Below are 252,960 nucleotides of genomic sequence, written 5' to 3' on the forward strand. Positions count from 1 at the left end.
TAATTCTCTTATCTTGTTTTTGTTCGTTCTAATATGAGAAGTTATTGCATTTTCTACTCTGATTTCTCGGTCTCAATTGAGTTCAAACCCTTGTTACTTTCGAGAACACCTCCTAACCTTGGTACACATCCACAACAACAGATTCTTTAAACTCAATTGATTTCTAAGGAAACAATAGTCACCTATTCTTCCCTATCTTCATGAACTCAACTACAACCTAAAACATGTCCTAACCCCTCGAATTAGCACCTACCAGAATCAATCCAACCGACAATAAATTCCTTGTTCTTCTTTTCTCCAGCAACAATCTTCTTCATCAATATCTCCATCTGCAGCACAACAACTTCATTCCTCCTTTTCTGATTTCTCTTGACTCAAATTAGTTGTTCACAAATCAACCTTACTCGCACCTAGCAGACAAACCCATTCTTATTTGTTCTTCCAATTTCATTTGTTTTTTTTTCTCGGAAGTTTTTCCTAATATATCATTGTCGAGACATCTTATGGAACATATGCAAATCAGGAAACCCAAAGGAAGGGATCCGACGGACGTCTAAAGACTTAGCCAAAGATTAGTACCAACTCTATATTGTTACTAAAAAAAAGAGTCCATAAATCCATGAAAAAAGAGTATTGTACCCTGAAAAAAGAGTACGGAGGTTAACGATTTCCTAATTTTATTTGGACTTCCATAAATTCCAAGCGAATAGTTAGTCTCCAAGTGTCCTCACCAAAATGCTCGTTTCACAAAACTCAAAAAAGACCTATTTTGACCAATAGGAAACGAAGGTGTCCTCACTGTTCAACGTGAGAGATTTATTTATCTAGGCCTTTAAGTCTTTAGATAAGCTAATATTACAGAGTTTAAGATAGGAAACGAGTTCCTATTGAGTTTATCAAAAAAACTTTATTGTTGTCACTAGATAAAGAAGCAAGATCTTCATGTATCTCAGGTTTTACAACTGAATCTTAACTATGGAGTTTGCGAAAAGTTCAAGATTATAAATTGGGTATCGAACTTGGTGTGCGTTTTTTTCCAGACCTTTTCGCCCTTTCCAATTTAATTTTTTATAAGAAAAGGCAAGAAAGCCGAAACTTATATAATAAAGCACTTGCAGATGTCACTGTGGTATAACGGTAAAGTCGTTGGGTGATGATAGAAACGACATGAGTTCGAAACTCGTCAGCATTGGGGATTGCGAATTTTTTTCTTTCTTTTCCTAACTACCGGGCTTGTAGGTAGTAGACATCCTTGAGGTTTGAACATTAATATATAACTTTTGGGCTTTAAACCATTTTTATTTAAAAGGAACTTACACCACTTTGATCCATCTCTAGGTTCTGGACGGGACATGTTCCCTGTCGTTACTAGTTTAACGAACAAAGATTTGTTGTAATGTGTCATATATCTTCCCTTGATAACTAGCGTGATAACAAACAGGATAACGCCTTTGTACTGCATTTTGGTAGATGTGTTTGAAAATATCTCGGGTAATTTCTTCTTCAGCTTCCACTGTTCCATTTATTCTTTGTATTTCCTTAGCTAAGTCAAAAGCTAATTGAGCATTTGTGCTTGATCCACCCAATCCGGCATCCTGGACATCCTCTATCCCCACCGAGATGTCTTGCAAAGTCAAAGACAGTAAGAGGAATTTAGTTAGTCTGATTGGCATTGTAGTGGAGATTACAAATTTTTATGCTGACCCCTGTCCCAGGATGGCGGATGTATATCTAGTTGGTTGAATAATGTCAGATCAATATAGTGCAAAATACTGGTTGTTTCCACAAAAAAAGGTTTTGTAGCTAGGGGTGTCCATTTTCCAAATATCTTACTTCAATTAGTAAGCTTTAGAGAATGATTATATTTTTCTCCCCATCTTAGCAGTATAAGGAGATTTTATAGAAAAGTTTTCACTTTCGGTTAAAGCCCATCTAATTTGATCTTTTTCTCTGAGCGTTGCTTAGTTTCCTTAACAACATGCATTTCCCTCTAGTTGAATACCATTCCTACAATTTAAGATTATCTCAAACTTCATCATCAAATGATGAGGTGTTTCACTAGATTGCAATCTTCAGGATAGTTGTTTGGTTGGATGAGGTGAATACTTGGATCATCAATCCACTTGTCTTCCCAAGTGATTATGTTATCCAATAGTTATACTTTTAGATGTTCTCTTTCCCTCCTAATAATATTTTCTAGATCTATGAGTCCTTTGCATGGTCTTTGGTATCCATGTTAAGGATATTCTTGTTTCTGATAAACTTGACAGACATGATGAGAGACATTGAGAATCATCTGTCTTGAGAAAATCTCTAACCATCTTTGTGATCACGACACTATTAAAAGCTTCCATGTTCATGAATCCTGGACCTCCTAATTCCTTTAGTTTCTCGATAGATTCTCAAGGCTATTAGATATATCTTTTGGGGTTACCAATGTCCTTCCCCCAGAAGAAATCCCTTTGACAAGTTTTCTTAGGGAGTTTGAACCAATTCATTTGTTAGATCCATGAGGTTGAGGTAAAAGAACTGATGATGGTTGTTCAGCCTGCAAGATTTAGATGTGTTGTTTTTCATTCAGCCAATTTGTGTTTTTGTTTATCCACACTGGGTTTGAAGGAGGTGATTTTTGTCCTGGTAGTAAAGAGGAGAGATCCAGGATATTTATCTCCAGAATCAATCATCTGAAACTCCCATAATAGTACTTATACTGGTACTCAAATTCTTTATCAGTATTTTTACTTAAGAAGACCCCAAATTTGTTGAAGTTGACGAGTTGACTAAAAGTAGTATTGAAAGTTTTGAAAAGATAAGGTCAGAAAGGACCTCCTTGTCTGAGTCCTAGAAATAAGGTTAAAAGAGCTTTCTGGACACCAACAAGCTACTTTCCAATTTAATTGATGTTGTAACTATAACTATTTTCTTTTTGTTTGTTTGTCTGGAAAATAAGATATTTATATGTGGTGGCATGTGTCACCTTCCAGTGGAAAAAAAATAGACATTATAAATTTTCTCTCTTTAGTTCTTTTTTCTGAACAGAAGCGGTAAAATATTAAGACTATTTCCTTAACCCACGGGAATAAAAAAGGTAAGATATTTAGACCCTTAACCCACAAAAAAAAAAGATAAACACAGAATTCTTTATTTGTTGCACATTGCTTATATGATACGGGTGATAAATATCATAAACTCCTTGTAAAAAAGCTTTGTTGTCAAAATTATACATTTTCACCAAATTGAGAGCCCTACTTGAAGAGAAGAGTTATTGTTGCCCTTTGGACCTCACAATTTCACATGGGAGTTCCCATATCGAGAGTCCAGTGACTCCAGCAGTTTGGAATAATAGCACAAGCTACTTGCAATGGTCACTCCACTCCCCTATACCTCAACATTTCTAGATTAGATAATAATTATTTATATTCCCTTTGTTATTTTTAAATTTTGTTTCACTAACCTATATCATTAAATAAAAGATATTTCTAAAATCACCTTCTTGATTGATTATTGTTAATATAAAAGATGTGTATAATTTGATAGTCATTTTTATATTAGTTATATGGATGTTTTAAAATATTTTTCGATAATATAAAGTTTATAAATATCCGTGATACGATTTGAGAGATATATCATTCATAATATTTACTAGTTTTTATCCATAAGGGTATAATTATTAAAAAAATACTGAAAAAAATACTCTCCTCCCCTCTTTTCCTTAGGCCGAGTCTTGTGGAGGAATTAGAGGTAATGATTATGATGGAAAACCGTGATGTAAACGAAATTAAATTAAAATCTCCACTCTCTTTGCTCGAAAGCAGGTAAGGTGGGAGACAGGGAGAGGTTTTCAGAAAAAGAGAAAAACGAGTATCAATCCTCTGTCGTGTTGTGTCCGTGTCAGTGGTTCCCAGTAGGAGAGGTTTTCAGGAAAAAGAGAAAAACGAGTATTCAATCCTCGCTTACTCTTTTATTATAATAGAAAAACTAATAAAATATATCAATACCAAATTTTAGGCTCACCTTTAGTGTTTTACATAAATAAAACACTCTTGGGCGAGGAAGCATTCCTCACCCATATCCTAATTTCCTCCCTCACCACTAGGCTAAGACCTTACCCTTACATAATGTGGTGAGACTGTACAAGTACCCCTTATATCCTCTATTAGACTCAGCCCATGTGTTTTACAAAAAGTTAACTTTTGGATTTTTAAAAGTCATTTTGAATTTTAACATCCAAATTAATTTCCGAATTTTTAACTTCTAAAATTCCGAAAGCTACTTCTAATGTGTTATCCCAACAAGCTATTTTAGACGGAGGAATTAGCAATTAAGAAACACCCCCAGAAACAAAGATGGTTCACCTAATCCTTCCTTAAAAAGTCCTTAGCTATCTGGTATCACTTTTAGTCAACGGGAAAGTTTGAAATTGGCTATTCTAGTTGACACCTATGACCCACCGACCTATGGTCTATAATATGTTTATGCTTTCTTGCAAGTTGCAACATCACACCTGACACCACCACACCACTACCTCATCCCTAGCTAAGCTAGCTAAAAGGCCTAGAATGTCTCACAAGTCATAACCATCGTACACGTCTCCAAGTCCAAGACCGGACGTGAAATTAATCCCAAACCAAAAATATTATACAAGCTTTGGAATCCGTTTGATTCCCGCTTTGGGCATTGAAATTATACTCGTTTTTCTCTGTAAACACTACCTTTTTTTCTTCCCTAAAGAGCTTTCAGATCTACAAGTTAGGGTTTTAGAATTGAGGATTGAAAATATAATTTACCATGGTTGGAAGAATCGAAGGAGTAGGAGGAGGAACGACGGCGATAGGAATAGATTTGGGAACAACATATTCATGTGTTGCAGTATGGCAGAATGGCCGAGTTGAGATTATTGCTAATGATCAAGGGAATAGGACTACTCCTTCTTATGTTGCTTTTACTGATGATCAACGTTTGATTGGTGATGCTGCTAAGAATCAAGTTGCTTTGAATCCTATCAACACCGTCTTTGGTAAATTCTTTTTTTCTTTTTCTTTTTTTCGAATTTTTAATAATATAAATTTCCTGATCTTGTTGGTTGTTGTACTTGTACATTAGATGTCAGTTTCGTGGTATGTCTATTGGCATTGGTAAAATGTTCTTTAATCACCTTGTAGAAACCTGGACTAGTACTTATAAATTTGGGGCATGAGAGAAAGTGAACCTAATTTTGTAATGATGGAATGTGTTTAGAAATTGAAGCCCTTAGGTGATTATTTGTGTTTTCATGGAATTGATAAACTATTGCTTGGTTCTCTAAATCAGTGGTGATTGTACATTTCTAGAGTATTGAAACTGTAGAATAAGGTGTTTGTATTTGGGTAGCATCAAGTGCAAACTAACTAATCATTATGGGATGGGGTCTTGTATTATGGTTGCCTGCTAATTGGAAACAAGTAACTCCATTTGCATACTGTGAGGAAATTGCTCTGCTGTACATCACTCCCTTGCTGGTTATCTATGTCATGTCGTTAATTTTCGTCTACAATATCGTGTAATAAATTTCTAGTGGGTTGGATTAACTCAATTGCTGGATGATATTGTAGTAGTACAAATTGTTTGATAAGAATAATAGTATCATGAACTCATACTTAAAGTCAACATGTCTTCTTATTTGTAGATGCAAAGCGTTTAATTGGTAGGAAAATCTGTGATAGCTTCGTTCAGAATGATATCAAGCTTTGGCCCTTCAAAGTAATTGCTGGAGCGGACGAGAGACCAATGATTCAAATCAATTACAAGGGCAAGGATATGCAGTTTTCAGCTGAGGAAATCTCATCCATGGTTCTCATTAAGATGCGAGAAACGGCTGAAAATTATCTTGGTTCAACTGTTAAGAACGCTGTTATTACCGTCCCTGCTTACTTTAATGATTCTCAACGTCAAGCTACTAGAGATTCTGGTATAATTGCTGGCCTTAATGTACTGCGAATCATAAGTGAACCAACTGCAGCAGCAATTGCTTATGGCCTTGATAAGAAAACAACCAGTGGTCGTGTGAAGAATGTTCTTATCTTTGATCTCGGTGGTGGTACTTTTGATGTTTCGATACTCACCATCAGCGGGAGTGTTTTTAATGTCAAAGCTACATCTGGGGATACCCATCTGGGAGGGGAGGATATCGATAACAGAATGGTAAATCACTTTGTTCAAGAGTTCAAGAAGAAGTACCACAAGGACATTAGTGGAAACCCTAAGGCTCTCAGGAGGCTGAGAACATCATGTGAGAGGGCAAAGAGGACCCTCTCATCTACTACTCGGACAACCATTGAGGTTGATTCTTTGCATGAAGGAATTGATTTTCAAGCGTCCATTACTCGTGCTAGATTTGAAGAGTTGAACCTAGATTTGTTCAGAAAGTGCATGGAACCAGTTCAGAAGTGTTTGGAGGATGCTAAGATGGACAAGACCGCCGTCCATGAAGTTGTCCTCGTTGGTGGGTCTACCAGAATTCCAAAAGTCCAGTCACTTTTGCAGGATTTCTTTAATGGAAAGGAACTGTCCAAGAACATCAACCCTGATGAAGCTGTGGCTTATGGTGCTGCAGTGCAAGCTGCTATCTTGAACGGTGAGGGTGGTGAGAAAGTACAGGACTTGGTGTTGTTGGATGTCACCCCTCTTTCTCTTGGTTTTGAGGTTTTTGGAAGTGTTATGGCAGTCTTGATCCCAAGGAATACGACCATTCCTACAAGAAAGGAAAAGGTCTGCAGTACCCGTGTGGACAATCAAACTAGTTTGATGATTAAGGTGTTCGAGGGTGAGAGAACTAAAACCAGTGACAATAACTTGTTGGGGCAGTTCAAGCTGGAAGGAATTCCTCCACAACCTCGTCAAGTTCCTCAGGTGACAGTTTGCTTTGATATGGATGCTGATGGTATATTAAATGTGTTTGCCGAGGATAAAAAATCAGGGAACAAAAATATGCTCACAATATCAAATAACAAGGGAAGGTTGTCGACCGCAGAGATTTCAAGGTTGGTTCTAGAGGCTGAGAAATACAAGTCAGAAGATGAAGAACACAGAAATAAGGTAAAGTCAAGAAACTCCTTTGAGGATTACGCATATGGCATGATGAATACGATTGATAGCATTGGATGCAAGCTGGCATTGAAAGACAAGAAGAAGATCAGGGATGCAGTTAACAGTGCCCTTCAGTGGTTGGGTAACAACGAACTAGCTCACACAGATGTGACAAATGACAAGATGAAAGAGTTGCAGAATGTATGCAATCCTATTATATCTAAGATGCACAAGCAGGGGTGGTGGTGGAGGTGGAGGTGAATCCAAAATAGAGGAAATCTACTAAAGGCGGGTATGGTTAGGCTAATATGCTTCTATCTTTTATACCAATAGAAATTTAGATCAAATGTTTGTTAATTACCAGGTGGTCTTTATGTGCATTTTTTGTGCACTTCTGTCAGGTTTAATGTACAGAGAAAACCTGCAAGCACAAGAATTGCAATCCCTAAATGCATGTTAATATTAATTTAGCTTTCAAAGACGATTTTCTAGACTAATATTTCTCAGAATGAAATGAAAAAAGTTTGTCTTCTTTTTATTTTATTGCTCTGACCACCTTATGTTGGGTATTGAGGTTGTGAAAAGATCGATCTGTACACATTCTTGACATGTCTGTTTCTTAAACTTTCTCGCCCTGTTTTCACTAAGAAAAATGCAATATGTCAATAATATGACTTTCCTCAGTGTTGTCGGAAAGTATGAGCATCTCAAATGGTAACTTGTTGTGCATCTTTTGCGAAAGTTGTTTTTTCATGTAAGACTAAAATTTCTTTAATTTGAGGAGATCAAAGGAAAACACCTGCAATCACACATTGTATTTCTTTAGTTTTTAACTTCTTAAACGGTTGAGCCAAATCAGATATTTAATCCGTATCATAATAACCATAGACAATGATGAGTATGATATTCACATCCTCAAAGAGAACCTCTAAAAGTATCATAATAACCATAGATAATGATGAGTATGATATTCACATCCTCAAAGGGAACCTCTAAAACTAGAAAGGATCTTTACGTAACAACCAGACACATCATCTTCACTTTCTTCCTCCACGTTCCGGTTGAAGAAAAGTTTTTTGTTCAAATTATTGTAAATACTTGTTCAAATTGTTGAAAATCCTATTGACTTTATTTTTTAGCCCCCCACCCCACACACGATGGAAAAAGTCTTGCCTTCAATGGATATTGGTGCATGATATATGATGAGGGACTTCAAAAATAAATCTTCCTTTTGTGCATCAACGGTTTTCGGTATTCAATCTGCTGCTGAAGCTGAAGCCAAGGAAATTTGGGATGTTCTAAAGAAAGTTGTTGAGCAAAAGTTTACACATAATGTGTTGAAAGTGATGCCATGGATCTCATCGACCAATTTTCAGCAAGGAAGTCTAATGAGACCAGAGAAAAAACGCTAAAAATATTCAGTTTTCTTGGCATATACCTCCAATCTGGCTTAGGTCCATTACTGAGGAGAATCATTAATCTTTTAAAGTTCGGAAACACTAAATATGGACTGATTTGGTGTACTAAATTGGTGGATCAGGACTTTCCACCGTTAGATTAACATGTTAGGGTCCGATCAGTGACTTAAGTCCACTCCTATTGATCCTCCGGTGAACACCCCAAAATCAGTTTTCCCTTTAATAAACCTGGCATTTTTAGGGACGACCCAAAAGGAATTAGGGGCGACTTTTTTATTCTCAACCTATACACTACGTTAAGGAATGTCCAAAAACGCGGAGAATATGTTAATGCCCTTACATAATCGGAAGCTATACTGTACCCGATTGTAATTACCTAATCGGAAGGTTATTAACTAGATTACACTACCGATTAAGTTCGTTTATGTGCCAAACTCGTATTTGGCTCCTATATAATCGGACGAATTAAAACCTGTCTAAGCTAACGATTTGGGGCTTCCCATAATCGGAAAGCTACGAGTAACAATACCTCCCGATTATGGTAGATTTCAAATTCATTAAATGAAGGATTTTAGAAGAAAACTTATTTTGGGGCAACCTATAATCGGAAGTTTATGTAATCCATATACCTTCCGATTATGACTACATCCAAAACACGAACCAAATGGTTATGATCGGCTCTGTACCCTCGAAACCTATGGAATTTGGCAGTGGTTCGATTTGGGGCTTCCGATAATCGGTAGGTATATAAGTAACAAACCCTAACGATTTTGGGCTACTCAACAATCGGTAGCTTATGATGTGGTAATGCCTATCGATTATTAACCGTTTGACAGATAAAACCAAAGTCAACCTAAATTCATTTCATTTCTTCTCTTTTCAACTTCAACTTCAACTTCAACACCTCGTCTCCTCTTTCCTTCCGATTGCAGAGAGGAAAACTCTCCCCCTCTCCTCGCTATACATCGTTAATCGTCGAATCGAATCGTCGTCGATTATTCTCTATAAAGATGAAAGAAAAGGAACCCCAGAAAGCTAAAACCAAAAACGTTTGTCGCGGTAAGGATCCAAACATTGGATTGCATGCCCGTAATAAAGAGGTTTTAACTCACGAACCCGAAGAACGTGAAGAAGATAAGGCCCCTGATGTAGGCGATACTCAAAGCCAAACTTTCCAGCAACTTGAAATGGCGCCTATTAGGTAAGATTCTACCATTAATTTTCTTTATATTGCTTCAATTCGTCGAATCCATTATTTTATTTTTTAGGGTTTTCGGTTATTACCCATATTCGGTAGGTTAATAATTGTTTTAAACTCCCGATTGTTGTCGATTTCTTCATTTCACAAGAACATTCGTTATATTCGGGTTCTAAATATTTAGGTTGCCTTCCGATTATTGAACATTTTTCATTACTGGGGCCTAAATCGATCATAATCGGAATGTAATTGTGTTTTTGACTTCCGAATATACTAGGGAAGAACAAGTATTAGAGACGTATTAAGCGGTTGATATATTGTGTAATTTGCTTCCGATTGTTTAGGCTGAACCATATTAGTAGTTTCTGGACACAAAGTGATGCATATTTGGTAGCCATTAGTTTTGTGAGACTTCCGATTGAGATTTATTCGGAAGGTTATATTTTTTATTACTTTCGATTATACTTATTCGGAAGGTTGTATTGAAATTTAGTTTTCGATTATTTGGTGTAGATAAACATATTCGAAAACCAAAAATTTCTTTTGTTTCTGATTATTTGTATTCGATAGGGTTTAGTGAACTGGGGATTCCGATTGTTCGTAATCGGAAGATAGTGGTTTACTCAACCAATCGAATATGGATATTCGGGAACGGTGTATTTAGATTAACTTCCGATTATATAGTTTACTAACCTGTTGTACTTTCTTCGCGTTGTTTAGGGATAGGCGAGGTAGAAAAGTCGAAGATGCAATTGTCTCAGATAGTGCAAGGAAGCAAAGGCGTCAGAACTTGACATCTAGTGCAAGGAGAGTTAGGACTGCTAAGGCCGCTTCAAGTGCTCAAGATGGAACTCAACAAGCAAGTCAAGAAGGTGTTCAACCAAGTGCCCCTCAATCAGAACCAGTTCAAGAAGGTGTTCAACCATGTGCCCCTCAATCACAACCAGTTCAAGAAGGTGTTCAACCAAGTGATCCACAATCACAAGTAGAAATTCAACTAGAAGCGCCCGAAGATAGAGTACCAGAAGTAGGAAAACCTAGTGGTGCGTAAGAAGAAGGAGAAGCCGAAAAGAAAAATCCTCCTCGAAAGAAAGCGCAACACCTTCTCCCAAATGAACTGAAGGTGAAGGATATTCCAGAAGGTGTAATCCTTGGTCTGCCGGAGGATGGAGGACAATTGTTATTTGGATACAAAGACTCCTGGGATAGAAGGACGCATTACTTGATCAACCTAGGAAGGCCAGCGAACAAAGGTTTTGAAAATGCTCCCAACTATATGGAATGGTACCTGAGTGTTTCTAACATTCGTGTAATCCGTGATCTTAAACCAAAGCCAGCTTTGTACAAGAGTATCTTCAAAGTCAAACCTGTGGGTTATGAAAGATTGGTACGTATTTTTTTCTTAGTTTAGTTTAATATTATGGATCAAAATAAAGTAATAATCGTTTGATGGTATGCTATGTTTTAAAACAGAAGGGCAGGTTCAAGAGTTTGTCCAAATGGTGCACTAATTGCATAAAAGACGGAGAGCCTGTGCCACTTGATAAGATAAGAAATCACTCAGAGTTGATTGATAACATTGACAATGAAGATTATGCATCTCAGTTTGTGGAAAAAGCCAAGCAACCTAAAAAGATTGTGAAAAAAGAACTCGGGCGTCATCGAGCACTCAAGTTGATGAAACCAATGATAATGTTGGTCCAACTCGTCGCAAAGTCAAGGGAAAGAAATAGTAAACTCTCGATGTTGTAAACTCTCGATGTTTTTCGTTCACTTTATGGATAACTTTGTTTATGTCGGATTGTGTCGTTTTCAAACAATGTGTCGGATTTTTAGTTGTTATGTTATGTTTATGGATTGTGAATGGTTCCTTGTATGGATTATGAATGATTATGTTGCTATGTTTATGCATTTAACGATGACTCGCAAGCGAATCACATGAAGAGACATGAAACTGTTGAATTTTGGAACACAATCGGAAGCTAAGTTTATATATTAACCTACCGATTCTGGGGATTTTGCATTTTTTAGTCAGAATCGGAAGCTTTATATATTATTAACCTACCGATTCTGGGGATTTTTCAAAATATTTTGTCAGAATCGGAGTTTTTTAATATACCCTGCCTTCCGATTTTTCAGTGTAAAAAAACTTTGTTTCCTGGAACCAAACAACACCATAATCGGGAGGTATATGTGCACTTGACTTTCGAATAGTAATAATCGGTAGGTTTAGTTTTTATTACCCTATCAATTATTATATGTAAAAAAACTTTCTTTCTTGTAACCAAACAACACCACAATCGGAATGTAAATGTGCACCTTGACTTCCGAATAAATCGGTAGGTTTAGTTTTTATTACCCTCTCGATTATTCTATGTAAAAAAATTATTTCCTGGAACCAAACAACACCATAATCGGAAATAAAGTTGACTCATAACATAACCAATATTACAATCGGTAGGTTGTTTAAAAAAATAATCTACCGATTTCGTATAATCAGATAGTTTTTATATTAATAATACTCCGATTACATCCATTACATAAAGTATTAAAACATATCATAACTTCTAGTGACCATAGAAATTGTCCCTCTTGATTTTGTAGCATCCTTCATGTTCAAATCGTTTCCCGTAGAGGTCCACATACAGGCGATCCGCAAGATTTCTCTGAAATTACGAATGAGTAACAAGTTAGTACTAACTTTTGTTAATGTGAGTTGGAGTTATGGAGATACTTACTCGTTTTTCATACGTCCACCAAGGAAAAGCGTTCCTAACAAACCGTTCCTCATCTACAAGTTTGTCAGTCTCCTTATCGAGCGCATTCTTTCTCATCTTAATGTCATTGGATGATCTTCGAATTCGATTACCATCTAAGGCCTCAAATACCATTAAAATACGCTTCCATATCTGCTCTTCGGATTCCGATTTGTGGAGCTTGTGAACAAGATCATGAGCAGTTACCACAACCCACGCTCTATAAATAGCGCAATCTTCTTCTTCGGCAAAAGCAATATCCATGTTTTTTGTTATGAAAATTAAAACTGAAGAGAGGAAAGAGTTTGGTGCAATTGGGGTGATAGATATGAGTTTCTTTATATAGGTTTAGGGTCCAACGGCTCTTTTTGTTTTTCCCAAAAACTCCAACGGCTAATTTGACGAAAGTTGAATGTGGAGAAACCAATAATCGTAGGTATTGTATTTAGCATATCTACCGATTATGGTAGCTTTCAAAATTTGAATTTAGGGCAACTTATAATCGGTAGGTTTTGTAATATATTTAACTCTCGATTAACGCTGCATCCAAAACACGAACCAAGTGGTTATGGTTGGCTGTGTACACTAAAAACCTATGGAATATGGCAAGGGTTCGATCTGTGGATCCTTATAATCGGTAGGTTGTTAAGTTATATTCCCTTCCGATTATACCAGGTTTCAAAATTCAATACATGAAGGATTTTAGAAAAAACTCATTTTGGGGAAACTTATAATCGGTAGGTTTTGTAATATATTTAACTCCCGATTAACGCTGCATTCAAAACACGAACCAAGTGGTTATGGCTGGCTGTGTACACTCAAAACCTATGGAATATGGCAAGGGTTCGATCTGTGGCTCCTTATAATCGATAGGTTGTTAAGTTGTATTCCCTTCCGATTATAGAAGGTTTCAAAATTCAATACATGAAGGATTTTAGAAAAAACTCATTTTGGGGCAACTTATAATCGGTAGGTTTTGTAATATATTTAACTCCCAATTAACGCTGCATCCAAAACACAAAACCTATGGAATATGGCAAGGGTTCGATCTGTGGCTCCTTATAATCGGTAGGTTATTAAGTTGTATTCCCTTCCGATTATAACAGGTTTCAAAATTTAATACATGAAGGATTTTAGAAAAAACTCATTTTGGGGCAACTTATAATCGGTAGGTTTTATAATATATTTAACTCCCGATTAACGCTGCATCTAAAACACGAACCAAGTGGTTATGCCTGGCTGTGTACACTCAAAACCTATGGATTATAGCAAGGGTTCGATCTGTGGCTCCTTATAATCGGTAAGTTGTTAAGTTGTATTCCCTTCCGATTATAGCAGGTTTCAAAATTCAATACATGAAGGATTTTAGAAAAAACTCATTTTGGAGAAACTTATAATCGGTAGGTTTTGATATATATTTAACTCCCGATTAACGTTGCATCCAAAACACAAAACTTATGGAATATGGCAAGGGTTCGATCTGTGGCTCCTTATAATCGGTAGGTTGTTAAGTTGTATTCCCTTCCGATTATAACAGGTTTCAAAATTCAATACATGAAGGATTTTAGAAAAACTCATTTTGGGGCAACTTATAATCGGTAGGTTTTGTAATATATTTAACTCTCGATTAACGCTGCATCCAAAACACGAACCAAGTGGTTATGGCTGGCTGTGTACACTCAAAACCTATGGAATATGGCAAGGGTTCGATCTGGGGCTCCTTATAATCGGTAGGTTGTTAAGTTGTATTCCCTTCCGATTATAGCAGGTTTCAAAATTCAATACATGAAAGATTTTAGAAAAAAACTCATTTTGGGGCAACTTATAATCGGTAGTCATATATGTTGGATAACCTACCGATTATAAAAGGGATTATTAGCCGAAGTATCTACACTATAATCGGTAGGTACAATTTCAATTTAACCTACCGATTCACCTCTAACCTACCGATTATGGTGTAGGCTCCCGATTATATAAGGGCGTATTGGCCATTTCGAAAAAATCAGAGATAAGGGGTAGCTTAGAATTACGTTTGGGTGATCCTTTTTGTCTTTTAGTGTCGCCCTTAATTCCTTTTAGGACTCCCCTAAAAATGCTAGGTTAACAATAGTGGCTTTCCCTCTAACAATTATAATAATAATAATAATAAAAAGAAAAAACCTTTTACCATGTGATGAATGGGTCAAAATTAAAAAAATATCGGACGTCAAATTAATCCCAAACCAAAAATTATAAACCAATTTGGAGTCCCATTTAATTCCCGCTTTTGGAAGATGTAATCTCTTTCTTCATTTCTCTCTGTAAAACGCTAAAACCCTTTTCTCTTCACTGAAGAATTTTCAGATCTAAAAGTTAGGGTTTAAGAATTGAGGGTTGAATTATTTCTGCAATGGTTGAGAGAATTGATGGAGGAGGAGGAGGAAAAACAGCGATTGGAATAGATTTGGGAACAACTTATTCATGTGTTGGTGTATGGCAAAATGACCGTGTTGAAATCATTGCTAAGGAAATCGTACTACTCCTTCTTATGTTGCTTTTACGGATACTGAGCGTTTGATTGGCGACGCTGCTAAGAATCAAGTGGCTTTCAATCCTATCAACACTGTCTTTGGTAAGCTGTTTTTTTTTTCTTGGCTTTTTTTATCAATTTTGTTTTTATAAATTTCTTGATAATGTTGTTGGTGTGCATTAGGTGTCAATTTTGAGGTCTGGTATCAATTTGGTATCTTCTATTGGTAAATGTTTCTTCGATTTTGAATCTATTTTGGTGAAGTATGAGATTGTAGAAACCCGGACTAGTAATTGTGAATTTGGGGTATGAGACTATCCCTAAGTTTTATGACTAAGGAAGCCCTTGGTCATGATTTGTCTGTGTCTTTTTGTTGGTACTTTTCATGGTTTTTTCATCTAGACATCTACGTTGCTGCTCTACGTGCCGTGTAAGGCCAACAGTTTCATGTGTTCATGGAATTGATAATAACCATTTCTTTGTTCTCTGAACTGTTGGTGATTGTACAATTTCTAAAGTAGAGGTGCAAATGTAGTAGTGTAAGTTCTTTGATTTTACGTAGCATCAGGTGGAATGGGCTCTATTATTGTCGTTGTCTGTCAAGGGGAAACTGTTGAAATTTTGATATTCTGATGATCATGGAGATATATGAGCATATGATTAGTGTTGCTCATATAGAGCTCCTAGGTATGGAACAAGATTGATTCTCTAACTCACTTTTTTATTAATGTTCTTGTTCAAGTTGTTACATGTTACAGACTACGGCTATTTATAGCCATCAACTGCCGACTCTCTTGCACACTCTGGTTTTCTCTAGAGATTCTTTATTTAGCTTTGACCAAGTTGCCTAGTTCACACCAGAATAACCGACCCTAGAGCACTCTACATATTTCTGGATATTCCTTTACTTAACAAGTAGGTCTATGACCTGTTGACCATTCTAAGCTTATCTAGATATTTCTTTTGTACTGCTTTGTTACAACCGACTCTCTGTTGTTCTCAGTACAACTGACTTCTCTAGCTAACTCTAGATAATTCCATTAACTCCATTCACATTAAGACTTCATTTGGACATTGCAGGACATTACAAATTAGCATATTCCAACAGAAACAAACACTCCATTTGCATACTGGGACGAAATTGTTCTGCTGTATAATAATCACTCCCTTGCTGGTTATCTATGTCATTCCCTTAGTTTTTCTTCGCCTGTTCAGGTTTGGCATTGTGCATTTCAATAATACGGTGTACTAAAAGTTCTCATGGGTTTGATTAACTCAATTGCTAGATAATATTGTAATTGTTTTATGAGAATAATAGTATCATGAACAGCTCGTACTTAAAGTTAGCATGTCTTCCTATTATTTGTAGATGCGAAACGTCTAATTGGTAGGAAATTCAAGGATAGCTTTATTCAGAAGGATATCAAGCTGTGGCCCTTCAAAGTCATTGCTGGAGTGGACGAGAGACCAATGATTGAAGTCAATTACAAGGGCGAGGATATACAGTTTTCAGCTGAGGAAGTCTCAGCCATGGTTCTCACTAAGATGAGAGAAACTGCTGAAGATTATCTTGGTTCAACTGTTAAGAATGCTGTTATTACCGTGCCTGCTTACTTTAATGATTCTCAACGTCAAGCTACTAAGGATGCTGGTATAATTGCTGGCCTTAATGTACTGCGAATCATAAGTGAACCAACTGCAGCAGCAATTGCTTACGGCCTTGATAAGAAAACAACCAGTGGTGGTGTGAAGAATGTTCTTATCTTTGATCTCGGTGGTGGTACTTTTGATGTTTCGATACTCGCCATCAGCGGGAGTATTTTTAATGTGAAAGCTACATCTCGGGATACCCATCTTGGAGAGGAGGATTTCGATGACAGAATGGTTAATCACTTGGTTCAAGAGTTCAAAAACAAGCACAACAAGGACATTAGTGGGAATCCAACGGCTATTAGGAGGCTGAGAACATCATGTGAAAGGGCAAAGAGAACTCTCTCATCTACTGCTCGTACAATCATTTCCGTTGACTCTTTGCATGAAGGAGTCGATTTTCAAGCATCCATTACCCGTGCTAGATTTGAAGAGTTGAACCTAGATTGTTCAGGAAATGCATGAAACCAGTTGAAAAATGTTTGGAGGATGCTAAGATGGACAAGAGCACTGTTGATGAAGTTGTCCTCATTGGTGGGTCCACTAGAATTCCAAAGGTTCAGTCTCTATTACAGGATTTCTTTAATGGGAAGGAACTCTCCAAAAACATCAATCCTGATGAAGCTGTGGCTTATGGTGCTGCAGTGCAAGCTGCTATTTTAAGTGATGGAGGTAATGAAAAGGTACAGGACTTGGTGCTGTTGGATGTCACCCCTCTTTCTCTTGGTATTGAGGCTGCTGGAGGTGTTATGGATGTCTTGATCCCAAGGAATACAACCTTTCCCACAGTGAAGGAAAGGGTCTGCAGTACCAATTTGGACAATCAAACTAGAATGATAATTAGGGTGTTTGAGGGTGAGAGAACTAAAACCCGTGACAACAATTTGCTGGGTAAGTTTGCGTTAGAAGGAATACCTCCACAACCTCGTGGTGTTCCTGAGGTGACAGTTTGCTTTGATATGGACGCCGACGGTATATTAAATGTGTTTGCCGAAGACAAAAAATCAGGGAACAAAAACAGGATAACAATTTCAAATAAGAAGGGAAGGTTGTCGCCAGCTGAGATTTCAAGGTTGGTCCTTGAAGCTGAGAAATACAAGTCAGAAGATGAAGAACATAAGAAGAAGGTGATGTCCAAGAACTCCTTTGAAGATTACGCATACGGGACGAGGAATAGGATTGATATTATTGGATGTAGACTGGCACCGAAAGACGAGAAAAAGATCAAGGATGCAGTTAACAGTGCCATTCAGTGGTTGGGTTACAACTACCTAGCTGAAACAGAAGTTACAAATGACAAGATGAAAGAATTACAAAATGTATGCAACCCTATTATATATAAGATGCACAAGCAGGGTGGTGCAGGTGCTGAACCCAAAATGGAGGAAATCCACTAAAGGCTGTCAGTTAAGTTATCTCTTGTCTTAGCACTGTTGTAAGTCATTTTCATTTTGACATAGTCAGTTATAGTTAGGCTAATATGCTTTTATCTTTCATACCTTAGAAATTTAGATCCAGTCTTTGTTAATTACCAGGTGATCTTTATGTGCATTTTTTGTGCAATTTTATCAGGTTTAATGTACAGAGAAAATCCTGCAAGAACAAGAATTACAATGGGTAAATGCATTGTGCATGTTAATCTTAATTTAGCTTTCCAAGACGATTTTCAAGTGTAAATATTTCTCAGCATGATTTCCCTTGCTTAGAATGAAAAAGAATTGTGTGTTCTTATTTTTATTTTATTGCTCTGAGCAAATTTGATGCGCCAGCACTTCAACTTGGGTATTGAAGTTGTGAAAAGGTAATGCCAAGAGTGGCAAATTTGATGCTGAAGCACTTCAAGTTGGATATTCAAACGTGGGTTGCTCCTTGGCCTCTCGGCCATGCATTGACCGCTTTATTGTTCCCCCTTTGGACCTGCAAGCACATATATTTCAGGCACCAAAGAGAGTCCAAACTGAAAAGAAATAGATGGAAAATAAAAATAGTACAAGCTGCTACTTGGTATCTGAAATTACCACCGAGAAATGTCCCGAAGAAAAATCCAATTGTTTTACTTCTATATTGTGCCTAGTTATTGAAAGGCCCTAGATATTGCATATTGGTATCTGATCTTTAAAGGTTTACTAGTTTGATAGTTCTGGTTTAGTCGGGACCATCCATATTTTTTGCGGGTGGATACCCAGACCGTTCGCTGATAGATTTTATGTGGATGAGAATTTTAAAATCCATCGGATAACGGATTGGGATAGGATGCAATCTTGAAAATCGGTTGGACATCCATACTCGTTAGTTTTTTTTCCCTATCAAACTTCTTCGGTATAAATATGAAGTTAGTATATTTATGTTTTTGCCAAATTAGGTACTCCTTTCATGTCTTACTTTGATAAGCTTAAAGGATACAAACCAATATATGTATAAATGGGCATACTTTAACCCTAATACAACAAAAACATCTTAATTTAAAAGGGTCGAGTTTTTTTTACCCTTCAAATTTTAAATAACTCAAAGTATAACATTTAAATCCAATTTTATACCCTTAAATAATGTAGTCTTATTTCTAAACTCATCCATAAATCTTTTGACTTTATTTCTCTATTATAAATTTTAATTGTAAAACAAACCCATTGGATTATCCGCATTGAATCCGTCCACCCGTACATCCGTTAGAGGCAAATCTGTTGGATGCTGGATTGGATACGGGTTCCGAATTTGAAATATGTAATGAATTGGATTGTATGCGGATGTGATCAAACCCGGTCCATGCCGGCCCATGCTCACCCCTAGACTTCTTGTAGTTGTAGGAATCACTTATAAATATGAATGATTTTTAGGGACCATGGTTTTTTTGAGGGACCATGGTTTTACTAGGCCACCTTCCCTATAGTGATAACAGGTGTCCTAAAACGTTGAAATGACTAACCTACCCTTAACCTAATTTAATTTAAAACCAACCCAATAACCACCTATATATATATAACCACCACCTCCGATTATCACAACCACCAACCACCGATTTCCACCACCACCGCCCACCACCGCTGATTACCACCACCACCACCTCCGATTATCACCACCACCAACCACCGATTACCACCACCTCCTCCCACCACCACCACCACCACCGCCTATTTAAGAAATGTAACAACATCAATGCAATCACAATTAACTTCTGTTACATGATAATTTTATCGAGTATAAAATACGTCAGCCGCAGCCTGATTCTGCCATGGAACCACTCCGGAGGTATTTTCCAACAAACCCTTCACTTTAATTTGATTTTGATTGCTTCAATCGAATAGAAATCATCAAAATAGGGTTTTAGTAGGAGTTACAGAGCCATGTTCGGTTAGGCCGATTTTCCAAAAAACCCTAGTTTACTAACCGAACTTCTTGAAAATGAAGAACACGAAGAACAGTTCGGTTTTATTGGATTTAAAACTAAGTCACCGAACTCTCTGTTCGGTTGTTGATGAGTGCCAAATAATGTATATATTTATCCCTTTTTGTTGGCATTTAACTCATCTTTTGTGCAGTAATTCTACATTTTATCCCATATTCTGTATTTTCATTGTTTTCAAGAATAAATATTTTTCTTACTTAATTTTGCATGTTAGGTAATAAATAAAGTTTGGATGAATAGCAGAGCGGAAAAGAGCAGAAAAGTAGTGAAAAGCCGGAAGAAATTACGCAAGGAAGCCGCAAAGAATGGAGCGCACGTCCAAAAAGCTAGGAATGGGCTCAAGAAGGAAGAATTGTTCTTAAAGAAGATATGGGCTTGGCATACCCAAGGCCCAAAACCCTTACCCAAACCCATTTTCTATAACCAAAACCGCCTCCATCTTCAGCCGTCGGATTGGATCCATCTCATCATCCGATGGTCTCTCCTTCATCGCGCATCAAAATCTGAAGCTCCTGCAAAACACCATAGTGCCTAAATTCCAAGCCTTCAGATTAGATCACATTTAGATCCTACGGTCGCTTCTTTGCCTGCGCATCAAACCTCGATACTTCCGCTTAACACTACAACACATAACCCCATCTTTGAGGCCTGCCAAGTTTTTGGCGCCGCTGCCCGGGACTTGGGTCTGTGTTTTTCTTGTGTTTTTCTTTAGCTATTTTGTATTTCATTTCATAGCATTTGCATCTGCATCTGCTTCACTTCTTTTGTTGTTGGACCTGCTGTTCTGAACCTGTTTTTCCTCTGCTGGGACGCCACCAAGGAAAAGAACCAAAGCCCAACTGGGTTTTTGCAACAATATCAGAGCAGCTGGGCTGTGCTTAAAAGGTAACCCATTTAAGAGAACCCGAATTGTGGGCTTCCAATTTTTAATTGTGGGCATGTAATATTAAAGCCAATTTTTGGGCTTCTCTTATTTTCTGTTGGGTTTGTAATAATTTATTTGTGGGCTTGTTTGTTTAATTTGTGGGCTTGTATTTAATTTTTGTGAGCTTGTTTAATTTGGACTTGTATTTTGTATTCTGGGTTTTTAAACCCAGCTGAGCTTGTAACCGATCACGCTAGTTGAACTCGTTAGTGGGCCGAGTACCCAAATTCTAGGCCGAGATTTTGGACTCAGTTCCACCAAAAGTTTTCAACCAAGCGGAGCCAAAGCAAACGCAAAACAAACAGTGGGCGTGCTCCCATTCAAAAACCAAATTTTATATAAAAAAAAAAAAAAAAAAAAATTCTTTTTCTCCCATTTTAAAACCAAATTTCTACTTTGCTCCCATTTTTAAAAACCAAATTTTCTTTTTCTTTTATATCCCATCAAAACCAAAATTTTCCCATAAAAAACCAAATTTTTAAAAAAACCCATTAAAACCAAATAGTGGGCTTTGTGTCTTTTCAAAATGGGCCAACCTCGTGCTCTCCATGAATACATGTATCCGTCAATAAAAATTCCATTATCATGTATTGTATTCTCAAACCAATAACCCTTTTAAAATAAATGCAAGCATGATACAAATACTTCCTATATTTCGAGGGTTCGATTCTGAGAACCCCTATACTCATGTAAGAGAGTTTGAACAAATTTGTCGGACTATGCAACCTGATCATATGTCCGAAGACTCTCTGAAATTGCGTTTGTTTACATTTTCTTTAAAGGAAAGGGCCAAAACATGGTTTTACGGTTTGAGACCACAATCAATCAACACTTGGGACCAACTCACAGATCTATTTTTCAAAAAATTCTTTCCACATCATAGGACCATCGCTATTCGTCAAAGTATCAATTGTTTTGTCCAATTGGATGAGGAAACTGTTTTTCACTATTTTGAACGTTTTAATGAATTGTTGAGTGAATGTCCGCACCATGGAATTGAGAAGTGGAGACTTGTCGTCATCCTCTATGAGGGACTAGACTTTAAATCTCGAACCATGGTTGAGTCTATGTGTAATGGTGAGTTTATTGATAAATCTGTGGATGATGCATGGAATTTTTTAGCCGAGATTGCAGAGAAAACCCATCAATGGGAATACGTTAGGGAAATAGGAACAACACCACATGATATGAGTCACCCCCATGAATTAGAGTTTTATTCTTGTAATAGCTCCGACCTTAGGATTGAAAATTATCCTAGATTGCAAAATCCCTATCATGATGATGATGATGATTATGATGTTATGTTAGAAGAACATGTCTATACTGAAAATGTTATGGAACCTTTGGGTTCAAATACATTAGGCTTCTCTACCCCGACCTTAATGCATGATATTTCTTCTAGTATTCCATGTGATGTTTCCCCTGATGTGCCGATACACGAGAATCAATCTGTTGATGATGTTGAGGATTCTGATTGTGATCTTGCCAATTTGATTGATGATTGTGAGCATGATGTGACATGTGTAGATGAGTTAGGATATTTTGATTTGATTGATAATGATATGCCTATTCTTCTACCTAAGTCACAATCTGATGGCCTTCCACCCAACCTAGATTTGGTTTGTACCCATATTGTCAAACCGATTTTTCTGAAAATTCCTAATCTAGGATTGGAACTGTGTGCCTCCCAAGTCCTCTTGGACTATTTTGTTTCAAAATATAACACTTTTAAAGAGCCACAATTGGAATGCATTTCTTTGCCCATCCCGAACAAAGTCCATTTTCAGTTAGACCTTGTGAATCCTGCACCCCTAAAATTGTTAGATTTTGTGCTTAAAAGTGAACCTGTTGAAAAATTTTGGTTTAGGGGTGATTCATTCGGTTTTTCACTCTCACTCCCATTTAAGTCCAATTTTAGTGTTTTGAAACTTTCTATGTCTCTACACTTTTTCTTTTGGGTTGATCCTCAACTCTTTAGACTTTTGGTGTATGGTGAATTTTTTGTATATAATCCAGTAGATAAAATTTCTTAAAAACCATTTTGTTCCTTTTGTATATATTTTGCTAATCCAATATGATCTCGGCTGAAATATGTTGGATTTTTGCCTTGAATAACGGAGTTTTAATTCTGCTTTCGCCGAAATCGGGTATTCTCTCTCCTTTTACTCTACTCAGCATGTCCCTTTCCAAATGTTGCATTTTAATTCTTTCCATATTTTGAAACATTGAGGACAATGTTTAGTTTAGGTTTGGGGGTATAGAGTAGATACCACGATAATATGCTATAATTGAAAACGAACTCCTTCTTCTTTTTGAAAAAATTGAAAAATTCCAAAAAAATTGATAAATAAAAATAAAAAAAATGAAAAATCATAAAAATGGAGCTCATTTACCTTGAAATGTTGACTCTTGTGCAAATATGTAATTATTAGGAGTCTTAGTCTAGATATTTAGGCACCCTGATTCTAGCACAATTCACATAGTGATAAGAAATTTGCACGCGCACGATCTACCAATACATGTATGGCCTCGATCTTCAAGGTGTTTGATAGGAAGTTACGATTGCCAATCACTTTAGAATACTGAACGAAACTTGACTAGCTTGTTCTTTGGTTGGTTGGGATAGAAAGTGGAGGTTACATTAAGAGAGACAACCATCGAATTTAACTGGGTGCATCAAAAAGGGCTACCTCTTGCAAAGTGTCATGTAATTTTTGTTTCCTTTTGTATATGTATCAAAAGTGTTTCCTTCTTAAAAAAAAAAAAAAAAAAAAAAACGATGTTTATATTCAAAAATAAAAAAAAATAAAAAAAAAATCAAATCAAGTATTTATCAATTCCATCATCTCTTGTTCCAAAAATAAAAAGAGAATAGTCAATGTAAATAAGAGTCATGTAAATAGTCATTTTGTTGTTTCTTTGTAATAAGCAAGGAGGGTGTATGCCATTGATGTACAACGCGAGTAATTGTGAAATACCTCCAACTCATTCACAATTCTCGTAAAGTCCGGACAGCTAGCTAGATTTCGACCTCAGTTCTTAGCCTGAGAAACTATCTCTTGGTGATTAGTAGTCATAACTTCAAATCTTTCTTTACACATGTGTAGATACACTTTACACTCTTATCACATGTCTTTTTTTGTTATCAGTGCTAGGATTGTGCCTTTGATAGCTAGATTGACATCTCCATTTTGCTGTGAGCTTAAACTGTTTTGCACATGTCACATTTGATGGAATCTGAGCTTATATTTTGACCTAGAACTTTGTAGGTACGTTCTAAGCAAACCTTCACGAGACTTCAACTCGTCCACTAGGGACACTTAGTGGTTTAAAAGGCTTAGTGCATACGCTAAATGCATTCGAGAGACCAGCGACAGTGGTATAGTTAGGATTTCCTTAGTTTTGTTTTACTTGAGGACAAGTAAAATTCAGGTTTGGGGGTATTTGATGAGTGCCAAATAATGTATATATTTATCCCTTTTTGTTGGCATTTAACTCATCTTTTGTGCAGTAATTCTACATTTTATCCCATATTCTGTATTTTCATTGTTTTCAAGAATAAATATTTTTCTTACTTAATTTTGCATGTTAGGTAATAAATAAAGTTTGGATGAATAGCAGAGCGGAAAAGAGCAGAAAAGTAGTGAAAAGCCGGAAGAAATTACGCAAGGAAGCCGCAAAGAATGGAGCGCACGTCCAAAAAGCTAGGAATGGGCTCAAGAAGGAAGAATTGTTCTTAAAGAAGATATGGGCTTGGCATACCCAAGGACCAAAACCCTTACCCAAACCCATTTTCTATAACCAAAACCGCCTCCATCTTCAGCCGTCGGATTGGATCCATCTCATCATCCGATGGTCGCTCCTTCATCGCGCATCAAAATCTGAAGCTCCTGCAAAACACCATAGTGCCTAAATTCCAAGCCTTCAGATTAGATCACATTTAGATCCTACGGTCGCTTCTTTGCCTGCGCATCAAACCTCGATACTTCCGCTTAACACTACAACACATAACCCCATCTTTGAGGCCTGCCAGTTGTTTCGCAAAAAAAAATTAAAACTACAAAGTAACCGAAGTCCACCCTTAGAATCGAAAAAAAAAACAAATCCAGTCTAACCGAACTGTGTTGTTGTGGCCACTATGTTGAGTTCCAAAATAACCGAACTTAGCCAATAGAGTTCGGTTTTTTCGCAAAAATTTTAAAACTACAAAGTAACCGAACTTAGCCAATAGACGCTGTAACTTCACATTTTTTTTTGTTTGTTAAGTTCGGTAACTTCACAATTTTATCGCAGAAACCGAACTCAAAGTTCGGTTGGTTAGCTGTTAGGTTAAAGTTTGCGAAAGAACCGAACTTTGTAAACTTATATACTCTTATATTACGTAAACTTCGGTTAGATCAAAAGTGCATGCAGTTTGCGAACCAACCGAACATAACGCTGTAACTCCTAGAAATTCTATTATTAGAGAGTTCGATAACCTGCGTGTTTGGAACAAGTAACCGAAATACACTTTCAGATGAGTTCGGTTACTTGTTCATCTCACGGGGCAACCGAACTACAGCTTCAGATGAGTTCGGTTACTTGTTCATCATATAAAGTAACCGAACTGTTCAAAATCCAGTTCAAATCCGGATCATTTTGAAGATTAACAAATATTCTAGGAGAGGATGAAGATGAAGAATAAGATGAGTTTTCATCATTTGAATACTCAAACTTAGTGAATTGGAAAAAAAATCTATTTTCCATGTTTTTCTCCTTCATCTTATCTAACTCTACTCTCTCAATAATTCTACTCAACTAATAATAAACTCATCTTTTAATTTAATCTGACTAATTGTTTTTAACTAAATCATTCACTAATCATCACCCAAAATTAATCTGGAGGGTAATTTAGGTATTAATATAAATATCTAGATAAGGGGTGACCTAGATTTACTTCTAATGTCTTTACCCAAAATAAAACCATGGTCCCCAAAGGCAGCGTCAGGCCCAGTAAGGGGCTATTTGTATTTCTGATAAACCAACGTATTCCTATTTTTAGCCCAACAATATTTTGTGCATGTTAGCTCGTTTGTATTTGTAAGGCCATTTGTATTTCTGATAAACCAAGAACCATTTCTGGGGCAGCACTCCTTTTTTTTTTTGGGAAAGAAACAGTTTAGTCCAAAAACGCATGAAAATGTATGGATTAGTCCATCCCGAGTTAACTAGGTACAATTTAGTCCAAAAGTTATTTAAAATATCAAAATACACATATAACTTTCCTGATTTACAATTTAGTCCAAATATGTACGGTTTAATCCAAAATGACTCATGATGATGTCAGCAATTTTAAATAACATAAAAAATATTAAAAACAATTTGTCTTTCGAATCGTTTGCCAAAATTTCGCAAACTTTATATATTCAGAAAGCTCTTTCCGAGAGCTACAAAAAGAGTACCCATATGACTATGTAATTCTCGTTTTTTAAAAATCTTAATTTCCACTTGTATACAAACATGTGCACCAGTTTGTACACCACATACAACTTGTTGGGCGCCCCCTCATGCTGAACTAGTTTCATTACAACTACACATTAATTGTATTTCAATAAAAGTGACCTGCAAATCCAAACACGATGAATGCATTATCCAATTCATTAGAATGCAATTTAATGTATTACAAAACGATTACTAACTAGTCCTTTGACCCATAACTCCAAAAAGATTATCAATACGGACACAATCTCTGCTAATATAATTGAACCAATTGATAATGTAAGGTAAATAGAATAATGTAGAATCAAACCTCAGTAACTCGATAGAATGGTTTGATGATCGATAACGGTCAAACTGGTCATGTAGCATTGCAATCTCAAGATGATAATCACGTGGCTCTGTAATATGAGGATGCTAAACTGATTTTGTAACTCTGCAACCTCTGAATGGCTGGATTGACAATATTTTTGTTAATGTGTCATTCTTCATATTCCCTTAATTAAAACCCAGAAATGAATATATCAGGATCACATCATCTCTAAAGATCTATCGAGGCAAACTTCAGAAGAAATTTTCACTCTATTAAATTCATCAAACTTCTCCATAATGCTAGCCAGCTAGGATGGAAACTAAAATAAGAACACTAGAGCTAATGAATTAACGGTCGTCTAACATCAATCATTTTGTTTATAAAAAATACCTTCATAAAGTTAAGCATCAAAAGCATAACACAAAGTAAAGTAAAAGTGTCCCAAACATGGCTTGCATCTAACTATGAATGTATGCATACAAACCCAAAAATCCAATTTAAATTACGATGTCATTTTCTTGTTCCGAAATGGGCCTCTTCAATTCGTTTAGTCATGGTTGTTAAAAATCACTCATTAAATAATCAACAGGTGTACGTCAATGTGCACGTTAACGACCAACAAGGTGTACAAACTATGTAAACATTAGGAATCAACTATTGTACAATTGTGAACATTAAGTATTCAATATTAAAAGGCCCCTCTGGAGAAAACTTAATTAACCCATTACGGTTTCAATAAAAACATGAAGCGAAAAGGCTACTAAGACTGTTACAAAAAGTTTAACTGTTTCGAAAACGGGAAAAAGTACACTGCTTAGAACTAGTGTAGTAAAAATTACACTGTGTACAGCTGGTGCATAAATAAGTACACCTCCTACAATCGGGAGAATAAAAGCAACGCACATAAGAATTCTACCAGATTATCTTCACCGATTTTACAAGGAAATGAGTAAATGGTTAGAGAGGCTACATGTGAAGAATTTACATTGCCAACTTTACTATTGTGAGATGCAACTCGTTTTTCTACTGCCGATGTTGTTACCTATTGAAAAAAATGTAAGAAATCAAGCCAACATGGGATGAAAGAAAACAAAAGACAAATAAAATAGATAAACAAGGGTAACGGGAAAAATAGCCGTGAGCATAAATAGATTTTGCACACCGACTATTCAAAATAGCTTTTATACTACCGGTGACTCTCTACGTAGCTAAAACTACTGAAAAGATATCCTGAATTTTTTTTGTTAATGATGCCAAAAAAACCTATGCTAATGATGCCGAAAAATCTCCGGAAAAGATATCCATAAAAAAATTGTTATAGACATGGATGGAACAAAAGTCCTATATATGAAACAAAAGTTAAAAGTGGAAGTGAGTCCATTGTTGAAATTTTCTTCATTTTCTATGAGTCTCTTAGATATGATCCTCATGATCTTCAACCTGAAAAATAAAATATTAGCCAATCAGTTTCTTTGAAGAAAAACATATAAACAAAAAACACTAAATTGCAAAGATATGCCCAACTTCAAAAACAACAACATGTGTACAACTATGTACACCATATTAACAACGTGTGTTTTAATATGCACACATTAATAATTCCATCACTACTATTACCACAATTGCTACATGTAGAATCAAAATATAATGATATAGAAAAATATCTCTAAAAGAGCAAAAAAAAAAAACAAAACAAGAAAAATCAAAAGTTATTAGTGTGTACATCCACGTAAACATTACCAATAAACAGGTGTACCACTATGTACCCACTAAAAATCCACATGTGTACAATTATGTACACATTTAAATCAACATATGTACAATTATACATACATCTAAATTACTTTTGTTCCGCCTGCTGTACTATTTGAACTTTGCAATACAACTGCTCAGATAGTTTCAAAATTGTTTTTTACAAGTATTTTTCTTTGCAAGTGTTCCATGATTTGGAATCAAGATAATCTAAACTAACTAATGGAAGTGTAATGAAATCTTTCTCGTAATGTGAGTCTAAAGTAACTAATGGGAGTCTAAAAGATCGATCCTACCATTATTACTATATTTTTTTAGTGATCCAATAGAGTACCCCTCCATCTGATGGCGAGATGTCAACTGCCATACCATGACATCATCATCTCTCGACACGTCTCCCAAACCGGACTTGAAATTAGTTCCAGACGAAAAAAAATATAAACCGATCTGGCATCCATATATTCCCGCTTCCGGTAAAATTTCCCCACTTTATTCATCTCTCTCTTTCTTCGATTATAAAAAGTAAACCCCTCTTCTTCTTCTTCTTTCTTCGGTCACTACTTAGGGTTTACAGATCTGCAACTTTTAGGCTCAGAATCTGAGGATTGAAGTATTTTACCATGGTAGGAAGACTAGGAGATGGAGGAGGAGGAACAGCAACAGCAATAGGGATCGATTTGGGTACAACTTACTCATGTGTTGGTGTATGGCAAGTTGATCATGTCGAGATTATTGCTAACGATCAAGGAAATAGGACTACTCCATCTTATGTTGCTTTTACTGAAACTGAACGGTTGATCGGTGATGCTGCTAAGAATCAAGTTGCTATGAATCCTACCAACACCGTCTTTGGTAAGAAGTTTCTTATCTAGGTCTTACATTAATCAATTTTATTATTATGTCTAAAAAAATTGATCCTGTTAGGTTATTGTGTTGTCAATTTTGAATTGATTTGGTATCTGTAAATTATTGTTCCATTTTTGGATTTTGCAAAAAAGAATCGAAAATTATACTTGTGAATTCGACATGAGGCTGTGCCTATACAAGCTCTGGAGTTTGTACCCCTAATTCTTATGTGGAGTGTGTTCAGCTATAGAAGCTATTGGTGATTGATTATGTATTTCTCACTTTTCGGGATATGCTTGTCTACACTGTAGATGTATTTTATAATGATTTCGCATTGTGTTTCTTGTTATTTGTGATATTGTGTAGTGCGACCAGGTTCGTATTCTCATCGAACTGGTAAAATATTTGTTTGTTCTGTCAATTGCTGGGTATTGTCCGTTCCTGAAGTATTTGGGTGTATATTAAGTTCTTCCAATTTTGCATGCTGTTTGTTGTTGATTGTTCCTGAAGACATCAATCAGGTGTAGAAGTGTCAGCTAATACTTATTGAATGAGGAGGTCATTGGCCTCTATGATTATGGTTGGCTGCCAAAGGGAAACAAACACTCAATCTGTGTAGTTTGAGGAGAGTGTCCTGCTGAACAAGCTCCCCCTTGCTTAGTGTCGATGTTTTTTTGTTACTTATCCTACACTGTTCTAGATTGGCATTGTGCATATCCATGATAACCTCATGGGTTCAATCAAATTAGTTTTTTCGTTTTCTCAATTGTGGGTAATGTTGTAATTGTTTGAAATTTTTTAAAGAGAATAATACATCAACACTTCTCATTTAATGTCAGTATCTCGTGATCGTATTCTAAATATGTCTTCTTATTTGTAGATGCGAAACGTTTAATTGGTAGGAAAATCAGCGATACCTATGTTCAGAATGATATGAAGCTATGGCCCTTCAAAGTCATTGCTGGGGAAGACGAGAAACCGATGATTGAACTCAGTTACAAAGGCAAGGATATACAGTTTTCAGCAGAGGAAATATCATCCATGGTTCTCATTAAGATGCGAGAAACTGCTGAAGAATATCTTGGTTCAACTGTTAAGAACGCTGTTATTACCGTCCCTGCTTACTTTAATGATTCTCAACGTCAAGCTACTAAGGATGCTGGTACAATTGCTGGCCTTAATGTAATGCGAATCATCAGTGAACCAACTGCGGCTGCAATTGCTTATGGCCTTGAAAAGAAGGCAACCAGTGATGGTGAGAAGAATGTTCTTATCTTTGATCTTGGCGGTGGTACCTTTGATGTGTCCATACTCACCATCAACGGGAGTGTTTTTAATGTCAAAGCTACAGCTGGAGATACCCATCTTGGAGGAGAGGATTTTGATAACAGACTGTTGAATCACTTTGTAGAAGAGTTCAAGAGGAGGCAGAAGAAGGACATTAGTGAGAACCCAAGGGGTCTTAGGAGGCTGAGAACAGCATGTGAGAGGGCAAAGAGGACCCTGTCATCTACTACTCGCACAACCATTGAGATTGATTCGTTGCATGAAGGAGTCGATTTCCAAGCGGCCATTACTCGTGCTAGATTTGAAGAGTTAAACCTAGATTTGTTCAGAAAGTGCATGGAACCAGTTGAGAAGTGTTTGGAGGATGCAAAGATGGACAAAAGTGCTGTTCACGAAGTTGTTCTCGTTGGTGGGTCCACCAGGATTCCAAAGGTTCAGTCTCTATTGCAGGATTTCTTTAATGGAAAGGAACTCTGCAAGAACATCAACCCTGATGAAGCTGTGGCTTATGGTGCTGCAGTCCAAGCTGCTTTTATGGGTGGTGAGGGTAATGAGAAGGTTCAGGACTTGGTGCTGGTGGATGTCACCCCTCTTTCTCTTGGTGTTCATACACGAGGAGGTGTTATGGATATATTGATCCCAAGAAACACAACAATTCCCACCAAGCAGGAAAAGATCTATAGCACCTTTGTGGACAATCAAAGTAGTGTGATGGTCAAGGTATTTGAGGGGGAGAGAACTAAAACCAGTGACAATAATTTGCTGGGTGAGTTTGTGTTAGACGGAATTTCTCCACAACCACGTTGTGTTCCTCACTTGACAGTATGCTTTGAAATGGATGCCGATGGTATATTAAATGTGTCTGCAGAGGAGAAAAAAACAGGGAAGAAGAATATGCTCACAATCTCAAATAACAAGGGAAGGTTGTCGACGGCTGAGATTTCAAGGATGGTCTTAGAGGCTGAGAAATACAAGTTAGAAGATGAAGAATACAGGAATAAAGTCGAGTCAAGGAACTCCTTTGAGAATTACGCATATAGCATGATGAATACGATTGAAAGTCTTGGATGGAAGATGGCATCAGTAGACAAGAAGAAGATTGAGGATGCGGTTAACAATGCCATTGTATGGTTGGAATCTAATGAACTACCTGAGGCAGAAGTTACAAATGACAAGATGGAGGAGTTACGAAATGTATGCAACCCTATCATGTCTAAGATAAACAAGCAGGGTGGAGCAGGTGCTGAACCCAAAATTGAGGAAATCTTCTAAATTCCATCAGTTAAGTTCTTTCTTTTGTCTTAACAGCATCTTTTTCATTTTTCTGGTCCTGTCTTATAGTTCGGCATTCTCGTCCATAGCTAGGCTAATATGCTTTTTTATCTTTTATACCTTTAGAAAATTAGATCAAATCTCTGCTGATTACCAGGTGGTCTTTATGTGCCTTTTATGTGCACTTTTGTCAGGTTTAATGTAGAAACTCTATTACAAAGAAAACCCTGCAAGAAGCAGAATTGCAGTCGTAGATAGTAATCTTATTAGCGTTTACAGACTATTAATATTTCTCAGCATGATTTCCACTGGTGCAGAAAGATTATTTATTTGTTTCTATCTTGTTTTGGCTCCCACCTATGTTATTTTCCTGCAAATTTGATGCTGAAGCAGAGTTCAAGATTGTGAACCCATTTGTAGCACATTGCTGGCTGTGTAATAAGGGTCACTCTTTTTACACATTCTTGACATCTCTCATTCTGAATCTTTTTCTCCCTGTGGCTTGTTCACAGCACATTATTCAACAGTTTTTATAAGAAAAAAAAAATGCAATTTTGTCAATTAATACTTTTGTCAGCGTTTTAGTTACAGATCTGAACAACAGAAAATATCAATCTGCATATCTTAAAACTTAGATGGAACCTTCGCCCTTAATTCAAACTGAAAGGGATAGAATGTCATCTGACTTGCTATACTCCGACTCAAAAATAGTTAACAAAGGTTAATTTTGCACACCTTATCCTACAAACCTGTCTGTGTTTTTTATCTAAGACCCGACTCAGGCCAAGTCCAAGTCGCATGATGTGAATACATTTATGTGCCTTCATAGTAAATTTAACCATGAAAATGATATTTCCTATTAAAGAACTGCTGGATCCAAAATCAATTTAACACCTATCCGGACGTCAAATGAATCGCAAACTAAAATACAAGAAACATTTTGGCATCCGAACATTTCCCGCTTCCGGAAGTTTTTGCCATTGCTTCGTATTTCTCTCTGATCCTAAATATAGCACCACTCCACTGTCTGTAAAATTAAAACCCCATCTTTTTCTTCAGTCCGCTCTCTTCACTTTTCATCTAAGATCTGAGTTGGTGTATAGATCTAGAAACTAGGCTTCTTCAAAACACAATCCTGATCTCCTTAATTTACAAATGGGTGGAGTAGCAGCAGCGATTGGGATTGATTTGGGAACTACATACTCGTGCGTTGGTGTATGGCAAAACGGCCGTGTTGAGATCATTGCTAATTAATGATCAAGGAAATACAACTACTCCTTCTTATGTTGCTTTTACTGATGATCAACGTTTGATCGGAGATGGTGCTCTGAATCAGGCTGCTACGAATCCTATCAACACTGTTTTTGGTAAGACTTCGAGAATTTGATTTTGATTATCTAAAATTTCATCATCATTTTTGTTGGTGTATATTAGTAATTTTATAGTTTTATACGTTCTGCAATTTGATCCAGTTGAGTTTTGACCTTGAGAGCTTGTATTAATCCGGACACCGTGTATGGTGGTGGTTATGTAATTGCAAACCACTTTGAGTTGTGAAAGACATGATCTAGACCAATTCTTGTGAACTGGGGGATATAATGTGAAAGGCAAGCTAGGAGCGTTAAGGGGGCGCCTAGCTAATTGAGTGCCCGAGGCGCCAGAAATGTGAGCCATTACCTTTTCTATATCCCATCATATGATTCAGACTATTCTTATGGTTGGGAAGGGGACCCAAACACTCCGATCTTTATTCTGCAGCAACTGTGCCTTCTTTTATCATTGTTGTCTGTTACCTAACGTTGTCCTTATATTCACATTTCATGTAATGAAATTTGAAATTTGGATTAATTGTGTTCTGTCTCTCTTAATTGCTCGATAATGTTACGTAGCTTTTACAGTTGGCATCTCGATACCATTTCCTGAGTTTGTTTTCTTTTTATGTAGATGTGAAACGTTTGATTGGTAGGAAAATCAGTGATCCTGACGTTCAAAGTGATATCAAGCAATGGCCTTTCAAAGTCAGCGCTGGAGAAGACAAGAAACCAATGATTCAAGTCAATCACATGGGCAAGGTTAAAGCCTTATTACCGGAGGAAATCTCATCCATGGTTCTCATTAAGATGAGGGAAGCAGACGAAGCTTACCTTGGTTCAACTGTTACAGATGCTGTTATCACAGTCCCTGCTTACTTCAATGACTCTCAGCGTCATGCAACTAGGGATGCTGGTACCATTTCCGGCCTTAATGTATTGCGAATCATCAATGAACCAACGGCAGCTGGAATTGCTTACGGTCTTGATAAAAATGAATTCTATGTTGTTGCGAGGAATGTTCTTATCTTTGATCTTGGTGGTGGTACTTTTGAAGTTTCAATACTCAATATTAAAGGGGGTATATTTGAAGTTAAAGCTACATCTGGAGATACACATCTCGGAGGGGAGGATTTTGATAGCAGAATGGTCAATCACTTTGTTCAATATTTCAAGAAAAAGCACAACAAGGACATCAGTAGAAATCCAAAGGCACTTAGGAGGCTGAGGACATCTTGTGAGAGGGCAAAGAGAACTTTTTCATCTAAAACTCAGACAACAATTGAGATTGATGCTTTGCATGATGGAATTGATTTTCATGCGTCCATCACTCACGCTAAATTCGAAGAGTTGAACATGGATTTGTTCAAGAAGTGCATGGAACCTGTTGAGCTGTGTTTGACGGATGGGTCCACTAGAATTCCTAAGGTTCGGTCTCTATCGCGGGATTTCTTTAATGGAAGGAGACTCTGCAATAACATTAACCCTGATGAAGCTGTGGCGAATGGTGCTGCGGTGCAAGCTGCCATTCTGAATGGTGGTAGTGAGAAGGTGCGGGACTTGGTATTGATGGATGTCACCCCTCTTTCTCTTGGGATTGAGGTTCCTTGAGGTGTTATGAGTGTGATGGTCCCAAGGAACACAACCATTCCCACCAAGAAACACTGGGTCTACATGTCCAGCAGGAACAATCAAACTAGTGTGAGGTTTTCGGTGTATGAGGGTGAGAGAAGTAGAACTAGTGACAATAACTTGTTGGGTACCTTCAAGTTAGATGGAATTCTTCCAGCACCTCGTGGTGTGGCTAAGTTTCCAACATACTTCGATATTAATGCAGACGGTATATTGACTGTGTTTGCCGAGAACAAGGAATCTGGGAACAAGAATATGATCACGATTAAAAATACCAAGGGGAGGTTGTCATCCGCTGAGATCAAGAGGTTGGTTCTTGAGGCTGAGAAATACAAGTTAGATGATAAAGAACACGAGAAGAAGGTAGAGTTAAGGAAATCCTTTGAGACATATACATTAAAAATGATCAGGAAAATGATTTTGAATAATTGCAGACGGATGCTATCAGTGGATGATCAGAAGAAGATCCGGAATGCACTCTACAAGGCCACACGGTGGTTGGATAACAATGAACTTGGTAAAACAGATGAAATCAACCACAAGATGAAGGCATTACAGAATGTTTGCGACCCTATCTTAGCTAAGCTGTACCAGCAGGGTGATGCTGGTGGTGGTCCTTCAACAAGATCTATCAGTGCTCCATCAAAATTCCAGAAAATCATGAGATCATTTGGTTTCTTCTGATCACGTTTTATGCCTAGGCATAGGTGGTTACTGGTTTTCATTAATAGTCTTTAGGTTTTTATATTTTAGTTTCAAGGTTGCATTTTTCAGTGATTTGTTCACAGATTTTTTGCTCGGAACCTTTAATGCTTTCTCATACTATATGTTCAAAGTGAAATGCATTTACTTTTAGACATAAGAAAATAGTAAGGTTTAATGTAAAAACTCTATTACAGAGAACCCTGCAAGAAATTAATCTTATTTAGCTTTTAAAGACTATTTTATAGATCAATATTTCTCAGCATGACTTCCATTGGCGTGGAAAGTTCTTTTTTTTTTTTTGGCAAACCTGATGCTGAAGCAGTTCAAGTTGGGTATTGAGGTTGTGAAAAGATCAAGATTGTATATGCAATTTACCAATTAAAACCTTTGTCAATGTTATACAATTACAAGTAAAATTGATCTCAATTCACAAATTGATGACAGATAAATTTGAACAACAGAAAACACAAGACAAGATCAATCAAGGAGGATGATTTCATTGTCTAGTCTAGTATAATGAATGGTGAGAGCAAATTCTCCAAGGAGCACTACTTCAAAGTGAGCTAGTATGGCAAATTAGGGCTAATGTTATACACTACCTCAGCCGCACTGTCCACCTAAGGGGCTCAATTTTAAACATTAGGTTATTGAATTTTTTTGAATCAAATTAGACATTTGCTCAACGGGGCATTTTGCACCAACACCTCTGAGTCTGACACCCTAGCCTCGACTAGGCTTAAAGCTTACAAAAGTTTTGATGGGGGCAGAACTACATGATGACTATGACTAGCGTAAGCCAGCCCAACAAGCCAAAAAACCGTTTATTTTAGAACGAATTTTTGGGCACCACTCTCTTTCGGTGGGGACTATTATGTGATAAGAATATCTACCTTATAGTTATAAGGAGTGTCCTAAAGTGTGGAAATGACCACCTATATATATAACCACCTCCTTCCATCACCACGGCCGCTCACCACCACCGATCACCACCTACCACCTTCGCTACCACCGTCGCCGACCACCTCAAACCACCACCGCCACCTTTATGTATAGCTTAATCTAAATCATTAACAAAACAAAATCAAAATCGAAATTATAACAAACCCATTAATTTTCATTCGTTTTTGGTTGAAAAAATGAGAAGTAATCATTAAAATGAGTTGAAAATGGAAGTTGCAGATAAAACTTCGGCTAGGAATTTCGGGAAAATTTTTGTCGAACTAATCGAACCTGATGGAAACGAAGAACATCAAGGAAAGTTCGGCTATTTCGCAAAAAAAGAATTTATAGGCGCAGGTTGCCGAACTTAGTTTAAATGTAGTTTTTTCTTTCAGAGAAAAGTTCGGTTACGTCGCAGTTTTTTTCCCTATCCGAACTTTTAGTTCGGTTACGTCGCAAACATTCTTCCTAGACGAACTTTTAGTTTACGTCGCAAAAAAAAAATCCTAGCTGAACTGTTAGTTCGGTTACGTCGCAATTTTTTTTTGCTAATCGAACTCTTCTATGAAAACAAAAACTCAATTAAAGCTGAGTTCGGTACCTGTGCCTTCATAATCATTAGTCGAACTACACTAGAAGAAGAGTTCGGCTACCTGTTCTTCATATTTCGTAGCCGAACTCTATTATCATAGCCGAAATCAGTTTATAAAATTTTCATTTTTCAAAAGTTTTGGCAATTTAAGCAAGATTAACTAAATTTGAAGTATACCTAAGTACCAAAATCCTCATTTCGAAATCAACCATCTTAGGGAAAAAAAGAAAAACAAAACCCGCTTCTTCTCAAAACTTATTCTTCTAAAAACACCCGACTAATTAATCTAACCTCATTAATTATAAATTACTAATTATATAATTAATCATTACACTAACTAATAATTACATTAACTTATTTAACAAAGAAAGGTAAGTTTGGTATTAATATAAATATTTCGATAAGGGATGACTTAGGATTACTTCTAGTATCCACAAAAAAAAATGAATAATAGTCCCCCACCAAAAATGGAGTATTCCCCAAAAAAATCATTCTTGGTAAATCCCTGTTTTGAGTTGGGCCATATTATATGTGTCAATTTTAAGAACGACTTTTTGGGGACCATGGTTTTTTCGGGGGACCATGGTCCTATTAGGCCAACTACCCTATAGTTATAAGGGGTGTCCTAAAGCATTGAAATGACTAACCTACTCTTAACCTAATTTAATTTAAAACCAACCCAATAACCACCTATATATATATATAACCACCACCTCCTCCCACCACCTCCTCCCACCATCGCCTATTACCACCACCACCACCTCCGATTATCACCACCACCAACCACCGATTACCACCACCACCGCCGATTACCACCACCACCACCTCCGATTATCACCACCACCAACCACTGATTACCACCACCACCAACCACCACCACCACTATATATATATATATATATATATAACTTAATTTAAAACATTAACAAAGATATTCTCACGAACCCATTACTTGTCATTCGTTTTTGGTTGAATAAATGAGAAGTAATCATTAAAATGAGTTGAAAATGGAAGTTGCAGAGAGGTTTAATGGAGGTTTTTTTTCAGAGAAAAGTTCGGTTATCAAGAATTAGTTTTTTCTTAACCGAACTCAGAGTTCGGTTGATTCGCAAAAAAATACTTTTAACCGAACTCCTTGTATTAGAACAACACAAGTCCATAAGTTCGGTTCCTTCGCAAAATAAGGATATCACCGAACTTTAGTTTACGAAAATAATGAGAAGTCCACAAGTTCGGTTCGTTCGCAAAAATGTTAAGTTTTCTTTGTAACCGAAATCTACCTTTGAAACTTCGTAACCGAACTCTACCTAATTCGCCAAGAAATAAATTTCGTAGTAACCGAACGTTTGTCTAATTGCATATATGCATATATAAGCCCAGTTCGGTTGATTCGCAAAATGTGTTGAAGTTTGCGAACCAAATGAACTTCTAACACTAGGTTATTTTTGACATGCAGTTCGGTTGGGAACTTGGTTGCGTTGAAGTTTGCGAACTAACCGAACACACAAGATGTACCCAAATAAATTGTTAAGTTCAAATTTCGGTTACCTACCATTTTATCCTAGGTAACCGAACATTACACTGTACGACCAAAACCTCCATTAAGGAGCGGGTTCGGTAACCTGCGTGTTTGGAAAACGTAACCGAACTACACTTTCAGGTGTGTTCGGTTACATGTTCTTGACATATGGTAACCGAACTGGCCCAAATCTATATAAAAAATTTCATTTTTTTTGAAAGTTTGGAGCAATTCAACCAACATTATCTAAGTTTGAAGCCTACCTGGGTACCCAAATACCCTTCCTCCGGTTGTGGTTGGTAAAATCCATCGTTTTTCATGTTTTCCTTCTTCATCTTCTCTAACTTTACTCTCTCAATAATTCTACTTCTTTAAAAAAAAACCATCTGATTTTTTAATCTCACTAATTATCTTTAACTTAATCATCTCACTAATCATTACACTAACTATTATTAACACTAACTAATCATCACCCAAAATTAATCAGGAGGGTAATTTAGGTATTAATATAAATATCTAGATAAGGGGTGACCTAGATTTACTTCTAATGTCTTTACCCAAAATAAAACCATGGTCCCCCAAAAAAACCATGGTCCCAAAAAATCGTTCAATTTTAAGCTTAAGCTAGCCCAAATAGAAAATCAAGCCCACCCCGTATCCAATGTCCAGTTCCGCCACTTGATGGGTATATCTATGAATCCTGTTTTAGGGCATACCAAAAACTTTCAAGACATATTGAATAAAGACAAAACGGGTTATAGATAGTAAATTCAAAAGCCTCTTAACCAAATAATTTTGTAATGACAAATCTACCCTTTTAGTATTAGTGTTAATAATAGTGATTGATGTTAATAATCTTGATTAGTGATTAATGTTAATAATTAGTGATTATGATAATTAAGTTATAAGACTTTATGTTCATAAATTTGGGGAGGAAAAACATAAGTTAGGTTTTTTTTTTTTAAAGAAGGAGAAGGGGAAATGAGCCTATTCTAGATGACGAATACGTCGATGAGGAACCCAATGCTACTAATATACATGTATACTTCTATCTTATACTTAATTTCATTTTTGTATGTTAAAATCATCAAAAAAAAGTTTTTTTCACCCTAGTTCTGCGAACCAGGTATTGGTTCGGCTGATAATTATCCGCGGAACCTACCTGGTTATTATATATGATGAACAATTCGGCTCACTGAAGTGGTTAAAGTTATCGGCAGAACTTTTTTAATAACTCCTCAGCCTATTTTCTAGTTACATGTTCGGCTTGTTCAAATTTTCATAATAGGCCGAACCTACTCCAAGGAATTATGGTTAGAATGAAGTTGTGGTTCGACTCATTTACTTAATATCGAATTAGCCGAACCATATATCTTTTAGGGTTCGACTTGTATATTGAATATAATAGCAGCCGAATACCTATTGGATTTTAAAGAAAAAAGTTGATTTTGTACACATTTTGGGGTTCGGCTAAAAGCTGATATTTACTGTTTAGCCGACCTATTCATAGACACTTTCAGAATGAAATTTCAAGAACAGTTCGGCTCAAAACTCAACTCAATTATCTGCCGAACCCTCTACTTTAACTGTCAAAAACCATAAATTCTTAGCAATTTAACACATTCAATCGATGAAAAATAACGAATAAGAGATTCAATTTGTAAGAAATACCTTCTAATCCACATTTAAGGAGTTGGAGCTTCAAATAGTTGAATTTCCGATCCAATTTTTGGTTGAGTTACAGTTTTTACATCTTCATCTTTAATTGGTTCTTCTTTTTCAATTCATGGATTAGAAGAGGATTTAGAACGCCTGTCGTCTGCGTTTTTCTATATGTGATCCATTATATAGTTCAATTTAATGTTCAATTTAATCGATGATCAAATTTTCACGAATTGACAATTAATTACGGCGATGGAAAAAAATTCTAGAAAGGAGGGAGATGGTTCGGCTGGAGGAAGAAGAAGACATGTTTAGGATGGAAACATATTTTGTTTTTTGATTTTAAGGTTCAAGTGTATATAGGTAATTGAACTATCCAATAAATACCCCTTATAAAGTCATTTAAGATGGAAAAACTATTTTGTATGACTTGAAATTGTTTGGTACGCCCAAAAACATGGTTCATATTTATTTTTCTACGTAAGACCGCATAAGCGGTTAGTGCGGTTTTCTGCATCACATATGAAAATGAAAAAAGAAACGGTTTAATATTTGAGCTTGGCCAAGTCGTATACCGAGTCAAATTCAGACCCTTGAGTCAACAAAGAGTCACCATGTTAAACATTTTTTTTATTTTTTATTTATCATAAACTAAACTAAAGATGTCTAGAGATGACAAAATCCCCGAACGTGGATCTCTAGAAAAATGTGGCTCCATTCCTATTTGGTATAAAGAAAAAATCAATAAAATATCTGGTGATTGATCCATGGCATTCAGATAGACACGCTTCATCTTCGGAATGGGGTATAACTTTCCTAATTCTAAGACCTTTTTCTGGTACGCATTTAATCGGATGGGCGAACAACCTCTGGGTCCAAAATCACTTTAACACCTACCTACCCGGACGTTAAATGAATCGCAAACTAAAATATAAGAAACAATTTGGCATCCGATTATTTCCCGCTTCCGGAAACTTTTGCTTTCTCTCCATATTTCTCTCTGATCCTAAATATAGAGCACCACCCCACTATATGTAAAAACACCTCCATTCTTCTTCAGTCCTCACTTCATTTTTCTTGTATGATCTGAGTAGTAGTAGTGGTTGTTGTATAGATCTAGAAACTAGGGTTCTTAAAAACTCAATCTAGTTAATTTGGTTTTCTGTTTTACAAATGGGTGGAGGAAGAAAAGCAATTGGGATCGATTTAGGTACAACGTATTCGTGTGTTGCAGTATGGGAAAATGGACGAGTTGAAATCATCCCTAATGATCAAGGAAATCGTACCACTCCTTCCTGCGTTGCATTTACTGATACTCACCGTTTTATCGGTGATGGTGCTCTGAATCAAGCTGCTATGAACCCAATCAACACCGTTTTTGGTAAGATTCCAGGAATTGATTTCGATTATCTAGAATTTCATCATCATGTTTGTTATTTTACATTTATAGTTTTTGTTATGAACATAAACATTTGATATTTGATCCATTACGAGTATTGACCTTGATTGTTGGATAACCCGGACACCGCGGACGGTGGTTATGTAAAATAAACCACTTAAAGAGTTGTGAAAGACATATGTGTCCTGGTTTTTAAGACATCTGGACTAAATAATCCTTATGAAGCAGGGGCATGGGAGTACACTCCGATCTCCATTTTGCAGTAACCGTGTTTTCTTTTAGTGTGTTTTGTTATTATTGTTGTCCATTAGCGCTGTCCGTATGTTCAAATTTCATGCAGTGAAAATAAATCTGGTAAATTGTATTCTGTTTCTCTTAATTGCTCCATAATATACGTTGCTTTTAGAGTTATCATCTCGATACCAATTTTTCTGAGTTTGTTTTCAATTTATGTAGATGTGAAACGTTTAATTGGTAGGAAATTCAGTGATGCATCTGTTAAGAGAGATATCAAGCTATGGCCATTCAAAGTCACTGCCGGCTTTGACCAGACACCCAAGATTCTAGTCAAATACAAAGGCTGGTTTAAAATGTTATCACCTGAGGAAATCTCATCCATGGTTCTCACTAAGATGCGGGAAACAGCTGAAGCGTACCTTGGTTCGACTGTTACGGATGCTGTTATCACAGTCCCTGCTTACTTTAATGATTCTCAGCGTCAAGCCACTATAGATTCTGGTAAAATTGCAGGCCTTAATGTACTCCGAATCATCAATGAACCAACGGCGGCGGGAATTGCTTATGGTCTGGATAAAAAAGAGACCCGTGTTGGTGCGGAGAATGTTCTTATCTTTGATCTTGGTGGTGGTACTTTTGATGTTTCAATACTCACCATTGACAGTGGTATCTTCAAAGTCAAAGATACATCTGGAGATACACATCTGGGAGGAGAGGATTTTGACAGCAGAATGGTTAATCACTTTGTTCAAGAGTTTAAGAATAAGCACAACAAGGACATCAGTAAAAATCCAAAGGCACTTAGGAGGCTGAGGACATCTTGTGAGAGGGCAAAGAGAACTCTGTCTTCTACTACTCAGACAACAATTGAGATTGATGCTTTATATGAAGGAATTGATTTTCATGCATCTATTACTCGTGCTAAATTCGAAGACTTGAACATGGATTTGTTCAAGAAGTGTACGGAACTTGTTGAGCGATGTTTGATAGATGCTATGATTAAGTAGAACAGCATTCACGAAATAGTGCTTGTCGGTGGGTCCACTAGAATTCCAAAGGTTCAATCTCTATTGCAGGATTTGTTTAGTGGGAAGGAACTCTGCAAGAGCATCAACCCTGACGAGGCTGTGGCGTATGGTGCTGCGGTGCAAGCTGCTATTCTGAATGGCGAGGCTAGCGAGAAGGTGCAGGACTTGGTGTTGATGGATGTGACCCCTCTTTCTCTCGGCATTGAGGTTGAGGATGGTGTTATGCATGTTATGCTCCCAAGGAACACAACCATTCCCACTAAGATACAAAAGGTGTACAGGTCCCGCGAGGACAATCAAACTAGTGTAAGGTTTTCGGTGTACGAGGGTGAGAGAACTAGAATTAGTGACAATAATTTGTTGGGTACCTTCAATTTACATGGAATTCCTCCAGCACCTTGTGGTGTTGCTAAGTTTCCCACATACTTTGATATTAGTGCAGACGGTATATTGACTGTGTTTGCTGAGAACAAGGAATCAGGGAGCAAGAATACGATTACGATTAAAAACAACATTGGTAGGTTGTCGTCTTCTGAGATTAAGAGGCTGGTTCGAGAGGCTGAGAAGTACAAATTGGACGATGAAAAACACAGGAAGAAGGTAGAGTTAAGGAACACCTTTGAGACATATGCGTTTAAGATGAGGAGCATGGTCTATCTTAGCGGAGGGACTTTATCATTGGATGATCAGGAGAAGGTCGAGAACGCAGTCTACAAGGCCACACAGTGGTTGTCTAACAATGAAGTTGGTAAAACAGACGAAATCAACGGCAGGATGAAGGCATTACAGAACGTTTGGGACCCTATCATATCTAAGCTGTACCAGCAGGGTGATACTGATAGCAGTCCTTCATCTAGCACTGATGCACCAAAATTCCAGAAAATCCTGAGATCACTTGGTTTCTTCTGATCATGTTTGATGCCTCGGCACAGTTGGTTATATGTTTTCACTTATAGCCTTTAGGTCTTCATATCTTACTTTCAAGGTTGCATTTGTCAGTGATTTGTTCACAGATTGTTTGCTCGGAACCTTCAATGGTTTCTCATTGAATACTATATGTTCAAGTGAAACCAATTTACTTTTACAGTATTAGACATAAGAAAATAAGTGAGGGTATGAGAGGACAGAGATGTTTTCCTAAATGAAGTTTTCGTAACTTGTAGCTGCTAATTAAATACTATCCTAGAGAACGTTTATTGGATTGTGCAGTAAGCGTCGTGCCAGTAATGCAGATTCTTTTAGTCATTTAGTTATCATCGGCATTGCCATGTTTTCAATGTGAACAGTGCTTATTGATTTCGGATTTTATTGACCAAGTAAGTGCTGTTTCCATTGCTAGACAGTGGTATGCAGTCAGACTTCGAATCGCATATAAACAAAATGAAAGACAAACACTCCGGTCAATTTATATATATCGAGTCAAATTTAGACCCCTTAAGTCAACAAAAGAAAAATCACAGTACAGATGTTTAACGGTGACAAATCCGGGAAGGTGGATCTCTCTAAGAAAGTTGGTCCATTCCTATTGGGTGTGGTAGAAAAAACTTTCTTTTTGGTCCATCATACAAACGAACTCCCGGAATTTGGCACTGGAAGTGTAGAATAACTATGCCCAAACTCAATTGTAAGAACCCTAACAGCAATACAAGAAGTAGAAGCGCTTTCGTTTTTCCAGAAATAGAATCCAGAAACCACAGTGAGAAACAAAATTAGTTTGTTTTGCAAAAAATTAACTTTTCGACTTCTAGATGTCGTTCGAAATTTGATATCCAAACTGATTTCTGGGATTTTGAATTTTAGAAGTTAAAAAGCAACTCATACTGTGCTATCTAAACATGCTATAAATAATTGGGTCCAAAATACTGTATAAGAGAGGGTCGTTTATATGTTGTGCCGTTTAGAGTTGTTTTCAATTTTTCCATAAGTGGATTCTGCAATACTATTCCACCCTTACTTTGACGAGAACGGGATGCAGTGTCGTCTGAATCTGAATTATTATTTTCGACTAAAAATTTATAAAATCCTTTTTAAATATGGTAAACATTTGTGGGTTTGCTTAATGAGCTGTGATTTTGCACAAACACCTTTGAGTTCGAAAAACTGGCTACTGCTACTCATCTAGATAAATTTCTAAAACTACATATATTTTATGGGTATATCTTTTTTTCATAAAAAGATTAGACTCTCCGCGAATCAATTTTTTATCGGTGAATGGGTCATTTGACCAAGAAAGTGTTATTTATGGTTCAACTGGACGGATAAAATTAGGGTCTGGGTGAGATGGACAGTTAAGAAAAAAAATTCACACAAACTATTATTCCCCTCTTCTTCATTATCTTTTCCCATTTCCCATTACAAACCCATTTTTCTTCGTTAAAACCAGATCCAAACTTCCTATGAGTTCTCCACCATCGCCATCGACAAACAGGATCATCATCGTCACCACCACAAACACTAACACCACCAAGCTCTCTCGGATTTACCACTGCCGCCGTCACCATTACAGATATCAATAGGATCACAAATCGTCACCATCATTACTGAATGAACTCCATCATCGACATACCGATTGTGATTTATGTTATTCTAATTCGCTAATTTGTTGAAACGAATAGTATTATGTTGTTATCATCTATCCATTCAAGACGAATACATGTAAGTTTCTTAACCCTAATTCAAATTTTTCATTATGACTTTAGGAAAAGCATGTTTTTAGATTATGTGATTTAGTTTAAATAGCTTTACAATGAATTCAGATTTTTGGTTGTGCGTTAATTTCATGAGAGATATATGTATTGATATAGTTTGTTTTGAAATTGATTTGATCAATGTTAGTAAGATGAAATTGGTTTCATTTGTTCTGGATTGACCTGAAATTGTTTTTATCCATGTTATACTAGGATGAAACCAATATCATCCTGTTTTGCATTAACCTGAAATTATTTTCATCCATGTTATACTAGGATGAAACTGGTTTCATCTAGTTATAGACCGTGATATAATTGTATTTTCGTCAAAATACTCAGGATGAAACCAGTTTCATATAGTTTACTTATTGATATAACTTAATTTCGTCAAAATACTCAGGATGAAAATTTCATCTAGTTGTAGAATGTAATATAACTTTATTTTCGTTAAAGTATGCAGGTGGAAACCAATTTCATCTAGTCATAGACTATGATATAACTGTATTTTTATCGGAACATGCATGATGAAAATCAGTTTCATCCAATTTTAAACTTTGATATACCTAGATTTTCGTCAAAATCTGTACGATGAAATTATGTGCATCCTGCAAATGAAGCTAATATGGCTCTACAGCTTCGTCTTCTACATACCCTTGATATAATCAAATTCGATTTTCACTCCGTTTATTTCCAAATACGGCTTCACTTCCAACTGTAGCATTTGGAATCGTTACTAATTTTCTTATTTTAAACTTCAGATTCACTGGTCGGTGTCTTGGAATGGAAACAAATATGTATCCTTCTTCAGCATTGCTCGACCATAATAGAGATGACCATGAAACTCTTCCTGTAGATGAACTCGTTGAACAAGCAGATGGTTTCGCTGGTGTATCCCTGATAATTCAATCTTGCACCATTTTTGCGACTCTAGTAATTTACATTGCTCTGAAAAAAACAGTTAGAATCTGTCATTCCATTGCTCCCTACAGTCCTCTTGTCTAATTCTTTGTTTCAAGCAGTGGTCTTATAATAATATAATGATGACATTTGCAGATCTGTCATGTAATGATGACGTTTGAGTGGATTTTATTTGATAGGCACATTTTTGTCTTATATAATCTCAATTGTATATATTATTAGTGCTCGATTTTATATTTATTATGGCTTTTTATGTCCCTGTAGGTATTTTTGGAGAAATAAGCTTTTGCGGCGAAATTGGCTAAAAAAGTGGTTTTTGCGCTCGTGGGAGAAAATTACTATACAGACTCTCAATTTGGATAAGGGATAGCCTAATTACCAAGGGGTGACCAATTACTAAGGGGTAGCCTAATTACTAAGGGGCATCCATTTTCAGGCAGTTGCTAAAGGGAAACCACTGTTGGATAAGGGGAGGTCATCTTCTTCATTTAAAATTTGAATTTTGGAGGGAAAATAAGAACAAAATTAGGGTTGAAGAATTGAAGGTGTTCTAGGGAGATTCAATGGCTGAAATCAAATGGGTTTGTTCCTCTTGGCTAAACAGGGCTGGTAATGGTCTTATTTTTTCCCAGAATCAGCTAGATAATCCGCAAGTGATGAATCAAATTTTATAGTTTTTGGCGGGAAAAATATGCATGCAACTGGCAGAGTTGGGGATTGAATTAGATAAATTTCCAGAGTGATTCAATGGCTGAAATTGATTGGGTTTACTCCCTAGGCCTAAACAGGCCTGGTGAAGTCTTTTGTTTGAACCCAAATTGGCTAGAATAGCCGGAAAAAGAAATAGAAGTCAGGTTTTGCACGGGTCTCTGTATGACTTATTTTTGGAATTCTAGGAAGACTAAAGGCAAGAAACTCTTCCCAAAGATACATATCTATCTAAGGAAGATTTTGAGATAAGTGGGAAAGCTCAGAAACGCGTGAAACCAATTTGGGAAGAGATTATTGTCGTAACTGCCAAGAAAAGAAAAGAAGAGATTTCGAGAAGTTTTGGGGAGATTAAATCGCTCTGTTGGCTATAAGTTGATGGGAGTTCATAGAAGGGAGTCGAGACTTTGGGGGACCGAGCTAATGGCTTGGTGAAGTTGCAGAGGTGAAAATCAAGAGTTGCAGAGAAGACGTTTCTGCTGCTGAAGAACAACGTCGTAGAAAACTTCGCAACTTAGCAAGAAACCCTTACCTAATCTTTCAAATCCAATACCTTTGTAACAGCTTTGCAACAACTATTCCTGTTAGAATTTATTTGTAAGGGCAGCTTCCGTAACAGTGGATTCTGTAACAACTATATCTGTTACAGATTCACTTCTTCAATAAAAACACCTATTTGAGCCATGATTAAATATTTTGAGCATGTTTTTGACATGAGGAGCTAAACCCCAACACTGGGATGATGGAGGAAGCCCTATTTCACAATCACTTGGTAACTATAATTGATTCTTTATGACTTTTTCACTTGTTTTAATCGAATTATGATTTTCTTGATTAGTTTTGATTTTGTTTGATGTCGCATGCTGGTTTTTAGGAACTTTTGATGTGTCATGCTTGTGATTTACATCTAATGCTTTATAAAATCTATTTTTTGGAAAGAAAAGAGTCAACAAAAGAGCTAGAATTGTTATGAGTCATCATATGAACCAATTGAATGTGATTAGTGGTTAAATCCTAAGTCTCGGTACCTCTCGATATTCGTGACAACCTTGTAAATATATTTTTAGTATTTGTATTCTTAGTTCTTAAATCAAACCTTTACACAATCCGAGTTGAACGAACTTTACTACCACTTAAAAACTACATCAATTTTTGGCGCCGCCGACGCGGATTTGTATTAGGTTTTAGGTTTTAGATTTATTTTATTTCTTTTAGAATTTTTGTTCTCTTTTACGCCTTTGGTATTTTTCGATTCTTTTCAGATTGGAGCGAAGCTACAAGGAAAGAAAAAAGTACTATAAAAGGAAAGCATCGCCAAAGAAGGAAAGAAGAGAGGAATCCGAAAGGAGTGAGGAAGAATATTTTGTATATAGTTATTTTGTTTTATTTTTAGAAACTGTAAATAGGGTTTTAGTTTTTGTAATTTTTCTTTTTATTTTTGGACACTTTTTGGACTTTATTTTTGGACTGGACATTATTTTTTAAAACCCTACGGAAGGGTTAAGATTAAATATAAACTGTTTGCAGGGAAGGACGACAATTACGATACTGTCTCGGCCCCTCGTGTTCGGGTTCGTACACTGACATCGGAGTCGGTGGCCTGAGTCGACTTCAACGGTTCATCGCCCGTCTGGTACGGGAGGTAAGACTCTATCCACCCACGAATCCCCTGTCAGTGGGTTTTATTTTGTGTGACAACTCACACCCATGCAATAGAATGTCGAACTGGTATTACAAGAGCCAATACAATGAATATCCGACTGAGTTTCAAAATGGACGTTACTACTTTGACCATAATGTGAATAGTGGTTGGGAACATCAGCCTTTTCAAGGTTATGGCTCATACCTTGATGAGCCCAATTACTATCCACACACGCACCGGTCATACGAGCAAAATTCTTATATTTCTCCTTTAAAAGAGTCCCTCAGGAAATTAGAGGAGTCGACACGTAAGTTAGCTGAGATGAATAACTTAGTTTATGACGAAAGAGAACTTTCTATAGAGGAATCCTTCAAGTTGATAGCTGAGACGAACGAAAGAATTGCTCGAAATAATCTTAATTTCCAATACAGTGATTCCAATAGTACCCTTGAAATGAGGATAGTTATTTGCATAATCAAGATAACGAGGATAAAATTGGTAACACTACTTGTTTAGATGAGGTTCAACCATTTTCATGTTATTATGATGATTATGATGTAGATAGTGTTGATGAAGAATTTGAAATATGTAGGCATAGTGATCAGGAATTTGTTACTCCAAATGAACTTTATGATGATAGTGTTATTTCTGGTTCAGATCCCGATAATTTTAATGATTATTCACCTATTCAAAAGGACAAGGATTTTATTAGAGATACCACTTCTTTAGATGATGTAGTATTTCCTTTTGATTACGAAGTCGATAATGGTTTAGAGGAACGAGTTTATTTTGAGAATACCGTTTTAGAATCTAGCGGTTTAGAAACGATGGTCTTAAACGAAGAAAATGAACTCGTACAACTATTAAATATGAGTGAGGATGCGTCACTTGAGTATAACCTAGAAGAAGCAATTGACTATTTTCAGGATTCCAACGATCTAGAACTTAAGGAAATTGTAGCTAGTCTATCTAGAGATACCCAAAACTCTAAGTTTGGGGGTGATTATCATTCTCCATGTGCCTTAACTCTTAGAAAGGTCCCTCACTTCGGACTTGACATATGTGCCTCAGCCATTTTGCAAGATTATCTTCATACACGTTTTCCTGAACCTAGTGATGTCCAAAAGGAAATTCAGTTGTTAGAAACCCGTCCTCTGGTTGATGAGGTTAGACCAGGCTATGATACCAAGATCGACTTTGTTTTCCCACCAAATATTTTTCAACCAATTGTGCGAACGTATAAATATCAGATGTGTCAATTATTTAGTTTTGAGACTAAACCTAATTTCTTTAAGAGATTACGGTCGATACATTTGCTTAAGATTGACCACCAGTTTCATCTTGGTCGATTGTGTGAGTCAAAACTGATTGACTTTAAGGATCCTCAATTATTCAAGTTATTATTATGTGCTTTTAAATTTTTACTTGAGTTTCTTCAAACTCTAATACTTGAACCGGATCTTAGCTTTGAGGAATTCCAACCCATGAAAATATTTTATTTGGACCCAGTTATAGAACCTGAACCACAGCTAGATGTAGTTGCCTTAAACAGGAAACTAGACAAGAGTGTGCTTTATTTGTTTATTTTATTGACAGGTTGCAGATTCCTTTTATTTGTGATAGCTCTATTTGGTTTTGATGACCCACAGAAATTTCGGCTATTACTTTATGATTCTATGAGGTGACTAATTCTTTCTTAGTCTGGCTGAAGATTTTAAACTTAGAACTTCTTGGGAGGTAACCCAACATTCATGCGACGCGGTAATATCTTTTCTTATCTCTTTTGCTTCAAATGGTAACAGTTTCTCCTTGTTCATGCTTTTAATTTCATCTTTAGAACATTGAGGACAATGTTAGACTTAAGTTTGGGGGTATGGAAGAAACTTTTTAGTTGCAGTATGAATAAATAAACTCCAGAGCTTAGAAATTTATGCCTATTGAGGATTGCACTAACTAATCTAAGTGGATGGAATCATTTTGATCGTAGGAGTTGAGGAACCAATCTGATTAGATGGAAACATCTAGAAGAGTCTATTCATAAAAGCACAAAGCTCAGGTGTTAGAAATAACATGATAGTTTCACCATATCTCGTTGAGTCCTTTTCACTTCTATTTTTATTTTATTTTGTTTTTAAACCATGTTTCTCTAAGTGATAGGTGGGGCCCACGATTCAAGTTGTTACCAATGCTAGGGTGAATTAGAGTAATTGAGTTACAAAGAAAAAGAAAAAAAAATACCATACCAATTAGACCAAACAGATCAAAAAAAAAAATGAATGAAATGAAAAAGGTTAAAAAAAAATAAAAAAAAAATCAGTGAATAAAGTCGACCACTGGTTCCCTTGTATATGCCAGTTGTGTTGAACTAGAATTTGGATTATCGATCACTGGTTCCCTTGTATATGCCAGTTGTGTTGATATTAGTCAGACCAGTATCTCAATCCATTAGGATAGGTTCATTTTGGCGGAGGCCTTCAGACAGATATGGGAAACGCCGTTCACTTAGTAAACATCAAAACCATCTATGTTTTTCTCTATATCCATCTTCTTGATCTATCCATGTGATTAGTTTTGAATCCGGATATTGATGTCCATAGTGCGACTATCTGAGTAGAGCTCTGTCACTTTATATGAATTTTAGTATGCTTGAGTGCAAACTCGTGTACAGCAATTGGAATTTCGCATCAGGGTACTTCCTCCTGTACTCAATAAGTATGCCAACCAAGGAGATTCTTTAGTGCCTTCCAAGGTTCTGCCTAGATAGCTAAGGTCTGGAGTGTAAAGGTTTTGTAGGTATATCTCTTGTAATCCCTCCGGAGACAACACTCCGCCACTAGGGATACTTAGGGGTTTAAATGCTTATTGCATATGCTAAATGCAATCGACGATGCCTGCGTCAGTGAGTTAGGATTTTATTTTATTTAATTTACTCGAGGACTAGCAAGTAATAAGTTTGGGGGTATTTGATAGGCACATTTTTGTCTTATATAATCTCAATTGTATATATTATTAGTGCTCGATTTTATATTTATTATGGCTTTTTATGTCCCTGTAGGTATTTTTGGAGAAATAAGCTTTTGCGGCGAAATTGGCTAAAAAAGTGGTTTTTGCGCTCGTGGGAGAAAATTACTATACAGACTCTCACTTTGGATAAGGGATAGCCTAATTACCAAGGGGTGACCAATTACTAAGGGGTAGCCTAATTACTAAGGGGCATCCATTTTCAGGCAGTTGCTAAAGGGAAACCACTGTTGGATAAGGGGAGGTCATCTTCTTCATTTGAAATTTGAATTTTGGAGGGAAAATAAGAACAAAATTAGGGTTGAAGAATTGAAGGTGTTCTAGGGAGATTCAATGGATGAAATCAAATGGGTTTGTTCCTCTTGGCTAAACAGGGCTGGTAATGGTCTTATTTTTTCCCAGGATTGGCCAGACAATCCGCAAGAGATGAATCAAGTTTTATAGTTTTTGGTGGGAACAGTATGCATGCAACTAGCAGAGTTGGGGATTGAATTCGATCGATTTCCAGAGTGATTCAATGGCTGAAATTGATTGGGTTTACTCCCTAGGCCTAAACAGGCCTGGTGAAGTCTTTTGTTTGAACCCAAATTGGCTAGAATAGCCGGAAAAAGAAATGGAAGTCAGGTTTTGCACGTCTTTTTGGAATTCTAGGAAGACTAAAGGCAAGAAATTCTTCCCAAAGATACATATCTTTCTAGGGAAGAGTTTGAGATAAGTGGGAAAGATCAGAAACGCGTGAAACAATTTTGGGAAGAGATTATTGTTGTAACCGCCAAGAAAAGAAAAGAAGAGATTTCAAGAAGTTTTGGGGAGATTAAATCGCTCTGTTGGCTATATATAAGTTGCTGGGAGTTCATAGAAGGGAATCTAGACTTTGGGGGACCGAGCTGAGGGCTTGGTGAAGCTGCAGAGGTGAAAATCAAGAGTTGCAGAGAAGACGTTTCTGCTGCTGAAGAACAACGTCGTAGAAAACTTCGCAACTTAGCAAGAAACCCTTACCTAATCTTTCAAATCCAATACCTTTGTAACAGCTTTGCAACAACTATTCCTGTTAGAATTTATTTGTAAGGGAAGCTTCCGTAACAGTGGATTCTGTAACAACTATATCTGTTACAGATTCACTTCTTCAATAAAAACACCTATTTGAGCCATGATTAAATATTTTGAGCGTGTTTTTGACATGAGGAGATAAACCCCAACACTGGAATGATGGAGGAAGCCCTATTTCACAATCACTTGGTAACTATAATTGATTCTTTATGACTTTTGCACTTGTTTTAATCGATTTATGATTTTTCTTGATTAGTTGTGATTTTGTTTGATGTCGCATGCTGGGTTTTAGGAACTTTTGATGCGTCATGCTTGTGATTTACATCTAATGCTTTATAAAATTTACTTTTGGCAAAGAAAAGAGTCAACAAAAGAGCTAGAATTGTTATGAGTCATCATATGAACCAATTGAATGTGATTAGTGGTGAAATCCTAAATCTCAGTACCTCTCGATATTCGCGACAACCTTGTGAATATATTTTTAGTATTTTTATTCTTAGTTCTTAAATCAAACCTTTACACAATCCGAGTTGAATGAACTTTACTACCACTTAAAAACTACATCAATTGGGTTCCTGCTTGAAGGTACCATTATGACGATATCCAAAAACGGGGCGTCAAAGGGTTTGAAGAGAAATCATTTGGTTCTGGTATTGTTTGCTCATGAGGTATAGTCTGAGTTGTCGGTGGACATGATATAAAGGGTGTTGATGTTTGTTTGATGCTGAAGTTGAAGAATTATTGTCTTGTTGTTGTGTGGGGATTAAATTGAAGATTGACTTGAGGTTGTTTCAGGTTGGGTAATTGAAGTTGCAGGTCATAGTGATATTTCTGAAGTTTCAGTCGATGGTAAAAAACAGAGTTCGGTGTTTCAAAATATATTTCCTTTGTTTAAGTGATGTTTTAAGTAAACAATAATTTTTTTTTTCTGGACCTATTGCCCAAATTGGTTAAGAGAACAGTATTTTTTTGATTCAAGTTCATATAAACAATATCTATTTTTACAAGTCCGTTTTACCCAGGAATTGTTGATTTTGGTCATTTTAACCAATTTTGTGATTTTTTATCCCACTTAGGTCGTTAAACCTATTTCCATCGCTGGAAATAGGTTCGCAGTCATAGTTTGAATATCTTTCATATGATAAAAACAAAACAATTTAATAGTTGCATGTCACTGTAATACAGTGGTAAAGTTACTAGATGATGATGTGAGTGACCTGAATTCGAGACTCACCAGCACCAATTTTTATCGATCAAAAAAAGAAAAATTCTAACTCTGGGTCAAGTCACTGAATATTTTTCAATCAAAAATAAATAAATTATACCGAGTATTCGGACACTTGGGTCACCAAAAACTAACAAAAACGCCGTGTTTAAACTAGAAATGTTTAGAGGTGACAAATCTCGTGTTTAAAGAATCAACCAAGGTCTATTGGTGTCCGTGGGCCTAACTAACCTCGAAAAAAGGCTTACAAGGTGAATCGGGTGAGGCGTAATAAAAAGTGCGGTCAAACGACTAAGTCTAATATTAACACGCCCAATCACCTTTCGCCTCGTTTGGGGTAACACGATGATATTAAATCAGATGACGCAGGAAAAAATTGCAGTGCGGTTAAATGACTTTCACAAATTGGAAGTATGGTCAAACGACTCTCACAAATTGAAGCTGCATGCTCTCGTACCATATCGAAGTCTGTGGGGCCTAACTAACCTTGTAAATCGGCTTGCAAGGCTAGGATTGCCAAAATTACAACAACGAGATCTTAAATTTCCCATATAACGTGGGACTAATCTCAATATGACCCCTAACATGTATCCTGGTTGGGTCTAACACATGGATATTAAATCGGCGTTAAACAACTAGTCTCGAAATGTCGTACCTAATATCGTTGAAGTCGTCCTTCGTCCATACCAACCCGTTTGGTTGGGAGACTTGAAATCTAAGTAATTGAATTCCAGGAAGAAGACTAATTACTCGTACAAGTGTTTGGTTGAACTAATCCAATTGCCTGGTAATCTGACTTTGGTAAATGACTGAAATACCAGATCGAATAGGTTTTAATTTTTGGTTGAGCTAATCCAATAAATAATGCTCACTTTATTCCAGTGAGCATTATTTTTTTCTTACTGGTCATTAGGCAAAAAGTAGAATAGGTTTTATTTTTATGGTTAAAATTGTAACTTTCAAGTGCCCTTTGACTTACCCTTACCTAGTTTATGCCCCACTTCCAGTACCAGTTACAACTTACAAGTGCCTGCTACATCTTTGTTTATTACTGGATTATTGACAATAAGAAGCCTGATCCAAATCCTGAAACTCCTGAAATCAAAAATGAACTAAGAAAGGATGGGAGATAGACAGACGAACATATAATAGGTACCCTGAGAGAGAGTATCCCTTATTTTAACTGAAGGGCATTTGGAGCGGGACAAGGAGATATGGTAAGAACTCTTCTCTTTGTTTTCCTCCAAGCTGGAATCTGTTAACTGGCATACTAATCACAAAATGCATAACAACAAGGATAAACAATGGAATACTCAGCAGGATTAAATTACCAAGGCTTCACTTAACGTAGTGGGATAAGCAGCTAGTCGAGCGGTGAGATAAATCACAAAATACATATCAGCAAGGCTTAATGAAAGAGTACTAGTCTAACATCTGAAAACTTGACAGGGTTAAATTACCAGGACTTCGTCTTCGCTTAACTAGTTGGATAAGCATAAGCAGCTAGCCAAGCTGTAAAATAGTATGAAAGTTGATTCAGAACTGCACGTTCCATACATGGGATCACCTGTTAAGTTTAATTCTTTGGTTAATTAAAGTTGATCACTTTATTCCAATGAGCATCCACAGAAAAGAAATACCCCTACTCAAAAAAATCATATAACATGCATACAAATTTGAATCAATGTTGAAGAGTGGATGAGAGAGTAATTGTTGTTTCTAGAGTATATGTTGATGTAACAAATTCGACATTCATACATAAAGCTATTAAAAATTATTATTCGGGGAAGTTGAACTAACCATGAAAAAGAGTAATACTAATTATTGTGTACTATAGAACCACAGTAAGTCATCAATAACTAGAACATGGGGACCTGAGACCAAATTACAGATTGCATTTCAGATGGATCTTCAACATGGCCTACACTCAAAGGTAAGGAAGCATGTTGTAAATTGCTTCTTTATCTTTGGCAGCAGGCACTTGTGGTTGCGCATAAAATGGTCCCGAAGAAAGTTTAGATGTATAAAGCTTTACATAGTAAAAAAAACAGAAAAATGATAATGATTAAATCACATACCCGTATGACTTGTATAGGCATTAGCCAGTTTTCCATTTCGTTGAGCAGACAATACCTTATCATGGTATTGAGGATCTTTGGTGCTGAGGGTGCCTAGGTCAAAGAGACCAGTTCAGAACTAAGACTTACAAGGTATAAATGGAGGAAAAAGAAGGCTTACAAGTTACAAGAAAACTATCAGAATGAAATAAGTTTTCACCTCATTAAAATGCACCCATAAGAATTGTCTTCATCAAGAAAGTCATTGTTTATCCTATAGAAAATAACAACTTCACATATCAGATATAATATTGTCCGCATTTACTGAAACACAACCATCTACAATAAGGACAGAGCTGACCGATCATGTGAAGAACGCTAATATATGTCAGATTAAAATTGGATCCTCATCCTTGCATGGACTGCTAACTAAAAGCTGAGCAACACCTCCGACAGCAGTAAACATCAATTGCCCATGATTGGGTATTGTACTTTCAAGTCTTCGGATTATTCAGATAATCGAATGTGTGCTAAAAGGATTAAATACATGCAGTAAAGAAGAAATCGAACAACTTAAAAAATCAGCACAACATATCATACTGAAACTACAAAGATATTGAATATCTCCACTGCGGAAACAAAAAGTTACCTCCAAATCAACCACATAAAACTGAACGATAACAAAATTATGTTTAATATACCCTAACCAGCTTTGATCAAGGTTAAATAATTTACACCCACACGGTAATATAACGATGATATAAAGGTAACAAATCATATTTGCAAACTGGATTTTTTTTGTCTTTCAAGAAAGGGAATTCGATTTCTTCCTTCACTAACAATGCACCATGGAAGCCATTATGATGTCTCAACTGGATTACTTGTCATTCTGATCTTTGCACCATGGAAGCCAGTTCATCTTACAAATAGGTATCAAAAAAAAAAAAAAAACAAGGAAGATACTAGCGTACCTTTCAGATAATGAGAAAAAATATGGATCTCCGACACTCTAGCAATGTTTATTTAAGGGTACCTAATTTAAAAATTCAACTCCAATAAAAATTGGAAAAACAATTCGTCGCAATTTTAGATAAGAAATTAAACCCCAAGATACAAAGAATTCCCCTATTTCACAATTGCAAATTATTAGATCAATTAACCAAAACCGAGTTCAAGAACTTAATAGTGTTCTCAGAATCTTACCAGAAAAAATCCAAGCCGCTTGAACTAAATCGACATCAGTTTCGCCATCAAATTGGTTTTCCTTAAATCCATAAGATGACAACAGAAAACCCCAAACCTTTGAACGAAATACTTGTTGTTTACCGCGTATTCATCTAGGTTTGATACAAAAAAAATTGAACAATGTAATAGAAAGAGATAATAATGATTGGAACTTCCGATTCAAACTTCATAGGAAACGGAAAGAAAAAAGTTTAGTTGGAATGACAGAGAGAAGAAAGACGGGAATGATTTCCCTAAAACATAAAGATGATGAGAGAAAATGAAGTGGAAGTCCAGTGGGATGAGCCTGGGGTTGTAGATCGTGGGAGTATAAAAGGTGGGTTGAGAAACCAAGGAAGTTTTATCCTGTTTAAAAGATGTGGACTGGTGTTTAGACACGGAACCATATTTTCCCGTGACAAACTAAACTTTAGTCTCGTTTATAGGTAGCACCGTGACTAGGTCAACCGTGACCAAACACAATAATTATACTAGTGATATCGGTCCGCGAGTTATAACCCCAAAGGTGTCACTATCCATATACAAAAACTCCAACAAAACAAATTGTTCACAAAAACCCCATTTAATATAAACTGACTATATTACCCTTCTAGTTTAAATCACCCAACAAAAACAAAAATCAACCGCACTTTAATTCTTGTTATATTGTCACCTCCAACCAAAAACAAAAAACCACCAATAAGCATCGCCACCTTCCACCACCGACCGCTGCCGCCACCGACAACCACCGCCACCACCTCCGACCACCGCCACCGACCACCACCACCGCCCCAGCCGCCTCCCCCGATACTGCGCAATTGCACCACCACTGTCAGCCACCCTACCATCCAGAACCACCATTGTCGACCACCAACGCCACCACCTCCGACCACCACCACCACCGATACTACGTAATTGCACCACCAATGCCAGCCGCCCTACCAGCCAGCACCACCACTGTCGACCACCGCTGACCAAGACCAGCACCACGACCGCCCACCACCACTACCCCCAAAAATACGATGAAACCAATTTGGTTTCATCATAAATACGATGAAACCGATTTTGGTTTCATCATAAATAAGATGAAATCATAATTGGTTTCGTGAGAATTCAACTGTAAGAAAAATTATCAGAGGTAGTATACATGTTCATTGATAGATGGAACCAATTTTAGTTTCATCATAAATACGATAAAACCATAATTGGTTTCATCATAAATAAGATGAAACCATAATTGGTTTCGTCATAATTCAACTGCACATGTACATGAACCTGCATGTTATTGATTCATTGACCTCCACATTTACATGAACCTGCATTTCATAATTTTATGGCATAAATAAGCAATTTCTTATTACTTAGCACATGGTTAATGAACAAGATGTAGACAAGTTCAAAGTCTCTGATGTGAGTTTTGTGACTATCAACACAAATCAAACATCCATTGTTGATTACATCGCATTTTACTAGCTACGAAGGTAGGTCAACATATATAGAGTTGATAACCAAACAAGAACAAAGATATCAGGACACCTAGGAGAGTATAATCGGGCGAAAGTCATGCATATTGTGACAAATGAAATTCCTAAGCATGAGGTTTATTTAATTCCAAGGTTGGATAGGCTACAGACACTAAACAATTAAGATGCAAGCAACTTCCTGACACTGGCAACATACAAATTAAAGAAAAAATTGAACAAGGAGAATTGAGTTACCCGTGGCATATTCAACGAGTTGAATAAGCTCAGTGTCCCTAACTACTTTTTTGAAATAACGGCTATTCCCCCCCCCCCCCCACATTTCCCTATAAATTCATCCAATTCAATTTAATCACACCTAATTTTCTCATTAACTCTATCTTACTCACTCTTTTGTACCTTAATCATCTGTTTAATTTTTTTTTTCAACTCAATGGATATGCATTCTTCTGACGAAGAAGTGCGTATTCATATGGATCGATTTCAAGAACAACAACGAATATTCATTCAGGCGTTGAATCAAATTGATGATGAGTCAGATGAAGATAAAGAACTAACCAACAACTTGATATAACTATATTCATCGGGAAAAATACCTAGAGATCCAGAGCCAAGAGAAGTCTTCACAAGAAGATATACGTACCGGGGTCGGGATGAATGACACGAGAAGCTGATGCACAATTATTTTCTTCCTGACTGTGTGTTCTCTGATGAAAATTTCCAAGGCCGATTCCACATGCCCAGACATTTGGTGCTAAAGATTATTGGTGAGCTTTATCAGGTAAAACCTCAATTTTAATTATCAGTATGATGCACTGAATATTAGGGGTCATAGCCCTGAACAAAAGGTTACTTCAGCTTTGAGGATTTTGGGGGTATGGAAGACCTCCAGATTCCAATGATGAGTACCTTCGCATTGGCAAAACAACTGTATACAAGTATCTTGCGTTGTTTTTCGAAACAATGATTAATCATTTTGGTCCTACCTATTTACGAAAACCATCTGATGTAGATGTTAGAGAAATATTAAGGCAGAATCAAGAAAGGGGATTTCCTGGAATGCTGGGTAGTCTCGACTGCATGCATTGGGTATGGACCGGATGCCCTACCTATTGGGCCGTCAGTATAAGGGTCACTACGCAAAACCAACAGTGATCCTTGAGGTTGCTGCTTATTATGATTGTTGGATATGACACGCTTTTTTGGTCTCCCGGGATCTCAAAACGATAAAAATGTTTTACACAAATCGCATTTGTTTGAAGATTTAAAGTATGGAATTTCTCCTCAGGTAAATTTCAGTATCAACAGGAATCACTACATTCATGGTTATTATCTTGTAGATGGAATTTATCCAAAATGGTCAACTTTAGTTCAATGTTACCGTCAGCCACCTGCCGGTGAAATGAGTCTTTCATACTCGTATTTCAATAGTAAACAAATGTATTTGAGAAAGGATGTGGAGCGGGCTTTTGGAATTCGGAAGCGGAAGTTCGCAATCGTTTGTGGGTCTTATCGTGGTTTAAGTTCTCGTGAAATGCATAAGACTATACTGACTTGCATCATTATGCATAACATGGTTATCCAGGAGACTCGTCGTAATAAGAAATGGACTAACCATTAAGATGAAGACTTAAGGCCTGATATTCGACCACGAGCAGCTTGCATTAGAGAAGCGACATACAAGGCAACTTGGACGTTGATTGTAATAAAGCGACCGGACAATCCATTTGCATCACGCTCGTTGATGTTCATAGTTCCGTTTCGAAACTTAGCAAATATGTTATCCCACAACTTGGTAGATTGTTGACTGGCACCATCGATACTATCTTCTGTAAAGAACACATTGTTTTTGCAAATGCTTTCATCTTCGGTTACGGTAAATTTTGGACCCCTAATCTTCTCCTTTTGTTGTTTAGATTGAGTATTAGACTGAGACATATTAAAGAAATTATACAATACAAGTGAATTAAATAGTTAGATGATAAAATTTGTTTTAGATTAACAAATGTGAAGAGTAGAGAAGAGAAGGTGTGAGTTAAAATGGTAGAGGAATGTGGTATTTATAGGGGGGAAGTTATGACCGTTGGATCAGATTCTGCTCAACGGTGCAAACTAAATCGGCCGGTCTTATAAAACCCGGTAGCATTGTAGCAAACCATTAACGGTACAAACTGGGACGAGCGGTCGAGACTCGATCGCGCGGTAGAAACTTGACCTGGCCTGGCTAAGTGACAAATTTACCACTTACACAGGCCAATTTGCCCTTTCCATAGTGGGTGCTTAACCCATAGGAAGGGGCCTAAGCAAGAAAGAAAGATAATAAATGCAAGAATACCCACTCCGGACACTTTTTACTTTTTCCACTGCTTGGAGGTTGCTTCCACGAAAGTCCCAAAAACACTTTTCCGGACGTTAAAATTTAGAAAACAATTTGGATTCCGTTTGTTTTTCTTTCTTTCCCAAATGCAGAGCACTACCTCTCAACTATCTCTCTTCTCTACAAAACAATTTGGAATCCCACTTTTCTGCCTCTCTGTAGATCCAGAAATTAGCTAGGGTTTACAAATTTCATTCAGATTTTAAGCTCAATTTTGATATCCTCTCTGGTTTCATAGTTGAGATTCAATCTGTTTTAGAAATGGTTGCAGTAGAAGCAGAAATTGGTATTGATTTGGGAACAACATATTCATGTGTAGCAGTATGGAAAAATGGCGGTGTTGAAATCATCCCTAATGATCAAGGAAATCGTACTACTCCTTCCTGTGTTGCTTTCACTGATACTCACCGTTTGATCGGAGATGGTGCACTGAATCAAGTTGCTATGAACCCTATCAACACTGTTTTTGGTGAGACTCACTACTTTCCAGAAATCCAATTTTTGATTGATTATCTGAAATTTCATCATCATGTTTGTTAATTTACACTGCGAATTTTACATTTTAAAGTTGTTCAGAATTTGTATCTAGATTTTCATGATTTTGTTTGTTTTATATGATTAATATATAGAGTTTAGTACATTTGAGTTCTGACCACGAGGCTTGTATTAATCCGGACACCGTGCACGGTGGTTGAATTTGTGAACAAACCACTTGAGTTGTGAACGACATGATCAGGTGGTATATAGGTACCCTTCTGGCTGCTATTTAAGAGATCTGGACTAATCCTTTTGGACTAGGCATGAAATTTCACATCAAGGCTGGTCCTGACTAATCCGTATGCACTACAACCTTCGTTTTGCCGTCTATTAGTATTTAAGAGATGTTGACTAATCCTTGTGAACAATTCCGTATGGCTCTGCAGCAACCATGTATACCTCTATCATTTTCAATTATCAGCATTGTCTGTTTTGTCTTATTTGCTAGATAATATTAAGAGATGAGCTTGTCGATTTTGTTAAAAAAATTATGAAAATTTGAAAAATTCAATGATACTCTTTTGGAGATCATATAGAGATCCTAGAACTCTAGTAGTAGTGAAGTTGAAGCAAGAGTTGATTCTTAAAACTCGCTTTGTATTGATGTTTCTTGCTTGCTTGCCAATGAACTGGACTTGCCTATTTATAGGCTTACATAACCAACACATTATACTCCAGATTTCTTTAGCTAGAATGTTCACCAGTAACTCACCTTTTACAACTGACCAGGAAACTACCTAGAAATTTCTTGATAATTTCGAATCTTAGGAGCGGAACTTAATCCACAGTGTAGACTTTACTGTATTAGCCTAGACAATTCTAGGCTACTTTGTTCTCTAGATCTTTCTACAGATTTCTTTTCTTAATTTACACTTTGACAAATTACATGTTCCAACAGTTTTTGAGTTAGCATTCAATACCATTTCTGAGTTTTTATTCTGTTTTGTAGATGCGAAACGTTTAATTGGTAGGAAGTTCGACGATACCTCTGTTCAGAGTGACATCAAGCTATGGCCTTTCACAGTCATTGCTGGAGAAGACAAGAGACCAATGATTCAAGTCAATTACATGGGACAGGTTAAAATGTTATCAGCTGAGGAAATCTCATCCATGGTTCTCACTAAGATGCGAGAAACAGCCGAAGCTTATCTTGGTACAACTGTTACGGATGCTGTTATCACAGTCCCTGCTTACTTCAATGATTTACAACGCCAAGCTACTAAAGATGCTGGTATAGTTGCTGGCCTTAATGTACTACGAATCATCAATGAACCAACGGCGGCAGGAATTGCTTATGGTCTTGGTAAGAAGGCAACCAATGTAACCACTGTAAAGGAGGAGGCGAGCAATGCTGTTGCAGAGAATGTTCTCATCTTTGATCTTGGTGGTGGTACTTTGGATGTTTCAATACTCAGCATTAAAGAAGGAATCTATGAAGTCAAGGCTACAGCTGGAGATACCCATCTTGGAGGAGAGGATTTCGATAATAGAGTGGTTAATCACTTGGTTCAAGAATTCAAGAAGAAGCACAAGAAGGACATTAGTGGAAATCCAAAGGCACTTAGGAGGCTGAGAACATCTTGTGAGAGGGCAAAGAGAACTCTCTCATCTACTACTCGGACAAAAGTTGAGATTGATGGTCTATATGCAGGAGTTGATTTTCATGCATCTGTCACTCGTGCTAAATTCGAAGAGTTGAACCTGGATTTGTTCAAGAAATGTATGGAACCTGTTGAGCTGTCTTTGACTGATGCTAAGATGGACAAGAGTAGCATTCAAGAAATTGTTCTCGTAGGTGGGTCCACTCGAATTCCAAAGATTCAGTCTCTATTGCAAGATTTCTTCAATGGAAAGAAACTCTGCAAGAACATCAACCCTGATGAAGCTGTGGCTTATGGTGCTGCTGTGCAAGCTGCTATTTTGACTGGTGAGGCTAATGAGAAGGTGCGGAACCTGGTGTTAGTGGATGTCACCCCTCTGTCTCTTGGCGTTCAGACAAAAGGAGGTGTTATGAGTGTGGTGATCCCAAAGAACACAAGCATTCCCACCAAGAAACAAAATCGTTACACTACCGTTTTGGACAATCAAATTACTGCGCAGTTTTCGATATTCGAAGGTGAGAGAATTAACACCAGTGACAATAACTTGTTGGGTACCTTCGTGTTGCAAGGAATTCCACCAGATCCTCGTCATGCTGCTAAGCTCACAGCATACTTTGATATTGATGCAGACGGTATATTGACGGTGGTTGCCGAGGACATGAAATCAGGTAGCAAAAATATGATTACGATTCAAAATAATAAGGGAACGTTGTCTACTGATGAGATTAAGAGGATCGTTCAGGAGGCTGAGAAATACAAGTTAGATGATGAAATACACAGGAAGAAGGTAGACTTAAGGAACTCCTTTGAGACATATGCAATCAAGATGAGGAGCATGATCAGTAATAGCGGAGTAATGCTATCATCCAAGGATAAAAAGAATACCAAGAATGCAGTCAAGAACGCCGTTCAGTGGTTGGATAGCAGTGAACTTGGTGAGACAGACGATATCATTGAAAAGATGAAGGCATTACAGAATGTATGCGACCCTATCGTTGATAAGCTGTACCAGCAGGGTGATACTGATAGCAGTCCTTCAACAAGATCAGGCAGTGTTGCATCAAAAATTTCGAAACTCTTGAGATCATTTGGTTTCTTCTGATCAGGTTTTATGCCTTGCCATGGTTAGTATGTTTGGCCATAATACTTAATAGTCTTTAATTAGGTTTTCTACTTTCTTGGTTGTGTTTGTTAGTGATTTAACTTGGACAAAAGGATATAAGTAACTTCAGTTGTTTGCTCTCAACCTTTGACATAGACCAGTGTTTTAGAGCACAATGACGTTTCGTGGCGTAAGTAAGTGAAGCTTTTCTGACTTGTTTAGCTGCTAATTTATGTGCATTTAATCTTGCATTATCTTCAGCACTGTCAAGTTTAATGTAAACACTACTTATTTCGGAACTTACGGACCAATCTAAGTTTAAATTTATCAGTTATTTGTATTTTTTTTCTAAGACCCATTGTTGTTTTTATGAAAATGATGCTGAAAACCTAAGACTATGGATATTAACAGGTGCCCCTTTACCAATTACTTAGAAATCAAGACCTCTGGTTTCTTCTAAACAGAAGAATTAGGATGGCAGCATACACCATCTGTTTTGATTGTAATGCTACATTGTTTTGGCAATGGGTCTGCAAGGTGCTTTTGCGGGAGAATTATTAGTGTCTATAATTCTATCCATCATTCAGTTGTCTTTCTTAAGTGCTAATTATGCAATTAAGTAGGTTTTTCATTTTCATCTTTAGGGATTTTACGTTTTCACCAAAATGTCAAAACATTGAGTATTAAAGACATTATTGCAACATTGTAAAAATAGGAATGCAGCCAGTGAACTTGGACATGTTGCGGCAGCAAAGTCTCAGGGCTGGCTCTAGCATTACACCCTTTGAGTACTCCTTCAAATTACCTCCGATTTATGCACAACAAACAGACCCTTATAAGTTATGACAGTGGCTCTGTATTCTTTTGCTTCTACACTACATTAAAAAATATTTATGACCAGAAACCCCCTGGTATGACTCTCTCCAATAATTGTAAGGGTATAATTGTCAAAAACAACTGCCTACCAAGCAGTACTTCTTGAGTTGAGATGAGAGAGGCTTCGTAAATGTTTTAGATCTTGATTTCAAATTCATTTCTAGAGGAAGATCATAATGGAGATAACTCAGATGAAGTCTGGTGATAGTGTTCCTAAGATGGAGAAGGATGATGAGATGCCTCCAGATGAACAGCGTTGTTGTCAAACTGGTGGTGGCAGATGGAGATGCAAGAATTTCAGGATGAATCATGGTGCTGCTGCTAATGATGATAGTCTTCCTAAGACCAAACTCTGTGAAAATCATTATTATGGAAAGTTTCCTTATAAGAAGAAGAAGACAAGTGGAAATGGTGAAACTAGGGCTTTGGAAAGGGGAAAGAAGGTAACAGGGGAAGGTGATACAGGTGAGTGATTCTTACACACGTCTCCCTTTTTCGGTGGATCTTCATTTTTGGTGATTTTTGTTGTTGGTTTTTGTTTGCTTTAAATAATGATAATTAATTGAGAAATTTCATAGTTTCATATGTTAATTAAAGTCCCCCAAAGGAGTAAGAATCACTGTGTTGTTTAACTAATTGGTAATTTTCTATCCAGCCGATGCAATTGAAGAAGGTGGTACTGCCAAATTTGGGAACAAGAAGAAAAATGTCAAAAGAACTGAAAGGTCTGGACAACTAAAATCACTGACAAAACCTGTGGTTGAAACAAGGGCCGCCAAGCGGAGGAAGATGGTAATGGAAGGTGACCTGCTACTTGGTGAAACAAGTAATCAACCAGCTACCAATGATAACTGTGTCTGTGAGTAACTCTTACATACATTTCTCTCTGCTTCAATGTATCTTCATTATAGAGATTTTTGATGTTGTTGTTGCTGTTAGTATGGTTTGCTTACATGTTTAAATTTGTGTTAATTGAGAAATTTCATAGGAACAGTAAGAATTAGTCCATTGTAACTGATTGGGAATTTTTTATCCAGCTGATACAATTACGGAATCTGCCGGTATTCGGAGGAAGAGGAAGAGGAAAAATGTCAAAAGAACAAAAAGGTCTGGAGAATTGAAATCACTGACAAGAGCCAAGGATAAGATTAAGTGTCTTGAATTGTCTTTGGAGCTTGAGAGGAAGAAACTGGAATGCACTAAACTGCAGGGTAAACTAGCCGAGAAAGAAGAAACTAGAAAGACAGCTGAGACTGAACGGACACCCGCGGATGCCACTGCAAGTTGGGAGAAGATGTTTTCCTATTTGGAGAGTAGATTCCAGAGGAAGGATGATGGAAATTCAGCAATGGAATGTGTAGAGTCTCGCATTTCTAATTTGGAGAGCCAATTCCTGAGGATGGAAAGTGAACATTCAACAATGGCGGGATGTGTAGAGTCTCGCATTTCAAAGTTGGAGAGCCTAGTTCCGGGGATGGAGAATGAAAATTCAACAATGGGATGTTTAGAGTCTCGCATTTCCAATTTGGAGAGTCTAGTCCAGAGGATGGGAAATGGAAATTTAACAATGGCTGTAGAATCTCGCATTTCGAATTTGGAGAGCCTAGTCTTGAGGAGTGGAAAGGAAAGTTCAATATTGAGATGTGTAAAACTGCGAAATGGCGTTGCTGAATCCAAATCTAATGCTGAAACCAGCAGTAGAGGGACGAAGGATTCTCATGTGTATGAGTGTAAAACCAAAGAGAAGGTGCTCAATGTGTATGACGTTGGCGTCAATAAGCATCATGAATCAGAGTCAGAATTTCCCAAATACTCTGCTGTGAACATTTCTTCTGGATGTCTACATTTATCAAGTGGGAGTGAAAACATTGAAGAAGGGAATGGTAGGGGCTGTTCGGATGTGATACAATCTCAGCATGGATCATCATCTCAAGATCAATTGGACATGAGTAAGAAGCTTTTCGCCAACTTGGTCTCAGATAATGGTGGTGAAAGTCTTGGCGAATCTGAAGATTCTGAGACTTCTACTGATTCAGGAACTTCTCTTGGTGGCCTTATGGACATGCTGGCGATGAAATATAGGAGGAATAGGAACGACGACAAAGAAGTGAAATGGAAATCTGAGGCTGATATGCTTTCTTCATTTGAAGAGGATCCTGAGCTCTGCATGAGAGCTGTGTGTGCTCTCCATCGACAGCAGATATCCGAAGACGAAATATCAGAAAAGGGGTTGTTCCATTTCTCTGATGTTCTCAGGTATATTAAGAATTCTCTAGACTTTTCTTCCATTTCGATTATACTTAAAACTGCATCAAATTACTGTCTTTGTAGTTACAATACAATGTTGCAAGAATTTGAAAGCTTGTTGGTTTACTGTCATGTTCAATTGCTTAGTTTATTGAATGGTCTCTTTTCATAATCTGTGGTGGAATTCATAAGGTTATTTTATTAACTTCTCTATTAGCCATATCATATGAATGATGCAATTCCTCTACTATTTGGATTTATCTTGGAAAAGTATCCTCTCAGTTTGGTGGTACTTAGAGCATTATTACTTGCATATCACAACATATGAAAGCTTATCTTTATCCATAAGAATCAAAATGTGTCAGGAGGAATGATCATGACATACATTTACCCTTTCTATTGGCATAAGATGGAGATATAAATTATAAAATGGTCCTGTAAATAGTTTTAATTGGCATCGTAACTACCTCACAGTATCTACACTGACTGTGGACTTTGTATATCGATTATCAACAGAGTTTGGCTGCACAAGAATGTTTGGTGGTCCATTTTTTTCTTGATTGTTAGATTAAAGATTTGCTGCCTTCCCTAGATTTCATATCTGTGGTTGTCATGTTAATGGCAGGAGCAAGCCTTTCTTGCTCAAGGCTGCAGATGCACAGGGCAGGAAAGCCAGCCAACAAAATGTTCGTAGTTATTGCGAAAGTAAAAAATGGAAATGGGTAGAATCAGCAGTAGTACCTGTTCTTGCTGTTCCGTTTTCCTACGCTTTTGGCTAAGATTGATATTTCCTCTTGATAGGATTACTACTTTGGCGAACTTTCTAATGGAAGAGGACTGCAAAGGTGACTTAAAGAAGTCATTGGAAGAGCTGGAGATATTTGATCCAAAAGGGGTTGTTGACTGCAAGAGGATGGCCAGAAGATACTCGATTCAGCTATTCAGTGTCTACCAAAACGGAAAAGATCCTTTTTTCCTCCCAGCTACAACTGCTAAGCCTAAGTGATAGATTGTTGTGTAAGTGGCCTTTGCTTTTTTGACTTGGCATTACGATCTTGCATCTCCTTTTAACCTCTAATTTCATACACATATGAAATGGACAGCCGGTAGTAAGTGATATTATGGTAGTTACACTTCAGATTAGCTCATGGAACTGATAGTGTGATGCTTGAAATCTAAACTAAAGCTAGATTTACCTCTTCTTCTTTTTTATTGTAATCTCTAATAGAACTATTAACAAGGTAGCGGACTATGTTGCAAATTTTGCTGGAAAAACGGAGTTGTCTGTGTTGCAAATTCTGCCGGAAAGACAAGTCTCATGAACAGAGATTTCCATCACCACCACCACCCATTCCTTACATTTTCACCTCATGCCCTTGTAGACTAATATGTATGTTTCTTACCCTTCTCTGGCTGAATCCATTTAAGAGAAGTGCTATATATATATTTCAAGATTTTTGTATAAACCAAACAAAAATCTTGAAAACAAAATACTGACATTAGCATCATGGTTTAGTGTAAGCTTTACTTACTACGTAACTTGATAGCACACATTTCTGGATTATCTCCAATTTTTACTATGATTTGATTAGAAAACTAGGCCTGTTTGTAATAATGTATGAAAATTAGAAGAACAGTATTCATCATTTAGTTTACAAGTAAGTATTCAGTTTCGACGTGAAGGCCCTTTTCCCTTCCATTCTCTGCCATCATATCCAGGAATCAATATACAAATGCATGATTGGTGATGTTCAGGTGTTCATATTATAAAAATGCCAGGGTTTTGAGTAGTAAAATCGTCTCTGTATTCAGTTCTTGTACACTTTTCTGAGTTTTGGTAGAATTAGAGAAAGATTATAAGGTATGACAACACTTTGAAAGTTCTGCTGCAATGATGTTCTTGACATCATAAATTTGCAGACTGTAAGTATTGCTATGTTTTTTTCTCTTCTTGATTGTTAATTTTGGAATAAAATTAGTGTTTTACTTTCTAACTTCATGCTGCTGTAGATAGCTTTATCATGGTATACGTCCACCATTGCGGTATGGTCATATTATTTTTCATTTACTTAGTATAAGAACAAGACATTTGTTCTGCACATTTCCTCCCATGAAATAGGTGAACCAGAGCTGGATCTTCAAGGATCTCCATTACCAGATTGAGTAATATTACGGTGACAATATAACATCCTTTTGGCTTGGGGAAGTCCTTGCGAAATCCTACATTGTTCTGGGCCTTCTGGCAAAATAGGTGCTTGTGCTGGGGAGTAATGGCCCGGTCATGACATCTTACATTGTTCTGGTAAAGGACTTGCCCAAGTTGCTTCTTGAGGAGACTCACCATATCCACCAGTGTCCCTCACGCCACTTACACCAGTAAAAAAAAGAAAAGGGCAACAAATAAAAAGGCAAGCTAGCAGATGATATGTAATCAACCACAAATTACCTCCTCACTGGTTAAATTTATAGGAGAAACATAGCAGGATAGAATTTTTTTTATAAAGAAACAGCAGAAGAAGCACAAGAAGTTAGAAGACCCCATTCATCCACTAGTACAATTCCAAAGATTTTTACCGTTTTAATTCAATATTACAGCAGAATAGAAATATTTTTAACCATTCTGTACGGCAGTAATAATATAAAGAAACAAACAAAAGTTAGAAGACCTCATTCATCCACTAGTATAATTCCAATTCAGGGTTCAAAGAAGTTGTACATTTTGTATTCTTCCTATAATGCTTTCTAGGGTTGGATTTTGCTGTAAATGGAGAAGATGGCTGCTGGTAAAGAGCTGCCGCCCCCTGAGAAGAGTTTAATGATGATACCTCCAGATGAAGAGCGTTGCTGTAGAACTAATGGAGTTGGATGGAGATGTAACAAATCCATGATGAATCTTGGTGTTTCTAATGATGATGATGGTCTTGATACTAAGTATTGTGAAAACCATTACAATTCCTTTAAAGAGCAGCATAATAAGAACCAGCAGCAGCAGAAGCACAAGAAGAAGAAGCTTATGAGGAAAAGTAGTAGTGAAGATGCTGATGATGATTCTAGTAGTGGTACAGAAACTTGGGATTCAACTTTCTTGGATTGGAAGAAGGTAAAGTACCATAGAAAGGGAATTCAACCACCTCCTACTACTAATGATACCACCTGTGAGTAACATTTCTCTAAATTTGGGATTCATTTTTGCTTTGTTTAAATAATTGACAAATTTCATAGATTCATCTGTTGAATTTAGTCCCCCTAATTGCTAATTTACGATTTCCAAAATTCTTAGTTTCATTGATTTTTGATAGTAAGATATCATTGCATTGTCTAACTAATTCGGAATTCTCTATACATCCAGCTGATATAGAAGGTGGTTCTGCTAATGTTGGGACCAGGAGGAAAACACTGGAAGGAAAGGAATCGTCTGGAAAACTAGATTTGACAGATTTTTTAATTGAAAAACCTTCCAATAAGATGGACAAGGACAAGGAGATGAAGCTGCCTCCAGATGAACAACGTTGTTGTCTAAAAGCTAATAATGGCAGATACAGATGCAAGAATTTTAGGATGGGTCATGGTGCTGCTGATGATGATAGTGTTCTTAAGTCTAAACATTGTGAACAACATTACAATTATTATGCCAACTATAGTCAGATGCTTAAGAAGAAGAGAAGTGGAAATGGTGAAGCTTCTTTGATCCCTTCGAATAAGATGAAACTGCCTCCAGATGAACAGCGTTGTCGTCACACTAATGGAGCAAGATGCAGATGCAAGAATTTTAAGATGAGTCATGGTGCTGCTGATAATGATGCTAGTGCTCCTAAGACCAAATATTGTGAAAAACATGACAACTATTACGCAGAGCATTATAAAAATCTTAAGAAGAAGAGAAATGTAGAGGGTGACGGTGCAGCTGGTCCTATCAGGAGGAAGAGGAAAATTGTGGAAAGATCGGAAGGGTTTGAAGAACCAGAACCTGTGGTTGAGTTTGAGAGTATAGAAAATTATAAGAGCAAGTGTTTTGAACTGTCTTCGGAGCTTGAGAAGAAGAAAGTCGAGTGCATTAAACTCCAGGGTGAATTAGCGGATGTAAAGACTAGAAAGAATGCTGCTAAAGATGATGAAACTGAATGGGCGCCTGAAGATGCAACTGGATATTGGAGGAAGATGTTTTTGGGCTTGGAGAATCGAGTTCTGAGGATAGAAAATGAAAATTCAACAATGAGATGTGTAGAGTCTCGCGTTTCGGATTTGGAGAGACTAGTCCGGAGGAATGGAAAGGGTGATTCAAAATTGAGATGTGTAGAGTTGTTTAATTCTGAAGACATAGAATCTGAAGCGCCAAGTTTGCAGAATGATGTTACTCAAAGCGGTGAAAAACAATGTGATAAGAACTACATGAGCAAACCTAATGCTGAAACCAGCAGAGGGGGAAACAATGATTCTCATGTGTCACAATTGAAAACCGAAGAGAAGGTGCTGAAAAATGTGTATGACATTGGCACCAATAATCAAAATAAATTGGAGTCTGAATTTCCCCAATACACTTCTGTGAACATTTCTTCTGGAAGTCGGAATTTATCAAGTGGGGGTGAAAATGTCAAGGAAGGGAAGGGTAGAGGCTGTGGGGTGGAGACACCATCCCAAGCTAATTCGGAAATGAGTAGGAGTCCTTTTGTGAAATTGGTCTCAGATAGCGGTGGTGAATCTTTTGAGGAAGATTCTGATAGTTCTGATTCAGAAAGTTCTCTTGGTGACCTTATTGACATGATAGCAATGAAGTGCAGGAAAATGAAGAATGACAGAGAAATCAAATGGAAGTTTCAGGCTGGTATGCTTTCTTCATTTGAAGAGGATCTAGAGCTCTGCATGAAAGCTGTTTGTGCTCTCCACCGACAGCAAATTTCTGAAGACGCCAAGGGGTTGTTCCATTACAGTGATGCGCTCAGGTATGTTAAGACCTTTCTATTTTCGTAGTTACAATCTATTGGCTTGTTCAATGTTGCAAGAATATAAAAGCTTGCTGGTTTACGTATTCTGCTGCTATTTTAAATGCTTAATCTATTCCATGGATTCTTTTCATAATCTGCTGCTCAATTTTCTAACTTGTTTGCTTAATATCAAGAGTCTATTCCATGGACTTCTTTCATATCCTCTCATTTTGGTAGTAGTTAAAGCCTTATTACTTGCATATTACGGTGTATGAAAACTTATCTCTATTCTTAGGAATCAATCTGTGTCAGTCCTATCTCTAATGAGAACTTGTGATTGTAAATTCTTGATATAGTTAGTTGAATACGATTCTGCAAATAGCTTTAATTGGCATCGACACTACCTCAATCCTCAAATTCTCAATCTCTGTACTGACTGCAGACTTGTACGTTGACAGACTTGGTTGACACAAGAACAAATTAGTTGGTCGACTTTTCCATAGTTGTCAGACAAAAGATCTGCTACCTTCCCCAGAGTTGGTTGACACAAGACAAAACGATTTTCTTGCCCGTGGCTGTGCGTGCACAGGGAAGGAAGGCCAATCAGCAAAGTTCATAGTTGTGCTGAAGAATCGATATTAATGGTTTCCTGTTCTCATATATACACTTCTAGCCTTAATCAAAATATTTTCTTAATAGGGGTACTACTTTGGCCAAGTTTCTAATAGATGGAGCCTGCGAAGGTGATCTCAAGAAGTCTGTTAAAGAGTTGGAGACATTGGATTCTAAAGCAGTTGAAGACTGCAAGAGGCTGGCTAGAAGTTACTCGAAGCAATTATTTAGTATCTATCAAAACAAAAAAAGATCCTTATTTCCTTCCTAATACAACAGCCAGCCGTGGAGATTAAACTACTAAATGATGGATTGCTGTGTAAGTGGCCTTCACTTTTTTTTGACTAGGCATTACAACCTTGCATCTCCTTTTAACCTCCTCAAATTTTGACTCTGCAAAGTGATGTTGTATTATGGTAGCTATACTTGTTTAGCTCATGGAACTGATATTGAGATGTGTAAAATCTTATTTCTGAAATTAAAGCTAGACTACCCCTTCTTCTTTCTTATTGTAATATCTAATAGAACTAACAAGGTAGCTCACAGTGTTTCAAATTTTGCTAGGAAGGCGGAGTCTAACGAACAGAGGTTTCCACTACCACCACCACCACCACCACTCATTTCTTACATTTTCATCACCTCATGACCTTGTACACTAATATGTAAATTCGTTACCCTTCTCTGGCTGAATCCATTAAAGGCTAGTGCTATATTGACTTTAAGCTAATCCTGAAAACAATAGTAGATTAGCACTGTGTATCTTTTACTACACAATTGAGTTGGGACGAAAATTCCAACTATCAAGCATGCCTTCTTGCACTGCTAGTACTGCAGTCAGCGTATAGGTTATTTCTAAGTCGAATATGTAGCAGATTATCGGACACTTGGTGTGTAAAAAGACTAATGATTTCCCGTGACTAAGTCCTATGGGGTAGATTTGGGTGCTAGATTAGTCAAAAAGCATTGTAGATCAAACAAAAAGCGTTGCATATTTTTTAACACTATTTCTTTTTCTAGATATATCTCGCATTATAACTAGTAGCGAGATAGTTTTGCTAAATGGTTCAGCGCAACCAAATTCACCTTTTCGCGGAATGGTCACTGCAGATTAATTTATTTTTCTATCCGACGGCTGAGATGGTTGTTAGATTAGGCTTGCCAAATCTCGCCATAGAAGATGCTAGATTAGCACACCGTAGGACTTAGCTTTAAAGGGGGAACAAATGGAAGAAACAATTTTTAGACTAGTACCTCCCTTCTATGAGTTTTTGTATAAAAAAGAAGAAAAAAGATCCATTTTTATATTAATAAGTTCACTAAGACGTTCCCAAATAAGAAGCTCTTCAAATGCTTAGAGCATCTCGAACGGAGTTAAAAATATTGATGCGCCTAGGATTTTAGAGATCCTCTTTACAAAAATCCCTTCCATTATGATAGTTGCATGGTTAAAAATCTTTTTGATTTGGCAACTTCAGTTTGAATGAGATTATATATTTTTAGAAATTCCCGTCCATACCCACGTCATCTTTCTGATTTGACAACTTGAGTTTGTACAACTTCTCGCCAGCGTACACTATTTCTTTCGTCTGGCATGGCCTTCATCAGTATAAGGTTTTGCACAAACACTCCACATGGTCCTGAAACACTATATTTTTCTGGGAATGGTTCAATACTCTGCGCTTCAGCAGGAGAATTATTAGAGCTATCAATATCCTACGTACCACTTGCACCCACATTCACTGATGCACAAACAACAACATCATTTCATCTACAGAAACTTGGAGGCGAGAACGGTAATGACGTTAGCACAACCACTTGGAATTACGACTACGCTAACATCCGAAACTTGGGCCTTGCTTCTGGAATCTAGAACCGCAACGGAAAGACAACATCCAAAAAATCTAGTTGAAAAAACTCAGAAAATCTTCTTCGGTTCGTTACCCCTCCTGCTACACAGTCTTTGTATATCGCTGATATGGTCCAGGAAATAAAGAAGAGAATGTGATTCCACAATCAGCAATCCGACACAACTATATGGAAGGAAGTCCGACATCAGATAGCATGGACAATTATATAGGAAGTTAAACGGAAAATCTATCCATGCATAAAAATCTGGGACCAGGCAATCCCAAATTTTTTTTAATCAAATTATCCTCCATAACTCTGTAGGCACTATATATCCACGTGTAATTATAATCTAGTTCTTTAAATAAATGCACGCTTCAAGCCAAAAAAAAAAAAAAACAGCAACAATGGAAATGAAAACAAACAACCAAACATTAACAAACTCGACCATATTTGTCATTCTTGTACTTTTAAAAGAAAAAAATTAAATTAGGTTACCAAAGCAAAGATTTAATCCCTTGATTCAGTCTCATTTGGAACTAATACATAGTGAACTATTCTGCCGATGACTGAATCTGCAGGATTGACATCATCTGTAATAAGTACAAAAGAGTTTAAATTATTACATATATTTTGATCTTTGACAGAGTCATAAGCTATTGAGGGAATTAAAAACATGTGTATACATAGTTAAACCAATACTCTGCAATATTTTATTTCCTTCCTTTTTTTGCTAATAGGTCTGCCACTTTGTTTGTCGGCCTGTCGACGTGCTGAAAACCCATAAAAGATACTAATTTTGCTGCTTCAGCTGTAACTTCTTTTAAGATCGCTATACTTTGTCATTGGATTGATAATTCCTTTCCTTGTAGATAGTTGATAGTTACTTGATTGTCTCCTTCAATGACCAGATTTTGTAAGTTGTTCAGGTTGGCCCATTTTATTGCTTGCAGAAGAGCCAGAGCTTCTGCTTTTTCAGCTGTGGATGTCTTGAAAACCCCCATTGTTGCTCATTTTCCAGTACCTAACCAATTGCGAAGCACAAAACCAAACCCGCGTTAGTGTTTTTTGAAAATCAAGAAGCATGACAATTAAGTTTGAGAGTATCTCTGTGTAGAAATTTCCACTTTGTATGCAACAAGGTCTTTTTGCTGCTCTGTACAGTCCTGATGTTAAAACTTTGTGGGTGCCAATATGTAAAATGTCGTAAGATATTTGCAGCCAACTGTTTTGCTATTCTTTCTTGTTTTTCAAAAATTGTATCCTTCTTTCCATATAAACTAGCATTTGGTTGCATCCAAAGCCATGGAGATAGAATTGATGTCTCCTTTCAGCCATTCATTATATTTATTCAAGAAAGAACATTTGTAGTGTTAGAAGTTACTCCCTGTGATGCAATTGGGGCAAAGCTCCAGACTGGCTTAGCATGGTGACATTCCAAAAAGAGATGATAAGTTGATTTTATAGCTTGCTGAAAGAAAATGCATTGAGTTTCCACATCCAGGATCAAACCCAAGTTGTGTCTTTTTGGTAAAATGTCTTGAATACACTTGTAAATAAACAGTTTTACCCTCTGTGAAGTGTTCATACTCCTATAAACCTTTCCAAAATCTTTTAGTTTCAGAAGATACTGATCCCAAAGGGTTTTTCAATTTAGCATAAAGAGATTTTACAGAGAATTCACCTTTTTTGGTGAGCATTCATCTCAGTTTATCTTTTTTCAGCTTGCCATTGTTAGAGGTATATAACCTGATGTTCAATATCTCAGAAACCAAAGAACTGTCAAATAAAGAGAGTAGCAGAGAATTATTCAACTTCTTTGTGTCATGATTTATCAAATTAGACACAAGTGTTATATTGGAGGTTTTAGTAAGAGAATTTGCTAGAAGTTGGTTTATATTTGGTAACCATTTGTTTTCCCAAATGTTAATAGAAAACCATCCCCTACTTGCCAAAAGCTATATTCTTTTTATGTGTTCAATACCTTGCAAGTTACATTTCTATATCCAAAAAGTTGATGATTTCTTCTTGGAATGTAAAGCACTAGACTTTTTGAAGTATTTTCCTTTTAGAATTTAAGTTCAAAAGTCATCAGGTTTACTAACTAATCTCCAAGCTATCCTACTATTGATCATGGCTTGATTAATTGTATTAGCCTCTTTAAAACCCATCCCCCTGACTAATGAGTTTACATAAGAAATCGAAAGCTTTAATATACATTCCTTTAGAGTTAGTATGTTTTCCTCGTCAAAAATTTCTTTGGATGTCATTGATTCTTTTTGTGATTTTTTTAGGTATAACGAAGCAGCCCATACCAAAAATAGTCATACTAGAGAGGATTGATTTATTTAAGACAATCTTGCTAAACTGATATAGGAATCAATGACCCTGTGCTCCATTTTTTCCATTATGTTATCAAAAGATTTTAATTTAGATCCATCTACAAAAAAAGAGGTACTCCCATATGAGTATCTTTGATGTTATTTTTTTTTTTCATTAACCTAGCAATTATGCCTTGATGCTTGTTATGCACTTTTTTACTAAAAAAAACAACATGATTTTGTGAAATTTATGACTTGTCTAGAAGAAACACTAAAAAGGTTAATGGTCTCTAAAAGATTCTTGCAACTGCCTAGGTCAGCTTTAGTAAAGAGAAAGAGATCATCCGCAAAAAAAACAGATGTGAGATAGGTGTTGACTTAGGGGTTAATTTCATGCGAGGAACCAGTTTAACTGCTTCCAAATGACAAAACAGCCTGGAAAAGACTTTCATACAAAGAATGAATAGACAGGGGGATAAAAGGTCCCCTGTCTAATTATCCTGGAGGGCTTAAATTCTTTACATGGAGTTCAATTTAAGAAATCATAGATTGAAAAAGATTGACATATCAGATCACACCACTATTTAGAGAAACCAAAAGATTGTAAGATTTTTATCAAGAAATTCTAATTCACTCTGTCAAAAGCCTTCGACATATCTATCTTAGTTCTTAAGTTTCCTATTTTTATTTTCTTTTTCTTTATAGAATGGACAATCTCACGAACAACAATAATGTGGTCGGAGATTTGTATATAAAAACATTAAAAAATTGAAGACATCAAAATTAAAGCTATAACATTGTAAAGGGTTCCTAATAAGTTTTATCTATGTACTTTAGGCTCACTTTAATAATAGAGCTGTAAAACATTTTCACAGCTTCTAAAGATAAAAAAATAAGGGTAAAAAGTAAAAATATCGAAAACCCTAATTCACTTTATAAAAGTTGATCCCCATTTCTCAAAGTGATTTTTAGGGCATGATGAGTAAGAAGACTCAAAGAAAGGCCGCTGCTGGTGATAAACATCGGACTTGCAGATTCAGAAGAAACAGATGCAAGAAGATGAGCGGTGATAATGATCTACAATTCTGTGAAAGCCATTACAGTTTTCACATAAATTTCTTAAGAAGCAATCCTTCGATTGTAAAAGAGTGTCATCATCATCTTCTTGAGTCTGAAACTCCAGATCTGACCAAAATGGAGGAGGAGGGTAAGATGAAGAAGGAGAATCTGGAGAGTTTCATCCCTCCAGATGAAGAGCGTTGTTGTAAAAACGATACAATCAGATGGAGATGCAAGAATTTCAGAATGAAGAGCTGTGTGGCTGAAAATTGTAAATTTTGTGAAAAACATTGCAAATTTTATGCAAAGCAAAATAAGAAGAGAAGTAGAGATTATGATGATGAATTTGATGATTGTAACAGTGATATTGAAACTTGGGATTCAAAATGCTTGAAACTCCGGAGGAAGAAGCCGCAGAAGCTGACGGAGGAAGATGAATTGGCTATGGGAGGAATTCAACCGCCTGCAAATCATACCAGCTGTGAGTAACTCTCAACATAGATTTCTCCCCTTTGTTTTAATAATTGAGAAATTTGGTAGTTTAATCTGTTGAACCCCATTATGAATTAGAGTAAGAATCACCGCAATTTCTAACTAATTGGGGATTTTCTATCCAGCTGATGGAGTTGTAGGTGGTGGTTCTACGGGTATTGGGACGAAGACGAAATCACCCACAGGAATTAGCCCACCTGTGGTTGAATTACAGAGTACGGAGCATTACAAGACTAAGTGTTTTGAATTGTCCTTGGTGCTTGAGAAGAAGGAAATTGAGCTTGAGAAGACGAAAATTGAAATTGAGAAGACGAAAATTGAGCTTGAGAAGACGAAAATTGAGCTTGAGAAGACGAAAATGGAGCTTGAGAAGAATAAAGTAGACCCTGAGGAGATGAAAATTGAGCTCGAGAAGAAGAATGTGGAGCTTGAGGAGATGAAGATTGAGCTCGAGAAGAAGAATGTGGAGCTTGAGGAGATGAAGATTGAGCTCGAGAAGAAGAATGTGGAGTGCACTGAACTCCAGGGTAAATATTAGGTAGAATCTAGAAAGAATGCTGCTAAAAATGATGAGGATGCAACTAAATATTGGAGGAACAAGTGTTCGGATTTGGAAACTGTAGTCCAAAAGATGGAAATTGAAAATTCAATGATGAGATGTGAAGCGTCTCGTGTTTCTAATTTGAAGAGCCTAGTCCCGAGGAATGGAAATGGTAGTTCAATGTTGAGATGTGAAGAGTTGCAAAGTTCTGAAAAGATTGAGCCCGAAGCTCTGGGTTTGCAGAATGATGATGTTACTCAAAGTGGTGAAAAGCAAATAGATGAAAACAACATGAGCAAACCTAATGCTGAATCCTGCTGTGAAGGGAGGGAGGAATCTCATGTGTATGATGTTGCCGTCACTAAACATCGCGAATCAGAGTCTGAAATTCGCAAATACTCTGCTATGAACATTTCTTCTGGAAGTCTACATTTATCAAGTGGGGGTGAAAACGTTGAAGAAGTGAACGGTTGGGGCTGTGCAGAAGAGAGACCATCTCAACATGGATCATCATCTCAAGATCATTTGGATATGAGTAAGGAGCCTTTTGCTGACTGGGTCTCAGATTACGGTGGTGATAGTCTTGGCAATTCTGAAGATTCTGATTGTTCCGCTGATTCAAAAAATTCTCTTGGCGACCTTATGGATATGCTGGCGATGAAATATAGGAATAGGAACGATGGCAAAGAAATGAAATGGAAATCTGAGCCTGAATTGCTTTCTTCGTTTGAAGAGAATCCTGAGCTGTGTATGAAAGCTGTTTGTGCTCTCTATCGACAGGAAATATCCGAAGACGAAATATCACCCAAGGGGTTGCATTTTGACAGTGACACGCTCAGGTAAATTAAGAATTTTGGATACTTTCCCTGCATGAAATTACTGTTTTTGCAGTTACAATCTATTGGTTTGTTCAATGTTGCAAGAATCCGTAAGCTTGTTAGTTTACATTTATGCACGTACGGCATATATTCAATTGCTCAATATACTGCATGAACTCTTTTCATGTTCTGCTGCGGAACTCGTAGGTTATATATTATTAATGTCTCACATAGTCATATCACATGAATGATCACTTATATGGCTTTACCTTTGAAAAGTATGGTTTCACGTTGGCGGTACTTAAGAGGATTATTACTTGTATATCACAACATCTGAAGACTTATGTTTATTCTTAGGATTCAAAATGTTTTAGGAAGGAATGACCATATCATACATAATACATCTAACTTTTTCTCATATCCGTGTCAAATATAGCACATTCTATCTATGCTGCAAACTTGTGGTTGTAAATTCTCATTATGAAATTTCAGTATCTGCACTGACTGCTGACTTTGTATATCAATTATGAACAGAGTTGGGTGGAACAAGAAAGTTTAGAGGCTGACTTTTTCATGATTGAGTTGGGTGGAACAGGAAAGTTTAGAGGCCGACTTTGCCATGATTGTCGGATAAAAGATTTGCTGCCTTCCCTAGATTTGATATCTGTAGTTGTCATGTGAACGGAGGGAGCAAGCTGTTACCTTGCTTGTGGCTGCACGTCCACAGGGCAGGAAGCCCAGCTTAGTAAAATGTTCATAGTTATTTCGAAGTACAAAATGGAAATGGGAAGAATCAACAGCAGTACTATCTTTTCTTGGTTTTCTGTTTTCATACACTTTTGGCGTAGATTGATATTTTCTCTTAACAGGTGTACTACTTTGGCCAAGTTTCTAATGGGTGAGGACTGCAAAGGTGACATAAAGAAGTCTGTGACAGAATTGGAGACATTAGATTCTAAGGCTGTTGTCGACTGCAAGAAGCTGGCTAGGAGATACTCGATTCATTTATTCAATATCTACCAAAACGGGAAAGATCCTTTTTTCCATCCAGCAGCAGCTTCCAGCCCTGCAGATCAAATTGCTGCTAGTTGATGGATTGGTGTGTAAGTGGCCTTAATTTTTTTGCACTAGATAGTAGACATTGCAATCTTTTTGACTGTGTTATTTGAGACATTGCAATCTTACATCTCCTTTTAACTTCCTCTAATTTTGTACACATATGAGATGGAGAACTGGTTAACATACCATGTAATACACTGGATGTGTATTTTCTTTTCTTTTTTTTTGGTCGGTAAATTGACGTACATTGGCTGTGTGTTGCAATGTAGCAACTCATATTATGGTAGCTACGCTTCTAATGCTTTACCACTCCCTAGGTTGAATTTTAAGCTTCATGATATTATGATGGATCTTAGGTCTCTCAAGTTCTAGTTTCAGAGATTCAGTTGATTCTCAGTATCTTGGAGAGAAGGACTAGTTATTCAGATATTCGACATGGGTGAGTTGTGTTCTTGTAGATGGTTATCAGATGCAGAGGAGGAAATTGGTCTTTGTGGGAATAAACAGTTTAGTTCTGGAAAGAATTTCATGTTGTTCACTTGACTTAGGTTACTCTTACGATTTACTGTATGGCAGTATTTGGGTCTGATTGCAGAGTTCAGAATTGCAGTGCATCATACAGGTTTGAACACCATATAACTTTGAACTTTTTTTTTTTTTTTTTTTTTGCACATCATTCCCCATTCAGTAATGAAGTAGAACTTCCTGAAATGGGTTCTTGGTTCTTACCCAAAACTCATTTCTCAAACACATTCAGGGAATTCTGCAGAATTCTCGGGAAAAATGAAGTAAGAATGGCATTCGACTATGATTGTGTTTGTTGATGATCATCTAACCAGAACAGCTCATTGAAAGAAGAAAAATGATTTGACGGCTGTCAGCAAAACATAATCATAGATGCAAAACGAAACTTGATGCAGATTTCTCTTAGCTTTTCTTCTTGAAAGAGTTCTATTTGTGTTTAAGCTACAGAAAGTGTATAGGAATGGGTTAGCTTTATTTACCAATACATGGTACAGCACATTCCAGAAGATTTAACTAATATCTTGTTTTTCTGGTACTGAGGGGTGCATCTCTTGTAATTAGGTTTTATTACCTGTGGTTGAGTTTTCTTTCTTAAGCCATGTAAAGTTTGAAACAAGTTTTTATTTTGACCAAGGCGTAGCTGATACCGGGATACAGCCCAGCCTGCCAATGCCAACACCATCTGGAATTAGTAGACATCCTCCTCAGTCCTCTCTATTATTTGGGAATTATTGTAACAAGGGTTGTCGATCCCCGGACCTCTTAATTACAATGCCATGATGAATGCAGCACAAAATTGCACAGTCCTGGACAGACCCACCCACCCGCTGCATATATGGAGGTGATCTAGCTCTTGCCAATCCAACTCTAATCTGACTCAAGTAAATCGATTCCAAAGAATTAATCCTTTACTTCAATGATACAGATCATTAAAAACATATTTACAGTCACCAAATATATTAATAAAAAAAATAAAAAAAAATCATGGCCACCACCACTGCCCATTGCTTACAGGTTCACCTTATGACATTGTTCCCTCCATTGTTACCTTTATGGACGAATTTGAACGGAAGGCTGTTTTTAGGCATACCAAAAAATTTTTTAAGGCATACAAAATAGTTTTCCCATCCTAGGTGACCTTATAAGGGGTATCTATGGGTAGTTCAATTACCTATATACCCTTGAACCTAAAAATCAAAAAATAAACTATCCTAAACATCTCTTCTTCTTCCTCCAGCCAAACCACCTTCCTTTTCTCTCAGAAATTTTTTTCATCACCGTAATTAATTATCGATTCGTGAAAATTCGATCATCGGTTAAATTGAACTATATAATGGATCGTACAAAGAAAAAAGCAAACGTCAGGTGTTCTAAATCCTCTTCCAATCCATGAGCTAAAGAAGAACCAATTGAAGATGAAGGTGTAAAAAGTATAATTGAACCAGAAATTGAATCGGAAATTCAACCATTTGAAGGTATTCCCTACAAACCCAATCTTTTATTTGTTGTTTTTCATGGATTGAATGGGTTAAATTGCTAAAATCTTAGGGTTTTTGACGGTTACAGTAGCGGGTTCGGCTGATAATTGAGTTGAGTTTTGAGCCGAACTGTTCTTGAAATTTCACCCTGAAAGTGTCTATGAACAGTTCGGCTTAACCGTAAATGTCAATTTTTAGCCGAACCCCAAAATGTGTATTAAATACGTCCCAGAACAGTGTCAGGTTCGGCTAATACCTTGCAAACCTTCCCGGCCGAACCTGAGAAGTGAAATTTACCCCAGGTGGTTGTCAGGTTCGTCTGACTCGATTAGATCACTTTCAAGCCGAACCTCTCTCTGTAAACACTTCGAAAATATTGATTTGCAGGATCTAGGTTCGGCTAGCTCGTGTTGTTGAGTTATCAGCCGAACCTTCTCTTTGGACACTCAAGTTTTTCGATCTTGTTTTGGCCATAACTTTTTTGTCCGATGTCGGAATGACCTCATTCTTTTTGCGTTGTGTTTTCCTTTTCATTTTCTTGAAGTTGAAGATAAGATCTCATTGATTTTAATGAGTTTAATATGGACCTTGGTATTCTCCATTATTAGACTTCACTTTCTTAACACTTTTAGTAATTTCCACTTTTTTTTGTTTGGTTCATCCTATGACTTTAATATAATCCGAACTAGGATCTTGCAAATAGGTTGGAAGTTGGAAAATGAAGGTTCGGCGTATAACGTTAACAAATTCAGCTAGCCGAACTGTTCATCAATTTAGTGGGTTCGGCTTATATTTTCAAGCCGAACATAGTCTTGGTTCGCTGAACCATGATGAAAAATACTATTTTTTGATGATTTCAAGCTACAAAAGTGAGATTAAACATAAAATAGAAGTGTAAATGTGTGCTAGAAGCATTGGGTTCCACACATATGTATTCATCATCTGGATTGGGCTCATAAAAAATCATCATCTTGAGTTTGAGTTTGTGTAAAATTTTGTGCTGCTGCTGCTGATGATCTCAGTGTTCCTAGGACCAAATTTTGTGAAAAACATTACCATGATTACGCAAAGTATTATAAGAAGCAGCAGCTTGTTAAAAGGAAGAAGAGAAGTTGGAGAGCCTAGTCCTGATTCAACAATGGTGGAATCTGTAGGGTCTCGCATTTCCAAGTTGGGGAGCCAAAACCTGTGGATGCAAAATGAAAATTTAACAAGGGAAGCATGTGTAGAGTCTCGCATTTTGGAGAGTTGAAAACCAAAGCGGAGGTGCTAAATATGTATGAAAACGTTCAAGAAGGGACGGGTTGGGGATGTTCGGAGGAGAGTCAACCATGTCAGCAGGGATCATCATCTCAAGATCAACTGGATATGAGTAAGAAGTATTTTGTGAACTTGGTCTCAAATGACGACAGTGGTGAAAGTCTCGCTGAATCTCAAGACTCTGATAGTTCTGCTGATTCAAATGCTTCTCTTAGTGAGCTTATGGACATGCTGGCGATGAAATATAGGAATGGGAACGAAGAGTAAGAAATAAAATGGAAGTGTGAGGATGATATGCTTTCTTCCATTGAAGAGTATCCTCCATTTTGGGAAAAATAATCTTCATAAAGTGTTGTTTCTAAAGTACGAAGATTTGAAAAAAGAACCCAAAACCCAATCGAAGCGAGGAATCATGTTTACTATGTTTCTCATTTCATCTTCAAGGGTTTTCCAATTTCACCCAAATTTCTAATTCTGGCTCAATTTTTCCAAGTACAAAACATTGAGTACTTTAGTCCTTGACTGAAAATTGTTACTGTGCACACATCCTTAAAATGGTGTGTTTGAGTAAAATCAGTTTTTTTCTGGAAGATGTATACATTGAAACTGGCCACCGCTAAACAGAAACATTTTGAATTAATTTAATCAAATTTGTTCAACATTGAGTTGATTGTATTATTATGCTTTTACGTAGTACAAGGCACTAGTTAGATGGTAAGAATGACACATGTTTTCCAAACTTTTTCTTCCCATGGATCTTCAAGGACCTCCATTGTCTTTTTCCAGCAATCCTTACCGGTCTGAATAATTTCATGGCAACAGGTAACGTCTTTTTGGCTGGGCAAAGTTTTTGTCAAAAGAAGTTGTGTCAATGTATCCATAGTTGATTCAGAAATCCTACATTTTTCAGGCCATGTAGGTGCTTGTGTAGGGGAGTTGTCGGTCACCATTGGTGAAGGAGAGCCTGTGAGTCTGACACACTTGTCCCAAGTAATTTCCGCCCATGGATGAAGGTTAGTAAAAGCAGGAACCATTGGATCTTCAATAATCTCCATTACCTTTTCCCAGAAGTACTTAGTAGTTTGTACAATTTCTTGGAAAAACACAACATCCTTTTTGCTTGGCAAGGCCTTTGACACAATAAGGTTTGCCACAAATTCTGCGCATGCTTCTGTAAGCCTGCATTGTTCTGGCAATTTAGGTGCTTGTGTAGGGGAGATATCGATCATTGTTGGTGCTTGTGAAGGAGAACTTGCGAGGCGAACACACTTGTCCCAAGCATTTTCTGCCCATGGATGGAGGTTAGCAAAAGCAGGAATTTTTTGATCTTCAAGCAGGTCCATTATCTTCTCCCAGCAGAACTTAGTAGTTTGTACAAGTTCTTGGCAGCATAAACCATCATTTTCGCTTGGCATGGCCTTCAAAAGTACAAGGTTTTGCACAAAAACTCCACAAGGTCCTGAAATGCTACATTGTTTTGGCAATGAATCTACGGAAGGTGCTTCTGCAGGAGAATGATTATAGCTATCGATCTCCCTCACACCACTTGCTCCGATAAATACTGATGCACAAACAACAAGAGACAGGGCAACAACCAATCAAACATTAACAAACTTCGCCATATCTATCTTTCTTGTTCTTAAATTAATTTCTTCCTATCTTGTTTGAAATGTTTGAACAGGTTGATGGTAAAAATGGATTCTTGTTCTTCCTATTTATATAAAAACTCATATAAGATATAGAGGGGAGGGGTACTAGTCTAAAACTGTTTCATTTTCTTTCCCCTTTAGTTGCTTCGAACGTTTTTGATGTGCATGTATGATATTTAGTTTCTTTACTTGATTATCAACGTTTCAAACTCTAAAACATAAGACAATAAATTCTCTTAAAAAGACTTAACGCTTTAATTAACAATCCTGTTAAAGGGGCGGCATGATCCATTAGAGGGGCAGCAACCTAATAAGACAAAAAGGGTCATTACTTGGTAATTCATGCCACCCCTTATCAAAAAATATGGAAATGACCAATTAACCCTTATTATTAATAATCAAGATTAGTGTTGATAATCAAGATTAGTGTTGATAATTAATTTTCACTTATAATAACTCTAAAATCAGATTTTTAGAGTTGAAAAAAAAAAGTTGTGAGGAGAAGAAAAAGGACATTTTTGTGAAACCCTAGATTTTGATTCACTCAACCAAAATGAGTGATTCCAGTGACAAATTTGAGATGGGTGAATCTCTAAATTAGTTCCCATTAGCTTTTTGTCACTCAACCCTTGTTCAGATCATGGAACTGATACACGTAAAATCTTATGACTGAAATTAAAGCTAGATTACCGCTTTTGTTTTTGGATTAACTAGTAACAAGGTAATTGACTGGGTGCATCTTACGTGGTCTGACGAAATCCGTGTTGCAAAGTCTGGTTACAGGAAGGTGCATGTCTTGGTGTGTGGTTGTAACTTGTAATTATGTTTCATTAGCACTTCTTGTGTGATTTAGTTTTTTAAGCCATTAATTTTGTAATAGAATTTTATTTTGAGAAAGGCAAAGCTGAGACAGTCCAGCGCCAACACCATCTGCAATTACTAGACCTCCTTTTATTTAGATGCAAAGGTTTTTAGGACTGGTTTTAGATAACTTCTTACACCATATCCTACGTATTTGAGCTTTCTGATTGCTTTGATATATTTGTCGAGTACTGGATTTTAATGGAAATTTACAAGTCTTCACAAGTCTTATTATATTTGTTACACCCATCATGTTATTCAGATTTATCAGTTCCTGCCTCTCAGACCTTGCATCTAGTATCCAAGAAGCCGTAGACAAATCAATATTTCATGATTCCAATTGTTGAATTGGAAACTTAGTTTGCATGCTTGCAACTCATCTGCTGTTGAAGTTTGCTGCCAGCCTAATGGTGATCTTTCATTGAAGTTTCTTCTTGTACGAGGCTCTTTGATTCTTTCATTATGTGGTTGTGGAATGCAATTACCATTTTCTTTTACCATTTTCTGCTGGTCTCACGCGGTAATTCTAGCTAGGGTATGCTTTCTAAATCCAAGCTACACAAACACTCTTTTTTTTTACTATAAAGAAAACATTCCGATCAAAGACTTCCTTGAGGACATCACTCGTGTAATCTTAGTAATGGAGTCCAGATGGTGACGTTAATGTTAACTATGATATGAAAAGCGAGAAACTAACTATAAACTCAACGACTTCTAAACTGACTCAAATTCCATACCCAGTGCTGTCAAATTTAGGAAAGCCTTTTCTATTCCGCGACGGACTCTGCAAATTATAGAAACACTTTCCAGTCCCGCTGCAATTCTACTAATTTTGTCGAAGCCTATATAAGTAGGAAGCTAGACACTGGGATGAAACACACACAAGAAGAGTATTCTAGCTAGCTTTCTTTTCAGTTCTAAGTCTCTCTACATTCATTCTTCAGTTCTAAGAGAGCTACATTCATTCATGGCAGATCGTAAAACCCATTATCAGCTTAATTCTCCTACTCCTTCTCCAGCTTATAATACCCTCCCAACTGAAGATGAATTGGTCTCTTCTATTCAAAGATTATCAGTTGAAGAACAGAAACTATATGATGGTGTGCAAAATGCAAATGGTGCATCAAACTCTATATTAAGGTCTCCAAGCCAACTCAGCACTCATAGTTTCACCAATGGAACTATGAACTCTAACCTTATGAATAATGGTTGGGGTTCTTCACTCGGATATTCAACTAGTACTACTCCTAATATGACTAGTCAGGGTTATTTTGGTAATTCTCAACACCACCGTTTCTTCTCTTTGAAGGTGCAAGGTTGGAATGATTATCGGATTATGAAAATTGTTAATGAGGACCCAAGTCTTATTTATGAACTCAGTTCAGATGATATTCTCATGTTGGGCAGACATAAATTAGGTTGCAAGTACTTGATGAAAACTCTATGTGTTGAAGGTGAAGCACCGCGACTGACCAGGTTACTATGCAGCTCGGTAGATTTGTTCAAAGCAGTCGTATATGTTATCGCCTGCGAAGTTAATACGAAATACGGGTCTCGCGCGATGGAAAGTCTCATGATCAAACTGCTCATGGGAAATCCTGTGTTGAACGTCTATGTGTTGCGGTTTATGAAGCCTAGCCTATTTTCTGTCATGTCGAACCAGAATGGAAGCCAACTAGTTCAAAAACTTTGCAAACATGTGCAAAATATGTACTTGGGGGATCTATACGAAATAGCAGTGATAAACTGCGATCAGCTTGCTACTACAGAACAAGGATGTTTCTCTCTCAAAGCTGTTATTGAATCCATAGACGACCCTCTCAAATCTCAGCTGCTATCAATCATCATAGGCGAAGCCGTGTACCTTTCTAAACACAACTACGGGAATTTTGTGGTGCAACATGTTCTAGAGCGCCATCCTAATACTGCAAACCTTATATGCAATGAGCTTAGGGGACACTTATTTCGACTTTCTCATGATAAGTATGGCAGTAACGTTGTAGAAAAATGTATCGAATCGAATGCAACCGATGTTGTGGTCTCACAACTCCTCTCTGATTGTAAACAACTAGTTGAACTAGCTCAAGATAAGTTTGGCAACTACGTCATCCAAAAGGCACTTAAGATTTCAAAGGGAAAGGCATTGCGCCAACTAGTTGACGTCCTGTGCAAATGTTCGGGCGAGCTAGAGAATCATCCAAATGGGAGGAATGTGTATAACTTGGTGAAAATGATTTTATTCAAATTGCATTAGGAATTGGGAATGATTTAAGTGGTTATGGGCGAAGCTATTGTAATGTGATGACCAATGACTTGTAGGCTCCATCACTGCTTCTAGAGTCCATTTACCTTTTGTTTGATTTCTAGCGTTATTGCAAGTTTGTCGATTTGTGTTGTAGTGTGGTGTTTTCTGTTTTCATTTACTTGGCATGAGTTTGTAAAACATTTTGACTATGCGGAATCAAATTTTATTCTTGATGAGAGCTTTTGCTTAAATCGCTTCTCTTATTTCTTTTGATGTGTTTATATGGTTGTGCATGGGACTGTGTCAGCCCGATCCGACTTTTATCATACCGAACGCGTATAAAATACCTTAAGTACTTGAATTATATCTTTAATTATTCTGATAACTGAACATATATGTTTTCAGAATCCAAATCTATATCCGTTGTGGACAACCTATTACAGGGGTAACCAAATTCTATAACAAGTTGTTATCATCAATCCAATAGATCCATGGCAAACATTGTTTTTGTTTGACGTGAACTTGGTAATCCTTGGAATTTGATAATTCGTGTAGTAGTCTTGTGCATAGCGTACGCCCTTGACCGTGAGGGTGCTCTCTTAGAGCTGGACTCAGCCCACAACCTTGAGCTCATGAGAAACCACCATACTAGAAGGAAGTTTATATATGTGACAGAGGAGAACACAAGGGCAGGACCTTCTCCCAACAAATCCTGACCCTTCATGTGAGTCAGACAGAATCCGCTCTGACCTAGTCATCAGGTCAACCACCGAGGTTAATCCACAAACCGGATAAAAAGGACGACCAAGATTACCTCTGGCCTCTGGTTTACACACTGTAATCTGAGAAATCCCTAAGTAATTCTTTTGAATGTAATCATGAATTTTCTGGTCAAACGAGGCAATCCATTTTTTACCGAAGATCTTTTCTTTTCTTTTTGATATAAGTTTCTTAGATAAACCGAAATATGAGGAGGCTATAAGAGCACAATGCGTACGTAAATGATGTTTTTATGATTTGTGTAGCTGCATTTACTCTTGGAATTTTTCAGCAATGTCAAGTTTAATGTAAATGCTTATTCCGGAATTTTAAGGTTATATTTATCAGTTATTTCTCTTTTACATGAGAAAGATGTTGTTATTTCTCCTAAGACGCATATTGTTGTTTTTCATGAAAATGATGCTGAAAACCCAAGACAGTGGATGCTAACAGGTGCCCCTTAACCAATTACGTAGAAATCTCGAAATCATATTTTATGGCGTGTCTCAAAGTAACTTAAAGCCACCATTTTGGTTTTGAAGTCCCCTATTTTGGTGAAACTCTAATCGTAATATCGTATTAAATAAAAAGACTCGTATGATAATCTGAGTTAAAAATCTCTTTTTTTTTTGTTAGAGTTTGTGTTTTGATAAACCTACTAGAATGGCTGGAGGAGGAACAACAGCAGTAGGAATAGATTTAGGTACAACGTATTCATGTGTTGGAGTATGGCAGCATGACCGTGTTGAGATTATTGCTAATGATCAAGGAAATAGGACTACTCCTTCTTGTGTTGCTTTTAATGAGACTGAACGTAATATTGGTGATGCTGCTAAGAATGAAGCTGCTTTGAACCCTGTCAACACTGTCTTCGGTAAGTGGCTTTGTTGTTATGTATAAGATGTTATGCAGTATGCATGAGATGTTATGCAGTCAATATTGGATCTGCATAAGATGTTATGCAGTTAACTAAAAAACAGATTAAAGAAGAAACTCAGTTTAACGTGGTTCGGCTATAGCCTACGTCCACGGGAGAAGAATGATTAGGGTTTCTTATTATCAATGGAGGTTTTACAAGACGTGTATATATATATCCTATACATGCCACATATTCGTATAGATAGCAACATATCTAGAGAATATTTTCTTGCAGTGTAAGCCAATCTAAATATAGAAACCAAATATTCTCCTTTGTTCCAACACTCCTCCTCAAGTTGGTGCGAAGATATCAATGGAGCCCAACTTGGATAGAATTCCATTGAATTGCTTGACGGGTAAACCCTTAGTAAAAACATCTGCCAGTTGTTGATGACTACGAACGAAGGGAGTGCATATTACTTTGGCCAATACCTTCTCTCTAACAAAATGACAATCCACTTCTATGTGCTTTGTACGCTCATGAAAGGTGGGATTTGATGCGATTTGTATCGCTGCTTGATTGTCACAAAACATCTTAGCTGGCTGAGGTGACAGAAAACCCAAATCTTTAAGTAATGCTCGCAGCCAAACAATCTCACAAGTTGTTGAAGCCATGGCTCTGTATTCTGCTTCAGCACTTGATCGAGAAACAACATTTTGTTTCTTGCTTCTCCATGTAACCAGATTACCACCAAAGAATATGCAGTACCCTGTTGTTGATTTACGATCAACTGGACATCCAGCATAATCAGCATCTGAATATGTTGTTATACAGTAGCTAGAAATTGAATAGGCTTCATTCTTTGTCATCAAAACTCCTCTTCCTGGTGATCCTTTTAAATACTGTAGAATCCTAGTTACTGCATTCAGATGTTTAACACGAGGTGTATGCATATAACGACTGACTAAGCTTACTGCATGTGCTATGTCAGGTCTGGTAACAGTGAGATAAATTAACTTGCCTACTAACCTTTGATATGACCCAATATCATTTAACACATCACCATCATTATCAAGTTTGTTGCCAATTTCTGTAGGAGTATCACAAGGCATTACTCCCATTTTTCCTGTAGCCTTCAGCAGGTCCAACACATATTTTCTTTGATTCAGAAAAATACCCTTCTTTGAGTAAGCAACTTCTAATCCCAGGAAATACTTCAGTATTCTTAAATCCTTGATGTCAAATCTGGAATGAAGCATTGCTTTAAGATTTCTAATTTCTTGTTGATTGTCTCCTGTAATCACAAGGTCATCAACATACACTAGAACTATAGTTGTACCAAGATTACTTCTTTTAATAAACAAGGAAGAATCGGCAGAGCTCCTTTTGAACTTATTCTTGATGAGTACTGAACTTAGCTTTGCATACCATGCACGTGGTGAATGCTTTAAACCATATATTGCCTTCTTAAGCTTGCAAACCATATTGCTCTCTCCTTCTCGAGGGTGTCCAGGTGGTATACTCATATACACCTCTTCTTCTAGATCACTTTGTAAGAATGCATTCTTCACATCCATTTGAAACAATTTCCAATCTTTATTAACTGCAAGAGACATAAGAACACGAAAGTATTCATCTTTGCAACTGGTGCAAAGTTTCTGTGTAGTCTTCTCCATATCTCTGAGTAAAACCTCTTGCCACTAATCTTGCCTTATAACGCTCAACAGTTCCATCACTTCTGTATTTAATTTTGTACACCCATCTACATCCAACAGTCTTCTTCCCGGGAGGCAACTTGACAATACTGTATGTATTATTTACATCTAAGGCACGTAACTCATTCTCCATTGGTGCCCTCCATTTTGGATTAGACTTTGCTTCATTATAGTTTTTAGGTTCTTGATGACTGGATATAGCACTTAGAAATGCAGAGTGTGAAGAACCTACATGATCATAAGTTAAATGTGCTTGTATAGGATACAGCGGAATGATATGTAAAGAAATCTTTGTATTTCTCTGGAGCCTTCTTCTCACGACTTGAGGTTCTGACAATTGGTACCACTGGTTGTGGAACCATAACCTCAGTTTCTGGAACTTGATGCGGCACATCTTGTAGTCCTGTATCATCAGTAACATTAACATTATTGTCTGAAGCTTCTTCATGAACTGCTTCATTATGCACATCCAACACTGCTGTAGGTAAGTCCACCAACTCTACCCCATCACCATTATCTCTGTGGGAATCTGTTGCAGTAGGTATCTCATTAATAACTGGAAGTGGTCCAAATCTGTATAACACTCCCCCTGAGACCGACTGCCAGAATCACACTGAAAATAAGCCATGTTTCATCAAACACAACATCACGAGAAATCTGTAGCTTTCTAGTGGGTGGATGATAACAAATATATCCTTTCTTTGTAGATGAGTAACCAAAGAACACACACTTAGTTGCCCGTGAATCCAGTTTATCACGATGCTTAGCCTGTAAATGTACATAACAAACACAACCGAAAACTCTGAGATGATAAATGCCAGGCTGATGATGTTTTAAAACCTCTAATGGAGATTTGAACTCAAGCACACGACTAGGCAGACGATTGATCAAGTAAGTGGCCGTCAGAGAACCATGAGACCAGAATTTCTTTGGAACATGCATATGAATCATAAGAGCACGGGTTGTTTCCAAAATATGACGAAGTTTCCTTTCAGCAACACCATTTTGCTGTGAAGTACCAACACAGCTAGTTTGATGGATAATACCATGACTACGCAAATAACCTGGAAGAGGGCCTTTGACAAACTCAGTGCCATTATCTGATCTAAAAATTTTAACATGTGCATCAAATTGGTTGCGTATCATACAATGAAAATCCGCAAATACAGATGAAACTTCATTTTTGGATTTGAGTAAATAGATCCATGTAGCACGTGACCAATCATCTATAAAGATAACAAAATATTTATACCCATCATAAGCATCAATTGGAGCAGGACCCCATAAATCAGAATGAATTAATTCAAAGGGCATTGTAGCTCGAGTCACAGAGTTAGGAAATGGAAAACGAGATTGTTTAGAAAACTGGCAAACATCACAGACTTGAGACTGAACAGAAAATGTGGGAAAAATCCTAGACAAAACACGACTGGAAGGATGTCCAAGTCTTTGATGATAATGAAACTGCGGAGTTGATCTTTGAGTGAGACATGCCATGTCACTAGAGCGTAACAGGTACAATCCATGAGAAAAAATGCCTCTACCAATCGTCTTCTTCGTCTTTCGATCCTGAAAGATGACCGAGGTAGGGGTAAATGTAACATCACAATTCAGAGAATTAGTGATTTGACCAACAGATAACAACTGAGTAGGAAACGAGGGAACAACAAGTGCATTAGATGGCGGACAATCTGGAAAAAAATGCACTTTCCCACTGCCCAGCACAGGAGCAGTAGAGCCATTAGCAACAGACACATTTTTATGAGAGCTGCGAATAAATGCATGAACTGACGAAGGATCATTTGCCATATGATCTGTAGCTCCTGAATCAATAATCCAAATATGGCGGTTGGAAACAGGCGTAGTAAGAAAGGCTAGCAGGTTACCTGAAGTATGATTGGCCTTGCGCTCATTCTTATTACTCAACTGGTGAAAGAAATCCTTCAACTGGTCTATGGTAAAGGATGAATTATCAGCTACAGCAGCTCAAGCAAGCTTATTTTTGTCAAAATTAGCTTTAAGATGAGGATAAATATCCCAACAACGATCCTTGGTGTGACCATTTTTATTACAATGATCACAATGAAAAACTTCTCTCTTACCCTTAGCACGGGAAGTCTTGTCCTTATCAGATGACATGGCTCTTCGTTTATCATCTCTGGAGCTCAGAAGAGCACTGGATTCAGCAGCATCCAGGTCTACAATGCTTTTAGAAACAGGATTCATAACTTTATTACGTGTCTCTTCACGCTGCACAGTCGCACAGACACTATACAAACTTGGCAATTCAGCACTCATGAGAATAGTGCTTCTAAGAGATTCATACTCTGATGTGAGGCTACTGAGCACATCAAAAAATTTATCCTCCTCAACTCGCTTTAAGAGAATTTTTGCATCAGTTGTATGAGGACGATATGTATCCACTTCATCCCACTTCTTTTTTAAATAACCAAAATGCTCAGTAAAACTTTTCGTACCTTGTGCAGCCTCAGCAATCTCACGCTTCAGCTCAAACACCCGAGCAACATTATTCCGTAAGCCATACAGACTAGCAACAGACTTCCACAAATCCTTTGCAGATTCTGAAAACGAGAAAATTTTCGAAATATGTGGTTTCATCGAATGGAGAAGCCACGTGCGAACCAGTTGATCATCAGCAATCCAATCTTCATACTTTGGATCTTTAGCATCTGGACAAGTACTATTCTCACCAATATACCCAGACTTTCTTTTACCTCCAAGAGCAAGAGCAGCATCCCTAGACCAGCTGACATAATTGACATCATTTAGCAAGACAGAGGTTAAACGCAAACTAGTATTATGATCTGATTGTGCCATAGTAAACACACAGAGAAACGAAACTTGATTACAGAGAAACGGCCAGGATCGGTAACGATCACCTGACACCATGTTGTTATGTATGAGATGTTATGCAGTATGCATGAGATGTTATGCATTCAATATTGAATCTGCATAAGATGTTATGCAGTTAACTAAAAAACAGATTAAAGAAGAAACTCAGTTTAACGTGGTTCGGCTATATCCTACGTCCACGGGAGAAGAATGATTAGGGTTTCTTATTATCAATGGAGGTTTTACAAGACGTGTATATATATATCCTATACATGCCACATATTCGTATAGATAGCAACATATGTAGAGAATATTTTCTTGCAGTGTAAGCCAATCTAAATAGAGAAACCAAATATTCTCCTTTGTTCCAACAGGCTTATATCCAGGTCTTTACATTATAGCACTATACAAATTTTCTTGATCATGTGGTGGTTATTGCTGTAAATTTTGAATTAATTTGGTGTCTCCGTTTTTTGCATTGTGTTTCTTGTTACTGATGAGATTGCTGTCTATATTCGTTTTTTTTTTTACTCGTTCTAGAATGACATTATGCAATCTAGAAACCGTTTAATGAGAATAATACATGAACGCCTCGCGTTTTAAAGTCGGTATGTCGTGATCATCTTCTGAATATATCTTCTTATTTGTAGATGCAAAGCGTTTAATTGGTAGGAAACTAAGCGATAGCTTTGTTCAAAATGATATGAAGCTATGGCCCTTCAAAGTCATTGCAGGTGTAGAGGAGAAACCAATGATTCAAGTCAGTTACAAAGGCAAGGATATACAGTTATCAGCTGAAGAAATTTCAGCCATGATTCTCACTAAGATGAGAGGAACTGCTGAAAATTATCTTGGTTCGACCGTTAAGAATGCTGTTATTACCGTCCCGGCTTACTTTAATGATTCGCAGCGTCAAGCTACTAGAGATGCTGGGAAAATTGCTGGGCTTAATGTAATGCGAATCATCAGTGAACCAACTGTGGCAGCAATTGCTTACGGCCTTCATAAGAAAGCAATCGATGGTGATGTGAAGAATGTTCTCATTTTTGATCTTGGCGGTGGTACTTTTGATGCTTCTTTGCAAGTATTCTGACAAGAAAACAACTAAATAGTCACATCAGCATCCTCAACTATTTCTATAATGTGTAACATGATTTTTAATTGAATGCGGTTGATGTTTATGTGAAATGAATCTGAAAAAGTTTTTTGTCATGACTATTGATTGATTGCGTGCTTCTGACTATTTGGCATCCTGCTAATAGATATGTTCAAGGACTAAATGATCTGGTTAAACGTTATGGGGAGCTACTCGAAACAGTTATTCAGCATCTACCAAACCAGAAAAGATCCTTGTTTCCTTCCAGCTACAACTGCCAGTCTTGGAGATGAAATTACCAAGTGATATATTGTTGTGTAAGTGGCCTTCACATTTTTGACTAGGCATTACAATCTTGCATCTCCTTCTGACCCAGCCTCCTCTAATTTTGTACACATGAAATCTAAAACTGGTTAACAAACCAAATGGTAAATTGTACAACGTGAATATGTATTGAGTCTCCAATTTAGTAACTGAAGAAACATAACAGTTGTTTAGCTAATGGAACTGATAATGTTAGTTTACCCCTTTTGTTTTCGTATTGTTATATCTCTTAATTTTATTAACAGAACTAGTAACAAGGTAGTTGACTGGGTGCATCTTACGCGGTCTGACGAAATCTTTGTTGCAATTTTTTTGGTTACAAGAAGGTGCATCTCTTTGGTGTATTGTAACCTGTAATTATGTTTCATTAGCACTTCTTGTGTGATTGAGGTATCTTAAGCCATTAAGTTTTTATTTTGACAAAGGCAAAGCTGGGGTCCTGCCCGCCAACACCATCTCCAACTGGAATTATTATGCCTCCTCCTCTCTAGATGCAAAGGTTTTTGAGATTGATTTTAGATAAGCACATCATATCTTGTTTGCAAGCTGCCATTAATTTGTTTTTCCCTATCAACTAAGAGGTGCAGATTAGGTGCCAACAACCCAAGTTGATACCAAAATTGACATACTCGAATGAGTGAACCTAAGTTACCTAACGTGAATCGGACATGTATCTTCAGACAGTGGTGGAGTCAGCTGTGCTGCCATTACACCACAGCTTCGTCCAATATAGCTACTTCGATGTTTATGCAGGTTCAAAGTGTAAAGAAACAAAGTTAATGAGTTACGACGGATAAATTTTTGATGGGGGCATTTTTTGAAGGGGGCCTTGGGGACAAATGATATGTTGACACATGTATTTGATATTAATCAATTTTGTTTCCAAAAATATAAAAAAAATGTATTTTTGGATAAAAAATTTGTTTTCTTAATTGGTATGGTATATTTGGAAACAGAATTCATAGAAATCAATTATATATGTCAACATATCATTTCTCCCCCGTGGGCCCTTTAGAAAACGCCCCATCAAAAATGCCAAGTTTAATACTCACAAATTGAGTTTTAAACCAAGAGATTAAATAAAGATAACTATTAAAGATACCCAACTACCAACCATATTAGTCAAATATTGGTGTGATATTTTGACGAGACTGATAGATTTGTTTACCAATGAAGAGCAAAGAGATAAAACACATAAAGCAAATGGGAAAACCAAATGCACCGTGAGGAAAACCAATTCGTTGAGCTTAAATACAGGCCAAGTTGTTAAATACACCATCTATATAGACACCAATCATCTTCAGCAGTTCGATCTGTAATTGTGATATCAAATATGGTTTCAAGTATTTTTTTTTTTTACTCGGTCAAATATGGTTTCAAGTAATTATCCCCAATCGGGTACGGAGGTGTTATGGATGCTAGCAGGTGTCCCTTAACCAAATAATTAACTTATTAAGCCCACCATTTTGGGTAATAGGTTTTGAAGTCCCCTAGTTTAGTGGTACTCTAATCGTATTATATACAAAGACTCGTATACAAATCTGAGTCAAAAACCTTGTCTTCTCTTCTAATTAAATTGTTCTTTCTTTTTTATTGTTAAAGTTTGTGGTTTGATTGAATTATTAGAATGGTTGGAGGAGGAGGATTAGCAATAGGAATAGATTTAGGTACAACATATTCATGTGTTGCTGTTTGGGAACATGATCGTGTTGAGATTATTGCTAATGATCAAGGGAATAGGACTACTCCTTCTTATGTTGCTTTTACTGATTCTGAGCGCATGATTGGTGATGCTGCTAAGAATCAAGCTGCTCTTAATCCTATCAACACAGTTTTCGGTAAGCTTGTATTATCAAGGTCTTTACATCAAGTTTGATATGTTAATTAGGAACTCCGGTTTTGCATTATGTTTCTTGCTGCTGCTGGTTAGTTGATTAACAGTTCTGTTTTATTTTATTTATTTTTTTTTTTTTTTTTGTTGCTCAGTTGAATTTTATGTGCTGAAATTCTAGCAGATTATGAATCTCAAGATTGTTTGTTGAATTTGTTTTGTTTTGTTTAGATGCGAAACGTTTAATTGGTAGGAAATTCAGTGATAGCTATGTTCAGAGTGATATTATGCTATGGCCATTCAAAGTCATTGCTGGCGAAGAAGAGAAACCCATTATTAAAGTCGATTACAAGGGCAAGGAAGTACAATTTTCAGCTGAGGAAATCTCATCCATGGTTCTTATTAAGATGAGAGAGACTGCCGAACAATATCTTCTTAAAAGTGTGAAGGACGCTGTTATAACCGTCCCTGCTTACTTTAATGATTCACAGCGTCATGCAACTAGGGATGCTGGCACCATAGCTGGCCTTAATGTAATGAGAATCATCAATGAATCGACAGCAGCTGCAATTGCTTACGGCTTTGATAAGAAGGAAACCAGTGTTGGTTCAAAGAATGTTCTTATATTTGATCTCGGTGGTGGTACTTTTGACGTTTCTATACTCACCATCAACGGGGGTAAATTTGAAGTTAAAGCTACAGCTGGAGATACACATCTTGGAGGAGAAGATTTTGATAACAGGATGTTGAATCACTTTGTTAAGGAGTTTAAGAGGAAGCACAAGATGGACATTACTGGAAACCCAAGGGCTCTTAGAAGGTTGAGAACATCCTGTGAGAGGGCCAAGAGAACCCTCTCATCTACTACTCGGACAACCATCGAGCTTGATGTTTTGTATGAAGGAGTTGATTTTCAAGCGTCCATTACTCGTGCTAAATTTGAAGAGTTGAACATGGATTTGTTTAAGAAGTGCATGGAACCAGTTGAGATGTGTTTGAAGGATGCTAAGATGAACAAGAACAATATTCACGAAATTGTGCTTGTTGGAGGCTCCACTAGAATTCCCAAGGTTCAGTCTCTATTGCAGGATTTGTTTGATGGTAGGGAACTCTGCAAGAGCATCAACCCTGATGAGGCCGTGGCTTATGGTGCTGCAGTGCAAGCTGCTATATTGAGTGGTCAGGGTAATGAGAAGGTTGAGACTTGGTGTTGTTGGATGTCACCCCTCTTTCTCTTGGTGTTGCGGTTTACGGAGATATTATGAGTGTGGTTATCCCAAGGAACAAAACCATTCCCACGAGGATGGAAGCAAACTTTATTACCATTTCTGACAATCAAACCCGTATGTGGTTTCCGGTTTATGAGGGGGAGAGAACTATAGCTAGTAAAAATGACTTGTTGGGCAAGTTCAGTTTATGGGGAATTCCTCCTGCACCTCGAGGTGTTGGTAAGGTAAAAATATGTTTTGATTTGGATGCCAATGGTATATTGAATGTATCTGCCATGGGGAACCAAAAACAAATTACAATTAGAAATGACAAGGGGAGATTTTCTAAGGCTGAGATTGATAGATTGGTTCAAGAGGCTTTGTTATACAAATCAGAAGATGATGAACACAGGAAGAAGGTGGTGGCAAGGAACTCCTTTGAGCATTACACATACGACATGAGGAACACAATGGATTCTCTTGGAGAAAAGATAGAATCAGATGATAAGAAGAAGATTATGGATGCAGTTAATGACGCCATTCAGTGGTTGGATAGCAATGAACTCACGGATGTAGGCGTTACAAAGGACAAAATGAAGGTATTACAGAATATATGCAACCCTATCATAGCTAAGTTGAACCAACAGGGCGGTACTGATAATGGTTCTTCCGCAAGAGCTAGCAATGCTGCACAAAAATTCTGGAAAATCCCGGAAATCTTGATATCTTTTCATTTCTTCAGATCACATTTTATGCCTTGACTCGACTCAACATGGTTACAGTTTGGCTATAGCTTATAAGAGTCTTTTAGGGATTTATTTTATTTTTTACTTTAAAGGTTTTATTTGCCAGTGATTTGTTCACAAATAGATCTAGCTTGTTTCCTCTGAACCTTTGATATTTTCTCATTAAATTCTACATTTTTTTTCCTTTTTTTTTTCTTTTTGAAGCATGAAATCTTCATTAAATTCTACATGGTCAAATGAAACCCATTTTTACCGTAGTGACATATTAGTTGCTTACATTTCTTAAATTTTACCTAAAGATGCGCATACATCTAAGATGTATCATCCAAGGGTTAAAAGTTGCACCCTTACAGAAGTTGCAACGAGTGTGACCTCGTCACACCAAGACTCCAACCCAATTTGTTTTTTTTTTGTTTGTGCTTGTTATGATTTGTGCCTGTTATAAATTTGAGTTACCATTTTGGAATATACTAGATTTTTTGTCGGTGCTACGCACCGGGCGGACTTGAAAACTGCTTTGCCTCCCCGTCCTAATGCATGCTTAGGATTTTTGATTTGGTGTAGTTCGCCTTCGCCTCTCCCCATTTCGATATATGCTTAATTTTTTATTTGATGTGATTCGGCTTCGCCTCGTCCCGTCACTTAGGATTTTTGATTTGGTGTGGCTCGACTTTGCCTCGTCCCGTCCTGATGCATGCTTATAATTTTTAGTTTGGTTATTTTGTGTAGCTTAGCCTTCGCCTCGCCCTATTCCGATGCATGCTTAGGAATTTTCATTTGGTGTGGCTCGGCTTGGCATCGACCGATGCTTAGGATTTTGTGCCCGTGATACGCATCCGGGATGTCATACGTAACTTGGCTCTTTGTATTCCTTGAGATGTTAAACTTGGTTTCCATACAGTTAAAGTGAATCTGTAAATTTATGGGGACTGTAAAATATAAGATAATCCGGAGCACTATTTGGTGACTGGTGAGTTAGCCTGAGTTAGTAAACCCCTCAAATTGTAAGAGGATTCCTTGCATGCTCACACAAAATCGGGATTCAGGCTTTACAACATGCTGTGAGAGAAGTTCCATAGCTGAAGTTGTAGCGGTAAAGATTAACATAGCTCCAGTTATTTATCCTCTTCTGGTACTAAAATGTCTGAACACAACTGAACCATTATTTCAAACCATTATTTTGCTGATGAAACATGTAACAAAAATTATTTTTTGAAAATTTAATATACAATAGCATTGTTCCTCTCTAGTACAGACTCCGCAGCTGAAATGTGCATATATCTGGAAGCAAGAAAATCATAAAATACTATATTGCTCATCTGAATTAATCTGGTTTGCAAATTCAATATTTAATGTTCTTTTCTAAATGAATGGTTAAAATATTACAGTTGCATTTAGGTTTCTTCAAATGCATTTACTTACTCGCCCTACTGAGCACCCCCCTTGCACGCCATTCTGCTCGGCAATATAGTCAGCATATAGATTCCTTCAAGAGACGCTGCAGATGAGAATCCTTAGATTGTCTGTTAGATAGCGTCACATGCAATCTTCTGCTGGAAGAAAGTCATTAACATCAACTTATTTCTTGTTTCCAATTTCTTGTCCAATAACTCGTCTGTTAAGATCCTTGGTCGCTCTAAACTTAAATAGACCTGTATGTGTTCTCAGCAATGATCCTTTGGAAAGGCCTATCTTTGATGCTTGCATTTGAGTCACGATTGAGTCCTTAACACTGCAAACATATTCTAATCGCCTTGGATGTTGCATTTGTTGTAGCCCAGTTGTCGCCAGTTATCATTATTCTCGTAATGCTCATTGTTTTTAGGAATGAAACTACTTGCTCTTCTTCTTGATTTCCAGGATCAGTTATGGCTAAAGCCTAAATCTCCAAAAACTATCTCATTAAAAGGGAACCAAAACAAAAGTGTGTGCAAGCTTGCTCACTCCCTGACATGAAATCCATTAGTACATTACCGGGCACCATTAGTCTCTTATTACCAACCAACAACACTTCCTCATCAACTTAATTCATGCAGACCTTCAAATTCCTCCACTTCTGATGTATTGATATGTGTTCCAGGTTGGATGCATAAATTTGCGCAACTTCTTAGTATGTTGTACCAAGCTATCAGATGCTCACAGTCTGCCTGCCAAGTATAAAATCTCTCTCACTTCATTATGTTAATAAACAACACTGCCAAGAAATTAAATAGACAAACCTCAAAGCCCACAAATTAAATGCTTGTATAATCGTTAACGGAATTCATGCCTACAGTTTCGTATGGAAAGGAAAAAAAAATATATACTTAGCTTCTATTAGCCTCAAAGGTAGCTAGAATTTGTATAACTACTGTTAGTATAATTCATCTGTAGTACACATAAGCTTAAGGATTAATTTCAAAGAAGAGTTTCCTAGAAAAGCTTAGACAGTCTCCATTGTTGATGTTTTGAATCAAGTGTACATTAGTGATGCTGTTAACTAAATTTAGAAATCTTACCGGCAGATCTGCATCAAGTTCCCCTGAAACTAACCGTATAGCTTAGATTTGTCTCAATGTACACCAATATCATACTACAAAAAATAGAATGTCAAACAGCTCAAATTTGAGAATAACATTTATTCAATTAGGGCTAAAAATGAAAAATACCACTTGCTATCTCAATTGTACAAACGTTAAGTTCCTAAATTATTCCCTAGCCAATTGATTAACTACCTGTGAAATCCCATCTGCTGTATCCATCCTTGAGCTCTTTCATATTCTTCACCTGTATGTCCAAATTTATTATTTCTGATGTTGTAACGCAGTATTTCTCATACCATTGATGCTGCAAAAGAATGGCAGCAATCTGTAAGTACTTCTCATATTATCCATGCTACAAAAGAATTGTGTAATTAATGTCTAAGGGGATTCTATAATGAAGTTTCAAAAATAGAGTCGCTTCCATCAAACATTTGCAGCCTGGGAGATTCGTGGTCTAGGAGGGTAAACCTTGTCTTGCAGCCTGATGAAGCAAAAAAGAACGTGGTGTTCATTTCTACTCGTGAATGGAATACAGCTCGTTGTCCTTGCATGACCACTAATACAGTTCAAATTGTAAGATGATTCGTTGCATGATCCCTGCTAATTCAGAAATCTCGATCAACCATCAGTCACAAACTTGGTCGCCTGTAGTACAATTATCACCATAGCATCATAAAAATACAATTGGATATACTATAATGATTTGGTGTTCTGATATGAACTACTGGTTTTTAATACAAAAATTGGCAGCATCCACCAGGACCGTCAGATAAACACAACACATTGCATAAGCAGATACGTCATCCAAGGAAGCAGGAAAATATCTAACAATAAAAATCCTTCAAAAGATCCCTAAAGGGGTGGTAATTTTTTTCCTCCCTATAAGATGCATTTCATGTTTAAGATGTCTATTAATTTCCATGGGGTTTCCTTACATCTATAAGGTTTTACTCCTGACTATGACTTTAAATGAATACAACCCAAGGGTAATAGGAGAAACAAACATGCAATTGAGCTCAACCAATAAAAACAGTAAGATGCTAAAAATCACCCATGACGATCTAGCTTCACATTTTTGTTGGCCCAGCAAATGTGTGTTTTAGCATTTGATGTTACTGCATCAGTGGAATCGAAATGTGATGCAATATCATCTGCAAAGATCAACCAAAGAAAGAATAATGTATGAGAACAAAGAAAATGGTCATAACAGCCTTTAAGATATAAAGCCGAAAAAAATGTGTTTCAACTACACAATTAAGGTCTCACCGATTACAGCTCGTTGATTCTGTGTCATTCTTCAATCTGAACCTGACCTCTAATCCATGGCAAACATAACCTGGCCCAGAAGAGTCGGTGATTTAGGCATTTTTACAAACACCCTATGTGCGTGACTTGGCAGAGATGAATTTTTCATGTACTTTTGTCCAATGTAGTTGATCTCGGATTTCGATTTGTCTCGGTCCCGAGCAAGATACTGGTACAATGTTATCTCGGGGAGATTCCGTTTCCAAATTTCGGTGTAATTTCGGTTCCAATTTTTATACATATAATTTCTATATATATGTGTTAAGATATAATATAATGAAATGCTATCAAATTAAACAAAACAAACAAATGTAAACACTAAGCACTAAACAAATATTCAAATGAGACTTATGATAAACTCTCATAAGGTTTAGCTAATATGAATACAGTAATAAAAATGAAAGATTTAACGTTTTGGTGGGATATATTAAAGAGAGTTGTGATCAAACTAAGTACCGGTTTAGTGGTTTGTTTTTAGGCTTAATGTCCTGGATTCGAAATACACACCAAGAATTTCGTACTTAGCGCGGCTCAACACGTGTTACTATATGGCTAATGCTTAGCTGGGTCCAATGTAGTCGATCTCAGATTTCGGTTTGTCTCGGTCCCGAGCGAGACACTGGTACAACGTTGTCTCGGAGAGATTCTGTTTCCAAATCTCGGTTCCAACTTTTATATATATAATTTCTACATATGTTATGATATAATGAAATACGGTCAATCCAACAAAAAACGAACAAAAAAAAACACAAAAATGGGAACACTTCAAACTTAACTAATTAATCCAGAACATATTTAAAATGTTACTTAAAAGAGAAATTAGTACAACTTCGATTCATGGTCTAAAATGTTACTTAAACAACAACATTACAGTGCTAATCAACATAATTTGAATAATCATAGATATCATCATCTTGAGTAACTCTGTCATTCTCAGCAACAACGAGTATCCCTTTTCCAGTGTCCAACATCAATTCATCGGTATCATATCCATCATACTCCGAGTCGGTTGGAAAAGTAGACTTGCTTCGAGAACTAGAAGCACCTCCACTACCAACTGTCTCACGTTCTTCACCCAATGTCTCTTGCAAATCATTGAAACTTACATTATCACCTAGCACATCCAAGTCATTCAAATTTTGTAAATCCAACCATTCATCATTGTCATCACGCTCCTCCAGGAAAATACGATCATTTGCTTTATCATTGTCGTTATATTGTTGGATTTCTATGTAACGACGCTACAATTTCTTATTATATTGGATAAAGACACTATCATTCAACTTCTGTTGTTTTATGCGATATTCCTATGCAATAAAAAAAATGAATAAGAGAGAATCAGCAATAGGGGTACTAGCTGACTTTCTAGTAAGATGGGTGCTGCCAAGGGGAACTTTCAGCTAAAAACACAAAGCGGTGTAAAGAAGAACAAAAGATAAAAGAAGTTTGTTATCATCAACAAGTAGTGGTTGTTTGCTCAGTCATCCTGTTAAGATGGTCATAGCATACAATACAGATCTAAATTATATTCTTTTTATTTGGGCTTGTTTACGGGTGACAAGACTCGCAACACTGTATTACACAGTAACCACCTAGGTTTGGACGTTTTGGACAATGCAGACTAGGACGTGGTAAACAAGATGACAATCAATTGGATAGTCAGGTGAAAGTTAAACTCAGTGACCTTAAAATTATACATCAAAATATTTGAAGAGAACTTACTGCATCTTTCCCAGAGATGATACGCTCTTTTTCGGTTCCAGCTGCTAAGGTCCCACCACCTTGCCCAACTCCTTCCGCATTGGCGTCACAAGACTCACAATCATCTACCAACTACTGATAATGATTATCTGTATCTTGGTGGATTCCTCTTCCAACTACTGATAATGTCAAATTCAGTATCTCTATCTATTTATTTGAAGTTTGAATGAAAATATTGGAAATATAACAAGTACAATGATTTTTCTAAACACAATCAGAAACAAAAATTGGTATCATACTATCATATATTAAGCATCTTGGACTAAATTGATTTTTCTAAACACAATCAGATATAACAACATCTTGTCTCTGACTTACATGATGAAATCCAGATAACAACAACATCCTAATTCTGAACAACAATTCCCAATTTCAGATAAATCCTAATTACATAAACCCTAAATTTAAGAACATCAATCATCTCAACTTCGATTATAATCAATAAAAACATCATGCAACAATCTATTTTAACAAAAATAAAAAAAGGGTTTGGATTACTTACTTGTTTTCTGATTGAAAACCTAATCTTCTCTGATTGAAAACCTAATCTTCCTGAAACTCTTTTTCTCTAGCACCCGACCAAGTCACCAAACTCTCTAGTCTCTATATCGATCTATATCTACTTCTCTCGCTGGAAATCTTGCTCTCTCGATCTAACTCCCTCTCTTTTTTCTTCTCTCGATCTCTTTCTGTTTTTTTTTTCTTTCTCTGACGGTCAGAGAAAGTGATGTTAAGTTATTAACTCGAACCAATTTTTCGAACAACTTTGTTTTCTTTCTGTGTATTTTCTCGCTCGGAATTCCGGTTTATTATGTCCAATCTCGGCCGGAATTTCGGTTACATCTCGCACGTGTATACATAAAGTTTTTGTGACCTGCATAGCTGCTAATTAATTTATGTGGATTTACTCTTGGATTATCTTCAGCATTGTAATGCGAATGGTACTTATATTTCAAAATTTATAGAACGATTTAAGGTTGTGAAAACTCTACAAATTGTATTTATGGCGTGCTTGGAAGGTGGAAAGGAAATCCTGTTTATTGAAGACAGAGGAATCCTAAACCGACCACCCCATGTGTTTAATGTTTATAGTACTTATTTAGGAATTTAAATCCCAATTTAATGTTAAATTTCTCAGTTATTTATTTTTCATGAGAAGGACGTTGTTTTGTTTTTATGAAATTTGATTCTGAAACACTTGAAAACTCAATGTTTGGGCAATCTAAGATCCTGCTATTTATAATCCTATGGGCCTCTCCACTTATTGCCAATTGGTTTTGAGTTGGATGCCCGTATTCTAACATGGTATCAGAGCAGGCTATTTGCGACGAGTCATTGACCGCGCCTTTACTCCGCGTCACCAGATTTATTGTCCACGTGTTAGACCCAACGAGGCTACACGTGAGGGGGCGTGTTGAGACTATTAGTCCCACATTATTTGGGCAATCTAAGATCCTGCTATTTATAATCCTATGAGCCTCTCCACTTATTGCCAATTGGTTGTGAGTTGGATGCTTGTATTGTAACACTCAAGACTATAGTGAGGAATTTATTGCTCGGAACAAAATGAGGACATGACCAGAAAAAGTTAGTTTATGGAGGCTGCCAAATTCTCATTCTAAGTTTAAAAACACTGTGGATGCTCAAGTAAATTAGTTCATTGATGCCAAATTAGCCCTCAGGTGCCCCAATAATTTAAAACTCTAGAAATCCTATTTATGGCGTTCTTGGAAGGGAATCCTAAACCCACCACCTGAGCTGAAATCTCTGGTTTCTCTAGGTATTTCTGATTTCTTTATATTAAATTAAATTTGTGGTTTCATAGAATGGATGGAGGAGGAACAACAGCCATAGAAATTGATTTAGGTACAACATATTCATGTGTCGGTGTATGGCAAAATGACCGGGTTGAGATTATTGCTAATGATCAAGGAAATCGTACTACTCCATCTTATGTTGCGTTCACTGATTCAGAACGCATGATTGGTGAGGCTGCAAAGAATCAAGCTGCCGTGAATCCTATCAACACCGTTTTCGGTAAGAACTCCGGTTTTGCTAAGCTGCCGTGAATCCTATCAAGGCCATTACTTCTTCTGATTTTTTGTTTTTCTTTTCTTTCAATTGCTTTAGGATAATTACGATTCAGTGAGTTCATTGCTCGCCGAATTAAAATCTAAAGATTATTTTCTGAATCTGTTTTCTATTTTGTAGATGCAAAGCGTTTAATTGGTAGGAATATCAGCGATAGCTATGTGCAGAGTGATATCACGCTATGGCCCTTCAAAGTCATTGCTGGTGAAGATGACAAACCCATGATTCAAGTCAATTGAAAGGGCAAAGATAAAATGTTTTCAGCTGAGGAAATCTCATCCACGGTTCTCATTAAGATGAAGGAAACTGCCGAAGAATATCTTGGTTCAACTGTTAAGAACTCGGTTATTACTGTCCCTGCATACTTTAATGATTCACAGCGTCAAGCTACTAAAGATGCTGGCACAATTGCTGGCCTTAATGTAATGAGAATCATCAGTGAACCGACGGCAGCTGCAGTTGCTTATGGCCTTGATAAGAAGGCAACCGGTGTTGGTTCAAAGAATGTTCTTATATTTGATCTCGGTGGTGGTACTTTTGACGTTTCTATACTCACCATCAACGGGGGTAAATTTGAAGTTAAAGCTACAGCTGGAGATACACATCTCGGAGGAGAGGATTTTGATAACAGAATGCTAAATCACTTTGTTAAAGAGTTTAAGAGGAAGCACAAGTTGGACATTAGCGGAAACCCAAAGGCTCTTAGAAGGTTGAGAACATCCTATGAGAGGGCAAAAAGGACTCTCTCATCTACTACTCGGACAACTATCGAAGTCGATGCTTTGCATGATGGAGTTGATTTTCAAAAGCCAATTACGGAGCACAGGAATAAGGTGGAGTCAAGGAACTCCTTTGAGAAATACACAAACGACATGAGGAACAAAATCAATGATATCGGAGAAAAGCTAGCAACAGCTGATAAGAAGAAAATTGTGGATGCAATTAATGATGCCATTCAATGGTTGGATAGCAATGACCTATCTGACACAGCGATTACAGATGGCAAGATGAAGGAGTTACAGAATTTATGCAACCCTATTATAGCTAAGTTGTGCCCGCAGGGTGGTACTGATAATGCCCATAATGGTCCTTTAAAAAGAGCTAACAGTGATGTACAACATTGATTGTCTCTATAACTTTAAAAAGACAGGATTCATAACTTTTCATATATGAATGGGAATAACCGATTATTCCCATTCATATAAACCATCAAAAGATAGTCAATCTTCAATAGGCCAACCACGGTAGAAGAACAACATTTGAGTTTAGATTGCTGCTGCGACCCTGGAACATCATCTCAAGCACTTGAAGAAATCTTTAAAAAAGGAGATGAGTGAGACTCGTGATTAAACAAATTTTTCATTATGGGTCATAAGTCAATCCGGGTTTACCCTATTATCGTGAGTTAATCTTAACCATCCTTATGTTCACATCCAACGGTTATTAAGGGACTGTAAGACCTTGTCAAATGAGGGCCTGTTAATGGATTCCCCCTCTGCAATTTTTACTACCTACTTCTGTATGAATGAGTACGTGGCAGTTTGATACCAAAGATTTGGGATCACCTAGTTGGTTCTATTCGATGAAATGATATTTCAATTCATTCAAACTGGATTACGTAATTGCTTACAAGATTATCAAAAACACTAAAATACAAGATAATCAAAATCCAAATACAAATGACGACACTAATTCCAAGTACATCGCAGTAGATCGAAAGAATCATAAATCTTTAAGACATCCAATCTACGTAGATGCAGTAGTGATGAATGATGGTGTGCAACGGAATCAATTCCGACCATTTAAAATTTTTATCTTCTTCAATAAGAGATGCTCAAAATAAAATGGAGTAACTCTCGTTACTAAAAAAGAAAAACCTTGTAACTTCCTTCTTCTTCTTGCTCGGATTTAGTCCTTTTGGGTTAGTTCTGAGCAAAGATTTTTAGTTTTTTTATGAATAAGAATAATTTAGTTTTTATCTTTTAGGTTCTAACTTTGTTGCTTTGGGTGTCTATGAAGTATGAACACATTTTTCCGCTATTTGGGCTATTTTTTCTTGGTCTTTAGGACAATTTTTTTTCTTCACCTAGCTGGTTTGATGGTATGTGGGGATATTACTTGAGAAGTTATTTCTGGAACCGACCCTGGGCTTCCCAGAAGCAGATTTCTGCTTAAGGTATCCGAACACCTTTGTTAGACAACTTTAATGTACAATCTCAAACAAAATATGCATCTAACATCTTAATTTCACCCTTTAAATGAGTGTCAAGATTTCTGATCACCAGGTTCCCAAAAAAAATTCCAATTATAATGGCATATTACTTGAGCACCTCTGAGGTTTTTTGGCACACCAGAAACTTGTTCCTCGCAAGTATTTTGCTTCCAGAATCTGCCCCCATAACGCACCCTTTAATTGGGATTCTGGAGGAATTGTCATCCCACTTTAGCCACTAACGCAACATTAATTGCTCCAAGTATCGCAAGCCAAGGCCATCTTGCTCCTTACCGGTAGTACACCATGTCCAGTTTAGGTGGTGTATCTTCTTAGTTTCTCTTGTATATATGCTCCTACCAAAAATTCCTTATGGTTCGAGTGAGTTTTCAAATAATTATTTTTGGAATAATATAGTAACCATGTAATTGAATCAAAGCCAACACAAACTAAATTAATGTTGTCCTTCCTGCATGTGATAATAAAATTTCTCAATTAAAAATTCAAGAGAAGAAATTATACGTCCCTGTTTTAAAATTTTGAACCCCAAAATACTTGTCGTCAGAATGCATTATGAACCCCAAGTAGAGACATAACTTCCAACTGCCTTACATTGTTTACTTACTTCCTAAGAATATCCCTGATTTGCCGTAATTCGCAACTTGACCGGAATAGTTTGAATAATCATGTAGAATAGTCATCACTGAGTTAACGGTACTAGAATTCAGGTCCCAAATAACATTATATCATCTGCGAAATTATGATGTGGGCCATCAGGACCCCATCTATTAACTTTGAACCCCGAATATAACCCATCAGACTCCATCTTCTTCATTATTTATATTTTGGGAACAAAGGATGAACAAGTAGGGAGATAATGGACACCCTTGTTCTATACCCCTCTCGCTAAAAATTCTTCCTTCCGGCTTCTGATTAAGAATGATAGAAGAAGTAGTTGTAGTAACGCAGCGTATAATCAATGAGTGTATACTGCCATGGGTACCAAAACTACTGAGTACATTACAAAGAAAAGTCCAACTTACTCTAAGGTACGCTTTGCTCATATCAAGCTTAAGAGCAAACGATCCTAAAATCGAGTTAGAATGATTCATTAAGTGCACCAGCTCTTTAGTAACGATCATATTGTCTTGAATATGCCTTCCCGGTATAAACGTAGATTGAGATTTATCGATCAAAGAATCAAGTAATGGATTTAATCTTCGGGTTATAATTTTCCAGATGGGCTTGTAAATCATATTACAACGTGCGATAGGCCTAAAATCAGAATGACTTTCTGGGTTTTTAAACTTGAACGATTTTTTAGGGACCATGATTTTTTTGAGGAGACCATGATTTTATAAGGCCACCTTTCCTATAGTTATAAGGGGTGTCCTAAAGCATTGAAAAGACTAACCTATCCTTAACCTAATTTAATTTAAAATCAATCCAATAACTACCTATATATATATATATATATATAACCACCACCTCCTCCCACCACCACCTCCCACCATCGCCGATTACCAACACCACCACCTCCGATTAACACCACCACCAACCAACGGTTACCAACACCACCACCGCCGATTACCACCACCACCATCTCCGATTATCACCACCAACAACCATCGATTACCACCACCACCTCCCACCATCGCCGATTACCACCACCACCTCTGATTATCACCACCACCAACCACCGATAACCACCACCACCGCCCACCACCGCCGATTACCACCACCACCTCCTCCGATTACCACCACCACCAACCACCGATTACCACCACCACCACTATATATATATATATATATATATATATATATATAGCTTAATTTAAAACATTAACAAAGATATTCTCACAAACCCATTACTCGTCATTCGTTTTTGGTTGAATCAATGAGAAGTAATCATTAAAATGAGTTGAAAATGGAAGTTGCAGAGAGGTTTAATGGAGGATTTTTTTTCATAGAAAAGTTCGGTTATCACGAATTAATTTTTTCTTAACCGAACTCAGAGTTTGGTTGATTCGCAAAAAAATACTTTTAACCGAACTCCTTGTATCAGAACAACACAAGTCCATAAGTTCGGTTCCTTCGCAAAATAAGGATATCACCGAACTTTAGTTTACGAAAATAATGAGAAGTCCACAAGTTCGGTTCGTTCGTAAAAATGTTAAGTTTTCTTTGTAACGGAACTCTACCTTTGAAACTTCGTAACCGAACTCTACCTAATTCGGCAAGAAATAAATTTCGTAGTAACAGAACGTTTGCCTAATTGCATATATGCACATATAAGCCCAGTTCGGTTGATTCGCAAAATATGTTGAAGTTTGCGAACCAACCGAACTTCTAACACTAGGTTACTTTTACCCTGCAGTTTGGTTGGGAACTTGGTTGCGTTGAATTTTACGAACTAACCGAACACAGAAGATGTACCCAAATAAATTGTTAAGTTCAAAGTTCGGTTACCTACCATTTTATCCTAGGTAACCGAACATTACACTGTACGACCAAAACCTCCATTAACGAGCGAGTTCGGTAACCTGCGTGTTTGGAAAACGTAACCGAACTACACTTTCAGGTGTGTTCGGTTACATGTTCTTGACATATGGTAACCGAACTGTCCCAAATCTACATAAAAAATTTCATGTTTTTTGAAAGTTTGGTGCAATTCAACCAACATTATCTAAGTTTGAAGCATACCTGAGTACCCAAATACCCTTCCTCCGGTTGTGGTTGGTAAAATCCATTATTTTTCATGTTTTCCTTCTTCATCTTCTCTAACTTTATTCTCTCAATAATTCTACTTTTAAAAAAAAAAAAAAACATCTGATTTTTTAATCTCACTAATTATCTTTAACTTAATTATCTCACTAATCATTACACTCATTATTATTAACACTAACTAGTCATCACCCAAAATTAATCAGGAGTGTAATTTAGGTATTAATATAAATATCTAGATAAGGGGTGACCTAGATTTACTTCTAATGTCTTTACCAAAAATAAAACCATGGTCCCCAAAAAAAATCATGATCCCCAAAAAATCGTTCTTAAACTTGGGTACCAACGCAAACAGGGAATGATTCAGACCTGGAGGAAGTATAGAAAAACGGAAGCAGTCTTGAATCAAGGAGATCACATCGATCTTTCCCAACAATATGCCAACACTTTTTGTAGAACGACGCAGGATATTCCAGCCCAGGGGATCGCAAGGAACCTATCTTTTTCAAAACATTAAGAGTTTCCTCTCCAATTAGAACTCAAAACAATGATATGTTTTCTACAATACTTAAGGAGACATTGTTCTGTAATTGTCAAAAGTTATCAGTCTTATCACTAACAGAATTGTCTCTAGTTAAAATATTAATGAGAAATAAACAAAGGTTTAATGGTAATTGTTGTATCATAAACCCAATTTCCATATTTGTTTTTGAAAGCAGTAATTTTATTTTTACTTCTCCTATGAATGATTGATGAGTGAAATTCCAAATTCCAATTATATAGGCGGAATTTCCATTTTTCCTCGTACCACTATATAGGCAGAGCCCAAATTCCAAAACGATTTTTTATTTATATTGCCCCTATTTATTTGTTTGGGAATCATCACATTGAGGATATGTCTCTAACATTGGAAATATAATTAAGAATAAAACAGGAAAAAGCATAAAAATGTATAAAATCAATAAAAAAAATTTAATATAAGAGAATTGGTCCCTCCACCTATATATGTGATAGAGGGAGTAGGTAATTTGATGTCATGGAACAAGCATATGACGTGCTCGAGTCTTTTGAACGAATTATGGAAAGTTAAAAAGTCAAAACCATGAAAACGCCCTTGTACCAGCAAAAGTTTTTGTTTTATCTTAACTCTAATTCTTTCGTAAGTTTCCTAGTTTAACTCTAATATAATTACCTAGGTTTATGATCTAACTTTCTCTATATAAGTACAACTACTTCCATGATTTTAACATCTAGTAATATCATATGGGTAATATAATTGTAAAAGATTTATTGACAATAAGTTCATCTTCTTCTTGCTTCCAAAAAATAAAATCTTCTTCAAAGCCTAGCTTATTGCACGAGACAACACAGGATTTATCATCACCCATAACAAAACTATCCGAGGATATTTTGTTTAATATCTTTCTTCGCTTAGGTCACAGCTCTTTCTTAAAGTGCAAGGGCATCTCAAAGGTATGGCATTCTGTTATATCTAACCCAGTCTTCATAAACACGTGGTTGGCAAAGTACGCAAGTATTGATAATTTTGTTGCATGGTTAGTGGTTTACAATACTCATTGTCTCAAGGATGAAACCTTATTTACGGAGAAGAACTCAATTATTAACACAACTCCTTATTATCACACTCGATTTGTTTATAGTCAAGATGGGATTAACTTGGAGTTTCTATATGGCTCAATCACATTCAAAGAAAATCAATTTCGTTTGGGATCAAGCTATGGTCTATTTCTCTGTCAACCAACAAAATCTAGCGACTCAGTATTAGCCGTTAACCGCTTTTGGTCCCAAATCTTTGGGAATGCTTTTTCCGAAAACTCTTGGGGATATAATCATCCAGAACTAAGACATTACCAGGAAACATACTGTGTTCTTAATCCACTCACGAGCAAAGAAATCGAAATTCCACGACCCTCTGACAAATGGATTGCGGGGCACTGCATGTATAGTGGACCTTCCACTGTGCATGCATCATTGTGTTCCACAATGGTTGTGCGCATTCCACAAATTTGGACGCCATCAGAAGAATTCGACCTTGAAGTCTACTCTTCTGACACAGGTGAATGGGAAGTCCGAAGGGTTTCATGTCCGCCGGGAACAACTATAACTATCAAAACTCTTACCTCACTGGATGTAGTAGCCCATAATGGAGTGTTGTATTGGATTAATGGAGAAAAGAGTGTAGAAATTAGAACTATTGATCTCAGGAATGACAAGGGAGATGATGGTTTTCATCAATGTAAGGCTCTTTACTTGCCTGTGGAGTACGAAAGAGATGGATGTCTAGGGGCACAATTGGAAGGGAATCTACGCTACTGTTCAGTAAGCAACCATATGCTGAATCTATGGGAACTGCGCCTTGTGGAGAACTCTAATGAAGATAAATGGGATTGGCATTTGGTTCACAAGGATGTTGATATAAGTAATATCCGTAACTATTCTAACTATAAGCCTGCAGCATTGAATCCATTGGATTGCGATATTGTACTCCTTAGAAGTTGTAATCGCTGGACTCATTTTTTGGAATACAACATACGGACCAGAAGAATCACAGAGCTTAAAGACTCCTTTCAATCATGACGAGGCTTCACATGATCAAAAGAAGTATTTAGAGAATGACACAAAGAGATGCGCTGGAAGCGCACTAGTTATCACTTAAAAAATTAACAATACCTGGCTTTTGGAGAGAAAACTATGAATGGGTGATCAACTATGTTTTCACCTCTGAACGACATTCCAAAAAGTGGATATTTGATACATTTTTTATTTTTATTTTTATGTTTTTATTCTTTGGTGTGTGGATTACTTAAGAAAATTGTATGTTTTTTGTTTCTGTTTTGAAGCATAAAACAATACGAGTTGATTTGTGGGTTATGTTTTTTGTTTTGGTAGTCTGGGACTAATGATTACAGGTTTGGCATATGCTGCTGTCAAGGAGAACCAGCTACTAGCTAGTCATGAGTCAATTACTCTTAGATTTAGCATCTCGAGATGGTTTTCTGGATCTGTTTTGTGTTTTGTAGATGTGAAACGTTTAAGATGATATCACGCTGTGGCCCTTCAAAGTCATTGCTGGAGTAGACAAGAAAGCTTTGGTTCTAGTCAATTACAAGGGCAAGGATATACGGTTGATTCGCTGCGGCAGAAGCATGTCCTGGTACATGTGTTAAGAATGCTGTTATTAATTACAGTCTCTGCCTTCTTTAATGACTGATCACAGCGTCATGCTACTAAGGATGCTGGTGCCATTGCTGGCCTTGAGGTTATGCGGATCATTAATGAACCAACAGCAGCAGCGATTGCTTACGGTCTTGGAAAGAAAGCAACTAGTGTTGGTGTGAAGAATGTTCTTATCTTTCATCACGGTGGGGGTACGCTTGATGTCTCACTACTCACCATTAATGGGAGAATCTTTGACAACAACTTGTTGGGTGTGAGTTCGAGTTAAAAGGAATTCCTCCAGCACCTCGTAGTGTTCATAACATCACAGTTTGCTTTGATATTGATGCAAATCATATATTAAACGTTTCTGCCGAGAAAACTTTAAAAAAGAGCAAAAATAAGATTACAATTACAAATGACAAGGGTAGGCTGTCGAAGGATGAGATTGACAGGTTGGTTAAAGAAGCTGAAAATACAAAGTCGAAGATGAACAACACAAGAAGAAGGTGGAATCAAGAAATTCTTTTCAGTATTATGTAAATGACATACGGAGCAAAACCAGAAAAACAGATAAGAAGCTAGAGTGGACGACAAGAAGAATATTGATGATGCTATTAATGATGCAATTCAGTGGTTGGGTGGTATAGCCATAAACTAATTGGCATAGACGATGTCAAGAACAAGAGAAGGAAGTTGGAGAAAGTATGGGGTCCTATCATCACTAAAACGTACCAGCAACCTAAAACTAAAGTATACCACCAAGGCACTGGAGGGTCCTTCAACAAGAGCTACAAGTACTTATAAGTCAAAAATCTAGATAAATGACTAATCTTGCGTTATATTTTACTTTTTGTTGAGTGAAAACTACTACCACACCCACTTTTCAGATTTTGGTCACTGAAATCCACCGACAAAAAACTATAGGCGCGCACCCATTTCTTCGGTAAAAATTATTCCTAAACCCAGAATTTTTAGAATTTTGTTTTCGCTTTTTAACATTCCAATCTCCTCTCAACTGTATCTCTCTTTGTGTCTCTCGATATCCAAAGCAAGGAAGGAATAAGACACTAATCAGAAGAAGGAATAGAAGAAGAAAATCAGAAAAGATGTTTTTGTTGCGCCAAAGCCTGCGGAAGCGTTAGGTTTCACTGCTACAACGGTACCTCGGTACTGACAAGAACACAATCACACACACAAGAAGAACAAGTATTTAACGAGGTTGAATCCTCGGGAAGGAATAGCAATTTTATATATCACCGTATAGTTTGGAATATACAAAGCTCAAGCAGAGAAGAAGAGAACTCTTACTAGTTCTAGTGTGTTTTTTCTAGTTCTATCTATGGCTATTTATACACATCAATAGAGTGGACACATTCCTTAACAAGGATTACTTTCCTACAAGTATAGGGTTTCCTAACTTGGCTCTAAGAGACAAACCTCTTAAGCTGCTATACTTAGGACACAAGTACTTGGTTTCCTTAAACAACTAGATTTCCTAATCTATACCTTGACCGACCTACCAACAATTCTCCACCTCGGATCATGCATTCATGCATGACATGATCAATAGATAAAATCACTTCCATCTTCCAACGTCGATTGAACCATCACTCGCTGCCTACGTATCCTCAATAGGAATCAAACCCGACCGTAGTTCTCTGAAATGGCCTTGCTAGAAGGCCTCCACCAGGTTCCTAAGAACCTCTACCCCAAAAGGGTCTCTTACCAAACTGGAAGGATGTGGATCAATTTCGAACAATGTCGAAACTTGATCCCAGATACTACTTTAGTCAATATATCAGCTGGATTGTCTTTGGTATCGATCTTCACAAGTAGAATGTCTTCTTCTTCAAGAATTTCTCTCAAAAATTGAAATCGTACGTCTATATGTTTGGTTCTAGCATGATGCACTTGATTCTTATCCAAATAAATTGCACTTAGACTATCACAATGCACAGGCAGTTGATCTTGCACAACTCCTAATTCATCTAGCAAACCTTGTAACCATATAGCCTCCTTAAATACTTCTGTCATTACCATATACTCCGCTTCCATAGTTGAAAGCGCCACAGTATACTGCAAGATTGATCTCCAATTAACTGGTGCTCCTGCTACGGTAAATACATACCCTGTAGTTGAACGTCTCTTGTCCAAATCACCAGCATAGTCAGAATCCACATACCCAACACACAACTGATTGTTACTTCTATCCTTCGCAAACTCCAAGCCAACATCAACCGTACCATAAAAATACCTCAAAATCCATTTCAAAGCTTTCGAATGTCCCTTACCAGGAAAATGCATATAACGGATGACCATACTAACTGCATGTGAAATGTCCGGCCTTTTACATACCATCATATACATCAAGCTACCAACAACCTCAACATATGGGACTTGGACCATAAACCTTCGCTCTTCTTCGGTAATGGGAGACATACGAGCATTCAACTTAAAATGAGCAGCAAGGGGAGTACTTACATATTTAGTTCCTTCGTAGACACCAAACTTCTGTAACACTTTCTTCAAATATTCCTTTTGAGACAAACAAACCTTACCCTTCTCTCTGTCACGTTGAATCTCCATACCAAGAATCTTCTTAGCCTCTCCCAGATCTTTCATCTCAAACTCAGATGACAACTTGTTCTTCAAATTATCGATCTCTTTCCTATTATTCGATGCAATCAGCATATCATCGACATACAAGAGCAAATATATGAAAGACCCATCACGTAGCTTCTTGAAGTATACACAATGGTCATAGTGACTTCTTGTGTATGTTTGTCCTATCATAAACTGGTCAAATCGGTTGTACCATTGTCTTGGAGACTGCTTTAGCCCGTACAATGATATCTTCAGTTTACATACACAATCTTCTTTTCCAGCAACCTTGAAACCACTCGGCTGAGTCATATAGATCTCCTCTTCTAGATCACCATGTAAGAACGTCGTCTTAACATCTAGCTGAACTAGGTCTAAATCATATTGTACTACCAAGGCCAACAAAATACGGATTGATGAGTGTTTTACCACCGGAGAGAACACCTCATTGTAGTCAATCCTTTCTCTTTGGGCATAACCTTTCCTTGTAGCGTACTTGATTCACCAAAGATCCTTCTTTCTTAGCATATACCCACTTGCACCCTATGGACTTCTTACCGTTCGGAAGCTTCATAAGAATCCATGTGCCATTCTTGTAAAGAGACTCCATCTCATCCTGCATTGCTCCTTCCCATTCTTTACACTTGCACTGCGTACAGCTTCTAAATAGGAAGTAGGAGTACCATCTTCAACAACTGGTAATGCGTAAGTAAAAAAATCATTCATCCAACCAGGTTTCCTGGTTGATCTTCTCGGGTTGCTAATTGCTATGGTCTCCATGACCGTAGCTTCTGTATCTTCTACCGACTCTTGTCCCTCTTCCTCAACAGTGTCACTATCATTTGGAACTTCAGTAATTACCTCTCTTGCAGACCCAATGTCTTCATAAGTATTCTGAACAGATACAAACTTAACTGGAATTGGTGGAGTTGCACCAATCTCCACCTGCTGCAAAGGCTCACAAGTACTGGTGCTTCTGTCCTCCACCTGCCGAGAACCCCAAGACTTTACCATACACATCTCATCGAACGTGACATCTCTACTCATGACTACCTTCTTTTCAACTGTATTCCAAATCTAGAACCCTTTCACTCCACTCTTCCTACCCACATAGATTCCTTTCACGCCACGGCTATCAAGCTTATTTTCACTAACATGATACCACGCAGCACAACCAAAGATATGAATTGAGTCATAGTCATAAGCTGGTTTACCAAACCATTTCTTCATAGGATTTTTACCTTCTAATGCAGCTGATGGCAACTTATTAATGAGGAAGCACGCATGCGTAACTGCCTCAGCCCAAAATGCTTTACCTAATCCAGCATTAGATAACATACATCGTACCTTCTCCAACAAAGTACGATTCATGCGTTCAGCTACCCCATTATGTTGCGGGTGTCTTCTTAACTGTGAGGTGTCTCTTTATCCCCTCATCCTGACATACTTGCAAGAACGGATCACTCTTGTACTCTCCACCATTGTCCGAACGTAGTACTTTGATCTTTCTGCCAGTTTGAGTCTCAGTTTCCTTTTTCCACCTCACAAAGATTTCTAGGACTTCATCCTTATGCCTCATGATGTACACCCATACACGCCTAGAATAATCATCAATGAACCACACAAACCAATGTTTCCCTCCCAATGATGCATTCTTGTAAGGACCCCAAACATCTTAGTCAGCATAGTCAAGAACTCCACTAGTATTGTGGATAGTTGTACCAAAGATTGTTCTTGTTTTCTTGCCCTTAAAAAAATGTTCACAAAATACTAACTTGCAGGCAATAACACCTTTCAACAAGTCTTGTTGAATCAACCTATGCAACGACTTCTCACCTGGATGTGCAAGTCTCATGTGCCATAGCTTTGTCTTCTCGGTAGCTGCACTCTCGATGTGTTCAGAAATAGACACATCCCTGTTGTTGTACTCCCAATCAAGTAGTACAAGTTATGATGACGTGTTCTCTTCATGATTACCATAGATCCAGAGATTACCTTTAGAACACCATTTTCAGCGACTATCTTATAGCCCTTAGCTTCCAAAGTTCCGAGTGAAATCAGATTCTTCTTTATGGCAGGTACAAATCTTACCTCCTTCATCTCTATAACCATACCATCATGCATCTTGATACGAATACTACCAATCCCAACCACCCTGCAGGTATGATTGTTTCCCATACGTACTTCTCCATCAATCTCTTTAAAACTTTAGAACTAGTCCCGATATGGACATATATGATACGTTGCTCCAGTATCTAATACCCATGTACCATCTGCAATAGTACAAGTTGATGGTGTCACAGTCAGCGAGAAATCGGAAGCATCATCTGATTCTTCATTACCTTTAGCAATGTTCACCTCGGTATTACTATTATCTCCTTCCCTTGCCTTACGCTTGATACAATCCTTAGCCCAATGACCAAAGTCATGGCACCAAGCACACTCATCTTTCTGCAGTCGCGTTCTACTCCTAGAACGTCCTCTACCTTTACCATGAACACCAGTCTTCTTTCTCCTGTCTGTTGAACGACCTTTTGCAAGAAGCAAGTCATTGTTAGCTTCACTTGCAAGGTCTTCACGGTCCATCTTCCTGAACTCCTCACTACACAATGCTATAGTGACCTCTGCGTATGTCATCTTGTCCTTGCCGTGCATTAATGCTTTAATCACGGGTTCATGCTTTTCAGGAAGAGAGTTTATCAGACACAAATCTTGTTCCTCGTCGTTGATCTTCTCATCGTAGTTAACCAACTCAGCAAGAAGTTTATTATATGAATCTAGGTGCTCGGTTAGGGTTGCACCTCTCTTCATGTTATAGCGATACAAATTCCTTTTAAGATGTATCCTATTGGCCACGTTCTTCACAAGGTATTCCTTCTCTAGCTTTTCCCAGAGATCCTTAGATGAAGTCTCGTGCTGATAATTAAGTCTTACTGCAGTTTCTAAACACCCTCGTATCGAAGCAAGACATAATTTATTCATCTTGTTCCATTGCTTTTCAGACATCTCCACTGGTTGACCTTTTAGAGCTTCTTCTAGGTCAAGATGAACAAGAGCATCCATTACGCCCGTTCTCCATAAACCAAAGTTATTGGTTCATGTAAACTTTTCTACCTTGAGTTGTGATCTATGTGAATGAAGTATTTCTTCTTTTGTTTCTTTATCTTTATTTATGGTCTCTGAATGTTCTTCAAAAGATTTTTTTGGATCAACTATGTCGTTCCCGTCAACCATTGTTCACAAACAACGAAATATAGATAAAAGCAGAACCTTTGAGATTAGTATTACCTCAAGCAATCTTCAGAAAAATACCTTCACTTCAACTACAATCTGAGTACCCGTATCCAAGAGCGTCTCCACTGCTACAACGGTACCTCTGTATTGCCAAGAACACAATCACACACACAAGAAGAACAAGTATATTTAACGAGGTTCAATCCTCGGGAAGGAATAGCAATTTTATATATCACCGTATAGGTTGGAATATACAAAGCTCAAGCAGAGAAGAAGAGAACTCTTACTAGTTCTGGTGTGTTTTCTCTAGTTCTCTCTATGTCTATTTATACACATCAATAGGAGTGGACACATTCCTTAACAAGGATTACTTTCCTACAAGTATAGGGTTTCCTAACTTAGTTCTAAGAGACAAACCTCTTAAGTTGCTATACTTAGGACACAAGTACTTGGTTTCATTAACCAACTAGATTTCCTAAACTAGACCTTGACCGACCTACCAACAGTTTTCTCTCATGGCGAACTAAACAACAGATCTAAAAATTGATGGAGAAATATCATGATGATGGTGACTTCCGGTGGGTTGCTGAAGGTGCTAGAAGACATGGGTCGTTGTTGGATATCGATTCTGTTAGAAAAATGCTTGAGGATCGATATATTGATACCTTCTACCATTAACAAGAGATGGGATTGAGGATGGCGGCCAGAGATGGACAATGAGTTTGCTGCCATTGGCAGCGACGATATATTGATACCTTCTGCAATTAATGAGAGATGGGATTTAGGATGGTGGCCAGAGATGCACAATGAGTTTGCTGCCATTAACAGCGACAATAGAACACGAGCAAGGTTTTTTTTTTGTGCTTGACAGGAAAATGATGATGTTGATCATCGAGAAGCCTGCAGCTAGGTACTATGTTTTCGTTAGTTTGGAAAATATGTTGGATGGTAAATATGTGTGTATAGATACTCTAGACAGATGTAGGTTGATGCGATACTACCCAATTAGATGGGCACCTACAGGTATTCAGTTTGATATTGATTTTATGAAGATTCATGAATCAGTTTTGAAACTAGAAGTGATTAGACATTACGAAAAAGGCGACATGAAAGTGCCTTATGAAGAAGTTGGGACTTCTAGTGGTACTAGAGTTGTTGGTAGAGCTAAAATTCCTTTATCGGATTTCTTACAAGGTGATCTCATAAAAACTATGTCAGCTGATTTGTTAGCTGAGCTGGTGTTGTTGTTTGGGAAGCTACATATATATTAGTGTTGATATTGGTCATAATGGTTGAATAATCTTTTATGCAGCTATGAAAATGGTTGCATAACCTGTTATGCATCTAGAAAATTTGTTGCATAACTTGTTATGCAGTCCCGAAATTGGTTGCATAACACGTTATGCAGCTATTATTGTAGGTGGATGACAAGTTATGCAGCCTTTTTTTTTGCATAACTTGTTATGCAGTCCAGAAAATCGTTGCATAATACGTTATCCAACTATTTCTTGTTAGTATTGAAACCAACAAAAAAAAAGGCCGCATAACACGTTATGCACCTATAGTAATATCTGCATAACATGTTATGTCCGAAATTCATCTCTGGTTTCGGACACAGCTTTCTTCTAAGTTTGTTTCTGTTTTCTGTTGAGTTGGTGCTTTCACTACAACAAAAAGTGCTATAAATCACATACTAAACATCACAATTTATGAACACTTATGGTCTTCTTAGGGATACAACTTAAACACCATTACTTTTATAGTGTGTGTGATCTTAGATATAAAGACCTGCCCATACATCTCTGCATTTTAAAAAATGTGATTTTATACTGGAGCATTTGACAACTTTCAGTATTATTTTGTGATCAAAAAGCTGTCTTCTGATGAATTTGAAAATACAATTGCGGTGGGCGTGGATCGAACACGTGACCTTCAGGTTCCATCAAGGGAAAAAAAGAAAGCCCGCTTAATTTTGGGGGTCCAATAGCCATCGTATTCTCAGTCTTAACTCTATTTTCATCATTTTCACTCGAAAACTCACTGTCTCTCTCCCTTCATCTCTCTAGTTTTCTTCGATCAATTCATAGAGAAATTCAAGTGACGATCTCGATTTTTCGTCGAAATCATTAATTTCATTTTGATTCAGGTAGGATTCAACTGGTTTCCTCTCTAGTATCTTCGTCGAAATCATAATTTCAGTATATCTTCTTCCTTCAAGCCACATAAAAAGAACACGAACCCTAAATTTCTTTCGTAATCATAATCGGAAGTAGTTTCAGAAGAGGATTACCATTCGGATCAGAACAAGTTTGCAGTAGTTAAGGTTACATTAAATCTACTCTTTCTATTATTACATATATATATAAATAAATTCTATTGATTTTTGTCTAGGGTTTTGATTTTATTTTATAAATAGATCATGAAATTGAGCATTTATGTATTGTAGGAACTGTACAGAGATTGAATTAATCGAATTGAATTATCTTTCATGAAATGAGATTTTTGTTTAGAGGAATTTGGGTTTTATTTGTTTTTAGGGTAATATAATCGAACTGAATTGATCAAGTCGGAGTAGTGGTTAACTTATTCGTCTCTACTTTACGTTTATTGAGGTGAATTTATCTTTAGATTTTCAGTGGTTTTTTCATTAGTTTGTGTGTGTGGATTGTTGGATTTGTGATTGAGTAGTAGTTGTTGTTGTAGGTGGATTGATGCTGGATGGCAATGCGTACCTGATTGAGCTTTCCTTTCCCTTTTTTTATTTATTTCAAATGTTACTGTAGTAGTAGAAAATCCTACTACTACACCCCTTAAACAATCTATTTATCAAACTAAGAAAACATTACGAAGAACATCAAAGAGTAATTTCATTAAGTATAGAAACCAATACAAAGATGATAGATAGAACCCTAACTTGGGAAAAAAATAACTTTCTCTCTCCTAGAGTTCTCTCTCTCTGTACTCTCAAAAAGATCTCCCTCTATCACAAGGGTGGCTAGTCCTATATATAGGGATTTTACATAGTGGGGGACAGCTAATAAAGCCCATATTTTCGGATATAACATTCGAGTTTCTCGCTCCCGTACATTGTGTCTTCTCGCACATACACTTGGACTTCGCACATCTCTCACACTTTACTCGTGACTTTGTGACGTCATTGATTCCGTCAATTAAGATATGCTACATGCGAACTCTGTTCGCTCCTTAGCAATTCAGTTGTCTCGCACGATTATTCATGTGTGTGATATTTAACCCCCTACATTTTACCTCTCCTCTTATCGATCTTGATCTTGGAATGAGCGATGAAAGAAGTTCTTTCTCAGCTATTTTCGCTCCTTTACATGTTGACTTTCGCACCCCTTTACCTGTCCATATTCTTTAACTGACAGTATTCCCAGATCTCGGCCTTATTTACTCCACGTGTCGCTTTCCTCGTCTCTTTTTTGGACACGTTATGACTGATATCTGTAACCGTCTCTTCACATCCTCTCATCCATTAATGCTTTCATAAAAGCGAATTTTCATCGGGGGAGCAAAATCCTTTATATACCTCATTTTCACTTTCTTTCTCCCTTTTTTACTTTCTCCTTCTTCTTCCTTCGACCTCTGCAACTTTATTTTCTCTACAACCTTCTTTTCTCTGCAACTTTCCTTTCCTTCATTTTTCTTCAAGTTCCCATTTATCTCACTTTTTTGATCGTCTTTATCAATTTCGATATTTACAATCCCCTTCTGTTTCTGTAATCAATGGGTCATAAAGCGGGGTGGAGAATGGTAGAACAGTTTACCAGATTTCGGGTTGAACTTCGAGATAGGGGTTACACACTATCCGCTCCTTCCTGGTCAGGACATACTATGATGCTTAACCTTAAATTCTTCAAGCTTGATCAATGGAACGATCAGAAGATCATAATCCCAGTAGGCAACTTCTTGTCAGTCTTCCTATCCCTCTTATAGATGCGCGAATTCCTCTTTTCTATAAAATCTTATCGCATGAAAATTTTAAGCGTGCGATTTTTCAATTGAGTGGGAACGCTATAAGAATAATGGTGGAGTTCGCACGCCGCGCGTCTAGATTAGAGTCCCTTTATCCTAAAGAATATATGAATACAGTGTCCGCTGATTTAGAAATTAATCCCGCTGATTATACTGTTGACAGTTTCTTTGCTAATTATGAAATAAAGATCATGAAGTTTGAGTCGTCTCGCTGGGGTGTTCGCCTAAAGAGAAAAGATGGCCTCGCAGAGAACCATAGGATCATGCGAGATGTTGATTTTAATGACAAGACCAATCGTACTGCACGAAATTCCAATGATAATCGCTGGGATGTGTATCCTGTAGTTCTTATAGGTCCTTATATCACTGGTTATGGTGATAACAAATCGATAAATCCTTTTCCTGAGGGTTTTCCAGTTTGTTCTCCCTGGGAATTTAATTGGATCGAGGAGATCAAAGTGGTACGTCATTCTGAATTTCGCTCCCTTTCCAATCTTTCTTCTTTCTTTTTCTTAACAACATTCTTTTCCTTTTCATAGGTAGCCAAACTGAAGAAGGATTATAAGGCCAAGAAAAGACCAAGCACTCTGAAAGCGTTATATTCGATCACTGATGAAGTAAGAAATACTTCTATTCGCACTTTAACAATATTGTTTCCTCTATTTCTTATCTTTATTTGTGTGCGAAGGTGGACGGGTAGGATTTTGATGGCTCTGGTGATGAAGATTCTTCTGAGCACGAAGATGAAACTACTGTTCGTGCGAAAGAAAAGGGCAAGGTTGTTGCCTCCAAAACTTCTTCGAAGAATGTTAGAAAGAAGAACAACCGCTCGAAGAAGAGGAAGCTTTCTTCTACAACCTCTTCTCCGAATCCTTCTGTTCCACAACTTCAGGGAGATGAGTTTCTATTCCCGGATGCATCTTCCTCAATTTCTCCCATGTTCCAGTTGTCTCTCATCTTCCAAGACCCCTTCACAGCTGTTGGTGATGAGAACTTAATTCGTACATGCCATATGATCTCAACCATATGTGATGCTACTACCTTGAGTGATGAATCTTTGCGAGGATCTGCCTCAGCTATTTCTCCTAAATTCTTGTTTTCCCTAGTCTATGGTATGTTGTATCCTTCTTCTTGCATTTTAGGGTGAGTCCGAGATTGACATTCCTCCCTTGTACTTTGATTTAATTATTTTGTTATCTCATCTTTACAGGCGGCGCGAACTCATGCAGTTTCCTCTGACTCGCAGAGGAAGATTCAATCTTTGGAGACTGAGTGCGTTAGAGGGTAACTTTCGGATAAGACCAAGGATGCTGAAACCCTTCATCAGAGAAATAACCAATTAATAGGTGTGTTTCTTCCCATTTCCTTGATCCTCATCGTCTTCACTTTATCTTTATATTTCTTCTATTACTTATACTTGCAGAGCTTTATAACTTGACCGAAGAGGCGTCTAGACTCCCTGATGATAACGATGTCCTTTTAGAGCTCCTTAACACCTCAATTTTCCCACGCATGGTCTTGAGGATCTTAGCTGGAAAGAGTTGAGGCAAAAATATGAAGCTCTCATTTGTGACCATAGGCCAATGCTAGTTTGTTGTAGGAATCTTCAACGCCGTACTCATGATAAAGAGACAATTATAACTTTAGAGGACAAAAAGAATACTCTTATCTCTGAGAAAGAACAGGTGATTATTAATGGCGCGAAAGCTTTGAAAAATCTTCATGATACTATAGTCGAAGTTCAAATAGAAAGGGATCGTGCTATTAGAGAGAAGAATGCTCTTCTCGCTCGTGAGAATGAAATTCGTTCTCTACTTCTGATTGAGAGTGATGCTGAGTTCGTATGGACTTCTAGAGTCCTTGATAATGCTAGACTGGAGTTGGCTACAAGCGTTAGTTTAAATTCTGACCATGATTCTCTAGTTGAAACCATCATTTTTGAAAAAGAAGGTTTCCCATTTGCTTTATGCTTACGCTGTCGTTTTATTTTTCCCCTTGGTTATACGTTGTGCGTGATTTTAACATCTGTTTTTTTCTCTTCGCAGCTTCAGAAAAGGAATTTCTTGAAAAGGAGAAGGACTATCAGCGAAATATTGAAAGTCTGCAGGCGAAGTCTCAGGCTGAAATTCAGAGGTTGGAAACGAGGCTTGATGCTCGAAATATCAAGTATAGTCGTCTCAAGAGAAAGCTCAAGGATACTGTTTCCAATCTTACTAAGGATACTATTCGTATACGTGATTCAACCCTTAAAAAAGAATTGGGCGAGCTCTGCTCTCAGCATCAAATTCCTTTTCCTTCACATTACGAGTTCGCAGATCCCCCTGCAAACGAGGAACTTTCCGATATTTCTGATAGTGATTTTGTGGATGAAGATTCTAAGGAGGATGGCGGAGACTCTGAAACTGATGAAAGTACTGAGGAGGATCATGACTATGAAGTTGATAGGGATATGATGAGTGCCAAATATTGTATATATTTATCCCTTTTTGTTGGCAATTTAACTCATCTTTTATGCATTAATTCTACATTTTATCCCATATAATGTATTTTCATTGTTTTCAAGAATAAATATTTTTATTAATTAATTTTGCATTTTTAGGTAATAAATAAAGTTCGGATGAATCGCGGAGCGAAAAGAGCAGAAAAGTAGTGAAAAGCCGGGAGAAAATACGCAAGGAAGCCGCGAAGAATGGTGCGCACAACCTCATTTTCTACACACAAAAGCGCCTCCTTTCTCAGCCATCAGATCGGTTCTCAGGAGCATCCGACGGTCGCTCCTTCATAGAGCATCAAAATCTGAAGTCTCTGCCAAGCACCACAGCGCTGAAATTCCAAGCCTTCAGATTAGATGGTAGTTGAATCCAACGGTCGCTCCCTTGCTGTTCATCGAAGATTGATATCTCCGCCTTACACTACAGTACCTAACTCCATCAAGTACCGTTCGTTTCGTTGTATCCATTAATCCGACGGTCGCTCCTCGCTTGCCTCCGCATCACCGTCCGATCTACCTACCATCTTCGCATCTCGCAGCTCAGAGTCACAGAACATCAAGACTCGATGAATTCGCCTCACACCCTAGCAACCGAACCTATACCAGCTACCCAAACACCCCCCTTCTCCCAAACAGTCGAGCCATCTCCTCCATCACCCCTCCTCTGCAGAACCATCACCCTGCAACTGTCGCCACCATCATCGCCACCACTCCCTGTCGCCACCAAACACCACCATACCACCTCCGTCATCATCCTACACGTGATTGAACACCTTCCCCCATCATTCTAGCCCTTTATCCCATCAACTCATTACCTAACCTAAACCCTAGGTTATGGGTTGATGGATTAACGTGTGCTAGAGAAGCAATTGAAGCATGGGAAAGGTACAGGAGAACAAATAGAGTATTGGGTCGAGTTCAATTTGATGTTGCTACATCAAATTAGGTGAGAAATCACCAACCCTAGCTACTGTCAGTTTGGGGATTTTTATTGTAGAACCCTAATTGTGTTGTGGACTATAAATATGTGGTGTGGGATGTGTGTAAAAACTATGCTTGGAATAGCCAGCATCCAGGACTTTCATGTCCTGTTAATATTTTTAATTTCAGTTTCATTTCATTTATGTTCATGTTATGCTTGTCTCCTGTTATGCTTATGTTCATGTTATGTTTGGAGTAGCCAACATCCAGAACTTCCAAGTTCCGTTAATTCATGTTTCAGTTCAATTTCAGTTAAACTTTAGTTCAATTTCAGTTGTTTTATTTTTCAATTTCATGTCTGTTAATGTTGTTTCTTTTTAGTTCAATTTGCTGCTCTGTTAATGCTCCTGTTATTTATGTTAATGTTCATGTTCTGTTAATTCCTGTTTAGTGTGATGTTTCTGTTAATGTTTTTATTTTCATCTCCTGTTGATGTTTGTTAATGTTCCTGTCATGTTTAATTTGCTGTCACAATTGATGGAATGCTAGGCTAGGTATCTGTGAAGCATTGGTGTGATTGTGCAATGGAAGAAATCAGTGCTCATAGCAAGCTGATTATCTTGCCATTCTTGTTGTATGCTTAGGTTGCACTGTTGATTGAGCATTGGGAGAAATTAGTGCTCACTAGTGACAATGAGCAAGCTAATTCTCTTCCCATTCTTTTAGTATACCTCCTGAATGCCTTAGTCTAGCCTTGCTTCATTTCAGTTTCTTTATCACCCCTGCCCTTGGCCTTAGGCCTTGGTTCATTCTTGTTTTGTTTTGCTTTTGTTCACTGTTTGTTGCTGTTTAGTTTTCATTTGCTTTGTTCCTTGTTTTGCCCTGTGTTGTTTTTGCTTGCACTGTCTTGTCTGTTTCTGCTACACTGCTGCCTCTGCCTTGTTCTTCTTGCTGCATTCTGTTGCTTGTGCATTCATCTTGCACTGTTTTCTGTTGCTTGCTGATTGTGCATTCTGCAGCTGCTGTGCAGCACTTGTGCTGCTGCTGCATTCCTTTCTAGTGCTGCTGTGTTGCCTCTGCCAAGCTGCCTCTGCTGTTGTTGCGGCCAAGCCTGCAGCCAAGCAAAAGCCCATCAGTCCAGTTCAAAGCTCAAGTTCAGTTCCTCAAAGGCCCAAAGGCCCAGATCCTTAACTAAAACCAAAGCATCAGTTCACATTACAGAGCCCAATTCATTCAAAGGGCATTCAAACCCATTAGTACTCAAAGCCCAATTTAAGCCAAAAGGCTTCATAGCCCAATAGCAATTTAGGAACCCAAATAGCTAAAACACTTCCCAAAACACACCCGATCTCTGTGGATCGACCCGTACTTGCACGAGCTACAACTGACGACCGTGCACTTGCGGTATTACTGTAGGCCCCCGTTTTCATTGCGCTTCATTTTATACATATCTTCGGGCCCACCAAGTTTTTGGCCGGGGATAATTTTTACACCTCCTTTGAGGCCTACCAAGTTTTTGGCGCCGCTGCCGGGGATTGGTGCTGTGTTTTATCTGTGTTTTTCTTAGCTATTTTTGTATTTCACTGCATAGCATTTGCATCTGCATCTGCTTCACTTCATTTGCTGTTGGACCTGCTGTTCTGAACCTGTTTTTTCCTCTGCTGGGACGCCACCAAGGAAAAGAACCAAAGCCCAACTGGGTTTTTGCAACAATATCAGAGCAGCTGGGCTGTGCTAAAAAGGTAAGCCTAAACCCATTCCATTGAGAGAACCCAACCTGTGGGCTTCCAAATTTTTTTAATTGTGGGCTTGTAATAATTAACCCAATTTTTTGGGCTTTTTATTTTTCTATTTTGGGTTTGTAATAATTTATTTGTGGGCTTGTTGTTTAATTTGTGGGCTTGTATTTATTTTGTGTGGGCTTGTTTAAATTCTTCCATTGGACTTGTATTTTGGACTCTGGGTTTAAACCCAGCTGAGCTTATAACTGATTGTGGACTTGCTTCCACTCAAGAGTGGACCTCGAAACCAAAGTTTTAAAATAAACGTCGGGCCTTAACCAACTGGGCCAAATTAAACTTTCAAAATTAAAACTTGGATTTTCGTAGGCCGCAGCCTTCATTCCATTTCATTAGAGGCTTGCACAGTGGGCTTGCTCCCATTTCAAAAACCAAATTTTATTGTCTTAATTTTATTTTCCTTTTTTATATATATATAAAAAAAAAAAAAAAAAAAAAAAAATCATTTTTCTCTCATTTCAGTCCAATTTTAGTGTTTTGAAACTTTCTATGTCTTTACACTTTTCTTCTGGGTTGATCCTCAACTCTTTAGATTGTTAGTGTATGGTGAATTTTTTGTATATAATCCAGTAGATAAAATTTCTTAAAAACCCTTTTGTTCCTTTTGTATATATTTTGCTAATCCAATATGATCTCGGCTGAAATATGTTGGATTTTTGCCTTGAATAACGGAGTTTTAATTCTGCTTTCGCCGAAATCGGGTATTCTCTCTCCTTTTACTCTACTCAGCATGTCCCTTTCCATATGTTGCATTTTAATTCTTTCCATATTTTGAAACATTGAGGACAATGTTTAGTTTAGGTTTGGGGGTATAGAGTAGATACCACGATAATATGCTATAACTGAAAACGAACTCCTTCTTCTTTTTGAAAAAAATTGAAAAATTCCAAAAAAAATTGAAAAATCAAAATTCTAAAAAAATTAAAAAATTAGAAAAATCATAAAAATGGAGCTCATTTACCTTGAAATGTTGACTCTTGTGCAAATATGTATTTTTATTAGGAGTCTTAGTCTAGATATTTAGGCACCCTGATTCTAGCACAATTCACATAGTGATAAGAAATTTGCACGCGCACGATCTACCAATACATGTATGGCCTCGATCTTCAAGGTGTTTGATAGGAAGTTACGATTGCCAATCACTTTAGAATACTGAACGAAACTTGACTAGCTTGTTCTTTGGTTGGTTGGGATAGAAGGTGGAGGTTACATTAAGAAAGACAACCATCGAATTTAACTGGGTGCATCAAAAAGGGCTACCTCTTGCAAAGTGTCATGTAATTTTTTGTTTCCTTTTGTATATGTATCAAAAGTGTTTCCTTGTTCAAAAAAAAAAAAAAAAAAAAAAAAAAAAAAAAAAAAAAAAAAAAAAAAAACGAAAAAAAAAAAAAAAAAAAAAAAAAAACAAAAAAAAAAAAAAAAAAAGAGAGAGAAAAAAATATCAGAAAAATAAAAAAAAATCAAGTATTTATCAATTCCATCATCTCTTGTTCCAAAAATAAAAAGAGAGTAGTCAATGTAAATAAGAGTCATGTAAATAGTCATCTTTTGTTGTTTCGTTGTAATAAGCAAGGAGGGTGTATGCCATTGATGTACAACGCGAGCAATTGTGAAATACCTCCAACTCATTCACAATTCTCGTAAAGTCCGGACAGCTAGCTAGATTTCGACCTCAGTTCTTAGCCTGAGAAACTATCTCTTGGTGATTAGTAGTCATGACTTCAGATCTTTCTTTACACATGTGTAGATACACTTTACACTCTTATCACATGTCCTTATTTGTTATCAGTGCTAGGATTGTGCCTTCGATAGCTAGATTGACATCTCCATTTTGCTGTGAGCTTAAACTGTTTTGCACATGTCACGTTTGATGGAATCTGAGCTTATATTTTGTCCTTAGGTTTTGTAGGCACACCTCTGGTAAACCTTCACGAGACTTCAACTCGTCCACTAGGGACACTTAGTGGTTTAAAAGGCTTAGTGCATACGCTAAATGCATTCGAGAGACCAGCGACAATGGTATAGTTAGGATTTCCTTAGTTTTGTTTTACTTGAGGACAAGTAAAATTCAGGTTTGGGGGTATTTGATGAGTGCCAAATATTGTATATATTTATCCCTTTTTGTTGGCAATTTAACTCATCTTTTATGCATTAATTCTACATTTTATCCCATATTCTGTATTTTCATTGTTTTCAAGAATAAATATTTTTATTAATTAATTTTGCATTTTTAGGTAATAAATAAAGTTCGGATGAGTCGCGGAGCGAAAAGAGCAGAAAAGTAGTGAAAAGCCGGGAGAAATTACGCAAGGAAGCCGCGAAGAATGGTGCGCACAACCTCATTTTCTACACACAAAAGCGCCTCCTTTCTCAGCCATCAGATCGGTTCTCAGGAGCATCCGACGGTCGCTCCTTCATAGATCATCAAAATCTGAAGTCTCTGCCAAGCACCACAGCGCTGAAATTCCAAGCCTTCAGATTAGATGGTAGTTGAATCCAACGGTCGCTCCCTTGCTGTTCATCGAAGATTGATATCTCCGCCTTACACTACAGTACCTAACTCCATCAAGTACCGTTCGTTTCGTTGTATCCATTAATCCGACGGTCGCTCCTCGCTTGCCTCCGCATCACCGTCCGATCTACCTACCATCTTCGCATCTCGCAGCTCAGAGTCACAGAACATCAAGACTCGATGCATTCGCCTCACACCCTAGCAACCGAACCTATACCAGCTACCCAAACACCCCCCTTCTCCCAAACAGTCGAGCCATCTCCTCCATCACCCCTCCTCTGCAGAACCATCACCCTGCAACTGTCGCCACCATCATCGCCACCACTCCCTGTCGCCACCAAACACCACCATACCACCTCCGTCATCATCCTACACGTGATTGAACACCTTCCCCCATCATTCTAGCCCTTTATCCCATCAACTCATTACCTAACCTAAACCCTAGGTTATGGGTTGATGGATTAACGTGTGCTAGAGAAGCAATTGAAGCATGGGAAAGGTACAGGAGAACAAATAGAGTATTGGGTCGAGTTCAATTTGATGTTGCTACATCAAATTAGGTGAGAAATCACCAACCCTAGCTACTGTCAGTTTGGGGATTTTTATTGTAGAACCCTAATTGTGTTGTGGACTATAAATATGTGGTGTGGGATGTGTGTAAAAACTATGCTTGGAATAGCCAGCATCCAGGACTTTCATGTTCTGTTAATATTTTTAATTTCAGTTTCATTTCATTTATGTTCATGTTATGCTTGTCTCCTGTTATGCTTATGTTCATGTTATGTTTGGAGTAGCCAACATCCAGAACTTCCAAGTTCTGTTAATTCATGTTTCAGTTCAATTTCAGTTAAACTTTAGTTCAATTTCAGTTGTTTTATTTTTCAATTTCATGTCTGTTAATGTTGTTTCTTTTTAGTTCAATTTGCTGCTCTGTTAATGCTCCTGTTATTTATGTTAATGTTCATGTTCTGTTAATTCCTGTTTAGTGTGATGTTTCTGTTAATGTTTTTATTTTCATCTCCTGTTGATGTTTGTTAATGTTCCTGTCATGTTTAATTTGCTGTCACAATTGATGGAATGCTAGGCTAGGTATCTGTGAAGCATTGGTGTGATTGTGCAATGGAAGAAATCAGTGCTCATAGCAAGCTGATTATCTTGCCATTCTTGTTGTATGCTTAGGTTGCACTGTTGATTGAGCATTGGGAGAAATTAGTGCTCACTAGTGACAATGAGCAAGCTAATTCTCTTCCCATTCTTTTAGTATACCTCCTGAATGCCTTAGTCTAGCCTTGCTTCATTTCAGTTTCTTTATCACCCCTGCCCTTGGCCTTAGGCCTTGGTTCATTCTTGTTTTGTTTTGCTTTTGTTCACTGTTTGTTGCTGTTTAGTTTTCATTTGCTTTGTTCCTTGTTTTGCCCTGTGTTGTTTTTGCTTGCACTGTCTTGTCTGTTTCTGCTACACTGCTGCCTCTGCCTTGTTCTTCTTGCTGCATTCTGTTGCTTGTGCATTCATCTTGCACTGTTTTCTGTTGCTTGCTGATTGTGCATTCTGCAGCTGCTGTGCAGCACTTGTGCTGCTGCTGCATTCCTTTCTAGTGCTGCTGTGTTGCCTCTGCCAAGCTGCCTCTGCTGTTGTTGCGGCCAAGCCTGCAGCCAAGCAAAAGCCCATCAGTCCAGTTCAAAGCTCAAGTTCAGTTCCTCAAAGGCCCAAAGGCCCAGATCCTTAACTAAAACCAAAGCATCAGTTCACATTACAGAGCCCAATTCATTCAAAGGGCATTCAAACCCATTAGTACTCAAAGCCCAATTTAAGCCAAAAGGCTTCATAGCCCAATAGCAATTTAGGAACCCAAATAGCTAAAACACTTCCCAAAACACACCCGATCTCTGTGGATCGACCCGTACTTGCACGAGCTACAACTGACGACCGTGCACTTGCGGTATTACTGTAGGCCCCCGTTTTCATTGCGCTTCATTTTATACATATCTCCGGGCCCACCAAGTTTTTGGCCGGGGATAATTTTTACACCTCCTTTGAGGCCTACCAGGATAATGTTGGGAAGAGTTAGTCGTTCAATGTTTTCTTCTTTCACGCTCTTTCTATGACATTTTCTTCCTTGTATACGATCAAGACCTTGAAGTCTATATTTGAACACATTTCCTATTTTAATAGATTTCGTCCCTTCTTCTGGATGTTGATCAAAGAATGAATGTTTTCTTTCCAACAATTTATGTCGGTTTCAAGGTTAGGTATGAATAACCTATGTGCATAAGTTCATCATTGATAGGAATATGTTAATATGAGTATGTGTGTGACTGTAACGATACATTCCATGATCCTGTTATATATACAACTATAATAATGCATGGGCAGATATTTATCACACGTGCGAATAGTTATTCACGTTATAATCTTATCATATGTGCGAATAGTTATTCATGTTATAATCCTATCATATGTGCGAATGTAATAATATATGTGTAGGGATCTACCATACATGCGAATACACAATCGTTATCATGTTTGACGCAAAGCAATTAGGCTAGTGTGAATATTACATTCCTATTAAGTTTACAATTCCCTTCTTTCCTATGATATTCGCAGCAGGGTGATTGCTTCTTTTAAATCCTTATTTTTTCAAGTTACCTTTGTGATCATCTGTGCGTGGTTGTATTTCATGGTTTGATCGCCACTTTGCTTCTAGTTTGATGTCTGCAAAAATGATGTTAGTATGGTCTGTTGTGCTTGTTCATGAGGTCTTATTGAGCCTCCCTAAGTAGAGGTCTTAATCAGCCTCCCCTGTTAACAGGACTTATTTTTGCCTCAGGGTATTCATTTGGGTCATGTGACGAAATCACAGGAGGTCTTTACGCTTTCTCGTATTGACCCATTGATCTCGCCTTATCATCTTTCGTATTATTCCCTCTGCATGATATAATTATGCGCCAATACGACAGGTCTATCCTCGTTTTTGAGTTATAGTCCCATGGTATTGACGTCTTTTGACACAATTCAGCTCCCTAGTGGAGGGTGTCGTCCTTCTCTTCCCCCTGGTTTCCATTTCAAGGAGACGTACCCCTACCAGGTTGGGGTGGGCTCCTCCCATCCAGTGATGCAACAACCAGTTGTTTTCGCAGACTCTTTCAAGTCTGCTCCCTAAGTGGGGTTTCTTGAGGACCAAGTGTATCATAGCCAGGACTTGCCAAGAGTGGCGAGGTACCCTCCAGACGCCCCCGACACCCTTGGCTCAACCATGTACAGCGGCGCCCTGATCGAGTTTCTATACTCCATAATAGAGAGCTTAGTACCTTAGCCTTTCGACCAAGGAGTCTCTACTGGATAGGCGTTTATTTCGCCCCCACCTTCCATGAATCAGATCCCAAGGTTGGTACTGCTTTCGCCTGAGCCATGCATTACTAGGTTTTCCCCAATTATGACGTGCGTTAGGGATTATTTATTTTTCCTCTTGCACAAGTGCGAACTAGGGTGCACGCAATAATTGGTTACCCAGCCTCCCTAGTTAGAGGTTTTAAGCTTTATTTCCCCCTATTGAGGTCTTACTTTGTTTGTGTCCTGTCCTTCTTTTGTATATTTTAAATACTCATATATATGAAAAATAATATTTTTCTCATAACATTTTTTGCTCGTACACATCTGATTTTTCTTTTTCATATTTATTCACACATATAAATATCCTACTAGTACTTAAAAACTTAGTCACTTCTCCACTCCTTTTATCCATTCATTCATTTTGCATGCACATAACATATTAACCATAATGCTGCTTCAAGTACTTCTCATTGTAAAGTCGACTCTCCATTTTCTCCATATTTCTTCCATCCATTTCCATTAGTTGGTACATCCCATCACCAACATATTTCTTCACCACATACGGTCCAGCCCATATATTTTTTCTTTTCTTCTTTCTTCCTTGTTTTCGATAAGGTAGCATTTCGCTCATGACTAACTCTCCTGGTTGAAATTCTCCCCTTTTAGATTGCTTCGCATACTGTTCCTTCGGCTTCCTTCTGAGTTAGGTCATTATTACTCCCTTCTTCCTTCGAGAACATTGCACTCTTATCATCTTCCCCTTCTCTTGTTATGAAATGAACCATCACTCTTTCGCTTCTCTTACTTTCTTTTGCATCTTGTTTACAGACGTTCCTTCTCTTAATTGCACGCTCTTCACTTTTCTCCACATCGATTTCATTACATGTCTTTGCTTCGTTAGTGTCTCCTTTTATGATTCCAACACCTTGGGGCAATGGGAACTTAATGCACTGGTGGTATGTTGAAGCCACGCCAGGATGCTATGTAACTAATGGTCTCCCAATTAATGCATTATACGGAGATTCGACATCTACAACACAAAATGTTACTTTTGTAGAGATTGTCTTAAGTGGTATTCGCATGGTGATTTCCCCTTTCGGCTTGTTTGCCGTCCCATTGAAGCCGTATATTTTGTATGTTGACGGGATCAAATCTTCATCTCTTCCTCCCATTGTCTTGTATGCGTGGTAAAAGAGAATATCCACAGAACTTCCTGAATCAATTAATATCCTATTTATAGCCCACGCGAGGTCTTCTTTCCCTTCTTCCTTGTTCGGGTTCTCTGTCGGGATTATCTCTAACTTAACCACTAATGGACTGTCGTGAAATTCGCATCCTCCAGTTACTTCTTCTGCGCTAAATGTTATTGGTTGCTTCTGCCATTCCTTGAGTTTTGGTATCTTTGATAAATTAAGAATTTCTTTGCCTTCAGCATCCCTCGCGTATACCCGACTCAACACATTGTCATGGAAGTCCTCTATGCTTTTGTACGAGTGTATTATTGAATTGCATTGTAGATTTTTGGCACTCGCTCCCACTTCAATGAGAAAGGTATTTTTGTCTTTCTATGCTCCTTACGATGATCCTCCTGTTGTTGGTTGCGCTGGTGGTGGTGTAGGTAGTGGCGTAGCTAGGAAGTGATTAAGCTTTCGTTGTCCGATCATTCTTAATATTATTCTTTGAATATTCTTGCAGTTATTTGTTGTGTGGTCGTGGAAACGATGATAAGCGCAAAACTCTTTTCTTCTTCTTCCAGACGGTGGTTCTTGCCCAAGGTTGGGTGGTGGTGTTATCTCCTCCATCAATATAACAGCTTCCCAAACTTTCTCCACTGTTGTGTTTAGAGGTGGCATCCTGACCTCTATTTCTCTGTAGTTCGTACGCTGATTGTAATACCTCTTATTTCCTCCATACCCGTCTTCATGATTATCATATCTTACTACTTTGTTGTTTCCTCTGTGGTTGTTATACTGCCTCTCTATGTATTCTTGCTCGTACATTTCTTGGTCTATCCTACTCATTGCAACTTGCCTGGATTGATCTTCTGCAATTATTTTTTCTTTGCTTCCCTGCGAAGTACTTGCAACTGCATTTGCCATCCTTGGTAATGGACTAGCATTCCCTGTCCTTTCGTTCGCTACTGCGATCGGGTAAGACTCCATATCTCTCTGCTTTTCTTCGAGGGCAATGTACTCCTCTTGGTACTCGCGCATCTCAACCATTGTTATTCTGTCTTTCATTCTGAAGATATGTGTAAACAACAAGTCAGTTGGTAGCAGTGCATTGATGTATGACAAGATGAGAATCCTTTCATCCACTCACCCCGCCATTTCACTACTCATCGTCCTCCATCTGTTGGTCATGTCTCGTAGATTTTCGTTTGTTCTTTTTCGTAGGCTGATTGCTTTTTCGATTCCTGGTTTTAGCATACTACTGCTGATGTATTTCCCCAAGAACAGACTCTGTAAGTGCTCGAATGACTTTATTATTCATACTGGTAACCCATCAAACCATTTCAAGGCTTCTCCTACGAGGCTAGCTGGAAAAAACTTGCATAAGACTGCCTCATTATCCTCATATTGTAACAAAGCCAAGATGTATGTCTTTATGTGATGGATCGCACATGTAGATCCATCAATGATGCTAGGAAATGCAGGTAGTGCGCACTTTCTTGGTATTCTTACTGATTGTATCCTCCGTGCGAAGGGTGTTCTTGGTGCTTCTTCTATCGCATCCTCTAATTGTCTTCTTCCTCCATCTTTCCCTTTAGTTACTAATTATGTTATTTCTCTTCGGATTTCAGCGTTTGGAAATATGTCTTCTTCTTGTTGTTCCCTTGGCCTTTTCAACCGGGATTCTGTCAACCTGTTTTCATGTCTGCTTTGTCGTACTGCCTCTTCTAGTTGTTGTCGTTCTTCTTCATTTCTTCTTTCCCCTCGCCTTTACCTTTCATTTCTCGCATGGTCTTGAGCTGCTCTATCTCTCTCATCCTGCTGTCTCAGTATCTCTTTTCCATGAAGTATCATCCTTGCTTGTTCAACGTTATTCTCTCGTTGTTCGTCATCATGTGTGCGATTTCGCTCCACATTCTGCTCCAATCTACATTCTCTACGAAGCGTTATCCTGAGCTCATCTTCTCCTACTTGGATATACCTATCCTCTACGCGATCCCCTTCGTCCTCCTCCGATGGAGTTTCATTTTCCTGAAAATTATTATCCAAAAACTGCCCTTGTGTATTATATCCGTGATCAGATCTACTCCTCCTAGTGGTACTCCTGCTCGTCTTTGATCTTGAGCTCTCACGTGTTGTTCTAGATCTCGATTGTGACTTGCTCTTGTAGTCTTGGATTTTCCTCTCTTAACTCATCATTTTGTCGTGTCAAATTCGCACGTAGTTCTGCTTCTCTTATTCTTTCCGCTTCCAATCGCTGCCTTAATTTCGCAATGGTTGTGTTGTCTTCAATATCTCTTTCAACTCCTTCTGCATGTCTCATGTCATCATCTTCCTCAGCGGTATCTGTATCCGTTGTATGAACACTTGCTGCATCGTAATTTCTTTTATCGTTCTCCCTTTGTTCTTGTTTGATCTCGGATCTGATCGGTTGATATCTGTTGTTTCTCTCGTCCATTCTTGATGTCTCTGCTATTTCACCTCTTCTTCTACCCGCAATTCTTCGACTCCTCCTAACCGGTGTTGTGTTTTCTCCTGCAGATGTTTGCCTCGCCATTTTTTGTTCTTGAAATAATACTTATGCAGACTTATGAAAACTACAACTAAAACGTGAGTAAACTAAAATTTCTTTTCCTAACGAAGACTGCATTTTGAATGAATGATTTCGAATTTTGAAATAGCAGTAAAATGATTTTCGTGGTATTGATCAAAATATTTCACAAAAATAAAAACAATAAGAAACTTAACTTTTAAAGAAACTTTCGAAAAAGAAACTCATCTTAAAATTTTGATAAACAGATTCAATCCCCATCCTGAGTTGTTTTCTAGCGCCAAAATGTAGTAGTAGAAAATCCTACTACTACACCCCTTAAACAATCTATTTATCAAACTAAGAAAACATTATGAAGAACATCAAAGAGTAATTTCATTATGTATAGAAACCAATACAAAGATGATAGATAGAACCCTAACTTGGGAAACAAATAACTTTCTCTCTCCTAGAGTTCTCTCTCTCTACTCTCAAAAAGATCTCCCTCTACCACAAGGGTGGCTGGTCCTATATATAGGGATTTTACATAGTGGGGGACAGCTAATAAAACTCCTATTTTCGGATATAACATGCGAGTTGTTGGCTCCCGTACATTGTGTCTTCTCGCACATACTCTTGGACTTCGCACAACTCTCACACTTTACTCGTGACTTTGTGACGTCATTGATTCCGTCATTTAAGATATGCTACAGGCCAACTCTGTTTGCTCCTTAGTGATAAGCACGTAAGTGCTACATTTTATACCCATATTTATATTAATTAGGACTCGATATTTTGGCTAATAACGTTATTATAGTGCTTTTGAAGAAAGTACCTCTGGGAGAATAAATAGCCAACTTTTGAGTTTAAAAGGCATTTTCGACAAAAAAGAATACTGATGCCACTGCTCAAGGAAAAGACTAGAATGAAGAGAGAGTTGAGTTGATAGTGGGATGCCACATGGTTGCACCAGCATCAGGCATTTCATTGTCAAAGAATTGTATACAAAGATAGCAGGTGGATTCCACTAAAGGCTAAAGATAAATAGTGACGTGTCAAGCCCATTCATCACTATCTCATTCTCTCAATGGTGTGATGGGTGTTCAGGCTGAGCTGTTGCTGCAAGGGAACAAGAAGAAGTCGAGAATAATAGCAATGAACTGCAGTCTAGAAGCAGCAACAATTGTTCGCAGAAGAGATGAAATTATTGACTGCCGTTCATTGCAAGGAAGACGTTGGTGGCTGCTGGTGTTGATCGTGGTGTTCGAGAAGTAGTTGGAGTCGAACGAAGCAAGGGTTGTTGCTGCCACGGCAGTGAGACAATGGATTGCTCTAAGATGATATTTCGATAGCTGGAGCAGCCGCTGAGCAATGGAATTGAGTTGGCCTGAAGCTAGAATTTGCTACGTGAATTGAAGTGGTATTGGCGTTGATTAATGGTGTCCAGCCGATTGACCTGAATGGAAGCTATAGACCAATTGGTGGAGATGATGTGCCTGCGAAGAAAGATGAGGAATGGAAATGGTGTACGCTGGACTTTATGCAGACACGATGGTGATTGAGAATCGAGTTGGAATGGGTGTGTGTTGGTTGATCGAGTGAGGAGGATGATGCTGTTGGACGATGATAAGTCTAAGAAAACAAAGATGGTGATGAACTTCTGCGACTCTGGGATGACGTGAAGGAGAAGACGAATCTGAGAAAGTAATGGCAGTTTTGGGGAGATTGTTAGCGACAGATTTGTGTTGGTTTTGGATGTTTGAACTGGTGGCAGTCGTGGTGCTTTCACAGTTTGTGGCCAGATCTGGAAGAGGCTGAAATGGGTACTGGTCGTTCGAATGGAGGATTTGCAGCAGCAATGACACAGGAGCAGATGGGGATTTTGGCTCGACTGTTATAAACAGGAAGGATGGGCTGCAGTCAATTGAATTTTACAACAGCAACAACAATGGAAAGAAGATACTGCCGCTGCCTGAAAGGAGAATAACTGACGGGGAAAGAAGTTGGGAGATGTTTGCTGACTGGTGATGGTTTTGGTGGATGTTGGTTGTCAATTGCAGATGGCAATGGTGAAGGCTGCAACTGGTTATGTTGAATGAATGGCATGGATTTTGATTGGATGGTTGGTTCGACTGAAATGGCTGCAGCAGGTGGTTCGATAATTTGCTGGAGATGATTGAAGTGGTCCTGGTCACGAAAGAATGTCAAGAAACTCTCCTCGGGGGTTAGCAGTGCCGTACAATCAATGGAGCAAAGAATTTTTGGTTACTGGCTCGAGTAAAATGGTTGCAATTATAGGAAATTGTGTCGGCAAAGCAAGTAACTTGGGCAGTGATGATGATTGCCGGTATACGAGTCTGTAACTGAGCTTAGAGGAGATGGAGTTTTGGCTGCTGCCATTAATGGTGGTGATTGATCTCGGGGATGTGTGCTGCCATGGTTGCCGTAGTTGAGCGAGAGACTAGGATGAAGAAGTTCTCAAGAGAATAAAGGCAGGAATTGTAATTCAACTGGTGTTTCATTAACCAGCAGTTTGCATGAATGGGTCATCAACGTTGAGGCTCGGCTTTGAATCTGGTTGCTGATGTTACAAGGACTGGAGTTGAGCTGAATTGAAAGTCAGTTTAACAAGCGAGTGGAGATGTGTGTTTTTGAGTTCGGTGGTTTACTGTGGGGTTTTAGTGATTGTTGCTGTAACTGGATTGACGAAAGAGTAGGCAATGAAACTGGTGGAGGAAGGTCTGACATCTGTGGTTGGAGGTTTAACGCTGGAAGCCGGTGGACGACCATATTCAGTGGGTCAGAGAACGAGAAAGGCGCTGGTGGTGCTTTACGTGTTTGAGTAGTGAAGTTGCAGCTGATGGTTAAGTTCGTTTGTGGATATTGGACTGGGCCTAGGCATTTTACTAGGTCTTAGAGCAACTGCAGTGGACGATTAAACCCAAATTTTTAGTCGAGTGGGCTGGCGTAGTGGGACGGACCATCGATCAGAATTTGATCAAAGAGTAAAACCCAGACCAAATTTGGTCGGCGATCAAGACCAAACCCAAATATAGTCGGGCATTTATATAATGTCCGCCCACCCGACAGGCGTTGGTATAACGTCCGTTTGTAGCCGCGCGTTCGTAAAATTAACGCCTGATGCCGGGGCGTACGTAAAATGTACGCCTGGATGGGGCGTACGTAAAATGTACGCCTGGATGGGGCGTACGTAAAGTTAATGCCGGACACCCAGACATACGTAATGTTAACGCCTCTCTTGGGGCGTTGATATAATCATGGCCCAACCTCACAAAGTTTTCAAAACTTTGCTTGGGGCGTTAACTTTATCAACGCCCCTTCTTTTTTTTTTTTTTTTTTTTTTTTTAAAAATGTCGGGCGGAATCTTTACAAACGCCCCATGTCAGGCGTTATCTTTATCAACGCCTGATTCCAGGCGTAAGCTTTATCAACGCGCGACCAAATATATTCTTTTCCCACTACGCCACATGACGGACTAAACCCAAATTTGGTCTTTTTTTAGTGTTTGGTCTTTGGTTATACTCGCACCACTGTGGACGCTCTTAGTCAGATTTGTTTGCAAGACTATAAGAAATAAACGAACAGAGAAGAAAAGAAAGGAGGAGGCCGGCTACTGGAGCTGCGAAGGAGAGAAAAAGATATCCGACGACTGGAAGCTACCGCCAAAGTCAAGGCTTTGAAGTTTCATTTTCTATTCCATTTTGATTAACCTATCTCTCTTGAATATGTTTATGGCTTTTGAGAAAGCCATGTTTTGCTAGATTTTTATAGCTAGGGTATATGTTGAAACCACATGGAGTTTTAGGCTATTTTGAATTGAATAAAATTGAGCAAAAGACTAATATGAATTGAATAGATTAGCTCTTGATTTTTGTTTATTGATTTAATGATGATATGTGTTGTTGCTTCACCGGTTTTGTATACAATAACCTTTTCGCATAATTGTTAGGAACACAAATATATTTATCTTATTATTTGATATTTCATGCTTGGGTTAAATCCTTTGATAGGGTATGCTTAGAATGGCCAGTTATTATTTGTGAACCTAAATTTAGTTTCGTATAATTTTCTCATTAACGCAATTTGATGGTGCATGTTTGGGTTTAATCTTTTGATGTGTCATGCTTAGGGTGTCCCAGTGATATTTGCGATTCTAATACTTATAATAGGTGATGTCGATAGAACGAACAATAGACATATATTCAGGAGTTATGTTTCATTTCAGTAATTGAATAGAGATAGTGGTGGATACTATAAACCCTGGTTACCGATTCTTTTTTTGGATTCGTTTTATTAGTTTAATTTATTTTCTTTGTTTATATTCTTTCAAAAATCCCAAAACATCATTTCTTGTTAGTTAATTAGGAATACTGATTATTGATATTTCCACCGCTCCTTGTGAGAACGACCCGTATTTGCCTCTATCTACTAGTTAGACACCGTCCGATTGCGGTTATTATTATAAATAGGCAATCCCGAAAGCCTATCACTTAGCAATTCAGTTGTCTCACACGATTATTCATGTGTGCCATATTTAACCCCTACAGTTACTGACAACATCATAAAAGTTGTCCAAGGATGCACATTTATGGTCCCCCGTTAAAGAAGTTGATTCAAGAGATATGGCAGTTGCACCAATGGAGTGTTCTAGGCGACTTCAGGTAACACTTTTGTTCGCTTAAACGGGGGATGTAGTTGTACCTTCTCTTCTTTTGAATTTAGTCAGCTCGTTCCATGAGGATATCAGGATATGTTTATCTCTTTGAAATCTGCTTTCCCCTACATGCTAAGCATTGATCACTGATTGCATTAAATGGATAACAATCCAGGTTGCAGATGGTGTTATCTTGGAGAAGACATCCTCCCCATTGGGTGTTCTTCAGATAGTGTTCGAGTCTCGACCGGATGCCCTAGTTCAGGTATATTCCAATAAATTTGATTTTAAGTTCGGTGTTTCCTAGTCATTTTTTACTCCTGTTTGGGGGAGTGCACCAATAGATTAGCAATTGTAAAGAAATTTCCTGGTTCACCATCAACTGGTATTCCGTTAAATGGAAATTTGGTTACAGAGGGGAAACCATTTCCTGGTGGTGTTGTTTATGAACTTTGGATACAAGCACATCGCACTGTCTTGGCAAATACAGATGAAGTTCAACCTTATGCGGAGTAAGTTTTTCGTTATTAATAAACATTGTGTTATTTCATTTTACACAAAATCCAGTGTTGCAGACCACTTGAAATGATTTTTTGTTGATGATTTATACAGACGACACATCTTGTTGCTAAAGAATGAGTATCCTCGCCAGTCAAGAAGTCTGAAATGGTTACATGATAAACACGATGATACTTTCGTCAATTGGCTAAAGGCAATTTGGTAGGGTAGAGATGGTGCTCAACAAGGTTAATAACTTAATACTCTTGTAAAGGTGAGTTTGTACATGGCTTCATCTAGTTAAAGTTATTTCTGCTTTTATATAGTTCTTGGAGTGATTTTGTAAGGATTTTATCCATCTCATTGGTAGAATTTTTATTGCTAGTGATAGGTTATGGTGAGTTATCTTGGTTGAGCCATTGTATAAATTCAACTCTTCTGACTCCTAATACTCTGTTTTTAGCATGTAAGCCACACGCCTGTTGAGACTAATGCCAGGTTATCATTAGTAGTTTTATTGAGTGTCTTTACAAATCACTTGTTATCGACTCCTAATCCCAACCGGTATATGAGTTCATAGAAATTGGGATTGAAAAATTGTTAAAATCGAATGGTATTTGGTGCTTAAAAGTGATACACACTGTAGGCGAGGGTTTCAGTTAGTGCAATTCCCTTTTTGGCAAAGAACCAATTATGTCTATGGATATAGAGAGTACTGGTGTTATCCTGGTTTAGGAAGTCTTTGTGTTATGGTAATGTTCCAGTTCCACCGCCTTCAATAGCAGACTCGGTTGTTTTTCTCTCTCATATCGCCAAATTATTCGTATTGATGGCCGCGGGAGCCACGGATCTTATATATGCTCAAGGATTAATCTAATCTCTACTCTAGCTGTATTCATTTATTTTAAGTCAACCATTCAAGTACATAGCTACGCTCGTAATTAAAGTAGTGACAAGGAAGGGATAAGTCTTATCGATCCAAATTCCGAAAACAAAAATACTAACAAAAGAATGGAAAAGAAACTCCTTGTTTGAAGCCAAATGTGTGTTTTTCCTATATTGATGTCTCTGTAGCTGTAGTTGCAGGAAACCCTACAACCACACTCCAATGTATCTAGATTATTACTCAAGTAATCATAATGAATTCTTTATTAACTTTCAAGGATTATAATTGGATACAATGGATAACAATGACTTTACAATCACTTTACTTACTCTCCAAACAAACTTTCTCTCTCCTAATTTCTTGTCTAACACACACTAAAAGATCTCTCCTCTTCGTGGTAACTTCCTTCCTTTATATAGTGATTCCTCATAGTGGATGACAGCTAAGAGATCCACTATTTTCGGGATCACTGTGCGATGCATTTGCTCATTTAGAATCACTCATTCTCGCACAGAATATACCTCGCATAGAACATCACATCTTACTCGTGATTTCGCTGACATCGTCCAATACGTCACTTCATTTTTGACATGTGCGATAGTCCTCGCTTACATCAGATAATCCTTACTTCGCATACTTATTGATATGTGCAATATTCCACTCCTACATTTTGCCTCTTCTCATTTCGCTTACATTATGGAGCGAGCGATATGAGAAATTTTCATCCTATAATATTGCATGTGTATATCTTTTCGTATTCCATCTTGCGGACATTCCTCCGGAATTCCAGTTTTTCAAAAAAGACATCTTCAACGGATGAACTCTCTAGGAAGCGTAAAAGATATGATTCTTCTTCAAGTTCGGAGTCTAGTGAGGATGATATCTCTGCTTCTGATGATTCATCAGTTCCTTCTTCTTTGAAAGAGTTATCCAATCTTTTTGCTGGAGATCTTTTGACTGCTGTTGATAATGAAGAATTAAATCGTGCCTTTAGAATGGTCTCTAAAATATGCGATGCTCCTACTTTAGATGATCCATCTCTTCGTGGAGCTGCCTCTGCGATAAATCCAAACCTCCAATTCACAATCGGCTCTTTGGTAATATTTGAAATCTTACCTTTTTGTCTTCTCTTTAATCTTTCTTTATTCATAACCGTAATCCCTCCTTTCATTTTCGCAGGGAGCCCGTTTATCTTATGTAATCTCCTCGGACTACCAAAGAAAACTTATTAAGCTTGAGAAAGAACATGTTAAGCTTAAAGCTAAAAATTCGACCATTTCTGATTTGATTCGCAGAGCCGAGAAAGAAATGATGAACTCATTGGTATGTAGCCTTTATTTTACTTGTTCTTCTATTTTTATGTGATAATTCGCATTTCTTATTTTGCTATATTCGTAGACCTGTATAACCTTTCGGATGAGGCTGCCAATCTCCCTGATGATGAAACCCTTTTAGAACACCTTAATTCTTCTTTAAATAATTATCCCAACCAAGGATCTGAAAATCCGAGTTTAGAAGAATTAAGATTGAAATATGCTTCTCTTAGAAAAATCCATAGATCTTTATTGACCACTTTTAATAACTTTAAACATCGTCTTCATGAGAGCCAATAACAAATTCAAGTTTTGGAAACAAAGAAGAATAAGCTAATTGATGAGAAACATGAAATCACTCTTAAGGGTGTGAAAGCACTAGAAAAATTCCAAGAATCCATTGTTGAGGTTCAAAAAGAACGTGATTTAGCTTTGAGCGAAAAGAACATACTTGTCGAAAAAAGAAATTTAATTCTCTCCCGGCTTCTCATAGAAAGCGAAGTTGAATTTAGTTGGGCTGCTAGGGTTCTGAATGATGCTAGAAAGGATTTATCCATAAACGTGAGTCTTCAAGCTGAACATTCCGCATTGGTTAAAGACATTGTTTCCAATTATGAAGGTCAAATATTGATCTTTTAATACTCATATTTTCTCTGGGAATAACACATTTTTATATATGTACTCTAACTTGCTTATTCATACATCGCAGATAAAGAAGAATTATCTTCAGAAGATTGAAGAATTAGAAACTCGCTTAGCTTCTGAAGAAAAAGATTTATCTGCTCGCAACTCTAAGTATCAACAATTGAAGAAGAATTCATCATCATGGTTTCAAACAATAGCAATGATGCTAATCGTGCTCACGAAGCTGATGTTAAGAAAGTCTGTGTTGGGAATAACATACCTCTTACAAAGTATAGATTTCCAGAAATCCCTGATAATGAACATATTTCTGATATTTCAGACAGTGAAGGAGAAGATGAAGAATCTGAAGAAGAACTAAATGGCTCTGAGGCTGCGCGAGATGAAGAAAATGAAGATTAATCATTTTCAGTTGTTGTAAATTCTTCGCCTTCTGAAAATTTTCATGTATCCTTAAAAACATGCGTTTTAATATAAATTCCTTTTGTTCACATTCGTACCCAAAATATCATTCTCTCGCATGAATATGAGTCTATCAAATGGGGAAAATAACATTCCATTTGCATTCCCATTCTTTCCTCTGTTAATTGATACATTTTGATAGACTTCTATTTTATGAATTCTATTTTATAGTTCTTCACGCATTTGGTGCGAATGCGTTCGCAGTAATTGTTTTCCCTGTGAATTCCTATAAAACAAAATTAGTTTTAAAATTTTATATTTCTCGTGAGGTCTTATTTTGCCTTCCTATGTAAAGCTCTTATCTTGCCTCAATTCTGTGCAATGAGATCGCAGGCGGTCTTTACACTGTAATGTATCGACCCATTGACCCCATCTTATCTTTTTCTCGTATTATTTCCTCTTCAGTTTTTATCGCATAAATATGATAAGTCTTAATACTCCATTGAGTAAAAAGCCTCGTGACATTTACGTCTTTTGACACAATTAAGCTCCCTAATGGAGGTTGCCGTCCTTATATTCCCCCTGATTGCCCCTTCAAGGAAGCTTACCTTTACCGGGTTAAGGTTATGGCTCTTCCCATCTGGTTAATTCAGCAATCAGTTGATTTCGCAGTCTCACATCCCAACACCAATGAGGTTTATGGTTGCGAGACCGCACCCTAAGTGGGGTATTTTCGGACCGAGTGCATCATAGTCAGGACTTGTCAAGAATGGAAAGGTACGCTCCAGACGCCCCCGGCACTCTTGACTCAATCGTGTACCTCGGCGCCCTGATCGAGTTTCTGCACTCCTTAGGAGATACTTTCTCACCTTAGTCTCTCAATCTAAGATTATTATCTTAGACTGAAAATTTAAGGTACCTCTCCCGGATGGGCATTTTCGTTTTTTCTCACCCCAAATCTCCATAACTCAAGTTCCAGGGTAAGTATAGCTTTCCCTTGAGTCATGCTTTCTAGGTTCTCCGATTATGACGTGCGATAGGTCTTACTTTTTTTCCTCTTGCATGTATGCGAACTAGGTTGCATGCCACATTCGAATTCCTAGCCAATCTGATTAAAATCACTTCTGGTGCCTTTTATTAAGGTCTTATTATAAAGATTTTAATTTTACTTTTCTTGACGTGGTATCACTTCATGAAACTAGAATTTGTCATTCCATTTTCAAATTTTGAGTTTATATAACTCTAGTACATAGATTTCTTATGAACTTGTTTCTCATAAAGAAAGACATTTGCATTCTCCATATTACTCATTTATCCCCTTCATTTTTTGTATCTTTTTAAGCTCGCAGAAACTGTTCAGAATACTATTACACATACCCCTTTCAATCTTCTCTGTGCGATAACTATTCCACCATTTATTTTTGTCTTGAGAACACAACTTATTCCTCTGCATTTTTCCTCCTTCAGTAGAAGTAATATTTCTGGTTTGTTTAGTATCATTATCCGCAGAAAACCTTGTTTCAGTACTCTGCTTTTCTGTTTGTCCAACTCTCAACTATATTGTATCCACCATTAACCTCTCAGCCCTTTGAATTTATGCAACATGTTTTTTCCAATTTCTTCTCTTACTCTCTCTTTCTTCACACTTTTCTATGTCAATTTCTTGACAATTTCTACTTTCAATTGTATCTCCTCTTATAATACCAACACCTTGGGGTAAAGAAAACTTTATGCATTGATGAAATGTTGAGGCCACACCCAAGATATTATGTAGCCATGGTCTTCCAATTAGAGCATTATAGGGCGATTCGACATCTACAACACATAACACAATATTTGTAGGCATATTCTGAAGAAGAATTCTCATAGTCACCTCACCTTTTGGCTTGTTTGCAGTTCCATGAAGCCATAAATTTTGTACGGTGAAGGAATCAATTCATCGTCCCTTCCACCCATGGTTTTATATGTAGAATAAAAGAGAATGTCAACAGAACTTCCAGGATCTATAAGTATTCTATTTATTCCCCAAGTGTTTTGCTTCATCTTCTTCATCGTCTTCTACTTTTGGTTTCGGATTAATTCCTAATCTCACTACTAATGGACATTCGTGCGATTCCCCTCCTCCTGGTGTTTCTTTTGCACTAAATGAGATAGTCTGTTTTTGCCAATCCTTCAATGGTGATATATTCGCAAGTTTAAGAATTTCCCTTCCATCAGCATCTCTCGCATATACCCTTCTTAAGACATTGTCATGGAAATCTTCTATACTTCTGAATGAATGTACAATTGAATTACAATAAAGGTTCTTTACTTTCGCACCTACTTCAATTACAAATGCATTCTTTCTTTTCTCCTTTGCATATGTATTTCCTCCCGATGGTGGTGGTGGTAAATTGTTTGATTGTTGTGCTAAGAAATGATCCAATTTTTCTTGTTCAATCATTCGTAATATGATTTTACTCACATTTCTGCAATTACTTGTTGTGTGACCATGAAAGCGATGATACACACAAAATTCTCTGCTTCTCCTCCCTGGTGGTGGTTCAAACCCTACATTATGTGGTTCTGGGATTTCTTCCGTTAGGATGACATCTTCCCATACTTTATCTACTGTAGTGTTCAGCTTTGGCAGAATTATATGTTCCCATACTATCCTTCCAGTTGCTTGTCTTTTATTATAATATGGTTGTTGACCTTGTGAACTTTCTTGCGGATTATTCACTATTTGAATCTTATTACTACCTTCATGATTTTGAAATTGTCTATTTCTATATTCTTTGTCAAATTCTGCTTGATCTGCACTACCCAGGGCTATTAGCTTTTTTTCCATTTCTGTAATATTCCTTCCTTGGTTTCCATGCGATGTACTTGCAACAACATTTTTCAGTCTTGGGAGTAAACTTGCATTTCCACCTTTCGCATCAGGTACCGCAACCAGGTATGACTCCATATCTCTTTGTTTCTCCTCAAGTGCTATGTACTCTTCTTGAAATTCGCGCAACTCTGACATTGTTATTATATCCTTTATCCTAAAGATTTGTGTATATAATAAATATGTTAGAAAAGAGAATTAATAAATGCAAGAATAAGGTGTCGCTCATCCACTCGTCTTCCAATTTCACTACACATGGTTCTCCAGCGTGTTTTCAGATGACGCAAACTCTCATTTGTTCTTCTGCGAAGTCCAAATGCCGTCTCAATCCCTGGTCTTGACATATTATTGCTGATATATTATCCTAAAATAACGTTCTGTAAGTGGTAGAATGATCCAATAGATTCTATTGGTAGTCCTTCAAACTATTTCAGAGCTTCCCCTGCCAGGCTCGCAGCAAAATATTTACACATTACCGCATCGTTGTTTTCCCATTGTAGTAAATACCGTGTGTAAGCTTTCACGTGTTGAATCTCACAGGTGCTACCATCAAATATGCTAGTGAATGCTGGTAAATTGCACTTAGATGGTATCACTACCCTTTGAATCTGCATTGTAAAGAGAGTTTTCCCAGCTTCCTCTACTGCTTCTTCTAATTGTCTTCTTCCACCATTTCTTTTCGCAGTCATCATTTCTCTTAATTCCGCCATTTCTTTAAGAATTTCTTCACTGAAGATTTGATCTATATCTTCTTGCATAGGTCTTTTCAATCTTGTTTGCCTCATTCTATTCTCATGATTATTCTGACGTACTGCCTCTCATATCTCATATTCTTCAGCTTCTTATCTCCTTCTCCTACGCCTGTCAGTGTTCGTTTCAATCTGTGTTCTATCACGTCGTTCCTCTTCACTTGTGCGATCATGTCGATGTCTTAAAATTTCTCTCTCTTGTGGTGCAACCCATCCTTGCTCTATATCATTCATGAGATGACGTTCGCGCCGCCTTACTCGATTATCATGGTTATTTTGACGTAATGCTTCTTGCAATTCTCTCTCTTCAATTTCTTCCCTTCTTCTTTGTCTATCTCTTTCGTTCCTCACACGTGTAGCTTCCCTTTCGCGTTCATTCTCTGCTCTCAATATTTCTCTTCTATGCAATATCATCTGTCCTCGCCTCCGATCCTCTTCTTCTCTTTGAAAATTATTATTTGTGTGATGCAGAAGTTCACGCGGATGCTCTTATCGATTATTTCTCAAATCTTGAGCTACATCCCTTCTCCTATGTTGATTATCATCTTCTTGCATGTTTTCTTCAATAGTTTCCATGTGTTGTTTTCGCCTAGTATCTTCTTGATTAAATCGACTTTGTTTTGATGAACTCCTGCTTGATCTTGACCTTGATCACATAGTACATCTCGATCTCTGTTCTTGCAATCTAAAATTCGCACTCTCTTTACTTTCTCTTTATCCTTCTGCAATCAATCTTTGTCTAAGCTCTGTAATTGTCATATTCTCATCATTCCCCTCAATTCTTCCTGTATCTCCAGTTCTTTATGTTTCCTCTTCAGTCTAACTTGTTTGCGAAGTATGAACACTTACCCTATCATAATCAATATCATTGTTACGCTTTTGTTCATGCTGAGATCCCACTGGATTTTCGTTTGCTTGATTTTCTCCTATTCTGTCTTCTTGTTGGTCAAGATTTGTAATTCTTCTTCTTTCAGCAATTGTATTGCTCCTTCTGGTTGTTGTTCCCTGTTCAATAGTAGATCCAAGTTTTTCCATCTTCAATTTCCAGATCTTACTTTTTCCAAGATTCTACGAATTTACTACCAGGATTTATCACCCAAAGCTGTTTCTGGCGCCAAAAATGTAGTTGCAGGAAATCCTACAACCACACTCCAATGTATCTAGATTATTACTCAAGTAATCATAATGAATTCTTTATTAACTTTCAAGGATTATAATTGGATACAATGTATAACAATGACTTTACAATGGCTTTACTTACTCTCCAAATAAACTTTCTCTCTCCTAGTTTCTTGTCTAACACACACTAAAAGATCTCTCCTCTTCGTGGTAACTTCCTTCCTTTATATAGTGATTCCTCATAGTGGATGACAGCTAAGAGATCCATTATTTTCGGAATCACTGTGCGATACATTCGCTCATTTACAATCACTCATTCTCCCACAGAATATACCTCGCATAGAACATCACATCTTACTCGTGATTTCACTGTCATCATCCAATACGTCACTTCATTTTTGACATGTGCGATAGTCCTCGCTTACATAAGATAATCCTTACTTCGCATACTTATTGATATGTGCGATATTCCACTCCTACAGTTGTTGTTACTTTGATTAAGTGCAGTACTGATAAGAGTATTGCTTGCTTGGTTGTCTTTGGATCAAAAGAAATTTGAGATGTAAAATCTGGGGTTTCTTGAGTTTGTTGAGAAACCTTAGGCTGTCATGAATGAATGATTTGTAGGACTGCAAAGTGTAGTAATGTTGGTAAGTGAAGTGTTTGCATGTCTATATTTGAATTGAGATGGTATGTGATATAGATTATCTGTGTTTACGCGACTGTCTTGCTTGGCCTCAGATATGGGTTTATCAAAGAGTTGTGTGTATTTTACACTAAAATCTGTTCTGGATGTACAGGTATGACCTGGAGGACGAAAGCGTTTCACTTTCTTTACCATGTCCTGATATGCCAACACCATAGTTGTCTCCCACGTGTCTGATGATTCCTACGACTACATATTCAAGGTAACAACTGAAATGCGATCGATTCTTCTTAGTTTTTTGTTTTTATTCAATTGCAACATCCCCTTTTCATATTCTCAGAAATCTTGATAATGTACTGTTTCCTTTTATACATATGGTCGATGATAGTAGAACAACAACAGACCTTGTGCTAGGAAAGGATGAAGACATAGAAAAAGTTATCAAGGCAACAGAAAACAAAACTAGTACTGTAGATAAGGAGGAAGATGCAGAGGATATTAAACAAGCAGGACTGCTGGTGAAGTTTAATGAGGTATAGTATGAGCTATGCGTACACACCTAATGAGTCTTTGATAGGGAGCATGGTATGCGTCTGGTTTTGTACTGCAATTTTTTTCATATATCTGATTTTTTTTTCTGTTTGTTTGTCTCGGTTTAGGTACATCATTCAAATGTTTCCTATGTTGTTAGTTGCTTTCTCAGTTCTAGGTTCGGCTGTGCGTGAAGCTGCTGAACATGATGCTCCTGCAATGATGTTGCAATTTAGTGGTGAGGGAGTGAAACTTGTCCTTCCTCAGCTCCGTAAGGTAAAATTCTAGATTTTTTTCTATTCAGCTGTTGTCAGGGATGATAATTTATCCTATGTACCTTTTGTTGGCTTTGTTAGATAATTCTAAAGCTTAAGACTTCGTTAAATAAGTTAGGAAGTAGAGAAGTGTGTTACGGCTTTTGCAGTTTTTCAGTGTTACTATAGCTATCAAAGCTAAGATGAGGGTATCTCAATTCCTACACAAAATGACACACTAATGCAGCATGTTGACAGAACCTGAAGAGACATTAGAGGAAAGAAATAGGAGTAAAATAAAAGGAAAGGATAAGAAAATTTGAAATGAGTGTAGACTGTAGAAGTAGATAGAAACAGAGGACAAGCCAGAGTAAATTCAGGGTAGAAAAAAGAACATGAGAGGGTAAGAAAATATGGTGACATATAGGTGATGAATTTTTTGTGCAACATAAGCAAGAAGAAACAGTGACCCACAATTGTTGTACGTTCAACTTATGACCCATGAAAATATTAATTTATTCCTCAGCAGTTGCTCTTACTAACTTTTAAAAGGATCTTAATTTTTCTTGTTAAAATCAAATAATAGACTCAAGATTTTTGTTATTATCAAGCTGCATTAACATACGCAAAAGAATTCTATTGCATACTTTGATAAATGTGTATTATGTAACCTTCTATTGATGTGGCCTCTAACTGCAGGAACTTGGGACTGACATCAAACTATACACTCTGGTGTTTGGCGAATCTGTTCTGAACGATGCACTGTGAGATTTTAACTTTGGTTGATGACTGAGATTTCCCCTTTTGGAACGGAATTTGCAACTTGAAATTGCATTTACCGTTTTTAATAGAACTATTATTCATGTAATGAGTGTTAAATCAGTATGTTTGCTCTACAAATTGGTAGACTCAGCAAATTCATTACAGGTTGTTCAATATATACTTTGATCTGATTGTAGTAAGACTGCAAGAATGTGTATTTGATTCAGACATGGAATGAATTTAATTCAGACATTGCTTCCTGTTTATATCACTTGTTGAATTTGAGTTACATGTGCAAAAATGGTATGGGTTACAGGTGCAGAAATGGAATGGAATAATATTGTTTGTATAGGCTAGATTTGGGTTGAAAACATAGAGGAAATATCACTACTATTAAAACCTTGTCTTTTAAAAACCTTGTCTTTAGATCTCAACTTTTCAAAACTTTATGTTCTTTGAATGGGGGAAGATCACACTTTTCATCGCAGGAGAGTTGTTATCTATAAATCACCCTTTAGATTATACTGGCAAAGATCACAGACAGCAGTACTTAGATCACACTTTTTAAGAATGATCCATGTATGTTTTCGTTGTAGTGTTTGGTCGAAACTGCAGAAGCTTATCTTGCTTCAGGTGTTAAGAATGCTGTTATTACCGTCCCTGCTTACTTCAATGATTCTCATCGTCATGCTACTAAGGATGCTGCCACCATAGCTGGCCTCAACGTAATGCGAATCCTCAGTGAACCAACAGCGGCTGCGTTTGCTTACGGTCTTGATAAGAAGGAGACAAATTCTGGTGTGAAGAATGTTCTTATTTTTGATCTAGGTGGTGGCACTTTTGATGTTTCAGTACTTACCATTAACAAAGGTAAGTTCGAAGTTAAGGCTACGTCCGGAGATACCCATCTTGGAGGAGAGAATTTTGATAACAGGATGGTCAATCACTTCGTGCAAGAGTTCAAGAGGAAGCACAGGAAAGACATTAGTGGAAACCCAAAGGCTGTTAGGAGGCTAAGAACACCATGTAAGAGGGCAAAGAAGACCCTCTCATCTACTACTCGTACAATCATTCCCGTTGATTCTCTGTGTGAACTATGAAGGAGTCGATTTTCATGTCCATTACTCGTGCAAAATTCGAAGAGTTGAACATGGATTTGTTCAAGAAATGTATGGAACCTGTTGAGAAGTGTTTAACGGATTCTAAAATAAACAAGAGCATTGTTGATGAAGTTGTGCTTGTAGGTGGTTCCACTATAATTCCCAAGGTTCAGTCTCTATTGCAGGATTTCTTTTATGGCATGGAACTCTGCAAAGGCCTCAACCCTGATGAAGCTGTTGCTTATGGTGCTGCAGTGCAAGCTGCTATTTTGAGTGGTCAGGGCAATAAGAAGGTGCGGGGCTTGGTGTTGGTGGACGTCACCCCTCTTTCTCTTGGTGTTGAGAAAAGAGGAGGTGTTATGAGTGTTGTGGTCCCGAGGAACACAACCATTCCCACCAAGAAGGAAAAGGTGTACCACCCCATCGAGGACAATCAAACCGGTGTGCTGTTTCCGGTGTATGAGGGTGAGCGAGGCATAGCCTCTGAGAATAACTTGTTGGGTAGTTTCTCCGTAAGAGAGAATAACTTGTTGGGTAGTTTCGCCATAAGAGGTATTCTCCCCGCACCTCGTGGTGTTGGAAATAATACAGTATGTTTTGATATGGATGAAAATAGTATATTGAATGTATCTGCCAGGGAAATGGTAACAGGCAACTATAATCAGATTACAATTACAAATGACAAGGGGAGATTGTCTACGGCTGAGATTGATAGATTGGTTCGAGAGGCTGAGAAATACAGGTTAGAGAATGAAGAACACAGGAGGAAGGTAGAGTCAAGAAACTCCTTTGAGAATTAAGTATGAAAAATCAAGGACATGGTCGATGATATTGGGGGGAACCTAGATCTGTATGATAAGAGTATGATCGAGGACGCTGTCAACAATGCCATCAAGTGGTTGGATAGCAACGAACTACCAAACACAACCACTACCAACGACCAGCTGAAGGAGTTGGAAGAATATATGCAACCCTATCCTTGCTAAAAAGAGGCACCAGAAGGGTGGACCATCATCAGAAGCTAGCAATAATCGAGCAAGTTAGACTACAGTGAAGCTTCTTGTCTAATTTTGGTTCAACTAGTTAGAGTACATAAAAACTAACAAATTACAAGTTCGAATTTCTTAAAAAGTATGGAATCCTATCATCACTAAGATGTACCAGCAACCTGAAAAGAGGTGGTGCGCCATGGCGGTCCTTTAACAATAGATAGCAGTAATTAGTAGTCCCAAATCAAGATATGTGACTATCTTGTGCTTTCTTTTTTTTAGTATTTGCTCAACTAAATTTGTTGTCCTAGATTTTCATCTTTTATGTTTTTTTTGGACAACTATCTTTTATGAATTTGAGTTCAGTAATGCTTTAGGAACTCATGTTTCAGTCTTAAATTCCTTTATTTGATCTGCATATTCTGAAGACAGAGTTAGCGAAAGCTATTAAAAAGAAAAATCATTCAAGGAAGAAAAAAAAGAAAAATGGGTAGTCTTTCTGAAAAATCCTAAATCTATTCCTACCGCATTTTCCGTGTGACAGTTGGTCGTTTTTCAGTAAATTCAACTCTGAAGTGAAGCACTTAAAATTTGGTATGAAGCACTGTCTGGTCGAGAGACTCGAGACCGAAAGAGGAACCCTTTTATAGCAGGATTAAAATAAAATAAAATAAAATAAAAAGATTAGTAAGATCAAAAGAAATAACCTTATTTATGCAGCAGAACTCTGGTCAGAAAATTCTAGAAATGCCCTAAACTGAAATTTTGATGGTGATCTTTACGATGCCCACCAGCACGGACAAAAGGAAAATTGGCCAGACATGTAAGCACGCCAATTTTTTCTAGTTTGGACATGAAAATGTAGATGAGGACAGTAAAAGGGGATTCTGGAATTTGGCCAACACCCAACTGTAACGATTCTCTCTATAAAGGATAAGAGAAAAATTTTCCATTTCCTTGCTGTTCAGAATCCAGATTGACTGTTCTGGGACTTTGGCATGTACTATTCTATCGAAGATGCGTGCAATTCGTCTTTGAATCTATACTAAAAGATAGAGTATGTGAAGGAGTCAACATATAGACTACTAAAACATAACAGTAAATACTCGTTTACTTTTTTCATTACAATTAAGATGCTACAGATTCAGGTAGTGTTTGTCTATACCTTTATCAAATCATGTATGCATTAATCAGGGAATAAGTTCCTCCAAGATATTGCCAAGACATTTTCTTTCTTTTCTTCTTCACTTCAATAGATAAAGTGAACCAAAACAGGTTAGGAACTTACCAACTCAAAAGGAGCAGGATACCTCTACCATATCCTACTCGGTAGTTTGTTAGAGACAGCTCTTGCAGCCACTACACTACTACTTATATATACTTCAGCTTCTTCTGCAAAGTCTTTTATCCTGACTACTCCATTTCCCTGCAACAGTTTTTATTTGATCAGTATGAAATTAATCCAAAACCAACATAAACTCTTTTATCAATCTGAGGAGCTTCGAAATTGATGATTCAAGCAGTCCAGCTAGATATGGATTCCTGCATAACACTGTGTTACTTGGATCCCTAGAAGGCTCCCTACTCTCATTGTCATCACTATGGTTCCAGTAATCTAAGGATCCCATAGTTTCAAGACTACTTTGGAAACAAAATATTTAAATTTCTACCTAATTTTAAAGATCCTATGTTCCGTGTTCCTTTCCAAATGATCTAGCAGTTAGCAGCTGCCCCTTTAGACCAAAAGATAAAATGATTCATAAAAGAAATAACGGGTGGAATTGTTATCAATAATGGATTAGGTGACAACATTCAAACAGAACAAGCAGCAGAGCATTCAAACAGTAGATGTTCTATGAGTGCAAGTGTAAGGAAACGCAAAGATACATGAGAAAATCAATTCCAACAAAAAACGCAGTAAAGGTGTGAATAGATAAAGATAATCACAACCAACCATTTAAAAAATTGTCAGAAACATAAACCTCGAAAATATGGTACTCATTAGTTGAATGTTGACTGCATACGAATGATATGTTGAACCCATCAACATCCTTAGGAGACTAAGACATGGCACCTAAACGAATTAAACACTTAAATATTGGACAACAAACACAGACAAGAATAACTTTCACCCTGATCAAACCGCTTCCACAAAACTTCCGAAAATAACCTGTCTGCAGATGATTTTTTGTGGACCAAGTAAAATTCAATTTTCATATACATAACATTTGGAAAACTCCAAGGAAATCACAATTCCGATGCTTATAGAACAAAGTACAAGCCTATGCACATCTTATAATTTAGCAATTACCTCAACAGCTCGCAGTTGAAGTAGGAAGAAACAAAGGATCTTGTTTGTCCTTGTAGATACTGAATAACTGCTTCGAGTAGCTACTCGCTAGCCTCTTGCAGTCTTCTAGCGCTTCAGAGGTATATTCCTCCTCCAACTCCTTCACGGATTTCTGTAGCTCACCTTTGCAGTCCCCATTCATTAGAAACTCTGCCAAGGTTTTGATCCTGTTAAGATAGGAAATGTAATTGAAAATGAAAAACCATGAGAAGGTACTAATGTAATCTAGATCTGAAAATCAATTTAAGAAGCTTTTATTTCGGTAAGATATTGTAAGATTAAATGGGAAACCTAAAAGTTGATATTTATATGGAGAGGGTAGTTAAAAAATAAGAACGCACCCTATGAAATGTAGTGACACCCTCTGATGTGCACAGATCATTCCCATTGAAAAATCCATGACTCACAGAGATAGCAGAATTATAGAGTATAAGATAAAAACAAATGTATATTCAACATTTTTACACCATTGAACTCGTCAGACATTTGCAACTGCAAATGAAATGGTAACAACATATTATTTAGCCAACATAGCCGATCTAATTGTTGAAAGATATTATAGCTTATATGCATCCAATTTCCAAATATAACGAAATGAAGGCAAAGTGCAAGGCATTCTTGACTATACTGCCATACCTGACTGCATCAAAGTTACGAAACAACCCCTTCGAAGATTTTTCTTCAGAGGTTTGATGTCGATAGAGAGCACAAACAGCTCTCATACATAGCTCGGAGTCCTTTCCAAAAGAAGAAAGCATATCGGCCACAGATTCCCATTTCACTTCTTTTACTTTGTTCCTGTAATTCATCGGCATCCTGTCCATAACCTCACCAGGAGATTCTGAATCACTTTCATCATCACTATCTAAACAAATCAATGCAACCGAGTTCACCGCAACTGTTTTTCCTACCTTGTCATTAGAGTTTTTATTCGATTCTAAAGATCTTCTTTCCACCCTAACATTCACATTTTCAGCTTTCTGACCTCCGCAGGAAAAATTAGGACTTCCAGAAGGAATGCTCATATCAGGGCATCCCAGAACTTCTTCTTTCACTCGACGATGTGCATTCTTGTCAACTTCATCCTTATTCAAGACCTTACCTTTGGTTTGGAACTCAGACACACGAGAACAATGCCTCCCTTGTTGGCTCAACTCGTTATCTCCTACCGTTTCACCACTGTGAGGAGCATCATTTGGTAAGTAAATTCGAGATTCTACACTTCCATTTTCCATCCTCAAGACTCTGACCTCCGAATCGAAAAACTTATTCCTCCAAAATTCAACCTCACCCTTCTCATGTTCCATATCTTTCTCCAACCTTTTCAATTCTCCCTCCAAGTAACTGATTCTTCCAGATGTTCTTTCCTCCTTTTTCCCCCAACCCAATCCATCTAAGCTTCTCCTTCTTTCTTGGCTCCTCTTGAACTCCTTCAACTCATTTTCAGCAGCGATCTTCATTGATTCTAATTCATCTAACTCTCCCTGAATCCCAATACACTCCATTGCCTTTTGATCAAGCTCCGCCAGCAATTCAAGACACTTTTTTTTACAAACCCCCAAAATTTTCTCCAATTTAACCATCTGGGTTTCTTCTTCTTCTTCTTCCAATTCTCTCGATTTCTTGAACTGATGATCAATGCTCTTCTCTGCAGTTTCAACCCTTTGTTTCTTCAACTGAATTTCATCATCAGCTGAAAAACAAAGACCCCCCGACAGAGCAATTAAAGTAAGAAATGGTCCAACTAATGTATCTACCAAACTTGGAAATGTATTGAGAGATACTTACAGGAATCATGAGTAGGTTTTCCAAGTTCCCCCCTTTGAATCTGCTTCTTGTGTTTAGTTTGGTACCAATCAGAATTGTAATGTTGATCACAGTAATAGCTTGGATTGTGAGAACTACTTAAGATATTCTTGCATCTCCATCCCCTTCCATCGCTTCTCCTGCATCTCTGATCATCTGGAGGGATTACATTTACAGAATTAACATGGGGTTTCTTTTGATTCTCCATATCTTCCAAAATCTAATACCCTAACCCTAAGAGAGAGAAAGAGAGAGATTAATCAGAAGTTGAGAAAGTATTGGTGGTGGGTGTAGAAGAAGAGGGAGATAAAAGTGGCTGACTGAAAGTCAAGACTTTTGACTCATAAAGTGACTTTTTTCTTACTCTCCTAAATTGTTACCTTTTACGGGTAAACTTTTTAACTTTTGCTTAAGTAAAAATGATGTGTCTGGTAGTTATGTTAATGTAGACATCCTCAAAGCTATCCTCTAGTTTTAGAGGTTCTTTTAGAGGATGTGAAGATCCTACTCACCATTATTAATGGTTATGATTAGTTATATGATTTGGATCATTGGTTTAAATAGTTCAAAACTAAAGAAATACAATCTGTGATTGGAAATGTTTTTCTTTCATCTCCTCAAATTAAGGAAAATTTGGTCTTTACGTAAGAAAAAACAACTTCCACAAAAGATGCACACCAAGTTACCATCGGAGATGCTCTAAGATATCAAGACAACAACAAAAGAGAGAGTGGTATTTGCTGATGAAGATTGTGGGAATAAGACGATTCTTCTACTTGAGCATTTAGCAAATCAATCGTTGTTTTTCATTCTCTGATCAAGTTGATACTCCCTCCGTTTCAAAATAATAGGCAGGTTTGTGTATAAATTTTACACACAAACCAGCCTATTATTTTGAAAAGGAGGGAGTATTTATTATGGATACAAACCTATTTTTCTTATTATTAATTTTAAAAAAAAAAATAGATTAGCCGAAAATCTTCCTCGGGTTTTCCTTTGTGCGTTTGGTGAACCTTAGTATAATTGTTACAAATTCAAACTGATTCAATGATAGTTATTAGGATGAGGGACTGTGGACAAAAAAAAGGCATTTGCAGAGAAGAAGATACGAACAAGTCAAGTGATTTGGTAAATTTTGGCTGCGTGGATAGTATGTGCGATTCGTAAGGGCAAACATGTCCGACTCGCATGAAAATATTAGATTGCACCTAGTTAGGAGTTGATCACCATTTTTGCTCTCCTCAAATCTTTTTTTGCTCTTTCTTGAACAAAAATCAATCTATACGATGGAAGGATACTAGGTTTTACTTGACACCGGAAATCTTTGTGAAATTTGGTAACCTCAGTAAACCGTGAAGATTTCGTAGGATGTTTTCAGGTCATTGTTGGGAAAATTTTGGATTTCTTAGCAAATTCACAAGAAGTGCATCATATGTGTCACTTGAGAAATTTACAGCCCTTGGGAACTTTTAGGGTGCGTAATGCTGTGGTGTTAACATTCATGTACTCTTTACATTTTTATGTCGTTTGGGTCGTTCCAAAGAAAAACTGCGAATAGTCTAGATACATGACACAACTTCAAATCTTGTACATATACCTTGAATTTAACCCAACGGTCCCAACCCATTAAACACAAGCATTGGATGTTGTTTTCAGTAATTAATTTCTTATTGTCAAAAACTTTTCTTTGACTTTTCTTTTTTTATCTTACTCCAGAAACCCAACAGGCATAGAGCCCCTATATAAGCAAATGGAAACCTCGCAAACCCATCTCAACTCTTTTAGTATCACAAAAGAATTTTTTCATTGCCATATAATATTAGTACAGAACAATAGGATAAGGAGCAGCAATAGGAATAGATTTAGGAACAACATATTCATGTGTAGCAGTATGGCAAGATGATCATGTTGAGATTATTACTAATGATCAGGGAAAACGTACTACTCCATCTTATGTGGCTTCGCTCGTTGTTGTTCCCTTGGGAATGATATCAAATGGGGGAGAGTTCTTTTGAACTTGTGCTTAATGATCATATCTTGAGGGGTGTGCGGCTGTGGAATTTTAGAGGGGTAATCTTGTATCTTTAAACTCTTTGATGAATGTTGTTAGCTTCGGCTATAAGATTGCATCTAAATTAAGATGATATGTTGTCTTTCTTTTGGTCATGAAATGTCTCTTGTGGAAATTTCATTATGAACCCATTCTTGTACCTTTGCCAATTTTATTGACAAAAAGGGGGAGAAATATTGTAGGTCACACGACAAATGCATATGGTTTTCGAATCATTGTGTAAGGGGAAGTGGTTTCCATGATCGAGATGGAGTATTGATTAAGGGGGCGTTTGATCGGTGGTGCTGCTAACACTGTTTTCTGTAAGATTTTTGATATCTTTACAACTTTGATATCGAAAACTTAATGGTCATGTGTTTGGTTATGGGAATTATTAGTTTTGTGTCTTACACTACGAAAGTAATTAGTCTAATGGATTCCATGATTTCGCATTATGTTTCAAATTTCTACTGTCTTCATTTGAAAATAAGTAGTCATAAAAGAAGGAGCAGTGTCTTATATACCACCGAATGGAAATTCTTATTTCCTACACAATCACAAAGGCAAGCAAGTAAAACTCAGGTCATTTCCAAGTGATGGAAAGACTAATAGAATCTACAGAGTTTTTGAGAACAAAAACTAACAATGCATGAATTTGTTAAAGTGCATAAACATAATTTTGCAAAGCCATCAATGGTTACGAAAAATTAATACAAGTTCCCACCTCAACTCACTAACTCAAACCTTAATCTTCGCAGCCCGCCTATCGAATCCGAAGACACCTTAATAACACAGAAGTTAATGTTAGAGAAACAGCACAATCTCGCTGAACCTGATTTACAAAACAAACCAACTGACCTAGCCATAAAGTGGAAACAAAACAGTGCCTCTCGACGAGGATACTAATATAAATTTACTAGAGAAGGATCCAAACATTATCAGTGGAACTAAGGCTAAGTCAAGATGTGAATATGCTCAACAGTTGAAGAACATGACTGCCAAAGGTGCAAAAACAATCATTACTGAAACTGACAAAATTCATGGTACGAGAATTGAACTGGATACATATTACCATGTTGAAATTGTTATTCAAAGACATCTAAAACTTATTGATAGAAGTTTTAGTCTAGATCAAGATGCATAAACCCCAATCTCACTGGAAACAGAACTGGATGGAGCGTTGAGCGACGGTTACTGAGTTAAATACACCTCAGGATATGTAGTTCACAAAGGAATACTCGATGTCACAATATAATGTCTTTCAGAGAAATAAATTCCATGTAAAGAAACCTCATTTCAGTTCATTATCTAAAGTGCCCTAAAATCGAGTCGAAATGTCATCTAATTGCATACAAGAATTTTGAGGTGTTTTTGTGTATCAATTCAACAAGTCTTCATATAAAATCTAAAATTCATGGTATCATGAACATCACCATATATTTAATTTCATACCGTAGCAAAGTTCTACTCCTCATGAACCAATAATAAGAGATTGAGAAACAAGAAAAACAAAAATAACACAACAAAAAAAAAATAGTTTCAATGGAAAACCCTAAGATTCCGAGTGATCAACAAATTCGTAGAACTCACGAATCTCTTCTAAATTTCAAGTTCTGATCCTACCATGTTCAATAACTAAGAAAGATTGAAATTAATTTCGAATGGATCCTTAGATTTCTAGTTCAGGAATTGAGAAGGTCAAGATAAAAACAGTAATAGTTGATTCAATCAATAAGTTAGTATATAGAGTTCAACCCGCTGGAACAAGAATAATTTAAGTTGATTCATATCTTCAGTTCGTTGATCAAGAACAAAGAAACCCCCTTTTCAATTACTTGTAAATCTCCATGGAAACCAATCAAATCAATTCAGCACATGAAACTCACCACCTTCAATGACTCAAGATGAAATCAGGACTGGTATGAATTTTCTAGATTTTTGATTGATTTTCTGATCACCTGGATCTCTCGTCGATTTCTCTCTGTGTATACTCTTACAGAGACCAAGTACTAAATTCCTAAACGGATAAAACTTAAGATTTTTACCATAATTCATTTCCAAACATACCCCCAACGAGAAACAAAACATACTACTGTGTCTAGATGAGAGTTCGCCACGTACCCATTAACTGGTGTTGACTAAGCTAAGACAATTCATATTTACACAAGTTCTAACACGTCACTAAGCTAAGACTGCACCCATCAATGCAAGCATACCAAAACGGACATCTAACTTCCTAATAAAATGAATATTACCAAACAAGGCATATCCAACCGCATGGTTGGTCTCTGAAAATTTTGAATCAACATCACAACAATTACCAATCAATCCTATATTACTGAATTAATGAAGGACAAATCCTAGGATCGCTACAATCACCTCACCTAACAGAACTTTTCTTCCTCGAAAAGAAGTTAACATACCTCAAGCGAACAAATCTGGAAGTTGAGATCGCATATCAGATTCTTTTTCCCAAGTAGACTCTTCCGTTTTGTGATGAATCCAGCGCACTTTCACCAATGGAATGTTTTTGTTTCTCAAAACCTTCTCCTTACGATCCAGAATCTCTATCGGCCCTTCCTTATATGGACCATTATCTTCTAATGACAGAGTTTTCCAATCCAACACACGAGAAGGATCTGATTCGTAACCAAGTAACATAGACACATGAAAAACATTATGAACCTAACCCATGCTTGCTGGTAATGCAAGCCTGTAAGCTACTCCCCTAACTTTCTCAACAATCTGAAATGGACCAATAAATTGTGGTGCGAGTTTTCCCTTCAATCCAAACCTAGTAACACCTTTTCTTGGCGATAGTCGTAACAGAACATACTTCCCCACCTCAAACTGTAGTGGACGTCGACCATGATCTGCATAACTCTTCTGCCTACTCCGAGCTGCTCGAAGACGTTATTTAATGATCATAATATTCTCCGTGGTCTCTGCAATTACTGTCGGCACAGTCAACAAACTGTCTCCAACCTCTGTCCAACATATCGGTGATCTACACTGTCGCCCATATAACGCTTCAAATGGTGCCATACCAATACTTGTCTGATAACTATTGTTGTAAGAAAATTCAGCTAACGGCAAATGACTCTTCCAACTACCTTGAAAATCCAGCACACATGCCCTGAGCATATCTTCCAGTATACGAATAACCCGTTCTGACTGTCCATCTGACTGCGGGTGAAAAGCCGATCTAAGATTAACATTGGTACCAAATGCTTTGTGAAACCCTTTCCAAAAATCAGACGTGAATTGAGCACCCCTATCTGGTATGATGGACAACGAAACACCATATAGCCGGACAATTTAAGAAACATACACTTGAGATAACTTGTCAACTGAATAAGTAGTCTTGACTTGTACAAAATGAGTTGTCTTCGTTAATCTGTCCACCACAACCCAAATTGAATCCATACCGTCACTAATTCTAGGCAAACCGTTAACAAAACCCATTGTGATATGCTCCCACTTCCACTTTGGAATAGCTAACGGTTGTAGAAGACCTCCAGGTAACTTATTTTCAGCTTTTACCTACTGGCATGTCAAACATTTCTTCACAAATTCAGCAATAGAATTTTTCGTTCCGGGCCACCAAAAGTTTCTTCTTAAAATTCTGTACATTTTAGTGCCTCCTGGGTGAATAGTGTAATGAGAACGATACGCTTCATTTAATATCTCATTCCTCATATCTAAACCTGTCTTCTTCGGCACCCATAAACGATTCCTAAAACGTAGAGTCTCATCAGAATGCAGCTTCCAGTCCTTGTTGTCTTTGTCATTAGCCATGTCTAAATATCTGACAAAATCTTGACTTTCTATCTGAGCCTTGGCTATCCTCTGAATCAATGTAGATTGTACTGTCATTTGAGCCAAATATCCTTTGCACACACTACCACTTTCAGATTCTTGGAAGATATAATCCGAAACTTCATCCAACATCAACCATTCCTTAACCATCAGTTGTGCTAGAATCCCCTCCTTCTTACGACTAAGAGCGTTAGCCACCACATTAGCCTTACTCGGATGATACAATAAAGTATAATCATAGTCTTTCATATACTCATTCCAACGTGTTTGCCTCATGTTCAAATCCTTCTGAAAAAATAAGTATTGCAAACTCTTATGATCTGAATATATCCTGAATTTCTCGCTATACAGAGAGTGCCTCCATATCTTCAAAGCAAACACAACCGCCGCCAACTCTAAATCATGCGTAGGGTAATTCTTTTCATGAATATCAGTTTTCTGGAAGCATAAGCGATAACCTGTCTATTCTGCATTAAAACACACCCAAGTCCAACATTAGATGCATCTGTATAAATGTCATAAACTGCCCCTGGACTCGGTACTGTCAAAACCTGTGACGAATTTAAACGACCCTTCAACTCTTGAAATGCAGACTCACACTCATCCATCCATTCGAATTTAACCCTTTCTGTGTCAACCGACTCAATGGAGAAGCAATAACAGAAAAACCCTTCATAAACCGATGATAATAACCTGCCAGACCTAAGAAACTTCAGATTTCTGAAACTGTCCTTGGTTGTTGCCAATTCATAATACTATCAATTTTTGAAGGATCTACTGCAATTCCCCCATTTGAAACCACATGACCAAGAAATTTAACTTCATTCAACAAAAATTCACATTTACTAAACTTTGCATAAAGCTGATTTTCACGCAGAGTTTGCAGAACATTCCGCAAGTGTAATTCATGATCTTCAAGAGTCTTTGAATAAAGCAATATATCATAAATAAATACAATCACACATTCATTCAAAAATGGCCAGAGTATCCTATGCATCAAATCCATGAAAGCAGCTAGTGCGTTAGACAAACCAAAAGGCATAACAAGATATTCATAGTGCCCTAACGCTGTCCTAAATGTTGTTTTTGGAAATCACCTTCCTTGATTCTCAACTGATGATACCCTGTCCTAAGGTCAATCTTAGCAAAAAAAAGTAGCATCTTTCAACTGATCGAACAAATCATCTATCCTTGGAAGTGGATACCTATTCTTAATAGTGACCTTATTCAACTCTCTATAATCCACACATAACCTGAACGTATTATCTTTCTTTTTCACAAACAAAACAGGAGAACCCCATGGAGAAAAACTAGCTAGGTTGAATAAATCCTAAGCTCAATAACTTTTTTATCTGTGTCTTTAATTCATTCTTTTCACAAGGAGCCATACGATAAGGATTTTCGAAATCGGAGAAGTTGTCGGCAGTATATCAATGCTAAAATCTATGTTTCTCTTAGGTGGTAACCCTGGCAGGACATCTGGAAACACATCTTTAAATTCACACACTACCGGAATAGACTCTACTGTCACCGTATCTTCAGTGACACTAGCAAGCAAACCAATCCCATTTTCATCACCAACCTTTTTCAATTTCTGAAACAGACTATGTGTCTTAACGGAACCCACAAAAGCGAATGGAGATAGACCAGGAAAAAGAAATGTAACTAATTTAGCATAACAATCCACACTAGCATGGTATTTAGCTAACCAATCCATACCTAATATGATACAAAACCACACATCTCTAACAGTATCAGGTATGCAACTAATTCTTGGTCATTAACCAGCATCACACATTTCTTGCAAACACGATAAGGAAAGGTTTTTCTCCCTAATGGTGTAGACAAAGATAATAATTTGTTGTTACATGCCATGTCTAACCCTAGTTCAGTTGCTATGTTGAGATTAATAAACGATTGAGTAGAACCAATGTCCATCAACACATGAACTAGATGATTAGATAATAATGTTTTACCTTCAACCACTTTCTCGGTCGCTGAACCATCCCCTTCTACCATTGTATAGAACTCTTGCCTATCTTATGATGTTTCTTGATTAGAAGTTAGTATCGGCTCCATTGCATATACCGCTCCTTGTTGTGTTAACCCAATTAAGAGGTTCCTTGGACAATTTTTCTTGAGATGACCCCCTTCACCGCAGGTAAAACATTTGTAAGAATTCAAATTAGAACTTGCTGGTGAAGTCGGGCGTACTTGATGGAAACGTACCCATCTCCCTTGAGGTCTAACTATAGGTGGACGTGTTGTAGGTGGTACTGATGTCGACCCTGTCGACCATGGTATTGCTGGTGGTCTGAAAAAAGTATGATTAAGAGCTGATAACATTGGTCGTTTTGCTGGATATTGTCTTGCTGAAAATTGTTGCGGCCTCTCTCTAATCCGTGTTGCAATTTGATCTTACATCTATTTTTCATAATCAAGAGATGAATTCAAAGCATCCTCATAAGTATTGATTCTTAAACATGAGAGATGCTTTCGCATCTTGGGATCCAATCCTCGGATAAACCTCTTCACTTTAACCTCATCAGTGTTTATCAAATCCGCTCTATATCGCGACAACTTATAAATTTATCATTGTAAGCGCTGACGGACATACCACCCTTCGTTAGCGACATGAACTCAGAAAATTTTCTATCTCTTGCTGCATCAGGTATATACTTGTCCATAAATAAGTCCCTAAACCTATTCCAAGTCATTGTTCCACCTTCCATTTTCATCACTTCATTCCACCAATCTTGAGATGACCCTCGAAATTTGAAGGTAACCAAATTAACCCAAGTACTTCTATCATTGGATACATGTTCCAAAACATGTTCTGCATTTTGCAACCATTCTTCCGCCTTCTCGGGATCTGCAGGATTGCTACTGTATACCTCTGGAAAGAGTTTTAAATACTGCTGAAGTAACTGTCCAGGTTGATTTTGGTTTTGTGCAGGCATTATCATATCCCCTTGGTTTGAAATCTGACCTGTACCCCCTGAGTTATGTGTTGGAGGCAAAATTCCAAGTCTTTCTTCCAATAACAGTTGATGTTTCCTCATATCTACCATAGAATTTATTAACATCTCCACATTACTACTCCCAATTTGCTGACTAGATCCACCCTCCAAACTCTGATTTTCAGTATTGTCTGTCATTCTCTGCCACCGCAACAAGAACATAAATCTTAATATCTAAACTTTACAAGATATATTATAAGCATACTACTCACAAACAACAGCAAATAATCACTACTATACACAATATGATTTTACTAAATGCCCATATAGATTTACTAATGGGATCTGATACCAACTTTATAGCGCTCCTACTCCTTCAGACAGTATTTAGGATTCTAAACCAAAACTATATTAAACTGAGCTAAACATTTCCGATACGAACCAAGACATAAACTAGAATTTTCATATTATACGCAACCATCTAATTTACAGTGTGTTGTTTGTTAATATACATTATACACATTATATACATTCAGGAGTTAGAGACTAGCTTACATACAAAATACTGAAAAAAATAAAACACCTTCAGAAAGTTACAAGACGGCAAAAAAGAAAAACATTGAGACCATCAACGATCTCACAAGAGCATACGTTAAGTCCACTTAATCGACCCAAACGTCAATTTCTCCTTCGGCCGAACCAACACCACTTACATCAGAGCTACCTGTCACTAACAATGAGGTGGAAAGAGTGAGATAAACAAGCCCAATGGATACTTACGCTACTTCAACATAATCATCAAAGTTGAAATTAAAAAATGCAAGTTTTCTTTAAGAGATAGTAATACATTTCATCTACTGGAATAAACAAGCATATACTCTAAACATCAAAATACAACCATCGCACACAAATACAGTCATGGATATGGAACTACTCCTTCATCGAACAATGTATAATATCTGTGCTAACCACACTCATTAGGTAATATTGCAGTGTATCGCCCTAGCCATTGCATAAAAGCTGAAAATAAGTAGTCATAAAAGAAGGAGCAGTGTCCTATATACCACAGAATGGAAATTCTTATTTCCCACACAATCACAAAAGCATGCAAGTACAACTCAGGTCCTTTCCAAGTGATGGAAAGACTAACAGAATCTACAGAGTTTTTGAGAACAAAAACTAACAATGCATGAATTTGTTAAAGTGCATAAACATAATTTTGCAAAGCCATTAATAGTCACGAAAAAGTAATACAAGTTCCCACCTCAAATCACAACTCAAACCTTAATCTTCGCAGCCCGCCTATCGAATCCGAAGACACCTTAATGACACAGAAGTTAATGTTAGAGAAACAAAACAATCTCGCTGAACCTGACCTACAAAACAAACCAACTGACCTAGCCATAAAGTGGAAACAAAACAATTCCTCTCGACGAGGATACTAATATAAATTTACTAGAGAAGGTTCCAAACATTATCAGTGGAACTAAGGCTATGTCAAGATGTGAATATGCTCACCAGTAGAAGAACATGACTGCCAAAGGTGCAAAAACAATCATTACTGAAACTGACAAAATTCATGGCACAAGAATTGAACTGGATACATATTACCATGTTGAAATTGTTATTCAAAGACATCTAAAACTTATCAATAAAAGTTTTAGTCTAGATCAAGATGCATAAACGCTAATCTCACTGGAAACAGAACTGGATGGAGCGTTGAGCGGCGGTTACTGAGTTAAATACACCTCACGATATGTAGTTCACAAAGGAATACTTGATGTCACAATATAATGTCTTTCAGAGAACTAAATTCCATGTAAAGAAACCTCATTTCAGTTCATTATCTAAAGTGCCCTAAAATCGAGTCGAAATGTCATCTGATTGCATACAAGAATTTTGAGGTGTTGTTGTGTATCAATTCAACAAGTCTTCATATTAAATCTAAAATTCATGGTATCATGAACATCATATATATCTAATTTCATACCCTAGCGAAGTTCTACTCCTCATGAACCAGTAATAAGAGATTGAGAAACAAGAAAAACAAAAATAACAAAAAAAAAAATAGTTTCAAAGGAAAACCCTAAGATTCTGGGTGATCAACAAATTCGTAGAACTCACGAATCTCTTCTAAATTTCAAGTTCTGATCCTACCATGTTCAGTAACTAAGAAAGATTGAAATTAATTTCAAATGGATCCTTAGATTTCTAGTTCAGGAATTGAGAAGGTCAAGATAGAAACAATAATAGTTGATTCAATCAACAAGTTAGTATATAGAGTTCAACCCTTTGGAACAAGAATAATTTAAGTTGATTCATATCTTCAGTTCGTTGATCAAGAACAAAGAAACCCCCTTTTCAATTACTTGTAAATCTCCATGGAAACCATTCAATTCAGCACATGAAATTCACCACCTTCAATAACTCAAGATGAAATCAGAATGGGTATGAATTTTCTAGATATTTGATTGATTTTCTGATCACTTGGATCCCTCGTCGATTTCTCTCTGTGTATACTCTTACAGAGACCAAGTAGTAAATTCCTAAACGGATAAAACCTAAGAGTTTTACCAGAATTCATTTCCAAACATACCCTCCAACGAGAAACAAGACATACTATTGTGTCCAGATGAGAGTTCGCCACGTACCCATTAACTGGTGTTGACTAAGCTAAGACAATTCAGATTTACACAGATTCTAACACGTCACTAAGCTAAGACTGCACTGATCAAAACAAGCATACCAAAACGGACATATAACTTCCTAATAAAATGAATACTATTACCAAACAAGACCTATCCAACCGCATGGTTGGTCTCTGAAAATTTTGGAACAACATCATCACAATAATTACCAATCAAGCCTAGATTACTGAATAAATGAAGGACAAATCCTAGGATCGCTACACAACCAAAGCATAATTGGAACAAAGAGTTGAGTATAAAGGAGGAAGAAAGACGTCAAGAAAAGGTTAAGAAGGTAACCAATGATGATGATCCAAAACATAATCGAAACAAAGGTTAAGTAAACTGTACGTTTTTTGTCTAACCAATTTAATTTAATTTAAAAATTAAGGAAATTTTTGTTTACTTACTGCATTTATTATTGTAATGAGCACCCTATTGCATCAGTTGGTTTATGAGAAAATGTTGAACTTTTAAACTTCAGCGGCACAACAAGAAATATCTTATGTCCCCAAATTTCTACATTTGTGGAAAGCAATCACAGGTACCGAAACAAATTCATACACATAAAACAATATCAATATATAAGACAACACATTTGTTACTATTTTCTTTAGTGTTACATACGGTGTGTATGCACCAGGTTAGGGGCATGTATAAAATAATTAAACAAATACATTTATGAAGGAAGTTTGGATCGATCTACGGACCTCTATAAATTCATGTTGTTATTAATCTCTTTGAATTCACAAATATATTTTCCTTATGGTATTTTTTTAAGGATCCTCTTAACTTGTATATCTGTATACAGGTTAAAGAGGATTAAACAAATATTATTATGTATTGGATTTTGTAAGTATTCTTGGATATCTAATTTTTATGGGAACTCTGATTTGATTGTTTTTAGGAGCGGATATTTCCACTTCTACCCCTGGTAATTTAAGACACGCTTCATTTAAGGAAGTAAAGAATCCAATATACCCAATTAAGGCAGAAGGATTACATTACATTACCTGTTGTGTACGAATTAGTCAATAAGTCAACACATTCATCCCGTTCTATTAAAGTTCCAATCCAATCATCCACGTGTGACCTATTGCATTTTCTCTTCATACAAATTTTGTTTATCGTGCCAAGAACATCTTCAATGTTCGGGGTCAAGTTCATCCTATGTGGAGGTCTTATTAGGACCTTTTGGTTGTATCCAAAAGGTTCTATCCAACATGACAAAAAATAATAAAGGTAAAATTTTCTACCTAAATTCCATCTTCAATCCGCAAGGTTCTATCCAACACTTTTTGTCTAAATTTAGAGAGAAAAGATGATGTGGACTTAAGACCCGGAGTCATGAAGAAAGTCTAAATAAGACTTTCTCCTTTACTTCCACTTGGTCCCCACATGCACATGTCATCTTCTTTTATGACCTGCATCTTAGTGTTGGAGATGAAAAGTTGGTAGAAAAAGTCTTAAATCCAATGTGTCATATCAATTTAAGACCTTGACCCCTAGCATTGGAGATGCTCTAACAAATTTAATTTAGATGGTAATGCTTTCATGAACCATATTCCAATCGTCCACGTGTATCCCTTGCATTGTTCGGCAGTTAAATCTTATACTCCCTCCGTCCAAGTTTACTTGTCTAAATTGGATTTTGCAAAAACTTGAAAGAAATTCAAATTAGTTCCACATACACGATCGATCTTCCAAATTATTTGTTTAATATACAAATTTTGATATCCTAGTTTTTGTTTCTGTTTTGATAATTAGAAAATTTTAGTGGGAAATATTTCAATTTTTTGGTACAATTTTGCTAAAAAAACACAATTTTAGACCAATAAAGTTGGACGGAGGAGTACTAATGAACCATTTTCCAATCCAATATTACTTTTGTCCTACGCCTTTTTTTTTTAAATGCAAAGTCAGATGCCTAATTTGCTAAACTAGATGGATCATTACAGTCCATTAAGTCCTACCCTCTAATATTTGAAACGAGTTAGCATTTTATACTACTCATTTAAAAGGGGTTGTATTGTAATTTTCTTTGGAATAGATCTGAGCAGATTTTTTCATTTTTCATTGCTTTTTAGGTTAGTTAGTAGATTAGTTTGGTTTTTATTATGTTTTCTACTTATCTACACCATTTTGGTGGTTTTATCTACTCTTTTGAGGCTTATCTTCGCTTTAATGGCGATTCTTGGTTATTGGGTTGGGTTTTAAGATCAATAGTGATACTCTCCATGCTCTCCAATGACGAAATCTTCATCTTGGTTGTCTCCGGCGACGGAGTCTTCATCATCAACTTATCCGGCGACGGAATCTCCATACGTGGTCTTTTTGACGACGGAAGCTTCATCACTAGTTATAAGAGATTTGAGCAAATCACTCCTATTTTGGGAACATTTATTTCTAAAGAAGAAAAACAAACTAAATGGTTGAAATTTAATTCCGAGAAAAACCATCCTTCTTCCGATTTAATCGGATCTTATTAAATACTTGTATTTGTCTTACTCCGGTAATCCTTCTCTTTCTTTTGTCGGATTTCTCGGTATTGTACTCTTACGGTACGTTTTTGTTATTTTGTATTCTCTTATTTTCGATCTTAAACTCATTGTAATCTTGAAATCGCATTAATGTAAAGGTTTCTTGTTTATCAAAAAAAAAAAAAAAAAAAAAAAAAAAAAAAAAAGGGTTTGTATTGGTCAAACTAGTCAAAGGAGTCAAAGGTCAAAGGATCAATTTCAGCTAATTTTATTATACAAATTTACTATCTGCAACCCCCAATAGAATCGGCCCCTCCATTTTAAAACGATAGCTAGTGATTGTTGTGAACCGTATTTTGCTTTAAGTTCGCCGGTATTACTTTTTGCTTTAAGTTTGTCGGTATATATATTTTTTATAAAAGAAACGAGTACATACGATTGCAGGGCCGTCTCTGACATTTAGACGACCTATGCGAAAAAGCTCAGAATGCCCTTTGGTTCTATTGGAGTAATAAAATGACACAGTATGATGCAGGGGCATTAAACTTCATCACTCAGTTCATGTTGCTTGGAAATCCGCCGCCCATGATTCATTACCAAACATATATTCAATACACCACTAAAGATTATTGCTCCATACACCCTAATTGTATCATGCAATGAAAATTGAAATGATACGGGTGAAATAATACTGCCAATAGGTAAACCAAGTCTGTACATGGAACAAAACAATTGGATCTTTTATTTGTTCTTTTTTTTTTTCAAATTCTGCTCTATCCCGCCCTATTCCGCCGTGTGAAATAATACTGCTTTATCCCGCACTGTGCTGGAGCCCAAGAAGCCCCCTCTGAACCGGGCCTGTACGATTGAATTTATGCTTCAAAAAAAAAAAATTTGGCCCAACAATTTAGAGTGGATACAAATGCAAACCTTATTTTGCTGGTAATAATGACAAACTAACCCAAGGACCATGCGAATCATATTTAGATGGGGCGCTGGATCAAATTGGACACACCCTTCTTATAAATGAACTGACGTTTCTTCCATCTCTTCTTTTTCTCCTGATATTTCTCTACTTCTAGCTCGGCCAGTATGATGTACCAAACAACTAATGAGGCAATAACTAGATCTTTTACTTATCGGAAAGTAAGCGGATTTTTCAAGGAGATGCAAATAAATAAAAGTGGAAATAGCCCCTCCTACAAACAATCAAATCAGATTTTCCACAAAAATTAGATATGGAAGAATATTTACAAAATCCAATACTCCCTCGGTTCTAAATTAACAGTCCGCTTTGACTTTGTCAAGATACTAAGGAAATCCTATAAAATGTCATGACTAGTTTTTGACTAGCCTATTTAATGTTATGTTGTTACCAAAATTAAAATTATTAGTGTTAAAAATTCTAAATTGGATGTATTATTATTTTAGGAAATATTTTAAAAAATAAAAGCAAATTATACTGCTTTTATTATGAAATCCACAATTTAAGGACAAAACTAGTCAAATAAAACCAAGGTGACCAAACATGTGGTACAAAAAATCCAGCCATATTATTTTTAATAAATGAAAACCATTTAATTAAAAAGTGACATAAAACCCCAAGTCAAATAATAATGTGCAAATTTAATTTTTATTACTTTAAAAAAAAAACAAACATACCCTTTTTATCTTGTCTTCTTCTTCTTCTCTCCTTTCTTTTTTTTATTTCTGCGGTCTTCATCTCCCCACCACCATTAACACCAGCAGCAACAAATATCTCTCCATGAACACCATCGCAAGACCTCCGTCACCATCAGCAACAACACCTCCGTCACCACCAGCAGCAACACCTTCGTCTCCTCCACGAAACCTTCGTCTCTTTTTCTTATATTTCTATTCAGATCTATCACCAACAGTAGCTCCGCCACCATCAAACCAACCAATGTGTCCAGATCCGCCATCAACAGAACCTCCGTCTCCTCCATTAACACCATCATCACCTCCGTCTCCTCCATTAACACCATCATCACCTTCTTCTTCTCCGTCTACCGATTTTCCATCAACAACACCGCCTCCTCTTATTTTTGTTTTTCCCACCAGTACATCAGATCCGCCACCAACACTACTTCTACCTCCTTCTTTTATCATCTAAAACCACCACCAATACCTTCAAATCGGCCACCAACAACACCTCATCTACAATCAACACCAGTACCTGCAGATCCGCTCCCAACATCACCTCCGCCTCCTCGTTCAATCCTCTACAATCACCACCACCACCTTATGATGTTTTCATCACCAGCAAATGATAATACATCTTCAAAGTCGAAATCAATATTGTGTTGGGAAATGACAGATTTATGATGAAACCAAAATTGGTTTCATCAAATTCTGACAGTTTTGGTTGGTGAAAACAGTAAACTAATGATGAAACCAAATTTGGTTTCATCATAAAATTTCCTATTTTCTGTCATGAAACTAAAGATTTTAATGATGAAAATTAAGTTTATGATGAAACCAAATTTTGGTTTCACCTGATTTTTGTCTAGTTTATTCGGTCTGACTTGGAAGACGACATGTTTGGTTTCATCATTGAAGTTATGTTGGTGAAATGACAATATGTGGTTTTGATTGTATGTACAATGGTGGTTTTGATTATATGTGTGTATGAATTGGGAGAATGTGTATAGCAGGGTCTGGTACTGGTACTCCAGGTATTGATGAAGAAGTTTTGTTGGTAGTGGTGGCCTTAACTGAAGTTATGGAAGTGATAAAGAATGGATTAACTGAGTAAGGGTGGTGCTAATATAATGAGAGTTGTAGTTGAGCTTCAGGTGTTGCATAAAGGACTGGTATGGGTTACAATTAAAGAGGTGTATGTCTGCATTGTTAAAAGTGTAATGAATTGGCTGAAGTTGATGAAACCTAATTAGGTTTCATTGTATTTTTTTCATTTTGTTGAATATTAATACCTGTGAAGCTAATTTTTGATAGTGGGATACAGGTGGATTATTTTTTGTTGAAACTGGTTGTAGTTGACGGGGTAATGGTAGTGGTGGTTGTGGTGCTGGTGGTTGTGGCAGCGATGGGGGTGGTGCAGTTGACGGTAGTGGTAGGTTTCATCTTATTGTGGATTGTTTTTTTGTTGAAAGTAGTCTTAGTTAAGGAGGTAATGGTAGTGGTGGTTGTGGTGATTATGGTTGTGGCGGCGATGGGGGCGGTGCAGTTGACGGTGGTGAAAGCTTTCATCTTATTGTGTTTCATTTTTTCTTCTTCTTCTCTTCTCCTTTCTTTTATGATGAAACCAAAATTTGGTTTCATCTTATTTTGGTGAAACCAATTTTTGGTTTCATCATTTTTCTGGTGGTGGCACAGTGGTGATCGGTGGAGGCGGCGGTGGTCGGTGGCGGCGGCGGCGAAGGTGGTCGGTGGGGCGACGGCGGGCGGTGGTGGTGTTACTGGTGGTGGGTTGTTGTTCGTGGTGATAATATCATAAAATTTAAAGGTTGGGTTGATTTTTGTTTTTGTTGGGGTGATTTAAATAATAGAAGGGTAATATAGACAGTTTATGTTAAATGGAGTTTTTGTGAACATTTTGTTTTGGTGGAGCTTTTGTGCATGGATGTGACACCTTTGGGGTTATAACTCGCGGACCGATTTAAGGATAAGTAAGAATAATTAGAAGTTTCATTAAGAATTGTATAACTATCCATAAGGGTTTTTTATTTAAAAAAGGAATGACAATTAATACAAAGATATTAAGTAATTTTTTTTTTCCTTATATATGATGATAATATTTAAGATTTTGAATTAAGTTTATATTAAAAATAATTTTATGATTATTAAAAATAAAGAGTATATTTGATAGTTTAAGGGGAAAATATGCTTATAAACAGAGCGGACATTTAAAAAGGGATAGACCAAAGTAGAAATTAGGACAGATAATTTAGGATAGAGAGAGTATATGGTAATATTTGTTTAATCATCCTCCTTAACCTTCAACAAAAATATGTTCCAATTTCCTTACCATATTAACATTTTTCTAACCTAAATAAGTTGTTTTCCTAGGAATGTGCGTATATGAAATTAGGTTTAATATTCTTTTAAGTTGAAAGGTTATTTTGTCAGGTTGACTGTTTTATTTCCGAAAGAGACATGAAATGCATCCCACATTGAATTAAAGCATAAAATTTTATGAGGTTTGCTGTTTTTTTATGCTAAATAGTGGTTTTGCTTGGAATGGTTCCCTTGCAAATCTACTTTTTCTACGAAAAACTATCTATCGCAGAAGCTGTGATTTATATGCACAATCAATATTTACGAGGAAGATGCATGGCATGAAGAGATATATTTGTTAGAGAATAAGTATTTAGTGTGTGAATCACTTGTGTGCTCTGCCAGCTATTACAGGTATTGGTTTTACATTGATGTTAGCATCTTGTTACGTGTCAGTTACCTATTGGTTTTAGCTTCTCTTCCAGCCTGTATAATGTCGGCCAGATAAGTTCAATAAATATCTGGTAAGAGTGTCCTGTGTCTGTAATGAAAATAAATTCAAGAAATTAATGAAACTGTTCTTCATTATCTTTGAGAGATTGTTTAGCAACATTATTCTCTCTGATATGGTATCAGATACCTGTCTTTTCGAACCATAATTTCTTCATCAAAACATCAACAACAACATCAACGATGGTTGAAACTGAAAAACATATCCCCCTTACATTCAAACCACCATCAAAACTCTCATCAACCAATTACACCATATGGAAATATCAGATTGTACCACTATTACGCAGTTATAGTCTCTTCAGATTTGTTGATGGATCTTATCAATGTCCAGTTAAATTCTTCCGAAAAACATTTACTGCTGGTGAAGCTCTTCTTGAAGCGTTAACAATACCAGATCCTGATCCAGACAATGATTTCATTCGCAATCCACTCTACAATTACTGGATAAATCAAGATCAAGCAATACTTTCCTGGTTATTTAGTGCCTGCACTGAAGAGACTCATTCACAAGTAATTGATTGTACTTTCTCTCATGAGATTTGGACTAGATTAGAACATAATATCAATGCTACTACTAAATCAAGGCTGATGCAACTTAAATCCTATTTGGTCAATCTAAAGAAAAGTAGTGAATCTATGATTGCTTACTTCAATAAGGCTAGATCTCTATCATATCAGCTAACACAAATCGGTAGAGCAATTTCTGATGAGGATCTTGTATTCCATATCCTACAAGGTTTACCACCTGAATTCAATACTTTTAAAACTTCTATCACCACTCAACAATTAAAGAACGATAACCTCATTACCTCTTCTGAGTTACTTAGATTATTACTATCTAAAGAACTGCGTGTGAATTCTGATTCTAAAACTGATCTTACATCAGCCTATGCGAATGTCACCACACAACAATCAAATTACTCTCATACACTGTAGGATCAGAATCTCGCAATGACAAGGTTTCAGCGAATTATCAATGACACAACACTACAGCGTCGCAGAACAATTTCAGAAATGATAAAATAAATGACGTCAGCTAAGATCACGAGAAAGATATTATAGTCCTGCGAAAATTAGAGAGTTTGCGAAATTAACATTTGTAAGGTTGCGAGAACTTCGCAGACCATACCCGAAAATAAAGGACAAATTAGCTGTCATCCACTATGTATTTCCTTATAAATAGTCGTTCGAGTTGTAAAGAGAGGGAAAGATCTTTTTTGAGTAAGAAACAAGTAAATAGGAGAGACAAAGTCTAGAGCAGAGATCATTCTTGATTTCTTTATCTTTTTTTGTAAGAACATTCAAAGATTGATCAATAAAATTAAGAGTGTAAGCCTAAAAATGAGTTGATTAATAATGAAATCATATGAGGGATGTAGTGTAGGATTTCCTGCAACTACATAATGACGCTAGAAACAGGGAGGTGTTGAAGATTATTCTAGAAAAAGTTGAAGATTGATATTGAGATTTGTGAAAATTTAGAGTGATTGATTAAAAATTTTCCATAATTTCTTGCAATATTGTTAACATTGAAGAAAGCTAAAAGAAGAAATACATCCGAACAACCGACTACTGTTAGAAGAAGCAAAAGAATCGGTGGAAGATAAAGAAGTCAAATGGGAGAATCTACTAGAATGAGGAGTAACAGAGAAAATCAAATTCAACCACCAATTCAATAAACACTAGTTCAAGGGGTGAATACAAATTATGATAGGTAGAGCATACAACTTGGCAATCAAATTCGGCAAAAGAAGTAGAAGAAGAGCAACAAAACAGAAATTATAGACCGGAAGAGAGAAATCAAGAAGCAAATGAAGGAATAATTCATGGAGATGAGGAAATTGGAGCATTAGAAACGTTGAGACGAAGAATACATGAAGAAAGAAGAGCTGAGGCAGAAGAACGTGCAAATTTAACAAGGCAAAATCACGAATTAAGGATGGAGAATATAAGATTACAGAATAGAAGATCGAGAAGTATTACAAAATCATATTCAAGATCGACTAGAAGAGAAATAAGGCGAAACTCACCCACAATCAATGCTGGAAACAATATTCAAGAAGAAATATCAAATCCTAATAAAGAATATCGCGAAAATAGAGAAAGAGCTGATGATCATTACATTCCACAAAATGAAATTTTTGATGATGGGAAAAATGGTGGAAATCAAGAGAACGGACAACATCAGGGACGAAATGACCAAGATGGCGAAGGAAATCGAGAGGAAGGAAGAAGAATTTTACATGTGAGAGAAACTCAAAGAAATCAACAGACAATTGAAGTAGAAATTGAAAGACATTGTGCTGAACAAGCACGTTTAATCTGCGAACGTGAAAGATTGAGAGCGAAAATGGAAGAACAAGAGCTTCAGGAGACAATTCGCCAGAACAATCATGACAATCGAGAAAGAAGGCATACACAAAACCGGAATAACGGTAATCTCAATGAGGAGTATGATAGAGTAAATAGGATGGCTGAAAGACAGCGAATTGAATTGATAAGAAATGAAAAAAATCATGGAGGGGAAAATGAAAGGCATCATCATATGCGAATTCAAGATAAAAATGAGGAAGAGAATCGCAGAAGAAGACGAGATAAGGATAATGAAGAAGAAATGCAAAATTTCACGAGAGAAGATAGACATGAACGCAGAAGAAGAGAGGCGAAATTAAAGAGACCAATGGATCAAGATTCAGGTGTAAATAAACAAATCTTGAAAGAATTAGATGAAATGAGAGGAATGCTAAATAATAGAGGAGAAGTAGGTAGAAGACAATTGGATGAAGCAATAGAAGAAGCTGCGAAAACTCCATTTACAAGGGAAGTACAATTAGGAGGAATACCACCGAAATGCAATTTGCCCGCATTAACCAGTATTTTTGATGGAACAACTTGTGCAATTCAAAACATTAAATCCTATGTGAGGTGCATGTTACAATGGGAAAATCATGATGCCGTATTGTGCAAATATTTCGCATCCAGCTTAACAGAAGAGGCGTTAAAATAGTTTGAAGGTCTACCAAAGAACACAATAACTTCCTTCAATCATTTACAAACTACATTCTTGGGGGCATATATAAGTAATAATTCCTCGCGACCTGGTGCAGAAGATGTGTTTGGATTAAAACAAAGGATTGGTGAAAGTTTGAAACACCTGACTAAAATATGGAGAACTATGTGTAGAGAAATGGCTAGCCGTGTAGATGAGAGAAATCAACAGACAATTGAAGTAGAAATTGAAAGACATTGTGCTGAACAAGCACGTTTAATCTGCGAACGTGAAAGATTGAGAGCGGAAATGGAAGAACAAGAGCTTCAGGAGACAATTCGCCAGAACAATCATGACAATCGAGAAAGAAGGCATACACAAAACCGGAATAACGGTAATCTCAATGAGGAGTATGATAGAGTAAAGAGGATGGCTTAAAGACATCGAATTGAATTGATAAGAAATGAAAAAAATCATGGAGGGGAAAATGAAAGGCATCATCATATGCGAATTCAAGATAAAAATGAGGAAGAGAATCGCAGAAGAAGACGAGATGAGGATAATGAAGAAAAAATGCAAAATTTCGCGAGAGAAGATAGACATGAACGCAGAAGAAGAGAGGAGAAATTAAAGAGACCAATGGATCAAGATTCAGGTGTAAATAAACAAATCTTGAAAGAATTAGAAGAAATGAGAGGAATGCTAAATAATAGAGGAGAAGTAGGTAGAAGACAATTGGATGAAGCAATATAAGAAGCTGCGAAAACTCCATTTACAAGGGAAGTACAATTAGGAGGAATACCACCGAAATGCAATTTGCCCGCATTAACCAGCATTTTTGATGGAACAACTTGTGCAATTCAAAACATTAAAGCCTATGTGAGGTGCATGTTACAATGGGAAAATCATGATGCCGTATTGTGCAAATATTTCGCATCCAGCTTAACAGAAGAGGCGTTAAAATAGTTTGAAGGTCTACCAAAGAACACAATAACTTCCTTCAATCATTTGCAAACTACATTCTTGGGGGCATATATAAGTAATAATTCCTCGCGACCTGGTACAGAAGATGTGTTTGGATTAAAACAAAGGATTGGCGAAAGTTTGAAACACCTGACTAAAAGATGGAGAACTATGTGTAGAGCAATGGCTAGCCGTGTAGATGAGAGAGATCTTGTATTATCATTTATCAATGCTATGTTTGCAACAAACCTATTGTATGTCCAAATTTTCAGAGTCAAGAATACGATCACAATGACTGAATTGCGAGAACTTCAAGAAGAATAATTGCTCTAGAGGAAAGTAAAAATGAAATGGAATCATATCCAGTTGCAAACACCATCTCACAAACAGCGAATACAAGCTTATTACCCAAGATAATAAACACAGTGGTGAATACTTCGCAAGTACAACAAGAGAAGGTGACAAGTAACAATCAACAGAAACTGGTAGCTATAGGAAGCCGAGATCAAGAAGAGTATGAAAGAGAAATAAATTTCTACAATCGTGGAGGAAATAACAAGATTCAAAGACTCAATCAACCGCAAGAAACTTATGGAGGTCAAAGACAAAACTATAATAGAGGCCAAGGAGGTCACAAGGTAGTACGGGAAGAAATCAAGAAGTCACCTCTAAATGCAAGTGTGGAGAAGATATAATATTGATGGAGAATATACCAACACCATGAAACATGGGAACGGAACCACCTCCAAACCACATAAGTCATGAGTTTTGTTCTTATCATCATTTTCATGGACATACCACAAATGATTGCAGAAATGTAAAAAGAATTATTTTGAGAATGATAGATCAAGGAAAACTAAACGACTTTCTGGTAGGGCATCCACAATCTCAACCACTGCCGCCACCACCAGAACATCACAAAGTGAATACGATGAAAAAGAAAGAAACATTCTTCATAGAAGTTGGTGCAAAAGCAAAAAATCTATTCTGTCACTCCATCGTACATTCATATAAGACAATTGAAAATTTTCATGATAAAGTTTTGAGTAGAGTGTTCGCAAGAGATAATGATGGAAGAGAACTTATGAATATTGCAAAAATCTCGCCACTAGAGGAATGGCAGAAACATATCATTTCTTTTACCGCAGAAGAAATTCCCGAAGGAGAAGAGGTGCATGACAATCCATTAGTAGTAAAATTAGAAATTAATCCAAAACCGAAAGAAGATGAGGATGATGAAGCTGAAGATTCATGGGCAATCAATAGAATTATAATCGATACTGGAAGCTCTGTGAACATCTTATTTTATCATACTTATAAAACCATGGGTGGAAGAGATAATGATCTTATACCATCAACATATAAGATATATGGTTTTAATGGTACTGCTAACAAGCCTAAAGGGGAGGTTACTATGCGAATTCCATTGAAGGGAATATCTTCCGAAATCGTATTTTGTATCGTCGATGTAGAATCACCCTACAATGCGTTAATTGGTCGACCTTGGCTAAATGGGATTCTAGGTGTAGCTTCAACTTTCCACCAATGCATCAAATTCCCTCACCCCAGTGGTGTAGGAATCATAAAGGGGGATTGGGTTGAAGGAAAGAGGTGTTACGAAACTGAGATAGAATCTTGCGAAGGAAGAGCAAACAAGAAGGAAAATTGGCGACACAAAATCAAAGATACACAAAGAAGTGAGAGGTTTATGGTGGATACAATCGAAAGGAAATGAGAAGAGATGTTGCGAAACTAATGCTAGCTCAGAATAAAAATAATGAACATACCACTACTAAGGAAGAAGTAGCAGAAAATAATAAAGAAGCAGAGGATGACAAAGGTAATAAAAACAAGAAATGTATGAATGATTAAGTTATTGCGATACTCTCGCAATAAGAAAAATTCTCAAAAATACATTTGATTGAATGGCAAAATTGAGATTGCGAAATTCAGATACAATATGATGATTTGCGAGACTCTGTCAGAGATAATGAATTTTGCAGAAAGTAATCAGAGAAAAATGACAAAAGAGAAAGAGGCGAACCTTTATGGCGTACACCCTAGTTCGCGAATACAATTTCGCAAGAGGAAAATGTAAGAACTAAAGTACATCATATAAGGGGGTACCTGTTGCATGGCTCAGGGAAAGGCTACACCGCCACCGGAACCTGAGTCATGGAGATTTAGGGTCAATGAAGCCCATCCGGGAGAGGCACCTTGGATTCTCAGCTTAAGCATATGACTTAGGTTGGGCGACTAAGGTAATAAGGACTCTCCCAAGGAGTGCAGATCTGATCAAGGCGCCAAGGTACACGGTTTAGTCAAGAGTGCCAGAGACGTTTAAAGCGTACTTTTCCATTCTTGACAAGTCTTGGATTATACTGCACTCGTCCTGAAGAAAACCCCACTTAGGGTGCAGTCTCGTAACCATAATCCCTATAGGTAAAAGGGATAAGAGGCTGCGAAAACAACTGATTGTTGTTAAGACTGGATGAGAGGAGCTAACCTTGTATGGTAGAAGTACGCCTCCTTGAAGGGGCAACCAGGGGAAGATAAGGGCGGCACCCTCCATTAGGGAGCTGATAAGTGTCTTAAGACGCAAATGTCATGAGGCTTTTTATTCGCAAGGATATTAAGGCTTTTCATATTTGTGCAACAATCCTGAAGAGGCAATAATATAAAAGAAAAGGATAAGACGAGATCAATGGGTTTTCGCATGAAAGTGCGAAGACGTTCTGCGATATCGTCGCAAGACGGCAATGTCACGGGGCTTCATTTTCGCAAGAATATTTAGGCCTGTCATATTGTCGCAACATTCCTGAAGAGGCCATAATACAAAAGAAAAAGTTAAGACAAGAAGTTAAGGTATATTCCAGTATTTAATTTGCATGAAAATGTAAGGACGTCCTGCGATTTTGTCGCAGTGACAAGAGGTGGCATAATAAGACCTTTAATTAGGAAGAAAAATAAGACCACACAAGAATGAGATTTTGAAAAGAAACAAAATTCACTTCGTATAAGATTGCGAAGTTATACAATAAGAAATTTTTTATGAAATCTCTCATTTGGATTCAAATAACAGAGGTAAATATGGGAATGTATGAAATTAGAAAATGTTATTTGTCTCCATATGATAGATTTACTCAAAGATTCAAGAATTAATGATTATATTGATTAACTGTATTGCAAAGAAGAATTGTTTTAATTAATGCAGGTCAAAATGAAAGAAACACAAATATACATAAAGAAGAAATAAATGTACAAGTATTACAAAGAATCAAAGAAACAAATAAAGACTACTTCTTAGTTAATCCTTCATTATCTTCTTCAGACTTGTTCCCTTCTTCGTCTGCATCAGAATCTTCATCACCATCAGAACTTCCATCACTATCAGATTCTTCATCGTCAGCTTCGCTATCAGAGATAATCAAACTGGGAGTATTCTGTGGGATTTCTTCCAAGAGACAAGGATAATCAGAATGTGGGATATTATGATCGTCACAAACCATTTGGATAGTTTGATTGCGAAAATGCATAGCATCATTCTTAAAATTCACAACAGTGATCTTGATTTGATTCTTTAATCTAGAATACTTGTCATTGCGAGAAGAAAAATTCTTTGCGAGTTCCTCATTTTCAGCTTCGAGTTCCTCAATCTTTTCACGATATCTATCTTCAGAATCTGCGAGCAAAAGACACTCAATTATTAACTTGATGAGAATTCATAAGAAGCAAAAGATTAGTAAAGAAGAGAAGTTAGTAACCTTCTCTGTCAGAAATCATATCTCTAATCAAGGTTGTATGCTCAACTTGGAGACTAACATTTACACCTAAATCTTTTCTAGTATCATCTAAGATATTCGCAGCCCAAACAAATTCATCCTCACTACTTATAAGAAGACGAGAACGAATTTGATTTTCCCTTTCGCAGAGTTCGATATTCTTGCGGTTAGCTTCATCTCGTTCTAGTTGAACTTCAAGAAGAGCCTCTTGGAATTTCGCCAAAGCCTTGGCACCTTGATCAGAGATGCGATCCTTATCATCTATGAGACCTCTAATTTTGGTTCTTAACTCATTGGTTTTCTCTTTAGAATCAAGAAGGAGACGCTTAAATCGGTTGGCTAAGCCTAAACTAGATCTATGATCAATTTCTAAGAGGCGAAATTTAGATCTAAGCTCATTTAGAGAAAGAGATGCAATTCTATCATTTGAGAATCTATTTAAGGAATTGTTAAGATGCTCAAGAAGGGTATCATTATCCAAGGCATTAGTAAATGAACGAAGAAGGGTAGCTTCATCAGAAAGACCATAAATGTCTGCAAAAAGGATCATTTAAATAACATAAAACAACAGGATGAATGAATAAATGGAAAAGAGAAAAGTAACAATACCGTAAAGCTGATTATTAGCTTGATGAAGACTAGAGATTTTGTTCTTATACGAAGAAGAATCAATTTCTAATTGTCTATTTTTCTCGCGAAGACCTTTAACTTCATCTTCCAATTCTTCATTCTTTTTGCGAAATTGAAGATTCTTATTTTCAAGATTTTCACGTCTTCTCTCTAGATCTGAGGCAACAACAAAAGAAGCTTTTCCAGCCTGCGAAAAAATATAAAAAATATTAATATAGAAAGAAATTTTGAGTTATAACAATGAAGAAGTAAAAGGATAAAAGTATACCAGACTATTGAGAGAAGTCGGGAGTCACTGATCTAGAAACTCCACGAAGAGAGCTATCACCATCCAGTAAAGGGACATCGCAAAGGGTAGCGAGAGCTTTGCATGTATTTGCGAATTGGCTATCTCTCATTCCTTGTAGAGAATCAGAAAAGAGGCCAGAGATCTTAGCCATAGAAGATTCAGGTGGAGAATCTTCACTTGCAGCAAGATCATCGTTTGATGAGTGCTAAAAAGTGCATATTTCTATATATTTTTCTTGGCATTTAACTCATCTTTTGTGCATTAATTCCACATTTTATCCCATATTCTGTATTTTCGTTGTTTTCAAGAATAAATTTTTTTTATTAACTAATTTTGCATTTTTAGGTAATAAATAAAGTTTGGATGAATAGCGGAGCGGAAAAGAGCAGAAAAGTGGTGAAAAGCCAGGAGGAATCACACAAGGAAGCCGCGAAGAATGTTGTGCGCAAGACCAAAAGGCTAGAACTGGGCTTGAAGAGGAAGAATTGTTCTTAAAGAAGATATGGGCTTGGCATACCCAAGGCCCAAAACCCTCACCCAAACCCATTTCCAATATCCATACCCGCCTTCATCTTCAGCCGTCAGATTGGATCATCTCAGCATCCTACGGTCGCTTCATCGTCGTGCATCGAAGTCTAAAGCTCCTGTCTAACACTACAGCACCTAACTTCATCTTGAGCCGTCAGTTTCGTTGTACTTTCGCATCCAACGGTCGCTCCTCGCTTCCTTCCATCTCGCCGTTGGATCAATCCATCATCTTTGCATCCAACGCTTTATCTTCGCTGATCATCAAGATTCTCTCCACCTGCTCAACACCTGAGTACCCAACACCTATACCCTAAACCAAGCAGCACCTAATCTCTTCTCCATCGACTCCATCTTCCCTCACCTCCGTCTGCAACAGCCTCACCTTCACCACCTGCTCCGCCATCAACCATGTCCGCCTCTGCCACCACCACAACTCTCACCAAAGACATCATGGCTCCTACCAACTGAAACCCACTCTTCCCCTACTCCTCTAGCTTTCTATAACATCAATTCCTCGATCTTTTCCTCTCACAGGAACCCTAGGTTAGGGGTTGATGAAATAGATGAGCTAGAAAAGCAATTAGGGCATGGGAAGAACAAGAGAAGACGCAGGAGAAGAATAAGAGGCATGGGTCGAAGTCAGTAGCGTGTAATCGCATCAATTTGGGTAAGAATTTACCAAACCCTAGTTCTGTCAATTTGGGGTTTTTTACATAAATCCTAATTAGGTTGAGATAGAGCATGGAGAAGACAAAGTGGGTGATATAGGGTAGGTAATTGAACCTAACTGTGATTTTCTGTCACATTAGGTAGAACCCTAATGTCTACTGTTTTGGGAATTTTTGGGTGAAAAGGGTGTAAACCCTAATTATGTAATTGGGTATAAAAGGGGATATTGGGTGAGTGTTGGAATGATGCCTGGATTATCCAGAGCACCATCTCAGAGGCCTGGACTAGCCAGTGCCCTCAATTATCCATGTTCTGTGAATTTCAATTATAGTTCTTAATTCAGTTAATTTCAATTTCAATTTCAAATGTTAATTATGTTTATCATGTTTTTAATTACTGTCAACATGTTCTAGTTCTTCAGTTAGGGCTCAGATGAAGCCTAGTGCACTGTTGAATGATGAATTGCTAGGATAGTCGTCTTAATGCCTGTTTTGCTTGTGCAATGGGAAGAAATCAGTGCTCTGGTATGCCTGTGATTGACTGTGCTGTCAAAAGACAGTCAATACTAGGGGCATATCAGTGAGCAAGCTGATTTTCCTCCCATTCTAGATGTATGCATAGGATATTAAACTCAACCTAGGATCACATTGTTTGGCTAAGACACGAAGGTGGACTCTAAGCCTTAGCTTAGACCACAATACCTTATTTCAGTCACTTACAATTTCAGTCTTATTTTGCTCCCTGCTCAGCTAAATTTCTTAGCTATCTTGCTGTTTATTTCTTGTATTTTGAAGCCTGTTGTGCATTGAAATCAGTGCACAAACTCACCCCTGCCCTTGGCTCACAGCCTTGGTTCCATGCTGTTTTGTCATCTTTGCTTTGTTAACTGTTTTGGTTCTTTGCAATTGCCATATTACTTTGCCTTGCTCACTGCCATAGTGCCTTGTCTCCATTGCTAGCTTAGGAAAATTTCTTGTATGCTCCCACTCCCTGTGGACTGATCCCTTTCTTATCTCTTATACTTAAACTTGGCCTTGTATACTTGCAAGTCTTTTTGTGTCTTTTCTAACCACACCATCGTTGTCCTCATCACCCTTGTCACTTTCGGAATTTTCGTTAGGAGGAATATTTGAAGGAGAAGAAGAACGAACTTTCCTTTTCTTTGGAGGAGGACCAGTTGATTTTTCCCTGTGAAGAGCACCTTTACCTTTATCACCAATCTTCGCAATATCGACAGATTCTTCCACTTCAACAATAATCTTCACACACAGATAGAAATAAGAAATGGAAGCATGGAAGTAACAGTATACTGTTTAAAATCATAAGAGAAAATTAAAGAAAATTTAAAATCATAAGAGAAAATTTCTTACCTCATCTGTGTATGAGCGAAGAGATAACAGAGTACTAGATTTCCCAGTCCTATTATAACTATCTTTCAGTTTTTGGATCTGCGGAATGTCGCAAGGGTTAGCGAACAGAATAATAAAAATCAATAGAGAAATATAAAGTGAGTTAAATGGGAAGAAACATACTTCTTTCTCCTTATCGGGCCAAGAGAAAACCCAAGGTTGATAAGCAGCGAGATTCGCAGGAAGAACATTTGACCCAGCAATGTAGGGTCCTTTTAGCATTAAAGGAAAAACACACCATCTATCATCTTTAGATTGGCGAGGAGTTGTGTTTTTACCAGAATGCCAGTCAATATCTTGCATGATAATTTTAGCTTCATCAATGTTATCTTTCCTTTTTAAGCGAATAGCCCAACAAGTATTCTTTTTCTTCATGGAGATAAGTTCATAGTTCTCAAAGAAATTCGCTACTGTGTATTTCTCAGCAACTATCTCTAGGTTTGCGAATTCACTACACCAAATCAAGGTTTTCCTAACAATAGGATTCCTAACTAGTTTTATTTTGATAACTCAAATCATTCATTATAAATCTAGTAACTCTTGTAAACGGTTAGCAAATTAAGTAATAGTTAGCATAATTAGGAATTAATTCATAAAAATTAAATAAATATTCAAAGTGTGAGATCATTAGTTATGCATCCCTAACATACTTTCTACTAAATCAGTATTACAAATATTCCTACCCAAAATAGATGTCTATTAAAATCAACCCCATCTTTATAACTCTTTATCATTTTTACTAGTAACACATTTCTACCTAGCTAACACAATGATTTTTTTTGAAATTTAGGAAATGAAAAATATAATTTCAAGATTTTACAAGTCTTTTGTTTGGAACCAAAAAATGGTTCTAATACCCTGGGATGACCTAAACCCGGAACTAATCCTGTCGGTGTGGGAACCAAAAATTGAGTTCCACTTTGCGTCGTTGACATAACCAAACCAAAATCGAGTTGCTTAACAAAAAACAGTGAGACACAACAAATTTTCTTTCTCCTTCTGCGCTAAATCAAACCCTAGGCTTCTCATCGAATCAAAAGAAAAGTCAATCAAATTCGAATCCAATTGATTAAATACCCATCGTCTGATTGATTTCTCTTTGTTTCTTTAACTCATTAAATTCAGAGGAACTTGAAGAGAAGTAATAACGATGAAGGAGATTCATTTCTGACCAACTTCGTTTTCAACTCAGTCATATCGTTTCTGGTATGATTTTTCTTCTTATTCTTCGATTACTCTTATTTCATATTTTCAATTATGAACCTAGGGTTTAAAATTGATGGATTTTTTGAATTGGGTTCAATTGGGAGTTTCTGATTGTGATTATGATTTTATTTGGGTGATTATGGTTAAAGATGAACTATATGTGGGAAAAAGTGGGATAATTTTGTGAAGATTAAATGGGGTTTACCTAACTGTCAATTAGCTTAATTTTGTAAGAAATTTGTTTTGTTATGTTTAAGGTTAGGTAAAAAAAATCCCATTTTGATTATGGATTTTCATTGTGACTTTAAATTATGATATTGTTTTCACATTTTGTAAAAAAATTCCCAGTTTGTTTTCACAGCTATTATTTACTAGTTTTGCAACTGCTTGTGTGAGTTTATTGATTCATCCAAGATATTGTTCGATTATTGGATCCAAAATTTTGTATCTCTCTGGTTTTAATTTCTTTTTTGTTCCTTGTATCAGGTTCTTTAACCAAATTATGATATTTACGAAATTCGTGAATAAATGGATCAAAAGAAAACTTTCGTCTGTGAAGGGAGGAACTCCCTTGTTCTACCAAGTGAGGCGTCCACATCGAAGAAAAAAGACCATGTTGTAGAAGATGATGAGTATTGCATTACCAGAAGTGGGGATGAAAATACCAACTCTTGGTAACTTGGTAGCAGCTCTAGTGAAGCCGATGCCGAAGCCATTATAAACAATAGCAAAAAGAATAAAGGAACATCTCAGGAGGAAGATGACTTAGACAAAGTTCTGGCCGAGCACGATAATGCTCCCATTGTTTCAAATTACTGCTTCTCCGAAAGAAGAAAAGGTTCAAGATCAACCTGAACAGTTAGGCTCGGTTGATGCTACTGGAGGGGAGAAGGAAGCGGAGGTATAAACAGGGAAGTCTGCGGCAGCAAAGAAGAACAAAAAGGAGAAGGAGAAAAAGGCAGTTGCTGCAGCTGTAGTGGGAGTTCAGGATGCAACGCAGGAGGAAACAGAGAGTCAAAAACGTGATGACAAGCACCCGAATCATGTTATAAAAATTCAGGAGGCTTTGCAAAGACGTAAAGAACTTGAAGAGAGAATGAGGAGGGAAGAGGAAGATAAAGAAAGGAAGGAGTAAGAAAGGCACCTCAGGCAAGAGGAACTCAAAAAACAAGCAGAAAAAGCCAAGCGAAGGAAAAAGAAAAAGAGAGGATGCTGATGAGAAAGAAGGAAGGGAAGCCTATAACAAGGAAGCAGAAAAATGAAGCTCGTCGGCTTGAACTAATTTAGGTTTTAGAAAATCCCCCATTCTGATCTGAATGGTTGTTTTGAAATCAGGTATGAACTTCTTTTTTTTCGATTTTAAGCAGAAGGAAATCCACTAATTAACAATGTTTTAATTTTATTTCATTGTTGAGAAATATGGATTAAATGTAGATGGTGATAAAGCATCAACCTTTAGAATTTTTCTCTAGGTAACCAAGGTTCGAAATAATGAGCTAATGGTGTGCAGATATAGTTTAGATAGATTTTGAGGTGCGACGACAATTACGGTTGTTGAGGTTGATTAGGTTTTACGATTTGGGGATTATTCACTTGTGTGATATTATCTAACTCTGTAGCTACATAGAGAAATTACTAGTTACAATCATTGAGGTTAGAAGAAGATAAATTTAGACCTACTTCATGTTTATGCAGGATAAGGCGTTACGTATTTACGATATAGAAATGTTCATATGACTGTTTTTGCTGTCAAGCAGTGTTACTCTTTTAATTAGGAACTGCTTTCAAAATGATAAAGGTGTATCTCCATGGAGAGAACTAGAGTTGCCTTATGAAACTATAGGGGCTTGCCCGTTGTAGAGTTTCTTTAATGCCCCTTTTCATGTTTTTTTGCCTTGCATACTTGCAGTGACTTGGTGCTTGATATTTGATACATTGAGTTTCTTTAATGCCAAGCAACTTTGACTTCTTTGACTAGTATACGAGCAATATTTAGTGTATGCTGAATCCACATGAGTCAAACATGGAGTTTGGTGAGTAAAAGGCATTATTTAGGTCACACTTCACAATAACCTTTTGTATTTTCTTAGTTTTGTGTTATTTTACTTATTGTTGAACCCATGTTGTCTGTTCATTTTGAAAGGGTCTGTGTCTGTTCATTTTTCTGCATGTTCTGCAACTGCCGGAGAAACTAAATAATTTTTTCTATGGTTGGTTAATTTTAGTTAGGAGCTGGGCAGACATGCTTGTCACTGGAGAAACTGAGGCTCGATTGCCACTGTAGTGTATCATTTGCTGATCTAGTTGATGTGAGGCATGCTCTTGCAATGATTTCTGAGTTGGCATCTAAATATCTTTATTCTAGATCGCATGCATTAGAGGTTCTACTTCGATTGTAAGTGGTGATCTAAGTATTCTTGCATAATCAAATGTTACATCTCAGAATGGTGTTACTAATATGAAGCTCTCGTGCAGTTTTATGTCGGATGTATTCTTACAGAATTTTTTATATGATGAATATTTCTTTCATAAGCTTGGTCTTTCGATTTGTCCTTGTTGGATATTTCGTATTTCCTTTTTTACACTGCCGGTTTTAATTGGTTGCAATATGTTTTGTTTTCTCATTACAGGACGTGCCTGCAGAAGATATGTTTTTTAGTGATTCTGCTAAGGGTTAAACCCCCAAGGAAGGTGAGCAGTTGAGATATCACTTTCTAGAAAACTCATAAGCTTTGTTTGAACTGTTTGTATTTGGCTATGCATGTAAAACTCACAAGCTTTGTTTAAATTTATTGCATCCTGAGCCACTTCATTGGTTAAAATGCTTGCCTTGAATTCTTTTTTTCTGGCTCTGTGAGGAAGTTTTACCATTTGTTCAAAAATAAATAAATATGTTTTACCTTGTTAAACATACAGTAGCATAGGCACCACATCATTAGTAAATTATCCTAATTCTATCAGCTAAACAGGAAGGGCTCTGGACTTGGACATGATAGCATAGTGGATGGAGTGCTTAAAGATGGCATGTGGGATGTTTGTAATGAGTTTGGCGTGGGTGTTTGTGATGAGATATGTGCCAATCATCATTCAATAACCAGAGCAGAACATGTATTATTCTAAAGTCAATATGTATTGAGAATTTCTCTGATTTGGTTTCTTCTGGGCTATGGTTGATCCTTCCTGTACGGTTATATATTGTCTACTATTGTCGCCATCATAAAAAATATAATTTTGTGATCTCCTGTCCATTCTCAATTCTCATATTGAGACATTTGACCTTTCAACCCAGTATTTACAGAAACAATACATATGAAGCAAGTAGCCCCCTCTTTTTTTTTTCCTTGATTATTATTGGAAATAGTCATCCTTAAATTTGGCAGTTCATTTTTTAAGGGGTTCCCTTGACAGTCCTCGTGGATTTTAGTAGCTTGAATGCTCTAATTTATCCCATCTCAACCTTCTATCTCAAGGATCTATATTTTACTCTTACAGTATGCTTATGCTATTCAGAGCTTTGTGGTATTGCTGCTCGAGATACTGGTGCATCCGCCTGGGAAATAGCACCAGTGAGAATTCAACATCTACTCTGGTTTCTGATAATGAATGGTATGAACTCTATACTCGTCACTTTGTAATTGCTGAACTTGGTTCAAAAGTTGTAGGTTGAACTCTACACTCATTTGACATCAATCCTGGTAAAATAGTTGATATGAATTTGAATTTCTATAAGTCCAAAGATTACTGATATTTAGGAGTCAAATGTACTTGGTTCAAATATTTTCAATTTAATTTAGAAATATTGGTCTTCTTCTCAGTTTGAAATAGCAGTGTATATTATTGCTCCCTTTTTCTACTTTCTGCAACTTCTATCTGCATAAATATATTTAAAATCCTTAGAAATGTTGAAACCCACATATAGAACATCAGCAGAACTTGTGGTGCAATGGTATCACGTCTGACCCCACGTCAGAAGATGCGTGTTCGAATCACGCCTGGTTAGATGCATTTTCTTGCCGATTAGATGCGCATTTTCTTGTTTAGTATGCACTTGCCTAATCTAAAATCCTTAGAAATGTTCGAAATTATCTATAACTATACCAAATGATTTATTTCCGATTAGATGCGCATTTTCTTGTTTAGTATGCATTTTCCTAATTTAAGACAACTATGTCATCTGATAGCATGGCAATCTGCTATTTAGATAAAAGATTTTGGTTTTTAACTAATTTGCAAGAATTTCGTAATTGTGTATAGTGAATTGACATCTATTTTGTTAATATCGTTCAAAATTTAGTAATTTACCAATTTCTTGAAACCATCCGTAAGTATGTCGTAATTGTCTGCAAGAATTTAGTTGATCTCTTACCTCAACAATTGATATGTGACTATATCTACCAATATATTCAAACTTCTCGTCAATCGTGCACTTACATCTATTTCATTAATCTCGTTCACCTGTTAGAATTAAAAAGTCGGCCTCGTTGATCCGTCATTTACTTATCAATTTATATATATGCAACTTATGTCGAAATCTTGTTTGTTGTAAGTTCGATTATGGAAACTTATCTTTACTATTCACCAGGATAATCCTCGGTTCGATTTTCTGGTATTTATTTTCTAGAGCAATATTTATTTCGTTGTAAGTCAAAAATACATCTTCAGACGAGTGCACTAATTTCTAATATTGAAACCTCGTTAGTAATCAATTCATTCTCGGGAACTCGGATTTTATTATCTGTCAAGATAATCATTAATTCGATGTAGATCAAAAATATACCTTCAGACGAATGTTTAATCTTAACTGTCAGAATATCGTTATTATCAATTCATTCTCACGAACTCAGCCTTTCATTAATATGCTCTCCCACAAAGTCAGAATCTACATCGGTGTCGTAAACCTATTAATGTTTGCAATATTATCCTTAATGATCTCTTTCACTAATTTGGAATGTTTACCAGAACCCCTAATGTCAGAATAGGGTTTATTTAAAGTTTCGGGGAATATTCCGAAAGAGTCTTACCTGTAAATGGATGGATTCATCGTTCTTACCAAGTTTCCGACTTATTGTAGTCCGCTCATGTCCAGGTTTCGATCTCCGAGCCAGGTTATGCATACAATATGCCAGAATAGGGTTTGTTTAAGGTTTCGTGAAATATTCTAACGAAATCTTATAGTAGCTTAATAGTTCGTTCTCGCATATTGAAGTTCGAATCGACACTGAGCTTCAGATTTATCGATTTCGATGATGTATCATGCAAAGTTTGAAGTCCCAGAGCTTTGTGGTTCATAGATTTTATGTCGTTATACCATATTTGAATTTCGAATCAACACTGAGCTTCATATTTATCGATTTTGATGATGTATCATGCTAAGTTTGAAGTCAGATTCCTCCCAGAGCTTCTTAATTCATAGTTTGTATGATGTTATACCACATTTGAAGTTCGAATTGACACTGATCTTCATATTTATCGATTTTGATGATGTATCATTCTAAGTTTGAAGTCAGAACCCTCCCGGAGCTTCTTAGTTCATAGTTTGTATGATGTTATACCACATTTGAAGTTCGAATCGACACTGAGCTTCATATTTATGCTTTTCAGTTCATAGTTTTTATGCTCCTTGAATCTACCAGTGTGAACTAAAGCTACTTCATGACGTGTATGACTAGTTAAAATTACTTTATGACTTATGTGACTAGTCGAAATTCAAACCGGAAGCACAAAGAGAAAGCACAAAAGCACGAAGAAAACACACTTTTCCTTGATCCGTATGACCATCCCTAATAAAATCTCTACCGTCCAAAGATATCCCTAATCCGTATGAAATTCCCTAACTAAATCTTTACCGTTCATTTTTTTCTATACAAAAACCTAAAGATGTTTTCTCCTCTCACTTTCCCTTTTCTCTTTCTTTTTCTCGGTCGGTTCTTCTCTCCAGTTCCGCCTCCATCAAAACCCTAAGATGCAAATTCTTCCGAACAAGAAGAAGAAGATCTAATCAGTTGGAGCTAGATCCGTTCAATTGGTCTTATGTTTCATTGAAGCCTTCAACTGTGATAGTGATTCTTGAGTTAAAGGCTGATTTTCCTTGCTCTTTCTTCTCATGTATTTCCATTTTTACAGTAATTTCTTTTGCATAAGTTCCTGTATTCTTTCTATCTTTTTTTCTCAATAGTTTAAAAATTCTGAAACTTTATTTTTAAGGGGTTTTGGTAAGATTGATGACTATGGAGATCTTGTGTTGTTCGTGGTGATAACGTTTTATCTAATCTTTGGTTTTTGAACCTTTTCTGTGGGTTTTATTTCGTGTTTATGTTATAATTTTTGATGTTTTTTAGGACATTTTTCTATTCATTTGCAATTTCGTATTTAAAGCTCAATTAAATTGAGTTTCCGTTTAATTTCATCATATAACTATGGGGGATTTGGATTGTACACTTTGATATTGGTGCTTTTGGTATCTGGTAACAAAATCGATTCAATTTCAATTTTTCTTCTTCATTTTTGTAATTTAATTTTTTGGGTTTTTGGGTTTTTGGACTTGGGATTTTTGTAGGTCAGAGAAGACTAATAACGCAGTGCATCAAGTGGACTTGTAGGAATATTGTCGTTCTTGCTTGGTTCATGTCTATTTACATACTTAATGCACTTTTGTTTTGTTTCTTTCTGTTTTAGGCTTGCTACTGATTTCCTTGTAGGAATATTGTCGTTCTTTAAGATACTGATATTTTGTGGATACGGGTGGATTTTGGCAATTCCTCTCTGTAATGCAGTTAAGCTACTGATTTTTTGGGTTGTAGCAACAACAAGATAAGTTTCTCTTGGATTTTACTTTGAGCACTCTTAAAGTAGCTTTGAATTGTGGATGGAGATTGATTAATGAAGTTTATGATAAATGAATGTGTTGTGCAGTTTCTTTGAGCTATTCAATTTGTTATAGTGAAGAGGTGATGATGAACATAAATTGAACTGAGTATAAGAAACAAGGAGCAACATTCAAGTATAATGGAAATACAAACATTACACCAAACCAAATGAGGGCATTTAAGGTTGTTAGATTTTGCTTTTGTTTTTTCTTTTTATGGTTTCAAATCCAGTGGATTACTTTCCTGACTAAGTTTAAACATATTTTATTTGGTTTTGGCAGGAGTACTGCTTGTTGAATGGTCTGAACTCTAATGCAACAACAAATGGGTATTCTACCAGTAGATCACTAGAGGATATTCTTGTGTTGGATCCCCAAACTGGACCTCTGGTTGCACCACTAAATCTCAGTACGAAGGGCAAAGTGGTTTATTGTGTGATGGTTCCCATCAGGTCAGCAATCTTCTGCAACAATCTCTCCTCCCCACGGGCGTCCTGTACCAGTTCTGTAACAAGTGCCACAATTAACCAAAGCTCATCTTTTTTATGAAATGCATGGACGAAACTGAAGGGCTGTCAGTAGATACCTTATTTATTAACCATGAGTTGTACCAGCAGTGATCTTCTCATTTTGGTTCCTGCTACTTTTAGTTGATAGAAACTGCCAGTTCTGCCGTTTCGAAGCGTGAATCAAAATGGATGACTTGGCTGAAACAAATGTTGGCGTTTTCGTTTTGATGTTTTTTTCCTTCTTTCTTACTCTATAAGAAGAATGGCCTCAACATAACTTAGTTACTTATGTGCTTTACTATGTTCAGTGCGCACTCCTCAAATTGATGGGAAGGAGATATTCCGCCAAGCCAGGTCTGACTATTATGGGGTTCAGTTCTTAGCCACGATTTTTATTGACAATTTCGAAAGTTTACAACTATACGAAATTGTGGATATTTGGAACTGCAGGAGTACTTTGTCTTATGAGCAGTTCAGTGCATTTCTTTCCAACATCAAGGAGCTGAACTGTCAAAATCAAACTCGAGAGGTAATTACTTACTGCTTTGTGATTTTTGAAACTCTCGGTAAAATCTTTTGGTCATTGAACCGACGTAACTAAGCAAATTGGTTTGTCTTTTTCCCTGTTATCCAGGAAACGTTAAGGAAGGCAGAATAATTATTTGGTACAGACATGAGACAACAAAGATCATTACTTATCACTCCAAGGGCTGCTTATTCGTAACAACCATTAGGACTTAAAGGCGTATTCCAAAGATGGTGCATCATAATAGGTAGTCTACATCTCTCTTTCTCTTTCACACACACATGCAAAGATAATATGCACCAACACAAAGATAATTGCATGTCTCTGTACACACACATGTAGAACTAAAATATGGGAGTTTTGGACCTCCATATGAGTGGAAAGTCTGCAAGTGAGTTTTGTGTTCACTTGCTTTGAATTATGTGAATTAATTTATTGATTGTTGGATATATTGTCACTGTCATGGTTTTATGAACCTGCAGAACTATGTTTTAACATTTTATATGTTTTATATGTTGGATCCCGATAGTTCACTTCTTGCCATAGTGTATGTGCAAGTTTCTCTGTCAGAACATATACATTTGTTCATAGTCTGTCAGCTTGTATGCATATCTTAGGATTTTAGCTTGGAATTTCGATGACGAGTTGCACCATCTTCAAATCTATCTTGGCTTTTCTTGTATATTGTTCTGAGGTTCTCTACATGTTCTTTTTCATGAGTTTTGTTTTGTGATTTGTACAGAATGGCGCAAAAGAAGCCAAAGAAACCAAACTGGCACCTTCTAATAATTGAAAAGGTTGGAAATTTGGGATATGAAGAGATTGAATGGGAGTAAAATAGAAGTTGTTGCTAGTCACTGGGTACACCATTCTCTCTATCATGTTACATGATCTGATACCATCAGTTGTTACCCCCAACCGTCCAAGCCGCCATCTAGTGTATATTTGTTGGTTCATGTATGCTGTGTAACCTTTACAGTGGATTACAAGTTTAACTAAATGGAAGATGTCGGGTTTTTTCCAAATTGTGTCAGCATCCTAATTTTGTGAATACTTGCATTGTCATTTGTATATTTTGGTTTGGAATACAGTGGATATGAATCTGACACGTTTGGAATTTGAGAATGTGGAGAACATTACATTTTTAGGTGACCAGAACCTGGCATTTTAGGTGATCGGAACCTAACAACTTCAGGTGACCGGAACCTGGCATTTCCAGGTAATCGGAACCTGAAAATGCGAATATTTTTTTTATTAAAATCTAACTAATTGCTAACGGAAGGCGTGTGTTAATTATGAAAACACAAGACACATGTCATCTCTTTACTAATCACTTGAACAGTTATATAAAAAGTTAGCAAAGGTTATAACACAATTTTTACATTACAAAATAAATAGTAAGTGTAAAATGTCAATAGTTAGGATAAATATTGTAATGGAAATGAAGTGTTGGCTTATTTAATTTCCTTAATGGACTAAAAGGGTTGGATAAAATACTAACACATTATATAACTGCTTATGGGTAACCATTTTTCTTAGTTAGGAAAATTATCTTCTATTTTTCGGTAACACTTTTGTTTCATAAGGAAATCCTTGATTTGGTGTAGTGATTTAGGATCCCTAAGTTCTTTGGAGTAAAGAGATCCTCTACCAGCACTACGATTAGCGAACTCTAGCATCAGACGAATGCAGTCCCCACTCAATTGGAAGATAGCTCGAGAAAATCCCGAGTGAGCGAGAATTTCATAAAATAAAGAAAGATCTGGGTTATAAAGAGGAATAGGGAGACCTGCGAGAATCTGACCTAGCGAAATTATGATTGATTGATCATCACAATATTGATCAGAGAAAAGTTTGACAGAAAGAATTGATTTGGCATTTTCACCAGGAATGGTGGAGAGTATGAAACCTTTATCAGCAAGATCTTTTTGGACATCTTGTAATTTTTTTTCATATCTATGACCACTTGGAGCTATGTTTGAATATAGAGTATGGGAATGAATAAAAAGTAAGAGGATTGAAGGAGGAAAAAGTTACAGCAGCAGAACTTGTAGAAGAATAACAGAGTTGCAGAGATGAGAGAATAAAAATAGAAGAGAAAGCAAAAAGAAAAATAGAAAGAAGAGTATATAAAGTAGATTTTTTTACTCGAAGAAATAAACACCATTAAGACGAAGAGACGTGAGCGGTTGAAAAGTAGCGGTTACAGAAGACGTGTCAAGAAACCAATGGATGAAACAATACGTGTGATAAATGCAGAATATGAAAAGATGAACAGCTGCGGCATTTCTCACATCATTCTCTACTTTGCATAAAAGATGTGAGACGAGGAAAGATGTAGGATCACAATCTCGCAATGACAATGTTCAGCGAAATTATCAATGATACAGCACAACAGCTCGCAGAACAATTTCAGAAATGATAAAATAAATGACTTCAGCTAAGATCACGAGAAAGATATGATAGTCCTGCGAAAATTAGAGAGTTTGCGAAATTAACAGTTGTAAGGTTGCGAGAATGTCGCAGACCATACCCGAAAATAAAGGACAGATTAGCTGTCATCCACTATGTATTTCCTTATAAATAGTCGTTCGAGTTGTAAAGAGAGAGAGAGAGATCTTTTTTGAGTAAGAAACAAGTAAATAGGAGAGATAAAGTCTAGAGAAGAAACCATTCTTGATTTCTTTATCTTTTCTTGTAAGAACATTCAAAGATTTATCAATAAAATTAAGAGTGTAAACCTAAAAATGAGTTGATTAATAATGAAATCATATGAGGGGTGTAGTGTAGGATTTCCTGCAATTACATACACCTCCTTATTCACAATTTGATTCTCAATACCCTGGTTACTGGCAATATCCTACTGCTTATTATCAGAATTACTCTGATCCTCCACAATATCCATCTTCAAATTATAAAGGTTCCAATTACAGAGGTTCTTTTAATGGAAATAGAGGTAATAAAATTGGTGGTGGTTATAGAGGTGGTTTTCGTGGTGGTCGATCCGATTTTGGTGGTAGAACTGGAAGATTTGATTATGGTGGTCGATCTCATAACAACAACAATTTCTTTCCACCACAATCTTCAACTCCTAATCCTGATTTGCCTCCTCCTTGTCAAATTTGCAAGAAAGATGGTCATCTAGCTCCTACTTGCAAGTATAGATATACTCCCATCTCCAACAATCAAGCTTACTACACCAGCTATGATTACTATGGTCAAGATTCTTATCAGTATTGGTGTCCAAAACCAGAAGCTTTTGCAGTTTATGACTCTCCAGCCTCATCATCTTCCTCTAGTTCTTCTTGGGTACCAGACTCAGGAGCAACACACCATATTACTTCTGAGATTTCTAATATGAATCTTCACTCTGAATATCAAGGTAATGATCAGGTCAAATAATGGTTTAGGTTTGCACATTGCTCATGTTGGTACTTCCATTTTTCAGAATGATAATGTTCACTTTACTCTGTATAATGTACTTCATGTCCTTACAATTACCAATAATCTTATTTCTGTTCACCAATTTACTAAGGAGAATCACTGCTTCTTTGAGTTTCATCCTGATTCATTCTTTGTGAAGGATTTGGAAACTCACAAAGTTCTCCTCAGTGGCCCTGTTAAAGATGGATTGTATTATTTGGAATTCTCTGCAGCTCAACTCAAGTAAGCTCTTTCAACCACATCATCAGCAAACTGGCACCATAAACTAGGTCATCATGCCTATAACACCTTGAAGCATGTTTTATCTTCTGTAGATGAAGTAATTGATACACATTTATCTTCTCAAGTATGTTCTGATTGTCAAATTGCTAAAAGTCATGCTTTACCATATCCTATTAGTACAAATAAAGTGTATGGTCCTTTAGACCTTATTCACTCAGATGTATGGGTTTCTCCCATTTGTTTAATTAATGGATATAAGTACTATGTCTCATTTATTGACTCTTATAGCAGATTTACATGGATTTATCCCTTAAACTATAAGAATTGAATGGTCTTAGACATTGGAGGTTCGTTTTATTTCTACTCAGGACCAAGTTGCAGATATTTTCACCAAGGGCTTGTCTACAACTAGATTCTCTACTCTACGTTCCAAGCTCAGTGTCTCGGCTTCTTCATAGACACTGCACTTGCGGGGGGTGTTAGAGAATAAGTCTTTAGTGTGCGAATCACTTGTGTGCTCTGCCATCTATTACATGTGTTGGTTTTAGATTGGTGTTAGCATCTTGTTACGTGTCAGTTAGCTATTGGTTTTATCTTCTCTTCCAGCCTGTATAATGTCGGCCAGACAAGTTCAATAAATATCTGGTAAGAGTATCCTGTGTCTGTAATGAAAATCAATTCAAGAAATTAATGAAACTGTTCTTCATTATCTCTGAAAGATTGTTTAGCAACATTATTCTCTCTGACAATATTGAACCACGATTTTCTGCCAAATCTCTTTCCAATGAAGATTTATAAGGATTAGTCTAAAAGGGCTTTTCGCCGACTGTTTGAAACTTCAAACATCTAATACGGAGAAGTAAATTTTACGACAGATGACCGTTTGAAAGTTGCTGCTAAATGAGATAAATGGGATTTGTTTAAATATTTCCTTTGAGGAGACTTGTAACCTTCTAAAGGCTAATGCTACCTAAAAGACACTCACTAGTTTTGTAAGAAAATCAGTTAGGATTTTTCCTTTTACTGATATATCTAAAAGAAAAAAATAAAAAGAGAAAATGAAACGATAGTTAGCTCAGTTGATTATTTCTGTTCCTCAAAAGTTTTATGTGTGCAGGAGGTCCCATGTTCGAGTCCCCGATAGCGTAATATATAAGAATTTGACGTGAAAGATAGAGATAGTTCCCCCCGTCCTGCTACATAACAATAAAAAAAATATGATACCAACATTATGTAAAAACACCCATTTAGTTCTTTAACAATGAAATCTACGTGGCCTCTTCTATTAGAGACCTATAGGCCGTACACAATTACTCCGGGGTTATTTTCTAGAAAAATTATATTCCTTTGTTTCTGGAAAAAAAGATACAATCACCAATGTAGGTGGGATTATTTTGAATTATAAAAGTTTTATACATGGTATGAGGTTCTTTTTTAGCATCTCGTGTTGTGCCTATTTTTCTGGCACAACACGAGATGCTAAAAAGGAAAAATTATATTCCTTTGTTTCTGGAAAAAATATACAATCACCAATGGAGGTGGGATTATTTTGAATTATAAATGTTTTTTTACATGGTATGAGGTTCTTTTTTAGCATCTCGTGTTGCGCATATTTTTCTGGCACAACACGAGATGCTAAAAAAGAACCTCATACCATGTATAAAATACTATACAACACGGTACAATACATCACATATCATGTATAATTTGACAAAAAAACTTTAGTTTAGCCAATTTTTCGTTATATATGGTGATTTATTTCCTTAATAATAATACATATGTTATCTAAAATATCTAAAATATCTGAAAAATACTTTTCCCGGAAAACATAAGATAGCCGTGCAGAATGCTAAGCACAAAAGCCGGTATGTTTTACACCTCTAAATACAAACAGTACTATAAAAGTTTCTTTTTCAAAGTCTTACTTTTTTACTGAAGCTGCTACATATGGGACAACATGCATGGTCCGGATATGGGACAACAGGTGGCAGCACCCTGGGACCATAGATTAGAAGGGGTTGCTTTTGTGTGCAGCCACTGGTGAGCGCCACGTCGCTTATCCTCTCCCTTTCTTCTTGGCCCTTATACGGACTATCATTTTCCATTTGTTACATCATCTTCCGTTTTAGCTTAACTTTAAGAAAATACTGTATCAGTTTATTATTAAAAATGAACTCTTTTTAATTTCCTTTTTTTTTCCAGTGCGTGGCACTTCTTTTTTATGTTTTTTGGTGTGTTCAATCTGTTAGACCATATTGAAAGAGGTTATGTCAGTTGGACACTCTCTCAGTTTTGATTTCATTGATTTGAATTCATGATTTTCATTACAGACACGAACGCACCTTCTGTGTGTTTATAAACATTTGAATTTTGTTGACCTGCTACTGCGGGTTACACGTACACATGACCTGCTTCTGACAGTTACAACACAGCACATATTTCACACGCTTACAGGACTCAACAGACTTACACAGACTGCACCACAATGGACCATCGGCTCACACAGACTGCACCACAATAAACCATTGGCTAATAGACCAAGTGTCGCATAGAAGCAGAAACATCAACATTTAGTGTTCGTTTCGCGATCACAAAAATCTGCAGGTTATGTTCGGTAATTTGGTGCCGGGTATTTTGGGGTTGTCTCTGTGAGCAAAAGAAATCCATAAGTTAGGTTCAGTAAAAAAAATTGATTCGGGTTATTCAATTTCTGACAACTCAATCATCAATCAGTTGATCCGGCAACTCGGGTTAATCGATTTCTACATGTAAGCATGGTTCACACCTGATAAACGTACTTTCTTCCACCAACAACTTTTTGTATACCTTTGATCACGTTTAAACTTACCTTCAGTGCCTGACCACCACAAGTGAATGTAGTAAAACTATGCGTACACCAATGAATGTTCAAGAGTTGCCTCCAGAGGAAATAGACGTACAGCTTTGTATGGGCTATTAGTGTGATATTTTAGAATTGTGCATTCTGTATATGACCATCTTGGTTTACATTGCTGTAGTGCTGTATATTTGTTTGATACACTATACGATGTATCAGTGCGTAGGAAGGTGTAGCGGATGATGAAAAGTTACTAGAATATGCATGTATGCAATTACTAGCACTTTTCCCACAACAACAATACCTTGAATTTGATCTTATAATCAACCAAACCCCATTAACCACAAGTATGGGAAGTTGTTTCGGTAATTAACGTCACTTTTACCAAGAAAAACTTTTTGACTTTTATTTTTCTTGCTGTTTATGTCTCTCTCGAAAACCAACAGCTGCAAAAGTACTTGCGCCTCTATATAAGCACTTGAAGATTATGTAGTTTACATGCACATCTGAATTCAGTTAACATTTTATTTTTTTTCTCTCTTTTTACGTTTTTCCGATTAGAGGAAAAGGAGCAGCAATAGGAATAGATTTAGGAACAACATACTCATGTGTTGCAGTATGGAAGCATGACCGTATTGAGATTATTGCTAATGATCAAGGAAATAGGACAACTCCATCTTACGTTGCTTTTACTGATTCTGAGCGTTTGATTGGTGATGCTGCTAAGAACCAAGCTGCCGCAAATCCTACCAACACCATTTTCCGTAAGCCTCTCGGCATGTTAGAATTGATATCAAAATTTCATGATCATGTTATTATTATACATTACTCTGCAATTGGCATTATGTTTCTACATTAGTTGCATACTTACATGATCTTAGACTTTTAACCCTCAGGGGTTGTTAGGGTTGGCCAACTGCTATTTTGTTCTCTCATTTTGCCAGACGAGATTATCATTCCTTGATAATAATAGTATATAAAACAAGGGTAAAGTTAGCAACTTAGCATATCATGATTGTTTTTTTTAATTTCATTATGTAGATGTGAAACGTTTAATTGGTAGGAAAATCAACGATGTTTCTGTTCAGAGTGATATGGTTCTATGGCCCTTCATAGTCGTTGCTGGTGAAGACGATATGCCCATGATTCAAGCAAATTACAAGGGCAAGGTTAAAGTGTTTTCAGCTGAAGAAATCTCATCCATGGTTCTCATTAAGATGAGAGAAACTTCTGAAGCTTACCTTGGCTCAATTGTAAAGAATGCTGTTATAACTGTCCCTGCTTACTTTAATGATTCTCAGCGTCAAGCTACCAAGGATGCTGGTAAAATTGCTGGCCTTAATGTACTGCGAGTAATCAATGAACCAACGGCGGCTGGAATTGCTTATGGTCTTGATAAGAGTGGAACCTCTAGTGGTACAGAAAATGTTCTTATCTTTGATCTTGGTGGTGGTACTTTTGATGTTTCGCTACTCACCATCGACAACGGTGTCTTTAAAGTGATGGCTACAGCTGGAGATACTCATCTTGGCGGAGAAGATTTTGATAATAGGATGTTAAATCATTTTATTTCAGAGTTCAAGAAGAAGCACAAAAAGGACATCAGCGGAAACCCTAGGGGTCTTTGAAGGCTAAGAACAGCATGTGAGAGGGCAAAGAGGACCCTCTCATCCACCACTCGCACAACCATTGAAATTGATGCGTTATATAAAGGAGTCGATTTTCATGCGCCCATCACTCGTGCTAAATTTGAAGAGTTGAACTTTGATTTGTTCAGCAAATGTGTGGAACCTATTGAGATGTGTTTGACAGATGCTGAGATGGACAAGAGCAAGGTTCATGAAGTTGTCCTTGTTGGTGGATCCACAAGAATACCCAAGGTTCAGTCTCTATTGAAGAATTTCTTTAATGAGAAAGAACTCTGCAAGAGCATCAACCCTGATGAGGCCGTGGCTTATGGTGCTGCAGTGCAAGCTGCTATTTTGAGTGGTGAGGATATTGACAAGGTGCATGGTTTAGTGTTGCAGGATGTCACTCCGCTTTCTCTTGGTGTTGATATAAAAGGAGGTGTAATGAGCGTGGTGGTCCCAGGGAACAGCAGCATCCCAATCAAGGTGCAAAAGGATGGCTTCACTACAGCCTCTGACGAACAAACTGCTGTTAACGTTTCTATCGTTAAGAGGAAGATGAAGAATGCAGTCAACAGTAGCATTCAGTGGTTGGATGAGAATGAATTAGCTGATGTGGATCATGTTAACGACAAGAGGAAGGAGTTGGAGGATATCTGCAACCCAATCTTAGCTAAGATTTGCCAACCTGGTGGTTCTAGACCCACAATCGAAGAAGTCGAGTAAATTTCTACTTTTGTTCATCAAATTTCCCCTCTTAGTAATCTTGCTCTCTTATTACTTTTCTCCGATGATCACATTTTCTATTTCGTTAAATTCTAGGTTTTATTCGTATCTTTTATGTATTTCTGCTAAGTTTATTCTAATCATATAATTGTCATGCTATAGAGTAAGTATTTCTATATCCCATGATTCCATTTGTTGGTAATACGTCCCAATATAAAAGTTTCTGTCCAAGTAAGTTATCTAGTCAATTTATCGAGCATTGACCAGTCAAAATCCCGGCATATGAGATCTCACGAGATGCTCGAAATGACAAATTTAACCTTAAGGATTTGAACGGCCAGAGATCTAATACAATTAAGTCAAACAAATTGCTTCTTATGCTTATTCTCACCACTTTCTTCACGATTAGAAGAAAGAGACGGAAAATGTTAAATAAGAAACAGACAGTTGCATTCACAAATTGGGCTCTACAAGATCAAAACTTCAAGGAGAAATATGATCCCGCGATTGATTATTCGTGATTGAGAATAGTTAATTTTCATTCAGAGAGTTATTTGATCAGAAGAATGATGAGGCTTTCACATTTCTTCAACTGTAAGGGCTATTACTACATGATTCAATGATACTTTGTTGGAACAGATCGTGATTTCTTCTTAAAACGATGAATGGGTACTTTTTAATAACATCGAATTGTAGTTTTCTTAGTTTGATTTTTCCAATTGAAACTTAGGATTTTCGGATGCAATTAGGGTTCTTAAATGAAATTTGGGATTTTTCATGATTATTGTTTAATATTAATATAAACACCTGATGTTGTTCATACTTATTTTTGTTTCATAGTCATAGAAATGATTTTGGTAATGATTTTACGGCAAAGAACATGGAAACTGGTCCCGGATTTACCGCTAATGGAGGAGGAAGAAGCGATAAAAATCTTGTTGAATTTTCTTTGGGTAACTTTTAGTTGATGTATGGAGAAATTCAGGATTTCTTCATCAACTAAATCTGATCAGATGGATGCAGTCCCCACTCAGTTGGAAAATAGCTCGCGAAAATTCTGAGTGAGCGAATAGGGAGACGTGCGAAAACCTGACCTAGCGAAATTATGATTGATTGATCATCACAATACTGATTAGAGAAAAGTTTGACAGAAAGAATTGATTTGGCATTTTCACCAGGAATGGTGGAGAGTGTGAAACCTTTATCAGCAAGATCTTTTTGGACATCTTGTAAATTTTTTTCATATCTAGGACCACTTGGAGCCATGTTTAAATATAGAGTATGAGAATGAATAAAAAGTAAGAGGATTGAAGGAGGAAAAAGTTACAGCAGCAGAACTTGCAGAAGAATAACAGAGTTGCAGAGATGATTGAATAAAAATAGAAAAGAAAATAAAAAGAAAAATAGAAAGAAGAGTATATAAAGGAGATTTTTTTTACTCGAATAAATAAACACCATTAAGACGAAGAGACCTGATAAGAAGGCAACAGGTGATGGCGCAGAGAATGTTCTTATCTTTGATCTTGGAGGTGGTACTTTTGATGTATCACTACTCAAAATTAACAAGGGTAAGTTCGAAGTCAAGGCAACATCTGGAGATACTCATCTTGGAGGGGAGAATATTGATAACAGGATGCTTAATCACTTTGTACAAGAGTTCAAGCGGAAGCACGGTAAGGACATTAGTGGAAACCCAAGAGCTCTTAGGAGGTTGAGAACATCATGTGAGAGAGCTAAAAGAACCCTCTCATCTACTACTAGAACAATCATTGCGCTTGATTCTTTGTACGAAGGAGTTGATTTTGACATGTCCATTACTCGTGCGAAATTCGAAGAGTTGAACTTGGATTTGTTCATGAAATGCATGGAACCTGTTGAGATGTGTTTGACGGATGCAAAGATGGATAAGAGTGTCATTCACGAAGTTGTACTCGTTGGTGGGTCCACTAGAATTCCAAAGGTTCAGTCTCTATTACAGGATTTCTTTAATGGGAAGGAACTCTGCAAGAGTATCAACCCTGATGAGGCTGTGGCTTATGGTGCTGCAGTGTAAGCTGCTAGTTTGAGTGGTCAGGATGATGAAAAGGTGCAGGACTTGGTATTGTTGGATGTCACTCCTCTTTCTCTTGGCGTTCATACTATTGGAGATGTTATGAACGTGTTGATCCCAAGGAACACTACCATTCCCACCAAGAAACACAAAGGAAACTTCAGTACTGTCTCCGATGGACAAACTAGTGTGAAGATTAGGGTGTATGAGGGTGAGAGAACTAAAACCAGTGACAGTAACTTGTTGGGTGAGTTCCTGTTAGAAGGGATTCCTCCTGCACCCCGCGGGGTTCCTAGAATCACAAAATGTTTAGAAATTGATGCAAATGGTATATTGACTGTGACTGCTGAAGAAGAAAATTCAGGGAACAAAAATATGATCACAATTACTGATAACAAGGGTAGGTTATCGACAGCTGAGATTGAGAGGTTGGTTTTAGAAGCTGAGAAATACAAGGCAGAGGATAATGAACACAGGAAGAAGGTAGAGTCAAGGAACTCATTTGAGAATTACACATACAGCATTAGGAACACCATCAATGAATTTGGATGGAAGCTATCATCGGAGGATGATAAGAAGAAGATCGAGGATGCAGTCAAAAGTACCATTCAGTGGTTGGATGATAATGAACTAGCTGATGTAGATGCTGTAAACGACAAGAGGACTGCTTTGGAGAATTTATGCAACCCTATCTTAGCTAAGATTTACCAGCAAGGTGATTCTGCACCCAAAATCGAGGAAGTCGAGTAGATTAAGCAAAATTCCTTTTCTACTTTTGGTTTATCTATTTTCTTGTCTTGGAAATCTTGGTTTACCTTTGGTTTATTTCTTTCTTCTTATGATCAGACATTCTATTTCGAAATTCTTGGTTAAAAGTTTGGTTTTTATGTATCTTTTTTTATGTACTTCTGCCAGTTGGCTATATGCTAATAGGCTAAGATTATTCTATGAACCTCAGTTTGTAAGTATTTCTTCGGGTAGATACAGTGTTGGTTGATGGTGCTCGCATTTTGCAGACATATAGAGATGCTACTTATGAGTTTTCCTATTCTTAGTACGGGTTGACCCATAGAAAGGGCTATCACTGGCTAAACAGCCTAAACATAGTGAAAGCGAAACGTGCCTAAATCAAAAAGAGTGATTGTGCATAAGTGAAGTTTCGTCCTGATACTTATTGGGGTTCGACATAGTGATACCTCTCCCCCGCATTCTTGGCATGATTGGAAATGTAAGTTACCCGATGCCTGTAAAGTGATATCTCTATGAGATATATATTACAGTCTACCTGTAAAGCAAACAAATGGATATAAGTAGAGATATTTGGGCTTAACGTATCTATTAAATACCCGAAATGCGTCGGGGAAACACAACCAAGATACGAAAATATTTTTGAGTACAAAAGCTGCCAGAGGTGGATTACGTACAATAATCAGATACAAAAATATTTCATGGATCCACGGCTTGGAAGAGGGGAGAAGAGTTTTGTGAAGGTCGGGATTGTCTACGGTAAGTGTAGTAGAGTCCTAAAAACAGTGTTCCATGTCAAAAAAAAAACATGTTTGCCTTTCACTCCAGAAACCTAATAGAAACTTAACTCTCAAGACTCAAACTTGAAAATCATCTTCAATACTCCTCACATTTCAATTAGATTTATTTATTTTTCTGTCTTTTTTACTTGTTATTAGTTATCATGGCTAAAAGAACCGGAGAAGGAGCAGCAATAGGAATTGATTTAGGTACGACGTATTCATGTGTTGCAGTATGGCAGAATGATCATGTAGAGATTATTGAGAATGATCAAGGGAACAGAACTACACCTTCTTATGTTGCTTTTACTGGTACTGAACGCATTATTGGTGATGCTGCAAAGAATCAAGCTGCTGTGAATCCTATCAACACCGTTTTCGGTAAGCTTTAATTTTGACAGATTTACGTCAAGCTTAATATCACTATTATTCTTTATTCTTGGTTATACTGATATCTTCGATCCCGTGCCTTTGTGTCAAAACTATTCAAGTTCCTGGAATCGTTGAAACCCTGACAAATCCTGATGGATTTGGTGTAGGGGTGCAGCCAATCCAAATTTACGTACCTTTCTCAATTATTGTGATTTTTTCACGTTAGGGGATCAAACTTGAGATACGTATACTGTGAGGAGAGTGTTCAGATATACACCAGCCCTTGAAAGTTTTTGAATTTGTTTTTTGTTTTGTAGATGCAAAACGTTTAATTGGTAGGAAAATCAGCGATAGCTGTGTTCAAAGTGATATAATGCTATGGCCCTTCAAAGTCATTGCTGATGAAGATGACAAACCCATGATTCAAGTCAATTGCAAGGGCAAAGATAAAATGTTTTCAGCTGAGGAAATATCATCCATGGTTCTCATTAAGATGAAGGAAACTGCCGAAGAATATCTTGGTACAAATGTTAAGAATGCTGTTATTACAGTCCCTGCTTACTTTAATGATTCTCAGCGCCATGCTACTAGGGATGCAGGTACAATTGCTGGCCTTAATGTAATGCGAATCATTAGTGAACCAACGGCTGCTGCTATTGCTTATGGCCTCGATAAGAGGGCAACAAGTGATAGTGCAGAGAATGTTCTTATCTTTGATCTTGGTGGTGGTACCTTTGATGTTTCACTACTAACCATTAAAAAGGGTATCTTTGAAGTCAAGGCTACATCTGGAGATACTCATCTTGGAGGGGAGGACTATGATAACAGGATGTTGAATCACTTTGTTGAAGAATTTAAGAGGAAGCACAAGATAGACATCCATGGAAACCCAAGGGCGCTTAGGAGGTTGAGAACATCATGTGAGAGGGCAAAGAGGACTCTCTCATCCACTACTAAGACAACCATTACGCTTGATTCTCTGTACGAAGGAGTCGATTATCATACGTCCATTACTCGTGCTAAGTTCGAAGAGTTGAATATTGATTTGTTCATGAAATGCATGAAACCTGTTGAGAAGTGTTTGAAGGACGCTAAAATGGATAAGAGCTCCGTTCACGAAATTGTGCTTGTTGGAGGGTCCACTAGAATTCCAAAGGTGCAATCTCTGCTGAAGGATTTTTTTAATGGGAAGAAACTCTGCAAGAGCATCAACCCTGAAGAGGCTGTAGCTTATGGTGCGGCGGTGCAAGCTGCTATTTTGAGTGGTGTGGGTAACGAGAAGGTGCAGGACTTGGTGCTATTGGATGTCACCCCTCTTTCTCTTGGCGTTGAGACAGTTGGAGGTGTTATGTATGTGTTGATCCCAAGGAACACTACAATCCCCACCAAGAAGCAAGAGGACAACTTCACTACTACCTCCGATGGACAAACTAGTGTGGTTATTAAGGTGTATGAGGGTGAGAGAACTAGAACTAGTGACAATAACTTGTTGGGTCAGTTCAGCTTACAAGGAATTCCTCCAGCACCCCGTGGTGTTCCTACAATCACAGAATGTTTTGAAATAGATGCAAACGGTATATTGACTGTTTCTGCTGAAGACAACACTTCAGGGAACAAAAAAATGATCAGAATTACTGATAACAAAGGTAGGTTGTCCACGGCTAAGATTGAGAAGTTGGTTCTAGAGGCTGAGAGATACAAGGCGGAGGATGAAGAACACAGGAAGAAGGTAGAGTCGAGGAACTCGTTTGAGAATTACACATACAGCATTAGAGACACGATCAATAAACTTGGATGGAAGATATCATCAGAGGATGACAAGAAAAAGATCGAGGATGCAGTTGAAAATACCATTCAGTGGTTGGATGATAATGAACTAGCTGATGTGGAGGATGTTAACGACAAGTGGACGGCTTTGGAGAATTTATGGAACCCCGTCATAACTAAGATTCACCAGCAAGGTGGTTCTGCACCCAAAATCGAGGAGGTCGAGTAAAATCAAATTTCTTTTCTGCTTTTGCAAGGCTGCTAATGGGGTGCCAGGTTTAGTGGGTTGTACCAAGCCAAGGCAAAAACTGTTTTGTCGTATATGAAAATCTGTTTTGTCTTATTATAATCTGGGTACACCCCCACTTAATTTGGTACCCGTATTAGCAATGTTGTGCTTTTGGTTCATTTAATTTCCTCTCTCGGTAATCTTCTTGATCTCTTATTTCTTTTCTGTTATGATCACATTTTCTATTTTGAAAATCTTGGTGAAAATATAGGTTTTTATTTATCTTTTATGTACTTCTCCCAGTTGCAAATGCTATAGGCTAAGATTATTCTATGAACCTCAGTTTTTAAGAATTTCTACTTTTAAGTTTCCTATTCTCACTAGTTTGTTCTGATCAGGTTGACCATTTCTTGATAGGAGCTGACACAAGAAAGGGCCACCACAGGGAACAGCCTGGAGTGGAACCCTTGGTGCCTTTAGGTATAGTGTAAAACAGAGACAGTAACCAAATAGAATATCAAACAAAAGCTCTTGTGCTTCAATCAAATTACAAATTATTGACAACCAATTTGCGAACTAGCAAGAGTGATAGCTCATGAGTAAAGTTTGATCCTGATACTTATTGGGGTTCGACAGATGGGACATAGTGATAACTCGCTCCCGCATTCTTGGCATGTCTGGAAAAATTACAAGAACTCGGAATAAATGGCAACTTAAAAACTCTAGCATGGAGAAAGTAAAAGTACAAGTGTTTGTTGGAAATTTGAGTTACCCGATGGCCACATCCAAAAGCTAAATCTCTAGAATTGTCAAGACATATAGGACAGACTGCCTGTAAACAAAACAAATGGCATCCATAGAAGTCCCAAGTGTAAATGTAAGTAGTAAAAATGCTTCACAAATGAAAAATCACAGTGTAGTTCAGTCGTAAACCTCTTCACGTGTGTCCTCTGCAGAGCGAGAATTGGAAGAAGTATCACTATTAGCAAAACAATCACGCGGTTGTTGACCAGTCGGAAAAGGTAAAGGTGATTGCTGGTGATTAATAGGAGGAGGTAGTGGACTCCTCCACCTCTCGTGTCTGTGGCTGCAGGAAATACGCGTTTGACATTAAAATTCTTTTCAAAAGATAAAGTTAAACTGATAAAATGTTCCCACTCTGTCAAACCATTACCCCAGACCCTGAAGCTCTAAAGTTGCAAGGTACTGTGAAGGTATTTCCATCAATGCTGCTAGAGCGATTTCTGAGTGCATTTGCTCAATAGAGATATCTTGGTTCAAGATTTCCGTTAAATTCACAAACTGCGGGGAGAAAACACAATGACAGAATGAACTTGAAGTTAAAGCATCAAAGTTAAAAGAATGAAAACTAAGGGGTTGACATTAGAGATCATAAATTGATATCGTCTCATTTTAAGATTACAAACCTGAAAATTATCAAATGTTCGATGAGGAATATTATTGTCAAACTCCTTCATCATATCCCAGGGTCCGTCACCAACACCAACAAAAACGATTGATAACGGATATGCACTACACATGTGGAGGAGATTAGCTTAATCAGAAAAACTTTATGAACTATGATGTACATTGCAGAAATATTGTAACATTCTCAGTCAAATAGTTACCTCGCTTTAACTATAGCGTCAATTGTTTCCTGTTCCTGCAGACTTAACTGACCTATTCCTGTGTTGGAACTTCTTGTAACCTATATCACCAATTTCGTATCAAAAGATCAGAACCAGTTCTGGATTCCCAAGCGTGCATAGCCCTAAGGTGATCTGTAGGATGTTCAGGCCCTGAATTTTATAACTGGGATTGGTAACTTAAATCTTTTTATGCCTCACTAATACACCAAAACTGATAGTGGAACAAGCAGAAATAAGAAAAGCCGCAGGCACCATTAGGCTCGACTACTACTAGCTTACTAGTGACATTCATAGAACGAATTACATGAACTTAAAAAAATAAGACTAACCTGACCATCCGCAATAATGAGCAGAACATGATATCGACGTCCACTGTTCTCCACAATATCTATAGCCGTTTCAATTATAGGAGCGAAAGATGTTGGCCCTGTCACATTTTTAGAAGAAATTGACCCTTCTAGTTGATCTCTACGAACAATATAACATAATATAAAGGGACGATTTGAACAAACCAGCTAGGCGAACTTGAGGAACAAGTTCTCTATAACGATCCAGTACTTCCTCGATACCAATACATGGTCTTTGATCTGAATAAAAACTAAATACATCCTCATCAACTGTTGATTCTGCAAGATAGGATGTAATTCTCTTTTAATGGTAAGTTAATAATTAGGTAAATGAGAAAACTATACAAATCACAATACGATTAGGTAATGCACCAACCATCTCCGAATCCAAAACAAGGGATGAGATTATTGTCCTCGCTATTCAGAGCTGAAAGAGTTTCCCCAATAACTGTTACTGCTAGCTCGTACGGGTTTGTCACTTCTCCAATGTGATGAAGAGACTTGTTGTTGAATGATATAGCCCCTTTCCGCTCATTGCTCTTTGTGAAATCGATCCCAACGATCAAACTTGTGGATTCTAGACCAGCTTGAATAAGAGCTAATACCACCTAAGATACAAAAAAAAGTAAGAAAAAAAAAGTAATGTTTTTGAAGTAAACTGCTACAAGTGCCTGTTTTAAGGAATAAACTAAAATTTTGAATAACCCTTTATCGCCATAGATTTGGACCAATAACAATAGTAACATACCTGTTCTATGCTGTCGTAGTTATCATCAATCTGTGTGTATCTTGACATTGATCCACTCCTGATTATGCTTCTTCGGTATTAGCAGAAGAACAGGGTCCGAAATTATGTCTGGTTTCCTTTGCTCTGTATCACACCACATACGCACAGACAAAACAAAATTCCCTTCTCTAGAACTCAATTTAAATCTCAGAAAGGCATTGAAACTCTATAACCATGTCGGAATTACCAACCAAATGATCATTATAAGGAAGTCAAACACTCTTAAGAGTTTAAGACAAATTCTAATTAGACGAATCCAGTATGCCAACCACTTGCAAATACAAAAAATAACACCAAGTGGATACTTTCTCAACTCTGACAACCTCTTGACTTATCCTTAGAGATAAGTCTTCATTGTAAGAAACTTCCTTAGAATTATCCAAACCATCAATTTTTTACAGACTTTTCTTATCAAAGAAACTGTCCTGTATATTGATAAAGACCTGGAATACATCATCATACATACTTGTTCCAAAATCATTCAAACTATCATTTCAGTCAATATTGCTGTAATTTCTAGGTCCCATGTCCTAGTCAAGACAGACTCCAACTTTACTCCAACCAACAAGTTTGATAAATTGAACACCATTTTTCACATAGGCATTTCCACAAACAGTAAAAGTTCAAGAAACTTAATTCAATATGCATAAAACTGACCTGAAAGTGCATTTCTTGAAAACCCAATGTCAATTAAAAAAAAAAAAAAAACCTTGACGAAACTATTATTTCGTTCAATAATAGTTCTCCAAGATGACCAACAAGCAAAACTAATAGTTTGTTCAGCTCTCCTCCGACCTCGAATGGTATATTTACTCTGTAATTTCCATTCATCTCCTCCAAATATTTTACTCCTACTAGCCGTCCATAAAATGATAGACCTAGAATTTGAGAGAGAGCGAGAGAGCTCGTAAACTCATTGTATTTGAATGATTTTTTGGGCACAACTCAAAAATGGAGGGGATTACTCTTTATTTTTTGATTGGATATTAGAAGTAATTTTGAGTCACCCTTTATCTAAGTTTTTTTTTAATACCAAACTTGCCCTTAGTAATAAAATTAGCTAGTATAATGATTAGTGAGTTATTTAGTGATTAGTGAGATTAATCAATAAGTTGATTTTTATTAAAAGAAGAATTATTGAATAGGGAAGAAGAAGATGATAATGAAGATGAGGGTTTGGGAAAAAAAATATTGGATCTTTTTCTTTAAGAGCCATAACAAGAGTACGATGTTTTGGGTACTCACGGATACTTCAAATTTAGTTAATGGTGCTTGAATTGGCCAAAACATTCCAAAAAATGAACAATTTACAAATTGATTTAGGTTTGGTTAAAAAAGTTCGGCTACGACATCTGAAAAACTGGTAACCGAACTCAGCTTTAATGAAGTTTTTTCTTTCAGAGAAAAGTTCGGTTAGGAGAAAAAATTTACGACGTAACCGAACTTTTTGTAACGTAACCGAACTTTTTTTTTGCGACAAAACTGTTTTTTGCGACGTAACCGAACTTTTTATGACGAAAACGAACTTTTTTGCGACGAAACCGAATTAACAGTTCGGTTTGGACATTTCTTTTGTAACGAAGCCGAAATTTTTACGACGAAACCGAACCAAAAGTTCGGCTGGGACACTTTTTTGCGACGTAACCGAACTTTTCTCTGAATAAAGAAAAAACCTCCATTAAAGTTGAGTTCGGCTAGCTCGACGAAGATTTTTCACATAATTCCTATCCGAACTTATCTCTGCAACTTTCATTTTCAACTCATTTTGATGATTACTTCTCATTTTTTTCAACCAAAAACGAAAGAGAAGTAAGGGGTTTGTGAGAATATCTTTGTTAATGATTTAAATTAAGCTACACGTGTATAGGTGGTGGTGGTTGGTGGTGGTGGTGGTGGTGGTGGTAGAGGTGGTGGTGGTAGTCGGAGGTGGAAGGTGATGGTCAGTGGTGGGTGGCGGTGGTGGGAGGAGGTGGTGGTTATATATATATATATATATAATATATGGGTGGTTATTAGGTTGGTTTTAAATTAAATTAGGTTAAGGATAGGTTAGTCATTTCCATACTTTAGGACATCCCTTATAACTATAGGGTAGATATTCTTATCACTTAGTAGTCCCCCACCATTTTTGAGTAGTGCCCAAAAAATCATTCTTGTATTTACCATTGTTATCCCCAAGTGAAAACTATAGGGAGACCCATTTTTCAGATTTCCCTCACTGTGAAACCCACGCTTAGAAAACTACAGGGGCGCACCCATTTTTTAGGAAAAAATTATTCTCAAATCCATAGTTTATAAAATTCTGTTTCAGTCTTTTTTTTTTTTCTTCTTCTTCATCTTCTATTCCTTTTCTTCTTCCTCTCCACTATTTCGAATTTAAGATTAAGAAGAACAGATGGGTTTGAATTAGATCGAGACGGTGATTCTTGTGTTTTCCGGCGATTAGGGATTAACGATGAGTACCAAGTTGATGAAATTGGGTTGGTGTTGATACTGATGCCTTGTAAATTATTGAGTTCTCAACAAATCTGGTATGAGGATCTGGAATTGGAATTAGAATTGGGATTAATTTGTTGTCGTTGCTCCGGTGGTGGTTGTTCATCGGCTACCACAGATCTATTAGTAGAAGAACGAAATAGATTCGATAAAATACTGAATCTGTATGTTTTTTCTTTGCCTGATTAACACTAGTAGTATTTACAGTATTTGTACTGAAAGTATTTGAAGATGGACCTAATTGAGGAGTACTGTAAAACCTTGAATCTAATTGATTTTGGTTTTGATGCCAAGATGAATTGTGCAGAAAATCATAGCTCGGGAGTTTGAGAATTGTACCGTTGTCATTGTATCTCACATAATTCATGTGGTCATAGACAGTGATCTTGTTCTCGTCCTTAGTGAAGGTACGAAACTAGCTAGATTTTTTAAGGATTTAAAACTAGTTGTCTGTAGGTTTAAGTTAATTGGATTTATGGCTAAGAAATCATTGCTGACGTCTTGGGAAGGAAGGGTTGTGGAATACGATACACCAGCTAAGCTACTCAAACGGGAGGATTCGTTCTTCTCAAAACTCATAAAGGAGTACTCAATGAGATCAAAAGATCTCAAAAATTTGGCAAATGTATAAAATGTGGGAGCTCACCCATTTACAGCTAAGATCTTGAAATTACATGATCAATTTAGATATGGGAAAGCAGACGAGCAATGGAAATTACGGAGTACAGACAAAGAATTTCCACATTTAGGTGGTATTCGGTGTTTTGGTGTTGATAAAGTCAGGGAAAGGAACTGTTTTCGCTGCTGCCATTGACAACATGTGATGGAATGAGACAGCAATGGGATTGGTGATGGAGGAGATAAATAAGAATGGCTTACCATCGACCCATTGATAGTGATGCTGGAAGATGTTGGGAAGGAAGTTGAGATGCTGTTAACAGTGGTTGGAGATCGACAAAAAAGTTGTGTTGCAGGTGTTATGCAACTAAAAAAATTTGTTGCATAATTTGTTATGCAGTCCCGAAAATGGTTGCTTAACACGTGATGTGATAGACACATTTTTGTGTCTAATTTGTCCTCAATGTCCGTATTGTTGGAACTCTATTTTTGTACTAATATTGTGTTTTTATGTATTTTTAGTAAATAAGCATTTTTGGAAAATTCGCTCGAAAAGTTGATTTTGGCACCCGAGGACAAGTGTTATTCGGACTCTCGCTTTTGGATAAGGGGTAACATAATTACTAAGGGGAACCCCAGGTCACCCTCAAGGCAACTGCTATTCGCACCCCCAGTTTGGTTAGGGGGCAGTTATCTTCTTCATTTGAATTTAGATTTTGGCGGGAAAAATTACACATCTCTGGAAGATTTTCAATCGGCAAAATGAACGGGTTGGAGTGCGATTCAATCGCTCAAACTTGGTAGGAAGTTGTGATTTATCATAAGGAAGATATTTTGGGTGTCTAGTTTGATCGAAATTGGCTGGAAATATCGATTTGATTCTCGAGCTTTAAAACAGAGCTACACGGACTGAACACACCCTGTACACGCTGTTGTGTGTGTTTTGGCTATGCATGGAAGTGATTAAGGGACGTTCGACGACTTACTAGGCGTGGAGGAGCTGAGTTGGAGTGTGCGGAACCAATTCTAACGTGTGACAGAGTTAATTTTGGAAATTATCGTTATTATTGACAGCGGAGAATAATCGGATTAAATGGAGAATATACGCAAGTTATGGTCGGATATTTTTGTTCTAAAACACTATAAATACAAGGCTAAAGAGTTTAGAAAAGTTTGTCGAGAGTTGGGAGAAGATAGGAGAGCGCAGGAAGCAGAAATCACGAGTTGAGTTTCTGCTGCTGCTTCCACTGATGAAGGCCAAGAACACGAAGAACGGAATCGCATAGACAGTCTTTCTCCAACAGTGTTTACGACGCAAAGCTGTGGGTCGTAGTTTGGGTCTTGCAACAGCATAACATTTGTATCGTTCTTCTTGTAACAGTTGAACAGCGCCTTTGCAACAGTTATTTCTGTTGCAATTTTTCTGTTCAATTGTTTTACTCCCTTTAATCAACTTTTGATCTTTATACATGTATTTTGAAATTATGATTAATATGAGGAGCTAAACCCCAACACTGGGGCGACGGAGGAAGCCTTAATTCATCCATGTGGTAATTTTATTTAATTCTTTATTTACTTTTTGCACCAATTTTAATTGAATTAAGATTTTAATTAATTATTTGTGATTTCATTTGATGGTTTATGCTTAGTCCTAGGGATTTTTGATATGCCATGCTTAAGAAATACAAGTAATATTTTATAAAATCTACTTTGGCAAAGAATAGAGTTAATATTCATTTTGTTTTGAATTATAATTGCCTAGAATTAATTTCTGAACCATTTAAGAAATGAATTTGGCCGAATCCTAAGCCCCAGTAACTCTCACCATTGTTAATATTTTATTGTATATATTTATAATTTTTTTTATTAAGTCTAAAAAAAAATTATACTTCACAAATCCGAGAGTTTGAACCTCATCATTACTACAACCCCACGAAAAATCATTAACCATTTTGGCGCCGCCGACGCGGAATTGTGTTTAGGTAGAATTTTTTTTTTTTAGATATATTTTTCTTTGTTCTTTTTTACGTTCTTTGGGTATTTGTCTATGTGATACAGGTTTTGAGGCTTAGATCGAAAAGAAAAAAAAAAAAGAAGTTGTCAAAGATTTTTGGCGATTTCATAAAGACTGTGAGCAAAGATTGAAGCAAAAAGAACGGAAAGAAGACGAAGGACTTTTTTTTATTATTATTATTTTTTAGACATTTTTTTTAATATTAATTTTTTTTTAGAAACTGTAATTAAGGTTTTATTTTTGTAATCTTTTATTTTTGGACATTTTTTTTTTCCGGACATTAAACATTGGACTTCTTTTTAAACCCTACGAAAGGGTTTTATAATTAAAAAAAAAATAAAAATTAAATGCAAACTGTTTGCAGAGAAGGACGACGATTACTATATCGTCTCGGCCCCTCGGGTTCGCACACGGCATAGGAGTCGTGGCCCGAGTCGACGACAACGGTTCATCGCCCGTCTGGCACGGGAGGTAAGTCCAATCGAAACACCCGCGAATCTCCTGCAAGCGGGTTACTGTCTGCCTTAAGGTGATAATTGTTTGAGGACGAACCGGACTGTCTTTATTTTCCTAGTAAAGGGCAAGGCCTGGCCTAAACAAGATAAGGGTTCGGATTTCATCACCGTTCCTTTCTTGCCCGTTTTAGGAAAACAAAACCTAACGCGAACCCAAGCTTTAAAATCTGATTAGAAAGAGACCTACAGGGTATCGAGCTTGTTAGGAAAATTTTTCGAAAAATATTGGTTGCTCTTTAAGCACACTTCAAAGTTCATGTTGGTTTCTGTGAGTTGAATGCGTGACTGCGCCGCCTTCTAATACGGTGAGGCCTTGGGTATCAAAGCTCTACTAAGCTTCCCTAGCCTCTATTCAACTTACTTTGACTCGGATTGATTCCAGAGGGGTTTGATCAAATTGCAACGAATTCCCTTTCGAAAGATATAAGCTGGTCTAGAAACAATCTAAGTGGAGCCATCATGCTTTTTGTTTGCTAGATTTTATAGGTTTCATTTGGTCGAGTCAGCCTTGTTTGTGATTGTGTAGAATTCCTCTGTAGTTTGTGTTTCTTCGGTTATGAATCCTTTTCAGGAGACGCCACCTGAAATGACGTTACGAGAATATATGAGTAGAAATTCTCGTTATCAAGAGACGTCTTCGAAAATGACTCTTGGTGAATATATGCAAGGGAAACGACATTGGGATGTTCCAACGGTTAGCGATGAATCACCTCTAACGATCTACGAGAAGTATTATAAAAATAGACCGCCTAGTTTGGAACAAAGATTGAGAATTATTAGATATCAAAAATTATATTATGATGAAGAATCGGAAATGTGTGGGAATAGTGATCAGGAATTTGTTACCCCAGTTGAGCCTTATAATGATTATATTATTTCCGGTTCAGATCCTAATAATTTTAAAAATTATTCACCTATTCAAAAGGACGAGGATTTGACTAGAGATACCCCCGTTTCAGACGATGTAGTATGTCCTGTTTACGAAACCAAGAAAGGTTTAGAGGAACCGGTTTATCCTGAGAAACTGTTTTACAGACATACGATTTAGAAACAATAGTCTTAGATGAACTCGTAGAGGTGAGTGAGGATGCACCGCAAGATTACAACTTAGAAGAATCAATTTCCCATTTTCAAGAATCTGATGACCTACAAATTAGGGAAGTTGTGACTAGTCTATCTAGAGACACTGAAAACTCTAAGTTTGGGGGTGAGTATCATCCTCCATGTTCTTTAACTCTTAGTAAGGTCCCTCACTTGGGACTTGACATCAATACCTCAACCATCTTTTAAGATTACCTTCATACTCGTTTTCCCGAACCTAATGATATCCAACAAGAGTCTCAACTGTTAGAAACCCATCCTCTGGTTGATGTGGTTAACCCAGACAATAATACCAAGATTGATTTTGTTTTCCCACCAAATAGTTTTCTTCCAAATGTGGGAACATATATATTTCAAATGTGTCGAATATTAAGTTGTGAGACTAAACCTAAATGCCTTAGGAAATTAGAATCGACACATTTTCTTAAGAATGACCATTACTCTCGCTGTGGTCAATTATGTAAGTCAAACCTGATTAACTTAGAGGATCCTCAGTTATTTAGGTTATTATTATTTTGTGATTCTAAGTTCTTATTTGAGTTTTTACAGACTCCAGGACCTAATAATTTGGATCCAACCTATGCGGAAATGCATCCGAGGAAAATATTTTATTTAGACCCTTTCATAGAACCTGAACCTGAACCACAATTAGATATAAATATCTTAATCAGGAAAATAGATAAGGGCATGTTATTCTTGTTCACTTTCTTGGGTTATTGTAGTTTCCTTTGGTCAGCTCTATTTCGTTTTGAAGACCCACAGTTATTCCGAATGTTACTTTATGGTTCGAGTTGACTAATCCTTTCCTAAGTCTGGTTGAAGACTTTAAACTTAGCACTTCTTGGGAGGTATCCCATGCTCATGCAACACGGTAATATCTTTCCTTAACTCTTTTTGCTTCAAGTGGTAACAATTTCTCCTCGTTCATGTTGTTAATTTTATCATTGGAAACATTGAGGACAATGCTAGATTTAAGTTTGGGGGTATGGGAAAATCTTTTAGTTGCAATAAATAAACTCCAGAGCCTAGAAATTTATGCGTATTCAGGATGGCACTAACTAATCTAAGTGGATGGAAACATCTTGGTTGTAGGAGTTGAGGAACCAATCTGATTAGATGGAAACATCTATAGAGTTTATTCATAAAAGCAAAGAGCTCAGGTGTTAGAAATAACATGATAGTTGCACCATATCTCGTTGAGTCCTTTTCACTTCTATTTTTATTTTGTTTTTAAACTATGTTTCTCTAAGTGATAGGTGGGGCCCACGATTCAAGTTGTTACCAATGCTAGGGTGAATTAGAGTGATTGAGATACCATGAAAAAAAAAAGTTGAAAAAAAAAAAGTTGAAAAAAAAAATTTGAGACCAGACCATTCGACCAAAAGGAAAATTCAATAAAGTCGACCACTGGTACCCTTGTATATGCCAGTTTTGTTGACCTAGAGTTAGGTTATCGACTACTGATACCCTTGTATATGCCAGTGTGTTGATATTAGTCAGACTAGTATCTCAATCCATTATGATAGGTTCATTTTGGCGGAGGCCTTCAGACAGATATGGGAAACGCCGTTCACTTAGTAAACATCAAAACCATCTATGTTTTTCTATATCCATCTCTTAATCTTTCCATGTGATTAGTTTGACTCCGAATATGATGTCCATAGTGCAACTATCTGAGTAGAGCTCTGTCACCTATATATGAATTTTAGTATGCTTGAGTGCAAACTCGTGTACATCAATTGGAATTTCGCATCAGGGTACTTCCTCTTGTAGTCAACAAGTATGCCAACCAAGGAGATTCTTTAGTGCCTTCCAAGGTTCGTTGTAGATAGCTAGGGTCTGGAGTATTGGTTTTGTGGGTACACCTCTGGTAAACCCTCCGGAGACAACACTCCGCCACTAGGGCCACCTAGGGGTTCAAATGATTTTCCTTTCTAGAATAAATTTGCTCGAGGACTAGCAAATAATAAGTTTGGGGGTATTTGATAGACACATTTTTGTGTCTAATTTGTCCTCAATGTCCGTATTGTTGGAACTCTATTTTTGTACTAATATTGTGTTTTTATGTATTTTTAGGAAATAAGAATTTTTCGAAAATTCGGCTCGAAAAGTTGATTTTGGCACCCGAGGACAAGTGTTATTCGGACTCTCGCTTTTGGATAAGGGGTAACCTAATTACTAAGGGGCACCCCAGGTCACCCTCAAGGCAACTGCTATTCACACCCCCAGTTTGGTTAGGGGGCAGTTATCTTCTTCATTTGAATTTAGATTTTGGCGGGAAAAATTACACATCTCTGACAGATTTTCAATCGGCAAAATGAACGGGTTGGAGTGCGATTCAATCGCTCAAACTTGGTAGGAAGTTGTGATTTATCCTAAGGAAGATATTTTGTGTGTCTAGTTTGATCGAAATTGGCTGGAAATATCGATTTGATTCTCGAGCTTTAAAACAGAGCTACACGGACTGAACACACCCTGTACACGCTGTTGTGTGTGTTTTGGCTATGCATGGAAGTGATTAAGGGACGTTCGACGACTTACTAGGCGTGGAGGAGCTGAGTTGGAGTGTGCGGAACCAATTCTAACGTGTGACAGAGTTAATTTTGGAAATTATCGTTATTATTGACAGCGGAGAATAATCGGATTAAATGGAGAATATACGCAAGTTATGGTCGGATATTTTTGTTCTAAAACACTATAAATACAAGGCTAAAGAGTTTAGAAAAGTTTGTCGAGAGTTGGGAGAAGATAGGAGAGCGCAGGAAGCAGAAATCACGAGTTGAGTTTCTGCTCCTGCTGCCACTGATGAAGGCCAAGAACACGAAGAACGGACTCGCATAGACAGTCTTTCTCCAACAGTGTTTACGACGCAAAGCTGTGGGTCGTAGTTTGGGTCTTGCAACAGCATAACATTTGTATCGTTCTTCTTGTAACAGTTGAACAGCGCCTTTGCAACAGTTATTTCTGTTGCAGTTTTTCTGTTCAATTGTTTTACTCCCTTTAATCAACTTTTGATCTTTATACATGTATTTTGAGATTATGATTAATATGAGGAGCTAAACCCCAACACTGGGGCGACGGAGGAAGCCTTAATTCATCCATGTGGTAATTTTATTTAATTCTTTATTTACTTTTTGCACCAATTTTAATTGAATTAAGATTTTAATTAATTATTTGTGATTTCATTTGATGATTTATGCTTAGTCCTAGGGATTTTTGATATGCAATGCTTAAGAAATACAAGTAATATTTTATAAAATCTAATTTGACAAAGAATAGAGTTAATATTCATTTTGTTTTGAATTATAATTGCCTAGAATTAATTTCTGAACCATTTAAGAAATGAATTTGGCCGAATCCTAAGCCCCAGTAACTCTCACCATTGTTAATATTTTATTGTATATATTTATAATTTTTTTTATTAAGTCTAAAAAAAATTATCCTTCACAAATCCGAGAGTTTGAACCTCATCATTACTACAACCCCACGAAAAATCATTAATCATGATGCAGCTATTATTGTAGGTGGATGACAAGTTATACAGCTTTTTTTTTTTGCATAACTTGTTATGCAGTACAGAAAATGGTTGCGTAACACGTTATGCAACTACTTTTTGTTAGTATTAAAACAACAAAAAAAAGGCTGCATAACACGTTATGTACCTATAATAATATCTGCATAACATGTTATGCAGTCGAGAAAATGGATCCATAACCTGTTATGCATCCGAAAATATGACTACATAATGCATTATGCATCGAGAAAATTGTTGCACAATCTTTTATGCATCGAGAAAATAGATCCATAACCTGATATACATCCGTAAATATGGATGCATACTGCATTATGCATCAATTTTTTTTATGCACGCACTAAAATCAACCGAAACAATGGTTACATAACTTGTTATAGATGCATCACTTCGTTATCCAAATACATAATTTGTTATGCAGTGGAGAAAATGGTTGCATAATTCGTTATGCGTCTGCAGAATGTATTATGCATCTTTTTCGGTGGCTTCATAATGGTTATGTATCAAGTTTTCGAAAATTTTGCCTAAAATGATGATCACCTCCGATTTTTTCGTGAAAAACAAAAATTTGATATTGTTTGTACTCGTTGCGCAGTTCTCTTAAAAAGATTTCCAACGATATAAATTTTTTAAAATTCCAAGGCCCGGATTTTTAGATATGTTATATCCAAGTTGCGTTGTCAATTATACCCCTGATGCATAACCTGTCATGCGGATGCATAATCCGTCATGCATACATTTTTAATAATTTCATATAATTATGGGTGTCACGGAAATAATTATGGGTGTCACGGTATCTAAAATTAATTGTGGGCTTGACAATGAGAATATTATTTTTTTTGGGCCTGCCCCTAATTTTCCCTATCCCCAAACTATGGATTTACCATTACTAACCCAATCTCAGAGCTCAGGCCTACAGATTTGGGCCCATCGAGAGTAATTTTTTTTTTTCGTGAATAAGAAGGTGTTGCACTAGCAAACATGGGTGTATAAAATAGGCGAAAATGCTAAGGTTTCACCGATGTTAAAGCTCAGGTAAAAATTAGAAGAATTTACGTGGATAAGTAATTTGCCGATACCACTGTTTACAATAACAAATATGCAAATATCTGTAGACCGGTCATACGGGGTTACAAACTGGCCAGTTTGCCAGTATTGCACCCATTATAGAGCTGGTAAATCAGGAAATTGACCTGGCTAAGTGGCAGCTACTTAGCAAGGCCAGGTGGAATCTCTACCGAACGGTAGAGTCTCAATTGCTCGCTTGACACTATGCCGAACGCGCAATAGTCGCTCTCCCACGGTGTAGACTCGACCGCCAGTGTATCCCATCCAATGGTCCTCAATTCATCATCCTATCAATACCAAATTCCAATATCATTACAACTCCTACTATTTCTTCAATCTTCATATTTTCACTCCACAAATTCAATATGTCAGTTCGCACGCCAGTTCGCGGTTGTAAATTTACCTTAGCTGAAGATGAGTGCATTAGCAGAAACTATGTTCTTGTTATACAAAATCATACCAATGGTGTACAACAACACACTATGTATGGAAAAACATATTTCAGAGATTTCGGGAAGACAAGTTGAACCTCAATAATCGAAATGCAAATTCTTAAGTCATCGCTTCTGAGTAATCAATAAGGATGTAGACTTGTGTTTTTGTCGTGCTTATTCAAGGCAATCAAAACCGAGCAAATTGTCAAAATAAATTTAAAGTGGAGCAAATATGTTGGGTTGACTGGCACAACAAAGTGGGAAAATATTTGCAATTAAATATTACTATCATATCTTGACAGTGTTTCTTAAATATGATGCAACTAGATTAATATTTGTATGATGCATTTAACAAAGATTTAATGTTATTATGAAATCTCAATTAAGTTAAGTTTAATTTAAAGATATTATTAAGATTTAAACTACTGCATCTTTCATTAAGTTTCATAATCTAATTTTCGAACTTTAATTTACATTAGTGCCTCCTTCATAAATCTAGATAATAAGATATAAACTAGACTTTAAAAATAAAAATCATGGATATTGTTCTTTTATTTTCGAACTTTAATTTACATTGGTGCATGCTTCATAAATCTAGATAATAAGATATAAACTAGACTTTAAAAATAAAATTAGGGATATTGTTCTTCATCTTGTCTATCTTCTTCATTTCACCAAACTTCTAATCGATGTGCTCACGAACGGAGTTTCATTTGCTTATTTTCTTTTCTTCCTTCAAATTTTCCTTGCCTTGAATTTTTCTTTGTCTTTTAGTTGGAAATTGGATTTGGTTAATATCCAAAACTTATAGACTTCCTTGGTTTTTACCTATCTGACACATATCTTACAAACAACGGCTTCAAGCACCACTTTATAAAAATCAAGTTGGGTTTCAAATTTTGTCATTTGAATTGAGTTGGAAGAAAAGATAGAGCATTTTGGGTAAATTTTTTGGTGTATTTTTTTTTAAAACTCACATTTTTATAGCAATAGCGAATGAGCCGTTGGAGGTTGATACTACACCGTTAGCGATCAAGACTCGGCTGACAACGGTTTAGTTTCTACCGTCCGATTGAGACTCGATCATTTATCTGTTTTTCCATATTGGTGTCCCCAATTTGCCAGGCCAACTGGAATGGAAAATGAGTGGGTTAGCCACCCCATAAGAACATGTCTAATTGAAGAACATCAACCCAAAATCGGTGAGGGTGTGCATTTATATCTACTGATTTTAGTTAAAGGAAACAAAAATGTTTTTCTAGGATTTTTAGGATACAATCAGTCGATGAGGATAATCATGTCAAACTGATTATGTTAAGAAAATACCAATTTTTTTTAGGTTACCGTCAGTAGGTATATCAATCAGTATCTTTGATATCTTATGTTTATATGAAAAACATCAACCCTGAATCCACATAGAACCACCATATCAGCCGACTCTAGTATGATGTGTTCATGAGAAAAATCAAATTTTTTCATGTCCTGAAAAATAATTTAAAATAATGAATTTCAAGACTAACACGATTAAACAACTACTAATCGGATTAACTTACACAATTTAATGAAAAATAAATTGACCATTAACGAAAATAGGTAAGTATGACATTATACGTCAAAATAATCCTAATTTTTCTTTTATGGTAGGCCTCGTATAAAATGGATCATATGCCTCAAATTAGCCAGGTAAAATTATTACGTGTCTTAATTGTGAAAATAAACAACATCAGTGACCGAAATGGCAAAATATGTCCGTTGACCTAAAATGTATTGTGTGGAGCTAATTTACTAATGTGCTCCAAATTTCTAAGTGAGTCTGCATGGCTTGAGAAATCACTTGTGACCAAATATCTCCATCTATAACGTGAAGCTTACAAAGATATTATGCATGCATGAGAGTCCGCCTAGCTCCTCAAAATTGACCATGTACGCCAGTCATCAGTTAAGGTTCACTGAATGGAATATAGGTAATGATTTTTCCTTTTCCTAACAACGATGTCGTTTCAGAATAGTTTCATCCGGAGTTATGGAATATGGATAACGGTTTTCCTTTTCCTAACGGCGGGGCCTTTTCACCACAATTGTCTTCCATATTGGAGAAAAATCTCTGCAGCTATATATGCTTGGGCGGGATAAGTTAATCCTGTAATATGTGACATTCTGTAAGTTATTGTAGGAAGACTGTCGTCGCGCCCGTTGAAAACCCAACACTGTTAAACGACAACAATGGCTAAGTAAGGACTATATCTGTGGAGGGTCATCACAAATGATATCAGAGCAAATGACGGGTCACCAGTCGAGGTTGTGAGAAGGTACGCTAGACGGATTGGGTCAGGTGATATTGTCACATGAGGGGAAAAGAACATTGAAAATCATGGGTCAAACATATTCCAAAGCCAAGGACAGCTCCAATTTAAGGTGGAGGTATTGTAATACCCCGATTTGGAAGATAGGGTTCATCAATGGGAATATATGTAATGGTTTTTCCATTCATAATACCGAGGCCTAATGGGTACACCTGAATGCATTGTGAGAAAACCTTCTCAGTTCATCGTGCTCTGATGACAAAAGTAGTGCCAATAGAAAACCCAGTTCTTGACAACTTCTATAATAAGTGGGAATGGTATCGTTTATAGTTGGGACGAATCACTTGTGTTCGGGTGGGAGAGTATGTTAGGGGATTTATGCCATATAATGGCCTAACATGAGAGAAAGGTATGTCTACATTAAACTGAGGAATGTTGGGTACACTTGACTACGTTGTGAGAAAAACTTCTCGGATAACCATGCTCGTCCGAGAGTAGTCGTAGGATGGGTGACCTCTCGGAAAGTTTATTCCGAATGACCGTAGTAATGCCAATAAAACCACGTTCCTGGATAACCGTAGTAAGTAAGGTACGGGTCACTTGTGGTCAGGTTGGAGAGTACACTAGACGGTTAGGCTTGATATGGTCTTACAGAACGCAAGGGATGTCTATGTGTTATCGAGGCTTTTTCAGTACAATTGGCTTTATAATTAATGTCAAATAATTCAGCATTAAAAAGCTTGCCCAAATGCGCGGGAGTATTTCACGAATATGTGTGACATCTCGGGAAGCTGCAACTGAACAAATTTGCTCAATATTACCCTATGACTCTCAGTGAAAATCTGTTGAGGAAGCAAAGTCTGCTAATTTATTCAGTAAATACTTTGTAGTGATCCAAGACCCTTCTCGTGACCTCAAATTTTTCCGGACACCAAAAATCTGTCATTTCACCCAAAATCTACATATAAGTTCCTCATTTTTCTGTGTAGCTATGTGGTAAGATGAATCTCTCTATGGGTGCGACTGAACTTGCAATAAAAAAAAGAAAGAAATAACATAAGAGAACCGGTAAGTAGTAATTTTTATATAGCCGAGAGATATCCCACCTTACAATAAGTTTTGTAAGTAATATTAGCAGAAATTGTCAAACTTATAGAGATAGTGCCCTATATCCTTCAAGTCTATTTTTCAGACACGTCCATCACTGTGAAGCTGACTTCTGCTTCTATTATACAAACATGCTATTAAAACTCTAGTTTTTCTGCATAGCCGTAGTACGATACATCTCGATCACCATGGGCGTGCAATAAGGAAGATAGGAATAATAATTGTAGTTTCAGAAAATCCCACAACTACACCCGTTGAGATGAAATAACACAAAGCCTAAGTCATGAAAATCAACTTAAACATTAATGATACTATACACCACTTTGACACTAATATGATCTTCAAGAGTACTTTTTATTGAGTATACGATGTTCTTACAATGATCACAAAGACATATTGTATGCAACAATGGAGAAGATGAAGTAAATAGTAAACTCTAATGGCTTCTTCTCTTATCTAAAAATGGTTCTTAGTTCTCTTACTTGAGTGAATTCTCTCTCAACCTGCCTCCCTCTCTCTCTCTCTCTCTCTCTTTATCATCTGAGTTTTTATATAGGCAAATATATCAGTAGAAGACAACCAAAGTTCACGGACAAAATCTCTATTAGCTGATCTTGTTTCGGTTTGTCTTATTCATCAGGCTTTTGAGAGCTTTCCCTGTCTATCGCGATGTTGCTTCGGGCTTCTTCTGGTGAGTGTCGTGTCTTATGCATCGTGTGACTGCTCCTCGTGCTTCTTCCTTTACTATCGCATGATCACTCTTTGCCTAATTCTTCTCTTCTTCGTGCGATTGGTTGTTTTAGCTAGAGCGAAGCTATGATTTTATCTCGTGCGATATTTCGCCCCTACAATAATAGAAGAGAACTGATCACTAACCATTACTAGATTATCTAAGAGATGTCCAATCATACGATGTAGTTTGAAATAAACATCTCTTATGCTTAAATAATTGAAGTGCAGTAGGGTAGGGGTGGGTTCAAGACATGACCATGTACCTGGATAATAACTTGCTAAAGACCAAACAATATTACGAAGTAAATATGTTGGAGAAGAAGGAATTGCGGCCTCAATAATCAACTTGGAATATTACCATTCAATTAGCCATTTTTGTAAGGTTTCATGGGTTTAGATTCTAGACGTTCAACCAACCGTTGACTTGTTCTTAAAAACTTAACCTTTGTTTCTCCTATCTAATTTCAAGTGTCGATTTTTTTCCTTTTTCTGAGTCTGTGTTTCTTAATACTTGATTACTGGACTATTATCTACTAGAACGTCGCTATCACGATGGGGAGGGCCGACCGAAAAAACAAAACACCGTTGATTGCATACCGCGATATACATTTCTTTTCTCTGTTGGAATGTTATTTTTGAGGCATATACATCGTTTTAGTGGTTGCATAACCAAATAAGTGGATGCATGAACCAAAATATGACTGTATAAACCGTTATGCATCTTTTACGGTGACTCCGTAATTCATTATGCACCTGTTTTTTTTGTTGGAATTATATCTTTATGTATATGCTACCTCCGTTTCAAAAAAAGAGATATTTTCATAGTTTCATTTTTGCCTAAAATAGACCAAACTGAAAAAGTGAAAGTATCATTTTTCCTGAATTGGGGAGAAAATATTACTTTCCCTTCTGAAACGGGGTGAAAGTATTACTTTTCCTGACATGATGTGAAAGCATCACTTTTCTGATTTTATCATAACAATGTATTTATACATTTTTCCTGACACGGGATGAAAGTATTACTTTTCCTAAAGCATCACTTTCTTGATTTCATAACGGCTATGTATTCAATTGTTGCGTTTTAGGACACTATAATAGAAGAAAAAATAGGATACATAAGGAATGCACCTCACTAAAATGGAGGGATTCTTTTTATCAAATTGCACATTTAGGTTATGCTTCATATTACTACAAAAGTGCCTACAAATTCCTTTGGGCCCGAGGGCCCAAATAGTTACTGCACTGGTGAGGTTACGTAGGTACAACATATTCATTCATAGTGCCAGTTCAAACAATCCTAGTGTCAAAAAAACCAATTTCCAGCGAGAGGACAACAACCAGACGTCACCCATCATTGGTAGCGGCAATCAAAGGGTTTGGGTACCGGCGCCAATCAAAGGGTTTGGGTACCGTATGGTCTAGATGAGCGAGCGGCCACTGGAAATTGGCGACCTAACGCTGTGAACAAAAGCTTGATAAAGTCTATTACCAAGTCCTTATTCATCGATATACAGGGACGGGCCTAGTAAGGGGCTAACCCGGGCTATAGCCCGTCCCTATTTTTAGATACGTAAAATTTTGGTATAGGTAATTTCTTAAAAATTAGTAATTAGCCCACCTTTGTTTCTAAAAATTAGTAATTAGCCCATCTTTATTACTGATTAAACCTTGTAATTATAGTACAAATAATTTTTAGTCCAACATCCTCTTTAAAACATAGAATCTCATGGTCACATCCATTTATTTTCTCATTTTTATTATATAAACTATAAATTTCTTTCTCCAAACGCTTCTCCTAATTAAAATTTACGGTTTTTGACGTTATATTCGTCTTTTTAACTAGTACTTTGCAGGCAAATTCTAGTTAACCATATTTATGTAACTCGTTATAAAATTTTTCGTGGCCTTCGGCCGCATTAACAACTAGTAATATTCTATCCCTATCCCGAAAACATTTCTGGGTCCGTCCCTGTCGATATGAGAATATCTTTTGCCTGTGAGTGAATGTTCGATTGCGTATTATTCGTTTCGGACGGCCGGTAAAAAAAATGGAAATCAAAGAAGATTGGGGGTAGAATCGAAGAAAACACGAACCCTAGAAATAAAGAAGAAATGGATGTGGATGAATTGATTTAAGCAGCTCAAAAAAAAAAAGAAAAAAAAAAAAAACACTTAAACTAAGTACCAATTCACATGTAACTACTGTCTACTAATATTAAGTTAGATCTTTGTCATCGTTTTCAAGCACTTAAATCAAACAAGACATCTGTTCTTTTGGTTGGAAAACAACTGCTGGTACTATTTCTAGAAACAAGGAAGGTCTGGATTCTGGTGGTGGATTGCAGAATCTGAATAAGAAATTTAATGCTCTGAACCTTTGCTGACATGAAGAAGAGCAACATTCATGATGTTGCCCTTGTTGTAGGATGCACTGGAATACCCAAGCTTCAGTCTATAAGAATATTTTGTTGCACTGTCACAATACCATCCTTACAGTATTGTCTATAGATAACACTTTGGGAACTGAAGTGCATATATCACGGTGTTCCTTTGTACCCCTAGGAAATCAACAACCTAAACACCCAATCACATCTCTCACACCACGCCGAGAGTTGCTTTAACCTCCCCTTCCATTGGCCGGTCAACCGAACCCTTGTTCCTGATTGGCCGAAATCAAAGTTAGCCCCCTTACATTTCGTGGCCGTTAATTTTTTAATAGAATTGACTCAATCTAACGCTCCAAACCGAGCGATAGCTTAGTAGAATTCTTACACAGCGTTTACATAATTTAAATAAAATCCAGGCCTTCGGATTAACCACAAATAAGATACCATACATAATAGAACCGAGAAAATTTACAAAAATCTTGGGAAAAAACACGAAAAAATTAATAAAAATCTACGGATTAATCTTATACATTTCCATAAGAAAAGATTTTTATGTGAAAAATCTTTGAAACAATCTTATTATTTCTGTATTTTCCTTTTTAATCCAAAATCTTAATCTAAAAAATAGCAAAAACATCTGAAAAAACATCTGAACTTTGTTTCATATATCCATAATGATCTATAACGTTTAATTTTTGTTTATAATTTATTTGTTTCATCCAGGTACTATTTTAGTCGTGCATTCACACAGGCATATTGAACAGTCATGTATTCACAAAAGCATATTGAACTAGCGTTATTGGTTTCTTATTTCATTCCTTTCATCATATTTGATATTTGAGAAGTCATGTTCAATCGTCACTTATTTGGAAGAAGCATAGTATAAAAGAAATACTGGAGTTATTTGGAGAAACTCATTGGTGGTGGTAATGGAGATGTTGGAGTGGTGATCTTGCTAAAGTTAGGGGCAGTGATGGTTTTGAGCTGGTGGCGGTCAGATTAGTGAGGAAGGCGTAAAAAGCTTACAAAATGGAAAAAAAGAAAAAAAAAACGAAATAAAAAGGTGAGAAAAGGAGGGATCTAAGTAAGTAACCTTCGGAATCTCTATTTTTGTTTCTTAGTTTCCACAAATTTGTAAGTTTTCATCAAAAATTTCATATTATTTAACTAAAGTTGAGAAATTTATGTGTTTGTACAAATGCTTAAGAGCTTGTTGTACTAGAGGTTGTGATAGACTGTGTTAAATTCCACGAGCTTGGAGCAGAATATTCATTTGACCCCCTTCAAAAAGAGGGGCACATGTTATTTCAGTGGTGCAATGAGAGGCTCCGGTAAGAATTTGTGGTTTGGAAAGCTGGTATTGAATAGTAATTATACGAACAATAATTTAGAGAAATGAAATACTTATATTTTGTTTTTGTAGGATAGTAGAGATCATAGTTGTTTTCAATGGTGGTTCCAGGGAGCCTATCCATGCTAACAGTTAGAGACAGTGTTTAAGAGTTTTTCAAAACAAAATTTAAAAGCTCTTAAATCTGAGTGTGAGTTATATACATGTTCTGCTGATTATTAGTTAATTTACAAGCTCTTAAATTAACTATGCAGCGGGGATGTTCTATTAATTATTAGTTAACTTTACTTTGTTTTCTTACAAATAAACTGGATATTGGCCTTCCAAGTAGTGCAACAAACTTTACCTACTGAAAATAGAAAATAGAGTAAAGTAGTGCAACAAACTTACTCTATTTTCTTGCTATCTAACCTGAAGACTGAAGAATGTGTCAATTCTATTTGCACCTATATTTCACTTGAAATGACAAAAAGGGTGACTTTGTGGTGAATTTTACAACATGGAATTGGTGATTTGCTGCAAATGGCACGGCTACAATCCAGCCGAGCATGGAATAGGTGATTCGCTGTGAAAGACAATGCTACAACCCAGCCAACTGTGAATGACACTGCTACAAGCTTACAACCCATCATTTTATGGATAGTACTATGCATGAGAATTTTTATGGTTTTTTATTTGAATTAATTATCCAAGCCAAATATAATTGCATCTGTACAATTTACTATCTTCGACTCATTAGCACTCTAGATATGGGAGGAATTAAAGTTGTACAGTGTCAGGTTTATGAACCAGATGAAAAATGTTTAATGTACCTATATATAAGAATAATTTTTGTTGGTAATTTACCTATGATTTGATCAAGCTTATAATATGTAAATGTATCATATGGATGAATTGGACTTTTTAAGTTTGCCTGCAAATTAAGAAGGGTTGTGCAATTTCAAAATGTAACGAATTCTCAAGAGCTTGCTGCACTAGAGGTTGTGATAAAATGAGAAATGATATCCTGTTGTCTTCTCTGGCGGAGAAGAACACCAGGTAAAATCAGTCTTCTTATCTTGCTACGACCTTTCTGACTACATTTGTGAACTTCTAATAACATGTTGTCCTATAATTTCATGTAATATTGTCACTGTATAAACCTCTCGGGTTAATATGATATACCCCATTCCAATTTTAATGTCTAAATGATGTTGTTTTCTCGGTTCATATTGTACATATAGGTGTTTTTCGACCTCTGATTGCCACGCTTGGATCTCCAGATCTACAACTAAAGGAAATGACAGTTTTTGCTTTGGGAAGGTAGTCTCAGGTTACTTATATAACAACCTCTTTTCTCATTCCCAAAACTTTTACGATACAACATTATTGAATGGTCAAAGAATTTATGGACTATATGCTCATATCTAATATTAAGATTATCATATTTTTCACGACAAATAAGATTTCATTCTTGAAGGAAAATCCATTTTGTTTATTTATTTCTTCTATTCCATAACCGAAACAGGGTGGGGGATGGGGGGGGGGGGGGGGGGGGGGAGTACACGTTAAACCGTAATTTTGAATCAAAAGAGAGATTTCAAGAAATGGTAGATCTATTTACTCTATCAATAATCGAGTCTGATCTGGTGTATCATAAGAGATTTTCCTTTCTATTGATTCCTACGAGTTGGATAAAAAACATTATCGAATGAGGTATTCAACTCCAGGGATGAATCGAGAGAGTACAAGCATCACTGGCTAATGTTACTGTATAAAATAAGAATTGTCAAAATGATAAATGGTAATGATTATGATAGTTCCCGGTAAATTAAGGGTGGAATAGGATAACATTTTGTTCGATAATGAAAAGAGGAAGCATCATATTGGCGCCATAATATTTCCAAGTAAAATTGTTTGTGATTATTTCTATTCGATTATAGGTTTTTCATTTATGATGAATACTTCACCCACTTGGAACTTGGAATTAATAGAATGATGGGTTATTAAGAAGAGGAATAGCAAGGTTGTCAATGGATGCTGAAAACATTACCAATGACATGTAAAAGCACTCAAATTTGTTGGTTTTTATGGTTCAATTCATGGGTCGATCTTGAATATTGTATATGATAGTTTTAGTTAATAAAACCTAAATCCAATTTGATCGGTCTATATTATGAAAAGAAAGATTGAGACCGGTGATAGTTTATTTGTTCAGTCGTGTGAAAGTTTTATCGTCTTTGTCTGTTAATTGTCTGGCAAATGTGTTACTACTGTGATTGTGTGCATATAAATGAATAAGAAATTGAATAAGCGAATAGTTACTGATAATTCAATTAAATCTGGGACCTGACGTAGCTTAAGTTTTTTCTCAGCAACCAAAAACAATAATGAAAATTGGTCGCTAGGAAGAAGGTTGGTCCAATAAGTACAACAATTGAGAAAAGAGAAGGATGCGAAAATTCCTAAAGCCCAACAGTCCAACTAAAATTTTGAATCACGCGCAAGTTTATATTACAAGTATTTGTAGAAGAAAAAAGGAACAAAAGAATGGAGATCTTTGAACAAGGTACCTCGCAATATCACGCTCGACATCAATCTGAAATAGATAACTTGAAACTTAAAAGTAACTTTTTAACTTCTTGGAAGAAGTCAGTTTGGGTATAGAATTTAGGTCAACTTCTAGAAGCAAAAAATACAGTAACTTTTTGCGAAGCAAAAAATATTTTGCTTATGAGTTCTGTTATGGAGGATTCTGCTTCTGTATCCAAAATAATTGGGCGTTTGGATGTACACTGAGAACTAACTTTTTGATTTCTAGAAATTAGCTTTCCAATATTTTTCAAAATGACTTCTAAAACAAAAAAATTTCTTTTAAACGAAACAAAATGTTATTGCTTCTGACTTTTGGAACTGACTTCTGGTATTCAAGCATACTGTAACGACAATTGAGTTTGTACTATAGTAGCACTTCTATCATTGAAGTGTAAAGCTCTAGGTACTCGCGTAGGATTCTTAAAAAGCCAAGTGTCGATGTCTTGACGTGTAGCAAATGTTGGGAGCTATCCGTTGCGTACATAATATGTTTGAGACCAATTATAGCACTAATATATAAATTCAACGTAGATGAAGAAAGCACATTGATAGCTTAATAAAAAACTCTTATTCAAATTTAACGACCAAATGGAGCCAAATGCGTTAATAGGTGGATCTATGCCATCATTCAAAATAAGAATGAAAATATTTCAATTAAATATATATTTAAAATTGTCCTTAATGATGTAAAGTAACCATAATATTTAAGATATGCACAATTTTGGGGAGAAGAAAAACATAATTCAACATGTTAAATAATTTTGTTTTACCGAAAAACGGGGCAGACTGCTTAAAAGAAATACTAATTGCAATTGGGAAATCAATGCTCATTAATTCAAACTCAACGAAAAAAACTTCACATATCTCACTCTAAAAGCGCATGACATATATCATTGTGATTATGCTTTGGAGAAAGCATATTTATTAAAGAAAAACGAACGGGTAAGTATAACTTCTGACATAGAACAACTCCAGACACCTACTAAGAACGACCTGATAAAATAATAAAAGTATGACACAATAGAAAACGACGATGACATGCCAACATTGATCGAACTGGATGAACATTATGATGATATGGACGAGATTATGGAGAAGGATCGTGACATGCCACCGTTGGTTAGGATAGATGAGAAGTGCAATGAAGTGTTTACTTATTAATAAAGATTATAGATAGCATGAACATTTGTTTTTAGGCACACCGCTTTTGAAACATATTATTATCCTCCGGCAGTATATTATTTAATTTTTAAAATCGTGGCAATTTTAAACTAAATGGATGTGAATCTTATAATTAACGGTTCTATCATGGCGTTCTTTCTTGGGGACCAGTGTATAAGACCTATTAAGACGTATCATGAAACTATGCTTAAGAAGTTGTTCTAACACCAGCAACAAATATGTAATGCTGGCAAGGTCATAAGCAAAACTAGACTCAACATAGTACTGTTACATTCATCGACTTCTAAATCTAGACATAAATAAAGGTATCTCTGCAATAGCCCTGCATGCACATTTCTATCATTTCACATTTCTTTTTGTTTTGTTTTAAAAATTGCATTTCGCAAATTTACATGTGATATATATATATTCCAAAACTTCTACAGATAAAATCGTTGGATAGGGCAATTTGTTAATAAAAAAAAGTTTTGACAAAAAAAAACATGTAATTATGTTTAATTGCAAATATCCACAAGAAAATTTAATAATTTTAAATCCAAAATATATGGAGTCAATTTCTTTAATTATTTTAATATCTGCCTATAAAATTGATATATGAATTTAGGTCTATAATACCACATTTAAATTATCAAATCATTAGATACCTAAAGGTATCAGAGTTCTATATCCCTCTAAAAGATCAAACTAATCAAAGATTGTTCAAAAAAAATCTAATGCATTTGACCATGGGCACGGGGCGAAGCCCCGCCACTTTAAATTAGCTGATCCACCGGCCCCGGTCGTAGCACGGGTTACATACTAGTACTAATGGTACCCGAATTAATGATTTATGTTAGTTATAATTTTATTAACATGAGGATTGTTGAATTATTGGAAATTTTTGATACCCATACCCCCATTTGTATAACCATGAATAAAATCATAAAATAGAAAATAAAATCTGGGATAAAAGAACATTACTACAAAATCTTCCATCCAAATAAGGAACATACAGTAAATTTAATCATGTGACAATACAGTAACAATACTTTTTACGGAAGAACATATCCTGTGTGGATGGATTACAATCCCATTTGGAAGGTCTAAAATTTGAACCGCATCATAATGAATTCAACATTTTAAAAATTTCTTCGAAGATTGTTGCAAGTCATAACCTAGTTTACAAGTGATTCTCATGGGTGATGCAAATGATTTGAAATAAAATATACTTAGAATCATCTTTTTAAGCTCTGCAATTGAAGCGACGATCATTCCTTATGAGGACATTCTATTTTTTGTAAGGAGCATCCTTGAGAGTTTCATCCGTGCACAAATGCTGGGATAGGGTCTTAGCTTAAATGCATAGTTGGGGGTATGTAGATAAAGGGGTACTGTCAGTATTTCTGGGGGTATATAGAGGAACACCCATATGTATACACAAACAAATTTCGAAACATCAAAGAGTGAAGTTTGATCCTGATACTTATTTCGGTTCGACGGATGGGACATAGTGACAATTCCCTCATGTGAGGGGGCGGTTTAATTACTGTTACCTGTCACATAGAAAATTGTTGTCTTTTATATAGATCTGATCAAAACAAGACAAAAAAAAAAACCTAGCTAATAGTTACAACCGTGGAACCTCAACTCTCAGGCCTCAACCTCTGTATATAAGCACTTGAAAATCATCTTCAATTCTTCTCCCAATTAAATCAGATTTTATTTTCTTTTCTTTTGTGTTTTTTACGTGTTATTACTACCATGGATAAAAAAGCAGGAGAAGGAGCAGCAATAGGAATAGATTTAGGAACAACTTATTCATGTGTTGCAGTATGGAAGCATGATCTCGTTGAGATTATTGCTAACTATCAAGGGAACAGAACTACACCTTCTTATGTTGCTTTTACTGATATGGAACGCATGATCGGCGATGTTGCTAAGAATCAAGCTGTTGTGAATCCTATCAACACCGTTTTTGGTAAGCTTTAATTTTTGCAATACAGGTTCCTGGACTCGTTAAAACCCTGACCAATCCTGATGGATTTGGTGTAGCAGTGCACCCAATCCAAGTCTAGATACCCAGTTAGGACAAGATGTTTTGGTGAAATGTTCCACACTTGATATTGTGGATTCTAATTCAATATAAAGAGCCGTATACGACTATTATTACAGAAGATATTGCAAGATTGTATACCAAAAATACAAGATTGACAGACATTAGAATGTTGACATAATATGACAGCTATAGCTTAGAAGGATAAAACTGTAGTTACTGCTTTGAATGAGTGAGGATAGTTGTATCCTTAACATCCTCCCTCAATTTGAACATGAGTTGTTGAATGTTCAACTTGTTCCTGAGATAAAGAAACCTTGGTACTGACAAACCCTTAGTGAAGATGTCAGCAACTTGGTCTTTAGTCGAGATGAACTGTACCAGAAGCTGCTTGTTTGCTACTCTTTCACGCACAAAGTGATAATCAATTTCTATGTGCTTCATACGAGCATGAAAAACTGGATTGGCAGTGATATATGTAGACCCTAAATTGTCACACCATATTGACGGAGCTCTTACTTCAACACCAAGTTCTTTTAGCAAAGATTGAAGCCAGATTAGTTCAAAAATTGCTATGGATATGCCTCTATATTCTGCTTCAGTGCTCGACTTGGAAATTTTTTTATGTTTCCTTGCGCTCCAAGATACAAGATTGTTTCCAAAATAGATGCAGTATCCACTAGTGGATCGGCGATCATCGAGACTTCCAGCCCAATCAGAGTCAGAGTAGGCATGAAGACTGATATCTGAAGATTTTCGCAAAACCAAACCATGTTGAACTGTGTGTTTGAGATACCTGAGTATGCGTTTGATTAGCTCTCAATGCTCGATGTAAGGGTCTTGCATGAACTGGCACACTTTGCTTACTGCGACGACAATATCAGGCCGAGTGAGATGTAGATACTGCAATGCTCCACAGACACTTCTATAAAGCGTTGGATCCTCAAATCTTTGTGTACCCAATCTGCTGATTTTAGTGTTCACAGCCAAGGGAGTGGCAACTGGTTTTGCAGCATCCATCTTGGTCCATTTAAGCAGATCACTGATGTATTTTTGCTGTCTCAACAAAACTGAATCTTTTTGCTTAATAACTTCTATCCCCAAGAAGTAGCTGAGGTCACCTAAATCTTTGATTGCAAAAACAGAATTCAGAGCAGATATTAGGTTTGTAATAATAGAAGAATTGGAACCTGTGATAATAATGTCATAAACATATATTAAGACATAAATTACTCCATCTGAATTCTTCTTGATAAATAGTGAATTGTCTGCAACAGATTCTTTGAAACCCAGCTCAACTAGGTACGTTCTAAGCCTTGAAAACCAAGTGCGTGGAGCTTGCTTGAGGCCGTAGATTTACTTGTTCAACTTGCAAACGTGAGTTGGAAAGTCAGGATGAATATAACCAACTGGCTGCTTCATATAAACATCTTCTATCAGAACACCATGCAGGAAAGCATTCTGAACATCTAATTGTCGCAAGGAACAACCATTTGCCACAACAATGGATAAGACAAGTCTGATAGTGCTTGGTTTAATCACAGAACTGAAGGTTTCATCATAATCAAAACCTTCTCTTTGATTGAAGCCTTTAGCTACTAGTCGAGCTTTTGGTCTGTCAATTGTACCATCTGCTTTCTGTTTAACCTTAAAAACTCATTTCGAGCCAATCAAATTCATCCATGGTTCATGTGGTACATTTCTCCACGTACCATTACGAATATGAGCATTAATCTCATCATCCATGGGAGGTATCCATATTGGATTTTTCGATGCTTCTGTATAAGACGATGGAGTGGTGAGTGATGTCTCTGCAAGTGGATACTTTGTTGATGTAGGACAAAGATTGTTGACTGGTTTATTGATACCATGTATAGCTCTAGTGATCATATGATGATGTGTAGGTGGTGCAGGTGGAGCTGGTGGAGCTAATGGAGCCGACTGCAACATAGATGGTTTTGGTGCTGCTGAAGTGGTTGTCTTTGCAGAAGGCATTGTTGTAGTATATTCTGGTGCTGCTGTGTTTAAAGTTGGCTGCACATTATCCATATTTGGAGATAGAGGTGGTGACTGCAAAATATCCATACCAGGCGACATTGGTGGAATATGTGGCAGAGGAGAGGATGGTTGAGAAACAATATTCTCATGAGATGAATTAAAAAAAGTGGGTGATGAAAATATTTTTGTGGATGGCCTGGAAATGGGTTTAGTGATACATACCCGTTGCTTGGCAGCAAATGGGAAGCTTGTTTCTACGAACTTGACGTGTCGACAGATATACAACCTTTTTGTAGGTACATGTAAACATAGATATCCTTTGTGCGCGCCACTATAACCAATGAATACACACAGTAATGATCTTGGTTCAAGCTTATTAGAGACATATAGGCGAAGGCATGGGTAACATAGACAACCAAAAACCTTTAGAAAGGAGCAGTCAGGTTTTTTGTTGTATAAGAGTTGGAGTGGAGATTTAGCTTCATGTTGGGATGCAGGTAGTCTGTTAATAAGATAACATGCAGTTGAGAAAGCTTCTACCCAGTATGATTTTGGCATGGAGGCATGAAACAAGAGAGCTAATCCGGACTCAGTGATATGTCTAATGCATCTTTCAGCAATGCTATTTTGAGCAGATGTGTGAGGACACGAAAGTCTATGTATAAAACCAGAATTATTAAGGAAAGAAGTAAACTTCCTAAACTCTCCACCATTGTCAGATTGAAAAACCTTGAGTTTATGATCTGTTTCATTTTCTATCAGCTTTTGAATTGAATAAAGATGGGAAAGGCATATGTTTTTCTAACTAGTGGATAAATCCAAGTATAGTGTGAGTAAACATCTAGAAGTACAAGATAATATCTAAAAACATCTGTTGAAACATGTGGTGAAACCCATAAATCAGCAACAATTAAACTCAACGGTTCATCAATAATTGTACTACTAGTAGGAAATGGAAGTTTATGACTCTTGCTCATATGACAAGAGTGACAATAATCCAACTTCTTATTTGAAACAGGAAGGGAAATATTGTTAATCATCCTAAAAATAGTACGAAGCATTGGGTGACCCAATCTTTGATGCCATAGAGGGACTATATTGGATAGTAGAGCAGCTGGTGTTGTATGTTGAATCTCTCGAACAACATCAAAGACATAGAGCCCATTCTTAAGTCGTCCTTGCAACAGGGTTGTCCACGACTGGATTTCCTTCACAACAAAATAAGTTGCATAGAATTCAAAGAAAACGTTACCATCTTTGCAGAATTTAGAGACCGAAAGTAAGTTGGCCTTTATTTGAGGGACATGGAGAATATTGTTTAACTGAAAGGATCTGTTATTATGAGAAAAGGAAGCATTCCCAATATTTTCGACATGGAGAGCCTCACCATTTCCTATGCGCACTTGTTCAGTGCCATCGTACTCATGCCGAATGTTGAGATTATTGAGATTTGCAATCAGGTGATGAGTTGCACCTGTATCAGTCACCCAGTTGTTATCAGAAGGACCACCAGGGAGAGCCAAGTATGCAGCTGGCTGTTTGTTGTTGTTGTCCACTTTGTTACGAAACCAGCAGAATCGAGCATCATGATTCTTGCGTTTGCAGATCTCACAAGGACCTTCACCTTGATACATGTTTCTATACTGACGTTTGGATTGATTTTGTGGACGATTGTTTGGATATCTCCTTTGATCTTTCTTATGAAATGGTCTGGAGTTTGATGAGGCAGCAACATTGGCTAACGGTTGTTGCAATACAGCTAACTGTTTTTCAAGAAGGAGATCAAATGAAAGCAGATGAGCTTGAAAAGTATCTATGTCGATCTTGTCGACAGTGCTTAAGGCTGTGACAATGGAGTCATAAGCCTGGTCTAGTCCAACTAGAATTGATTCCTGCATATATTCTTCAGACAGAGGTTTTCTAGATGCTGCAAGTGCATCAAAAAGTTGCTTAGTTTTCGAGAAATAATCTTGCATTGAGTTGTTACCTTTGCGAAGACTGTGTAGTTGTCTTTTCAGGTTCATTTGATGAGATTTGGTTTTTGGTACATATCTCCTTTGAAGGGCTTCCCATACATCTTGTGATGTTGAGAGACCTGCAACTCGACCTAATACACCTTCAGATAAAGAGGAAAGAATCCACCCTAAGAGTATTTGGTCTTGTTCCTCATATTTTGCATAAGCAGGATTAGGAGTTGGTTGTGCACCTTCTTCAGTAGCAGGTATGGTTTTTGCTGGTTTTTCCATTGTACCATCAACAAAACCTTGTAATTTGTAACCTTTGAGAAGAGGTTTGAATTTTGCACCCATAGGAGATAGTTGTTGTCATTGAGTTTGACACTGATCAGATGGTTGATGTGTATTTGATGAAGTGTTGAAGTTTCAGCCATGGTTAAAGAAAAGAAGCGTGAGTTTTGGATCTTTAGACTCGATACCAAGCTAGAACAAGATGTTTTGGTGAAATGTTCCACACTTGATATTGTGGATTCTAATTCAATATAAAGAGCCGTATACGGATATTATTACAGAAGATATTGCAAGATTGTATACCAAAAATACAAGATTGACAGACATTAGAATGTCGACATAATATGACAGCTATAGCTTAGAAGGATACAACTGTAGTTACTGCTTTGAATGGGTGAGGATAGTTGTATCCTTAACATACCCTAATTGTAAAATGGCATTGTTGCTATGTCATATGAAGTATGAATCATTGGGTACGAATCAGCTGACTAATTTATGAAGACAAAAAAATCCAGGGTTTGAGCTTTATTTGCAGTGCATTAATGGACATGTTGTTGATTTCAATTTGGGGAAGAACATGCTACAAGTTTACAAAGAAGAAGATGAATAGTTGATTTCGATTTGGGGTTTTTTCCTTTTATGTTTTATGTCTTAAAGTTTAATCAATGATTTGGGTTCAACTAGGTTCACTTGGGTTGATTTCAATTTAAGGAAGAACATGATGATTTAAATTTTAATGTTCTGGCAACTTAATTTTTTATTTAATATCTTGTTCTAATTCATTTTTGGAATCTTATCGGTATTGCTTGTTCAATTCCAGTTGTTGATAACGACTTTCTTAAATTCTAGATGCAGTGGATTATTTTTGAAGTTTATTAAACAAATTTCTGATTAATTTGCATCAATTCCAGTGATGTATTGTCTTCGTACTAAATAGTTTTTGTTGATTGATCACAGGAAAAATAAATATGTGACCAATTTAGTTCCATGAAATTTTTTTGCTAAGATTGTTTGATTCATGGAGAAATACAAGGAAGAAACGAAGAAGATGAGCACTGAGTCATCGATTTAACTCGAAAACGGTTCATAACACTAACTCGGCATGGTGAATCATTGAGGGTTTAAATGACATTTAATCACTATGATAGTTGACATGTGATCCACTCAACTGCCGCCATCTGTTTTTTTGAAAAACGGGATGCAAAAGGTCAATGTCGGCCATTTTATATAACCATTTGAGAAAAAGGTCACTTTCTTAAATATGTTTGAAAAAGTTGGTCATTTTAAAAAAAACCCAAAAATATAGTAGTAATTAACTGTTGTAAGGAAGCCAACAAGGCAGCTGTTGCATTAGCTAACAAGGCAAACACAATAGCAACCTTGGATTACTCTGGCTATCCTCCTAGCTTTCTTTTTGAAACTCTTTCGATGGATAGACGTTTGGCCTTGAACTCCACATCAAGAACAAATGATATTTAACCAAACTCTTTCTAATTTATATACTTTCTTATAAAATAAAAAAACCTAAAACTCACCTAATTTGAGAGTATTGGGGTAAATCTTGAGAGATTGGAAAATCAAGGATTTGCTTATTTTAGCTCTCACTGCGGGACATCAAAGAATGAAAATGAATAAAATGTAGGTTTTCTGTTTCATCGCGCAACTGAAATATGATCGTGTGCCGGATGGATAATCTCCCACTAACAATTCTCTTATTATTTTAGTTATTTTACAACTAAAAATATATATTATTATAGTTTGTATTATATTATATTCGGTCTTATTTTTGCTTTTTCTATTTTATTATTATTGAACGATATTTTATATTTCATGGGGTCATTAGACAGCATATTTGTTCATTTTGAACAGATTTTCCCTAGTGGAAAACCATATTTACTCATCCACGAGGCTGGATAGATATTTTCTTTTACGCATTACTACAGGACTGTCCTTAGAGCAAGTCCACTGGACTAGGCCGATTTCCCATTTGCCCGTCTACGTGGATGGGAAAAAGCAATTTTAGATGGTGGGAAGAGAGTTTATTGGTGATGTCCGAGTTGATTGTACGCAGTTGAGACGGTCGGTCCAAGCTGAGTTGAAGCTCGGTTCGACTTAAAACGAGCCTTGAATCATCTAGAGCCATCGTCTCAACTATAGACGACAACAACTACATTTTTAACCGTTACCGACGGCTACATCTTCACTCTACCTATGTAAATCTCTTCTAATCCACAAATAAACACATAAAATTCTATCTATTTTCTATTTCCACATAAATGCATCCAATTTGTTCATTATATTCCTTGTTTTCAATCGGTTCAATCAATATTTCCTTTTTTCTTGTGGATCCTGATTTGGAAAATGAATGCGTACAGTTATGCTACTCTTTCTCCAACAACAACAAGCATTAATGCTCAGATGGATTAAATGGGCGAGGATTCATACGATGAGAGAACGACAACGAACGTCATCATACAATTATGCATAGGAGAAGTCCGCGATCTCCAGAACCAATGTTAGTATTGACAATATGATATACGTGGAGATTTCAAGAGGAAGGACATCAACAAATGATGCATGATTATATTTTATCTATCGAAGTGTATACTCTTAGGAATATTTTTAGGGTCGCGTCTGTTGCCGCATCACTTGGTTATTAGTCCGATTAAAGATCTTTGTCGGATAAATCCAAAATTCAAGTGAACCAAATGTATGAGGACACGATCCTTAACAAAAGGTCACTGCATACCTAAGGTTTCCAGTTTATGGCATGCCAGTGGATACCTGTGACGAGTACACTCATATGGAAAAAACAAGGAAATACAAAAGTATCAGTATGTTTTGCAAAACTGTAATCATCCATTTTGGTCCACGTTTTTTACGATAACCATAGCAAGATGATGATGTCGACCAACTACTAGTTGAAAATGCAGAGAGAGGCTTTTCTGGATTGCTAGCTAGCCTTGATTGCATGCATTGGATGTGGCACAGATGTCTTTATGCTTGGATAGACCAGTATAAGGGCCACTACTCAAGACCTACTGTTGTTCTATAAGCATCGGATTGTTATGATTTCTAGATACGATATGCTTTTTCTAGACTTCCGGGTTGCAAAAAAAAAAAATCAATGTTTTGCATAAATTTTCTTTGGTTTCAAGAAATGAAGTATTAAAATTCTCCAACTACTAATTCATTGTCAATGGGATTAACTATTTGTTAGAGCATTGCTCGGTCGAACTCGCATGCGTTGCTATCTCAAGCATGTTTATCAATGTTAGTGATTAAAACAATAAGTCTTGATTTCTAGTCTACTATAGCTAAGGTCCCATACTAGGATATAAAGTGTATTTGAGCTCAAGAACTCCATGGCATTCATCATACAAGACGAAGGACTACCCAAGAACTCCATGGAAACACATATATGTATAAGTCCTTATTCGTTGAACCGAAGTTTGCGAACTTTGTTGATCAAGATAACCGATGTGGTGGCGTGAGCCAAGTCCGCGAACTCAGTTCGCGAATTGGCGGAAGTTCTCATCCCGAGAATTTCTAGTGGAGTTTGTGAACTCCGTTCGGGAACTTAAGTCCGCAAAACCAGTCCGCGAACTTGAGTAGGTTATATCTAAAAACGATGTTTGTGAACTTATTCTTATATAAACTAAGGAATGCAAATTGCAAACCGTGGCTATATAGTTCATGAACCGATTCGAGTGAATCAAATCGCTTTTGCTTCGATTGTGTCTTGTGTAGTTACATAAGATTTCCTTGCAATTGAACAACTCACTAACTAGTTCATTTTAGTCATTTGAACTAGTTATGGTGAAGAAGAATATGGTGGATATAAAAGTGATCATATGGCTAACCATTTGGTTGACTATTTTTGAACCAACAAATGTACAAGTTTGGGTACGGTTACACAAGCCTAGAAACGTGCATTTCATTTGTGTGTAACAAGATAGTTTTCGATCTAACGGTTGAAAGATATTATCTTGAATCTAAATCAGGTTTTCATCTAACGGTGAATATTGAATGCTTTGTTACCAAGATAACATTGATTGCAAACCCTGATTTGAAAGACTATATAAGGGACAACTCTAGCAACTGGGAAACCTAATCCCCACACCTTCTGTGTGATAC

General features: G+C 37.0%; 11 protein-coding genes, 1 long non-coding RNA gene and 4 pseudogenes across 27 annotated transcripts; 14 read left to right on the top strand and 2 right to left on the bottom strand.

Moving 5' to 3' along the window:
- Positions 1-4,611: 4,611 nt before the first annotated feature.
- Positions 4,612-7,603, top strand: LOC113320692 (annotated as a pseudogene).
- Positions 7,604-14,723: 7,120 nt separating this feature from the next.
- Positions 14,724-18,256, top strand: LOC113320716 (annotated as a pseudogene).
- Positions 18,257-28,919: 10,663 nt separating this feature from the next.
- LOC113320706 (probable mediator of RNA polymerase II transcription subunit 37e) lies at positions 28,920-32,206 on the top strand. Its single transcript, XM_026568602.1, has 2 exons — positions 28,920-29,316; positions 30,191-32,206. Exons 1-2 carry the CDS (start codon positions 29,085-29,087, stop codon positions 31,867-31,869), a joined length of 1,911 nt encoding a protein of 636 aa, XP_026424387.1. The 5' UTR covers positions 28,920-29,084; the 3' UTR covers positions 31,870-32,206.
- Positions 32,207-32,354: 148 nt separating this feature from the next.
- On the top strand, positions 32,355-35,735 carry LOC113320724 (annotated as a pseudogene).
- A 5,467-nt stretch (positions 35,736-41,202) lies between these two features.
- On the top strand, positions 41,203-44,096 carry LOC113320763 (heat shock cognate 70 kDa protein-like). The gene is made up of 2 exons (XM_026568662.1): positions 41,203-41,609; positions 42,084-44,096. The coding sequence occupies exons 1-2, from the start codon at positions 41,402-41,404 to the stop codon at positions 42,869-42,871; spliced, it is 996 nt and encodes a 331-aa protein (XP_026424447.1). The 5' UTR covers positions 41,203-41,401; the 3' UTR covers positions 42,872-44,096.
- LOC113273727 (heat shock cognate 70 kDa protein 2-like) lies at positions 43,067-43,801 on the top strand. The gene has a single exon (XM_026523359.1). The coding sequence runs from the start codon at positions 43,067-43,069 to the stop codon at positions 43,799-43,801; it is 735 nt and encodes a 244-aa protein (XP_026379144.1).
- A 17,156-nt stretch (positions 44,097-61,252) lies between the features above and the next one.
- Positions 61,253-100,034, top strand: LOC113320794 (heat shock cognate 71 kDa protein-like). Its single transcript, XM_026568690.1, has 5 exons — positions 61,253-61,751; positions 62,769-63,798; positions 98,485-98,495; positions 98,588-98,776; positions 99,001-100,034. The coding sequence occupies exons 1-5, from the start codon at positions 61,544-61,546 to the stop codon at positions 100,032-100,034; spliced, it is 2,472 nt and encodes an 823-aa protein (XP_026424475.1). The 5' UTR covers positions 61,253-61,543.
- Positions 65,472-68,941, top strand: LOC113320819. Of its 3 annotated transcripts, none has more exons than XM_026568728.1 (5): positions 65,472-65,863; positions 66,054-66,257; positions 66,436-67,654; positions 68,271-68,331; positions 68,447-68,941. In XM_026568728.1, exons 1-5 carry the CDS (start codon positions 65,575-65,577, stop codon positions 68,492-68,494), a joined length of 1,821 nt encoding a protein of 606 aa, XP_026424513.1. In that variant the 5' UTR covers positions 65,472-65,574; the 3' UTR covers positions 68,495-68,941. The 3 variants fall into 3 exon arrangements, with proteins under 3 accessions (XP_026424513.1, XP_026424506.1, XP_026424499.1); XM_026568721.1 differs by lacking the exon at positions 68,271-68,331 and having other exon boundaries at positions 65,478-65,863; positions 66,436-67,347; positions 67,435-67,654; XM_026568714.1 differs by lacking the exon at positions 68,271-68,331 and having other exon boundaries at positions 65,482-65,863.
- Positions 69,090-73,688, top strand: LOC113320804. Of its 2 annotated transcripts, none has more exons than XM_026568699.1 (3): positions 69,090-70,800; positions 70,995-72,585; positions 73,010-73,688. In XM_026568699.1, the coding sequence occupies exons 1-3, from the start codon at positions 70,410-70,412 to the stop codon at positions 73,020-73,022; spliced, it is 1,995 nt and encodes a 664-aa protein (XP_026424484.1). In that variant the 5' UTR covers positions 69,090-70,409; the 3' UTR covers positions 73,023-73,688. The 2 variants fall into 2 exon arrangements, with proteins under 2 accessions (XP_026424484.1, XP_026424489.1); XM_026568704.1 differs by having other exon boundaries at positions 73,026-73,688.
- Positions 78,067-81,600, top strand: LOC113320924. Of its 5 annotated transcripts, XR_003346365.1 has the most exons (4): positions 78,067-78,885; positions 79,022-79,296; positions 79,339-80,276; positions 80,790-81,600. XR_003346365.1 is itself a non-coding variant. In XM_026568838.1 (3 exons), the coding sequence occupies exons 2-3, from the start codon at positions 79,528-79,530 to the stop codon at positions 81,345-81,347; spliced, it is 972 nt and encodes a 323-aa protein (XP_026424623.1). In that variant the 5' UTR covers positions 78,076-78,885; positions 79,022-79,527; the 3' UTR covers positions 81,348-81,600. The 5 variants fall into 5 exon arrangements, 2 of the variants coding, with proteins under 2 accessions (XP_026424623.1, XP_026424633.1); XR_003346358.1 differs by having other exon boundaries at positions 78,072-78,885; positions 79,022-80,276; XR_003346362.1 differs by having other exon boundaries at positions 78,072-78,885; positions 79,022-80,276; positions 81,125-81,600.
- Positions 100,035-100,072: 38 nt separating the features above from the next.
- Positions 100,073-100,738, top strand: LOC113273735 (heat shock 70 kDa protein 3-like). Its single transcript, XM_026523365.1, has one exon. It carries the CDS (start codon positions 100,073-100,075, stop codon positions 100,736-100,738), a length of 666 nt encoding a protein of 221 aa, XP_026379150.1.
- A 7,399-nt stretch (positions 100,739-108,137) lies between these two features.
- On the top strand, positions 108,138-213,374 carry LOC113273746 (annotated as a pseudogene).
- Positions 159,566-162,962, bottom strand: LOC113320877. Of its 2 annotated transcripts, none has more exons than XM_026568773.1 (4): positions 162,681-162,962; positions 161,529-162,585; positions 160,854-161,059; positions 159,566-159,968 (listed from the first exon to the last, which is right to left on the bottom strand). In XM_026568773.1, exons 1-3 carry the CDS (start codon positions 162,904-162,906, stop codon positions 160,855-160,857), a joined length of 1,488 nt encoding a protein of 495 aa, XP_026424558.1. In that variant the 5' UTR covers positions 162,907-162,962; the 3' UTR covers positions 159,566-159,968; position 160,854. The 2 variants fall into 2 exon arrangements, 1 of the variants encoding a protein (XP_026424558.1); XR_003346334.1 differs by lacking the exon at positions 159,566-159,968 and adding an exon at positions 161,234-161,384.
- Positions 193,351-202,672, top strand: LOC113320984. Of its 7 annotated transcripts, none has more exons than XR_003346416.1 (10): positions 193,351-193,650; positions 194,137-194,985; positions 195,876-196,045; positions 196,281-196,341; positions 197,143-197,256; positions 200,326-200,699; positions 200,798-200,967; positions 201,333-201,553; positions 201,659-201,797; positions 202,293-202,672. It is a non-coding gene; the product is annotated as an uncharacterized LOC113320984 (long non-coding RNA). The 7 variants fall into 7 exon arrangements; XR_003346414.1 differs by having other exon boundaries at positions 193,352-193,650; positions 200,798-201,378; positions 201,475-201,553; XR_003346410.1 differs by having other exon boundaries at positions 193,352-193,650; positions 200,798-201,233.
- A 772-nt stretch (positions 213,375-214,146) lies between the features above and the next one.
- Positions 214,147-216,350, top strand: LOC113320856 (heat shock cognate 70 kDa protein 2-like). The gene is made up of 2 exons (XM_026568755.1): positions 214,147-214,363; positions 214,672-216,350. Exons 1-2 carry the CDS (start codon positions 214,147-214,149, stop codon positions 216,348-216,350), a joined length of 1,896 nt encoding a protein of 631 aa, XP_026424540.1.
- Positions 216,351-216,838: 488 nt separating this feature from the next.
- Positions 216,839-219,796, bottom strand: LOC113320914 (E3 ubiquitin-protein ligase RGLG1-like). Of its 2 annotated transcripts, none has more exons than XM_026568823.1 (10): positions 219,095-219,796; positions 218,723-218,954; positions 218,512-218,625; positions 218,329-218,387; positions 217,979-218,058; positions 217,778-217,883; positions 217,525-217,652; positions 217,284-217,437; positions 217,123-217,182; positions 216,839-217,027 (listed from the first exon to the last, which is right to left on the bottom strand). In XM_026568823.1, exons 1-10 carry the CDS (start codon positions 219,140-219,142, stop codon positions 216,944-216,946), a joined length of 1,065 nt encoding a protein of 354 aa, XP_026424608.1. In that variant the 5' UTR covers positions 219,143-219,796; the 3' UTR covers positions 216,839-216,943. The 2 variants fall into 2 exon arrangements, with proteins under 2 accessions (XP_026424608.1, XP_026424598.1); XM_026568813.1 differs by having other exon boundaries at positions 218,329-218,426; positions 219,095-219,793.
- Between the last annotated feature and the right edge of the window lie 33,164 nt (positions 219,797-252,960).

Source organism: Papaver somniferum, chromosome 1 (assembly GCF_003573695.1).
Source record: "Papaver somniferum cultivar HN1 chromosome 1, ASM357369v1, whole genome shotgun sequence".
In the NCBI taxonomy this organism is placed as follows: domain Eukaryota; kingdom Viridiplantae; phylum Streptophyta; class Magnoliopsida; order Ranunculales; family Papaveraceae; genus Papaver; species Papaver somniferum.

Bases quoted from the DNA above. Each gene is read 5' to 3' on its own strand.
- LOC113320706 (XM_026568602.1), top strand. From the start codon at position 29,085: ATGGTAGGAAGACTAGGAGATGGAGGAGGAGGAACAGCAACAGCAATA. The intron at 29,317-30,190 runs GTAAGAAGTTTC...TCTTATTTGTAG, and splicing joins TCCTACCAACACCGTCTTTG to ATGCGAAACGTTTAATTGGT.
- LOC113320763 (XM_026568662.1), top strand. From the start codon at position 41,402: ATGGGTGGAGGAAGAAAAGCAATTGGGATCGATTTAGGTACAACGTAT. The intron at 41,610-42,083 runs GTAAGATTCCAG...CAATTTATGTAG, and splicing joins CCCAATCAACACCGTTTTTG to ATGTGAAACGTTTAATTGGT.
- LOC113273727 (XM_026523359.1), top strand. From the start codon at position 43,067: ATGGATGTGACCCCTCTTTCTCTCGGCATTGAGGTTGAGGATGGTGTT.
- LOC113320794 (XM_026568690.1), top strand. From the start codon at position 61,544: ATGGTTGCAGTAGAAGCAGAAATTGGTATTGATTTGGGAACAACATAT. The intron at 61,752-62,768 runs GTGAGACTCACT...TCTGTTTTGTAG, and splicing joins CCCTATCAACACTGTTTTTG to ATGCGAAACGTTTAATTGGT. The intron at 98,777-99,000 runs GTAAGCTTGTAT...TGTTTTGTTTAG, and splicing joins TCCTATCAACACAGTTTTCG to ATGCGAAACGTTTAATTGGT.
- LOC113320819 (XM_026568714.1), top strand. From the start codon at position 65,575: ATGGAGATAACTCAGATGAAGTCTGGTGATAGTGTTCCTAAGATGGAG. The intron at 66,258-66,435 runs GTGAGTAACTCT...TTTTTTATCCAG, and splicing joins TACCAATGATAACTGTGTCT to CTGATACAATTACGGAATCT. The intron at 67,655-68,446 runs GTATATTAAGAA...TCCTCTTGATAG, and splicing joins CATTTCTCTGATGTTCTCAG to GATTACTACTTTGGCGAACT.
- LOC113320804 (XM_026568699.1), top strand. From the start codon at position 70,410: ATGGAGAAGATGGCTGCTGGTAAAGAGCTGCCGCCCCCTGAGAAGAGT. The intron at 70,801-70,994 runs GTGAGTAACATT...CTATACATCCAG, and splicing joins TACTACTAATGATACCACCT to CTGATATAGAAGGTGGTTCT.
- LOC113320924 (XM_026568838.1), top strand. From the start codon at position 79,528: ATGGAAATTGAAAATTCAATGATGAGATGTGAAGCGTCTCGTGTTTCT. The intron at 80,277-81,124 runs GTAAATTAAGAA...TTCTCTTAACAG, and splicing joins TTTGACAGTGACACGCTCAG to GTGTACTACTTTGGCCAAGT.
- LOC113273735 (XM_026523365.1), top strand. From the start codon at position 100,073: ATGGAAGCAAACTTTATTACCATTTCTGACAATCAAACCCGTATGTGG.
- LOC113320877 (XM_026568773.1), bottom strand. From the start codon at position 162,906: ATGGAGAATCAAAAGAAACCCCATGTTAATTCTGTAAATGTAATCCCT. The intron at 162,586-162,680 runs GTAAGTATCTCT...TTTGTTTTTCAG, and splicing joins AAAACCTACTCATGATTCCT to CTGATGATGAAATTCAGTTG. The intron at 161,060-161,528 runs GTATGGCAGTAT...CTATCTTAACAG, and splicing joins CGTAACTTTGATGCAGTCAG to GATCAAAACCTTGGCAGAGT.
- LOC113320856 (XM_026568755.1), top strand. From the start codon at position 214,147: ATGGCTAAAAGAACCGGAGAAGGAGCAGCAATAGGAATTGATTTAGGT. The intron at 214,364-214,671 runs GTAAGCTTTAAT...TTTGTTTTGTAG, and splicing joins TCCTATCAACACCGTTTTCG to ATGCAAAACGTTTAATTGGT.
- LOC113320914 (XM_026568813.1), bottom strand. From the start codon at position 219,142: ATGTCAAGATACACACAGATTGATGATAACTACGACAGCATAGAACAG. The intron at 218,626-218,722 runs GTTGGTGCATTA...CCTATCTTGCAG, and splicing joins TTGTTTTGGATTCGGAGATG to AATCAACAGTTGATGAGGAT. The intron at 217,028-217,122 runs GTAACTCAAATT...TAATTTTTCCAG, and splicing joins CTTTTGGATGTGGCCATCGG to ACATGCCAAGAATGCGGGAG.